The 288,358-nt window shown below is 41.1% G+C and overlaps 7 protein-coding genes and 2 long non-coding RNA genes across 24 annotated transcripts in view; 4 read left to right on the plus strand and 5 right to left on the minus strand.

The window, feature by feature from the left end:
* Positions 1–24,854: 24,854 nt before the first annotated feature.
* Positions 24,855–26,301, plus strand: LOC113029272 (C-C motif chemokine 3-like). The gene is made up of 4 exons (XM_026180049.1): positions 24,855–25,047; positions 25,734–25,851; positions 25,929–25,987; positions 26,109–26,301. Exons 1-4 carry the CDS (start codon positions 24,975–24,977, stop codon positions 26,132–26,134), a joined length of 276 nt encoding a protein of 91 aa, XP_026035834.1. The 5' UTR covers positions 24,855–24,974; the 3' UTR covers positions 26,135–26,301.
* A 2,982-nt stretch (positions 26,302–29,283) lies between these two features.
* On the plus strand, positions 29,284–31,172 carry LOC113029317 (eotaxin-like). Its single transcript, XM_026180137.1, has 4 exons — positions 29,284–29,411; positions 30,794–30,926; positions 30,997–31,055; positions 31,147–31,172. The coding sequence occupies exons 1-4, from the start codon at positions 29,342–29,344 to the stop codon at positions 31,170–31,172; spliced, it is 288 nt and encodes a 95-aa protein (XP_026035922.1). The 5' UTR covers positions 29,284–29,341.
* Positions 29,343–42,963, minus strand: LOC113029318 (uncharacterized). Of its 2 annotated transcripts, XR_003273384.1 has the most exons (5): positions 42,800–42,963; positions 42,490–42,551; positions 42,309–42,398; positions 41,330–41,385; positions 29,343–29,426 (listed from the first exon to the last, which is right to left on the minus strand). It is a non-coding gene; the product is annotated as an uncharacterized LOC113029318 (long non-coding RNA). The 2 variants fall into 2 exon arrangements; XR_003273385.1 differs by lacking the exons at positions 42,309–42,398; positions 42,490–42,551.
* Positions 42,964–43,407: 444 nt separating this feature from the next.
* LOC113029441 (vasoactive intestinal polypeptide receptor 2-like) lies at positions 43,408–90,014 on the minus strand. 2 transcript variants are annotated; one of them, XM_026180295.1, is made up of 14 exons: positions 89,456–90,014; positions 78,630–78,729; positions 76,718–76,825; positions 75,838–75,941; positions 56,903–57,000; positions 54,250–54,388; positions 52,998–53,148; positions 51,179–51,239; positions 50,877–50,946; positions 47,596–47,687; positions 47,022–47,160; positions 46,278–46,319; positions 46,087–46,177; positions 43,408–44,769 (listed from the first exon to the last, which is right to left on the minus strand). In XM_026180295.1, the coding sequence occupies exons 1-14, from the start codon at positions 89,510–89,512 to the stop codon at positions 44,717–44,719; spliced, it is 1,305 nt and encodes a 434-aa protein (XP_026036080.1). In that variant the 5' UTR covers positions 89,513–90,014; the 3' UTR covers positions 43,408–44,716. The 2 variants fall into 2 exon arrangements, with proteins under 2 accessions (XP_026036080.1, XP_026036079.1); XM_026180294.1 differs by having other exon boundaries at positions 44,710–46,177.
* A 3,672-nt stretch (positions 90,015–93,686) lies between these two features.
* Positions 93,687–168,406, minus strand: LOC113029442 (disco-interacting protein 2 homolog C-like). Of its 3 annotated transcripts, none has more exons than XM_026180298.1 (38): positions 167,903–168,406; positions 144,830–144,901; positions 144,100–144,204; positions 143,284–143,409; positions 140,099–140,368; positions 139,622–139,744; positions 138,559–138,705; positions 136,642–136,761; positions 134,729–134,926; positions 132,579–132,670; positions 130,687–130,797; positions 129,649–129,772; positions 128,190–128,299; positions 126,278–126,380; positions 126,097–126,161; positions 122,271–122,364; positions 122,014–122,133; positions 120,490–120,604; positions 119,895–120,034; positions 117,947–118,083; positions 117,658–117,866; positions 115,627–115,741; positions 115,172–115,373; positions 114,983–115,083; positions 112,911–112,991; positions 112,391–112,514; positions 112,174–112,295; positions 111,882–111,993; positions 110,316–110,425; positions 109,811–109,941; positions 107,828–107,996; positions 105,129–105,299; positions 103,854–103,915; positions 103,711–103,768; positions 99,472–99,546; positions 99,045–99,219; positions 98,839–98,962; positions 93,687–97,176 (listed from the first exon to the last, which is right to left on the minus strand). In XM_026180298.1, exons 1-38 carry the CDS (start codon positions 167,979–167,981, stop codon positions 96,924–96,926), a joined length of 4,845 nt encoding a protein of 1,614 aa, XP_026036083.1. In that variant the 5' UTR covers positions 167,982–168,406; the 3' UTR covers positions 93,687–96,923. The 3 variants fall into 3 exon arrangements, with proteins under 3 accessions (XP_026036083.1, XP_026036081.1, XP_026036084.1); XM_026180296.1 differs by having other exon boundaries at positions 140,099–140,389; XM_026180299.1 differs by lacking the exon at positions 144,830–144,901 and having other exon boundaries at positions 140,099–140,389; positions 167,903–168,405.
* A 1,226-nt stretch (positions 168,407–169,632) lies between these two features.
* Positions 169,633–179,459, minus strand: LOC113029836 (la-related protein 4B-like). Of its 10 annotated transcripts, none has more exons than XM_026180858.1 (15): positions 179,364–179,459; positions 176,620–176,757; positions 176,397–176,519; positions 175,326–175,374; positions 174,927–175,063; positions 174,536–174,639; positions 174,253–174,363; positions 173,770–174,039; positions 173,487–173,566; positions 173,210–173,410; positions 172,194–172,263; positions 171,994–172,122; positions 171,460–171,533; positions 171,180–171,249; positions 169,633–170,576 (listed from the first exon to the last, which is right to left on the minus strand). In XM_026180858.1, the coding sequence occupies exons 2-15, from the start codon at positions 176,714–176,716 to the stop codon at positions 170,556–170,558; spliced, it is 1,536 nt and encodes a 511-aa protein (XP_026036643.1). In that variant the 5' UTR covers positions 176,717–176,757; positions 179,364–179,459; the 3' UTR covers positions 169,633–170,555. The 10 variants fall into 10 exon arrangements, with proteins under 10 accessions (XP_026036643.1, XP_026036647.1, XP_026036639.1 ...); XM_026180862.1 differs by having other exon boundaries at positions 171,994–172,037; positions 179,357–179,458; XM_026180854.1 differs by having other exon boundaries at positions 179,357–179,458.
* A 2,695-nt stretch (positions 179,460–182,154) lies between these two features.
* LOC113029445 (gamma-aminobutyric acid receptor subunit rho-3-like) lies at positions 182,155–210,299 on the minus strand. Its single transcript, XM_026180301.1, has 10 exons — positions 209,878–210,299; positions 202,115–202,227; positions 190,309–190,376; positions 188,701–188,924; positions 187,018–187,100; positions 186,722–186,859; positions 186,178–186,330; positions 185,138–185,199; positions 184,356–184,487; positions 182,155–183,214 (listed from the first exon to the last, which is right to left on the minus strand). Exons 1-10 carry the CDS (start codon positions 210,012–210,014, stop codon positions 182,912–182,914), a joined length of 1,413 nt encoding a protein of 470 aa, XP_026036086.1. The 5' UTR covers positions 210,015–210,299; the 3' UTR covers positions 182,155–182,911.
* Positions 210,300–258,801: 48,502 nt separating this feature from the next.
* On the plus strand, positions 258,802–261,480 carry LOC113029443 (uncharacterized). The gene is made up of 3 exons (XR_003273420.1): positions 258,802–258,986; positions 260,525–260,788; positions 260,952–261,480. It is a non-coding gene; the product is annotated as an uncharacterized LOC113029443 (long non-coding RNA).
* A 24,518-nt stretch (positions 261,481–285,998) lies between these two features.
* LOC113029222 (V-set domain-containing T-cell activation inhibitor 1-like) overlaps positions 285,999–288,358 on the plus strand; it is a 6,219-nt gene continuing 3,859 nt past the window's right edge. The window contains exons 1-4 of one of the 3 annotated variants that reach the window (XM_026179978.1): positions 285,999–286,204; positions 286,309–286,398; positions 287,596–287,904; positions 288,059–288,346. In XM_026179978.1, the coding sequence (XP_026035763.1) occupies positions 286,329–286,398; positions 287,596–287,904; positions 288,059–288,346 (667 nt within the window). In that variant the 5' untranslated portion in view covers positions 285,999–286,204; positions 286,309–286,328. Of the gene's footprint in view, positions 286,399–287,595; positions 287,905–288,058; positions 288,347–288,358 lie in introns of all 3 variants that reach the window. The other 2 variants (XM_026179979.1, XM_026179980.1) reach the window with 2 other exon arrangements.

Below are 288,358 nucleotides of genomic sequence, written 5' to 3' on the forward strand. Positions count from 1 at the left end.
CTGCCATATCGCGCCATCGGCCCCTCTGGCCAACACCAGTAGGCGGTAGGGTAGATCTATCATATGACACTATATTGTCCAATATCATATGGCATTATATTATATTATAATATGTTATATTATATCCCCTTTCACATTAGAGCCACAACAGGACCCACAAGACCATGGGAACAAGTAAAAGTGGAATACAGGAGTATTCTACAGAATGGTAATATTTATCTCTTAGATTGCTTTGCGTCTCTTGGCAAGGTAATACTGGCCTGTAATACTCTGTTAGTTTGTTCATAACAGCAACCAAGAAAAGGGCAGAGGAAAAAAAGACAGGTGGTGGTCCTGCACCCCCTCGTCAACAAGTTGGTTAAGTAAATAATACCCTCACGGGAAAATCGATATCTCTCTATGAGCACACTGTCGCGCTGAGCTAAAGGATCCTGTCTGTCCCGCAATATACGCTGAATTCTGAAAACTCTCCTTATCAATCTTGCACCTTCCGCAATGGGCTGCTCGCGTATACGGACAGGACATGGCTGCGACAGACTTCCCAAATCCACCTTCGCTTTTATAGCCGTGGTCTCTCATCTTGATTACACGAAGTAATTTACAATTACTACTCTGAAATATGAATTACATCTGTAATAATCACATACATGTAATAGAATGTTAATAGTACATTTCCCTTTTATAGGAAATGACCTGTATGTATCTGTGTGAAATCAATAAATGGATCAGGTGCTGCATTGTCTTTAGTTACATTGATAATATTTATTTATGGTGAAACAGTGGTGGAATATCGCTGTTGCTTTCGTATAAATGAAGCGGACATACCTGCGTGGCCGCGATCTAATCCTGTTTACATAAAGTGAACCTGCTCCCGAGCAGGTTTACGCTTACGGCTCTGTTGCTATGACAGCAAGTCCCGGATGAGCTTCGGGGAACCGACTGATCCAGGATCACGCGAAATCGTCAACAATCTAATCCGGCTAACCTACTTAGCGAGGTACGAAGAACGGGCCCCTGGTGTTGCTCGTCTTCCATCAAATACAATCACATAAAATATTATACAATAAAGTGGATTCAAGATATCCACATAATTTGGCTCTTACATCCACAGTGAGGTTTCACAATTAAAATATAAGCAATCAATAATAAAAAATAATAATAATAATAACAATATCAATAACATTGAGGCACATTACACAAATTTCAAAAACAAATCATCTCTTACAATATTTACAACAACTAAAAGTTCTGTAAATCAGCTTTTAAATGTTCATTGAAGTTTTGAATAGTTGCTAATTCTCTAATTTTATAAGGCAATTTATTCCACCTGAAAGTTGCTCTAAATATAACAGTTTTACAAAAAGTTACTTTTAACTCGAGGATTTACTAAATTGCAGTTTGTTGAAAATCGTGTAATATCATTATGTATTTCATCTGGATACTGCAGCTGAGCAGAGATAAAAGTGGCGTGTTTAACAGAATTGCGTTCTTTATAACTACAAGTAAGCCATAGAATATTTTAGCCTGTACAGGAAGCCAAGAAAGCTGATAATGCATTTTATCGATATTAGTATTAGAGATGGCACGATGCCACTTTTTAATGTCCAATACCGATTCCGATATGATATGGATATCTGCCAATACCGATATGAATCCGATATAGCGTTTTTTGTAATCAATAAAACTGTTTTTTAAATAAATATCTTGCTGCATTTTGTATAAGTTCATACTCAAGTTTTAAAAACAAGACACTAAAGCTATTCCGTTATACCAAATGAGCCCTTTCCTCTACTCCCTCTTCACCCACGACTGCAGACCTGCCGATGGTTCTAACACAATCATTAAGTTTGCGGATGACACCACGGTGATTGGCCTCATCAGTGACAACGATGAGGCCGCCTACAGGGAGGAGGTGGATCGTCTGGCTGAGTGGTGCGACACAAACAACCTGCTGCTTAACAGTGAGAAGACCAAGGAGCTCATCGTGGACTACAGGAGCAATGCTGACCCACATCCACCCATCTACATTAAGGGGACGGCTGTGGAGCGTGTGAGCAGCTTCAAGTTTCTTGGAGTCCACATCTCCGAGGATCTCATCTGGACAACCTGAACTGCTCTGAACTGCTCCGCCTCGGACCGGAAGGCGTTGCAGAGTGTTGTGAAAACTGCGCAGCGCATCGCCCGAGCACCACTTCCTGCCATAAAGGACATTTATAGGAAGCAGTGTCTGAAAAGGGCTGGGAAAATCATCAAAGGCCCCAGTCACCCATCACGTGGATTCTTCACCCTCCTTCCCTCTGGGAGGCGCTACAGGAGCCTCCGGACTAAGACCACCAGGAACCGGAACAGCTTCTTCCCCACAGCTGTCAGACTCCTGAACTCTGCCTCCTGACATCTGACCCATGTTAAACTCATGGACTGAACATACACACACACACAACCACCTACACACACACACATACAATGGACAACTGTACCCTCAAACACACAATAATAACATGGACTGAACCACCACTCACAACCACTAGCACTTTATACAGCCTCTGTAGAAATTATCCACATATCTCAGTATCACTTATCTTAACTGCACCACTGTATAAATAATCATTCTGTAAAATACGATAATTTTTAATTCTACAATTGTTTATAACTTGCATATTTCTCATTTCTGTATAGCTGTATATCTCATATTTCTGTATAGTTTTTAATTTCATATTCTGTATAGTTTTTCATATTTATATCCTGTTCATAGCTTGTACTCACCACAGCCTATACATACTTATAGTCATAGCATATTCATAACATACTTCATACCATGTACATTATAACATACCATAATAGACCCATTTCTGTAATATACTTACATATCTATATTATTGCTAATATATATTGTAATATATCTATATCATGGCTAAAGCACTTCTGGATGGAAGCAAACTGCATTTCGTTGCCCTGTACCTGTGACATGTGCAATGACAATAAAGTTTAATTCTATTCTATTCAAATATTTTATAGTTCAGCAACACACATCAATCTAATAAACTTAAACCTGCACCATCCTTCCTATTCTGGTATTATAAAGAGTACTTAGGTTGTTTAATATTTCTGCTAACTAATAGAGTTGCCAACTCCCAGCAAAAATCTCCCAGAACCACCCCCGCCCTCCACCTCATGATGCTTAATTGACATAATCAACTTTAATTTAATGCACGTGTACATCAAATGCACAGAAATAATCAATTATGTTTCTACAATAATTAAATAGATTCACCATCTTTCTTCAACAGAATTGCAGACTGCACAGATGGTACCTTCCCAAAGGAAAAAGGACTTTAGCTTACCAGGGTGTAAATTAGACTTAATAGTTACCATATACAGTAATGGATTTCTATACATTTAATCAGATGACCACTTTGGTTGTAAGATTCAGATAATTATTTATTAAAAGTTAGTCCTTTAAATGAAATAACAAAGAAAAGTATTTTTTGTGCCTCCCTTTAGTTGTTAATGCCATACCTGCCCCCTGGCAAAGCTTTGCTAGAGCCGCCCCTGCACAGTTACCAGCTGTCAGCTACTTAGAAAACATGAGAGAAGAAGAGGCAGCTGCAGCTTAAGGACACAGACTAACTCCAGAGTCTTTTTTCCCCCATTCTACCTGAAGTACGGGACAAATCGCTTCCTTTTCACCTCAGTATGGAAGAGATTAAGATTAAAAATGCAGCGGTTTGGAAGCATGTAGTGAGGCTCCAAATGCTCCACCAGTTCCCTGACAGGTCTCGCAGACAACAGCCGCTCTATCGAGTGACACATACTTAAGCAAAGCTGGGTTACGCCAAGTAGGGCACTTTGTGAGGCGAGGATCGGTCCATTTTTAATTAGAATAGTATGAACATCTAATCTGGATGCCTTATTCTGGACTAACTGAAGTCTGTTAAGATCTGTCTTATTAGCTGCTGACAAATGATTGAACAATACTCCACATGAGACATTACTAGTGCATTAATGACATCTTTCAAAATTGAAGATTTGATACAGAAAGAGCATTTCATAGCCATAGCTATGCCTTGTCCCATTTTCTTAAAAACAGAGTCGATGTGCTGAGACCATGAAAGGTGGTGATTTATGGTAACACCGAGTTGCAGATCATTTGTGAAAACTAGAGATGTGAGGCAACTTTTCATCGAGCACAGAGCAGCTGGTGAAAATCAATAACATTTTAGTTTATCAATCAAAAGATCGAAAATTTATCGAAACCTGTTGGGTCTGAGTTTAGACCCAACAGGTTCAGTGAAGAAAAATGTCTGATTGTAACCTGAGGGTTTTTTACATTAAGAAAAAGGCACCAAACATCAAACCAATTTAAGCCTAAACAGTAACACATGAACGTAGAGCAGGGCGATATGACAAAAAATATAACAGTGCAAATGCAAATTCCTCGGAGCAAATGTCGGCCAATTTCCACTGGAAATGCCTTTTGGTTAAACTGTCAGCAAGGAATTTGCATTTGCACTGTTAAATTTTTATATAACTTCAATACACAGAAAAAAACAGCTGTTTGTTTAAGTGAAAATACATTGATGGGACTTTTTTGCACTAATAAAGTTGTGGAGTTGTAAAGTATTTTGTCTCGCGTCAATTATATCGTTATCGCAAATTTTCAAATGTATATCGTGATAAATATTTTTGGTCATATCGCCCTGCTCTGTCTGTCACCTTCTGTGTTGAGCTCATTGTTTTCTCTGTAGTGGCTGAGCTGAGTCCAAGTAGCTGAAAATGTTCCTCTGCTGCTCCGTCAGACTCTTCTCCTCCTGCTGATCAGCTGGGACACAAAACAGATCTTTGTTAGGCTCCACACTGCACTGAAGAGTCAAAGTGTCTCATATGTTCACCTGACAAGTAAAAGAACACATTTTTGCTTCCCGAGGTGGGCAACTTATTGGAAACAAACACAAAAGGTTTGAGCACCGATACAAAATTTAGCAGTATATATATTTATTTATTAGGGGTGGAACAATACACAAAATTCACGGTTCGGTTCGATACTTTGGTGTCACGGTTCAATATTTTTTCGATACAAAATAAAATGTTCATGCCTTTTTAATTTGTCATTTATTAAAATTATAAATATATATTTTAACTCAAAAGTACAGTTTTTAAGTTTAACCCTAACCCTTGTGCGTGTTTTTTATTTTGACAGCGAATGCGCACCTGCGGACCACTTATGTGCACCCCTGGTTATTTAGCTCGTCATATTGCAGCCACAGAAATTAAAAAAGCAGCAGGATATATGTAAAGTGCATAAAGTGCAGCTTTATGGTCCATGAAACCATAAAGCTGCACTTTCTTTTTGCCTTATAGTCTGATTTGTCATAACTTTTCCGTTTTGTGGTAAGCTTTTCTTTGGCTGTCACTTCTTCACCCTGACCTGCCTTATTTGGCTCAGCAGAACTAAAATATATATCCTGCTGCTTTTACACACGCACTCACATAAGCTCAGCGATTCTCTGCGCGATCAACCTCTCACATGTTTAAGCTTGCTGCGGGAGATTTCACTTGTCATGTTTGCATAGTGAGCTAACGATTAATAAGATTATGTCAGAGGAATTGGTGCACAAATTTTCATCACTCACAGATCAGTGCTGTCGCTCTCTATACACAGTTCACGCGATTGCAAAGTGACAGCAAAAAAACAAGCGCAAATTCAAACGCGATTTCAATATGTCACATATTGACAGTGGCTCACCGATGCCAATGACATAATTACCCAGCTACATTTCCGAAAGAATGGAAAAGCATTGACATATATTTTTCCTTCCTACAATAGCAGGACGAGCAGGGCAGAGAGAGATTTTGGTAGCCCGACTGGAAAAATCGCTAGCCCCAGGACGTCGGGCTAGCGATTTTGCGAGCCCTGTATCTGATTGAAGAATCACTCATCTTTGGAAAAGAGAGTTTATTACAGAGAAATGGCTCTTTCCAAAATAAAAGCTATACTATCCGCTTCTTCTGGGCTATATTCTCAGCAGCATATTAAACATATCAGGTCCCCATAAGGCGAATCCTGTGCTAACAGCTGTCTAAATGACTCGGGTAAAGTTAGTAGCATGCTTGCTTTTGTCTGCTTCCACTTGTCTTTGCACTAGGATGATGTCGGCGTAAATGTGCAGTCATATTCGTTGTGTTCCCGCTAGTGCTTTCAGGTTAACCTCGTTAAAATGACCTTAACGCCACAACACGGCAAATCTCCGTTAACGAGCTACCGCCGATCGCCCCGTGCGTTGGGCTAGACGGCCAACACGTTAACGAGCTAACTGCGCTAACACACTAGCTCCCATCCATGTAATTGAGCATTGTGTTAGTGGTGGGAACAGTCATACGGTTATTGTTCATGTGTCCAACAGCAGAGGGGAAGAAACTGTTCTTATGGCGAGAGGTTCTGGTGCGAATGGACCGGAGCCTCCTGCCTGAGGGGAGCAGGTCAAACAGACTGTGTCCAGGGTGAGAAGGGTCAGCTGAGATCCGAGCTGCACGCCGCAGTGTCCTGGAGGTGTACAGGTCCTGCAGAGATGGGAGTCTGCAGCCAATCACCTTCTCAGCAGAGCGCACAACACGCTGCAGTCTCTGTTTGTCCCTGATAGTGGCTCCAGCGTACCACACGGTGATGGAGGAGGTGAGGATGGACTCGATGATTGCAGTGTAGAATTGCATCATCGTCCGTGTTGGCAGGTTGAATTTCTTCAGCTGCCTCAGGAAGTACATCCTCTGCTGGGCTTTCTTAATGACGGAGGTGATGGTGGGCTCCCACTTCAGGTCCTGGGTGATGGTGGTACCCACGAAGCGGAATGAGTCCACAGAGGTGATGGGGGTGTCAGTCAGGATGATGGGGGGGAGTGGGGCTGTGTGCTTCCTGAAGTCCACAATAATCTCCACTGTCTTCTGGGCATTCAGCACCAGGTTGTTGTGGCTGCACCAGGACACCAAACGTTCAACCTCCCTCCTGTAGGCAGACTCATCTCCGTCCGAGATGAGTCCAATAACGGTGGTGTCATCTGCAAACTTGATTAGCTTGACAGACTGGTGGGTGGAGGTGCAGCACTTAGTATACAGGGAGAAGAGCAGAGGAGAAAGAACACAGCCCTGAGGGGAGCCGGTGCTGATGGTCCGGGAGTCCGAGACATTCTTTCCCAGCCTCACATGCTGCTTCCTGTCCGTCAGGAAGTCAGTGATCCACCGGCAGATGGGATCAGGCACATTCATCTGGGAAAGCTTGCCTCGGAGATGGTCTGGAAGGATGGTATTGAAGGCAGAGCTGAAGTCCACAAACAGGATCCTGACGTAGGTTCCTGGGGAGTCCAGATGCTGCAGGATGAAGTGTAGGGCCATGTTGATGGCGTCATCTACAGACCTGTTGGCTCTGTATGCAAACTGCAGGGGGTCCAGGAGGGGGGCCGTGAGGGTCTTGAGATAGGAGAGAACCAGGCGCTCAAAAGACTTCATGACCACAGATGTCAGAGCCACGGGTCTGTAGTCATTTAGTCCAGTGATCCTAGGTTTCTTGGTGACAGGGATTATGGTAGAGGACTTGAAGCAGGCAGGCACATGACATGCCTGCAGTGAGGAGTTGAAAATGCCAGAAAACACTGGGGCCAGCTCGTTTGCACAGTGTCTGAGGGTGGCAGGAGACACACCGTCTGGGCCGGGAGCTTTCCGAGCATTCAGACTCTTAAACTGCTTCCTCACACCTTCTTCATGAATATGAAGAGTTGTGGTGGGAGGAGGTGGTGTGAAATCCTCTTTTGTGTGGGGTGAGGAGGGGGGTGTTGTAGGTGAAGTGTTTGAAGGTGGTGATGGCTCTGTGGAGGGGGTAGAGGTGGGGGAATGAGTGTCCAAAGTGTCTCTATTGTTGGGGCCGTTGGAGGTGTGAAGGCTGCCTGATGGCTCGTCAAAACGGCAGTAGAAGTCGTTGAGGGTGTTGGCCAAGAGCAAGTCATCAGTGGAGTGGGGGGTTTTAGGCTTGTAGTTGGTGATATTCCTAAAACCTTTCCACACAGAGGCCGAGTCATTCTCTGAGATCTGCTGCTGCATCTTCTCAGAGTGCTGATGTTTAGCAACGTCCACTTCTTTAGTGAACCTGTACTTGGCCTCTCTGTAGCAGTCCCTGTCTCCGCTTCTGAACGCCTTTCTCTTTTCCAGCCACAGCTTTTTGAGTTTAGGAGTAAACCAGGGTTTGTCATTGTTATAACTCACCCTGGTGTGTGATGGCACAATGCTGTCCTCACAGAAGTGGATATAGGAGGTGACAGTGTCCGTAAACTCGTCCAAGCTGTTAGAAGCAGCCTTCATTGTGTCCCAGTCTGTAGACTCCAAACACGTGCTAAGCTCCTCCACAGCTTCGTTGCTCCACAGTTTTTTTTTGTCCTCACGACAGGTTTGGAGAGCTTCAGCCTCTGTCTGTACACGGGGATTAGGTGGATCATGACGTGGTCAGAAAGTCCGAGTGAAGCGCGCGGCACCGCGCGATAGGCCCCGCTGATCGTGCTGTAACAGTGGTCTAATGTCCTCTCCTCTCTGGTCGGGCATTTAATATACTGCTTGTATTTGGGAAACTTATGGCTCAGATTGGCTTTGTTAAAGTCCCCAAGAGCAATGATGAGAGAGTCCGGGAATGTCCGCTCCATGTGCAGTATCTGCTCCGCGAGTGCGCACTGAGCTGCCTGCGCATCCGCGTCTGGCGGGATGTAAACAGCGGCCAGGATGAATGAAGCAAACTCCCGCGGAGAATAAAACGGTTTGCAGTGAATAAAAAGGTATTCCAGAGAGGAAGAGCAGTGCTGAGCAATCACTGTTACATCTGTGCACCAGCCACTATTAATGTAGAAGCAGACACCTCCACCTTTGGTCTTACCAGAGAGAGAGGCCTGCCGGTCCGCGCGCAGCAGATGAAAGCCCTCCAGCTTGAGCGCGCTGTCCGGGATGTCCTCAGAGAGCCACGACTCCGTAAAACGTAAGACACAGGAGGAGGCAAAGTCTCTGTTCATGCTTCTCATCAGGGCCAGCTCGTCTATTTTATTCCTGAGTGAGCGTACATTGGAAAGGAAGATCCCAGCAAGAGCAGTTCGCAGTCCACGGCTCGCTTACCTCTCTTTCGGCGTCTCACTTTCCTGATCAGAGTCTGCAGTAAATCTGCCGCAGATGCGACAAATATTGAAAGTAAATCCACAGGTGTTGTAGTCCTGTAGTTAAGAAGCTCTTCTCTGGTGTAAGAATATCCAGAGGAGTGCCCAGACACAGAAGTTATGCACAAAAACAAAACAGAAGTAACGCACTGAAGCACCAGGGCATCCATACGCGGCGCCATCTTGGATCTTGAATCATATATATATATATATATATATATATATATATATATATATGTCCCGCGGCTAGCGATTTTTCCAGTTGGGCTACCAAAATCTATCTCTGCCCTGCCCGTCGGCCTATCGTAGGAAGGAAAAATATCTGTCAATGCTTTTGCATTCTTTCAGAAATGTAGCTGGGTAATTATGTCATTGGCATCGGTGAGCCACTGTCAATATGTGACATATTGAAATCGCATTTGAATTTGCGCTTGTTTTTTGCTTTCACTTTGCAATCGCGCGAACTGTGTATAGAGAGCGACAGCACTGATTGGTGAGTGATGATAATTTGCGCACCAATTCCTCTGACATCGTCTTATTAATCGTTAGCTTACTACGCAAACATGACAAGTGAAATCTCCCGCAGCTTAAACATGTGAGAGGTTGATCGCGCAGAGAATCGCTGAGCTTATGTGAGTGTGTGTGTAAAAGCAGCAGGATTTATATTTTAGTTCTGCTGAACCAAATAAGACAGGTCAGGGTGAAGAAGTGACAGCCAAAGAAAAGCTTACCACAAAACGGAGAAGTTATGACAAATCAGACTATAAGGCAAAAAGAAAGTGCAGCTTTATGGTTTCATGGACAAAATAATTTCTGTGGCTGCAATATGACGAGCTAAATAACCGGGGCTGCACATAAGTGGTCCGCAGGTGCTGTCAAAATAAAAAACGCGCACAAGATAAGAAGTTGCAACGCGTGTTTGCGTACATAAGATTTTCAGGAGGAGGACAGACATATGTTTAGAACTCTTACAGATGTTGAAGAAGCTCCTTTAAGCAATTACTGTGATATTCCTCCAACTCTAGTAAAGTGGTCAGTGTAACCGTTCTCCCAGGCGGAATTATAAAGGGAAGTGTCCAGGCATCCATGAAAAAGAAGATTTACAATGTTGAGGTGAGCTAGGAGTACCGGTAAGCTAGCTAGCCGACGATTAAACATGAGATATTCTGTATTCTGGTGTATTTCATAAAGCACACACACGTACAGCAATGCTATAACAGTGGAGGTAAACAAAGATGGAAATCTACATAACATGGAGGTTTTGGAGAGTTAGTAATGTTAGCCTAGTACCAGTTATATTAGCCTAGTTAACCTAGTACCAGTACACAGAGCAGCGCTGCAAGTGTTTGTTAGAATGTTTAGGGTAAGCATTAACTTTCTTTCAATGTAGGTGCATGTTGAGGGTCAGTCAGTCAGGTTCAGCTCCTGTGAGTGCCCGATTGGCAATGATAAGTGCCATCATATGGCGGCATTGTTGATTTGGGTGAAGAAGAATGTTTCTTGCACTGACGTGGAATGTGTGTGGAAGAGGGTAAAATCATCCAAAGGAGAAGAAATTACTGCCAAGGGAGTGTCTGTGATGACACCATCAACAACACAAGGTCAGTTATTTATTTAAAATTTGCTCTTTGAATTAATTATAATTATAATAATTATTTTCTTAACTTTTTAAAAAGCATTGTGTTTTATATGCTAAAATTATTATTTATTTACCTGAATGCTCCCAGGTACTTTGATATTTACTTTAACATGTGGTATAAATTGTACATGTATGTAAACTCTTGTAAACTACATACATCAGACTGTTTGCCTCCACTGTCCCCACTTTATTATTTAAATGTATTTTATATACTCCGTACCTCACTTTGTCTATTCTGTGGTCAGAATTCCTTTATGACTAAGTTGTATTTTCATCCCCAAAGGCATGTGATTGGGGGATCCTTTGTGAGCCAAAGGCCAAGGAGCTGTACACTGACTGTACTGGTGCAGCTATCAAGGAGAGGGGACTGTTTTTATCTAACAGTAGCCTGCTTGGTGGTTCTCCTGATGGGACTGTCTCTAATGAGTGCATCATTGAGGTGAAATGCCCATGGTCAGCCAGAACCAAAACTGTATTGGAGGCTGCAGAAAGTAAGGACTTTTTCCTACAGCTGGATGAGGCAAGTGGTTCCCTGGTATTAAAAAAGAATCACAACTACTGGCATCAGATCCAGGGCAACTTCTATCTCACAGGGGCGAAAAGCTGTCACTTTATTGTTTGGACTCCATGTGACTTTTTCATCTTGCATGTGGATAGAGAACAAACTTGGGCTGTTAACACTGAATCTTTGGAAACGTTCTACCGGGAAGTTATTTTGCCCCATATTTTATCGCAGCTTTGAATTCATATCAGCATGAGTAATTTATCAGTCCAAATGTTTATAGTTAATTTTAAAACTATTTGTAAATATTTGTAAATTGTACATTTTTTGTCATTGTAACTTTGTAAATATATTCAGATAAATTTTTAAATTATATTAATTTTTGATTTGAAAAAATAATATGTTTTGGACAAACTGTTCCTGAAAATAAAGAGTAACACATGTATCTGGAATTCTTGATTTTAATTGAAAATGTTTAGCAAGAAAACTAGGCAGTAATCAGGAAGCTGGAATGGAATGAAAAATGTAACAAGCCATTGATAAAAACAGAGTAAAACATTTTACGAATCACAAATGAGACCATTCTCAATTTGAAACTATGCAACTAAGTTGTTTTTATGATATAACATCCTAAGTATACACATAAAACAATCCAGAACACTTAGGAGTTATAAATAATAAAAGTAAACTTATTCAACAGTTGTATTTTCTGGTCCACAACTAGTTAGAAAATGACACAATGTACTTTTACCTCTGAACTCTCACAGGTATAATTTATTCAATTTCACGGAGAATAGGTGTTTGTAAATTTGTAAGACACACACATGCTTTCAAGATCTTATTAATATTTTTTTTTAACTGATGTGGGATGTGATGCAAAATTGAGAAAAGTTTCAGTCTTTGAATGGAACGCTCTACATGTATTCTTGCACAGGAAATCTTCCTGTTGTTGTTCACTTCCTCCTGTGTGAATTGTCCGTTGGTGAGGAAGGACGGAATGTTCAGTGAGACCCCTTCTGGTAGGATGTCCCGAATTGTGAAGCCCTTATCTGTAGATGTTGCAGTACTCCACAGTCAGCTGTTATGGCCTTATCTGAGGCACTTCCACCGTACAAGTTGCTTACAAAGGTTATTACACCATTAGGAGCCACACCAATTAGAGCCTTTAGTGTGGTCCGTCCTTTGTACTGGCTGTACAAATGACTTTGTGTGTCAAGTCTCTCTGTGTTACAAACAGAAACTTCCGTGCAGTCAAGCACAATCCTGCAGTTAGGAAATGGTTGGAAGCAATCTGGCAGCGATGTTTGATTCTTGGCTCTCGAGGTAATGTTGTTTTCCAGCATGCCAACATACAAAATGTCATACAGTGCACTAACAATTGTTGTAAAAATATTAGTTACTGTGGCTCTGCTGCAGTTAAACCTTGTTGAAAGGTCTGCATGACCAAAATTAAGTTTGAGCTTCATCAGGGTTAGAAATAACTGGTCAATTAGGGGCATCATTTGAACAATCAGAATGATATTTAAGATCAAATCTGGAAAGAAGCGCTTCTAAAAACAGGACAGAAGCAGCATCAGGCAATCCAGTATAGTACTGGACCCTTTCAGGATTGTCAGATATTTTACTGAATGAGAAAGTCTGCTTCTGCTTCTCTACTTGTTTTTTTACGTTTTTCATTCTCTATTCTTAGTATGTCATTCTGAATCTCTAGCACCAGAAGACTTTTGGAAGAACTTGTGGAACTTGCAGTAGCTGTCTGTGTATCTGCATTGTTGGAATGATGTAGCTCATCTGATCTTTCACTCTGATTTTCACTAATAGCTGGGACCTGCTCTTTTTTCTTCTTTTTTCTAACAGGGTTGTGGTCATCTGGGAACTGAAAAGACTTCCTGTCGTTCCATGCAAATCTTGTTGGCCCCGCAGCTTTTCCTTGAGGGAAGCGCCAACTGCAGACTCTTGAGTTGCAGTTTGGGGTGAAGTTTTCACGTCTGTGGAAGTGTTTAAAAAGGCAGAGAGAAATTTCAGATCATACGGTAGCCCTCCATTAGTTATGATTAATAGAAAAAAATAGAGATAAATAATAGAGAGAAGCTTCTTTCATCCAGATGAGAGAAGCTTCAAGAAACTTAAAGAAGTCCAGATGCTTTTCTTTCCAAGCTCCTTGGACTACGATGACCTGGATGACTGGTCACAGACAGTGACCAGAATTATTCAAATCTTACACATCGTTGTACTAATTTGCTTTTAAGCTTACCAGAAAGATAAGTACTGGCAATCTTTGCTAGCTATTTGTTGGTTAGGTCTTTATTTTGGTAATTAACTGGCACATAGGCTGGGGATTGTAATGTATTTTCTTACATAGACATCACTTTTTGGACGTAACTTTTATTCCTCTGAGCGTCGAAAGCTAACTAAGGTTCATATATATAGCGAAGTGACCCTTAGCTCTCAATCTTTGCTTGGAGAAATAAAAAAGACTTCAAAAATGCAACAACGTCTTTGTAGTAAAAAAAAACACCATAAAAACCATTGTCTATATAAGTAAAATTACTCGTAAAAGCCAGTTTGTCTTTTAGTAGCGGGTTTTAATTGTTCATCACTAGCTATATTAGCTAACTAAAGTAAGAGCCCACTTGCTCTTATCTTACAAATTTATTCATTCACTTACGAGTGGTAACATACCTTATCAACTTCAGCCACTTCCTCTTCTCTCTCTTTTCACAAGGAAACCAGTAAAATGACAGATTAGACTGTTGTTTTGAGCCAGATTGGTTAAAACAACGAGGAACACAGCATTGTGACATATTGAACACGGGAGCGTTTAGGCCCGGAAGTAGGATTCATCGCGTCATCACTGAACGACCGGATACTGATGCTTGAGAGCGCGTGTGATGCAAGTATGTGTAGAGTGTTGAGCGCGTGATCAGTGGTGAGAAAAACAACTCACGAAACTTTACCTTTCTATACTCGTGGCTCACTTGCACTTCTAATATATTCGTTTGCACACTTACACACACCCAGCTGTGGTTTCCTGTTTTGCTACACTCTGGAGAGCCTCGCCTTTAACGGTCTCCTCTCACAGAGAGCAACAGAAAACTTCATTCAGAAAACTTCGAAAAACTCGAGATTGACTGAACTCAGTTCAAAGTTACCTTGACACTTACCTTTAGTTGTGAGAGGTAGCGATGGTCCGCTTGAAGCTGACGCTCCGGTGCGTGTGTCAAAAAGATTAACTGCTTCAGAAGCACTGTGTCGAGGCTTGATTCGTTTGGCCAGAGTCACGTGATTAGTGACGTCTGAAGTTTCATTTAGAACATACTTTTTTTTTTTTTTTTTAAAGTTTGACGAGCATCTTGACTTTTGGTCTTTGGATATTAACAGTCCTGGGTATGTGACTTCTTGTTTAACAGAAATGTTACAGATAGCATTTGCAGTGCAGTCTTTAATTGCTAGTAATTCACATTTTTTTTAGATTTAGACATAAACCAGATGCCTCAGAGAAATCACTAATAACACTAAGGGCTGGACGGATTTGATTTGCATTCTTCAAGAAGAGTGGTGTCATCAGCTAGCTGGCTGATGATGAGCTCCTTATCAGCTATGGTGATTCCTTGTAAAACAGGTCAAATCTTGGGGTGGAGTCTTAATCATTTTAATTGAGCTATTGCCATTCGTGTACAAGGTTTTGAAGCTTTACAGAAAAATTATCCAAAGCCAAATTTTTTTCAAAGAGTGGAAAATAAATTGATGTTCAATTGTATCAAAAGTTTGCAATGAGAACTGTTCGAGACCTAGTGTGGAAGATGTCCAAGGAGGCGAAGTTCTGCAAGGAGATGAAGATTCGGTTTAGAGAAGACTTTTGTAAGGAAGACAGAGAAGCCCGCAAACCTCTGTGGCCGAGAGTGGAGGAAGCGGATATGCTGTCATCGATGGTCGTCAAATCAAAGAATGAAAGAACTTCATAATGACCTAGATAAGAAGGTATAACTGTTCAACTAAATTTAAGCCGGTAACTTGCTCAATGGTCCTTAACTTTGACTGCATTTATTAGTTAATAGGAGGTAAAACGTTCCATTGCTCTCTCAAGCTATATTCAATGGTTCTTTCAATATTTTCTTTAAATGTTCGAGGTTTAAGAAATAACATAAAGCGTAAAGCGTTTTTTCTTTTTTGTAAGGAACAGCCTAACACTAATTGTTTTTTATTTCAAGAGACACACAGCAGTAAAGATGATCATATATTTTGGAGAAAGCAGTGGGGAAGCGATGATATTTATTTATCTCATGGTAACTCTCATTCAGCAGGAGTGGATATTTTTCTACATCGTTTTAATGGAAGAGTTATTGATCATAAGGTTGATAAGGAAGGTCATTTTAATGGTTAACATAGAGTCGGATGATACTAAGTACATTTTAGTAAATTTTTATGGGTTCAACAATAGAGCTGAAAACCGGAAATTAATTTCTGATTTGAAAAAAATGATAGAAGAATGGAAGATCATTTATTCAATAGAAAAAGTCGTTGTTGCAGGTGACTTTAATATGGCACCAGATGAAAAACTGGATAGATTTCCAACTAAATATAACTCTTCTCATTTTAACCAAATAATAATGGATTTCTCCTGCACCCTTAACCTAATCGAATAATAGGGTTATAGTCATCAATAAGAAGTCCTTATTTAAATCAGACTGGTATGATAGCGGTGTATGTTTTGTTGTTGATCTGCTTGATAAAAACGGAAACTTGCTATCTTATGAAGAATTTATTGATAAGTATAAAATTGACATTTCATTTAATAATTATAATAAGGTTTGTAAAGCACTACCCACACCGTTGTTAAATCTTATCGTAAATACTTATATATATAAGCTATATAAGTTTTTTATTCATGTATGTAAGTGGAAGAATGCCTCTCCTATGTTTACCGTCTTCTTGAATTACTTTTGTCAATATTTTAAGTCACTTAAGCTTATTTCAAATATGAATAAAAAACTGCTGTACTATACTGTAAAATCACAAAATACTTGCTATTCTAATTTTCCTGCCTGTGTCAAAAGGTCTATGTTCCTTATTACTTTACCCTAGAAACTTTTATTTTCTCCCTGTAAAGTTATAATGACTTGCTTCACCATCTCTATAATGTAAATTGTTACAATTCTAGTCTGTTTCCTTGACTTGTTTTGTATATGAAAATTTCTTTCAATAAAAAAAAAAAGTATTTCTGAGTTCGCGCCATTACCCCGATTCATAGCGGAAGCCGGTTTTTTACTTCTGCTTGCGCTGTTGTTGACAGTTGCAGGGTTACACCTTCACTGTTGATAAAGATTTCTCTGACTGCAGTTTCTTTTACCTGGAGTAAATGGCAACACATCGAAGGTGGATACACAGTAGAGATGTTTTAAAAAGCAGCGAGCACAGTTCAGTTGCAGTGCCTCACCCGTCACTTCTCACAGAGTGGATAGATGACATGAAACTATGGCCCGATGTTAGCTACATCGACATTATTAATTACCTTGTATTTTCCGAAGGCGTTGATGGCGAGGAATTACATATTTACAAGAGCACTGAGGTGTATAATTACCTGCACAGCAACAAAATTGATAAAGTACTGCTCAACAAACAAGGCGACTTTATTTTTCTTAAAGCAGATGTAGAGCCGAGCCAAAGCATTAATCAAGCGAAACACTTAGCATGGGTAATGCTAAGAGAAAGTGGAGTAGTGGAGACAGTCAGCTGTTCCTGTATCGCCGGATTAGGGAGATCATGTAGTCATGCGGCTGCTATTCTGTGGAAGGTATATCACTTATCTGGATATCACAATGTTTAAATCACTGAAACAGAAACACTGGACTGGTCAAAGGCTGTGATTAAGGAGTCACGCTACTGCCATCTAGCCAAGTATTACGTGGAGCACTGTTTACATGTGAAAGCCACTCGTTAACTTTGTGTGGGCTGTATGCTGTACAATCACATGAAGATAAAACATAAAAAAAATAAAAGATTGAACATTAAGGTCAAATTTACAAGACAAGAACAACTATAGTTATAAGAAGTGACACAGAGTAGTATAATACATGTTTGTTTATATATATGTATATTTGTACACACACACTACTTTGAAAAAAATTAGACTGTGGGTGTATATTTCTGCATCAAAAAGTAACTATTAATATGAAATGGATAATATGGGTGACTTTGCCAGTGTTTATATCTGTTTTGGATATGATTCAGGTGTATTGACCCAGGGTCATATCTATAACATGCAGGACACCGACCATGTACTGCTTTTGTTAGTGTAAACTTCCTCATTATGTTAAATCTTGAGTATTGACAGTGAGAAAAAACTATTAATGTTTGTTACAGGTGCAGAATGCTGCGATCAGTGGAAAGACAGGGCTTGCGTGTACAGACGAGCAGCGCAGGTGGAATGCAGGGACAGCAAAGAACCTTGAACCTAAACGTCTAAGCCAGATAAACTTCAGACATCACAGGGCAGAGCAGCAGTACGATGTGAACTCCCGGACTGCAGTGACACAATTTCTCCCTAACACACCATATCACCTTACACATCAAGACTTTATTGACAGTGTTAGCAAAGCACCAGTGAAGCCACTTTTCCTCCTCAGGAAAACACATTAATTGGAAAGTGTTACAATGCCTCGCCGTCTGCAGGTCCTTACCGCAACAGTAAGGCAAGGCAAGGCAAGTTTATTTGTATAGCACAATTCAACAACAAGGTGATTCAGAGTGCTTTACAGAGACATTAGAAACAAGAACAAATAAAAAGCATGATTTAAAATACGGTACAGTTGATGAGCAATTTTTTCAGCCACACCAAGCACACAGTTACAAACTAAGCTGTAATCCATGCAGGGCATTCTACCAGGCATACATTAGAGTTTCTGTCACGATCTGAGGGGACAGACCGTGCGGGGGTGTGTGTGGTGGACCCAGATGCAAACACAAGAGAGTGGACCGGAGTAAACTTCAACTGAAAGCGAGCCTTTATTGTGGCTGATGACAGGTCTCAACACAAAGCAGAAACACCGTGACTAAACTGAACCTAAACTAAACTGGGAAACAGGTACTGATAAACTAAGGAGACTCAGAAAACCATGACAATGTTGTACAGCCTGACCGGGAGGACATGGAGGGTAGGAACACAGACGACGCAGACTACATGAAACACAGAGACTAAATACACATGAGGGATGATCAGGGGAAGTGGCCACACATGGGATCACAGCTGACACACATGAACCTAACGACAGGACAGGAGGGTGCAACTGAATACACTGACATGAATACAGATTTACAAAGTAAAACAGGAAACATGGAAATTAGACATGACAAGAACTAAACATCACCACGCAGACATGACTCACGACCCAGGGAAACTTAGTACAGGGGAGATGACATAACACACCAGCCCACAGTTCATGAGTTCAGGCGGCCGACCCGGGGGTTGGCAACCCAACAGGCCACGCCATCCCCCATCAGGAGGCCGGCCATGCGGGAGGCAGCGGCGGTGCAGTTCAGGAGGCCACCCCCGAGCCTGTGGGCACAAGAGTTCAAGGGTCACACGGTCGGGGGGCCGACCAGGCGGGCGCCACAGGTGACAGAGCCGGTCAGGAGGCCAGCCGTGCGGAAGGCAACGGCGGCGACAAAGGGGACGACGGAGCAGTTCAGGGGGCCAGCCGCGCGGAAGGCAGCGGCGGCTCTCCAGTGTCAGGCGTACTGGCCGAGGCCCGGTGGGCACAGGACCAGTCGAGGCAGGACCAGGCGGTGGCGTGGCAGCCACAGGCGACGGAGCCGGACCAGGCGACGGCGAAGCAGGAGCTGAGGCTGGACCAGGCGACGGCGAAGCAGGGGCTGAAGCCGGACCAGGCGAAGCAGAAGCAGAAGCCGAAGTTTCTGTTTTTTCTGAAACCATCTGAAAGAAAAACTATTTTTCTTGCTTTATGTAGTGTGGAAGTTTTTAATGTTTCTTTCATCTGTGATGTTCTTGAATGTGTTCACATGAAGATGGTACAGGTGATTACCTGAAGAGCTACTTAACCCGGCGCTGACGGATGCTCCACGCCAGTCCGTTAATCACCTCTCTGTGGTAACTAGACTCCCGCGAAGGCATTGCATTAATATCTTGTTGGAGCTTCGTTAAATCTGCCTACTTGTGTCTAGGTTTCGATCCGGCGTTCAGCGTCTGCCACCTGCCTTTCCTCCTGCTCAATTGGATCACCCGGTGCATCATCTGGCCCATTCACTACCTCCACGGATTTCCTTCTCACGGAGTTCCCTCCCGAGCTCCCATGGTCCCGCTCTAATCGTAAGCCAACTAGTCTAACTCAGTTTTGATGTGTTTCTCCCGCTTCCCGGCTCCCTAGTAATCTTCTCCCCTTTCTGTTGCAGCCTCCCACGGTCCCGATTCAGGCTTCCTCACGTCATTGTTTCCCCGGGTTTTTTTAGTTCCTTGTTTTGCTCCTCTGGTTTTCCCGGGTCGCCTTTTGTTGTTATAATAAAGTGTCATTTTCTGCTAGCGCTTGAGTCTGCGTTTGGACCCTTTTGTGCACGTGCGCCGCGGCGCATGACACTGACAGTCTTGCAGTGAAACAGGGGCCCGCATGCAATTCTCCACTTTGGCCACTGTATTGTTGGGTGTTCAGAGACAAAGACTTTAAGCTGATTTGAGGTTGATTTTTTCTTTTCTCCACTTGATGGCAGCAAATATTTTCTCAACACTGACCCACCTCCATGACTGCTCTGTTGCTACCACAGACTGAAGATGTGTACTGTGAGGATGGTGTTGGTGCACTGCTAACTTTAAAAGATTTTCATCTTTCTGGAGTCAGTGCAGAGTTTCAAGTTTACTAACACTTCAGTAAATGCTTCAGTTTTTTCTTCTTGAAGAGATTTAAAAAAAATTAAAACAGAGAAAACTAACTTTATTTGGCATGATTACTGATAAAGATCAAGAAAAGTTAGAGAGGACAGGGAATGAACTCTAAATCTAGGGATTATTAGACACCACCAGAAGGCAGCAGGTTCTGTAGCAGGAGTAACTGTATTGTAAGTGTAAGTGTAAGTGTTTTAAAATGTGAAAGTATAGGCAAACTTTTAACATCTCTAAAACCTTCTCCTTCTCTTGGCATGAGCTTGCTTGGGGTCAAGGGTTTTTCCAGGTCCAGGATAAAAGAAGTTTCATGAAAAGGAGACAAGTTTTAGATCCAAATCCAAAGTGACTGCTGATAATGGTGAGAGAGAATTGACAGGTGAGTTTGAGCTTACTTTGAACATCCATAGGGGAAGTGTTGCAAAGGGGAGGAACAGGGCACAAGCTGACAGTCCAGGGCAGTGTCACTGTTGAAGGGTGAGAAGGCAGGTGGATCGGCTGAAGTAAGTGATCCATGTTCGGCTTGCTTATCTTTACAATGAGGATAGACGGCAAGATTCTCTTCAGCCATCAGGAGGAAACTGGGAACAAGATGCTGCATCCACAGAAGTAGTTATATGTTACAAATAAAGTTCAGATGTTACTCATTTTATTGACTGATTGATTGACTGATAATATTTTATTTATCTCGAGGGAATTTGTTTTAAAGATGATCTGGAGTCTTTAGAGGATGATTTAAAAATATAGTCAATATGTGTGAAATAGACAATAGACAGTTACAATTGGTCAGAATTAGATGATGAATCTTTACATTAATTAACTATAAAATAAAAAGCTATGCCAGTTTCTAGCTTTGCTTAACATTGTATAGAAAAGACCTGATGACACAAAATCTTTAAGTGTAAAAGTTAAACTCATCTAAAGTCTGAGGGCTCAAGGCTGGCAAGAAACACAGTCGACTGAATCCCAAAACAGCTGAAAGCCTGTGGTTATAACAATAAACATAGCAGGTTTTTTTGTTTGTTTTATTTAACAAGCTGAGCAGCTGATAAAACCCCACAAAGGTTAAAAAAAATCACAGCTTGTTCTCTACTACTACTTTTCTTTCCTTATTTGTTTGAGGACTTCTCCAAAATGTATGTTGATCACCAGAGATGGGCAGTAACGCGTTACTTGTAACGCGTTACGCGTTACTTGTAACGCGTTACTGTAATCCAATTACTTTTTTCAAGTAACTAGTAAAGTAAGGGATTACTATTGCAAAAACGGTAATTAGATTACTGTTACTTTCCCGTAGGAACGCTGCGTTACTGCATTACTAAAACCGTGATTTTTTTGCGAGAATGTCTCACGACAGTGACGTAAGCGAGTGCGACGTTCGTGACAACAGCTGTGTGCAGATCAACAATGGATCATATATCGAGTGCGGGAGAGAGTATGAGCGTGCAGCGTTTAAAGCGTGGAAGTACTGACCTTACTTTGAGTTTGATTCCATAAAAAGTGACAAAAACATTAGCGTCCATTAGCATTGTGCGTGGGAAGAAAACATCTTTTTACAGCGAAAAAAACCCCTAAACTTCCAAGCAAGCTCTGAGTGCGCAACGACGTAATGGGAAACTCACAGAGAAACTGCCGTATCCTTCCACTGACCGCTGCGGCACACCTGCACCAGGGTAAACCTCCGCCTACCCAACTCCTGCTGTACAGGTGAAAATAGAGCAACAGGACCGCTAGTCTTTGATTTTATTTATTTTCTGCTGTGTTTTACTTGCATCTATTTGAAAGAGTGAGTGTAAACACAAAAAAAAAAAAAAAAAATTTATGTGCTGGAATGTGCAGAAAATAGGTTTAAATATTAAACAAATTTCTTCCAGTCAGAGAATGTTGCATATAATTAAAATTTTGCTTGATGCATAAAGTTAAAAGATTAAAATTAATAAAACTATAAAAGTTTTAAAAAGAGACTTTTCCATTTGATTACATTTTGTATGATGGATTATGCAGAAAAAGTAGAATTGGGCTGAAAGATCTATCACTTTATCACCTACTCAGGTTGTAAATCGTGTTTTTAAAAAGTAACTAAGTAACTAAGTAATTAATTACTTTTGAAAATAAGTAATCAGTAAAGTAACGGGTGGCTGTAGCTCAGGTGGCAGAGCAGGTCAGCCACTAATCAGAAGGTCGGTGGTTCGATCCCAGGCTGCATCCTGGCTGCATGCCAAATATCCTTGGGCAAGATACTAACCCCATGTTTGCCTACTGGTGGTGGTCAGAGGGCCCGGTGGCGCCTCTGACCACCGGGCCCTCTGGGCCTTCATACGTAAGGAACAAGTATAGATCTCTGTCAGTGCGCCCCAGGGCAGCTGTGGCTACAATGTAGCTTGCCATCGCCAGTGTGTGAATGTGTGTGTGAATGGGTGGATGACTGAATGTAGTGTAAAGCGCTTTGGGGTCCTACGGACTAGAAAAGCGCTATACAAATGCAGGCCATTTACCATTTACTTTTTGGGGGAAGTAATCAGTAATTAGTTACTGATTACTTTTTTCAAGTAACTTGACCAACACTGTTGATCACAATTACTAATAGTCTGGTATGATGAGTGTCTTTGGAAGAGAATATCTGCAGGATAATCTACTTGGACGAGGCAGAGAAACTAAACAAACCTGCGCCCATCATGACAAATACATGCTAAATGTGCAAAACTATTAGGTCACATCTCTTAAACTTGGTGTTGGCGTTTTCGGTCGCATTGCCACAGATTCAGAGCACACACCATTCATGCATGATGCTGTAACAGGATGCACCACTGCAATAAATCAGTTCATGAAATTTATTCCAACTAAGATATTCAGAGATCAATCATTAAACCTATTATTGCAAAGTGAAGCATTTAGGAAGCACAGAAATTACATTGAGGTTACAGTGTGTAACAGTACTGACTTAGTGACATGTGACTTAGCACAGAATCTATGAACTGGGAGCTTTGTGGTGCTCCTGTAGGTGTTATTTTCTATCTGAGGTTATACTGAGTGTAGCATGATGTAGACTGTTCTGTTTTTTCCTCCTCTTCAGCCTCAGCATGCACTTATTTGCTTTGTTGGCACAGGAAATGACAGAGCTCATGGGTAGAAATGTTCTGTAAACATTTCATACGTAAGGAACAAGTATAGATCTTCTGATTTTGCTGACGATGCCGTGTGTTATATTTGACTCATGTCAGGAGTCACTCTGTAAGAACTACATTTTTAAGTCTAATTCAAACGGTCAGCAATAATGGGAAAATGTGTGGGTACTAATTTGGCCTGAATGCAGAGTTAACTCTGAGACTATTCTGAGTGCCCAAAAACCCTGTCAGTCCTGTCAAATGTGAAAGAATAACTTAAGAAGTTAATAAAAATCAATTATAGTTTGTTATTCCAACCAAATAAAGACGCTTTCTGAAGCCGTTCTTCAGCAAGACACCAAATGCTGATGTCAGCTGTAACATCTGGATGATGGGAATATGGGTGCATCACATATCTTTACTTCCTTCTTCTTGCAATTTTTTCTTAAAAACACCAGATGCTTATGGGAGAACAGAAAGTTTGCAAAATAATCCTTTTAAGAAAAAATTGTCCTTTCTGGCCTGTAATGTTTACACTGTAAACCAGGTAAAGTGCAAATGTTGTTAAATAGTAACTATCCTCTTAACATAAATCATGTCCGAAGTTTTCTACCCCTTTATATTCAATTTTTTGAAGTTAGTTTTCATATCTAAATAACCTGCACAGACAAAAAAGGCATAAAAGAGACTTTCTCCAGCTGGGCCCACGTCCTCATTTTAGGTTTGACAGTGTTTTAGTGGATAAAGGTGAATGTCACGGACATGAATTGAGCTGCGGTTTGGGGAAGGACTTGAAGGGGACTGGCGGCGGCTCCTGGGCCTGGCAGATCCCCAATGATGGATTTCTGTACTAAATAGAAGGGAAAAAGTTAAAGAATTGAACAGGTGAAGGAGGGGGTCACGTAAATTAGAATGAGCAGATTGTAGAACTGGGGGAACATATACAGATAAGAACCAGAAGAAGCATGTTTGGAGGCATTGTCCCGCTCCTAAAATTCAGATACTTTATCTCCATTAAAATGTAAGATCTTTGAGTTTGTATGCTTGCACGTGGTAAAAATGCAAAACACTAACACTCGAGCCTGAAAGCAAGGACTGACATCAGAATGTCTGCATTCATTTTCCTATTTACAAAACAAAATCTTAAAGCCAGGACTGCAGCATGTCCAGAATATTTGCCAAAGAAGGTTTTGTGAGATAAATGCTACAGAAAAATTAAGAACAGGTTCCCAGTTTGAAAAAGTATTTTATTCATAATTAATTTTAAATAAAAATATTGTACTTTAGGTCCTTTAGGTTACATTAAATTTAGATTACGTTAAATAACTGATTTACTAAACTTTTTCTTAACAATTCTACAACAAATGCATTGATGAAATATGTCATGTCATGACTTCCCGCTTCTGTGGAACGCCTCATACTTCCACAATCTAAGAACTGTGTGATGAAACGTCGTCTCATTTTGTAAAGTTCCTCTTAAATCACTGTTTAATTTATTTGTAAGAAGAGAGAGGAGGAGGAAACAGAAAAAGCTGAGCCGAATAACTGGAGGAATCACTTCTGCTTTTAAGACCTTAACTATTTCTTCACGCTTCACTCTGGAGAAGAAGGCAGATCAAAGGGGAACAAATCATTTACTCACTGTTCTTCAAGCTTTTTGAAAATGGTAAACTCTAGAAGCCTGTTACTGCTGGTCTGCACAGTCATGGTGGTTGGGGCCATCTCTGGATCAGACGGTAAGATTAAACTTCAGACTCCATGTAAGAGCTTTCAACTGGCTTTTCTCTGTTTAAAATTCACTTTGTAAAATGTCATTTGTGTTCCAAAAAAGATTTGGACATCTGCTGCATAACAGTCAGCAGTAAGAAGATTCAGGAAGTGCATTCGTTTTTTGTTCTTTCAGCTGTAGCCTCGGTGCTGTTTAACAGGCTAAGAGTGAAGATTGAATACAAAAAACAGAAATCAAACATGGGCTTAGATTATGTGCAAATTGTATAGAAAGCCAGCAAGTACAAATTAATACCCATCCAAGTCAAAGGGAAACACAAACATTAGATGCTGCTTAAAAACCCCCATGGAAATATAGCCCAGTAAGAAGTGACACAGGTACAGATACAGGCCTCTGCTCTTACTGTTTAGCATTCTTGAAGAATATAGTGTCTAGAATGAGGACATAGACTGGTGTAAGTAGCTACTTTGTTAATACTTTTATAATGTTTGCAGTAAATTTCTCATTAGTAGAAATACCTACAAGGTGAGGCACAAAATAAACTATTTCATGTCACTTAATGTCTGGTAACGGTTCAAAAGTCAGCTTTTGTTTACTCTTGTTAGCAGTTTTATAACATTTTAAACCCGAATTTCACTTTGAGTTTCCTTCCTGTGGGCGAAATATATTCAGTTTTAAACTTCTCCTAATCAGCTCGTCGCCAGAAGAGACCGTGCTGTGTTGAAGTCACCCGCCAAGATACGAGCGCTGATGTGGTGGGGGAAACATATCGTCAGCAGGCCGCAACACCACCCTGTGTGAAGGCTATAATGTAAGTCAGCACATGTGTCGTCCTACACACAAACATAAACACATTCAATCTGTATAATTTTCTCTCTTTATTTCCAGTTTCAACACAGAATATGGACAGCTTTGTGCTGATCCAAACGCTCAGTGGGTCAAAGATCGTAAGTTACGCTAAAAGAAACACACACACACACACACACACACACACACACACACACACACACAATAAAAGTATTTGTAGAAACAAACTGAAACTCCTGTTTGTCTCTCTTTCCTGTCCAGTCATTGTGAGGATGACGAGGGTATGAAGTACAAAGTGTGAGGTGAAGCATCGCTGCCTGTCGGGTCATCAGTATCTCCTTATCTCAAACTTTTCTTTGAAATGTTTTTGTTACGTTACTCTGTTAATTCTGTCCACATCGCACTGCAGCAATTTCCTAATGTTGTAAACCTGCTCAACATTTGGCAATAAAAACCCTTTCTGATTCTGATTCTGATTTTATTCTTGATGCTACATCTGAGTCTTGTGTGACTTTAAAGTGACGACTAAGGCTGGACATCAATCTGTGCTTAGACGGACCAACTGAGTTCTTTTTTTTTAAGTTTAGTTACATATTTAGTTTCAAATCTTCTTTTATTCTTTATTTTTTGCTTTTATGATTCCATTTATCTGTTTTGCAAAGCTCACTCTGAAAAGTATTTCCAAATAAACTCTGACCACCAGTCATTCAATAAATCTCATATCTTAATAATCTCCCAGAAACCTACAACGCATTTTATTTAAAAAAATTTTTTTTTTTTTTGTCCCGTTTGGATCTATAGCCATCAGAATTGTTGTCTTAAGGCCAAGAAAGATGCCAAGCGGATTTATTTTACCAAGTGGATCATCATGGCCTTGCCATATTGGTCCATTTGATTGACCTTTATTATAATTATGAATTTATTTTATTTTCAGTTGCTACAAACGGGACAGACATGACTGGGGGATAGGACAGGGGGAAAGAATGAAAGAAAGAGAGGGAGAGAAAGAAAACCAAAGGGGAGAAGAGAGGGTGAGAAGGGGGGGAAGAAAGAAAAAAAAACAAAAACAAAAAAACAAAACACCTGGATCACCTGTATGGAGAAAAAAAAACAGAAGAGAAAGCAAGCTAGTTTATTGTGATGGTGCTTTTTTTTTTCCTTTTTTTTTCTTATTATGTTGCTCTTTGTTGTTTGCTTTCTATTTTATTTAAAACTTTTAACTAAAACGTGTGCAATCCAAGAAATCAGTACATTTCTTATTTTTATCCATTAATGTCCCTGTGTCGCCTGCAACTTTTAACCCTCTACTACATGACTTTTTAATTTGGGGAAAAAAGTATTTCTCCCTATTTTGGGGGTTGCTTTAGGGTCCCTAATAATATATCATTCATAAAATTGGACAGCAGAGACCTGTTTTCTGTAGGCCTGGGCCACATAAACCAAGCCACAATCAAGCCAGATATGGCATGCCATCACATAGACAGTGCCATCTATGCCAGGCCTGGCCTATATGTGGATGCCAGCACTGCTGACTTGATACCAGATCCTGGCCAGACCTGCTTGCTATGTGGGCACTAACACACACACAGACACAGTTACTTTACCAACTGACCCCTGAGCTCCTAACCGTCACTCCCTAAAAGCTCACTGTCCTCACTTTCTGAGGACAGAAAGTGCACATTCCCTTGGTTTCCTTCCATAAAAGGTATTTACATCCATGTCCTGTAATTATGAGCAGATTGTAAAGGAAAAACATTGACTATGATCATATAAATGCACACATCTCTACACACATATGCAAATGCATTGTATTATACCGCCTACTGGTGTTGGCCAGAGGGGCCGATGGCGCGATATGGCAGCCTCGCTTCTGTCAGTCTGCCCCAGGGCAGCTGTGGCTACACCTGTAGCTGCCTCCACCAGTGTGTGAATGTGAGAGTGAATGAATAGTGGCATTGTAAAGCGCTTTGGGTGCCTTGAAAAGCGCTATATAAATCCAATCCATTATTATTATTATTATTATTGCCTGAAAAAAAAACTGGGTTTGAGACAACGAATGAAAATTAACAGTTTTACTGTATAAATAAATTTAAAAAAGTAGAACATACAATCAAATATGCTTCTTAACATATTCATGCACATACAAGTTTTTTTTAATATACATTTATTTCACTATAAACATGTAAAATAGTGATCCTTATCTTGCCTCCTAATGGAGATGTCTCTCATGTAGTGCAGCTTGCAGAATGCCCCCCCCCCCCAATAAAAGTCACACCACCTTCAACTCATCATTTTATTGGAAGGAGATGTGCCTGGTAGCATTATTTGAAAGAAAAAAAAATGTGGTTTTTTTTGAAGGGCCAGTGTAAGGCATGAAAATGTGGTTTGTTGCCTCGGGGCAACGTTGTTTCATTTGTCTTTATTTCCTTCATCTGCTACACATTTTCTTAGTTCTGTAGTTACACCAAATATAACTTTGAAGTTTAACCAGCACTATGCAGTTATTTTATGCAAAGGAAAAGGAGCTTTAAAATTATCATCAGCAAATCCACAACAGAACGTGGTGCGATGGCCCAGTTAAAGTGTAAACCTCAACCTGATGGAAACGCTGTGGCCGGACCTAAAGACAGCTCTGCATAAGTGAACGACTCAAAACCTCAATCAGCTAAACTTTTCCTCCACCATGATGTGAGACTTTCTGTAAAAATTATGATTAAAAAATACCAGAACAAAGTCGTTTATAAAATGTCATGAATGTGTGGGACTGATAAACTTTCTATATATATCATCTGTAATGAGGAAGTGGTTTAGTGTGTGTGTGTGTGTGTGTGTGTGTGTGTGTGTGTGTGTGTGTGTGTGTGTGTGTGTGTGTGTGTGTGTGTGTGTACAGTACAAATAGATGCAAGTTCAGTTTGCTTTTCCACACTGTAGATTTGATTATTGTTTTTATTAGATTTTAATATTTGAGCAACACCTCAACAGAGCCACAGTCATCCTGGACTGTCCTGCAAGTTCTCCTGGAAACTGGAAACCAGTATTAGAGGTTTTTTCTGCCTCCATGTTGCTTTTTTCAGCCATGTGGATGAGGGGGCCGCATGTTTAGTTTGTAACTACAAGAGAAAAAGAGTCACTGTCAGACAGTCAAAATGGAAAAAAAAAATAATAATCAGGAGGTTTAGGCTCATTACTCATGAAAATGCACAAAGTACTGGTATCAATCATCAGGCTCTTGACCATATTTGAGCATCTGTGAACTTTGTGTGAGGCTGTTTCTCAGAAAGCTCTCAGTGAGGTGTTGATAGGTTGAAATACTGAATTCTCAATGATAAGAGGCGGAGGTGTGATATGCCACAACCACGCACACACAAATGCAAAGACCTACAGAAATACGTCAGCAGTTCTGCCTGCAGATGTTCCTACACTTACCAATAAATAACCAAGCATTGGTCAGCGTATAGTTTCAACCTGATCAGTGAGCCAGACCGCCGGTGAAAATGACTGTGAAGATCCTCTCCATCACTCTCCTCCTGCTCTCGGTGTGTGTGTGCTGCCACTCCTCTGAAGGTAACTGTGCTCTTACTTTTATAAAGAAAAATGAGGAAAAAAGAGATCAAATAGATAAATTTATCACAGCAATGAATATTTCCAACAATGGCTGCTGCCTGTTTGTGAATAAGGTTCACTTGTGATATTTTGGTGGTTTATTGGGCAGGACCACTGTGTAAAGACCACAAACCTTTACATCAGTCATATTCTGGTATCTGCTCAGTCTATAAATGGGGCGATCGTGGCTCAAGAGTTGGGAGTTTGCCTTGTAATCAGAAGGTTGCCGGTTCGAGCCCTGGCTTGGACAGTCTTGGTCGTTGTGTCCTTGGGCAAGACACTTCACCCGTTGCCTACTGATGGTGGTCAGAGGGCCCGGTGGCGCCAGTGTCCAGCAGCCTCGCCTCTGTCAGTGCGCCCCAGGGTGGCTGTGGCTACAATGTAGCTGCCATCACCAGTGTGTGAATGTGTGGATGACTGGATATGTAAAGCGCTTTGGGGTCCTTAGGGACTAGTAAAGCGCTATATAAATACAGGCCATTTACCATTTATAATTGCACATGTGTTTTTCAGCATTTACACTCAACTTCTACCCACAAAGCTCCAGACACCCTGGAAGCTGTTTTCTGGGCTAAGTTTCATTAGTCAGTGATAGCATTTGAAAGGCGTCCTTTATGTCTACATTTAGAAGAAGTCTTGGAGATTTTTATTTTATAAGCACGACATTCACCTGATTTTTGTGTTCAATTGCTGGACTGATTGACAGCCACACCATATCCATTCATGCTATACTGCTTACCATTAACAATGTTTGTACTATTTATGTTTATCTACATGCAAACTTTTGTTTTCTGTCACTTGTGGGGTTATGTCTCACGCTGCGTTGCATGCCAGGCATATGTTGTAAGACACTTAAACTATCATAACTGCCAACTGATTAGTGTAGCACAGTTGGTGCAGTGGTTTCCTTCAAACAAATTCACTCTGTAACTAAATCTCACTGCTTCATTTTAGTTTTTAGCAAAGTCATCATTTCAGTGACTCATTGCATAAGGCATGAAAGCAGAAAATGAGAGAGACACAGAGAGAGTATAAGATAATATCTCGCAGCTACGAGACAATATTTTTCACCTTTCACTTAATTAACATAATGCCAGAATTGCCCAAAAAGTAATCGAGGGCCCCAAATTGTGTTGAGAACATTGATTTGTTAAACTTGTTGATTGATTTGCACAAAAAATGCCTGTGCACTGTAACATAATTTCAGGTCACATTTTGAAAGTCACCTTCTGTTTAGTGATGTAAGGAGCTTCATATTTTAAAACTAGATTTAACTTTTATTTTCCTTCTAATTAGACTTTTCTCAGGTAAGAAAATTCCATTTTTAACCTTTAATCTCTCAGGTACTCGTCGTCGTCATCCTGGAAGGATACCACCATGCTGCCCTGCAGTCACCAAAGGCAATAGGACTGCTGAGGTGGTGGGGGAAACATATCGTGAGCAGGCTGCAAGCGGACGCTGTGTGAAGGCTATAATGTAAGTCAGCACTTGTTGTCCTACATACAAACATATACAATCTCTATAATTTTCTGTCTTTTACTTCCAGTTTCAACACAGAATATGGACAACTTTGTGCTGATCCAGATGCTCAGTGGGTCAAAGATCGTAAGTCGTGCTAAAAGAAACACACAGAAATAAATGCAAAGTATTTACAGAGAAAAACTGAAGCTGCTGCTTGTCTGTTTTTCCTCTCTAGTCACTGCCAAAATGAAGAAGGCATGAAGTCTGTCTGCTACATCAGTATTTCCAGTATTACCATCACCATTAAAGGCTTATTCAAACCAGAGCGCTTTCTCAGCCTGACTTAAATTTGTTTTATTCTTTTTTTTTTCTTTTTCTTTTTTTTTGCCATTTGTAGATTAATTTTTCCTGTAACCTGTGGAGCAAATGTGTATTTTATTCATGCTGTTGACTTCATTGTTTTGTAATTGATCATTGGAGGTCAGCTTTTATTTGTCTTTTACTTTTCTTTTTGTTTATTTGTGAATCTCTTTCTGTGCATTTTGTGTTTATGTGAAGAACAATGTGGCTGTGAAAAACAATATAAAAATAAACTTTTGTTTATTGAGCAAATATTTTCCTGCTGTTGTTTCTGTCGCCCACCAGACTCTCACAAAATGCTACACACATCACATAATGTATTCCACAAGTGTTTTAACTGACGATGGTTGCTGAGTATACTGTCCAGTTTTTTAAAAAACTTTATCTTTTACCCAAGTTTATGTAGCCCATGATGAACATAAGTGGGCCCGAGCAGTGAAACCCAGCAAAACACACACACACACACACCCAAGTATACATATATATTAGGGGTGCAACGATACTCATATCGATATTGAACCGTTCGATACAGTGCTTTCGGTTCGGTACGCATATGTATCGAACAATACAACATTTTTAATTTATTTGATCAACTTTCCTTCTGACGATGCTGTCTATGTTGAGCGCTCAGTGGATCTGCGCTCGACAGTGCAGCCTAGGCGGAGTAGTCGAACGCAGATTCACTGAGCGCAGGGCAAGCTAGCTAGGCAGAAGTTAAGCTCTCCTTTCAACGCGGGAAATTGGACCTCCCCCACCCTCATTCAGATCTGGCGTTTGGAACTCTTTTGGTTTTCATGTGACGTATGACCCTGAAGGTAAGCGCATCATGGACAAAAGTAAAACAGTATGTTGGATGTGCCACGCAATGCTTAATTGGTGGGAACTACTGTGTTAGCGCAGTTAGCTCGTTAACGTGTTGACGCCGTCCAGCCCAACGCACGGGGCGATTCCCGGTAGCTCGTTAACGGAGATTTGCCGTGTTGTGGCGTTAACGTCATTTCAACGAGATTAACGCTGACAGCACTAGTGGGAACACAACGAATATGACTGCACATTTACGCCGACATCACCCTAGTGCAAAGACAAGTGGAAGCAGACAACAAGCACGCATGCTACAAACTTCACCCGAGTCATTTAGACAGCCGTTAGCACAGGATTCTCCTTATGGGGACCTGATATGTTTAATATGCTGCTGAGAATATAGCCCAGAAGAAGCGGATAGTATAGCTTTTATTTTGGAAAGAGCCATTTCTCTGTAATAAACTCTCTTTTCCAAAGATGAGTGATTTCTCGATCAGATAGTTTTTTTTTTTATTACTTTGTTGTTTCAGCAACATTAAATTTAAAAACTGTACTTTTGAGTTAAAATACATATTTATAATTTTAATAAATGACAAATTAAAAAGGCATGAACATTTTTTTTGTATCGAAAAAATATCGACCCGAACCGTGAATTTTGTGTATCGTTGCACCCCTAATATATATAATAAATAAAAACACATGTACGTACACTTTAGGGCTGCCACGATAAGTCGACTAGTCACGATTACGTCGACTATTAAATAAGTAGTAGGATTTAAGATTGTAATAATGGGCTGAAACAGAAGACGGCAGCACTGCATGTCCAGGGATGCCAGCCGCCGTTAAACCCCGAAAAAGAAGAACCAGTTTCCGGTTTCATAGCTGTGTCCAAATTTAGTGGCCGCATCCTTCGGAGGCCGCATTTGTAGCCCAATTATGTTACAGCGACATGGCGAAGCCTGTCCAAATTCGAAGACTCCCCCAAACGCGGTTGAAAAATGTGTTCTTCATTTCCCCAGATTTGAAGGGTGGGTCAGGCGTGTCCTTTGTGGCCCGACATATCTCAGAATTCATAGCACAGCTCAGCTAATTCCAGTTTTCAACAAACCACTTAGTTTTAAGATTACTCGTATTACTCTTTTTTGGTCACAAAATAAACTTTTAACATATTTTCAGGCGAGAATGTAGCTGTGTAAACTTCAAATATCTGTTCGGTTTATCAAGACACCACATATTTGCTCTGACGTTTTCAGAGACGTCTGTTACCCACCAGCTCGATAGCTAGAGGGTTCAAACTCACTAGAGCCGGCGAGAACAGTGAACTCCCAGCACATCATATCCAAACCCCCCACGGTTTTTCGCTACTCAGGTTAAACATGATATATAAGTCACCCAGATAGTTTGAAAATATTATTGCTTGGCTTTTTTCAGTGTTTTATTTGTTCCTCAGTAAATTGGTTTGGATGAGATTAAAGTTATAGTTTTTACATAGTTGAACAAATGTCAGACAGAGAACTGATTAAACATAAGTGTGAAATGGTAGAGAATTTACTCCAGGGTCCTGTTATATTTTACATAGAAAGAACAAACTGTCGAGTTTATTAAAACTCCACTGAGACAATCTACAAATTTTATTAAAAAATTAATAAACTATCATTTTGTCTTTATTTTTAGTTAGCACATACCTTAAACACTTCAAGCTGTAAGCTAATGATAGTTATATACAGTTGGATGCAAAAGTTTGGGGAACCATGTTAATAGTCATCGTTTTCCTGTATAAATCGTTGGTTGTTACAATAAAAAATGTCAGTTAAATATATCATATAGGAGACACACACAGTGATATTTGAGGAGTGAAATGAAGTTTATTGGATTTACAGAAAGTGTGCAACAATTGTTTAAACAAAATCAGGCAGGTGCATAAATCTGGGCACTGTTGTCATTTTATTGATTCCAAAACCTTTAGAACTAATTATTAAATATAAATTTGCTTGGTAGGCTCAGTGACCCCCGACCTACATACACAGGTGAATTCAATAACGAGAAAGAGTATTTAAGAGGGTCAATTGTAAGTTTCCCTCGTCTTTTAATTTTCTCTGAAGAGTAGCAACATGGGGGTCTCAAAACAACTCTCAAATGACCTGGAGACACCATCATGGTTTAGGGGAAGGATACAGAAAGCTGTCTCAGAGATTTAAGCTGTCTGTTTCCACAGTTAGGAACATATTGAGAAAACCACAGGCTCAGTTCAAGTTAAGGCTCAAAGTGGCAGACCAAGAAAAATCTCGGACAGACAGAAGCGACGAATGGTGAGAACAGTCAGAGTCAACCCACAGACCAGCACCAAAAACCTACAACATCATCTAGCACCAGATGGAGTCGCTGTGCATCGTTCAACCATTCTGCTGTATGCGAGAGTGATGCAGAGGAAGCCTTTCCTCCTCCCACAGCACAAACAGAGCCGCTTCAGGTTTGCTAAAGCACATTTGGACAAGCCAGCTTCATTCTGGAATAAGGTGCTGTGGACTGATGAAACTAAAATTGAGTTATTTGGGCATAACAAGGGGCGTTATGCATGGCTGGGGCAGCGGCCATGTGATGTGTGGAAAAGAGAACTCAAATGCAGCACTTACTAAGGTGTGAGCGTGGTTTATTATTAAAACAGAACACAAAGTGGGGATGGAAAAACAGAACCTAGGAGAAACTAAACCATAGAACAGCAAACCTGAACACAAAGGGAGGACAGCCTACAGTGGCACTCTCAACATGCGAAGCTGAATACATTGGACTTGCAACCACTACTCAGGAAAGCATGTACTTTACCCAACTGTTAAACGACATGGACAGAAAAAGGTACACATGTACAGTGGGATGCAAAAGTTTGGGCAGCCTTGTCAAATTACTTTTTCATCTTGTTTAAGATGATTAAGACTATATTTTAATTTTCCACATTATCCTAGTTATATTTTGACTTCCATTATCCCAACAGAATAAGGAACCTTTCTGAAGCCTTTCTTTAGTAAAACACTGAATGCTGATGTCAGCATTAACATCTGTGTGATGGGAATATGGCTGCAGCAAACTTCTTTACTTCCCTCTTCTTTCACTTTTTAAAAACACCAGATGCAGAAAGTTAAGAGAAAGTTAGTGATGGTGTTCTTGTAAGAAAAGTTTCTGTTCCTTAATCTTTACACTCTAACATGAACACTTCTCAAAACTCAGAAGCCAAAAATGCTAATATTGTTATGTAGCAGACAAAATGCATATAACAGACTCGACTTAAAATGTAATGCCTTCAAGATTCTGAATGTGGTTTGGTTACATGTCTTCCTGCTATATTTGCATAAAGACAGAAACTAGCAGCATTGAGTAGCGATAGGCCAAAAGTTCAATTTAATGACATGATGACCACTCGTCAGTGAGAATGAGTATCATCAGAAGCCTGTCTGTGCTGCTCTGCACAGTCTTGGTAGTTTTGGCCATGTCTGGATCAGAAGGTAAGATGGAATTTCATATAAACACCATGTAAGGTTTTTCTGTCGGCTCTTCTCTGTTTAAAAATCTTTTTTTGGTTTTTGTTCCAGCAAAGAATGATTTTGTCACGTGCTGCACAACTGTCAGCAATAAGGAGATCACTGAACCAATTTTGGGATACTTGATCCAGAGAGCAAACCGACCCTGTGTCAACGCAGTCGTGTAATTTTTTTATGGCACATTAAAAGCATCAACTGTAGCCCAGGAATGATTTATTACAAACTGTTAATTACTGAAAAATATGATTTTTTTTTCCACATTTAAAATTAATTGTTTAACTTCAACACAACTTATACTGGCTAAATAACTTTAGCCTAAAGATGTAGATGTGATGTTTTTGGTGCTCTTCAGTTAAAGTTCATTTACTTATTGTTAATATTATCTCAAATGAACTGATTAAAGTGTTGCTACCAAGTTCATCGTTCATTTCTCGTTCCTGCAGCTTTCAGACACAGTCCGGTGTTTTCTGCATCAATGGGAGAGCTCCCTGGGTTCGTGCCAAGATTGTTGCATTCGAGTGAGTTTTACATCACCTTCCACTGACTCACATGCTCAGTTCGACTTTTCAAATGTGATCAGTCCTCATATACTGTTATTTTTTGTTGATTTTCTCACAGGAAAGCAAAAGCTCAGCGTACGACTGCGTCTGAGGTCTCCTCATAGAAGATGACTGATGGTGAAACCTTTTCAGGAATGCAGGAAGAAGTAAATACACCAATACTCAAAACATGGTCGAAGAATGTTTCTGCCATGTCTTATTATTTTCAATAAATTATCAGCCTTTATAAATGAAGATACTGATATATCAGCAAAAGGTTAATATCAGCCAATAATACTGGCCTGCAGAGAAATCGCTTGTAATATATGAGATCTGTAGAACTGTAATAAGATTAACTCTTATGCCCTAATTGGGCATTATTGTACTTTTTTTCAACTTAAAAAAATAAAATTGGTGATCAATTTGGGCAATAAATTTTCTTTTAAGTAAGTTTTTGTCTTTTACTCTTACTTGTCATCCATACTCTCTCGATACTATATATTACATGGAAAATATCTGGGTTTTTGTGAGTTTTTAAAAACAAATAATTAATAATTCAACTGTTTAAAATCCTGAAAATAATTTAATGTTTGATCATTTTGAAAAGGGCTCGAGATGATTAAGTTATTTATGAAAAAAAGAAGCAAAAAACAATATTGTTGTAGGAGGAGGGCACAAGAACTCAGCACGTGATACTGACTGGAAGCAACACAGCTGCTGTTGACAAAGCAGCAGAGTCAGATATGAATGTGTATTAAATTCATCGTGTAAATATACCAGATTTATCCACATACGCTAGTTTTCATCATATCTTCATGATCTCCAGTAATGTTACACCACAGTGCTTTCATTTGAACCCCAAGTGTCACCGTCTTTGAAAAATTACAGAGTATAATGCAGCTATTTTGCAAAAATAAATAATTACACAAAGACTTTCAAACGGGTACCCTGTTTTTCCCTTCGTAACAACCGAACTATTGTACAAATAGAGATAATATAATTATCTGAGAAACAATTGTCAATAAGCAGAGAAGTTATTTAAATATTAATGCAAGACATGGAAGCAGGTGTTGTTGTTCCTAAATTAGGAACAATATTTTAAAATTACTTCACAATTCTTCTTGCACTTCATATTGTTACAAACTATCAGAATATAAAGAAAGTCAGAAAATGGACAACCTCAGCTTATAAAACTATTTTTTTTTTAACCACAAACCACTGGATCAATTTCAAGGGCTTTGCACTTGATTTTTATTTTATCATAAAACACTGCAGAGATGCAAAGAAATAATCATTATAACAGTGTGCAAATGCTCCACGTTATACTATGTGTCCAAGCTATAGACGTCTCTGAAGCGACACCCTGTCATCCATTCATCCAAGAGATGTAACCAAGATACTGCCTCTATTAGTTAATTATTAGATAATCATTTTTGAAAAATAATCTTTAACATCAGATTAATTTCAGATTTTTAATGTCAGATTTTACACGGTCAGGTGTAGCAGAGTTTAACTCGGAAACTTAAACTTTAATTCAAAATTTCTTTTAAATAAATTTCAAATGATCATGATAAAGGGAATGTGTGCAGTTTTGGTGCTCGGTGCTGAACAGCGTGGCTGACTCTTTGTATCTGCTATTGCTTCACAGTCCGAGTCCAAACAGGTAATGAGCCATTGCAAGCTGACCAATTATGGAGTCCACCGCCAGCTCACGCTTTTTTGAGATTATGTCAAAATGTTTCTTGTTTAGGCAGTCTGTGTCAATGGGCTCAGTCAGTAGTCACGTTGTCTTATTACAATGAACACATGCAGTGTAGTTTATTTTGAGTTAATCCAGCCTTCTGCCTGCAAGAAATCTTTAGTGCAGTATGTAATCTGCTTCTGAAAATGGCTCCCAGCAAGAAGAATTTCTTCTTTCAGCTCTAATCCATGAAAAAAAGACAAAAAATACTTGGTTGGTCTGTTCATTGTCACCGCTCTGGTGTCAGGTGTACATGATTGGAGATTTGGGGTTGGGTTCTCTGCTCATTCATCATTGCAGATTTTAGTTAGATTTGTTTGTCCCTGGGAACTGTGGGAACCTTAAATTACATTTTGGATGTAAACAAAAAGAAGAGCGTGAAGGGGTGTGAAGAAAAACAGATTTTAAACTTCTTCTTTTTTCTTTTTTTTAACTGGACTCTGGTGCCATCCTGTGGCTGCTATGAAACAAAAGTGAAGTAATGAAAATAAAAAGTGTTCTCAGATTAAGTCTGTTCTCTGTGGCATGTTTTTTTTAATGGTTTCTACAGTGTGAGTTAATGAAAGGAGGATGTTGAAGCAGCTTCGCCTTTACATAAGCTGCTAATTGGAGCCAAACATTATCCCTGTGACAGTCCAGGTTTGTGGTGGTAAAAACTCTGAAAACTAAAGAATTTTTAAGGCAGTCCTTCTACATAATCCTATAACTGTGTGCTAATCCAGTCTTTCCCAAACTTAGGAATGTATTTAATCACAACTGAGTATGAATTCTGCTTGTGTGAAGTCTTCTGGTAGCTTGCTTGTCACTGAGGTGCTTTAATCTTGCCTTTTTATACCTCAGTCAGTCATAGATCAGGTACAGGGAGTGGACTGAAAATGAGTGAAAAAGCAGCCAGTGTCCATCTCCAGCTGGTGCAGAGAGCAACATATCACACGTATTCCTGCTGCCCTTCACTGTTTTCAGTGAAATTCAGAGGCCACTTTAAAATCCTGTTATTATCATCAAAGCTCTGCATCAGGGGTGGGCAACTCCAGGCCTCAAGGGCCGGTGTCCTGCAGGTTTTAGATGTGTCCTTGATCCAACACAGCTGATTAAATGACTTCATTAACCTGTCTTGAAGTTTTCCAAGACAGGTTAATGAAGCCTGGTAATGAACTGCTCATTTGATTCAGGTGTGTTGACCCAGGGTGAGATCTAAAACCTGCAGGACACCGGCCCTTAAGGCCTGGAGTTCCCCGGGGTGAGGATGTAAGCAGGGGCTGCTTACATGGACAGGACCCTGCTTATATCAGACCTTCTGAGCAGGCCTTTCTCATCCTCCCCATATGGAAAAGATATATATAAATCTTATAAAGTTTTTATCTGTCTTGTATGAAACTTGTATGAAAAGCATACAAGAGTGAAAACACATATAAGATCCCTTGAAAAATTATATTATGAAACTTGTATGTTTTGTATACTTACTAAAAAAATATATGAAAGTAATGAGAAAGTGTCCACTTTCATGAGTAAATCATATATGTTTTTACTATTTCTTTTCCATATGGGCTATGGTCTCCCAACTGTTCCTCACTCTGACTTTAAAACCAGAGACAATCCTATTTTTGAGGTTGCTGAGAAAAATCACTTGAACAACCTCTAAAACCTGTACAACCCATAAAAACAACCTATAAAAACTCAGCCAGGCTGATGTTTGACAGGTTAGCTTTCCCTTAATCTTCTCCCCTTTATTTTGAGCCTTTGCATCTATTTGCATGTATCGAAGTGTCTTTGTGAAAATGATTATGTGTCTATAACTTATCTTTAATGTGTGGCTTTTATTCAAATTTAGATGCACTTTGTAACTCTGTCTTTTAAAAGGCGCCGCAAAGACCTCGTGAAAACCTGGAAAAATGTTGCTCAAGACCACTTTAGCAAAATTACAAGAAAGTTTGACTTTTTAGGAGTAAAATATAAAGAAAAGGGGAGTGACTCACCGTCTTTGATCTAAATGTACAATATAAAACCCAGCAATTCATTTTTGACCCCAGTCAGGACATAAGTCTGAGACCTCTGCGTTAACCACCATTAATGCAATCTACATGACTCGTTCTGCACTGTCGAGGGGACATCCTGCCTTTTCTATTGATGACAGGTTTGTGGGGGCTGAGCTAATACAGCTAACATTGATTTAGTAGGATTTCAGAAATGCACAGTTACTTTTATTCCTTTGTAGTGGGCAGCAGGACACATTTTCAGATTTTGAGCCGTACTTCGGGAAGCAGGAGGCAGGATGAGGCAGAACCGTGGAAGGGGAGTCAGTCTTACTGCTGTCGTGGGATGAGGTGGAGGAAGGACAGACATCAGAGCAGGAAGCTGAAAGCTCAGTGTGGTTCCTCAGCTTTTGAGGAACCACACACACACACACACACACACACACACACACACACACACACACAGCTGCCAATGAAAGATGATTCCAGGCTGGTGTCCTGTATTGCGGTCAAAACCAAATCCCAGAGCTTCGGAGCCCGAGCTTACGTAATGCTTCTTATCCAAGATGGACTTTGGGTATCGTCACTTTGCCCGTACTCAGGCTCTTCAAAGCCAGCATGTCCTCCACTGAACTTTCACCTTCTTGCTCTCATGTCTGGCCCCTCCTCCTCATCATCTCTCGACAGCTCAAGTTTTAACTTCACTTCCAAATTCTGCGTGAACTCCTTTCTGTCTCACTCAGCCATCTAATCATATTTATGACAGATGTGCCCACTTCATGGGACAGAAGATAATGAATAAATAACAAATTTGAAAAAGAAATGATCCAGCATGTTTCTTTGGGGGAAAAAATCTGAATGTAAAAACAATTTTTTTTCTGTGTCTCAGGACATAAAAGATCTGACCCTGACAAGGATCTTTTTCCTTTTTTGTGCTTTTTAACATTTAATAATGCAGTATTTTAATTCAATGTATTTTTCTTTTCTTTTCTTTAAATTTACAAATAACATCTTGCACCTGAAGTACCTTCAGTGACCACCAGGGGACGGCAGCTCACATAAACACGAGTTTAAACAATTGCTCAAATTATTCCTCAGCAACTATTCGGCTTGCAGATTTATTGTTTGCATAACTGTTTTTGGAAAGATTGTTTAGTATTAATTTTTAAATAATTTTTCTTCCCAAATTATGTTTAGATTCTTCTATCCCTTGTATATCTTTGGGTTTTATATTGTCAATTGAACTTCCAATAGTTACCAGCATCATTGTCTCTCTGTGCTCATGTTGGCAACTTGAGCTCCAAGGTGGATGCCTTTTGATTTAAACCCCTTAAACATTTCTTATTTCCTTTAAAATCTAATTAAAAAACATTTTAGAGCTGAGGAATTAGGAAATCCTAAGTTAAAGTTGAAGCTTAACTTTACTCATGTCCTAGTTTGTGTATGTGTCTGTATTTGTATCACCACATACCTGATTCGAGGTTCACGTCTTCAGCTTGACTGCAGGTAAGATGAGAGGAACAGTGACTGGAGGATGAAAAGAGGGCGGGTAGCACAGATGGAAAAGCAGATGGGAGTTTCTCAGTGGAACAAAAAGAAAAGATCATGTGAAGCGAAGGGGCTCCTTTCATCCTTGTATCTTAAATTAAGTTTTAGCCCAGTAGAGTGAGCACATTCCCCCTGTTTCACCCAGCAGTCCCCAAACAGCTGTTTAAAGGTTCAGGTTGAGACTTTGGTGAGGATAAAGTTAGGCAGGGCTGTGTAGTAACTGCAGAGCATATCAGTGAGGGTCCTCACATGTGAGGATGTGTGATATGTATCGGTACATGACACAGGTTCAAAGTTAGGCAGGGCTGAGCTGTTATAATTTTTCGTAATTAAGATTTATTTGATGACTTGGCACAAAATCAAGAATAAAAAAAAAGCATATTGTGCTTTTACACTATCTTCCATTCCTTCTGCACAAAGATGCAGAGACCAATGATGGTGCTGGACGATGCCCTTCAACAGCCATGCTAAAGCCCACATCCTGGTATGTCCTCCACACTCTTGAGACTGTGACATCCTGGACAAGCTGGACTGTCTGTGCAATGTCAATGAGCTGCAGCTAGCGTCTCCTGTTACTAATACTAACAACAGTAGCAAAAAAGGAAAACTAGAGACGTATCAGTCGGGAGGGATGAGGAGGGAGCAATAGTCTGTGGTCACTGCCTCCTAAATCATTTTCTTTTTGGGGGGTTTGGCTGTTGTCCTGTTGCATCTGTTGTTACTTTCACTTTCAGCAAAGCAGCTGAACTGGCTTTGCAGTGGTTTATGTTTCCTAAGTGAACAGACTGATCTCCCTGAGGTTTAACTGACTTTGGTTATGCCATAATAATTGAGTGTTCCTTTCTTTCTTTCTTTTTTTGGAGCTGTATTTTTTAAGGCTTTCATGAGACATCTGAACCTACCAGTCACATTTCCCAGTTATCAGTTTCGCTTTCTTTGACTCTGTCCGGCTCATAATTGTGTAACTCCATTCTGCTCAAATGCGTCACAATCTAAAGTAAACACAGGAAAAGTAAAGAGCGGCAACAATAACACAGGTTGGATTTTTTCTGTTAAATAGTGAAGCAATATACCCTCACTGACCTCTGACCTTTGACCTCACAGGTCTGATGCGAACTGATGCCTTTAACTGTGCCCGCTGGAAACTGTGACAAAGAATTCATTTGCCATTTGCGTATATTGTTATTCTGTGTTCTGTTATCCTATAGTCTATCATAATGCTTTAATGTAAACACAGCACATGTAACCTTGGCTCTACATACTATCCCGGGTCTGTTTGTGGTAGCATTGGTTATATTTATGTCATCTGTGCAAATGTACTTAAAGCTAAATGTCACTTCATCATTAATTGATTTGAATCTTTCATTTGTTTATGTAGTTTGGTTATACTTACCATTGTGTGTTCCTTTGAGCAGGTCCTATGTGTAAAACAGGTATGTGGGAAGGGCCGCCCCAGTACTTCCTGATTTTATAGGATATGATGTCACTGATCATGTCAATTGGGTGTAACCAAATGAAGGGGTGTTTATTTTGTGTAAAATTGTTTATTTCATTTAAAATAACTCATGAGTCAGATTAGGTGAAGAGTGACTTTTCAAACTGATTAGTTGGGTGAATGAGTTTGTTAAGTGGAAAAATGATTTTATTCCTGTTTCTTTGTCTAGACTGTGTTATTTAGTCTACCCTGTTTTCCCAATGGTAGAGGTTAATGAGATCCAGGTGTGCGTGGAATTTATATAAAGCAGGTGAGATTTTGACTCACAGCTTCTGATGTTTTTGTGAGATAATTGCTGAAAGGCGACGCCAGAAAATAAAGGACACTTAAAAGAAAGTTGAACTGTCTGCAGATGCTGTCTTACTATCACCTTTCATGCTGCTTATGTTATGCTACTTCACAGAAACAGAAACATAAGATGAGAAAATATCTGCAAATGTGGAAGAAAAAACATTTAAAAGGATTCAGTTTGTGTGATTGAACAAACAGAGCTTCATTTCCATGATAAAAAAGCTTTTATGGATTAAACATATGGAATCACAGGTTTACAGTTGTGATCAAAAGCTTACAAATTTAACAACTATGTCTTTCTCTACATTTTACAATCAGCCAGCGATATACTCTCCACTGTATAAAAAAGAAAGAAAAATAATACAAAACAGTCTATGTACAAGGCAAGCATGGTTTTTGGCTTTAATTCAAATCAAATCCATTTTATTTGTATAATGCCAAATCCAAACTGTCACCTCAAGGCGCTGATAAAACTCTGTTACAGTGAGTTCGTTTGGATGAGAACATTCTGTGTGTGGGAAACACTGATCACCCTTAAAGTGAAGTATCTGTATTCTAATTTTATCTCAAATTGAATGCTATCACGTTCATTCCCTGCTGACGTGATAAGGGAAAGTAAATGGAGTTACTGAAAAAACAATACATTTAACAGGTGTGGTAGGCCTTATTAAATTACATGTAAAACAGCAATGATCCATGATAGACTTTCAGGAAAAAACTGAACTTCAAGAGGATCATAGTGAAATTACTGACGATAACGTGCTGTTCAGACAGCCGTTTTTGTTGAGCCCTGAATTTGGTACCAACTTAAACACACATTGTTATCAAATGCATTCAAAACATGAAAAAATGAAGAGTGACAAGAGCTACAGTTACCCAGGAAACACCAATGATATCTTGCCAGTCAAAACAGAGGGGTGTACTGCAAAGTGAAATTACAGTAATAGATCAGAAGGCTGCAGTATGTTGAGCTTAAAGTCTGGAGGTGAAGGTGGATCTCTGTTTACGTGGCTACATCACTGTGGTAACTTACCCTGCTCCTAACACTAATAATAACCCCTTCTTAGTACCTGATTGAACCTCCTGTGCTTTCTTTTAAGGTTTAGGATCATATTAACATGATAGCATCACATAGTCACTCCAGTTTTGTGGGCTTCACATCCACTACCAATTTCCTGTTCCACTACATCCCAAAGGTTCTCTACTGGATTGATATCTGGTGACTGTGGAGCCGATTTAAGTGCAGTGACCTCATTGTCATGTTCAAGAATCCAGGTTGAGATTATCCTGCTGGAAGCAGCGATCAGAAAATGGGTACACCGTGGTCACGAAGGGATGTGCTCACCAGCCTGAACCGATCTAAGAAAGGATGGATCCATCCTTTCATATTTATACCAAATTTTGTCCCTACCATCCAAACGTGGCAGCAGAAATCGAGATTCATCAGATCAGGCAACATTTTTCCAATCTTCTGTTGTCCACGTTTGGTGAACCCGTGTGAAATATAGCCTCAGTGTCCTGCTCTTAGCTGACAGGAGAGCCATCGGGTATGGTCTTCTTCTGCTGCAGTAGCCCATCTGCACCAAAAACAGACAGATGTTGACATTGTTTCCACATACAGTAGTGGTCTCTGCTTCCCATGTCAATAATCAGCTCAGTGTCTGAATCAGTTAGCTCAGTGGGGCTTCAAAGTGAGAGGTCGGGGATTTGAGCTGCCGTTATTTGGTTTTATTTTTTATTTTTTCAGCTTTGTTTTCGTTAAAAAAAAAACATAAATAGATTTTTAAACAAAAACTTTCCCTTGCATATTTCCTGAATCTTTTCTTGGACAGTGAGTCTTGACTTACAATATTAATGAGCTGAACAGCCTGTGAGATGACCGAACTGAAAAGCAGGAATAAATATGCTTACCTATAAGCATATTTGCAACATAATTTGCAACATCTACTACGTCACAGTAGCAACCAACAGAGCTGAAAAACTGCACCAAAAACTGCAGTTCCTCTACTGGCCACGTGAGGCTGGCTCCACATCCCCATAGCCTGCCATGCTAAAATGCCCAACTTCACGGCACATATAAGCATGTTTACAGCCTGATATGAACAACACGTTTGGTCTCTATAATTAATTTCTTCCTTCATATCAACTGTACAACTGTAGATAACTCAGCCATATAAATATAGGTACGGCTTTTTTATTATGAGGTGGATTCTTTTTTTACTTAGCACTAATCAGCAGGTATGGATGAACCTTATTAACCAAACATACTCTGCATATCAGTTAAAAAAAGAAAAGCTTATATGAAAGGAAGAACTAGATCAGCCCTACAAAACTAAACATAAAATATGAATATTTCTGTATACATCTACCTTCAGGTATATAAACTGTATGGTTACTTTCTCCAATATGGATTTAGCATTTTTATGTAAGTCTTAATTTGTGCATTAACTATTTGAAAACTATTTTTTCAAGTCAGTTAGTCATTCTTTGGATGTGGAGAATAATTATAAAAATGAATTTGTTGTTCTGGAAACATTATAGGAGGCACTGTTTCATCCGTTATGTGTTTAAAAATGTTAAAGATCATTGTGAAATCTCACGCCGATGTGGAAAAAAAAAAAATATATATCTCCGGGAGGTTTGACGGTCCAAAACGAAGTCTTTCACCTCAAAAACGTTTGCAAGCCACAAGTTCAGTCCCTGCAGCATCAGGCGATATGTCTATAAAAGCGAGGTTAAGTATAATTCCTCCACACTGACCGAACATGAGCGCCCGTTCTCAAAGTCTTTAACAAAACAGGCTGTTTGTGTCGCAGATCACAGCCCGGTGATCTCAGTCTGCAGGATGGATTGGGCTCGGGAGTTTCTAGAACACTGGGTCGAGCTTTCTGTACCATTTTGGTTCACGCTGTGGAGCCTGAAGTCCTGTCCCACGCAGCGCTTTACAGAAAAACACTTCCATGTCCTCCTCAGCTCACTCTGAACCTTTATGTGCAAAAAAAAGAAGAAGTAGAATTATATTAAATATATTATATATTAAAAAATCTTGTAAATTATGTTACGAAGAACACATGCATAGGCTCACCTCACTGTTGAGGAAACAGTAGAGAACCGCTACAATTAGACCCTAAAAGGAAACAAATACCACCATAACAGATCAGTGCCAACGTGTCAGAAACAAGGCTATATTAATACTAAAGGATGCTGCCTTTAAGGGTCACCACCTATCCCGAGCATCCTCATCTGTCACACCAACCCACTGCATGTCCTCATTCACTACACTCATCAATCTCCTGCATTGTCTTCCTCTTTTCTTTCTGCCTTTATTAGAGGCAGTGAGAGAGAAAGGAAGGCAGAAGTGTGGAGGCAACTTTAAATGACTGGTTTGTTGGGACAGCACAAGAAATGAGCACATCAGAGTGACAGCTCAGGCTGAGTCTTTGGGGACAAAGTTAGAGAGGCAAGGCTGAGGTGAGATGGTGGATATGTTGGACAGAAGCTGCCCGGCAGGAGGAAAAGAGGAAGACCGCAGAGAAGAGTCAAGGATGTGGGGAAAGAATGGAGACTGTGTGCAGACACAGAGCCGGACATTAAACTAGGACACAGTCAATGAGCTAAAAAAAGAACATGCAATGTTTATTTTTCTTACTACAACTCCCAATCATACATGACTATCTTGTAAGGGTCAAAATTCTTGATGTGGTTCTCTCCTTTGCTGGGTCTTAACTTGATGACATTTTTATCTTCCACTACAGTCATTTTCCTACCAGAGCAAAAAAGGCAAATCATTTTATTTAGGAATTTTATGTTTTTAAATGTCTTATAGTACCTGGAATGATCCGAGGCCGAGATCGAAGAAGATCTTCACTTGCTTCACGTTTTCATTTTCCGGTTCCATCAGGTAGAAAAACACCACGTAATACACCCCAAACAGAGGGATCAGCAGGAGTGTGGACTTAGCCAGGCGCCTGATAAACACACATAATACTCACTCAATGCACACAATACATTTAGACTAAAACTTATCTGCGAGACCATCAGTGGGAAATCTCTTTCTTTCACTTTTTCTCAACAGTGCAGAAAAATTGTTTATTCTGGATATTAAAAAGGAGAGTTACAATGAGGAAGGAATGGCTATTATTTGTTTGGTAAAGAAAGAATAATCAAAATCACTTGTTTCCAGATTGAGAAGCAGAAACAGGCAGGAAGATTGATTCTAAGATGTCCAAGTTTAAACACAGTTAGCTGATAATGTGATAATGGTTCCTGTCTAATGTGTCGAGGAGATTTGATATGACTGCTGCTTTCGTCACCACATTATCAGGAAGCCCTCTTAAATGCATATGAATCTAATCAGCGAGAGCTCGGAGGTAAAAATATGACTCCTCAGTTCCTTGACGTACTTGTATTGGCATTGATCGTTTCCGCCCACATCACAGCTGCGCAGTTTCTGCACCAGGATGCGGATGATGCTGATGAACAGGATGAAATTGATCTTGTAGAGAAACACGGCAGAAAGAAAGAGGAGTCATATTAGCGAAAAGTGTAGAAAGGTTAGAAACAAATTTCTATGAAATTTGTCTGTCCAGGAGCAAAGAGTCCAAAAACTGACTGTACAGTTGTGTTTCCGAACTCCATCCATCCATCTTCTCACATTTACCCAGGCTGTCTGGATAAGTTTGCCTAGGCAGAGAAACGCAGACCTTCCTCCACCCAGCTACCTCCTCCAGCTCATCTTGAGGAACACCAAAGCATTTCAAGGCCAACTGGGAGCCATAATCTCCCCTGCATGTCCTGGGTCTACTTCAGGGCCTCCTCACTCAGGTCATAATCTTAGATATCCCCACGCCACCTCCATTGAATGTGGAGGAGTAGCAGCTCTAATCTGTCCCTCTAAATAACTGAATTCCTCACCCTGTCACTTTAGGTCACCACAGCTGAAGGCAGGGATGTAGAACGACCAGTAAATTGACAGCTTCGCTTTTACGCTCAGCTCTCTCTTTACCACAACGGACCAGTATAGTGTTCACATCACTGCAGACATGGCCCGAGTCCATCTGTCAGTCTTCTGCTCCCCTCACAGAGCCAAGTGATGAGATACTCGTCCACTGTAAAGCTCAACAACCCTTCATACAGTCCACTCCACACTTGGTGGTTTTTTGCTGGGGACCTGAGTAAGTGAAATGTGATGTACTTGCATTTACAGAGTGCTTTACTAACCACTCAAAGCTCTTTAGAGTGCAAACTTTAAGGACTTTATGTATCTCACGTCCATGGCCATTTTAGCATCAGCACTTTAACCTTTGATGTCTTTGAACTACGAGAGGAAGCCCCAGCACCAAACACGGGCACAGGAAGAACATCTAAACACTACACACAAAGGCCTTAGCTGGGTTTCAATTCATTTTGAAGAGCAGTTCCCATATGTTGATAAAAATCAGCTGCAGTGTAAGTGGAGGGGCTCACACCCACATACATGTGTTTATGTGACATATATGATGATGATACTTAAAAAATACTTTTTCAAGAATAAGAAACCAGCCAACCAGGTTACAAAAACTGAGAGGTGCCGAAATGAAAACAAGTGCAGCTAATAGCTGTGCTTAGCTGGATCATTAGCCACAGTGGGACCAAAGGCCAGCAAGGGAGGCGTGTTCAAATAATGCTGCATTATAAAAACTCTAACTTCGACCATATAACCAAATCTGAATCCTCAAACAAGCTTTTGACATGTTGCAAATATTTTTACAAAACATCACTCAGAGGTGTATTTTTTGTATATGCATTCCCCTAATTTTAAGTGTATTTTCTCTGGTTTTCTGTGTTAAGTGACTTCCATCACTCAGTCATACTGTTTGAACAAGCAGTTCACGAGAAAGCTACGCTCCAAAACCTGCCCAGTCATGTACCAACATACACAAGCACACATTCAGAGACCATGTCCTTACAGATGAATGCGTTTTCAGAACAATAACTTTACAACTGCTTGCATTTCATATATTTAGAAGACATCTATAAATCGTAGTTATAGCCAAATATAAATGGAAACTTGATGGCACAAAGCATATATTAGAGCACACATTATTGCAAAATGCTCAACAATCGAATCGTACAACGTCAGTTACATAGAGCTTCGCAAAAACAAGCAGTAAGCAGTTCGCTCACAACGGATCAAGCAGAGCTTCACTGTTGCAACAAGTAAAAATAGTAAAAATAGAAAAGTTCAGCATGACAGCTCTGATGGATTATCTGCTGGTTCGCATGTTTTGAAATCGACTGCTGACTGATTGAATTTTATCTAAAACTTATCTGTTTGCAGATGTTTTCTCAATGACTGAGCAGCCTTTTTTTTATGAATGTCTGTATCAGAGGATATAATTGTGTCTGGGATTTCCAGTGTAAATAAAGAGATCCACCATCTGAGGCCAAGTCTCACAGAAAATCCAAAAATAGCGATAAAATATGTCACACTGTAATTTTTTAGTATGCTGCGTATGGAAATGAATGTTGCTGGAGTAACTTTGCAACTCTGAAACTAACGGATTTCAATGGGAAGGATGATTTATGCCTGCACTGCTTGTTTGTTTTAGATCACTCTGGCTGTGACACTTTTGACATAATCAGAATATTTTATCCCAATCTGTGATCTTTTGCTAAACCTCATCAACTAGTTTTGATCCTTAAACATTTCTCCTGGAAACCCAACAATAAACAGTATGTTAAAAAGAAACATTATCTGTGAGTACTTTAGCAAACTCTATTACCAAAATAAAAACTACAGTACAAAGTGCTCTGGTTCAGTCCAAGAGTTAAAGTATAACCATCTATGTGTGTTAAAGCTTCAAAATTAAAAGGACTCATTGTGCAGATTGACTCTGGTATGGTTTATAAAGATGTGAATGCTATAGTCATTCGTTATTTGTATATAACATCTTCCCTAGAAAAGTACTGAGTATTGCTGCTGACCAAAAACAGATCAGCAGCAATACTTTTGTAGTTTTTAAATGATGCTGAGTTTGTACCAAGTGAGTGAAGCTAACATTCTTGCCATCATTAGACCACCAGCAACAGCCTGAACCTTTGATAAAAAGCAGGATCCATGTTTTCATGTCATTAATGCCAAATCCTGCCATCTGAATGTTGCATGGCATGTTTCCATTTAGCATCAGTTGAACAGGAGCACTTAAACGATGTGTCCAGTAAGTGTGTGACTCTAAAAACCAATGTGTGGCTGTGCAGGCTCTGTAATAGTGCATCATTTTTAATATGGTGAATATTTATTTGTAAAATAAAAATAATGATCCAATGTTTTATATTTTAGTAGAAGAAAGCAAAATAAAATGAGAAAATGAAAACAAGGACAAAGCAGGTGAAAATGAAAATGAATTTCAGTTCAAATTGCAGATTAATGACAAAAAAAACAACAACAACAACAAAAAACAGACGAAACAGACTTGACCTATTAATTTAGACTGTGTTATACCCACTGGTGGGGCATAATGGGCTGTGTGTACAATCATCCTGACCACAGATCCACTCACTTTTACTCAGGTCAATTCTTTATACTGTTTATAACTAATAAGGATTGTGTCCAGGATGCCGAAAAAACATTTAAGAAGTGCTTTTTTAATTCATGAAAAAACTCTGTCTGATGTATGCAAGGTTATCCTGGGACAAAACTCACAATGATAGATGCCATGATGGGCCAGTTGATCACTCTGTTTGGTATGGGGGTGTTGTTCATCTCCCAACACCTGGAAGTGAGTAAATAAGTCAGTGAGATTTGTAATATTTCCTGACCTAGAGATGGTTAAATGAAATCAAAGATGCATTATTTTTGATATAAGCTTCAACCAATGCAACTGCATGCATGTGGTGGAAATTAAGGATAAGCATAATGTGCCGCCTGCAAGTTTGTAACGTTTGATTTTTGCACTGACCTTGACACAGTTTGTGAAAACAATGTTTAAACACTTGCAGACTCACCCCATGTCCTCCATGTATATCCTACAAATGATCCATGCCACGATGAACACAAGAGGGATTCCTGAGAACCAGAGAGTAGAGAGGAAGGTAGATATGGAGGAGAAGAGGATCTGTTTAGGTTCTCTATCTGGCAGGCACAGAACATCCTCGCAAAGTGCCACAAAGGAAATATGACGTCTACACACACACATTAAACATCTGGGGCTGAACGGTGATGCATTGGGGAGGAACTGTTGGTAAAGTGGAGATGGATAGTGGAAGGAAGGTGTCAGAAGGCAGCAGCTGAGACAGAATGGAAGAGAGCGAACGCAGAGGCCAGGAGAGTGTTTACTGCCCGGACTTTCCCTGAATACACCAGCTCACTTCAGCAGCGTGACGCACTGTCTGCTGGTTGTCTGAGTGCTGGCACTGTGTTTTGCAGAGGCTCACACTAAAGGGGTGCTACAACAGGGCTGTCTATGAAATTTCTAAATTTATCAATATAATTGATTTTTTTAAACTGCAGGGTTAATAGCACGCTAACTGCAACCAGGGAACATTGAATGAATTGTTATTTTCATAAACTTTTCTGGTCTTCCTGACCTCTCGCAGCCTCATTCGTACGGAGCTTAATTCTCTGCAGGGATTTTCTTAAGGGCTCGATCTGCTTTGCATCAACACCTCCTGTGATAAATTTAACCTAGCATGAATCCCAAAGAGCGCAGTGATGTATTGCTGACCTATATGTGCTTTGTGGGTAGTGGCAGACATTATGTAGCAGAGAAGTGTGTTTGCTCATTGTGAAGAGGTCATTTGTACATTGTTTAGCACTGACTTGCCAACAGCTAAGCTTGGGCAGGTCAGCTAGTCTCATTTTATGTGCACATAAAGGTTAAAAGGAACAATTAGCCCAGTTACTGTACATTAAGTAGATTGCTTAACAAAAGCCATCCGTGTCAAAAACATATTAAAGCATAAGGTTAATCTTCAACGGTTTCAGGGGTCAGTTTAGCACAGGATTAATTCAACCGAGTGGTAATGATGGAACAAATTTCACAACTCAATTCGTCTCTAGAGAGAGAGACTGCGCTTTGTTTGGAAATAGTTCAGATTTTGGCCAGCAGATGGTAAATGTGAAAAAAAATGTTGGGACAAAAGATTATGAGCAAGTCCAACCTCACCCTGACTGAAACACTGCGGGAGGACGTTAAGAGAGCTGTGTATAAACAAATGCCTGCAAATCTCAATGAACCGAGGTAATATTTTAAAGAAGAGTGCCAGAATTTCTCCACAGCAATGTAAGAGACTGATAAAGCCATTCAAAAAGGTATTACTTCAAGCTATTGCTGATAAAGAAGGTTTTAAAAGTCACTAAATCATGGATGTAATTAGTTTTTCACTGGATTGCATAGTATGTGAAACTTTGTAAGAAAGAGAAAGTTCCAAGTAGCTCAGCTCCCTGATGGTTCGACCACTTTGTTAGCTGAGTGATGTTAATGGACTGTTTCTACTTCACTGCACTCATGTCAGATAACTCTAAACTTTCTCTGTGCAGAAACCAAACTAAGTCCACAATACAAGTGCTCTAAACTTTCACCAGGAGTCTGAGGTTTCCATTATTATTCGTTTTTTTTAATCATCTTTAGACTGTCTTACATTGTCTTTGGTTTCTATTCAGTTTTAATAAAGTGTTTTTAATGCATGATCGTCAGATGTTTCAGTGGGTTTTAAGACATTAACTTGGTGATAGGAACATTATCAGTGGTTACACATAAGACCAGGCCAATAAGACTGTAAAGACAACATAAAGTTACGGTGCTCTCATTGTGGTTCAACCTACCCCAGCCGATGAGCATGTAGATGGAGAGGCGGAAGGAGTAGGTGGGGAGGACGAGCAGCAGCGTGTGAAGGTAAAGACCTTCAACCAGCAGCCAGAAGAAGTTAGCTAAGATGAAGTACTGGAAGAAGATCAGGCTGGCCTTACAGCCCACCTACACACACACACACACACACACACACACACACACACACACACACACACACACACACACACACACACACACACACACACACACACACACACAGCAACATGCTTTGTTACATCCATTCTATAGTTTGCATAGTAACGTTCTGTATGTAATATTATAATTTGACCACAAAGAAATACATTTTCACAAAGAATTAGAAGAATCACCAACTTCATTGTGAACCTTGATGACTGGCATTAGGGTGACTGTTTTTACACTGTGAAAAGATTTCTCAAATGTTTTGTGTAAATGTGCAGTTGAGCCAGTGTATTAAAAAAATCTGCGCTTGTTTCCAATGAATTTACTAATTTACTTTTCTCAGAACTGAAAGACATTTGTTTTTAACCGCTCCATGAACGGTGATCCACATGGTAGAACATTCAAAGCTGGAGAACTATTGCTCAAGACCACTTTATAAATTACAAGTCTGGCTTTTTGGAAGAAGAAATGAGTGATGTCTTTTGCACAGGACTGTATATCCAACCCATGACTCCTGGATTAACGGTGCTAGAAATGCAAATTTGAAAACTCTCTTCAGCATGTGTGGACATGTTGGAAAAAATGCAGATATAGAGGTAAACTTTGCAAGCCACCCACAGTTTTCTAAACTAAAGCTGCTTCTTTATGTGAATGGTTTCCAATGCTTCACTCTGAGGTCATTTATAGCCATCTGCCTAAGGACCCTCAGTGCCGTGCAAAACATTTAGATAGATTAGATTCTTATCCATCACACACACACAAAAACAACATCAGGAAGGCGTCTAACTGGTTCCAAATTCATGCTTCTGCATGACAAAGAGTCCAAACATTTAGCCAGAGTCATAAAAAACCAAACATTCAGTTCAGCTACAAGAGTCCTGCAACAGATGGCCTCATAAAGTGCTCATCTCCAAGATGCTTGGAAGAGCCCAGAAAGTTTTTTAAAGGTGAACGTTGGTATCACCAATACAGACTCCTCCTGTTTCTACTTTAATTAAGGTTCATCTAAAGGTTTTTGTACATATAGTAAATGTGTTTAACGGTGAAGTAAAAAATGTGTGTGTGTTTTCATGCGTGAAAGGCTACCAGCGAGGGCTGTTGGCTGCAGTCTGTGGTTTCACCATACGAGAAGAGCAGGGTGTCTTTGACGAGCACTGCGACGGCGCGCAGGATGAACGACACGAACAAGTTCAGATGGATGTAGTTCCTCATGCAGTGGAGTCTCCTGTAAACACGCACACACACGCAAACATAGAGAAGTGTGTTTACAGAGTGTCTGGGTGTGAATTGACTGAAGGATGCGGTATCTAAACATGTTGATAGCGGCCGAGTGAGCAGCTGGAGTCCATCCAGACTGAGCTTCGCACATCTCTACAAACTGTTATCATGCTCCGTATGTTCGGAAGTGTTAAGAGTATATAAATAAAAATGTGTTATATAACCCGATTCTGAATACATCATTTGTTCAAATTATCTTGACTTTTCAGGATATTTGCACAACAAGACTGATAACTTTGCCTTCAGCGCTGGACCCTGCCTGACTTTACACCTCACGTTTTTTTCAGGATTTCCGCACTTTAGAAGAACAAAAATGATTCATTCAACATATGTGAGAAGACTGAAGAGGTCAGAGCCATGACCCCAAACTCTGATTGCAGTCTGCTGGTGTAGTAAATGTGAGTTTTCTAAAGAAACGTGCTCTCCAAACCCTGTATTTGTTTTCTTTACAAAGATGACCTGAGGGGCTGCACGAGGGCCCAGCATGAGACTACGAATCGTGCAAAGTCACTCTGGCAGCGTCTAAGAATAGAAATCTGGAGCTATGATGTAAAACTGAAGACAAAATCATCTGTTTCTGATTTCTTCACATACCAACTTTCACTGTTTCAGGGAATTTAAATTGAGATGTTAGATTAGTCATTATCATTAACTTTACAAACCTATTTCAAAAAGGGAAGTTTCATGGTTTTTTTTTACATTCGTCACCATATTTTTATGTTTAAAAAGAGAAAGACAGTTTCTGCAGACTTTTCAGGGTTATTGTATTAATAGAAAAAGTGTGAGGCACCTTTGTTTGTCCTTCATAAGAAGCCTCATTTACATATAAGAGATGTTTATTTTAGGTTGTTCCACCATCACCCCTGTGGATGCTTCCAGCAGTGTCCTTGTTAAGCTCAAAAGCATCGCCCTTGTCTTTGTTACTTTTACTTTGTCTTTTAGGTAAGTAAGAAAATTTGAATCCGTCCATGTGCACACAACATTATAAGTCATGACATCCAAAGGCAACAATTTGTAGAAGTTTTAGCTTCTAGTTATAGTTAGTTATAGTTAAAGCTGGGTCGGGTGACCATGAATTATCTCTTAGTTATGCTGCCACAGGCTCAGGCAGCTGTGGGACTTTCCACGAAGCAGCGACAACTTCTCCTGTCTCCACTCTTCCACAGCATGTCCTTAGATGCCACCACTGCGTTTGTGTTCTCTGTCCTCTCTGTGCCTCTCCAACCTGTTCGCTTGTTTCAGCAAGTCTGCCTAACACACGCTTTCTTCCTGAGGCGAAGAATAAAAGCCCCTCTAATGCACCCTTTGACCGCCAAGAGAAGCATCCAATACTATCAGTTGCTTCTTAGTTTTAGCTTTTTTTTCCTACTTCCATTTTGCTTCATTCAGCTTTAGTTGTGTTTTGTGTGCTTTTGCAGCATTTTTTAATTTGCTGGTGTCCATTTGACCTCTCAGGGCGACTTTACGAAGAGGTAAAAATACTATTGTGCAGGGTTACTGTGATGGAACATGTTATGCCCTGAGTAAATGCCTTGATGAAGTTAATGGCACCATCAGGACAAGCAAGGCAATCAATGCTTGTCCAGTGAAATCTAAAAATAGACATTGATTAAAATCAAATTGGACTAAAGTATCTTAAAGTAGGATTGATCTGCTTTAGTCTGCTTGACTGAGAGTCAAATTAATGGGTGTGTTTGTGTCCTGTCATCAGCGCCTGCAGCTGGGCAAACTGAGAGCACAGCTGCTTTTTCTGGTTGTTTGAACATGCATATTGGGGATTATGTCTCGTCTTTGATGGGTGATCAGGACACTAGACAAGTCGTCTGCGGCTCTGCTTTCAGTGTTCTAGGATCAGATAAGATCTGTACTTTAGATGGAAAAAGAACAAATATTAGCAAGTAATTATCAGAATAATCACGTGCAAAGTAAAAGAGTTGCAGTTTTTGTAGTTACAGGAGATGTTTTTTAACAGTAGCTTTTTAATAGCTGTTTTATTAAATATTTAATATTATTACATATTTATATGAGAACACTTAAACTGAGTTCATCTTAAACATCTGCAGCAGAAGCATTTTACTTTTGAATTTTGGACAATAATAAAGTTTTGTGTGTAATGAGGTGCTTTCATAGTTTTTATTTCTACTTTTACTGCATCAGACGAAACTCTACACAGCTCAATATTTGCACTTCCTGGTTGTCTGTGACTCCACAGCTTCCTTTATGCTTCTCTTTCCTCCACTTTCCCATTCATCAAACAAGTGGTGACAGCGCTGTGGTCTCTGAACATGTGCTTTTGTCCCTGTTATGGGGATTTTTTTTCTCTGACTATGTGGTCACTAATGTTCTGTCAGTGTTGTTTGTCTTTATAGTATACAGTGCCTTGAGATGACTTGTAATTCTGGTCACCATGAATTAAACTGAAACAGTGCTTCTGTGAGCTGTGGTCAGTGAGTGTTTTTACCTGAACAAACAGATGATGATGGTGCTGGTTAGCAGAGTGATGATTGACAGGCTGTGGCCCAGATTGGACAGAATCTGCACCGCCTTGTAGAAGACCAGCTGCAGACATACACAAAACAGAATTATTATTATTTTCCTGCTTATCGAATCATAAATAATGGAGCTGCTGTCACATCGATTGTGAAGCACAGCTGGGTCCCCATCCTGAGTGTAACAGTGGATCCTGTGAGCACCTCAAATGTTCATGTAGATTTTAACGACATTCTTTGCCTTAATGACTGCTGAGTAAAATTAATTAAAATAAATGTGTGTCCTATTCTTCTGCCATGAATCTATTGCTTTCTTTTCTAGGCACCTCTAAATTTAGAAGAAGTTGTACAAATATGCACCTTTTACTCCTTTGGTCCACATAAAGGTACGCATAGAGGTCCAGTACACGTATGTAGGCTGTAACTGCAGGGACAGATATTGACTTTTATTGTACTTGTGATTCTGATGTTTTGAGTTTTATAGTGAATAAGTAAAGAAGAACTCTCTAGTCCCCTGTAAAATCCCAAAATAGTTCGACCGAAAAAGGATAAACGGCCACTGAGGATTTCATAACTTGCACAAGGGTATTTCCTTTTATAAATACAGTCTGATCACAGAGGAGGAAAATCGTGGTGTGAGAAATAACTGTCCAGGAAATTTTTCCCACACCACGAAGCGGTGATGATACACTGATGAAACACGGCACTCATTCTGCCCACTGCTTCTTTGTCCAGAGTGGAGATGCTCTTTCACAATAAGGGGAGGGTCCAGATAAGAATGAGGATCTGTTCCTTCTCAAAACAGTTCAAACCTCTCCTCTGACTCTGGCCAACACACACCCGCAGAGCATTAATGCTGCTCGCAATGTGTGGGTTTGTCAGTGCCTGGCGTTCGTTGCTATCTCATCATGTATAAACAACATTCTCCACCTCTGACACACCATCTGGCAATTAACCAGATATACACATTGCACATCTACATCTAGCCTATATAAAATATACTCACTGACCTCTTTAGGTTAACATCGCTTCACAATGCTGAGGGTGGACACCCTTCTCCATCCATCCATCCATTCATCCATCCATCCATCTTCTACCACTGACAGTAGAGAAACCCAGAACTCCCTCACTCAGGCATTCCCAAGTCAGCTGAGATATATTTATATATCCAGCAGCTCCTTTCTCTCTTCCTGGAAGTGGCACCCAGGACGCATCCAAATCAGATGCCTGGACTGCCTTACAATTGTACAATTTCTCTGAACCTGTGTAAATTCTAACCTCAGCTTCCCGTTCTTAGCTGAGAGGAGTGGTACCCGATGTGCTCCTCTGCTGCTGCTTCAAGGTTCAATCTGTTGGATTAATCTGTCTTCAGAGATGCTTTTCTGCATATCTTGACTGTAACTGTTGCCGTCCGATCAGCACAAAGAAGTCGGGCCTTTCTTCTCTGACCTCTGACATGAATGCATCATCTTTGCCCAGAAAACTTTCACTCATTGGATATTTTCTCCTTTATGAGAAAAAGGTCCACAGAGATGGTTGTGTGGGAAAATCCCATTAGATCAGCAGCTTCTGAAATAGACGACCAGCCCATCTGGCACCAACATCCATGTTACAGCCAAAGTCACTTAATTCACCTTCCTTCTCCATTGTCATGCTCGGTTTGAACTTCAGCAGGTTGTCTTGATCAGGTCTACAAGCCAGTCAGTTGTAGTTTTTACCTGATGCCATTAAACAACTCCATGTCCTGTTTTGGTGTGTTGGTGTGTTTATTGAAGTACTGTGACATACACTGGGTCTACAAACCCAGTATGTAGGTAAGACAAACATAAATCACTGACAAAACATGCTAGTTATGCAGGAAATGTGGCTAACAGCACCCGGAGGACGGGGTTTCAGGCAAAACAGAGAAAATGTCTCCTCTTTAAGGTCTAAAGTCCTCACATAGATGGATTTCCTGAAGTACGGGACGTAAGTGGAAGTTGTCATTTTGAAACATTTGTATTTTTCACGATTTCCATTTTTGGAGACTTTCATGTTCTCTCTGTTCTTCTTTTTAAAATTTTTTTTTATCAATTTGTCTCTTTTATCTTTGGCAGTCACTCACTCTTTCCATTTCCTCTTATTTCTTATCTTTCATTTTTCTTACATACTCGCTTGTTGTTTTTCACACAACATTCACCGCCTAATGATCTATCACGTCCTCCCCCCAAATTTTTTCAATCTGTAGTCCAGAGATTTTCCATCATTCTGATAAAGTTTGTTCACTAACTTATTTGGATCATCTTGATAATCGATGGTCATTCATATTTGAACTATTGTGATAATGTACTTCAGTCTAATGACTCCTAAAATAGAGCTTAAATGTCTTTGTAATGTTCAATATTTACATTTTAGTGAAACTGTTCTGCAGGCTTTGAGGTGACGCAGATAAAATATATGAACGCGTGAGACTTTTTCCATTGTGGCGTTTCTACTTTTAGAGTTTCGGTCCCTGTCTGTCCACTGTAAATATTCGCACACAGAGACAAATATCTGAGCATACACAGACGGTCGCAGCCTGGCATCGGTGTCTCATTCCTCAGCACGATTCTCAGGCCTTCTGGCTGGGAGCTGATGACCTGCTGGCTCTGGTCTGCTGCAGCCGCACTGCCTTCTATGTCCAAATGCATCGTCTCCATCCATAAACTCTGGCTCATTCACTCTCCATTTCTGCGTCCTGTCTGACACTGGAGGATTAAAACAATGCTGAACTTAAGGCTGGGTATCTTCATGGCCATGGTTACAGATTAAATCTACAGGACTTCTGCTCCTGTAGAGTTTTAATCTCCTAAGACCCCAACTCTTTCATGGCATGCATTTTTAATTTCTCTTTGATATTTGGGCAAATTGGGACCTGATGAATGTAAAAACAAAGAATTGCCACATTTGTTTTCCCTGATTTTTGTTTCTGACAAAAATGAGATGCACATATAAGGATATTCCTTTAAAATTCAATAGAACAGTGGCTGTATAATGTCCTTGTAAGTGGACATCAGGCCTTTGTAGAGCAAAATTTAGTATTTTGGTCTAGACAACCCAAAATGTGATGTCCACAAATGTGGACAACAGGTTCTAGGAAGTTAAATCAAAACTGCAGGACAGAGACCCCTGCCCTGTTCATTTTAGGCTAAAAATATTCCTGTTAAATCTCAGTTAGCTCAATTAGTTGTTTGCTTTTAAAAATAATTTCTAAATGATGTATTTAAATAAAAAAGCATTGATCAAAGACAAGGCTCTCAACTGCACTCACAAAACACTACCAAGTAATAAAGGTTTCATAAAGGTATGAAAACTATTTCAACAGCTAATGACATACAGCTTACTCACATCTTAAAATCAGGACTGAGTCTTTATGATGGACCTAAGTACAGTTATATCACCAGACAGTAATGAATTCTCAGTAAGCTGCATATGATACAAATCATAATTATGTTGCCATTCCCTCGTTTTTAATCTGGCAGATAAATAAAGTTGGAGAAGTTGTTCTGTGTGAATAATGTCTTTGGTCGCAAAGATGAGCGTTCTTCACTTTCATGACAGAAACAGGATGCATGCTCTTTGACAAAGTGAAACCATGATGCAGACTTTGAGTAGTGAAATGTTTCTCATCTCAAAGTCTGTTTTGAACCCTGGCAGCTTTGTGTTGATTGCTGAACATAACTCAATTTTAAGGCTTTTATTTTTTTACTATATTTGTGTTATTTTTCCATCTAATTGCTGCATTTTAAGAGGAAATCAGTGCACAGACTCCTCTGGTCAGAAGTTATTTTTTAATTCCAAAAAGAAAAATGCACGATGAGCTTATAAATTACACCTCGTTGCTCAGATTAAAACTCTGTTTCCACACATATTTGGCTTCTGATTTCTTACAGACAATAGTCTGGGTCATTTATTAGCTCCACCAGTGAGATGTTTCATATGTAAGATTCTCTCTTTGTCTGAGGCACAAAGCATTATGCAATATTTAAGGCACATAAATTACAAACAGAAGAAAAAGTCATAAAACAAATCTATATCACAGAACTGTTGTTTTTCTTCTTCCCCTGTCACTGGGCTCTCAGAGCCACCACATTAAATATGAAATGATATCACCGTGTTGGTGTTGTTCCAACAACATCATGAAAATGTCAGTGCTCCAAGGTCGTCCCTGCAACTGATCATTCATGTTGTTTTAACTCAAGAAGAAGGAATGGTCAAAGAAGAGGTTTCATTGTCTCCAATTCCTTCTATCGGAAAGCCACTGTGGTGCACAAGCTTTCTAAAGCCCGTTGGGAAAACCAGTTCAAGAAGTTTTGTTTCCCAAATCTAACCAAGCCTAAATCTAACTGCAACTGAAAACTGGAAACAACCAAGTCTGAAGGAAATAATTGATCCTTTTCTGTGATTGCACTCAAGACAAGAACCCTAATTTTCTAAAAAGAAATCATTAGCATGGATAAGTGAAACCAGTGTGGATGTGAGTTAAACTAACATTTTTTCCACACGCCTGAAGAGAGCGACTCCTCAGGTTAAGTTGTATAAAAGTCTGTGTGCCGTGGACTGCTGTCACACACAGGATTGTGGATTGCTTGGAGCCCAAATGCAGGATGCAGGAGACAGAAGTGAACATAGGCTCAACTGTTGATGGTGTTGAATCCAAAAGTCCAAAAAAAGAGATTGAAGGCAGGAGACTTTCAAGAAATACTAGAAACCACAGAACTAGGAAACACAAAGCTACTTTGAAACACATGAAGACAAAGATGAGATTGTTAGAAGGAACTGAATGGAAACACTGGTAATGTCACTAAATATAAACCTAAAGTCATCAGAAACTAAAGCTAAGAACTGAAGTCACAAATAACAAGGCTCATACACACAAGGTTAACAAATAGTATTATTAACAGAAAACTAAATACTGACTAAGCAATGTATACAGAAGCCAATGAAAACCCAGAAGAAGGATGGACTAATACAAACTTAAAACCGCGAGTTTAACGCTGAGACGTCCAGACAAGGATGAAGGCCGTCGTTTTGTCACCTGTATGCTATGAATGTCGCTGCAGTCGGTGTGAGCTCAGTGCCAGTGGTGTCGTCTGGCTTCAACAGAATGTTTTCCAGATGGAAAACCTTCATCTCTCCCACAGGACACGAAGAAAAGCTTTACTAAAAAGCAAAAAGCTACACCTGAAGCTCTGGACAGGATCACAATTAAGCCAACTGTCCATGTCTGTGTGTGAATGTGCGCTTGTGGTTTATCTCTGGAGGTTAAAGTGAGACAGAAAGATCTGGAACAGCGCCCAGATAACTTCAACATAACTATCAAGTTCAAATTCATTTTAGGTTTATTTATGTAGCACGAGGTGTCAACAACCATCAGCTCAAGGGACTATTGTATAGTAAATTAAAGACGGTACAATATTACAGAGTATCAGAACAGCCCTTAGTGACAGTAGTGAGGAAGAACACGCTTTCAACAGGAAGCAACATGGTGGCTCTTACTCATCAAATCAGAGACTAATGCCAAGATGGCGGCACGCACGGGTGCAGCGGCTCTTAGCTCTCCAGTTTGGTGCTCGTTTTTACTTTTAATGTGGATATTTTTGAATGTTTGCAACGCCGCCATCTCTACAGTCGCCAGAACCTAATTGACCTAGGTTTTAAATATAGTTTGTCTGTTTCTGGCGACTATCAGCGAACACACAACATCCTGGTGGAGATAGCGAGACCGCCAGGGTCACCGTGGATAGTCTGCCCACCCAGCAAGCGTAGAAGGCGACGGAGGGAAAGAAAGCAGAAGAGGAGATGCCGGTCGGGCTCAGACGCTAGGCTACGCAAACATCCACACCGGCCAGCACTTCCGAGCCTTTTCCTATCGAACGCCAGATCCATCACCCACAAACTTGACGAATTGGAGCTACAGATAGCCAACACAAGCTTTGCACGTAACTGCAGCATTATTCTTATTACGGAGACGTGGCTTCACCCGCTGATTCCCGACGCTGCAGTCGAGTTAGCAGGCCGCACGCTACACCGGCATGACAGAAACAGCAACTCAGGTAAAAGCAGAGGAGGGGGGCTATGTGTTTACGTGCATAACGAGTGGTGTTGTAACAGCAGGATCATTCACACACACTGTTCTCCTGATTTGGAGGTTCTGGCAGTCTCGTGCAGACCTTTTTACATCCCGAGGGAGTTTACAGTAGTTATTGTGATAGCTGTTTATATACCGCCGGATGCTAACGTTAGCACGGCTCTCAGCCTCTTGCTCAACACCATAAACAAACAACAGCTTGCCCACCCCGATGGGGTTTTTATTGTCGCCGGCGACTTTAACAAAGCGTGCCTAAAGACTGTGCTTCCTAAATTTGTCCAGTTTGTGGACTTTGCTACGAGAGGAGAACACACTTTGGACCATGTCTATTCAAACATCAGGCATGCTTTCAGAGCGACACCCCTCCCCCACCTGGCTGGATCTGACCACCTCTGCATGTCCCTCACCCCCACCTACACCCCCCTGCTGAGAAAAACAAAGCCCCAGACAAAGACAATAAAAACCTGGCCTGAAGGAGCCCTTTCTCAACTGCAGGACTGCTTCTCAACAACTGTATGGGATTTATTCTCCAGCCACAACCTCCAGGAGTACACGGACACTGTACTCTCGTACATCAGGAACTGTGTTGACAATGTCACCGTCAACAAAAGGGTCAGGGTGTTTCCAAATCAAAAACCCTGGATGAATAGCGAAGTGCAATCCCTCCTAAAAAGCCGCAACACTGCCTTCAAGTCAGGGGACAGGGCTGCGTATAGGGCGGCCAGGGCAGACCTGAGTAGAGGCATCAGGAAAGCTAAGGCTGCCTATAGGAGGAGGATTGAAGATCACTTTGCTGACAACGACCCCAGAAAAATGTGGCAGGGGATCAATCACATTACCAACTACAGAGGCAATAACCAGGCAACATCTAGGACTGATGCCTCGCTGGCTGAGGATCTAAACCGTTTCTTCGCCCGCTTTGAGACGACCAAGCCCTCAGCTGCCACACCACTTCCACCCGCCCCCAGCACTGGCACACTAACACTTAGGGAGCACCAAGTGAGGTGTGTTCTAAGGTCAGTGAATCCCAGGAAGGCGGCAGGTCCTGATGGAATACATGGAAAGGTTCTCAGAGCATGTGCTGACGAACTGACCGGAGTCTTCACTAAAATCTTCAACCTTTCCTTGTCATCAAACACCGTCCCGCCCTGCCTCAAAACCTCCACCATCATCCCCATCGCCAAGAAGACAGCTGTGGCCAGCCCAAATGACTACAGGCCTGTTGCACTTACGCCTGTAGTGATGAAGTGCTTTGAGAGACTGGTCTGTCAGCACATCAGGGCCAGTCTGCCTCCCACTCTGGACCCCCACCAATTTGCCTACAGGACAAATCGTTCCACCGAGGACGCTATCACCATAGCGCTCCACACTGCGCTGAGTCACCTGGAGCACCGAGGAAGCTATGTGAGAATGCTCTTTCTGGACTTCAGCTCAGCATTCAATCATATCATCCCGGAGATCCTGGTCCAGAAACTGTCTCACCTGGGACTCTCCACCCCCATCTGCCTCTGGATCAAGGACTTCCTGACAAATAGACCACAGTCTGTCAGACTCGGCCCCCACCGGTCCAGCACCATCACACTCAGAACCGGGTCTCCACAAGGATGTGTTTTGAGTCCCCTCCTGTTTACGCTCTACACATCCGACTGCTCCCCTACCCATCTCTCAAACACCATCATAAAGTTCGCGGATGACACCACAGTGGTTGGACTCATCTCAAGGGGGGATGAGTCGGACTACAGAGATGAGGTCAACAGACTGACTGAGTGGTGTTCAGTTAACAACCTCCAACTGAACACCACGAAAACTAAAGAACTTATCTTGGACTTCAGGAAGGGCAGAGCAGACCCGGCCCCACTTTACATTCACGGGAGCTGTGTGGAGAGGGTACACTCCATGAGGTTTCTGGGCGTGCAGATATCTGATGACCTCTCCTGGACTGCAAATACTACAGCGGTGGTTAAAAAGGCCCAGCAGCGTCTCCACTTTCTGAGAGTGCTCAGGAGGAACAACCTGGAGGAGAGGCTGCTGGTGACATTTTACAGAGCCACCATAGAGAGCATCCTAACGTAACAACATGGTATGCAGGGTGCTCAGCTGCAGACAGGAAAGTACTGCAGCCACTGTGACAAAGACAAATATTTATATACAGAGGGACAGGCCAACAGAAGAAATGAAGACAATCAGGACAATTAGGGGAGACAGGCAGGAAGCAAAACTAACACGCAAAACAAAAGAAAACACGTTTTCTGAGTCTTTGAAACAAGTCAGAGGGAGGCACGTGGAAATTGGGAAACATGGGAAGTGTGGAGGAAAATATGACTTAGAATAACAGACAAGGGTTAATCCACAACCTTCAACTTATTACTAGAAACTGAAATGTGAAAACAGCAAGAGACTTGATAAAATATCATAAGAATGATAAGTAATCAAAAAGAGGACATCCCAAAATGAATCAAAAACATAGAGCACTGGAATGGCCTCAAAACCAGCAAGAAAACACTTTAAAAACTCACATCCAGAAACGGTAAAGCAATTCAAACCTCGGGGTACAAAAGAGGGGTTGTGCCCTGAGACGAAATCGATATTAATCAAGCTTCAGTAAATAGCTACTTAAATCATCTATCTATCCATCGATGGATGGATGGATGGATGGATGGATGGATGGATGGATAGATAGTCAGTCTTACTCTTAAACCAAAGCGATTAGTGCCTAAACCTGAACAACCAGCAGGTGAAAACAAATCTAAACTGTGACTTCATAGTCTTGTGATTTACAGTGGGGCAAAAAAGTATTTAGTCAGCCACCGATTGTGCAAATTCCCCCACTTAAAATGATGACAGAGGTCAGTAATTTGCACCAGAGGTACACTTCAACTGTGAGAGACAGAATGTGAAAAAAAAATCCATGAATTCACATGGTAGGATTTGTAAACAATTTATTCGTAAATTAGGGTGGAAAATAAGTATTTGGTCACCTCAAACAAGGAAAATCTCTGGCTCTCACAGACCTGTAACGTCTTCTGTAAGAAGCTTTTCTGTCCCCCACTCGTTACCTGTATGAATGGCACCTGTTTGAACTCATCATCTGTATAAAAGACACCTGTCCACAGCCTCAAACAGTCAGACTCCAAACTCCGCCATGGCCAAGAACAAAGAGCTTTCGAAGGACACCAGGAAAAGTTTTGTAGACCTGCACCAGACTGGGAAGAGTGAATCTACAATAGGCAAGCAGCTTGGTGTGAACAAATCAACTGTGGGAGCAATCATCAGAAAATGGAAGACATACAAGACCACTGATAATCTCCCTCGATCTGGGGCTCCACGCAAGATCTCATCCCGTGGGGTCAAAATGATCATGAGAACGGTGAGCAAAGATCCCAGAACCACACGGGGGGACCTGGTGAATGACCTGCAGAGAGCTGGGACCAAAGTAACAAAGGTCACCATCAGTAACACACTACAACGGCAGGGAATCAAATCCCGCAGTGCCAGACGTGTTCCGCTGCTGAAGCCAGTGCATGTCCAGGCCCGTCTGAAGTTTGCCAGAGAGCACATGGATGATACAGCAGAGGATTGGGAGAATGTCATGTGGTCAGATGAAACCAAAGTAGAACTTTTTGGTATAAACTCAACTCGTCGTGTTTGGAGGAAGAAGAATACTGAGTTGCATCCCAAGAACACCATACCTACTGTGAAGCATGGGGGTGGAAACATCATGCTATGGGGCTGTTTTTCTGACAAGGGGACAGGACGACTGATCCGTGTTAAGGACAGAATGAATGGGGCCATGTATCGTGAGATTTTGAGCCAAAACCTCCTTCCATCAGTGAGAACTTTGAAGATGAAACGAGGCTGGGTCTTCCAACATGACAATGATCCAAAACACACCGCCCGGGCAACAAAGGAGTGGCTCCGTAAGAAGCATTTGAAAGTCCTGGAGTGGCCTAGCCAATCTCCAGACCTCAACCCCATAGAAAATCTGTGGCGGGAGTTGAAAGTCCGTGCTGCTCGGCGACAGCCCCAAAACATCACTGCTCTCGAGAAGATCTGCATGGAGGAATGGGCCAAAATACCAGCTACTGTGTGTGCAAACCTGGTAAAGACCTATAGTAAACGTTGGACCTCTGTTATTGCCAACAAAGGTTATGTTACAAAGTATTGAGTTGTATTTTTGTTATTGACCAAATACTTATTTTCCACCCTGATTTACGAATAAATTCTTTACAAATCCTACCATGTGGATTCATGGATTTTTTTTTCACATTCTGTCTCTCACAGTTGAAGTGTACCTCTGGTGCAAATTACTGACCTGTGTCATCATTTTAGGTGGGGGAACTTGCACAATCGGTGGCTGACTAAATACTTTTTTGCCCCACTGTACATCACCACACTTAAACTCTCTTTAAAACAAGTTTAAAACAAGTTGTATAAACATCGGTTATAGCTTCATAGCAGTCATCCAAACAATGTTTACAGCTGTACCAGATGTTTTCTGGTGGCCTGAGGAGCATTTCTGCTCTGTTGACCTTTGGGATTACTCAACAGCACGTGACAGAAAACTACACAACCCACAAGGACACCTCTTTTTTCTCTGCAAGGCAGAGGACGCAGTGTAATGTGCAATGATTTAAAGAGATAGAGCTCTTTCATGTTTTTCTATGACACTTGACATAAATGTATTTATTTCAAACTCTGTGATATCGTTGTATTTCTTTGTTTAAGAGTAAAATCTGAGGGACACAGGCCTGGACAGGTAGGGAAAAATATGTATTCTCTGACCAGTTGGTGAGTGGTTGGAGCTGGACAGGAGGGGCTTGTGGCAATGCGGGAACTGCACAAAAATCCACCTTATTGTTCTGGAAAGGCCGGAGTGCCATGTCTCCCATAAATTGCTGGATTGTCTGCAAACAATTGTTGCACTTTTTCTACTAGTGGTTGAAGTAATCACAAGGGGCTGCAACAGTTAGCAACTGCCAGCAACCTCCTGCAACTACTTGCCAAGTGGTTGTGGAATACACAATTTTCTCCTACAAGCAGGAGTCCTGGTTGCCAAAGGATCACCAACTGGTCTCTAGGCCTCAGGGACTGGGGCTTTGGTATTGATTGCACAGTGACTGACAGCAAACCTCAACAACCACTCACCACTGACTGGGGAATATGCATTTTTCCCTTGCAACTAGTGGTTTCCAGATGGTTGCTAATCAGTGTCCTGGCCTGTGTGACTGGGGCCTACGCTGTTTTGTTTGTGCCTGGCCTTGTACATTTGTATGTGCTTTGAATGGTGAGGTTTTGAGGGTAAATCCATGGCTATAGCACACTTTGGAAGCTTTATGTTTAGGTAACCTGATATGGAAGTGGCACAATTTTCATCCCAGTATGCAGTGAAGAGTCTTACTGTATACAGATAACAAAATTTTAATGTTAAGTCAATGTGGTTATGTATAGTGACTCTGGCTCCCTTAGATATCCATCCACCCATCCATCATAGGGACTTATCCCAGCTGTAATAGTGCAGTGGTAATGTATTTGTTAATAAATGACTAATGTCACTCTTGTTCTTGTCTTCTAAATTTCTATATGGACTGTGGCCACAATAGTCATAATAGGAAACTCTGATACAGCCTGGCTGTTGGTTTGGATTAACAGAACGGCCTGGGATGGAGCCACATTCCCATTTTGAATTATTGTTTCAGGCCATCCCTGTGTGCAATACACAGTATTTACTAGCTGTTTATAATAGAGTTATATAAATGTAACAGTATTTATGTTGTGTGTGATTCCACTTGTCACGATAAACACAATTTGTTATCCGTGTATGTGTGACACTGTATTGTCTCAGTGGCGCCCTCTCTCAGAGATGGTGGACAAAAGTCAGTTCATGAGAGATGTGTGTTATGGGCACAACTAGTAATGCATGTGTCTGCTATATGACACTGTAAATGATTTAACTGTTAGTACGAAGAGTTTAAGTGGACAGCTGAGCTTTTAAAGTGCTAAAAAATCTATATAACAGAATAATAGACTCGCTAAGCTAAGTGCAAAGATTCTGAGCTTCTGTGACGTGCTGTTCTTAGAGCTGCCCATAATGAGCCAAATATCGGACCAGGACATATTCTGACTTTATCCAGGTACGCATTTACACATTATTTTATTTGTTATATTATTCCAGATGCACATCTTCACATTAATGTGTTTTATTATTGGGCATAATGATAATATTATATGTTATATTTTATAGCCAATGTCGAAACTTTGCCAGTTCATGAGATGTGCCTGAGGCAGCGCCAACCTGCCTGAACGAGATTCTGATCTTATCCAGGTACACGCTTTCATAGTTCTGTATTTGTTATATTACTTGCCACAACATTATTTGTTATAGTATTAGACAGTGTTGAAACGTTGGCAATTCAATAGAGACGTGCCTGAGAATGAAAGGTTTGCACGACCAGAACATATTCTGCTCTTATTTTAGATTTTCTATTCATTAGCAAAAGTTATTATGACATGTTGTTTTTTCAGATGACGTTGGACAACAGGACATCATCCCGTGGAGCTCTGCTTCAAAGCCTCCAGCTCAGCGTTTTTGTTGTCACCGTCTTGGTGTTTTCAGCTATGGCAGGCAGCTGCCAGACAGGACTGTGAAACCACACACAAGTCGGTCAACAGACATTAGCCAGACAGCATGTCTTCTTTTTGGATTTTTAAAATGTCAATAATTTACAAAACTCGCTTAATGTTTTATTCATTGTGATAATTATGTTGACCAGAAGTGGGCAATATTACCCAAGAGAACATGATATTACACGTTATGGCAATATCATAAAATAGTCAGTAGTACTGAGGCCCTGTGAGGGGCATTTGAGGGTCTTTCAAACTTTTATTTGGACACTGGCTGCTTTTTCACTCATTTTGAGTCCAGTCCTTGCACGTGACCATTTTCACAGGAATGTTTTGGGGGCTTTTTTGTTTTTTTGTCTGTTGGGCCACTTAATACTGACCTATGAATAACTGAAGCATAAAAGGGCACCTCACTTAGGGGATGAGCCACTGTTGTGTCTACGCATAACAACAACTCAGCACAGACCCAAACAGTTTCTTTACACTCTGTTTGCTTCATTTACAGCCTGTCACAAAAACATGTCATTTGTTCCATTTCTTTAGCTGAATCTATGAAAAATGTCAATAGCACAGTTTGACAGGCATAAAACAGATTTCTACACAAACAAAATGAGCTATTATTAGAAGACTTGGCATATCTCAACATGGTTTGCAGTGTGTCGGAAACCGGACAAGTGGAGGGCAAACAAAAGAAGTGGTACGCCTAAAAAAGCATCTACAGCAGATGAAGAGTATGTGAAAGTCAAGTCCTTAACAAATGGGAAAATATCCAGCAAAGACCTGACACAGGAACTGAGAGATGCATGCCTTCAGTTGATCCATTTACTGTTGGAGCTTCATCAGAAATGGAGCATCAGTGTCAGCAGATCTTATGGAGTGAGGAATCCAAATTGAACCCAATTAAAGTTTTGGAGGTCAAAGAGGTCAGGAGAAGTAAAACAAGGTCTGCAGACATCTGCAAAACACAGCAGAGGATCTGTCATGGTTTGTAACTACGTTCCATTCAGCGTGTTGGAGATCTTCTCAGAAATGATGCAATTTTGAACACAGAAAAGTACCATCAGATACTGATCTTAATTTTTCAGCATGACAAAGATCCCAAACATACTGTCAATGAAGCAAAAGCATAACTTTAAAAAAGAAAACCGCTCAGTGTGAACACTGTTAGTCATGCATTGTCCTCCCCAGAGTCTCTCAACATCATTAAAGCCGAGTGGGATCATTTTGACAGAACGGAGGAAAAGGCATCGATTGTCTCTAAAGAAGAGACTGGAGTATCTCTGGAGGCTATTCCAGAAAACGACTTAAAGAAATGACAAGAAAGCGGAGAAAGGTGACAGAGAGAGTTCAGGCTGTGATGAAGAATAAAGAGGGTTGTACCAAATGTTGACATTCATCTTAGAATTGTACAAACTCTGTTTTTGCACCTATATTCCATCTCCTTGCAAAATCGAAGGAGTGACCCAAAACTTTGGCGAGTAGAGCAGCTCATTGATTTTAGTATGGTCAGCATACATCTCTCAAAAAGGAGACATCCTCTTCAATTTGTTCCACATTTACTCTGCAATTCATCAAGATGCAATAAAATACTGCTCTTATCACATATTTTTACTTCATCCTAATTCATACAATAAATCTACTTGCTTTTAAAAGCAAGTAGTGAAAAAACAAGAGAAGTGTGTGGCATTATTTCAGGGACAGTGTGGACCCAATAATGGTTCCCGGATATTCTCTTAAACCTGGTTGTTACTCGCTTGTTTAAAGCTCATTATAAAAGAAAGGGTCCAGGAATGCAGCCGTGATTACAAGCAATAACTATGAGGTCAGAAAATAAGCTCCATGGCGTCACGCTGGACTCCTCTGAGCAACAAGAAAACACCCACGCATCCCCATACACACTCAAACGCCCATTAAAATAACAGCAGAGCAGGCATACCGCTCTGAGAACAGGAAAAGCCTTTTTTTCTCGAGCACCTGCAGCATTCAGCTCAAATACTCACCTGTGTCACTCAGGTTCCTAATCCTCCTCTGAGTCAGCTGAAGGGGTGGGAGAATTTCGAGAAGCCTTACCTTCATCTTGTGATGAAGCAGATATGGGAACAGATGAGGCCGGATTAGAGAGCACAGTGTGCCAAGACCGGGAAGTGAACCCCGCAACTCTGTTGGAGGAGCTGGGAATTTAAGCCGGTGTCTAGCCACAACAGATACAGAACAGACCCATGCAGAAGACTGAATCCAGTGGATTTCTCATGTTCTCTGGTCACTTGCATTATTTCTCATATACCTATGAAAAGAGGAAAAAAGTCTTTTTTGATGTTAAAGAGGAGCTTAAGTGGAAATGATGAGGAAGTTTAAGACCTCAGGCAGAAGGCTTCATCCTGCATCTCTGTAACTTTTATAAAGGGCCAGCCAGCTTTGCATAGATCTCTGCATCAGCATGAAGTCATAGAGAGGGAGTATACTTTGTATGGTCATCTCAGGCACACAACTCTGGCTGTGAACTCTGGTGCTCCACCTTCCTGTTGTACAAACCTTTTCTTTATTATCCCTCCACTCAAGTCAGATTGTGGTATGACAGCAAAAACAGACGCAGACAGGCGGCGGTTTCTATTGCTTCCACAGAGAGTGAAGGTCCAGACAGAGTTTCTCTTACCAAGTGGCAAACATGGAAGAGATGTGCAGATCAGTTTGTAACAAAGGAATTAAATGCATCTGACTTTTTGTTCAACTTTCTGCTTATTTGGTTGCAACGTAGTCCTCCACATACATAGACTAGCACAATGTAAGCAGCATGTTAAGTCATTTATGTGCATGTAAACTGCTTTGTTGCATGGTAAGCAAAGCATGTAAGACACGAGCATCAAAGCAGGAGGTTGAGAGTCTGAGTCACCCTTGATTTTTCTTTCTTCTTTGTTCTTTTTTGGTTCAACACAGAAACGTTTGCTGGTAATCATCACGGTCTGCTGTTTTCTACATGCCTCAACATTTTATCCTAAAAGAATCTGATGGGAAGTATCTGTAGAAGATTTTGGGGAGTTAATCAAAATTAAAGATCACAGAGTGCCTTCAAAACATTTTTGATCTGCTTCACCACCAAAGGGGAAGATTAGAGGATTACTAAAGATACTGTGTAGGGAAATGAACATCTCAAACAAATTTCACAGCACTCAGTCCAACTGATGCTTCAGTCTGTAACAAAATTATGACCCAACATTTGAGCATTTTTGCAGTTATAGTAGAAAGAATGTAACACTCATTATATTACATATTGCAGAAGAAGAGCTACAGAATCAAGGCTTAAATCGAATCGAGGCTAACAACCCTCTCTGTGTTTGGATATGTTATTATTATGTAATTATGTTGACCTCCAAACATGATGCGTTTGTGGTGTTCATCATCAGCTGAAAGATTTATGGAGTCATCTGCAAAGCAGCCAAAAAAACTGTTACCTTTGTGACCTTTGCATCTTTTGTTTAAATTTCTTAGCACCACAAATTAAATTCCTCTGAACCCCAGAGCACTGAACTGGACAACAATGAGATGCACAAATAAAGCTCAAAGTATCTGCATAGATAAGCGAGTACAGCTGTGTCATTTCTGTTTGTCAGTTGGATAAACTGAGCAAAACGCTACAACAGATTCTCACTCATCTGCTCCGCCTAATCACAGAAAAGCACACCAGCACAGTCAGGCCGCGACTTCACGGTGGTCTGAGTTATCTGAGGGGAGACACGAAGAGCAGCAGAGACCAGTGATCAGATGTGTCACCCAGTGAACTTTCCATCCTCTCTGTGCGTTTATCTGTGGGCAGATAAACAAACACACATACAGAGATGCTGATATGAAATCAGCCCTTCTCTTCACTGCTGTGCTGGAGCATCTGAGAAAACTCTGAGCTGAGATCAGACCACAGAGTGGAGACGTTTGATCTGTTTTTTTTTTTAATTTCAGTTCACATTAAATAAAGCTGCTGATTCCTGCACAGCTTCTGTTTTGCTTAAATAAAGTCTGTTCTGATTCAATGATTTTCAGTGTCTCACTGGAAGCTCCAGAACCTCTTTTTGCACACATCTTTGCATGCAAGTCTGGCTACTTTTTGTTGTATTTCCTCTGAAACAGCCCACATAAAACCACAGATTTAATTATCCTCATACTGCAAAATATGCTGATTGTGTTGTGGTAATTTGTCTTATTTTCCACTGTTCTTGTTGACAACTGGTTACAGAGAAAGAGCTAGAGGCCAGTGTCAGGCAAGTGGAAGCTGGCTGCTTAGAATCAACAGTTAAACTGTGTTGTATAATACTAAAAAGAAATATGAACGATTAGTTTTGCAGACAAATAGCTTTGATTTGAGCTACAGAGGGTATGTAGGTCTTTACTTATTCATGCTACACACAAAACTCCAGCTGAAAGCCTGCAGCATCAGAAATGGTGTTACAACAACTTCTACTTAAGACGATGTCTCCCCAAACTCGTCCACAGTGCTGTCAGGCTACAAAATAGTGATTTATCATTCTGAAGGTGAGTTATAAATAATTTACGCTACACATTTTAGCTCACAGGGGGCTCCTTTATCATTGCTTTTTAGTCTATTCTTCATAATGTTGGAAATGGGGACATCATTTAGACGAAAAGTGATTTGTACGTGCTGATTTCTAACATAAACCATGGGTTAGTTACCATGGAGATTTACCCAGGTAACAGCTGCATCACCTTTGTGGGTGGCTCGCTAAACCTCAAAGCCTGCTTAGCAGCACAGGCCTCTGGACAAAGAGTTTCCCCGTCTCCAACAAACCAACTAACAGCACACTGAAACTAGAGTTCAGCTTTTTCCCAATCAAATCCGGTAAAAATGATTTATCTGCAACTGTTCTGTGGTTGGTTTGCTTCCTCTTGCAATGCAAGCATTTTAAAGTGGGTCAAATCAGCCCACGAACTCTCCCAACATCATCCACAGGCCGAGCATGTGCTGCGTGGGACGTGGCACATACATTTTTTGTGATCAGAACCCAAACGGAAAACAGTGCTAAAACCTGTACACAACAGTTTCACTTGCACTGTGAAAATTCACTTCAAAGGATTCCAACTAAACTTTAAACTCTTTTGATTAAAGCTACATTCAGCTGCTCCCTTATTTGAAAGAGGTCAGCCTGGCAGGGAGCTTTGCATGTTTGATTTGGCAGATTTTTACAGTGACCTTCCTGATGCAACCCCAGAAGCATTTGGGTCTCCTCCCAGAACCAAACCAAAGACCTTTTGCTTGTCAGATGAACACGTGAACTGCTACAGTAAAGAGCCAGAAGCTACATTTATTAGGAACAGGTAAACATTTTTTTTCTGTCAAAAGATGCTTCAACAACTGATTTTTATTTGCTTTTTATCCTTATGCTTCCTTTGTTTCCTAATTATGTCCTATAAAAACACTGATGAACACACACATTAACCTTTTTGGTTATAATTTGATATCATTTTGAGGGGAAAATTTAAAAAAGGATGAAAAAGAATAAAAAAATAGTTTTATTCCCTCAAATGATTAAGTGTATGCACGTGTAGTTGATACATAAAAGCTATACATGGAGGTAAATACATCGTAAATCAACAGCTGTGGTGTATCAATGATATTTGATCCATGAGTGATTTAATATTTTCATGTTTTCTTTATAGTTAGCATGTTTTTAACCATCCAAGCAGTTTCAAATTAACCACCTTGCAACCGCTCTGACTAATCTTCTACCTCATCTGAGAATCCAAGAACCCTGATAAACCAATACTGACAATGTTGCATTAACAGCGACGGGTCCAAGGCCTTCAGCTTCATTAGACAACAGACCTGAGAGTTTCAGCCGCTACAAAGTAGATATGAAAACCAAACACACAACTTTGATCAGACTCCAAACACACACCAGTTTCTACACTGTAAAGACAAAAAATTCAGTCCTTCTTCGATATTATGTTATGTTATCATGTAAAGGCTCTAATTGCTAGACATTACCTGAGATTGGACTGACAGAGGATGAGAAAACTGAATGAATTCGCCAGCTAAAAAGGTTCAGGCCGGAAAAGGATTAAAAGAGTTGTTCACAAGCAGCACAACTCCAATCACAGTGGTGCTTCATATAACTCATAACTGCGCTCACAGGCGCACAAACGTAAACACACCACAGACGTCAAACTTGCCCTTTTGGTTGTCTCTGGGGTCTCTAAGGTGCTCGTGCAGGTGATGATGTAGTCGGGATAGACGGTGGACCAGCCACTCTCTGTACAGTTCCTGCTGAGGTTGCCTGAAAGAAAACCGACTGGTTTTAGAGCCTTTTAGAACTGAACTAGTAGATTTCATGAAACCTAACATCAGTGCTGCATATAAAGATATATTGCCCTGATTTTTTTTTTAAAGCTTCAGTGATATTTGTCCACAGATTTTAGATTTGGATAACTGGAATAACAATTATATAACACCAGTGCAGTCAGATTCACAGCAGCAGTTGCCTGGACAGACAAACACAAAGTGGAGATGTTTGTTCCTAATCAGAGCGCCACATTTGGAGAAAACCAAACACAATTGTCAGCATGGTGGTGGAGGGCTCATGATTTGGGCTTGTTTTGAAGCAACAGGAACCTGGACACTCAAAGAATCAGCATAATGATGACACATGTCCATTTTTACCCTCTCAAACAGCTGTCATCAGAGGCAGGCACATGCGTAGGCCTCAGTGAGGACTTTTGATACTGAGCAGCTACTGTTCTCGTCTGTGGTGCTGATTGTGATGCTCATCTATTAATGCTGTGTGTTTCTGCACAGTGCTGAGTCCTCAGACTTTGTGTGGCGGGGTCATACTAAGTGTCAGCTGTCTTAAAATGTTTTACATGTCGGGGGAAGTTGAAGCTTCCTTTAACTGAAAGTCTGTATAATTTCCAGAACACACTTTTTGTTTTTTTTAGCAAGTCAAGTGTGTGTGTGTGTGTGTGCGTGTGCGTGTGTGTGTGTGTGTGTGTGTGTGTGTTAACAAAGATGATTGAAGGGCAGCAGGAGGAAGTGTGTCTCTGAGAAGAAGCTCACCGTTCTTGTGAAAAAGCAGCAGGAAGGGGGTGGGACAGTGTAAGGTCAGCACATCGCCGACCGCGGCGCTCGGCCAACATGAAACGTTGTCCCACTCGCCGTGACATCCTGGACAGACATATACAGAGATACACACACACACACAGACATTAGAAGTGTGAACTTGCCTGCACAGAACTTCCTGTTTGGCTGAGCGACTTGTGCGGAGCTTCTGTGCGAGCTGCTGATTGAACGTGGACAATAAATCCAGCCCACATGAAAGCAGCCTGTGAGGTTTGGACATTTAGCTTTACTGCTCAGCCAGGAGGGACAAAGACATTCACGTAACACTCTGAAGGCCTCTTAATAGTTAAGTTAAAAATAAATGTAGCCTGATGAGGCCTGAGAGTAACTAATGCTGGTACTGTCCTTTTACATCAAACACACATGTGTATCTATAGAGCAGCGTGAGAAAAAGCTCACAGTCTGAAAGCTGAGACCACACAGATTAAACACATTTTATTATCTCTGTGCTCAAACATTCGCACACATGACCGTTCACAAACAGCCTCTGTATGTCTGTGCGTCAGTCTTTGGTTACTCGTGTTGTGGTTTCACACAGAAATCATCCTAATATACGTCGTGAACATCTGGAGACTCTACTGATGCCGACTGTGTGCAGCAGTCCTTCAAGCCTTTTATTCTCTGAGCCTTTTATTCTTGCTGAAAAACAAGAGGTTAAAAATCAAAGCTGCTTCAGGAAGAAGGAGGTCTGGGCTTCTCTGCTTAGGCTGCTGCCCCTGATAAGTGCAAGAAGATGGATGGATGGATGGATGGATGGATGGATGGATGGATGGATGGATGGATGGATGGATGGATGGATGGCAGGAAGAGTAGAAAGGGAAAGTTTACAAGATGGGGAAACCTGCTATGCTGTATCTTTTAGAGACTGTGGCACTGCTAAAATTCTCACTGGGAATGACCAATTGGACAAGATTGGAAATGAGTGCATCAACGGGATGGCTCAGGTGGAGCTGTTGGGAGACAAACATAGAGAGACAGGACTGAGATGGTTTGGGCATGTGCAGAGGGAACGTGGGTATATTGGACAAAGATGGCTGATTGTGAAGCTGCCAGGCAAGAGGAAAAGAGGAATACCTCAGAGGAGGTTCATGGATGTAGTGAAGGAGGACATGCAAAGGGTTGGTTTGACAGAGGAGGATGTTGCTGTGGCGACTTCCACTCTAATGAGGGCATATCAAAGATGTGGAAAAATGAAGTCTTCAAGTCTGACTGCTCAATGCTTTTGTTATTTGCAGCATGCAGGTCACACAGTTTTCACTTTGCCTTCACGTTTTTATCCTTTCTTGATCAAAATGAATCATTTTTAAATCATCTGATTGTAGCACAAGTGCAGAAAAGAGGTATGTTTGATTTCTCTTCGATCCACCCTCCAAGCAGGTAACTGAAGAAGCCTTTTTAACATTTATAGCTAGCATTTGTGTATGTGTACATGTGTACATTTGTGTGAGTGCGTGTATGTGTGAGTTTGTGCTTTTTGTGGAGTGTTTGATCTCACAAGGTAAACAGCTCAGTGTTGCAACACCGTCTGAAATAGCGTCCAGAGACACACACCACTTCACATCAACTGATTTCATTCAGTGCACTCACACACACACACACACACACACACACACACACACACACACACACACACACACACACACACACACACACACACACACACACACACACACACACACTTTTCCTTACTTGATATGGATCTGAATACTTTTCCGAGGCCTAATATTCAGTGATGCTCTTACAGCAGATTATTTTGCGTCTGCTCCTGCACACGCAGCAGACGTATCGTAAAATACTTTGGATGGGGATTTCCAAACACTTGCTCGTGTGTGTTTCAGTGCATGCGTACCTGCATGAGTGGAATTGTTCGGCTGCAGCTCTGTCTGACAGTCACTCTTTGCTTTCTGCATCTCCCAGTAGAACTGGCAGGGAGAAAACATTCCATTAACCTGTCGGGATGAAGGGAAATACATCTTATGAATATTATCTCCAAAATGAACAAACCTCCTGCGTCAGGCTCTTTGTCTCAGGTTGTGCTGTGCACGCTGGTGTTTGACATACGTGCTCCAGTTTTCTGGAGTAAAGTTCATGTTTCTGCGATCTGCTCTCCTTTCACTCCTATCTGCAGCTTTCAGGGGGAGGATTTAGGCAGTGGTGATGATTTGGGAAGACAAAAAAACACTTCTGCTAAAAGCAAAAACCAAAGCAGGTTAGGTTCCTCGTTAGAGATCAGCGTGTATGACACAATCAAATCTCCATAAAACAGTGTCACCACTCATGAAGGATCCCTCAGAGGCCTCTGCAGACAGCAGGAAGTTTCTATAATCTTTGTCTTTCCCTGAAGAGCATCGGTAATAAGTCCAGAGTCTCAGCGGCAAGTTTGGTCCTTTATTTTATTCTATGTTGGCTGCAAACAGTTTCACAACAGTTTTATTGTTTTAAAAGCATTAATATATATATATATATATATATATATATATATATATATATATATATATATATATATATATATATATATATATATATATATATATATATATTCTAATTTGTGCATCAAATCTGCAGATACTCCAAATCTTTATGTGAATTCTGTTTTTGTATTTAATTTTTACTCTCAGAGCGTTAAACCCCACCAAGGCTACAGCTGAAGGAATAACAACAACTATTTAATGAAGTACTTGAGTATAATCCATCAGATTATCCTGTCTTTTAATGACACAGTTGTGATACTGAAACATCTGTTAGCTTATTTTGCTAGCTTTCTTTCCTGACCTGACCAAACTTTATTAAATTTCGCACACAATCTCACACCACCCTGGTACTAAACTGCTTTACAGCACCTTTCCTCTCACACCCACTCACTCTGTTGATTGTCTGCAGCAGCTGTGTTACTTCCAGCCTGTATCGTGTGTGTGTGTGTGTGTGTGTGTGTGTGTGTGTGTGTGTGTGTGTGTGTGTGTGTGTGTGTGTGTGTGTGTGTGTGTGCGTGCGTGTGTAATCTTAGTACATTCTTCCATGTTTGTGATTGGTTAGATGCTGTCACCACAACCCTTTTCAAGTGAGCACACTTGTAGTTAAATTGGGAAATCCTTCGGTCAATTTAGGAAAGCTTTGTGTGACCACTTATCTTGATTGTCGGTGTTAGGATTAGTGTGAGTGAGTCCAGATGAAAGAAGGATACCCAGAGTTTGATGAACAGCCTGTTAAAAAACCAACGAGTTGCAAAGTGACCCAGAGACCTCAAGCTGATTGAAATGTTGTGGTGAGAGCTGTTCATGAACAAATGAACACAAACTTCAATTAAATGAAGTGACGCTGTGAAGAAGTATAGGCCCAAATTCTCCCACAACCATGTGAGAAACCGATAAAGTCCCACAGAAAGCAGTTAATTAAAGTTATTGCTCCTAAACGAGGTTCTATAACCGAGACACCTATTCAATCATGTGGTGTAATTAGCCTATCACAGGGCTGCACAGAGGCCTGTGAGAACTTTTTATTTTCCAACGATTGTAAGACTGACTCCTCGGGTTGGGGGCGTGTGGTGGTTGGATCGATACAGCACAGTATTGGGATATTTTGCATGATGATATTGTAATAAAAAAGGGACACCAAATATTGATACTTTATTACATAAAAATACTACAAACAATAGGCTCGTGTCATGCACCAAAATGAGATCATGTCCATCAAGCAAACTAATATTAAACGACCAAAAATCATCCAACAATTTACCCACTTAGCGTGACAAAGCTACCTCCTAATTCAGAGTAAACTAATGCAGTAAAAATAAAACAGCGACCTCCTTGCATCTACAGAAAACAAAACAAAAAAAGCAGGGGCTGCCTGGTGATTATATTGACTTTGTGATGACTAAATTGTTTCCCAGAGCTGCACAATTTTGATCGGAACGCAATTGCAGTCGTCTGATAGGAGGCAACCTTTCTGCAGACAGTCACAGTGTGACGTGGGCTGAGAGTAATGACTCTCGGAGTGATCGCTGGCAGAGGAAAGATTTATTTGAAGAGTTCCAGTCAGGTTTAAAAATTCATCACAGCACAGAAACGGCTTTAGTGAAGGTTACAAATGATCTGCTTATGGCCTCTGACAGTGGACTCATCTGTGTGCTTGTCCTGCTAGACCTCAGCACTGCATTTGACACTGTTATTTATAAAATTTTATCACAGCAATTAGGGCATGCCGTAGGTATTAAAGGTCCTGGTACATATCTATCAAATAGACTCCAATTTGTGCATGTAAATGGAGAGTCCTTTCCACACACGGAAGTTAATTATGGAGTCCACAGGGTTCCATGCTAGGACCAATTCTATATATATTATAGACCAGTGGTCTCCAACCTTTTTTGCACTTTTAAGGTGTCAAAGATAAATACAACTAAATAAAATGATACGACCAAGACAAAAACAGTAGTATTTTGTAAATATAATAATAAACGTGAATTCGCTGTGTAATTGTGTAACTTTATTAGCAGCATCCTCCTGAAATGCCCCAACAACATCGAGAGTAACATCCTCCTCTCTGCCCCTTAATGCTCTCTGGTCGTTATGGTAACGTGTAAACATTTCTTTCAAAATAAGACGCACAACTGCAACACGGGAAAAGACCCAGGGAAACCAAATTAACGCTAAAAACCCTGAAATCCATAAATTTCACACCCGGTACCAAACCTGTCCGTGGCCCGGGGGTTGGGGACCGCTGTTATAGACGTTTCCCTTCGGCAGTGTCATTAGAAGGCATGGGATACATTTTCATTGCTATGATACCCCGCTCAATCTATCCATGAAGCCAGATAACACACATCAGTTAGTTAAACTGCATAGACGTCTTGAAGACATAAAAACCTGAATGACCTCTAATTTTCTGCTTCTAAATTCAGATAAAAATGAGGTTATTGTGGTTTGGCCTAAAAATCCTCGAAATACAGATTCTAACCAGATTCTTACTCTGGGTGTCATTATGTGTTTGATCAGGATGTGTTAAACAAACATGTAGGACTGCTGCTCGCATTTGTGCAATGACATCCTGTCTCAAAGTGGTGCTGAAAAACTAGTGCATGCATTTAGTACTTCTAGGCTAAACTATTGGAATTTATTATTATCAGGCTGTCTTATAAAGCCCTATATAACCATTAGTTGTTATTAATCTCTGGCTCTCTTCCACAGCATGTCTTTTTTCCTGTTTTCCCCCATCGACCCCAATCAGTTAATGCAGATAGCTGCCCATTCTGGAGCCCGGCTCTGTCGGAGGTATGTAGGGTCTTTACCTTGTAGTTTAAAGCAACATGAGGTGATGCTGAGTGAAGGTATTGCTACTGCAACTCAGTCATCCAGGTAACACTAAAATCAAAAGACTCAATAAGGGTTTTTATAGTAAGGGGAAAGTTCAATTTTAGTTAAACCTTCGAGAAAAAAATAACAAATTTAAGCAGTTATGATATTAACTACAAATTAGAAATACATTTATATATTTGAAAAGTATTTGGTTGCAGTTTGGTTCAGTTGCACAGAAGCTGCCTTTGAAAACAGATTTCAATCTGAACCTCATTAATTAGCCTCACCTCGTTCGTACTGACTGTGCCGACTCGAGTGCTACTGAATGAGAACCATAACCCACATTTTCCTGCTGCCACCGTCAAACCCTCATATGTGTGAGTGTGTGTGCTGGTACAGCTGATGGTAGCCATGGACACACACTCAAACAGACTGTACACAAAGGGCAACATGAACAAAGAAAAACACTCAAACAGAACAAGTTCATGTGTCAACTTGATTCACTGATATACCGCGAATGTGCGTGTGTGTTGGGAGGTCTGTTTACACTTAGATTTATGGTCACTCTGCACAGTGTTTCAGATCTGTCAGTCTGTTTATACACACACACACACACACACACACACACACACACACACTAAAATGTCTTTAGCCAAAAACCTGACCATGATATCACCTATCATGCTCACCAATCAAACATCACTTTCCTTCTGTCTTTAAGTGACCCATCAAAGGAGAGACTCAGACTTCAAACAACACTTCCACACATGTAGGCACAGAGGCCTCAACAGCTGCATCAAATAAGATGAACGATCACTTGAGCCGATTCCAGTACGGAAAGGAAATCAGCTACAGAATGATTAGGTGCTAAACAAGGACGTGAGAGGAGCGGCGGTCCTTGTTAAGTGAAGTAAGGGGCTTCACCCTTACTGCACGCAACTTGTCTTCATTAAATGTGGATTGTGCTGAGTATCGTTGTGCAAAGAAATGCTGAACAGGTGAATTTTCAGAATAATGTGTCTGAAATTAAATTTAAATGCCTAAATTTAGCCTTTTTCCACCAAACTACGTAACCTAGCCTAACTTATATAGTAACCAGAAACTCCTTTTACCCCTACACCACACCTGTCCACGGCATTCAAGTCATTGTGATATTGACCCAACATGCAGTTACATTTCTCAGGTTACGCAGAAGGTTGGGACATCGGGTTAAAATGGGAGCCACTATAGTTCGTTGGGTTGAGTAGATGCCACAAGGCTAATGGAGAGGCCCATATTCAAGTCTACCTCAAGGCCTTTTACTGTACGTTTTGCCCCTGGGCATCTCCCAGTTTCCTGTCTTCTTTCCACCATCTAATCAAAATAAAAGCAAACAAGCTCAAAAACTGTGTTTACATAAAGCTGATGTAAAGTGCATTAAACCTACATTCTCCCTCATACCAGGAGTCAGACAGTAAATATCCGACTCCTAGAATGGCAAACCTCATCCAGGAAATGCTCATCATCAACTATCAATTACACGTCCATGAGTTGGAAACGCTCAGGTCCAAGTTTAATACTTTAGACTTAACTAACAAATGACATGATGGAGACTACGTCCCTCTTTTAAACTCTCTGTGGAAGTTACTGCCAGAGTCACATTAAACAACTGAGCAACAAAGCAAAAGAAAAAACAGCAGCCATTAGATCCTGTCTAAACTAAAGCTATTCTTAATATCGAGGTTCTCTAGAGCCAGGCTGTCAAACATAAGGCCCAGGATCCAGAATCAGCTCGGCAAAGACTATAAGTGTCATGGGGCGGCTGCGTGAAAGCGAGAGAGGACCCAAATGCACGGCTCGAGACACACAGGGATGAACTCAAAGGCAGGTCTTTATTAACAGGAAGATAAGAAGTCATACAAAACTACACTGGGAGCAACTAAAGCTGAGGCGCTGGGAAGACACGGGAAATGCACACAACCTAGAGGGACGACGCAACAGCATGGACACAGGGGGGATCCAAATACCAAACCAAACAATCCAATGAACATAAGGAACAAAATACAAAACCACAGGAAAACTAAGAACACTGGGTCAAAATGACCCAGGACCATGACAATAAGACTATAATCTGGGTGTAATCTGGCACTGACAAATGAGAAGGAGGGTTTTCCTACAGCTAGAAAACCTCTCCCATGGCTATTTATCATACACCAAAGTAACTGTGCAATAAATAAACAATAATATGACAAATAGAGCTTCCTGTTTTTACACTATCAAGTAAAGACATTTAGTTTTTTTACCGTGGGTCCAGAGAGCCAACAGATTTCAGTTACCACAGCAGCATTTCTCTGTCATGTAGAAAAACTGATACATACTGTGGAAAGTGGACTTTTCAAAGTAGCTGTGCATGCATGTGGCCCACGATTGAAATTGACTTTGACATCCTTGCGTTAGATGAAACAATCTGTTCTTAAATGGTATTTCTGACGGTGTCTGATGGTGCCTGGATCATCCTCAACCTGCTGTGGAAGCTGCAAATGTGTGCAGCAGCTCGGCTCGTCGCTATGTGGGAAAGCATTTGGGTTAATAAGGCTACGTGACTTCACAGGAACACATTAGAAGGCGTAAATAATTAATGAAGTTACCGCCTGCTTAAAATGTACACAGGCCCTTTCTTAATGTGGATCCTGCTGCTGTGACACTGCAGCTGTTCAGTAAAATCAAGCTAACAGGGCAAATCCACACAGAGCCTTAAAGAGGAGGAGGAGGTGGGCTCCGAGCAAATTCAAGCCCTGCTTATCTTATCGTTTGTCAGTGGATCTAAATCTTGTTGCCTCATAAAAACACTAAAAGACGAGTCTTTTCAGTACCTCAGTGGCTTCATGTACTATCTGAATGCATCTGCACAGTCATGGTGATCAAGCACGTTAGGCCTGCAGGTGAAGTTTGCATTTAGGTAAGAAGTGAACCACCTTGATCACAATCAAAAAAACAGCTTTAAACCTGAATTTATAACTTAGGCCCTCAAACGCTGCATCACAGTGCAGGCCTCCAGTTTCAGATTGACATCATTACTATTGTTTTAAAGTCCCGATGTTCCAGATGGAGGTGCTGCTTTCTTCAACTCGAAATTTGGCTACAGATTTGGATTATGCCCTTCCTGTTCTCACTTCCTGCTTTTCAAAACAAACAAATTATAAATAGACACAAGCAAAAGGAAAAGATAAACAATCTTATTTAATCCATTGCCATCTAAACAAACAGCATAATCTCTTTCATCTAATAAGCACTAATACACACAAATACACACAGAGACACACAGATCCATTACGAGGTAAGGGATAAAATGTTCTGGATTAAACTAAACAAAAGAACGCTTTTTTTTCTCCACCAGTCTGTAATCCCAAACCTCCTCCTCCTCCTCCTCTGACCTGACTCCACCACGTCAGACTCATTCAGCTCGCTGAGAACGGTAAAAGCAGCCGAGTCGGCTCTGAAACAGAAGCCTGAGCTCAAGTGTCTGAACATTTAAACACATCAAGGTCAGGGGTATGTTTTAAAAAGGTCTGTCTATTTAGTCCACTGACTACGCAGCTCTGGACTCATTTGCAGTATTTTATATTTGAAGCTACAGCTTTATTCTTACCCTTTCAGACACTTTCATGTGTTTACAGGGAGGAGTCTGAAAGTCCCTTATGGAACAAGACATGGACAAGGACCGGGGTAGGTTGCAAAGTGGCTTGCAGGGGAAGCAGTGAGGATAAGAAGGCTAAAGAAACTTGAATATGACATTTTATATTGATATATTTATGTCATTTACCAGTCTTTGCACTTCAGTGACTATATTTCCATGTGAATATGCTGTTGGAACAATAGAAACATAAGCATAAAGGAACTTTAGAGCCCTTAAGTACATATTTACATTGCATGAGCGAGAGCTGTGATTTCTCAAATGCTGTGCCATGGAATTTGTGACGGCCAAATATTATTACAATATAAAACTAGACAGAAAACTGCTGTACTTTTTCTAATGCTGCTTTAATCATCTGGTTTACCCATCATCAGTTAAACCAGCCAAAGGAAGCCAGTTTACGATGAAACAGCTCAGGCTTGCAGTAAGTGAAGTAGTGTTGAGCAGGGGTGAAACTAAACTGCTGATGATTTATAAAGTAAGACAAAAATTAGGACTTTAAAGCAAAACTGGATGGAAAAAAGCAACAACTTTATCCAAAATTATAATTATGATGAAATTCTGGTTAAAAACCTCTTAAACTTTACGCTGCAGCAGTCCGTGTCTTACACAGTGAGCTGTGCAACACTATGTCAGCTGCTGGGCTATAAACTGCTTTAATAATGCAGGATGAACATGACCCTCATTGTGTAAGCCATAAAGTGCAACCACAAAGTGCACAAAGTGCAGATCTCACCACCAGATAAATGCTAAGAAACCAACTTCAAAGCTGGGACTGAGGGTCAGGTGGAAAAGCAGCATTTTTATTTTATTTTGTTTTATTTATTTATACACACACATTAACATTTCTGCATTTTAAAAAAATACATCTGATGCAGTTTTTGAAGAACTCACGGCTTCAGCCAATCGACTAACCCTGCTAACCTTGTCCGTAGTCTGCAAAGGTCAGAAGAAGCCACTGACCTTTTCACTCCTTCTGCAACAGTTTGAGCTGAGAGGGCCCCACCACACACACACACACACACACACACACACACACACACACACACACACACACACACACACACACACACACACACACACACACACACACACACACACACACACACCTCTCTTTCTTCACAGAGAAGCGTGGTTCGTAAACACGAGTGCCATTTCCTGACGTCACTCTGCAGGATTTCAGTTCAACTGTCTCTGCAGAGTCGCCCGAGGCAGCGCTGACAGTTAAACGTACAAATACAGGAGGCGATTACAAGGGTTTATCACAGCTTAGCTTTATGCATCACAGTGAGAGATGCCATGTGATACATGTCTGATTTTGTGTTTGCAAATGCATGTTTTTAATTGCAGCTTTCACACGTTAGCAGCAAATTACGTTGTGTGCAGTAACTCCTGCATCCAAAGTCTTGTCATTTTTTTTTGCACACAGAGCAGCCAGACTGATCAATACAGGAAGCAGAAGTCATTCAACACACACAGCAGACCTGTGTCATCGTTGTTTCCGAAACTCCTTCCTCGTGTCTAACAGACAGAAACCACAACAGTTTAAAAGTTGAACTTTGAAGTTTGCTGCCTGTATTTACATTCAGTTATAAAGGAGTTGCAAGATGACACAGATGCTGACCAACATCAGCGTTACAAAACAATACTGTTACGGTCAGGTTTCTCTTTTGCCAAATGCTCTGAAACCACAATCTGTGAACCAGCTCATTCCCAAAAAGCAAAACGCACAACTTGAAGTTTTGGAAACGCTGAAGGAAACAGCGTTAGATAGAAGGGATGATGAAAACATCACTGCCTTTTCTCTTGGCTCTGACTGAAGAGACTGAGTCATGACTATGCATGACTCGTCCAAAGTCTGGGAATAAATGCAAGCAGAAAACAAAACTTAGACACACATTTGAAAGGTTGGAAATAAATGTTTGCATCAGTGAGCTTTGCCGAAACAGCTGCAATGCTGATCAGATAAAATGTCATTCATCTAGTTCTGGAGAAATACATATAAAATGAAAAGACTGTCTCTCTTCACTTGAGTATTTTTTTTACACAAAGTTTTTTTTCCCCTCACTTTAAAATAAAAATCATCCCGTTTCTCACTTGAGTGCATTTGGACCATTGATGTCACCTCAATGACGTACACTTTTAAGGACATCATCCACTTGAGGTGTCTGATGGTTTATCCAAACCCACAAAGACCCATTTTAATAAATGAGGCCTGGGCTTCAGTGTCTATATGTACAGGCCTGAGGGTGACTCAGGCATGAGTATGAAAAATTAACTCAGGAGAAGCAGCAGCAGCCATAAAGTGAATCTATAATTTATGTCAAACAAAATGCCAAATGAGAAACCTGCAAATGAAAACGTTACAATGCTGCTTTATCGTGTGATGTTTAATCAGCTGCAGTTAAAGCGCAATGAGTGCCAAATACATGACTGAGGATCAAGAAGTGAGAAGATTCTGTTCTTTTCCACGAGAGATGAAAATTATTTTTTACTGATTTCAAAAAAGTGAAAGTCATGGCTGCAAATATTGTATACTGTATTGTACGCCCAAGTTCAGATTTTCCTGCACCATGACAGGTTTTCACCCTCAGTTAAACATGAGTTTAAATCTCATTTTTAAGAGTGACCTGTTCAAATATCCAGATTGAGAGGTGACAGCGCTAACTTCTGCACAAAAAAGAAAATTGTCAGAGTATTTTCTTAACTACTCAGCCCATGAGTGGCATAAACCCTGAACAGGTTTTGGAGATTCTAATATCCACACATAAAACATTTTAGAGTCACCAGTTAACCTACTGTAACAAGCATGTGTTTGGTCTGTGGGAGAGAATCAAAGCACCCAGAGGAAACCAAATCTGGCACAGAGAGATCGTGCCAAACGCTGACCCAGCAACCACTCGGATACAAAAAGAATTAATCTATGAACTGCTTATTAACTCGAATAGTAAAACTTGTCTTGTTGTAGTTTGTTGAATACAAACAGTCACCTTAAAATCTAAAGAAAAAATATGTGCAAATCTGCACCTAATATTGCTCTGAAATATATATTTGCCCTTTATAGACAAAAGGTCATTCATGGTCCCTGTAAGGACAGAAATGGACTTTAGTCTATATGCCAGTGTGCTGCAGCTCTGCGGGTGGTTTGTTAGAGTCAGTCTGCTGTACCCATTGATTCCCTGCTCTATTTAATCAATGCCAAACAAACTCCTGTTGCTTACCTTCCACTCGTTTCCTGCTCATGGCTTTGTGAAGTAAAATGAAAGTTAATCACGCACACTTTTACCCGAGGACTGAAAGCTGGTCTCACATGAGTTCAGTCTTAATACATTTAAATCACTGTTTGTCTGAGCGCTGAGGAAGCTTTTAATTACACATTACTGTGAAATTAATCAATAAACCAATGCCCAGACCTGGATCAATGCCCAGAGCTCGACTGGTATCTCCCAACGTGTCACAGCCTTGTTCCAAACAACAGTGAAGTCATTTTATTGTGGGTGATAAATACATTGTTAGACTTTATGAACTCACTGTGCGTCTAGTTAATGGATATTCCAACACAATGACGGGATAAAACACGTCAAACCGCCAACTGGGTAACTCGGTAATATTTTAAGACCATAAAATCAGTCATAAAAACATAAAAAGCATTTTGATTCAATTGATATTTGAAGAAAAATAAGCATTAATAATGATAATAGGCGAAGCACTGACCGTGAGGATGAAGGTGAAGATGAGAAGGCGCAGAGCGAGTCGGTGCGTAAAGGACATGGTGGCATCTCATCCAGCAGCGGAGGGTTAAACCCACCTGAACAGCAGCTCTGCGCTCATCTGACTGTCATCCTCTGCAGGAAGCACGTATGTTATGAGAAGTGACCAAACCTCAGTCTTTAGATCGAGAGCGAGGCGCTTTGCTGCACGCGCTTTTACGCACAGGTTCATTCAGCGCACACAAGCGGGGCTCACTTTGGTGCAGAAAACAATTACTTTTAAGTCTTCCAAAGAAGAGCAAGTTTGAGGTAAATGTTTATCCCGATGTGCAGAAAAATAAAGGCACTAAAGTCGCAGCTGGAAGGGTCCAAACTGGCAGGAATCCGCTGCAGGTTGGGACCGAAACCCGGTGTGTTTAGTCCTGTGATCCGAGTTCCAGTGAGGCGGTGGTCCGAGTTCACTCCCAGTTCATGTTCAAAGCAAAGCGCGTCCCCGTCACACGTCCCTCGCTTGTCTCTGAACCAACGCGAGCACAAGCAGCCACAATCTGAAGGCGCTTTCTAGTGAGTGTTGATATTGAAAGCGAACAGCGACCTCCTGTGGATGTGGAAACCACTGCCGACAGGTGTTGTGCCAAACTAGGTATCCCCAACAGAATTTGTTTCCCCTGCGTCGGGAGCACACGCTGGACTGTCCAAGTCACGGACAAACAGTATCCCACATTGTTGATTTTTAGTTTACAAACACTTCTTATAATGACTAACTACTCCTGACATTTTTGAGATGTTAGCTCTTTATACAACGAAGTTATAGTGGGATACAAATAATACCAGGCTGATCCTGCCACAATTTGTTCCCCCTGTGTAAATCACGGACAAACAGTATCCCACATTGCTGATTTTTCGTTCACAAACACTTCTTATTATGACGCATTACTCCTGAAACTTTGAAGGATTTAGCTCTTTATATAGTAAAGTTACAGGAGAATAAAATAGTTATCAGCCAAAATGTTAATGGTTTGTTAAAATAATCCCATCTGATACCCCGTGAGCAATAAATATATAATTTTCTGTTGTAACCCTCAAACTGAATGGTAATGTAACATACTAATTTTACAGATGTCTAAAAAAAGCAGCTCCTTTAAATGGATCCACTAAGGATAAAATTTCGTTTTCGTTTAATGACTCAATCGAGCAAAAATGAGTTTAAACGAATCTTCTCGCGAGGAAAGACGAGACTAAAGACAAAGGCTTTTAACAGAATTTTAAAATTGAAATCTGACGTCTTTGCATCATGATTTTCAGAATAAGTTTGAAACATTTTAAAGGCGCTAAAAACCGATCATCTTACACAATAATAGAATGTGATGCTAGTTTGCCAGCTGGATGCTCGTAGACCCGAGGGCTCCGTCAGTCGCTTCATTTACAAACTTTTGCAATGTCTAAAAGGAAAAAATACATACAGGCACTCTCTCTAAACGAGCAAAGACCACCGTTAACTTTTGCTCCATTGTGTCGCTCTGGAAAAAGTTTCTGAAGATCAGTTGCTCATAGGACAAATGCATGAGGCCTGTCGTCTTTCACATCAGGGATTACATGCTTTCAGTTTGCCTTTGAATTTTAGAAGATAAACATCTGTCTCACAACTGCTTTTACTTTTTTAATCCCATTAATCCTTCTTCATCCACACTGTCCCGTGAAAAGCATTCTTAATGCAACGCAGCACTTTATAATAACAATTGATCTGATTAGGATGCTGACACCTCCCTTACATCCCATAAGAAGCAGAGCCTAAAGCAGACCAAGGACAAGCTGGAGAGATTATGTCTCTCAGGTGGGCTCATGGGTGTCCCATCAAGAGCTGGAGGAAGTGGCTGGAGAAAGTCTGAAACCTGTGTAAGCAGCAGAAAATGGGTGGATGGTCCAGGGGAAAAAAACATGTGAATCTGATTTTGGTGGTGAGCTGTCCCTTTGAATTCTCAGGCCTTTGGAGGTTAAACCTGCATCCACTAAATGTGTTTTCCTTTGGGAGTAATGAGCTTTTTCCCACTGACTGTTTGTGCAACTATTTACAGGGCAAAATAAACCAACTCAGCCTCGCATGGACTTTAATGTGCTGGAGGAACAGGGGAGGAAACCCCATCCATCAGCACCGTCGTCGACCCCACACATCATTTTGTCATTTCTGACTCTAAATCCTCAGAGAAGATTTCACTGATTACAATGTTGGATCAGATCGAGAGGACAGAAATTAGAAACAGGTTTATATTGAAGTTCTACTCTGTTTGTCCATAAGTTTTTCTTCTTTAAATACTGTTTACAGCTAAAAATCTGAGTGAGTAAGAGGAAGCTGGCGACTGAGCCAAGAAACCCAAATCTGCTAAACCTCTGGGAAAGATGGAGACGAGAGAAAGAAGGACAACATTTTTTTCCCTCAAGACAGTGAAGATCACAGGGTCTTCAAACAAACAAAACAGTTGCAGAATACATGGCTTGGTATCAAAAATGTTTATTTTTCAGTAGTTTTTTCTGCATTACTTTCATATTTCCTTCGGTCTCTTTTCTTGGATAAAACCTTTATTTTGATGCTCATACTTGTTTTAAAGAGAATAAGTACACGCACACTGAAATCTGAGCCCTGTTCCAGAAACCAGGTGAGTTTCAGACGTAACTGCCCAAAGCTTCAGAGATTTGCAAGAAAATAGCAGCTGGCAACAATAACACAAAGTCCTCAATCTGTCCACATCTACCCTGTTATGCCCGGCTCATTTCAGACATAACAGAGCATGTATAACCACACAGTGATAATTTTCACTAACTCAAAACTTCTTAATGGCATTCAAAGAAAAACTGAAGGAATGGTAACTAGGAGCTAACCTAAAAGCTTCTCGATAACTACAAAACAATCAAAGCAAAGCAAATGAAAACCAAGCTGGGTGGTTGAGAGGCACCAACCTTCCAGGAGGAGAGAGACAGAGCCAGGCTGGAAGAAAACCAGCGTAAACAAACTGCCAAGCAGGTGAAGTCATTTCCTTTAATAGATGGAAGCTTCTGATACTTATGACCTTAAAGAGGAGGAAGCAAAAATCAGCCCCACCAGCCAAACAAGGTTATTTCAGTTAACTAAAACTAGAAGTGAAAAAAAAACATTTTAGTTAACTACAATAAAATTGAACAAAGAAATAAATAATTTTGTGAACTTCTTAAACTAGCTGAAATAAAATGTGGCTAGAGTTTAGGTTAAGTCTTTATGAGTTTGACCCCCATAACAGTAATCATAAAGACTAAAACTAACACTGACACTAAAGACTAAAGTGCAACAGACTCTGGAAACTAACTGAACTTGAAATTGATAGAAAACAAAAACTAAAAATGAAATAAAATTAAAATACGGAACTGTAACGACACAGATCACAACCCATCATCCATCCAAATAAGACGAACACACATTTCAGAAGCCGAGTTTAAGCTGAAAAGATTAGCAGGCAGCTGTGGTGGGGCAGATACCGGGCTGATGGCCTTCTACAGCCCGTCTGCTGCGGCCTCCTCCACGCGCTCGAGGCTGGAGGCCATCCCGGAGGAGCTGGATCATCTGAGCTACTTGAACAGGCTGCAGGTAGTGCCTCGTGTTACCAGCGGTAACAAAGACATTATGAAAAAGTCAAACCTGAAAAAAATCAGCTGGGAGGGATGAAGAGAGAAGTCTGCTCCCACCACCTGCTAATGGTTTATGTTTCCTGGAGAGGCTGAAGCTTAACTGACTTTTAGTTATAGTGTGATGATGTGAGGAAAGTAAGACATCTGGCTTTTTCTTTAACTAACGAGTGAAGAGTTTGTACAGACAAATAATAACAACCCGAGTCTGAGTTTTAGCCAATCAAAGCACTTTATTGCACTGTATAGTGTGACGGTGAGCCAGTAGCAGGCTCTTATAAAAGTGTCATTTAATCTTTTTATCATGTGTACAAAACAAGTCACACACACACTTGTACCGTACAAAATCAACACTATTTACATACAATATACACACACACACCTAACACGCACACACCCAGACACACACACACACACACACACACACACACACACCATGCAGTCTCCCTCCCATCAATCCCCGAGATGAGTCCTCCGAGTTTCTGATGGGGTTTCCGTCTTGATCTACATTATCCACCTCTCACACACACACACACACACACACACACACACACACACACACACACACACACACACACACACACACACACACACACACACACACACACACACACACACACACACACATCCAGGGACTGAAACATGACCGCTACGCTGCTACTAACAAACCCAAACTGCTAAGTTATCCAAACAAGCGCTAAGCAACTTCTGATATGCATAAAAATAAGTTTTCTGCTCATAAACACGTGGAGGAAAACTGATGAGAAAACTCAAAGTGAAACAAAGAAGAAGAGCGAAGAGATGATGTCACACGTGATTCAGCCACGGGGATGTAAACAAACGACGCTTCACTGTTTCCTCTAAACAACGGCAACGCTCTGAATAAAACCTTTTATACAACCTGCGGAGTGTCTCGCAGGTTTCAACGCTTCCATAGGTCACAGTTAGCCAAGAGTCTCGGCGTGAACTGATATAGATTATTTTAAAAGCTTTTCATAGAGTTATTAAACTATCTGTCTTTAAATCTTATATACCCTCAGTACATATGAGGAAGTGTCTAAGTCAGTGCACATCAGGTGGTAGCTGTTGTACCAAAGCTCCGAGGACGTTCTCTGCCAGGGATTCTTCACTCTGCTGTGGGACTCCTTACTTTCCTTTTTTGAGCTGTTAACTTGTGGAAATGTTTGTTGTCTGATATATTATTAATTCTGCACTTGCTGCCAAACACTGGTGGACGCTCATATTAAACATATATCGTCTGCATGACATTTACAGCAGGATCTACTGTGGTGTTGTACAGAGGCAGAGTTATTTTGTAATCGTACTTTGAGCGACGACTTTAACACAGACAACAACACAGTAACATTTCAGTTTGGCCATAAACACATTAGATCCATGTTTCCTCTCAGTTCATTCAGTTTACACTCAATAAAAAACACTAAAAGTCTGTTTAGACTTCGTTCTTGTTTTCTGTGATGTAGCCGGCCTGAAAAAGCTTTGGGAATTCCACGACATACAGAGGTTACACAGCTGTGTGTCTGATGTTTAAAGTTGGGAGATTATAATACTGGAACAATCATTAAACATAATTATCCCATATGTGTAGAGTGCACACAGGCAGCAGCTGAATCCCTGCGGTAAAGAACGTCCCTGGGGGATTATTGCTACAATAGGAGCTTTTCTATGTAAACTTTATCTGGAGTTCCCTTCGTCCCAACAGACTCCAGATGTTACTGCAGCTACATCCGCATTTACTTCCCCAGACAGCAAGCAGCTCCTTGATTTATTACCCGCACTAATGATTGGGTGCACCCGTCTTTTTTGGCAATAAGACGGAGAAGTGTTTACTTTGTGATTGAGAGTGATTATTGTCTCCCAAGTTTGCACATTCGTTCATTAAAAAAAGGCCCGAGGACGTGTGTGGATTTCATTATAAATGTCAGGAGAAGGATATTTTATGCAGCATATTTTTTTTCAATCCATTTAACCGTTCATATGTATGGAGAGCCACAATTATTTTTTACAATTATCCATTTTCTTTACATGGAGGACCAAAGATACCTTCAAAAACAAACACCTGTCTCCATCCAAAGCTGCCAAAATCATATATATTTTGTTATGTTCATCCAATTTCTGTCATTAGCCATCGTGTGCCAGTTCATATGGGACATATGAAGGACAAAAGCTGCCAAAGTCAAAAATAAAACAGTATCTCAAAAATGAATTAATATGAGATTAAACCTAATAAAAAGGTTGAATTTTATCGTCTTTATTACATCGTCATAAACTTGTTTCTATGTTTATTCACCTGCATATTCAATTTCTGTTTGAATTCTTCAATTAATTTACGTTTCTGTTAGAATTTTCCACTTTATTTATCATTTCTATGCTTTGTCTTGCTTTTCTGCATATTACTAATTTATTTTTGAGTTTTTTGAAAATTAAAAATTTCATAAAATTTCTTTTCGCTGTATTAAATCTCACATTTTATTTATTCGTTTATTTGTTTTGGCATATTTTTTGTGTCCCATACAAATTTGGTCAGTTTGAAAATAATAATAATAATAATAATATTACAGATAATGAATGTTTCCTTTGAGTCTTGCTGGCCGCTGGTCAGAAGGTAGTAAATGTAAAATTGCTGCAGCAACACCTTGATGCTGTTGTCTTTGACATGATGCACAGTTTTCCCTTAAACTCCCTTTAAATAACGATAATAACAACATTTCTTTGATATTCACACAGTGCACTTTGCTTGACATGCTTTGGGTGCTATAGGGACTGCAAGTAATTCAGGAAGGTAACTGAAGGACTGGTTGACAGCTAAGATGATCATAGACGTTTAATGTGCATGTTACAAAATTTGCCGCACGTTTGCTTTAAATGAGACACTTTATAGAAAGCTGCTAAAATTGCATTTGTGGTATTTTCTTTTTAGCCAGAAAGGTCACAAGATAAAAAGACGCAAATCTTTCTTAACTAGATCCAAAAAAGATAAATCGGTGTATTTTTTTCTCAGACTTTGGACACCGAAACGCGCACAGCCACTGAATTTCTCTCCGTTTTTTGGATGTCTCCAGTGTGTTTCCAGTCTCCACATAAATGTCTCTTCTTTGATCGTCTCAGGATAAAAATCTGTTTAAAATCAGTGTTTGATTCACATTGAAACGACATAAAATGTCCCTGTTGCACACATGAACACAGAGACACACACACACACACAGTCTTCACACACACACGCGCAGAGGGTGTGGGCGGAGAGAGCTGCATAAAGGGGCTACTACACCTCATTGTGTTTTAAGTACCTCTCCATATAGATTATTATGTCTATGTACAATATTTATATTTTTACAATAATCTGGCTGCCCCTGCTCTAATTTGAAATAATACCACAAATCCAGGATTTTTTTAATTCAACCGGTAAAACATGATGACAGGTACAGGCTCTAGTACTTCTCTCGCTCTACGTTTACCTCCTAAAATGACACGCGGTGTGACGGCGGGAGCCGGCGCCCCCTACACAGTGTTCCCCTAAGGCTTTCTACAGTGACGAGCTCCTGGTAACGGTCACGAGGTCAAGCGGGGGTGTAAAAATGGTCGCAACACCACTGAGCAACCAACCGATCAATCAATCAACCAGCACAACACGACTAGAAAGAAAACAGACGACTTAAGACCACACCATATGCAGGTTCAAAAATACAGTACATCTTGATTCTGGGAAATAAATGAACAACAACGGCGAAATGCACAGCATACAAACGCATGCTCGCTCTCTCTTAAACACACACAGACACACACGCGCGCACACACTCAGGCTACATGTTGTAGGCCACGTAGATGGGGTCTAGCTGGTCTTGTAAGAAGCCGTCGCGGAGGTGCATGCGCTGTTTCTCGCCGCGGGAGTTGATGGGGATGACGCCGATGTCCGTCACCACGACCACGCCCACGATCAGGTAGTGCTCTTCCAGCACCGCCTTTGTCACCATGGGAACAAGGTCCAGGGCTTCCTGCTCAGAGCCCTCCAGCTCCACCACCACCACCAACAGGTTGGTCCAGGGGAAGACCGCACTGATGGAGACAGAGACGTGCAGGAAGTGTAACATCTGGAGTGGTTTCTCAATTCAAAGCTGTATTAAAGTAGAAATGCTGTGTGTAAATAAGGCCACGTGCCACGCCTCATTTTTCTGGAGCTCTACAGAGAATCACATGACTGAAAAACAAACAGGCTGAACGAAACAGAATTTTCCTTTCATTCCCTTTTCAGCCACTTGAGGGAAGAAAAACTCCACAACAACAAGCTGGTGGAGCTTCAGCAGCTAATAAGTATCAGCGTAAAGACAAAGAGAGCTTGGCCTGTGCTAATCAGCTAGCACAGTTTTCTCATGTTATCCTGTTGTGGTAAACCCGAGACTCAAACTCAGTTCCAATCCAGCCTCTAAACCCTCATCCTGTAACTTTCACTCCTTTTGCTTGCTCGCCTGGAACGCCCAAACCAAAAACTTTCAGTAGAAGTGAGCCACAAAGCCTGCACTGACTCTGCACCGATGCACAGCACTGTGTGTCCAACACACAACTACACATAACTACAGTAATAAACAAAATCCAGTGCCTTTCATGGCACATTAATGCTCATGTTTTCAAAAACAGATTCAGAACTGATTTTAGTTTCTATTTTGCTGCTTTAAATGTCAATAACAAAGGCCAAGAAGTAATAAAAGCAATAAGCCAAGAGCGAGGCGCAGGGCAACGACTAAAGCTCAAGCTTTAAAAAGTAAACCTGGAATAACTAGTAATCACTCGTTCGTGATGTCTGGAGATGTTTGTGTCCATAACAGACTCTAATCCACGCCTTCATTAGGAAACCCTTCAGCAGCCGCAAGACTGAGGAGGAGGAGCCACTGGGTGGGAAGGGTGTAGGGACCAGACTGGAGTTAAACCTTTTTATCCTGAAGCTGGACTGACTCCAGCTCCTCCATCATGGACAGCAGCTGCTGACGACAGTCTCTGCTCTGCTCTGAAAGCCTGCTCTTAGGTCGCTCTAACCACGACCTGCAGCATGACTGGAAAACCGGTGTATGCGTCTCTACGACGAGCTCACTAAGGCTGCAGAGCAGAACGAGGAGCGCTGCCATCTATGGGACGAGGAGCTCAGTGGACGGACAGATAACATCTGATCTGTCATATATCTCTCAGCTCACATTTGGCGGCATTCGCGTGCCCGATTGTGTTGGTTCAGGAACAAAAAAAGATAAAAGTTTTGTTTGCAAATGAAAAATGAACATTTCATCAACAGCATGCATTTTAAATGACACTTAGTTCAGAGGCAGAACTGTCATGGTTTGACTCACCTTAAAGTTTACTGCAGGTCTCTTTTAGTTGTATCTAAACTGCAGGATATTGGATCTGATTAAAGTAGCTTGATTACTGCTAATGAGATTTTCCTCTTGCAGCTTCTTCTCTTACACACTGGTAGAAACACATCTCACAACCAAGCAGCTATTGTTCAGTGATGCTCTGGTGATTGTTGAGGACTAAACTCTTGAATATGGATTTGTTGATGATGGTTTCCCATCTTTACTCTACCTGTAACATTACAATGCGATCGACTGAGCACTGTGTGAATCATTGACATTATTCACTGCTTGTCTCAGTGAACTATCGTCCTCTGTTACATGCTATTTGTGGTCGTTTAATATCCTTCAAAGACTTTGCTGCTGTTGTTACACGTACCACTCCACGATGCTCTTGTGTGCGCGGATGACGGAGGTCTCGATGTCGATGGGGTGGTACCTCATCCCTCTCAGCTCCATGGCCTCCTCCAGAGCTCCCACCACGAACAGAGCATCGTGTCGCTCTGTTCAAGCAGACGCAAAGACACACAGTTAGTCACGGTGCGACGAGGGCGATGACACGTTGCACACAGCGAGACAAACAACCTCCGTTGGCGTCCGTGAGCTCGGTGCGGCGGAGGAAGCCCAGGTAGCCCGTCCTGGCCCAGACGGTCTGAGTGTCTCCGAAGCTGAGTCTGGAGTTGAAGTGGTCGGACTGAAGAACCTCCTCACCGTAACCGCTGTAGTAACCGCTGCCGTTATGAGCGCTGTGAACCCAGATCTGCATACCAGTAAAATTTACGATTAGCTGTGTTGAGTTTACTCTTTGGTCGGTAAAAATATATATTTTTAATAAACCAATCACACTTTGAACGCCTAGCGATGGAATAAATCACAGGACTCTTGCTCATAAATTCTTAGGTTGAGTTAGGAGCTCAACAATTTTGCCCCAAAAATGCCAAAAACAAAGAAAGAACAGGAAGAAGAAAAAGAAGACAATCAGAAAAGAAAGAAACGGGTCGTGTCTGTCGACCTCTCCGAGATGTGAGTCTCCAAGCGGTCCTTTGGTCTCCGGATTGGCGATGATGATACGAACTCCGGGCAGGATCTGAAAAATAAGATGTAAAAATAAAGAATCAAAACAATCTCCCTGCTTCCTGCTTCACTCTGACTCATGCAGGAATACAGCCCCACAAATAGAAGCAGCTGTTTATGTTAAAAACACTTTACATTTCACTGTCGGTTCACACCATCGCCTGTTAAAGCTGCTCGGACATAAAATACATAAAACAACCTTATAAACGGATGTGAATGCACTTCAAATAACAGCCATTTATTATGTTCACCGAGCACAAGTCCTCTGATGTTTTTGCACGTACACAACGAACATCGTGTCAGTGAAGCGATAAAAGAAGCGATGGACTGAGTGGAAAGCAATCATTAGTTTTCTCTCCTCCTCCCACATGCAGTGAGTCAAAAACAACAGCGTGCCGATCGATGACCAGCCCTGAATCATGACGTCCTCTCTTTGTGTGTCAACGTGGGGGAAGAAGACATGAACGACTCGGCGAGCTCCAAGAAAAGATCCATCAGTTTGCTTTCAGGACAGATCGGGACAGTGGAGAGTTTAGGAAACTTCATGTGCTAAAAGCACGAGCTTCAGCGAGCTTTAAAACATCAAACCAAGCACAGTTTGTTAAATCTAAGAGCTGAAAGGCATTTGAGGACTATGTTAGCTTCAAAGCGTTCTGTCAATGTCACATTGTGTCTTAAGTAAGTGGCCACAAAGCTGCTACTCTTCATTTGTAAAATTTTAGGTCTAGGAGGCATCCAAGGTTAGAAACTCATGAAAAATGTTCAAATTCACAACTTTTGATCAAAATGAAGACAGACTCAGAAACCCCTGTCTTGGTATTTAACCAAGAAAAGTCTTTCTCTGTGGACTGCTGGTTTCCGAGGTTCTGGTCTTGAGATATCCTGAATGAATAAAGAAACTAAAGGTTTTAACAGACTGATCATGGTGTTAGCTGATCTCAGTGGTAGCCCACAGCAGTTGTTTTGTCAGCTGACACTCTTCTTCCAATTGTAAAGTACAATTCTCGGTGCCTTTTTTAAACTGCTTCAGCCTACGAACAGTTTCTGTGCATCTGCGAGCTGCTGTGGAACCACCTCCATCCCACATCTCTCTCTGTTCTCCACTGAGCCCTCGCTGCAGCTCCCACAGGAGACAAACCACCAAATATAAATGAGCTGAAGATGGAAATAACAGAAATCTAGAATCTTCTGTCTCAACCGAAGACAGTTTTTTTTGGCAGCTTTAATTTAACATCAACATCTTAACACTGGACTCTGTATGCTTAGTCTTAGTTTCAGAGCTTCAACATGTCAATCAATCAAATCCCTCAGACATGCTGCCTCTTAATATTTAGACATTTTGCACTGCTGTCAGTCCTCCTGCTGGTCTCACTGCTCAGAGCTCAGTAATGAAACTGAAGTAAGTGCTGCTCAGCCATCAGTATCTCTGCAGATCCGAGTTGCTGTAGTACAGCTCTGTATTCAGGAACGTATCACTAGACCTTCAACGCCAACACCAGTTTTAAAAGCTTTTTAGGGAGGTTTGATGTCTTTATCAGGCTGACAGAGCTGAGTAAACACGCCAGAGAGTGAGAAGGGGGCGGCATGGACCAAAAACCCGTCCTTAGTGCCACAGCGCCACTTTCATTTCATTCCTTTAAAAGCATCAAGCTCATTCCAATCACTTTAAAGCCACTTTCACACAGATGCTGCAGCCTTGAACTCTTCTAGAACATATTGAAAGGTTCTTTATCTAAAATCACAAATATCTGACAGATCTGAAATGAAAGCTTTCATTTCAACAGTTTAAACGTTTGTGTTAAGTCTGACTGAGCCCATATGAGAAAAAACACAAATGATAGTCCTCTGAATTCACAGTGAGCAGGTGCCATGTGTCCTGCCCTCTGCAGGTTCATTCCAGGCATCTCTCTCTGCTAAACCAGAGTATTTCCAGTAGTCACGACACATCTGAGGCTGGAGATTTCCTGCTCTGTCCTACATATGAGAAAGGCTAACCTTTTTCCAGAGGTCATGGGCAACAACTTTGTTACCTTTTCCAATGGCCACCAGTGGCAACTCCTCTGATTTTAAAGAAATTCCAGTTTGGAGTCGTCTCTCTTCCACAACATGTGTTTTGCACAACGTGTCTTCCATCCCCAACCAGTCCCAGTTTCTTCCTGTTAAAAGAGAGTTCTTCCTTCCCACTGTTGCCAAAGTGTTTGCTCATCTGACTGTTGGGTTTTCTTGGTTTTCTGTGTATCGCTGTAGGTCAGGCATGTCACACCTGCTCTTAAAACACCAAGAAATCTGCGACATACATACGATCTATGTTACTGTCACCAATTTATGTTTTTCAGGGGCAGAAGCAGGAGTGAGTTATAGAGGAGCATGATGTTACAAGCTGTATGAAGTCTGGAGTCAGTAATCGATGTTACTCCCTTTGTGCCAAACCATAAACAGATGTAAAGAGAAATAATGCAGCACCGTAAAACACAAATAATAAGCAACAATGAATAAGTGAAAATGAGCACGGTTCCATAGGTTTCTGTTTAAAGTCAGGTGCCCTCTGCCTTCTTTATTAGAAATGTTATGGCACTGTCCCAAACACTCGACCCTCACCGACTCTGCAAAGCTCACGGTGATTTGAAACATGACGTGGCATGTTGAGCTTTTTTCACCACATAAACTGACTTAAACCAAACTAATTTTATTAGTCTGCTAAACATTTATACCACTGATGTTTCTTCTAATTACAGCATTAGAAATCACTGTTTAAACCTCACTAAATATCCTAGTGTGAGTTTCATATTTCTGCCGCAGCAAAAGCCAAAAAGGCTGCTCAGCAGCTGTCCTTTCACTGATACATGGAAAGACAAATGCAAAGAAATAAGCTTCAAATAACATGCTGTTCAGCATTTGCTGTTTTTAAATGTACTCTAAAAATAACCTGGTTTCACTGGTCTGCAGCTACTAAATGTGGGCGAGCCGTTTACCAAAGGTTATGATTTTTTCTTCCTTTGCCATCTGCCAGGTGCACATGAGTAGCTGCAATGTCTTTATTTTTTTGCATTTTGTCAGTTATTTGTACATCAAGAAGTAAATAGTTTCCTATATAATAAATGGTATACATTGTCATGGTAACACATGTGAGAGTCAAAACTTTTTTATTTAAATAATATAGCCATCATTACAAGACACCCTTTTTATTTCCTGCTACACGTAAAAAGTGACTAAACAGCAGCTTTGCTGAGCTAAGTAAGAGTTTCTAGAGACTGAAAAATGAACATGGAAGTTAAAAAAAATTACAGTTCCTCTAACGTTAGAGGACTGGCTCAAAAAGTTACTCAATCTCTAACCTCATGCGCACAGCCTGCTATAAAAAAAGGGGGTTTGGTCTCTGTGGCTACTTCAACTCTATGATGGGTGACACGTTTTTATAATTGTCTGTTTTAGACTTTGTTGGGGCTCAAAGTCACTCTGAAGGCTGTAGAAGTGGCAAAGTTCCAACTCTGAGCTCGAACCGCGCATGAACTGAGAGGCACTGAGCGTAAGCATCGCATCCTTTAGATTTTGGCATAAAATTCACCCAGAGGCCTCCACAAAGAAATCTTTCAATTGTCTTTTGAGGCAGAGATTTGGAAAAGGCTCAGACATCGCAAATAAAAATGGTCTGATACGTTACAGGGTTTTCTAGGGTACGTTTAAGGCTTCCTCCTCACATCCACATGAATCCTAATCTAAAACTTGTAAAACTTTTCGGGTCGGGCAGCTCTGCAGTTGCACTAATGGACAAGCACGCATGTTTGACAGCTATCTAATAGTCGTCTCTCTCCTCCCACATGCCCACCGACAGAAAGGGAGGATGAACATTTGAAGGCTCGTCATCGACTCAAACCTGCTGTCTGTTTTGACTCACTGAATGTGGGAGGACACGCAGTGAAAAGCAGAGAATAGTCCTGGAACGTGCTGCCATTAAAATTACATCTTCATCCCGGCGTGTCTTTGGTAATTTGCTGTCAGCTGCTCAGTGTCGGTTCATGTTTCACCTAAAATTTCATGAATCGCCTCTCATGTGGAACTTGAACTTCTGTGGGGTTTAATGAAACCTCTTGTACTTCTTAGCACTATGCTGATTGGATGCTTTGATTTGATTTGAAACTACATGCAAATTTTAATGTATAAATATTAATGCACTCACCTTGCCAGACTCCATCAAGGGGAGACTGTGAGGAGAACCTCTCTCCACTAATCGAACCCTGGAACAAATGTGTTATCGTCAAAACTTTTTGCAGTAAAGCGAGAGGAAGACGGCTGACGGGACTTACTGACAGGTTACCGTACCTGTCGTGACGCAGCGCTCTCATGTCTACGTACACAGTAGTGGGGTCCGGCCCTGAAGTGCCCTGCAGCCAATCACAGTGATCAGAAAGATTTAGTTTCCCAAACTCTCCGACAGCGTTTCACTGGAGCGATGAGCTGACTGTACAGTGGGTGAACAACTTAAACGGGAGAGAAGCAGCTAAAAAAATACTATTTTTGGTTTAAGAAGCTAAGAAGAAGTGAAGCTAAGTGGGATATTGCAGTGATATTTGCTCTCTACGTTTAACTGATCCTCATATGAGGATTATTAATAGTCGCAGGATTCAGGAAACCTGTTGAAGTCCAACAGAAGAGCCCAGCCCTGACCTGGGCTTAAAACCAGGAGCCTCCTGGGTCAGACAACAGCACTACACATGAGCCACTGTGGTGCCAAAACAAAGGGTTCGGTGCCGACACAAGAGGAGGGAGGGGGAGGCACAGGAAAGGAGGTACAAACAGATTCCTTTATGCGAATATACAGAGGAAGCAAATCCAGGAAATTTCAAAAGGAAACTCTAAAGATGAGGAAGATTAGGTCACTAACTGGGTTAAATCTACTGATTTATTATTACAAGTTTTCAATTTAATTTTGCTTTCACATGCAAGGATATCATGAGGAAAGCTCCCAAACAATGACGATGGGAGCGCTAGTTTGGACGACTTCCTGGCGACTTTCACAAAGTAAGTTTGTCATGATTGGGCTTTTGTTTTATGATTTCTTACTATAAGGTAGTCTGTCTGAAGATCTCTTGATAAGCAATTACCAGTGCACGTAGGAGGAAGTCTTACAATTGATATCCATTAACCACTGTCTGTATAAACCTCGGCTCCACCTTAAGACAGACCGACTTTGGGGATAATAAATCTGCACGATTTCCATGCAAATCAGAAATACGGCCACTTGTGTGCATTGCTCATCCTCGGTGCATTTGGTAATCTAACCTGACACTGCGTATGTGCAATGTAACAGCTTTCAGTGGCTTAGAAAATATAATTTTTATTGTCAAACCATCTGAATAACAGTTTCAAGTATTTCTTTAGACAAAGTTTAACCTTGTCCAAGTTTTCCTACTTAGGGACTAGAAATCAGTGAGCAGGAACATCCCTAACCCACTGATAAAAATTCAAAGAATTTAAGCTGCAGAATACTTAGAAGGATAAAACCGTTGAGTGCAAAGCTCCATCTGAACTCTACCAAGTTTTTGTGATAACTGCACGTACAGAATAGTCTGCAGGAGCAGCTGGTTTGCTTTTTACCTGCAGGCAAATGGCCAGGTTGACTCTGCAGCCGAAGGCTGTGCTGACAGAGCGCGGGTGAAGGCCGAGGTCTTTGAAGAGCTTAGAGAAAGAGAGTGTGAGCGCCATCCTGGGCCTCTCCTCTGCCACCACTACACAGGCTCGAACCCGGGACAGATCCAGACCCCGAGCCTGCGAAAGAGACGAAAGGAAAATTATATCTAATCCCAGAGAGTCCAGCTGTGGACTGCTGGAATGAGAGAAAAACCCTTTCAAATATAAAGTTTTTCTTCTGACTTTCTGCCTCTTTAACCTACTTAGTTCACCAGAATAATACGACGCTCAAATCCCTTCTTGTGTAGGTGTTACATAAAAAAGAAAAACTGTGACTAAAAATAAAAAAGTACAAAAGTATAAAGTTTGCTTCATCTGTAGCTGTAAAGGAGACAAGAAAAAAGTGCTTTGTTTCTGCTTTTCTCTCAGCGTTTAACGCTCAGTCTCCATGGAAACTTAAAGACAGATAGTCACTAAAATTAACTCTGTGGCTTCTATCCGTGACCAATCAGAGGCGTCGGTGTCTGTAACTCCAGCTTTCAGATGTGTCCTCGGGCTGAGCAGATGGAGACAGAGTTTATTACCGCTGAGCAGAGGAGAGCGTGAGGGAAGTGAGCTAAGCAGTGTCAGACTTGGTGGAGCTGCTCACTCACATGGAGGCTGTGGGTTTATCAGCTGTGTCACTTTACTGTTCCGTCGTCTTATTTTGAAGGTTTAGCCACTGTGACCACATTCAGACAACTCAAACATCTTTGAGAGCACAAGACAACAGTTCTGCTCTGGAGATTTGGTAAAACGTCAAGATCCACATTAACCAGTACTCGCAGCAGGTGGGGAGCTTGTTTACATGCTGACACAACAAACTCACAGAGGCTGATAAACAGAGCAACAACTAGAGGAACTTGGTTGGTGTGCCTTCTTTTGCAAGATAACATATTTGTACATGTTCTCACTGACTGAGTCTAACTTTGGGAAAAACACGGTCCTGACATCTGTATGGACCAAAGAAAAACATATATATCTATTAGAAGGCCATGTTTTACAGAGCAGGCTTTGAACTGTAGGGGATCGACCACTCAAAGCAATTTACACTCCAACCCACACTCACCTTTTCACACAGCACTTTATTATCTTCTCTAAGGTGCTTTAACTACTCTGCGTTCGCACCTCTGGCCAGTATGGACTCAACTAACCTAACATGTATGTCTTTGAACTGTGGGAGGAAGCCAGAGTAGCCAGAGGGAACCCACGCAGCACATTCAACTCCACACAGGCCAGCTTAGAGGTTTGAACCTGTCTTGCTATAAGCCACAAGTATTAAAAACAAATACGATTTTTTAGGGAAGCTCAGTAAATACCGACGGTCATATTTCTATTTTCATGGTTCCTGTTAAAACCAAGCAAGCTGTGTTTTCTTAGTCTTCATTTTTTACTTTTGACTCCTCCAAGCAGATCCACCTGCAGGCTCGGAGTAGTTACTCTACTCAACAAGAACTTCACAGTGCCTGCAGCACTGTGGACGAGGCAGGCAAGCTGCATGAAACATTTACAGTGAGTCTGGCTTTTTCTTTCACTGTGTGATGTATACGAGTGCTGTCCATTGTTCTTATGTCAGGATGTGTGGATTGTAAGGGTGAGGATCCAAATACTGCTAACATCTCTTAACAGAGAATCCAAAACAATAGAGGTCAGAAAGTAAAGAAACAAATAAATAAATGTTTGGAGCATAGCAGATGCTGTTACAGAGACTACACTACAATGCACCACCTGCATGTGTCCAGCAGGTGAATATTAAAGAAGTACAACAGGAATGACTGCGCGACTGTCGTGTCTCCAGCTGTCTGTGTCTGCAGCAGAGTATAATCGAGGCTCAAGGGGGAGACAGGACTATTCATAGACAGGGAGGGCTGATTAGGGAAGGACCAACACGAGGGTAACAGGACAATCAGGACATTCAGAGGGAGACAGGAAGCAAAACTAACACAGGACGTGAAAGAAAACAAAAGTAAAAAGTAAAGGAAGTAACCAAAGGAAAGTGATACAGACATGAACACTCCCACCTATCACGAGTAGAGGAAACAATCCAAAGGAAAACACAGTAAACATGGAAACAAGAAGACACACAGCAGACATGGGGACAGAGGCATAAAGATGAGAGAGAGGGAAAAACAAGCAGGAACTTGAACTACCACAAGAACCAAAACACAGGCTGGAAACTGAAGCTCGTCACACAGAAATGAACTCTTCAAACACTTGAAGCCTGAACTCTAATCCAACAAAACAAAAACCAGGGCATGACAGAGCTTCTCTTTTGCACACAAAGTAATAAAAACATTGAAGATATCACATCTAGATGAAGAAAAACATGTCGATAGAATGTTTTTTTTCAGTCGATGGCCTCGACCAGGCTGCACAGCCATCAGACTCTGTCCTACAGTTAATCACAGGAGCAAACTGGAGGCTGGACACATGATGTTTATCAGAAGCTGCAAATGTCATCAGAACAAAAAGTTCATTTTTGTATTGATATTTTATATCAGGGATTTCTGTCTCTACTGTTGAAGGACTGTTTGCAGCCCGCTCTTCTGCATCTGCAGCCTTCTGCAAAACCTCCCATATTTGAAAATGGACTTAAATATGTAAACAGACAGAACTGTTGTGCTGACCTTGAGCGCCTCGGTCTGCAGGCCGAGTCCTTTGGTGCAGAGCTCCATGACGCTGTAGGAGCAGAAGGTGTCTCGCACCCTCAGCTGGCTGACGGCCAGCAGCCACAGCGCTGGGTTGGACTCCAGCTCCACCGGCGGGATCAGGATGGACTGGTGGCCAGAATACACGCTGCAGACAACACAAAGGCTTTTCAGTGTGTGTGTCGGGGATCTGCATGTGCCGACTCAGAACAATAACACAAATTTAAAAATGGACGACATGCTTACAAGCACTAACAACATCAGGAGACTGACGAGTGTTGATGATCTGGTTATGTACTGCACTGGTTTGGACAGTAAAACTAACATTCACTCACTCTATAACCAGTCACACTTGCTAAGACTATGATTTATTGTCCTGAGAAACCGGCCAACCAGCACCACAGGGTTGTGTAACAATCTGATGTAAATGTGAGCTACTGTCAGCGAGGACGACGTGAAATCCTCAAGCCGAGGATGATTTGTTTTATTCCGAAGACATTTAGCAGCAGATATCGGCTCCAGACGAGTTGAGTATTTATGAGAAGAAGATTTGAAAGTAAGCAGACCTGCAGGCTGGAGCCAAGATTTAACGATTTAAAGACTGTCGAGTTTCAGACGGAGACCTTTAAACATTAATATTACTTATTATTATTATCAATAAGTATAAATCACTGTTCTTGTATTTTAAGAGGGTGAGGTAGGGATGAGTATAACCAAACCTTCCATGTTAAAAAGCTAATTTTCCCCCCTTTTACTGAAAATACATCAATAAACACTTAAATTGTCTTACACTCAAAGAGTAAGACAATTTATTATTTACAACTCGACCCAACTCTTCCAGGACGTGGATTCAGGTTATCTGGGCAGGAAATGCTCAAATACTTTAGTATATTTTAAATGTTCAACATAAAAAAGTTATATTTATTTATGAATTTCTTAAATTGCCACTAAGTGTTGTCAGCAAACACAATGAGTCACTGCATCCACAGGTTCATGCAATATAATGCAAGAGTAAAAGAAAGGGGGGGGGCTCCAATCTGTAGTTCCCAGCCTGTGTCATGTTACATCCATATAGTGAAGCAGTTTTTAAGCATTGTTCAACTTAAGGTTTTCCTTCCCCCCCATTTAACAGGAGGGTGTTCAAAATAACAACATGCAAGCTTGTTTTTAGCAGCGTGCTGCAGTACTCGTGGTGCATGCAGCTCAGGTTTGAAACCCACTGCACACATTATTAAATGAAAAAAACAAAGAAAGATGAAGTCATGAAACAGAAGTAAAGCATTTTAAAATGAACTTAAATACATAAATATATATTAACCCTCTCGAGGCAGGTGTTGCTGATTTGCAACAGTTAAAAACTAACAACCTGATTACCCCACGTACATATTTTATGAGTTGTTTTTACTCAGAAGTACCACTGCAGGACTCGGTTGTGCATTAGCAACAAAAACTCAATTTGAGCCTGAGAGGGTAAATAAGAGTATTAATCCTTAAAACAGATGTAGGGCTTTAATGATTCACAAAACATCTGCTTTTATTTACTTTTCTGGAAACCTGGGAGTTACTTTGGGAGTACAGTGGGTGTGCCTTTGATTTTGCACCTCGGACATAGTTTTGTTCCATCCTTCAAACCACGGCGGGAGTGTTTCAGAGTGCTTAGCTTGAATAGGGACTAAAAATTTTCTGTGCCATTCCTGCCAGTTCCTGTCCTCCTTATCTGCTCTGAGCTGCTTGATGAGCTATGTTGAATCTGATTGAATAATACACATTGTCTTAAGTGGGATACTAAGTTACTGCAGCTACATACAGTACAAGCTCATATCTGTGCTGCTTTGATTTGGACCATCCATTCTTTAACGTAAAGAAGTGCAAAATGAAATGACTGGAGGATCCTCAAAGAGTGTAAAATGCATATTTAATGGTTTGTAAGTGGGTGGAGATGCATTTAGGAGCTGCACCAACCTGCAGAGACACCAGAGGACGAAGCCGAGTCCGCAGTAAGGATCCAGACAGATGGCAACTTCTCTGGACGGGTACAGCTCACACTGCAGCTTCACTGACCGACAGAAGGCTGCAACTGCATTATGGGACATCTGGAGCAGAGAGGAGACGAGAGGGGAGGGAGAGAGACACACGAAACACACAAAAAGACAAACAAGGAGCAAGATAGGAAGGTTCACAATGAATTTAAATTTAAAGTAAAACATTTCACATTTTTCCCCCCGGTAAATGAATCTTTGAAAAGCGAGCGACATCTTAGTTGGAAGAAGCGGTTTGTGTGTTTGGACTAAGCCCTTCAACTGTGGGCCAAATGTGCTTTCATTCTGCTTTCTGTTTACTCATTTTGCTGCTGCTCTGATGGCTGAATTTCCCTCTGGAATAAGAAAAGTAATGACTGGAGGAGGAGGAAGAGGAGGGGAGTGGGACCAGGCGGCAGTGGTTTGGTGAGGATTAGGGCTGAGCTGACCTGAACTCCGGCCAGCATGCCGGTCGTCGACACGCTGAAGTCCAGATAGGCCAGGCCGTCTGGGTTGGTGGGCTTATAGAGAGCTGGAGGCTTCTTCTTTGGCAGGTCATCTGCAGCATGCACACACACACACACAAACACACACACATATATATTTATTTCATTGCACTCAAGAGCACAGTCTCATTTCAAACACTGACCTCCAGCTGAACCCAGAGAGAAAAGGGCCTCAAATACTCTGCTGCAGCAGAATCACAGCAACATGACTGATGTCTCACATATAAGAAGAGACCGCTTTAAAGCACAAGCATGGTGATACTCTGTGTTTCTCTCACTGTTAACAAATCCCAAGGGAAGACAGAACCAACAACGAACAGTGCTAACAAGCTCTGTGTGTGCAACTGCAGCCTGATAGATCCCTGTCCTACATCACTGAGTATCGGCGTTACGCTGGGTGAGATATTCCTTTATAATCAGTGGCACTCACCCACCGGGTGTATGTGTGTGAGAAGAGCATGTATCTGAATATTCATCTGAATATGTATCTCTGTTTTGCAGTCACAGGGAATATGTTGGTCCCTCTGATATTTTTCACAAACCTACAAACTTCATATTTAAATGATCATCCATGCACAGTTCACATGTTCTCATCTGACCAGTTTCTGACTAGCTGGAGATTTGTTGCTGGTAAGAAAATCTCTACAGCGTGCACTAAACTCAAGGCTCTCACATTTAATCTGGTCCGCACCTGTCTTGAAATTTTGACCTGCCTAGATGAAGCCTGTCCGGTCTGTGCACTCATTAATAGGCAGTTGCACCTCCAGACTGCAGGCTGTGAAAGGTTTGGTTCTCTGGGGTGAGTTTAAGCAGCCGGAGATTTGGATGGCAACCACAGGACGAAGGACAGGGAGCTGAAACAGGCGGCCAACTGTCACATGAAAGTGAACCCTAAGTGATCCCAAAACCACAGCAGGTGCAGATAACCAATTTCTTTAGTGGGTTCACTGAAGAAAACATTAAGTGTTCCAGTTGTTCTATTTAAAGGGTGATCTAGATCTTATTCTTTGCTTTTAGTCATCTTGGCTCAGCTGAACTCAGTAGAGCGATTTGGAGATTTTTCTTGAAGGGCAAAAACAAAGGGAAAGAGTGTCTGTGATTTATAACACGCACATAAAGAAACAGAATTATTTTTGTTTTAATAATAATTGGAAGCCAAAATTGTAATTCAGTTAATTCGATTCAGACCCGTGCTGACAGCAGACCAAACACTAGCGGCGATATGGACTGAGGGGTGTGGAAAAGACACTTCCACACGCATCAATTCAATAAACTGATAACAGACTTGCAGCTACAGCGAGTTTTTATTTTCTGATAAATCACAGAGTGATGGAGCTGTAAAGGCAGGTTTCATCACAGCAGAGGATTTCATTTAATGTGCATTCTTTAGGTTTATATCTGCAACCAGAACTACTCAGACTGCATTGTGAGGCGGCTGTGCACGACCTGCATTTATGTTAAATTAAAGTAGCGTGATTTCCCAGTGCGGATATGAATGAAACGCTGTACCGGTGTCCAGCACTGGGGGCCAGTTCCTGATGTCCACCGTGGCCATGGCCTCTTTGGAGCGCAGCAGCTTACAGATGACGGCGGTGGTCATCACACACACCGAGTGACTCACCTGCACAATTAGAAAGAGAAAGACAGAAGAAGAAATTAAGCTCCCTTTTTTCCCCAGAGGAGATCAGAAGTCAGCCAGAGCCATACGAGTCTGGAATTAGCTGGGAGCGAGAGCTTGAACCTTGGAGGTCTGACTGAAAGAGAAACCGCATCGGTTTAACAGACAAATTAAGAGTCTGACCTCGACAATCATCTTAACAGTGGGCAGGGTGGTGGAGATGTTCTGAGGGTGAGGCGGTCGCACTGTGATGGGAACACAGCCGGCGTACAGGCAGCCGTAAAAGGCTGCGATCAGGTCTATACCTGCAGAAGAAGCAGACACACAGGTGTGAACGATGCTTGCAGTGTCCAGGTGCTGTCACCTGAAAAGTACATTGAACATCTGCATCGTCTCTCACCTGGCGGGTACACCAGAGCGACATGATCTCCTTCCTGCAGACCGCCTCTCTCCATCAGCAGAGCTGCCACTCGCTCCGCCCTCTTATGCAGCTGCAGACAGGTGAGAGAGCTGGACACTGCCCCCTGCGGGAGGTGAGAGGGGGGAACGGTGTGAGCCATCAAGAAGCAACCTGCCACACTCAAAGGACAAAAACTGCAGTTCATCTTGTTATTGTTCAGTTTTCTACTTGCTTGAATTAGCTCATAATCATCGTTAACCTGTTTTTATTTATTTACTTAAATTAACCATGATAATGAAGCCTGAAATTCCTGATTTTAAGCCACTGATTCCATGGATAAAGATCCGTTTTGGTATCGATTATAATCCACTTTTATTCTCCTTGAATTCAGCATCTTAACATCACAGAGACGTGATGACTGATCTACAGATCTTTCACCTACAGTTCACCAGCAGCAGGTTATACGGTTCAAAATGTACAATTTTTTACGGTGGTCAGTTGTGCGCGAGTGTGCTGGTACCCGAGAGCTGAGCAGGGTGTAGAGGATGTGGTCCGGTGTGGTCTGAGCTCGCCACTGCAAAACCTCGGACAGGAACAGAAACTGCAAAACAGAAATAAACACTTGTTTTACACACACTTTGACAGCTTAATCTGTGTGTGTGTGTGTGATCTGATTTCTGTAAATAGTTCAAGTTGCTGATGTAATTCAAAAAACAGCAGAGGTGCATCAAACACGTTTACAAGGAGAATAAAATGATACATTTCTCCCATCATTTCAATTATTGCAACATCAGCATTTTGAGATAAAACTGCAAAGCAGACAAGAGACATTGAAGTGAAACAGAGCTGATAGCACAGAGGGAGTGCAGCGCATGTACAAAAAGTTTTTAGCATCGAGGAACTCCATGTCAACGTGTGCTTACTCACCACTTACTGCTTTTTACTGCTGAGTCTCTGCCTTCTGTCCGGCACATTAAAGCAGTTTAATCAATATCACAGGCGGTGAAATTTCAAAGCAGGTGAAAAAAACAAAAAACTGCCTCTAAAGATTATATTTACAGGCAGTTAAATGATGCAGACTGACTGACTTGAATGATGCTGAAAATCTGGCTCCATCAGGCAGTTGAAAAAGTAGGCGGCCTGTTCAGAAAGTTAATTGTCAGTTTATGTTCATAAATCAATTTGTCCTTTTCATAAAAACAGTTTTTTCTAGATGTGTTGTTTTCATAAAATGTCAAATTTGCAACTTCTCCCAGTTCTGTAGCTGCTCATTAACATTTCAGCAGATTTCCTAAAAACAAGACATCAAAATATTTCTATTAAAGTAAAGAGGAGCAACTTCTTGTTTCAGCAAGATTAAAACTTTAAGCAACATTTTAATTACCTAAAAGTACTGTATAATAGATTTTTTAAAATGTGTTTTTATCAGCTTCCAAAACCTCGTACCACCGTATTCACCCATGAGAGGGAGGATACAGAGTATAGAGGAGTCACAAAAACGACGACCTGCTGAAGTTCAAACTGAGCATCACGGAGGAAGAAAGGTTTTTAAGTGTCTTATCTGAGTATTTCAGAAGCAGCTGATCTGCTGGGATTTTTCCACATCCCTCTCTTGGGTTTAGAGAGAATGAGCCGAAAGAGAGAGAATATCCAGTGAGTGGCAGGTTTCTTTGTGAAAATGCCATGTTGCCTTGCAGCTGACAGGAAGGCAACACTAACTCAGATAACCCATCGTCACAGCCAATGTCTGCAGAAGAGCATCTCTGAAAATGAGCTGCAGCAACAAAGGACCACACTGGGTGCCCCTGCAGCTCATACTCAGTCACCAAAAGTGGCAACAGAAGACTGGACAAATGTTTCCGGTCTGAGTCTGATGAATGTGGTACAAAAACACAAAGGCATCCATCCTGGCTTGTTTGGTTTGGTGTAATGTTGTGGGGGATATTTTCTTTGCACACTTTGGGACTCTTAGTATCAACTGAGTATCAGTTAAACATCACAGCCTACCAGAGTATTGTTGCTGACCACGCTCATGCTATTATGACATGGGCAGTGTACCCATCTTCTGATCTTTGCTGATCCAGCAGGATTGCAGCACCTTGTTTAATGTAAGCATGAAGCATCTGTGAAGACAAAAGAGGCTCCAGCCCAGAAGCTGTGTGTACCTGACAAAGCGTGCACGAGTCCAAGTGTCTGTGTGTTTGTGGTTATTCGACTATGCAGACGATTAGTTTGGCAAATATTTATGGAGGACTGAACAACTTCCATCAGAGTTTACTGAGTCATAAGTGAAGGTGAAGTCTTGACACGACTTTTCATACAAAATATTCTGTTTGATGTCAAACATAGAAGAGATGAAAAATGTTCTAGACGATGGAGTCAAAGAGATTTGATGATTTTGCTTGACTGAATTATTAATAGTTTATCAGAAGTGTAGCAGATTACTCTTCCTGTCAGTCAACTTGTCGCTTACTCAATGATCTTCTCGGCTTTTCAACATAAAGTTACCTTTTTTTGGGCAGAGCTTGGTTTAAACGGAGTTGTGATGTTATTTCTTGAGCTGAGACTTTGTTACGCAGCTGTTTGCCTCACCTGGTCGTTATCATCAGTCTGTCCCAGGTCTCTGCCACTGGCCTGAGCGATTCTCTTCCCTGACACCAGATTTCCCACCATCACAGAGGCGGGACCGATCTCTGCCACACACAGACACAATCAGCACATCAACAACTACAACTACCCACAAGGTTACCACCTAAAGACCCTGAGCAGACCCTCACCCACCTGGCTGTTTCTGCCGCGGTTTGGGCAGGTTGGTGACACAGGTGTGGGGGCACATCAGGACATTGCAGGGGTGAAGCCCCCCCTCCAGGTACAGCTGCTTGATCTCCGACAGGTGGATGCCGCCCAGAGGAGTCTTGGGAAGGGTGTTGGCCGGCACCAGAGCCAGACAGAAGACGCCCACCCCGTGGATGCTGTCTATGGCCTGAGAGTCATGAGGGAGTTTGGTCAGACTGCAGATGGGATTTAACGTCCCCATGGGGTAACTCGCTTTGCTGAGAGTAGTCTAACACAATACACACATATCTAAGTGGAGTAAGACACACCAAACACAGTACACGATCCAAGTGTCCTACACAGTGTCCAACATAACCGCAAGAAAACGACATTTCAAATAAGACTTGATCTAAATGCAATAAGGCTGCATTGCATCACATTTGAACGTGCAGGGAAAGCACCTGCAGTACGCGGCTCATCCACTGGAAGCTGTCCTCCTCCGTGGAGTCCGGTCTCTGCTCGGCCACCACCACGATCCTCTCATCTCTCAGCACCGTCACAGAGAACACAGCTATCCTGCACAGACAGCAACACCAACCTGTTTGTTTTCTGTTACATGAATAATGTTTTATTCCACTGTGTTAATTCTATTCAGCTTGATTTACCCATCAAGCTGCTTTCTTTGTCTTTTATTTTGTTCTATTTATTGAGCTCTTTCTAGTAGAGCAGTTTTATTTTATTAAGCTATTCTGACGAGTTTTATCATCTATTTTTTCCATTCTGTTATTTATTGGCTGACTGGTCGGTTCCTGTTGTTTGTGACACAGTTATTTCACAAAGGATAAATAAAGTACAGCTTATGATGGATTATCTAGATCCAGACATGAAAAATGTGTTTCCTTTAGTTTTTTCACACTGCGAGTGTGTGATGTCACACTGCGAGGAGCGCAGCAGTGGTCACTGAGAAACTCTGAGAGGTCGCTGCAGATGGACAGTTTGATGAAGGTGGGTTCCCAAGTCTTCGTTCTTTCCTTATCGCCTTTGTTTGTCAATTTCATTTTTTTCCATGGATCCTTCTTCATTTGCTTTCCTTGTTTCATAACCTCTTCCTCCTCGTCGCTCTTCTTTATTTCCCTTCCTTCCTTCGTCTGTTTCATTTCTCCTTGGCTTTTCATGTGTCCTTCTTTCTGCCCTTATAACTAGCTTCCTTATCACCCTTATTTGCTCATTCTGTTCCTTGTGCTTGTTTCCATTCCCTTGGTTTGTTTTTTCATTTCATCCCTTTGCTTTTTCCTTATTTTTCCTTTTCCTCATTTCCTTCATTTCATCCTTATTTATATACTTTTAAACATCTTTGTTTCCTTATTTCCTTTATTTCTAAATGTCTAAATATTGTTTCCATGACTCCTTCTTACTTCCCTGTTTCACTACATGTCCTTTTCTTGATTTCCTCCTTCTTTTTTGCATATCACCTTTTCTACCCTTGTCACCTTATTTCCTGCATCCTTATTCAATCCTTTGCTTCCTTTCCTTGTTTCACTGCATATTTCCTCTCTTTACATATTTTCTTCTTCTCTGTCGTCTTCGTTTTTCCTGTAATGAAGCCCAAAAGCAGAAACTAAAGGCAAACATGGATGCTGGTATAATGAAACCTGATGGACTTTCAGCCTTTCTTCTTCATGTTTCCTGAGACTGTTTCTGCAGCTGCTTCCTCCCTGAGTAGAAACTTTAAATAGCTCCGGGAAGCGTCATCAGAGGCTGTCAGGTAAAAGATGAATTTCCTGCTCGGTGGCCGTGGACACAATTAAACTTCACTCTATTACTGTTTCTGGATTCATCCACTATTGCTCTACTTTATTAGATTTATTATGAGCGATGGCATTGCTCATTTATCAGCGTATCAGCATTTATCAGCCAACGTACCGATGTCGGACATCTCGCTGGTTTTCAGCTTCTGTCGATAGGAACGATGATAAAAAAGATAATAAAATAAAAACCGATTCGCTGGCGGTCGAGTCATGTGACATTTGAGAAATGTGTGACTGCAATATTACATTTTCAAGTCCAGCAAACTTTAGTCTTTGTGTTTTAACATTTTAAAACCTGGAGCTAAATTGAGCTAAACTGTTTTCAGGTTTGTTTCTTTTCCAAAACCAAATTTGCTGTTATTAATCAGAACTGTCCGTCATTAACATTTTATATACACATAAAACATCTTTTGGTGGCAGAACTGAAAGGTCACAAACTGCTGGAAACCTCTGATCGCTGTCAGGAGCCGTTCCAGTTAATGGAGAGTTATGATGACTCATGGCGACGACCACAGACTGGAGGTAAAAGATGGCCACTAAGACACCTTCTGTTTGAATTGTGAAGCTGAGCGTGTGCACTGTGGCCATCTTGTTGTTTTGAAACAACAAGCGAGGGATGGACCTACGTTCATCTTTTATATACAGTCTATTGTGACCCTCAAACCCCACCCACTTCACACTCACCTGCCCCTGTAGACGAATTTCATTGGCTCCACTGCGAGTGCAGTGGCAACGATGTCATCGGCATTGTGCCTCCGCCCGCTCACCATGATGAGCCCGTCCATCTTGCCTGTGATGAAGACGAGGCCGCCGGGGCCAATGAAGCCCAGCAGGCCAGTCCGCACGAAGGCGTACTCACTGATCAACCCCCCGCTGGAGCTCACCGGGTAAACCTGCAGAGGACATTACAGCATTACAGTGTTTTTTTATTTTGGCTTTTAGTGTTTGGGTTCATGTCTTCACTTCGCCTCACCTCAAAGGTGTTCTTGGTCATGCCCGTAAGGCCGTAGTACGATGTCCCGGTGGCGATGGAGCAAACGCAGAGCTCGCCGATCTCATCGGTCTGACAAAGCTGGGGCACGCCTTCCGGCTTTACTACACACACCAGGCCTGGGAGGACGAGACACACACACGGTTAACACTCCTGAAATGTCTCTGCTTGTTTTAAAAAGAAGTTATTTATGGCATGAGGAGGAACATTATTCACTCCAAACGCACCTGTTTATGAGACTCTCATTTCTCAAAGCTAAACTCTGAGCTTAAAGTAGGTTGTTCCAACCCGAGATGACGTCCCCTCCCGTCTGTGTCACAGCAAAACCAGGTTACCCGTGTAAAACTGAACTGGTGACAATGTAGTCCCTTTTTAAAGAAATATTTTGGGCTTCTTAGATTTAATTGTAATATGTTAGTGGAGAGAGAGCAGGAAAGCTGGAGAAACACCAGCAGCAATGCACAGAGTAAATGGCCTTGGGCTGGGTTCAAAGCCAAGCCTCTACATTAGCCCTACAGCAGACTGGTCGCCTGCTCAGTCCAGGGAGCTACAGCAGTACCTGTGACACACTCTCATGAGCTTTCTGATTCTAGGATTGGCTGTGCGGACAGCGATAAGTATCACGTTACACAGCACAACTATAAAATGCTGCATCTAGATCAGTTTGAAGTGACTCAGCAAACACTTTTTACCCCGTGCTTCAGCATCTTCTTATTTCAGTCATTACAAAGAGAAATGCATGCAAGATTCCACAGAAGCTGAAGGAAACAGATTTTGCTCCTTAGTTTAGTTTCCTTTGTGGTGCTGCACGTATAATCTCTGTGGTGAACGCTGGGCAGAGCGACTTCACAGAGGCTGTTGCTGCCTGTGTGCTCACTCAGACCGACTGGAAAGGACCAACTTTTATTTTGGAGCATCAGTTTTATCTTGGGAAGGTTCCTAACTGAGTGAAGCAGCACAGTAAGAGGTGATCAAATTCCCATAATACTAAAGAAAAGCTCCAAAATTACTTTTAACCCATGAGATGAAACAGTTTTATTATTGAGTGCAACTGCTTATTATCAACATTAAAATCTTTTAGTTTGCAGCTCAATGAGCACATTTAACTGTGGATTGCATTTTTATTCACGACTCTAATTGCAGACTAATCTGCACTAAAACTAATCAGTGAGAAGATTTTTACTCTAATCCATCTGCTGTAAAACGGGACAAACAAATAATGCCACTGGTGTCTGTGGATTCTTCATTAAGACCTGAACGGATGATGTTTGGCCCTAAATGCTTTTCAATGTTCTGTGTTACCTTGTTAAACTATGTGTGGGCTTCACCCTGGAGGGGAAAACTCGGCTCATTAGAACAGATTACAGGCTCTGCAGCCGTACTGAAAACTCTCCTGAGTTTCCATAATGTACAGCAGAACAACGCTTAACTCGCTCGTTCATGAGCAGGGAGAGAGAAAGGGGTTAAAGACCGGACACTGATGAAAAAGAGAAGCTGGGTCTTAAACTAATTTTACGATTTAATGAACTTCAATTACAATAGATGGAAAACTAGAAAGGAGAAAAAAGTTTGAAAAGTTTGCTGGCTCCTTACGTCAACATTCAGTCACATTTTTGCTTGAATTGCACATTTCGATTACAATCCCCGCTTTTATTTTGTAGAAACACAAATTCCCTAAACCCAAGTCAGGCATATGTGAAGCTCGCAATCATTTTAGGAAACTGTTTAAAACCCTTGTCTTCTCCAAGATACATTATACTGCTGTTTAAACGTATCCCACCTCCGACTTCTTGCTTCCACGATTAAAATTCAACATTTGTGACACTAAAGGTCTGTATTTGTAATTTTCCTGATATAAATCTCAGTTACACCAGCTCAACCACACTTCCTCTTACAACACACACACACACACACACACATAACGATGTACCTCCGGGTGTGACGGTCCCCACATCCTGAACAGTGAGCACCGACAGCCGCTCCTCCGTGTCGACCCTGACGACGCCGTAACTCAGGCCCTGCATGGACAGGACGCCCCGACCTGGAGGCTGGCTGCTGTCCTCCACCGGCCTGAACACACAACCCGACACACACACACACAGGTGATCCTCTGACACAGCTCGCATCTGTCCAAACTGACAGACCGCCACACTGCAGTACAGCACACTACTGTGCAAACCGCTCGTGTATTTCAATTTAGCTTCCACGTGTTTCTTTAGACAGCAGCTGCTGTTTCACTCATTCTCGTCGCAGTCCTCCTGCCCCATCATTCTCTTTCCACTAAACACCGACCTTTGGATTGTTCTAGCATAAAACAGACGCCTCAAATGATGAACCAGTGTTGTATCTACACATCAAAGACAAATAGCAATTTTAAATTGAATCTTTAGGCACTTTGCTACTAGCTGCCTAAACACATCATTTATTCCCATTTCTTCAGGTGAATCTATGAAACTTGGCTGCATGCATGTGAGACTGCTGCACATCTCTGCATAATCTGTGACGTGGAGGTTGTGTTTACGTACCTCCTGATGGCCACCGTCAGGGCCTCGGGGGAGCTGGCGCAGGGACAGATGACTTCAGTTCTCAGCCCTTTGGTCTGAAAGACGTTGAGGAAGGCGTCGCAGGACGAGATGGACCCTGACAGACAGAAACAATAACTGAGTCAGGACAGCTTCAGTTCAGGTGTCGAGCCACTTTTCCCACAAACTCCTGACACGTGCAGAATTGAAAGAGCTGTCATGTGAAAGGCTTTTAATCACATGTACCAGATCCCTGAATGTGATTAAAAAACACTCAAAAGACCTTTTGTACTGAAGTTTTAAAATGTTCCAGGCCAGTCACCTTTTTATGACCACGTCTCTGGGCAGGTGCTGGACATTTCTTTCTATTTTATTAGTACAGGTAACAGCGCACGGCTGGTTTCATATTTTGTTTTTGGGTTTCTTATTTTCTCATTGGAGGGCAGCTGTATGCAGGGATCAGCTGAAATAATTATTTAGGGCAGGAATATGAGTTCATCCCAGCGCACTCAGGCTAACATGTGTCACCATGTCAGAGCATTTAAAAGTCAGTAATGTTGCCAGAAAGCTGTGTGTTTTGCATCTATTTGGTAAATGAATGGTAAAAATGAAGTGTGTATTCATAACTGTGAAGAGAGATAAACTGAAAAAACAAATCAACACCTTTTTGTGTCGTTAACATAACATTTCCCTTCAACTATCACTACTGCTTTCAACAGTCCACAGTGGTTATCGTGCATCCATCTGTGTGCTTGACTACAAATGAAAATGTTTGTCACTGACAGACAAACCTGTGTGATTTCTGAGTGTTTATGATATGCTAAGATTAAAGGTGTACCGACACACTTGTGTCTCTCGCTGCTTCACCTCTCCTTTGATTTGTTTTGTCTCCAAATTTCTACATTATTTGTGGGGAATTTCAGGAAGGTTTCATCAGAGATAGAAAAGTTTGAATTTCATGTCTCATAAATGCTTATCACACTGAAATGAGAAACTTTGGGAGAAACTCTTTTGATTTTTTCAAATAAATATCACCAACCAGATCCAGATATCCTGGGGCTGATCCTCTAATGTCAGAGCACACCTGAAGGCACCATGAGACAGCACCTGCTCAGAATAAATGTTATGACCTGAAAATCCTGCCTCGTGCCAAACATGATGCAACATGATGCAAGTTTCAAGTCACTGCAGCTTAATGCAGAAAAACCAGTTTTCTGTGGTCACTGCTAAACCAGTTAAACAGTTACTGAACTTAAAGATACAAACCATCAGTCTGGATGGTGAAAACATCACTTCCTGGTTCCAAGCTGTTGTATTTTTGTCTCATGTTAGGCTGAAAACCTTTTCATGTACCAAGTATGCGCAGTCGGACACATCCTGCTCTATTCCTGTAAAGTGACCCAGTTTCCTGAAATCCCGAGAGTTTTCTTTTTTCTCATTTCCCTGACATTCTCTATCTGGAATACACCTCGCTAAACTCCCCCGTTAGTGAAAGAGCTCGGCTGTGAAGGCTGAGCGCGACCTTACAGGGGTTTGATCCGTCGGCCACCAGCAGCATGCGCAGCGAGCTCAGGTTGATGTCCTTCTGGTCTTTGTGGGCCACCAGAGCCCAGTGCATGTCTCTGGACTTCACACAGGCCACCTTGGCTGCAGGAGGAGATGCGCATACAGAGAAAAAGAGTGAAATTAGCATTTAATCTATTTGACAGGCAGGTGAATGGAGGGACTTGACTAAGATGAGTGACAGGTGTGTGTGTGTGTGTGTGTCAGTATGTGTGCCTGACCTTTGTACTGGCAGACTTTCTGGATCCACGACAGAGGGTTGACCTTCATCAGCGAGTAGGGCACGCTGATCACGTGCATCATGTTCATCACACTCTGCACACACACACAGAAAAAGACATTGAGGTGAGGCTTCATGTTAATATCTTTGGAATAAAACTCTTCTGGTTTTTTATGTATTATTTGATCATAAATGATAAATGGGCAGGAGGCTGGGGAGCGTGGGCTGAAAGCCTGAGGTGAAGTCAACCAGGTAAGCTACGAAGATATCTGTGCATTAGGTAAGACAGGTATAATCCCTTATGAGACGCTTCAGTGTTTCCCACACAAAGACCTCACTCGGGCAGCTCGCCAGCTACATCAGTCCCAGCCGAGTGATTCATTTTAGTATTTTTACATTTTTCAAATCTGTCTGCAAGAAAAACCCTCTGCACCCAATTTAGGCTGGTTCTCTTGCTCTTATTTTGAAAGTCCATTCACTGCTAATCATCTTGCTCTGGCCCCTTCACTCTTTGGTTTTCTTTACTAACCAGCTCACTGGCCAGGTTGTTAATGTGCAGGTCATTAATATAATTCAGGCGCTTCCCCGCAGATAAAGGATCCTGTCCCACTGTTGGACTAAACCCAAGTCCACCTGCTTGGACGGAAACACTAGTTTGGACTTTAGCAGAACAGAACAAGGACAGTGGAGTTCATCGGCAGCTGGAGGAGATCCTTTTGCTTTTGGGAAGCAACTGGGAACAGAAGAGGCAGAGTGTGAGAGACGGGTGACTGCCAGAGTAAAGCTTGAGGCAGAATTGAGACCAAGCTGCAGCACTCCGATGCTACACAGAGCTCAGCAGACCAGCCTCTACACGTTTAACCTGCGTACTGACACCAGGGGGCGGTGTCGTAAAACCAAGTGTTAAAAGTCGTCTTTGATGATCTTTTGCACAAATGCAGAGGGTCACTGATGTCCGGCTACACGTCATTGGCCTTTTTCTTCCATAACCCGTCGTTCAGCACAGCTAAAGAGCTCCGCAAGTTCAATACATCAATGTAATGGACTTGTCTTTCTGTGAATCCTATTACTTACTTTTAATTTTCCATCCTTCTTTGTTCCCAGTTTATTCTTCTGAATTGTTTTTACGTGGATCATAATTTTGCTTTTATTTATCTTGTAATTATTTATTTTATTGATTGTTTTTCTTGTTTTCTGTGTAGCACTTTATATATTAATTGTGAGTTTTAAAAATACTGACTTGACTTAATAAAGTGTAAAAATTAAAATTAAAAACACAATTATCATTTATGTATTTAATCAACCCTGAAATATAGTTCTTCTTCCAGATGTCAGAGCAATGAAAACGCTTGTTATTTTCATACTGAGAGATTTATTCATCTTGCAAAGGCACTGTTTTTGCTTTGGACAGGGTGGATGCCAAAGCGCTGATCAATGCTTCATCAAATATGTGTTTATTCTACACAAGAAGGAAAGGACGTTTAATGATGCTATAAGCTGGTTAACTTATACTTAAAGGCTCGTTAATATACTTAAAATGGTAAATGGTCTGTATTTATATAGCGCTTTACTAGTCCCAAAGGACCCCAAAGCGCTTTACGCACTCAGTCATCCACCCATTCACACAAATATCTCATAATAACAACCATGTTTATAATCATGTTAAATATGGTAATGGTAAATGACCTGTATTTGTAAAGTGCTTTACTGAGTCCCTATGGACCCCAAAGCGCTTTACACTACATTCAGTCATTCACACACTGGTGATGGCAAGCTACATTGTAGCCACAGCCACCCTAGGCGCACTGACAGAGGCGAGGATGCCGAACACTGGCGCCCCCGAGCCCTCTGACCACCACCAGTAGGCAACGGGTGGAGCGTCTTGCCCAAGGACACAACTTTACTCAAAAAGGTGTCTTAGCTAATTATAGGCCAATCTCCAACCTTCCTTTCATATCAAAAATCCTTGAAAGAGTAGTTGTCAAACAGCTAACTGATCATCTGCAGAGGTTTATTTGAAGAGTTTCAGTCAGGTTTCAGAGCTCATCACAGCACAGAAACAGCTTTAGTGAAGGTTACAAATGATCTTCTTATGGCCTCTGACAGTGGACTCATCTCTGTGCTTGTCCTGCTAGACCTTAGTGCTGCGTTCGATACTGTTGACCATAATATCCTATTAGAGCGATTAGAACATGCTGTAGGTATTACAGGTACTGCACTGCAGTGGATTGTATCATATCTATCTAATAGACTCCAGTTTGTGCATGTAAATGGAGAGTCCTCTTCACACACTGAGGTTAATTATGGTGTTCCACAGGGTTCAGTGCTAGGACCAATTCTGTTTACATTATACATGCTTCCCTTAGGCAGCATCATTAGAAGACATAGCATACATTTTCACTGCTATGCAGATGACACCCAGCTCTATCTGTCCATGAAGCCAGATAACACACACCAATTAGTTAAACTGCAGGAATGTCTTAAAGACATAAAGACCTGGATGGCCGCTAACTTTCTGCTTCTTAATTCAGATAAAACTGAGGTTATTGTACTCGGCCCTGAAAAGCTTAGAAATATGTTATCTAACCAGATTCTTACTCTGGATGGCATTACCTTGGCCTCCAAATTAGAAATATCCTGTCTCAGAGAGACGCTGAAAAACTAGTTCATGCATTTATTACTTCCAGGCTGGACTACTGCAATTCATTATTATCAGGATGTCCAAAAAACTCACTGAAAAGCCTTCAGCTAATCCAAAATGCTGCAGCAAGAGTACTGACAGGGACTAGAAAGAGAGAGCATATTTCTCCTGTTTTGGCTTCCCTTCATTGGCTTCCTGTTAAATCCAGAATTGAATTCAAAATCCTGCTCCTCACATACAAGGTCTTAAATAATCAGGCCCCATCTTATCTTAATGACCTTGTAGTACCATATCACCCTATTAGAGCACTTCACTCTCGCTCTGCAGGCCTACTTGTTGTTCCTAGAGTATTTAAAAGTAGAATGGGAGGCAGAGCCTTCAGTTTTCAGGCCCCTCTTCTGTGGAACCAGCTTCCAGTTTGGATTCAGGAGACAGACACTATCTCTACTTTTAAGATTAGGCTTAAAACTTTCCTTTTTGCTAAAGCATATAGTTAGGGCTGGACCAGGTGACCCTGAATCCTCCCTTAGTTATGCTGCAATAGGTGTAGAGTGCTGGGGGATTCCCATGATGCATTGAGTTTTTCCTTTCCAGTAACCTTTCTCACTCACTATGTATTAACAGACCTCTCTGCATTGAATCATATCTGTTATTAACCTCTGTCTCTCTTCCACAGCATGTCTTTTATCCTGTCTTCCTTCTCTCACCCCAACCGGTCGCAGCAGATGGCCGCCCCTCCCTGAGCCTGGTTCTGCTGGAGGTTTCTTCCTGTTAAAAGGGAGTTTTTCCTTCCCACTGTCGCCAAAGTGCTTGCTCATAGGGGGTCATATGATTGTTGGGTTTTTCTCTGTACCTATGAAGCGCCTTGAGGCGACTTTTGTTGTGATTTGGTGCTATATAAATAAAATTGAATTGAATTGAACAACCGAGACTGTTGGGCTCGAACCGGCAACCTTCTGATTACAAGACGAACTGCCAGCTCTTGATATAAAGTCTTACTGATCATTTTTCAGATTTTTTCAGACTCCATTAGGACGCCCATTGTGAAAAATATTTGCTTGACAATTACAAATAGTGGAAATTAAAGAGGAATAGTCTGAAGACTAAAGGTCAAAGTGACGGACCTTCTCCCAGCTAAAACCAACATTAGTGTCATGACCTATGACCTCTTACAGGCAGATCTTACCGTCAGGATGCCGTGCCACAGACCCACGTCTTTTTTAAAGTCCAGCACGTTCACTATGGTTTCAGCTGCAGGCAGAGATGGGACAGAAGAGGGTTAAATTACTTATAGATAACCCTGAGACTGCACAGTGTGTCTGCATGTGTGTGTGTGTGTGTGTGTGTGTGTGTGTGTGTGTCCTTACCCTCAGTGTAGCTGCAGGACTGAGTGAGAGCCTGGCAGTGTGTGAGCAGAGCGATCCTCGTCACAGTGACTCCCAGCACACTGCCGTCCTTACAGGTTTTATACTGGGAGGAAAACAACAGATGGATCATTGAAAGCAAAGCAGAGGGAAGCTGTAGGTGACAGACTCAACCCTGCTGTACCTGTCGTTCAGTACAAAAACTCATTTCAACTTTGAAGAAATCACATTCGTGGGTCTCTGCAAATAGATTATTACTAAAGATAAATGTTGCTGATTATTTATTCCTTTGTTTATAGTTCGTAAAAATCCAGATAATTGCAAAAACATTCATTTTAAAAACAATATAAAATACCACATGCTGATATTTGGAAGTGTGCTTTATCGCTTTCTGGCCTACATACGCAGACTGATGCCACTTTTATGTCTGCAGCTACATGCAGCAACTGGAGTAGGTCACATTAATGTTTCATATATAACCTGTTTTCTCACGTTTATTATTTATTTAATGTAAAACATGTTGAGAAAAACACTATAGAAATAGCACACCCATTTCAATCCAAGCCTAGAAATCAGATTCTTTCTAAAAGAAGTCTTGAGAGAAAGGTGGGCATTTAAAATATGAAACCTGGCTTCCTTCCTGTGACCAGCAGGAGGCGAGCCTTTGACTCATGGTCACATGTAAACAAATGATAAAGCAGAGTATGCTTTGAAAAAAGAAAATTCGTAGATGACTTGCCCCCCCCCCCCCCCCAATTAGCATAGCTACTCCCACCTATACACTAAACTGACTGTTCACTCAGTACACCTGTTCAGCTGCTTGTTAACATTAATATGTAACCAGTTCAAGCTGAGCTGACTCTGAAGCTGGCAGGCTTGTTGGTGTCAGGCTGGTGTATTTCAGAAACTGCTGATCACAGAAACATCTCTGAGATTCACAGAGAATAGTGAGAAAAAGAGAAAACATCCAGTGAGCAGGTCTCTGGGAGGCAATGTCTTGTTGATGCCAGAGGTCAGAAGAGTGCGGCCAGACTGCTTCGAGCATCTCTGAATGAACAACACATTGAACCTCGAAGCAGATGGACGACAGCAGCGGCAGAAGGCCACACTGCGGCCATGCCTGTCAGCTAAGAGCAGGAAACTCAGGTTACAATTTGCACACGCTCACAAAAATTTGGCCACAAAAATGCAGCTGGTAGTGTAATGGTGTGGGGGACATGGTCTTTGGCCCTCAGTACCAGCTAAGCATCATTTAACCACCACAGCCTACCTCAGCATCATTGCTCATCTTGTCTATTGTTTTACCAGCTGACAAATCTGTAGCAAATGTGTGACACTGTCATGTCAATGTGGACTAAAAGCTGTGAGGAATGTTTGTAGAACTTTGTTGAATCTATGGAAGAATTAAGGTCGTGTGGAAAAAGTCTCAGCTGAGTGTATGTCCAGTCTGGCTTTGACCAAAGGTGAGAGAAAATCCAAACTTGGCTACCAGCTCCTTTCAAGCTCACACAAGTTTGATTTCCTTACTGAGTACAAAACCTGACATGAGATTGTCAGCAGGAAGCAGATGCTTCTCGACAGAAATAGTCTGGCACAGGTTGCCGATGTAAACACATACCTTTACACCTACAGATTTTATTCTCTCCACCAGAGAAAGGAAACAAACATGTTTACCACAAATATTTGTCAATGCAGACATATGCAGTAAGCCTGTAACACTAATCCTATCAGCACAAAGTGCAAACAAACAGCACAAGCAGCAACCCAGCGGTTGGTGAGATGGACCACAGGCAACAGTTTCATTGTGCCTTTGTGTTTGCATGTGTGTGTGTGTGTGTGTGTGTGTGTGTGCGTGTGTGTGTGTGTGTGTGTGTGTGTGTGTGTGTGTGCGTGTGTGTGTGTGTATTAGCCTCACCTCTATGTAAGCAGTGTCATTATTTGCATCTTTGATGTGGGGGAACCAGTCTCTGGGCGGTTTGGACAGGTGCTTCGACTCTGTTACAAACCACAGCAGTTTCGGCCAACCTGCAGGGGCGAGAGAGAAGCAAAAGGTACGATAAGTAATGAAGAGAGACAGAGGAGTTCTGATATGACTGTCACGATGCTGATATTTGCTGTTTTATTTTGAAAGTCATCTTGGTTTCTTTGGTGGTTTTGAGTCCTCCCCACAGCTGAAAGCCACACTGGGAGCATTTAGCCTGCACAGGATCTTGTATTTGGAGAAGATTGGGTGCTGTGTGGCACTCCTGTGTCTGACCTGCTGCCCTCCTCACCTGCTCCATGGAGCTTAATGTAACTTCCACAGAAAACAACAAGGATGCCCGGGGTTCAAGGCTTCACTTCAGCTGCTACACCCTTGTCTTTATACTGGTGTGGGCGGTGGTAGCATTACTGGACTGGGTAATTGTATGATTGACCCTGATTGTGTTTATCGGTTCTCTGTGAATATTTATACTCAGGTCCAAATGCTTTCTGTGAGTCTTTGTCAAATTATGTTTTATCCAAGTTCCTTTTATCACCTCCTCCGTCTGCACTGGCTGGTCCATTGTTTAGTTTTACCTTTCATGTATGCCGGGCAATTCAATTGGCCAGCTGCTCTGACAGTGACAGCGCTTCCACCAATCACAGAAGCAAAACAGCTTAACAGAGTCCTCACTAACGAGCATTTTTTTCCCTCCCAGTTAGTATTTTCACACCCATGGAAGCGTTTAATGCCGCTGAAAGAAAGAGAAGATTCTTACTGGCACTAACACAGTGTAGGAAGGCGATGATAGTAGTGCAGGGAGTTTCACTCACATTTGTGACTGAAAATAGATGCATGCAGATTGTAAAATGTGGTTTGGAGCATAAAAATATGATGAGATTCAGCACGAAGGAGTTTTCATTTCTTTCAACAAAAACTGCAGTTAAGATGGTCGAGCTGCAGTGAAGAGATGGTTATAGCTACAGCTGCAGAACTCAGCATTTTGTTATTGTAATTACCACAAAAACTTGCGACGGTAGAATCGAACCACCTGTGCAGAAAAGTTCAAAATAAAGAAAACAATCTTTTCAGCTGCTTTCATATACGCTCGCTTTGTTTTACACAGTGACAGCCTAACACAAGCTTACTAATTACTCTGTAAATCTAGATTATTAATAAAAATCTACTGATGAACTATTAGTCAAAGCCACTCAGCAGTCTGATTCAAATGAACTTTTTTTTTCCAAGCCAGTAAAACTCTGGAGAGTGACAAGATGTTTCTGTGACAGTGTGCTCACTTTGAATGAACACCCTTTCTCTTCTCTCGTTGTGCACATTTAGCAAAGCCACCCATCCCCCCACCCCGCATCACGCCTTTACAACTCAGCTATGATTGATGACTTTCCCTCACCTTTGAACTGTGGGATCTCTCCTGTTGCGCTCTTGGGAAGACCCTTATGGCAGGCATCACTGGTCAGCGCCACAGTAACGCCACAGCTGCCCAACAGGAATCCAATCTGTTGGCTGCCGGCATCCTATTGGATGATACAGAACACGATGAAAAAAATAAAGCTGATGCTTTTGCTGTTCAGATATCTCATAACTACAGTAAATGCAGAGCTATATGTTTGTAAAAGACTTCTACTGAAGCACAGAATAGAACAGAACAGCCCTTTAATGTTATTGCACGTATACAGTGAACTTGCAGTTACACTTGTGAACATGCAGCGCTGGTTTAGAAGTGACTCTTGCTGCACTGCTGCTGCAGCCCAAACGTAAATTTTATGGAAAATCCTGCAGCACAAATGCAGGAGGGGGAAGGGGTTCAAGAGAGGCTACCGACATGCAGCAAAAGGCATTTCTGCTAAGCAAGCCATCACTGTGTAACCATGCCAACCCCTATGCTGGCCACTGCGCTGCAAAGACAAGCAGCTTTGTCTCAGAGTGAGACTAAAGCAGAAACAACTACGATACAGGATGGCATCCAAAAAAGAAGCTGCTGAAATCTGAGGTCACTGAAGGTGAGAGATCAGCAGTTGTAGCTGAGCTGATGTGTTTCCTGTGTGACGGTGGCGCAGCAGGAGGGCCCGTTTCTTGTGTGTCAACTGTATTTTTTTGCTTTCTGCTTAGACGTGATTATTTCCTCAGAAATACTTGTTGCTGGTAAAAGGCTGCAGCTGAAGATCCAAAACATTTTATCAACTGTCTGAGGTATGGATAAGGCCTCTGTGCAAACACGACTGAAATGAAACGCAGCGGGAGTCTGGAGGTCTGGGGGGGCGAGGTGAAATACAGATGTGGCCACAGCAGGTTTATGAAAAATCTAATTACCTAACCTCCAGTAGAGACTAATCCTGCACAAAACAGCTTCAGCAACAGATTTAAAGGAAAGGAACCAGAGAGCTGCAGCCACGGCTAAAGACAGCTGATTTGCAGTGCTCTGAAGTACCTTGCGACTTAGGGGCACCTCTATGGGAACAGGGACCACCTCTGCCAGCAGACAGCCGTAAAAGGCCACCATGAAGGCCACTGGGTCGTTGTTCGGAAACACCAACGCCACCTAGAAGGGAAGGACAGAAGACAGCACTGGGGTTCAGAGAACTGAAATCATTTTCTAAGGCTCAGAAAGCAACACAAGGAGTGAAAATTGCAGTCAGTTTCTAAGCAACACGCAAGTTCATGTAAAGTCACCAGCACATTTATCTGTATGCTCAGCACAAGTTAATTCGCTAGAATGACTAATATACAGCTCTCAGTGTTTATTTGCTTTTCACTGAGAGCTGAGTGAGGAGACTGATAACAGTCTTGTGTTTGTGCACTCAACATGAATCCAGAGCAGATCATTATGTCCACCACTGAAACGTGACGGTGAGGATAACATCACCAACACTGGGCATGTGCGTGAGTTTAATAATCATTACAAGAAAAAGTGATCGTGGCTACATCTGGCAAAAACACTGTGTGCAGCTCTTTTTGAATGAACAGAGATGAGGCCCAGTATAAACTGTGACGGGCAGGCAGAGCTGGCATCAAGTGTGCTCAACTATCTGAGAGCAGTTAAGGGCGGAGGGTGATCCAAGACCGCAGCACAGAGCAGTCGGCCATCAGTGAGAGTAGTTATGACACTGATTAAGTCAGAAACTGTGCGAACAGGAGGAGCTTTCAAATGCACAGCAGCTGTAGGTCGTCTACAGCTGCTTGAAAAAACCACGAACAATATGAGATGTAGAAGAATTTCAGCTGACGTGGCCTGGCACTGAAATCAGTTGATCTTCCCGCTGTGGAAGGCTGAACTGAGGCTATGATAGACTTTAGTGCTGGGGATCAATACTCCTTTTATTTAAGAACACTTTAAGAAATCATCCCTTCTGTTCTCTATCAAACGTAACAACAGCCCTTCTTTTTGCCACAGCTGAACAGCACACACACTTCTGTATTATGCATCCTGCTGCTGTTTCTCACATTTATGCTGCACATATTTTTTTTATCACTGTTCGATATATCAAAATTCTTTGCACCACTACCCTCTCAGACCCATTATGCTTTTCCTAATAAAAATCTCCCCAGGAATGACTCAATGAAAGAAGAGCAGCGAGCTAGCCACACAGTGACATGTGCTCCATTAACCCCGACACCAGCCTCACATCTCCCGACTTTTTCTAGAGGATTTTCTGTTCCACTCCACAGAGAGCTGTTGGTACTGCTTTTTTTAATGAAAAGTTGATAACAGCCTCACGTTGCTTTGGTGTCATTTCCACTGCTTGAGCACCTCCCATTTATTGAAACTGGCACTGGTGGTCTGTCCGCTTTGCATATGCAGCTGATGCATATGCAAAGCGGACAAACTGGAATTGTAAGCATGTGATGATGTACTTCTTGCAATCTTTTACTGCTATTCCAGCAAATGTATTTTTCTGAACAGAACAGAAACCTACAGGAGGTCAAAAGCACCTTAAGTGCAGGTTTAAAAGCTTTTTCTTTGTGCTGAACAGAGTCAGGTTAGATTAGCTTCTGCTCGCTGTGCTAAGCTGCAGACTGCAGCTCAATATTCTGCTTACAGACATTACAGTGGTATCAGTATCTCAGTGAAGTATCCCCTTCATTCTCAAGGGAATACAACAGGAGCTTTATTATAGAGACATTGTTTGGTCAAATAAATAATAAAAACTGCATATCATCATAAATATACCAGCAAATATATAATTATCTGTTTTAATAGATTTAAAATTAAAAAAAGCTAACTTGGCTGAACAAAGTATCAAAGGGTTGGAGTGAAGTGAGCACAAACAAAAAGAAAAAAGTGAAAAGTGAGAGCTGCAGTGGTGGGCGAGTGTGACTCACCCGATCGCCCGGTCGCACCATGGGCTCCTGCTTGCTGCCCAGTTTGTGGAGGATGTTGTAGGCAAGCTTGATGCTGCGAGACCACAGCTTCCCTGCAGGGAGTGGGACACAGGATATGAGGGTGCGATTGAGGGAGGGGGAGGGAGAGAGACTGAGATTGTGTTTGTGTGTTCTTGCACTTCTATTTTGAGGCAATTCAGTCGATAAGAGAGGAAAAAAACTGTCTGAAGTGATGACATTTAAGAGCTTTCAGCAGTCAGGAGAGGTCACTACTGACGTCTGGAGAATGGAAGCAAGTGTCTAACGCACAGTTGGTGGACAGGTGCACAGGAAAGAGGAAATCATGTAAAAATGGTGGGGGGAGGGTACATTCCTGCACACTTTCAGCTCTGAGTTTATTAAAGATAGAATATTCAAAAAATGCCGCTACTTCTTTTGCATAATTTGATTTCCCTGTGCAGCCTTGTCATATACTGTTACAGAAGCTGCAAACACAATGAAAAATTGGTCGGGACCGACTTGAGAAACAGCAAAAAAAAGCTTTAAGTTGTCGAGATCCCGGGTCCTAAGAAAATCCCCAGATCCCAATCCGATCAAGCATCGAGGAGAAGCCCAGTTCACAGCAGGACCCACAGGATCATTAGGCTGCTGGTTTTAATGGCCCGGTCTGGTCATTATGTGTGTTAGTCTCAGGGAGTGTCTCATTATAGTCTACATCAGAGGTTCTCAATGTTGTGATGACCGAGTGTCAATTAGGAAAAAAGGACTCATGATGTTGTTTAATTAATACAAAAAATGAATGAAAAAATGAAAAGAAAGGTCAGGCAATAAAAGAGCTTTATAACAGAGTCATGGACATAACTATTCATGTGTAATTAGTACTTAAGATGTGTCTGTTCTGATGGATTTTCATTTTTATATATATATATATATTTTTTTTTAGGGGGATTTATTTTGCTATGAGAGCTGTAACAGAAGAGTTCAAACTTTTTTGTCCCCTTTTTTGCTAAAACCAAAAGAAATCAAACGAAATCAAATCAAAAACCCAACATGACTCTTAAAAGAGGAATCATGAAGAGGCAGACCAACAGAGGGCAAACAAATGATCTCATAAAGAAAAGAGGAAAGAGGGGACTGCATATGCACACAACAGGCGGTGATTGAAAAGGAGACCAGGTGAAACTAATGAGGGTGGGCGGGATACTGAGCAGGAAGTGAAGAAACCTTCAAAGTAACCAAAAAGATAAATAACCATCACAGACACCAGAGACAGGGGGACACAGAGGGGCCAACAAAACCACCAGATGCTTCTGTGGATGGTTTATCTTGTGTTGTTCCACCACTTTCCTGCATGACACACTCCTCTTCTCTTTAGTAAAAAAGTGAAGCAGTGGTTTAATAACAACTTCACTTTCATGCAGTTTGTTTCAGAGATTAAAATAATAAAATTAAAATATTATATTAAGTTTATTTAGGCACATTTAGGTCCCTTTTCACCGATTTCTGGTTGCACTAGCTTCTCTCTGTCAGCAGACTTCAGTCTATCACCCTCTGTATGTGCGAATGGGGTTAAGGTGTCACCGGAGTTGTTGACAAGTTGACAAATAGCAAATTAACCGTAACCAAACAAGAACAGACGCCAAATAGCCCCAAATGTATTTACTGGTCTGACAGCAGGGCCACTCCAGACAGCGTCAGAGCCGGGGTGTCAAATTCATTTTACATTGCGGGCCACATACAGCCCACTTTGATCTTAAGCAGGCCGGACCAGTTAAACTCCCTTTCAGTCATTGTGAAGAAGTCACATATTTAACTGTGACAAAGCTGCTGTGACAAAGAAAGATGAATAGCCATGAGAGAGGTTTTTATCAGCAGGAAGAGCTGGAAAAGTTATGAAAATACAGTTAAGAGTCCAAATGTAATGCTTGTTCTTGTTTGTAGTGAGCAGCAGATGAAACAAGTTAAGAATTATAAATATAAAGATCAGGAGTGTGCAACATACGGCCGGCCGTACATCACCCCTGGTGTGAATCATATTCAGCCTAACCAGCATGCATGTCTGTGCATTTTTAAATTCTTGAACTAGCAAAACATTTATCCAACTGTAGCTCTGGTGGACATGAATGAGTGAGCACTAAGTGTGTGGTTACCATATGTGAGCACATAGAGGGGCTTCCCTGCTGTGTCCAGGCTGGTGAGGCAGGGGGCTTTCGGGGAGATGGTTCCCCAGCGTTGGAGAGCCGCCTCCAGAGAAGGAGGCCAGTTAGTGACCACCCCCAGCGGCTCTCCTCGCACTGGCATCATCTCCGCCCCCTCCGGCCGAGGCTGGTTAGGGTCGGGTTGCTGGACTGTAACAGGATGAGGCCGAGAGTTTCATGAGTGCACAGCTCACAAACTTTTACTGTTTATTTGATTTCAAGTGTGGCCGTGAAAAAAAAACACATAAACAACTTTTATGAACACAGATGTACTGAGGGGGACGTGAACAATCTTTTATCTCTTTTAATATTGAGTTCAGACTGCAGAGAGGCTGAGAGCGAGGCAGCAGTGGGGAGGGATTTGACTGGATTCAATCTTCAGCCAGTGCCATAAAAAATAGAATTAGAGTCAATTGGAAGTTTTAACCGCTACATCAATCCCAAGCTCAAAATTTTGTTGTATGATTATAACACACATGTTTACAACACACTGTCAAATGACTCCAGGATATGATTTAAAAGACCACAAAACTGGACAAAAGTATGAGTTTCCCAGAGAGTCGAAGAAACAGAGAGAAAACACTCCCAGATGGAGAGAGGCGAGCAAAGAGCAGGAAATATTTCAGTACGTTTACAATTTTAACTCTTTAACAACACATCTGTGCTCTATATGAACCTTTCCCATGACTTGGAGTGTCCACATGAAGACAGTTCTTTACATGGACGTGAGTGTTGTTCTCAGCATTAATGAAGATTTTGGTCACATTGGTTACCACTGCCCAGCATCTTCCTGTATTATTTTATTCATTATTATTAACTAAAACTAAAAATCTGACTGCATTTCCCATTTTTTTTAAATTCTGAAAGTTCTTTAACTGTCATGAACTAATTCAAAGAAAGAGCTTTTTAAAGGGTAGCAGATGATTATTGATCTGCACAAAGTTTATGGTCCACTCTGTTTGGAAGCGTCAAAATTCAGTCTAATGTCTGTTCACAGCTTGATGTTTCTGGAGTCAGAGTGGACCACAAAAGGCTGGAGTGCTAAGGCTAGCACACTTGTTTACCTAGGGTCTTTATATTGTAGAGGTAAGGTAGAGACCCTAAAATAATAGAGAGAAGAGCACATCCCTGTTTGAGCATGCGACACTGGGAAGGATAAACTCCCGTTTAACAGGAAGAAACCTCTGGCAGAACCAGGCTCAGGGACGGGACGCCATTTGCCGCCAACAGTTGGGGTTGATGGAATAAGATACTAAGAGAAGAACTTTGCTTACCACGTGTTATGAATTTGAGACATATTACATGTTATGTTAGTGCTATGAACCACACAGGACCAGCACAAACCTGCCTGAGGGCGCACTGTTCTGCAAAAATCAGTGTGGCCTATAATACTGCATAACTTTTAAGTGCTAATAAAATTTAAAATGGTTTGTTTAAAAACATTTTCAGCCCCATGCAATTTTTATGAAGGAGAAAATTAGCTACACTGACTAATGTTGTTTCTTATTGTCAGCTGCCAACAGGTTTATTTCTGCTGTAATGTTTTTAACATGGGAGTCTATGGGAATTTACTCCCACATGGATCCTGCCTTGAGTGGTCATTGAAGGAACTGCAATTTCTGGGACTTAACCAGCTTACACGACGTTCAGCTTTTTCCAAAATTTCTTGAGACCTGCAAAATTAACATTCACAGTTCATTTATTTGCATGCATGAATGCCACCTCAGCACTGAGCTGTGTTTCTTTGAAAAAGCTGATTTTGCACACTGACCTGTAGCAAAGCTCATTATGTGTTTATTAAAGTGATTTATTAAATGAATCACTTGGGGATAGTTTTTTAAAATGAACAGAAAGACTGTTTTTACCTTCTAAAAGCTCATCAAAGTCATCAACAAAGAACTCTCGGAGTGGAGGTCTGCGAGGCTGCTTCAGCGTGTTCACCAGCTGCTGGATCTTAGCCGACACGCGACTGCTGACCGGAACACCTGCAAAAAGGAAAGTGGTGATGTGAACAGCTTACAAGACGATCATGAAAACTAAAATAAACCTCCAGTGTTACATGATGTGTTGCAAAGACTGAGACTAAAATGCTGCCTGTGATGTAAACCCTGGACAAATACTGAATGTTCTTTTATATATGAGAGAGAAATAAAGAATTTGTCAGTCCTGTAAGCAAACAGTTCAAGCTTCAGAATGTTTTAAACCACAGACTGTATATAAATGATGTAAAGTAAAGTAAGTAAAGTAAAATTTTATTTATATAGCACCTTTCAAGATAAAATCACAAAGTGCTTTACAGAGGCAGAAAACAGACATTAAAATCTCAAACAAAACAAAATCAACCAAAAGCGAGTTTAAACAGATGCGTTTTTAACTGCTTTTTAAAAGACATGACTGAGTCCACAGATCTCCAACTCAAAGGGAGCGAGCTCCAGAGTCTGAGAGCACTGATACAAACGCTCTGTCACCTTTTGCTTTTAACCCTGTATGCTGGACAACCAGCAACTCCTGGTCACAAGACCTCAGGGACCTGCTGGGGTGATAAGGAAGAAGAAGATCACTTATGTAAGTTGGAGCTACACCGTGCAGGGCCCTATAAGTCATGATTATGATCTTAAATTGGACCCTGAACTTGACAGGGAGCCAATGCAGTTGAATCAGCAGGGGAGTATTTGTGATGCTTTATCAGAAGCCTAGCAGCAGCATTTTGAACACCCTGCATTCATTCAAGGGAGGCATTACTTAAACCTTAAACAAGGAATTACAATAGTCTAAGCGAGATGAAACAAAAACATGAATAATCATTTCCAATTCAGAACGTGACACAATGGGACTCAGCAATTTCTTAAATGGTAAAAACAAGAGCGAACCAAAGATTTAACGTGTGTGTCCAGCGTCAGAGCTGGATCAACTGTAACACCAAGGTTCCTAATGGAGGATTTAATATAAGAAGCAAGAGGGCCTCGATTTTTAACCACGAGGGGAACACATTTCTAGCCAACGTAAACCATTAACCATTCAAGGTTAGTGAAATATGGTACTTTTGGACCTGGAGGCGTCCCCCCTCTGGGTCTATTAAACAGAATGCAGGCTTGAAGCACTGCAACATTTGTACAATCTACAGTCTAAACATTGCATTTCAACAGTTTTTTAGACTCCTGGCTCTGTATGATGTCATGTGAGAATATCCCTTATAAGGTCATCTCGAGCACACGGGTCTGAGGAAAGCTGGCTTAAAGAGGGAGGAGCTAAAGCAGGTTGTTTCTGACAGAAGATGAACTTGGGTGCTGCACCAAGAGCCTGGTACATGATAAATATGGATTAATTTGGACTGTAAATAATAAAATACTAATCAAGTACAAGCCAATAATAAATGTATGAAGATGGAAATTTGCAGATTGGCTTCCCTTTAAGGCACTGAATTAGAAACTCTGTATTTTTGGCACAAGGCTCTGCTAAGTGGACCACAGCCTGTGATTATTCTGAGGAGCTCTCAGCTCTCTAACTGACTGTGTGATTGTGAAACATGCTGAAGAAAGAACAACAAAGGTGCTCTGTCAGCTCTGCTTAGAAAAATAAATGGTAAAAAAGTCCAATCTGTCTTCCAGGGGACTGACATCAACACAAACCGTGTAATTGGCCAGTTCTCTGAGGCACTGGTCCAATTTGAGCTCACTTCCTGATTAAAGAGTTGCTATTTTTATCAGACGGTCTCCAGTATTTTTATTCAGAGGCTCCAGCTGGGAGCTGGCTAAAGGTGTGACGTTGGCGGTGACTCCTACCATCGCCTGTCTCCATGCGCTCCGCGTTGCCGTATTTCTGCGTGTTCCTGGCAATGGTTCCCATATTGGCCATGTGGTGACGCTCAGTGTGGGAGTGGGACGAGTCCGACGAGTATCCCGTCACGTCCGGCGGGGCCGAGTGGTTCTCTGTGAGGCAGATGGAGAGAGAGCTGAAACAGACAGCGGTGACTCACTGTTCACCTTTATCACTGCTCTGTTTGTCAAGTGCCGTGTGTTATAGAGTCCACGGGCAATTAGACACGTTCTGATGGTCATCTTGTTTCACTGCTGATTTGGGTCACAGCCCTGACAAACACAGGAGTCAGCAGGGTCTGGAATAGCTGCGCTTCAAAACATCACAAGTGTAAAGCTTTCAACGGAAAACTTCTTCTCCAAACATCAATAACAACAGACATTTTTGGTCATATTAAAGGTGCACTTTGTAGCTATCCTGTACAGAATTAAACTAAACCTTTTACCACCAGGGGGCAGCATTTTACCAGCACATGTGTGCAGTCTTTTTCAAGATATGCAGCTGTTTAGCTTTATATATTTCTTTTCAGCCAAACCTATTTTCTAAAGAGAAGTTGCATTGACTCACTGGTATTACACAAAATTGCAGCTAAGCATCAAGTCGACTTGAGTCAATACCTCACAGTCTTCTTCCACATTTTATGGAGTGATTTAGTGCATTTTCAAAGGTTTTAAAAACGGAAATTGATAAGAAAACGATTTAATGTCCACATACTGTTTTGGGAATAGCTGACATTTCTTCTCTTAACCTGCTGAGGTCTATTCGGCCATCCGTGGTGACTCCAACTCTAAATGTAACCCTAACCTTTACTTAAACAGTTCCCCCGAGTCATTCTGTGTAATTTTAAACTGTTCACATCACACATTCACACACATTCTGCCTTTCTCCAAACTCAAGGTTGGGGTTACCACCTATCATGTCTTATCATGAATGGTGATTAAAGGCTGCATTATTTTGATTGTTTATACTCACTAAGGCATTCTGCAGGCATTCTGCATCTTCAGAGACTCTGAAAAAGGTGAAACCTACCCTCTGACTCCAGCGGCGGAGGCCACAGCATGTCGGAGCCAAACTCACAGGACCGTCGCAGAGAGCCGCCGTTCTCTGCTATACTAAGCGCTCCCTTCCTCTTCAGAGACAGGTGGCCGATACCTGAAGGAGCAATAAACAGCTGTATCACAGTCAAATACTGTGTATTACTGCAAAGACTCTTGGGCTGCACTCCTATTGGGCCATAACGGTACTGCAAGACCCACGAAATTCTAGTCCTCCTTGTTACAACCTCAGTTGTGTCAGAAAATGAAAACTGACTTCTTTGATCTCTTTTACCTTGTTTTCACTCTTTGTAGACCAAATGCTTTATCAGTAATAATCATTGGGTTAAACTATAATAAAAAGTATATGAATTTCCTCATTTTAGGAATCACCTTTATTAAAAGACACAGGTGAAAATTCAAAATGCTGGAGCTGTATTAGGAAAAATGCACGAGAGGACTGAAGTCTTACCGTGGTGCGACTGTGACAGGTGGCTCTGCTGGTGGTGCGACTGGCCCAGGTGCGCCAGGTGCGCGTGCGCCAGGTGCGAGATGTGCATGTGCGCCAGCGAGTCGGCTAGCCGTCCGGCATTACCGCTGCCTCCGCTCTGCGTGGACGAGGACGAGGAGGAGGTGGAGCCTAGGTGGGCGGGGCCTAGTTGGGAAGGGCGGCTCATCCAGTGCTCCATGCCCGACATGTCGTCACCTGGCCCCGCCTCCTCCTCTGAGCCCGACGAGGAGTCTGAGCACAGGGGGGACAGACCTAGTGAGGGTCAGTAGCCGCCATTATATGTTAATAACAGAACTTTCACAGCATAAAACTAACAATAATAAATAAGCAGGAACTGAAATGAGTGCTAACACAATTTAAGACCTTTAAACAATATTAGTAAACAATTCAGCAGTTTGGGAGACTAGCTTCTTCCAACTAAATTAAATGATAAACACTGCTATGACGCCAGAGCCATTTGTTTGCTAGGTTAGCTCGGCATCCAATTTAGCTCAAGAGAAAAGTTTGTGTTAATGTCCCAGCTCTAATCCTTTTTGGTTCTTTGTTTTTCTAGAGAAATAATCAGATAAAACATCTTATTTAGTGAATTAGAGGCTCACTTTCTTATTGTTACGCTAAGCTAACCGTGCCCTAACTAAGTGCTTGAATGAGAATGGTATTAAAATTTATCTTAGCAAGAAACTGGTTAAGTCATTTGTTTATGGGATTTGAAATAGCTCTGACCAAAGTGGACAGGTTGTGTTGCATCAAGTTTGTGCTGCTAAATGTAAAGAAATAACGCGATAAAGTTGTTTTTGCTCAATGTGTTTTATGCAAAGTTGAAATTGCTAACTTTTTAGTTTTGCATGTCTGTTTGTGGTTTTTCTTGATATTACGTTCTTCATGACACTAGCTGATGACACTACGACATGTGTGAGTTACGGAGAAGTTAGCAGGGCTTCAGAACGAAGAGGGGGAAATACAAACTGTAGGTTCCAGCGATAATCATGGAGAATGTATTTGGACAACGATGAGCTCAGAGCTAATCGAGACCCAGAGGGAACACAGTGAGCGCGGGATGTTAACCTAAGTACAGCAATTGCACTGTTTTTGTTATTCGAAGTGATGTAATCGTGGACATTTCCCTGTGAAGTCATGTTTTTCTGGCCTGATTATTGAACTGCAGCTGTGGAATGTGTCTATATTACTCGCCAAGGGAATTGTTTTTTCATCATTCAGTTTGAATTCAGCTAACACAGAGATAATCCACATAACTGTGCTTGTGAAGAAAGACTATGGTTAATAAATGGATACCCCAAACCACCTCATACAACATTTACTGAACCAGTAGGCACTTTGTCTTCTTCCTGTATTTATATTTAGGTCTTGATACAATGAGCCCTGCACTTTTTTCCATTTCACAAAGCTCCTTTTTGGGTCACATTAAGGTCATTTTGAGCTGGGTTGTTTTTCATGCTTTGGCTGTTTTTACATAGTAATTTTCCGACTTTTTGGATAAATAGAATATATCTATACATATCTATTTATGCAAAAGAAAAACTAGAAGCATACAAATCTCTTGATGCATATTATTTTTCACCTAACCCGTGTGGCTGCACATGCGCCTGAAAATCGTGTTTTACACCAATTTTCTACGCTGGATTTATTTCTGATCAAACATTCTGATTTCCTGTGGGCTTGCTCGCCTCCCTTGTTTGAGGTCCCACTCCTGTGCCACCCCACATCCCTTCATTTATACCCAGCGTGGCATTTAATCCATGACTACTGATCCACATCTGAGCCTGGTAATAAGAAACAGATCTGAATTGAGTGTTTTTAAGACAATTGTCTCCAGTCAGTATTACAATGGTTCAGAAAAATCCTGGAGACCATGATTAATTCTGTTCACCACTGAAGTTTGATGAGCTTTGGGCGACACAGCAGGCTCTAGAGCTGAAAATGTCAATAATTAGTCAGCTAAGGTAGTAACAACCACGAGAACCAATTTAGGTAAAACTGGCTTTGGGCTGCACTTTAGGAAAAAGGCTGAATTTACTTCTTTAAACGAGTTCATTGTGTGAACACGGAGGAGCAGTAAACATAACATGGGGATTCAGTTTCCGCTCTGACTTTCCTATAACAGCAAGTAAGTGTCCCGTGTCGACCACTGAGGCTCATGAGTAAGATGAGCCTTTGGGGTGATGTCGGGATCGCTTAAGAATTTTCTCAAAGGTTAAAAAGCAAATTGGCAGTGAACAAAGTTATTACATTTTCTCCATTAAAATCCAATCAGCAGCAAAATTATACCGTCAACTCCAATTATGTTCAATCTAATGAGCTCATATTTGAGGTAAAGGTCAGCTCCGACTTTCCCCCTTCGTCCATGTTTTTTGCAGTTGCAAATACGCAGAATAGTCAGCTACTAATCGGTGTTTTTCCTTTTTCTGATGGCAGATCGCATTTACAGTAGCTGACTGCGTGCAATGTTACATCTGTCTGTGGTTTGTTTTCACTGTAAAACCATCAGCGCCTCAGGAAATGTGCATGTTTGCAGTTTTTTGGAGAGATGAGTGTGTTTCTGTCAGAATGGAAAACGTCTGAGAAAGCAGAGACACGGCATTACAACATAATCCCGTCTGGACTCAGGCCTGCCTCTCCGGGGTCAAATTTTCGGCTTAGTGCAACCCATTTCAGCGGAGATAACCACAGCATGTGTGTGTATGAGTGTGTGTATGAGTGTGTGCACCTTCTGGGTACTTTTTTCTTTAAACTAAACACTATTTTAAAGACATGAAAAAACAATCCAACGCTTAGCTGCTTCTAATCTCCTGCTCAAAAGTGCACATCAGAAGATCACATGACCTGTTAAACTGAACCACTGAGCTATTCTTAGTTCAATATTGTTAAGTCGTGTAACTTTACGCAGCCACTTTCACACATTCTGTTTATAAGTTAAATTACTGAGCTCCCTTATTATATTTTACTTTGGGGTTTTTTCTCGTTTGTCATATTTTATCTCTACTTTATTGACGTATTTTGTTATAGCTTGCAGTTTTAATGTTTTAATCCACCGTCACAAGTATATGTTGTCTCATTTTTTCACATCTCAATCAGAAAAATACATGGAGGACAAATACAGGTGTGTGTCTCAGTCTGTGTGTCGTCACCTGGAGGCGTGTATGCATCCATGGAGGTCTGCACCACCAGCGAGCGTCTCTTGGAGGGCATGGGCACCGCCACCTTCCTCTCAACGTGTCGCGCCAACACAGCCTGCACCGCCTCAGTGTGGACGTCTGAGTGAGAGAGAGAGAGACAGGTAAACAGGCTCATTCATGCAAAGGAGGAGGGAGAAAGTTATCCTAAAAAATGAAAGTGGAAAAAGTGCACCGTCCCCTCCATCTATGTCTTTTCCAACAAACAAACCCGCTGAAGTCTCATCCATTTTGATTACACTGCAAGTCCCTGTAATGTATTAACTGAAAATTACAGTTTACACATGAATAAAGCCAGACTGTAATCATCCTTCAATTCACAGTAAAGAGCAACAAGTTCATTTTAACTACCACAGTGCCAGCAGCGCGATCTGATATACTTCTGTTTTTCTAATCATAAGTACTGAATGCCAAGTGTGTGCAGTAACATGGTTACACTGCTTTATGAATTCATTTTTTCTTAATGCATTTAAAGTGGAATGTATTCTGTTCATTACCAGCTCTGTATTTTTATTCTTGGCCTCTGCTATAGTAGCTTTGCATACTACACAATCCTTCTTCATCTTATACTAAGAATACTGAACTAGGCTCACAGGGATTACTTGTACATACGCTGATTTCATTATATCTGAAGCTTTCACCTTGTTTAATACGAGTATCCACTGCTGGAAGAGGAAATATGAGAGAAAATGAAGAGGAGGTGAATATGGACACTATATAAGAAGCCTCAGTGATCCGATGGTGGTGTTTATGCAGCTGTAGTTTCCGTACCTGATCTGTAGCGCTCGTCTCTGGTGCCGGAGGTTCTCCGTCGGTGGAAACGGGCCGCAGAGGGAGGGCCGAGGGGGGCCCGGTGAGACATTGGCCCCTCCATACCTACAGAGGCAAGCAGACAAGCAGCGACAGATGCATACATATATAGAGAGACACAGACATACACACACGTGCACAAATACGTTTGACAAAAGCAAAAGATAGGAGGGCCAACAAAGAAAAATAAACATGGAGATGATCTGACTCAGCAGAAAAATTAGATTTTTCTGGCATCTTAAAATGAAAGAATTGATAAAGAAAAAGAAGGTAAAAAAAATAATAATTCGAAAAATGTGGCAGTTGCTTCTCTGCTCTCTGATAGAACATCCCTCAGTATCCAGTGAGCCGTTATTGCTAAATCATCCGATATACGATAAGGATAAACCAGATTGGGTGACACATATGTGTGTGTGTGTTTTAGCTGCAGGAGAGCCTGTAGGGCGTGTGTGTGTGTTTGAAGACAGCGACTGCAGCACGTTCAGATAAAGAGGAGCAGGCCCAAGCTGAGCTCTAGGGAGTCCTAACCTACATTCACTAATGGCGGCGGCTGAAGACTGAATCGATAGAGTCGAGTACAGTATCATTGCCACTGTATTTGTCATGATACCAGATCGATTCTCTACTAGCAGTATGGGAATATTTTCGCGGCGTGGGGAGTGTGTGGGGGAGTCAGAGGTTGCTAAATTACCTCCAGCATGTGGAACATATGCCCTGACCAGCTTGGACCTCTTCTTCTCATAACCCTTCTGAGTGATGTCCCCTGCGAACAGATAGAGATAGATAAAGAATGAGAGAGCCAGCGGAGGGTGCGTGGGTGTTTCCCTTCATCTTTTTTTCCCCCAGAAATTGTGTCCATCAAACACGTTTTGGTTGCTTATACGGTTTTTGTTTTCCTTTAAAGAGGACCTATTATGCTGATTTCCCACTCTTTGTTTTAAACCCTGATTCACAGTACTGGGCCTTATTGCAGCCGTCAGTGTATGAAATAAGCTGTTCCCCTCCTGTTGATACAGTTTTCTTCTCATTGGCTGCCCCTCGTAAAGAGACATTTTCAAAAGCAGGTGGGTGGGGCTTCTGTACTCGAGCTGTGTGCCTAACATGACCATATAAGGAAATCTGCTTTTGCTGACATCATAATGGTGGTAACACTTTATTGTAACAGTTGTGAATAACTAGAAATTTGATAGTTTATTAATCCTCACATGGACTTTCCATTATTGTAAAGTTGTATCTGATATTTTCACTGCTTTATATTGATGTATGCTAGCTGTCAGGCTGTTAGACAACACTGTGGATTGGATCTTATGACAGTAAAGAGCAATATGTGTGTCGTTACACATGCGTTGCAGTGTGTCTGCTTTGATCTGAGCTGTTCATGTTGGGCTTGGAGCGTATAAATAAACATTGGCATTGTGGCCATGCTGGATACAATTACAAGCTATTACAGTCAGAGAACACACTGGGTGTGGCTGCATGAGAGTTGATCACATCCTCTCAAGGAGAGGATCCCAGAAATGGCTCTCTGTTCAAATGGCATCAGATCTGTTTTTCACAGGAGTGGGCAGGAAGTCGGACAAAGGTGGAATCTGAAGCTGTGAGAGGGATGATCTGTCTCACTGTTGTGGCCACATGAGCAAAGGGGCCAACATTTACACAAGCCTTGTCCTTGTGTCTGAGGTGCCAGCAACTTTTTATGACACAATAATAACACCGGTTATTATAAAATAATAGGAGTTACAGGATAATCTAATTGTTTGTTAACACCCCAATAGCTATATACTAAATTTCACATAGCTATTTAACAATTTACTGTTTATTAATGATCGTTATGATAAAGTGTTACCAAAACTCCTGAGATGGTGCTTTATTGGGATTACCTGTGCATGCACTGACCTCAGTATTTAGCAGGCAGTAGTATTTCAGCCATGTTAAAAACATACCTACAGCACAGAGAGTAAGGAAAAGCATAACAGGTCCACTTTATATAAGCTGGTGCAGCCTCATTGGTCTCATGTCACCCAGCCTCCTCTGTCTCTCACAGCCTTTTAATGCTTCTGTCCGACTGTTAATTAAGAACATAAACATAAATAAAACAACATGAAATGAATAATGAATAATGGAGATGATGAATATGAGAACGGGAATAATGTTATGCACTGCACAGACTCTGCAGTTCAACAGTCAAATGCTACATGATGTTTTTTCCCCAATGCATACAGAAGCTTTCAAGGTCGTATGATAATCTGATCATCATTATAATGTTATTCTTTGTTTTGTTCTGCAGCACACCAAGGTCTTGTTCGCTTTCTGGCATCAGAACATCAATGCTTGACATTCATGTCGGGTTTAAGCACCACAGCAGGAGGAGCCTCTGTCTTGGGTGTCACGTTTATATTTCTGGAGATAAAGGGTCCCAAATGAAAACCTGAAAGACCAGAAACAAAGCTGGAGAGACCCGTGATGGATGACTGGGGAAGGAAATTTCATCTTGGCTTTTGGACTCCTGTCCAGCAGGGAACACGAGTAAATACACTTAGTGCTATCATTTGTACACTACATGTCCAAAACATCACCCAAGGCCATAGAAAGCAACTAGAAGAAGCTGCTCATTGAATCACATCTGATTCAGGAAGCACCTCACCCAGCAGTCTTTGTATATACTGTGACCGTCAACAGGCAGGGTTTGATCTTTTCCTTTCTGCACTCCCACCATGGGAGTCATCTGAGGTATTAGTAATTCAGTTCGAATAAAAGTAGCTTTTTCTTTATAAAAGACTCAGAAATAGTAGAAAATTCATTGATTTCTGTCAAAAATTTGACTGTACACAGATCAGTCACGCGTACATGAATAGCTGACCACCGAGGAAAAACATATAGTATAGCTGTAGGTAACATATCTCTTCATATAAACTACATGACAAGTGAAATGACACCATCAGTACTCCTGTTATGTGACTACATGATGATTTTAAGACCGAGTATGAGTATTAGTGTGGATTAGTGACAGCAGCAGAGACTAATGGACGGACAGGCAGAGGTCAGCGTGGAGAGGCAGCGATGCAGAAATTCATTACAGTCCCTAAGGGAGGTCGTGGCTGCCTAGGCGACCCCCCACCCCCAGCAAAACCAACACGGCCGCTGATCAATCACAGCACCCCACGGTCCTCGCTGCAGGGATAATATGTGCTAATACTTCCTTGTTTGTCCCAATTAAATGCTGTTAAACTGGCTCACACCAGTTCGCTAATTATTGATTGTTGTTTGATTGCCACGGAGACGGGAGACAAATCAAATCCAAAGACAAAAGGACGCCGGGAGGCTACAATATCAGTCGCTCTGAGACAAGTGAAAGTATTACACCGCAGCAGATGCCTTTAAAGTCATCAAATGTCATGAAAAACATCAAAATCAACCAATGATGCAGCTTTTCTGTCTCTATATAAAAGATTTTTATACAACATTCAGCTTATTTTTTGTTTAGTTTCATTTTTTAAGCATCAATTCTGCTCATCTCCATCTCCCCTCTCTATGACATCAAGAGAGCCAAGAGAATAAAAAAATGAGTGACTGAGAATAGAAAAGAGACGAACTCAGCTAAGAGTAAAGTTAAATCAAATATTTAAAAGATTGGCAAATAATGATTACTTTAATAAGTTTATTTTGCTATCAAGTTCACATCAAACATACTTGTCTTTGGAGCCATGGCTCTTAGCTTTTCCTAGAAGTTCAAACTCACTTAAACTTCCGTTTAGCTCAAGAGACGATGACTAAGCGAGAGCCTAAATTCAACATTTCAACCACTTTTTAGTCCACGGGCAACTCTTAGTCCAATCTGATCAGCAGCGGGCCGGCGCAGGAAAATCAATCAAAAATTCCTTTCTTAAAGTTTATAGAAGTAAAAGCTATTTGTGAAAACATTCCAACAATGTGTCTCATGTTGTTCCACTTTCTATCAAACGACTGTCGTTACCAAGTCGTAACTCAAAAACGTCCTTTTTGGCTCTTTATCTTAAACGTCTTGATTTCTTCTTAGTAGAAATATAGAGAAGTAGCATTAATAGTAGTAAAGTGTCATCCTTCTCTGAAATGTTCACACTTTGCAAGCAGTCCAGTGGCTCTACTCTCAGACTTCCCTCAGTGGAAGCAGCACAGCAGGAAGTCCAAACTGGGAATGAAAATATCCAAATGAAAAAGACTCCAGAGCTTGAAGTGCATGAAGAACAAACAGAACCAGAGCAAGCACAAAACACCAGTCAGCATGGACAAAAGGGGACACAAAGACAAAAACATTGAAACAAGAAGACTTCATAATAACATGAAGGGATCAAGCAGACGCACCACCAGAGAGAGAGGACAGAGGGAGGAACCCAAAGGAAAATACTGAGGCAAATAAAAGCACCCTGACAAATACAAAACTACCGAAACCCAGTAAACACAGCAACACCAGAAGAATAAAGCCATTAATAAAAGGACCAGAAATACAATAATACAATAACATTTAGAGATCAAACACACCAAGACATCCATAAAACATCCCGGCTTTGTTTTTTAAGCAAAGCTTTCATAAACATTTCGAGGACAGAGTGCATGTGGAGCACCAGGAAGGTCCAAACAGTGAAAGTGAACTACACTGTGTTTATGGGAGTGAAAGGAAATGTCCCCCTGCGCACTGCTGTGGCTCGCTGATGTGTTTTCAGACCAACAATGGAGCGCTCGGGTTTTGGATACACAGACGATAAATCACTGCTGATTTCTGGTCTTTTTGTTGGGCTTTCTGACAGCTAGAAAAATGTAGTATATCACCAGGCTTCCTGTTTATCTGAGCACAAACACATCTACACTGTCAGATCTATGTGATACCAAAGAGTCCAACATATTTCTGTTGTAAAAAGTGAGAATCGTAGACCTGCCAGGAGAGAAGACGCTCGGCTCTTTCAGAAATCTTGCTTCACTAGTTTTATCTGCAGTCTTCTGCTTTATTTCAAGCTGCTGTTTCTGTAAAAAGTGAATTTATCACACCTGAGTGGAGAGTGCTACTCAATTTACCAAAAGATGAGCTCAGCTGTTTGCACACAGATTTTTTTTTTCCAGTGCGTGACTTCAGGGCACAGATGTGATTGTGCGTCTATGAATACAAACAACTTATGGCTACAAACAAACAGTGGAAGTGTAGTGAATCCAGTTTCCATAAAAATCACTTCCTAGAGAGAGAACCTTATTATGATGTAAACAATATATTTCCAAGAAAGTCTCTGAAGGACCACAAATCAGGTCCAGTGAGCTCACGCTGGCTGCTAATCCATTCCCAACAGCTTTATCCATTTCTTACAAAACAACCCTGCAAACATCATGACAGCAGCCAAGATGGTTTTAAGGCAGGCTGCCAAACGGGACGCTGTTTCCATGTCCAGTGTTGGTGCAGTCAGACCCTCTCATACAAGCCAGGAAATATTGTTAACTGCTAGGGCTGTGCGATATGACCAAAATCTCATATCCCGATATAAGACATCTATCGTCCGATAACGATATAAATCCCAAAAATGTAACATTTTCTGTAAATTCTGTGAATCTCGAGCAGCTCGTCTTGCGTGAAGTGTTTCCAGCTGCGCGTCATGTAGCTGGAGTCGAGTGTTTTAACCGATGCATGAAACGACACATTTTTAGACAGAAGTTGTAACGGCGCCGTTTTCTTTGTGAGTATTTATTACACGGCGTGCTGCGGGGGAAAGCCTGTTCTAACGTTTGAGTCTAAGGTTTATTTTTTAGCACCTGGCGGCTCTGTTTTACTTCTCATCCGTAAATAATCTGCTCTTTCACATGATTCAGTTTATTTTGAAAAGTCTCAACAGGATCTTGAGCTTTATTGTGAAAGGTTTATGTGGCACATCCGACATACTGTTTTATTTTAGTCCATGACGCGCTTACCTTCAGGGTCATACATCACATGAAAACCAAAATAGTTCCAAACACCACATCTGAATGAGGGTGGGGGAGGTTCAATTTGCCATGTTGCAAGGAGAGCTTAGCTTCTGTCTCGCTAGCTTGCCCTGCGCTCAGTGAATCTGCGTTTGACTACTCCGTCTAGGCTGCACTGTCGAGCGCAGATCCACTGAGCGCTCAACACAGACAGCATCGTCAGAAGGAAAGTTGATAAAATAAATTAAAAATGTTGTATTGTTCGATACATATGCGTACCGAACCGAAAGCACTGTATCGAACGGTTCAACATCGATACGAGTATCGTTGCACCCCTAAAATTAAAGTGACTAACAGTTTCATATAGCTCTTAAATACACACACAACATTTGTATGGTCAGTGTTTAACTGCATTAATTCTATTCAATATTTTTAAGATTATTTCTAACTTGTAGAGTATTCAACTAGTCTCATTTTTTCAGTCGTTTAAACAAAACAGTAAATTAGTTGACAAGGGGACCTCTAACGCAAATATGGTCAAATCTGGCTCTAAGAATCAAACGAGACAACCCGGCTGATAACGTTGAGGCTTTGAAAACCCAATGAGTTGTCTATTCTGCGTTTTATACTGTCCATGGATGCTTCCAAAATGAGCTGCATCACATTTAGCTTGAACGACAATGAGCTAGGGTTATTACAGCTATGCAGTGAATCGAAACAGAATAAAAACTGGACACTGGAAGCTACTGGGACCCATAAAACTGACTGAAATGATACTGTGCAGATGATTACATCCTTCCATACCATGGCAATCACCTTCATCTAGGAAATATCTGAAGGCTCTCTTTCCATTAGCTTGGCTTGAATTTGGGCTTTTATGAGAAGTGCAAAAATCAAAAGTGGGAAAAGCCATAAATGAAATTCTTCTTCACTCGTCCTCTGTCACACCGACCCTCTGCATATCCTCCTGCACTACATCCATGAACCTGCACATGTCCATGCTCATCCAGCCTCTATAACTTCGTCTCCAAACCGCTAAACCTGCACTGTTCCTTCTCATTTCTAACCCTGTCCATTCTGCTCACTCCCAGCGAAAATCTCAGCATCGCCAACTCTGTCACCTCCAGCTCAGCCTCCTGTCTTTTTATTGGCACTCACCTGTTCTAATGGCATTACTTCATAGCAGGTCTCTACCATTTTGCAAACCTTCCCTTTTACTCTTGTTGAATCAAATCACCACTGGCGCTCATCCCCACCCTGCCTACACTCTTTTCTTCACCTCTCCTGTGCACTGCAAGAAATCATAATTAAAATTAAACCCAATTAACTCTCTAATAAACACACAAACTAATTTTAAAAAAATCATGAAAAAAACAGAACTATTGTAGAGCTGTGGCACTGTGAGGTGGGCGTGTTTGACATATGTGGCTGGAAAACATATAGATAGATAGATAGATAGATAGATAGATAGATAGATAGATAGATAGATAGATAGATAGATAGATAGATAGATAGATAGATAGATAGATAGATAGATAGGTGTGTGTGTGTGTGTGTGTGTGTGTGTGTGTGTGTGTGTGTGTGTGTGTGTGTGTGTGTGTGTTACATCTGACTGAGGTGTTTTCTCTGTTAATTCCTGGTTTCTTCTCTCTCTAATTCACACACACGAGCGGTCCATAGGGAGACGCCATCTTCCACTTGCAGCGCAGCAGAGCAGGGAGGGAGTTGCCTAGCAACGGTTCTCCTGGAGAAGGCCTGAAACGGCCATCTTGGATTTGGAGCATCAGATGTGAGAAGTGGGCTAATGATACCTGCCAGGGGGAGTGCATATGTTCGAGTCTGTGAGGTGTGTGTTTGTGCGAGGTGTGTGTGTGTGAGTCGCAGCAGCCTGTATTGGCAGCCTAATTACTTTCCTTCGTCTCGCCGCTCCCTCTCTTCCCCGCTCCTCGACGCTCACCTGTTTTAATGGCACACAGCTGAGAGAGGATCGATAGCGGCTGACTGCAAATTGGAGTTTTTACGCCAACGCGCAGTTGAAAGGTTTGGCAAAAAAAAAAAACAGTGCCAGAGAGCAAGTGAGAGAGAACCATGAAAACTTATTTTACCAAATTCACCATAAACCTGTGATGTAGTCTGCAGAGAACACATTCCAGATTTCTGGATGTTTTACCACCAACTTTTTCTGCAACAATATAATCATGTCAGTCACAAAAAACAAAAAAAGTCTCAACAGTCTCAATTAATCACTTGATTTAATAAAACCATAAAACGAGTAGTAGTTACAATTTCCTAAAGAATATCTTGTGTGCTTGTGTTGCTTGTTTGGCTCGATCAGTGCTGCAAAACCAAGAATTATCTTTTGTTTTTTTAATCACAGCAGAAAACCAGACGTTTACAGTCCAAAATCCAAAATTACTCATCATAGGAGTAAATAAAACCCTAAAATACACATCTAATGCTAGCATGAGGACCCCTACCAGACGCAGGGGCTGGTCAGGATTCAAACCCCGATCTATCGTTCCAAACATGGAAGTGTTGCTACTACACTAACCAGCTACACGACTCACACCCCCCAAACGATCTCCAAGCTACCGAGTAAATCCTGGGCGTGGTCAGAGAAAGAAAGGAAGTTGGAGAAGCAGAGGTAAGCAATATCGCCCTAAAGTGGTCCTAGTGGATCACATGGACGAAGCAACACTAACCGGTATAGAAATGAGCAAACAAACACGTGTGTCTGCTACGCACTAACACCACCCACACAGCACATAAGCTACATCGGTAATGCCTTGTGGCGCTGTGCTGGATGGAGCGTGATTTACTGACTACGCTCCTCTGTCATGCCAATGTCACAGCAATGGCGGTGAGGGTGCTGTCAGGGCTAGCACTGATTAGCAGACCATGCACCCAATCAGTGCAGTTTTCTTAATGTTACCTGATAACGTATCATTCAATAAAGTCAATAAAGCTGATTCTGATCATTCTTTGGTCTAAATCTGGTCAAATAAACCAAAACCAAAAAACAGTGATGGCCAAAAAGCTAACACTGAGTTCAACACTACGCATAAGCAGTAAAAAAGAACGGATGTGGCGACCTAGATGTCACCTGTTAGATAGGTAACATCATGAAAGCCTCGAGCCAAATTTTTTTGTCATCCCAATTTCGGTGTTGAATACTTGTGATTGTGAATGATTAGCCAATGAGGCTATCCTGGATAAGCCTCCTTTCTTACACTTGAAAAACCACATTTTACAAGACGAACCTAATATTTTCTTCAGTATGACCAGAAATGAGTGACTCAGGTGGTTCCTTTTAGGTCATTCAGCTCGATGATCTGCACCTTTAACAATATATCAGGAACTATGAGCTGATGGAAAAGGGGTGCCTGGATGGGAAATCATAATTACATCTCTTAAATTAAGAAAAAATCTTAAAAAATAATTAAGAGGATGTAGAACCTTTTCTCCTGTCAACTGGCTGCAGCAAAATCTAGATGCACAGCATCACTGTTGGCTCTGCATTACACACAACCGTTCTATTGGCTGGACTCTGCTCTGCCGTCCTTTTCCTTAACATCCAGCTTTCACTTGATCTCTCTCTTTCTTATCACATAATCATAAACAGCCAGTCCACCCACAAAGCCACCATGGTAACCAAATCTACCTCCAGCAGGCACACTCAAACACACACACACACACACACACACACACACACACACACACACACACGCGCACACACATAAAGGAGGACTAAAGCATGCGTCATGCTTTGGGGACCTTGGGCTGTCACACTCACATGCAGGGACCCGTGTGGATGGCGGGGCGTCCTCTGGCTTTACAACTTGTGTGTCCACAGCAAAGCCAGGGACAACACGGGTACACACAGAAACACACACATTTATACAGTATATGTCTAAATATACACACAGTTGTAGCAGCAGCCAAGCGTCACGTCCACAATGGCAGGAAAGCAGAAAACCAGGGCGCCCTGTCAGAGCAGTGGGTTAAGATGCCACCAGTGGACATACAGTATCATGTCCGAGGGGAAACAGTGATACGCGTCCATCACAGTTTCCCACAGTCCAAAGAAACTCAGCTCGGGATATGAAACACAGACAAAGGCTACAAATGGTTACAAAGAGGAGGCAGAGAACTACACATATATATCATAATTGCAGATACATTTTCTGATAAAAGGCTCATCTATTATCAGAGGAGATGCATCTATTATTAATGCATTACTTCTATTAAGAGATGCATTTACTTGTCACTCCCTAATTTCTGTCAGTAACATATCTGAGGGGTAATGAGCTCGCAGCCTCATCAGCCAGACGGTATTCTGCTGCTGCAATAAGTCACTTACTTCAAACCAGAGTCGTCTGACTGAATTTTGCAGGACTGATCGTTCGCTCGCTCAAACACGGTTTATGAAACAGTCACTCATGTATTGATTTGCACTTCCTGGACATGATTTTTCCAACCTTATTTCTGTGCCTGAGCTCAGATCTGTCTGGTCTCATTTGTACTTATTTGTGTCCATGTAGAAGAAATGAATATTTTCCTTTTGTGTATGACTCCACTTGTGCCTATTTTATTTTTAAAAAGATGTCGATTTAAAGCACATCACAAATGATTGATTTAATGTAATTTGTTTTCATATTGTACTTATGTAACACAATGACAAGGAAAATTGACTTGTAATTACATTTTTGAGTGCCTGGTTTTATTGATCCATTGATCCATATCCAAATAATATTTATTTCTGGGAATAAATGATATTAAAAAATTAAAAAGAGCAAGAAAGCTCGTTCAGTGAGAGACTGAGATTACCGAAAAGCACCACTGAACGACACAGGAAATCATTCCTGCCTGTGGCCATCTCCCTGTACAACGCATCCACTTAACACACTGTTTGCTGCTACAACTACACATGTTTCTTTTCCAAATATTTATTTATAAGTGACTTATGTATGTATGTATGTATATATATGTATATATTGTACTATTCTTAGTTAGCGTATTGTCTGTCTTGTCTTAATGTTGGTTTAAAATGGAGCACTGTAACAAAAAATAATTTCCCCCAGGGATCAATAAAGTATTCTGATTCTGATTCTGATTCTGAAAATCGGTCTGCAATTTCACAATCAGTGTATCTACAGTCTGGATAATAAACCGTTTGATGGCATTACTGTGCTCTGCAAACTTTTCATTATACTTGGCACCTTGTAAACAAGCAGTCACACTGAAAAAAACTCTACAAGCTCGTCTTTGCTTCAAGTGGCTTAATCGAGTAAATGTTCGGTCTCCTCACTCAATAAATGACACTAACTGTTCAAAATTAGACTCAATTTGCAGTTCAACACTGAATCCATTCAGCGTTTGAGCTGTAGTGACACCTCTCTCTCTGTTTCTGCTGCTCCTCACTCTGACCTAATTAAAAGGTTAAACTGTCAAATTAAGGCAGAAACAGACACGCAAAGCAACATTTTTCCTGCCTATGAAGGGACCTCTGGGGTGAGACAACATTTAACGGGATCAGTCCATGTAAAAGCCGATGAGTCTTGGAGGAACCAAAATATGCAATATGCCCGAGGAGTTAATAAATCTGTTTGAGAAAAATAAAAACCTCTTTGGGTAAAATACACAAAAAAAAATCCTCTATGTAGGACAAAAATCCTGCAGAGAAAAATTCTGGATTCTCACACTGACATCATCAGTGCATGTAATTGTTCCTATAGCTCAACAGTTCTGCTCAGTTATTGGTCACAAATGTCTAACCAATGCTTGTTTCCACTTTTCAAGAACTGGGATTTGACTGGTTTTAGTGATTAGCATCAATGGAGTATAATAAACAAGCAATGTGAAGACGTCACTGTGGTTTGCGTAAATAATGATAAGCATCCTTCTCCGTATTTACCATTTTAAACTCGATTAGGGTAGCTTTGCATGACTCACAATTTGAAATAATCCTTATGCATGTTATACTGGGCCTTGGTGCCTTGCAAAGACTATGGGTATGAACAACAGCTGAGTGGGGCTTCTGTGCCTGAGATTAGGGCTGGGCGATATATCGAGTTTTTTAAAAATATCGATATATTTTTATACGAGATATAAGATGTGACAACATCCTTTATATGGATATAGTCTATGTTACGTTATAATTATACTTGTGGAGCCACAAGTTTGCCTCTCTTTGTCCACTTTTGTCTCTACGCAACGTTACTCGACCTCGCCTCTCCTTCACTGAACACAACTCCCCCTCCTCCCCCATCGCTTCACCTGCAGGCAGCGACAGGATGGACACGGCAAATCTCCGTTAACGAGTTACTGCGCATCACCCCGTGCGTGGGGCTGGACGGCGTCAACGTGTTAACGAGCTAACCGCGCTAACGTCATGCAGCCTAAAATCCTTTCATTCTCTCAAAAATCGACAGCGCGCCTTATGTATGAATTCTGGTTGTGCTTGATGACCGCGAACCGATTTTATGTGGAACACGGCGCTCAGCAATCTGTCAAAAAATGTTTTAGTACGACTTTGGTCAGGTACGAAGCTGCACCGCTTGATGGATTGTCGGAGCATTACGGCTACCGAGGAGCCTCGCGGAGTGATACGTACTGTGCTTCAACGTAATATTACCCTATTGTGTGTGTATAAGGACCATACATGGCACCTGTTAAGAGACATGGTTACGAAGCGGATTTCTATGGGCTCAAAATGTGGTCATAAATATTTTGTACTTGTAAATCAGGATTTGTATGTGTAAAAAGAATTTGTGCGTGCGTAAAAAAGATTTGTATGCGTAAAAAAGATTTGTGTGTGTGTAAAAGATTTGTGTGTGGACTTAGCCAAAAAAAACCCTGCAAGTTACAAGTACGAATTTTGACCCTATTTTTCTTCCTTTAAGCTGATTGGTCAATGTCATGTCAATCACAAATGTAACAATCCAATCAGAGAACAGATGGGTTTGGCTGTCGAGGGGCGCTTTTTTTGAACTGCAGGTCTTTGAAGGGAATAAATGCCCTTTTACATGCCAACCCAGCGTTTTCCTTCATCACCACGAAGGAAAACAGTCTGTGGTCGTCTGAGTTTGGTGATTTTTGTGTCACAGGTCTACGTGTTTAATACAGGGACTTCCACAGCCTTTTCAACAGCGCTGCGGACGCAGGGGGGGGGCAGTGTTTTGGAAATGTGAGTCTTCATTACAAAGCTTTCTTCGTTATGAATTAGCATACATGTTTTTATTGAACATTTGAAGAACTAGCAAGAAAACCCCAGAAACTCTTGTAGGGGACAAAAAGTCAGAGATAGAAACAACAAGGAGCAGGTGCAACTAGTACAGGTAGAGCTGCTGCAAAAACCCACAGAGCCCAGCAGCCAGCAACAAATTCTGGATCCTTTGCTTTTAGTTAGCAATTAGCATTAGCAGCACATCCTGCGTCCGATGTGAAAGGACTTTTATGCTGCGCACTGTGATTCACAGCAATGGTCCCGGGTCAGCCCTGACTTTGTGTTAAACTAATCCTAAAGTAATAATGGTATTTCTAACCACTGACATACCACAACTTTATCCTTTCAACAGCTGCTGGAAGTAAGGGGACCTAACTGCTATCGGATATTTATATAGAGATTACCCTTCAAGGACCTGCAGTTCAAAAAAGTGCCCCTCCGACAGCCAAACCCATGTGTTCTCTGATTGAATTGTTTAATTTGTGATTGACATGACATTGACCAATCAGCTTAAAGGAAGAAAAATAGGGTCAAAATTCGTACTTGTAACTTGGAGGGTTTTATTGGCTAAGTCCACACACAAATCTTTTTTATGCACACACAATTTTTTTTTACACATACAAATCTTTTTTACGCACGCACAAATCTTTTTTAAGCACGCACAAATCTTTTTTACACACGCACAAATTTTTTTTACACATACAAATCCTGATTTACAAGTACAAAATATTTATGACCACATTTTGAGCCCATAGATTTCAAACTCCAGGCTGTCAGTCACGCAGTAGAGGTTGGGAACAGAGCAGCTGTGAAATCTGTCTATGTTATTATGCTCAGTGTCTTTTAGTTTACATTTTGCCTGCACAATTGTGAGCTCTTTGTTATGCACAAAAACAACATAGTTTTCTTTTATTTATGGAGCATGATTATTTAATAAATGCTCATAATTTATTTTTGAGTAGTTTTTTTCATGTACATCTATGCCGTATGTTAATTAAAGTGCCTGTGTGACATCTGGGACACAGCTTTGACTAAGAACTCTCTTTTTGTTCTTACTTTATGGCTTTAAAAAAATATCGAGATATGAATTTTGGGTCATATCGCCCAGCCCTACCTGAGATGACCGTTTTAGAGACATCCTCCCACTAAGACACAGGTGTCAAACTCCAGGCCTCAAAGGCCGGTGTCCTGCAGGTTTTAGATGTGTCCTTGAACCATCACAGCTGATTTAAATTACCTCCTCAACATGTCTTGAAGTTCTCCAGAGGCCTGATAATGAACTAATCATTTGATTCAAGTGTGTTGACCCAGGGTGAGATCTAAAACCTGCAGGACACCGGCCCTCAAGGCCTGGAGTTCTCCACACCTGCTTCAAGACATCATACAAATAACTGTATATATGAAATAAAAGAAATAATACTTTTTAATATACTGATTGAAGAGGGCTGGAAATGATTAGACAAATTAAACTCTGATTAACTAATTATTTACCTTTTTATTCAAACCTCCTAAATGTAAGAGCTTGCAGCTTCTGTGGGCATAAATGCCAAATCATGATCTTTGCACAGCAAGTTTTTAATACAACTCAATAAAACCTTGTGTTTCTAGTTTTTTCAAAGTTGGGGATAATAGTGGAATATCACTCAGTGCATTCACACACAGTAGTTTGTCCAGTAGACGGTGCAGGGAAGGCTGAACTCACAATCAGTGATACCATGACACCATTATTCACATTTAAAATCCAGTACTGGGTCTGGATGTAATTTTAAAGTATTAAAATCCAGCCATGGACTTCACAGTCTTCACTATGCACTCACTCTCCAGACTAAATAAAAAAACTCTTGGGCAAATTAAGTGATACTAAAAGTAGTACCACTGAGAATTAGTTGAGTCCAGCAGCTTAAAGTCATGCCAAGTTGAGAGTTTAGATGAGTGATTTAGGCGATGATGTAACTTTCTTCTTAACACAAACAAAACAGACAAGCAGCAATGAAACTCAGCATGAATTACTTGGTAACTTAAGTACAAAACTGTCCTAAAAGAAAGCTATACTATACAATAGCTTTTGCTGCTGACACGTTTCAGTCAGTACTGGATGACAGAACAAGTCCGGAGAACAATAGCCACGTGGTTTCCGGTTAAAAATGGGAAGCAGACCAGTGACAGCTCGATGAGTGGTGCGTTGGAGTGTTATCAGAATAGAGGGGCTGTCAGTCATTTGTCATGCAGCGTGTTTGAAATGACGTCTGTCTCCATCACATGCCCGCTGAGTCTCACAGCAAGCAAAACTAGACTGTGGGCCTCAGTTCTGTGGGCGTGTTGCGCAATTTGACTGCTCAATGAAGACGACTCAGATCAGAAGCGTTCAGATTGACTGAAAATCAATGTCAGGATTGTGCTGATGATCAGACATCAGGACTCCTTAAACAACACTGTGAAACCATCACATAGTCACAACACATTAAAGCTGCTTGCTGCTAATTTGTTTTGACGTCTAGAGTAAAGGTGAGGTACAGGATTCACATGGACGTGATTCAAGATTAATTCCCATTTCACTTTGAATAGGCTGATAGAGTAGATGGTATAAAATGGAGAAAGTCCAATTGCAAAGCGTCAAGTTGAAGCTTAATTTAAATGTCTGTGCTGAAGCTACGTAAAGCCTGTGAAGTAGTCTATGCAAGTGGCCAGCGCTCCTGTGCAATTTAATTACCAAAACTGTAGTCGGCAATAGTTTATATTTAGTTTATCTCCTTGACTTGATTTATTCTCTTTCCAGTCGATTTGAAAAATGATGCCAGAAACAGAAAATGCCTTGGAGAAAAAGACGGTATTGAACAGGCCAATCACGGCCAGTAACGTTTGGGGATGTGCACATCAAGTCATGACAGTTACAGCGTACGTAAGAACTTTTGCCATCTCCATCAGACTGTGAAACTGCATGCTTATTGGTCAAGAATCTGTGATTGTCAAGTTAACCAATGGGTATACCCACAATCATCCTCCTTTCTGAATCAAAGGAGGATGATAGTGGAGGATAATTCTCATATGAAGAGATCAGGGAAGTGTTATTGATGTCACAGAGAAAGTTTTCCCAGAGACGACTGCATTCTGAAAATATCCTGAGAGAGCAGGTCGTTGCTTGTGCGGCTAAAAATGAAGGATAAGTTAATTAGCCTCCTGTATATGAACAATATCAGTAACAAGTACCTAACTTGCCTGAAACTATGTGCCAATCAAACCTTTGTCACCCTGCCTTGTGAGTAGGGATGGGTATCGTTCAGGTTTTATCCGATACCGGTGCCAAACCGGTACTTTTGAAACGGTGCCTGTGCTTAAACGGTGCTCGAACCGGTGCTTAAAGAATGGAGAACACAAACTTTGTCCAAAAACTTCTATCATAACAGTTTTGTATAACATGTTGCCTTTACTTAGACCAGACAAAGATAAAGGACTGTAGCATGCCTCATGTTCTCCTCCACCTATAAGATCCCCAATAATCAATACGCACAGTGAAGTCAGACTGTTGTAGGGCAGAGAGGGTCAGATAGCCAATTAGAGAAGAGATCAATCAGAAACAATTTGAAAAGCTAGAAATCATCAAGCAAAGCTTCGAGACAAACGTCAACCCAGCTGAGGCGGGTTTCATGCTGTCATACATGAGACTTATAATAATCCCGTCCATGTCAGAGAGTCAAGCTGCCCTTTTCTACCAGGCTTCATACTACATCAGATGATATCAAGATGTTTTACCCTGCAGACTGCAGTCACAAGAAGACTGTCATTTTCACCTGCCCTTATTTATATCTGGCTGCAACAAGGCAGCAACTACAAGACTCATCATTACAGAACTGAGCAATGACACAGCTAGAAAGGAGGGCCTGGGGCGGGGGTGGGTTGCAAAGCAGCTTATAGTGGCAGAGGCAAATATAGGGTGGCTGAAACACCACTAATAAGAGATTTACCAACTGGATGTGTAGAAGGGTAAAACCTGAACTGCAACTCAACTTGAATACATTAAATGCCTGAAGACATTTTCTCATCATTTACTATTTAGGCTCTAACGTGTAAAACAAACCCAACAACTTTTAAATATTACCAAAGATATGTCAGCAGGACTTTGCATATACACAGATATAACAAAATTTATCTTTAGGAAAGAACAGCTTATGTCTACTAAGATTTACAACTTTTAAAAGAATTTTTAATGAAATTTCAAGTCCAACTTTACAGTCACATCATACCAAAGCAAAGAGGAGTTTCACAACTGCGGTTTTTTGGGGGGTCAAAATTTAAATACTTATCTGACGCAAATGTGGACTCACCAGTATAGATGAAATTTGCTTTGTCATTACTTAAAGCTCAAGACACCAGTGGGTGTGTGTGTGTGTGTGTGTGTGTGTGTGTGTGTGTGTGTGTGTGTGTGTGTGTGTGTGTGTGTGTGTGCGTGCGTGCGTGCGTGTGTGTGTGTGTGTGTGGTTTAATTATTAAAACAAATGAATCTTGTTCAGCATCTGCAACAAGCTGATATATAATTACAGGTTATGAATACAGATTAATACTTCTGCATTTTCTGAGCTTAGGAGCACAACAAGCCCATTTTCACTAAATTCACACATCTCCATGTCAGTGCACTTTTCACTATCGAGCAGTGCATCTGCTTTGAGCATTCTGGCAACAAAACTCTGCCAGGTTCTGCCACCCTAATTTACATGAAATATAATAATAATACAAGAGGATTTTATTAAACGATCAAGAAAAAAAACTAGACTTTAATAATTATTTGGAGATATCCAATTGTAAATGTCAGAAAAAGATGAATAGGATGTAGTGAAATGAGCCTAGTGTAAATAACTTACACAAATAACAGCAGAGCAGTTTTCCCTTATGAATTGCAATAATACCAAAAATCAGTACATTTATATTCTTAAAGGGATTTTTGTCAAAGTTAGGAAAGCAACATTTAAGTCAAGTGTGTTGCTTTTAAACAATAAAGAATCATTTCCAATCGTGTCCTCACAGTGAGGAATACAGATCAGTAATTTATCACTGCTGCTGGATCCATAATCAGGATTGGCAGATATCCAAGTTGGACTTGTGCTCCTCTAACTGTGACACCCAAAGCAACCTACTACACATGTTTCTTGGGCTTTTTTGAACAACATTACTTCTTGCCTCAAAAGCTACATAATCTAGTGCTTTGAAATTTCAAACAACTATATGCTGAGTGACATGTTGGTGTGGTCACTGGCACTGTTGCTTCACAGCAAGAGTGTCTCAGGTTCAAACCCACCAGCTGGCTGGGGCCTTCCTGTGTGGAGCTTGCATCTTGTCCCTGTTCCTGCGTGGGTTCTCTCTGGCTTCCTCCCACAATCCAAACACATACACTACCTATACACTAGGTTAGCTGTTGATTTTAAATTGTATGTAGGTGCGAATGTGGTTGTCTGTCTATATATGTCAGTTCTGTGACAGACCCTGGACTCTGGATGGAACTATAAACACCTAAATCTATGGAGTACAATAAGAAGAACTTTGCATCCCATCCTGATTGGAAACTCTCCTCCACAGCAGTGCTTCATTCATCAAGCCTGATCAACTTAATCACACATAATAGTGTAAATACTCATTAATTATTCATCAACATCCCTGGGAAAGAGGCCGCGTGAGGCACTGCAGATACAAAAAAACAACAAGGCTACACTGACCTGAAATGTACGGCTTCAGGCCACAGATGCACGCTGTTGTTGTTGTTGTTGTTGTGTTCATGCACACACAGAATCTAGGCCTGCATTGTTAATGAGAAAAAAAACTGCAATATGGCATTTTACAAAACCCCCAAATCTGCAAGAATTTAGAAGTGAAACGCAACAATCACCCTCACCAGCTCCTGATAAATATTCAATACAAAAAAGAAAAGAAAAAAATGAACAAAAGCTTTGATACCATGTGAAATATTTAGCAAGAGGAAGAAAATGTGCTGCTGCTGGGTTCACACCTGAGCAGCTCTCTGGTGATTAAACATGAACGAGTGTGTGGACATCCCCTCATTTTGTTTCTCCAGGTCAAAGCGTTTTACTTTTAACACCTGAGACTGGACCCACAGCTCACAGCGTGATCTCAAGACATCCTTAAACACACCAGAAACATTCACAGCTTCATTCTACAGCACTTTAACAGTTAGTTCAGGGACTGCAGGAGAGCTGGACTTTGAGAGCTCTGCGGTTAACGCGGCCGTCCTTTGACGCTCCTATCATCCACCGACAGCTCGCTGCATCCCATCTGCAAGTCACTCTGCATAAGAGCGAACGCAAAACGCTTGAGAATGGCTCCTTAATGCCTAGAGGTCACAGCAATACAGCAGAGATGATGCGATTTAGGCGACAGTAAGTGAGGGAGTGAGGGAGAGGCTTATCTACCAGAGCTCAGCTGATTGCTGCGTTTATCTAATAAACAGGTGGAGCGCCGCACCGTCTCCTCAAAGACGAAGACTGAAGTTTCATCCTGCAGCTATACTCACTAAATGCAGCAGGAAATTGTAGCCTGACTTTCATTGCTGCACAATAACTGTAAAGGCACGGCGTCCTCAAACACCTTTATTAGGAGGCAGAATACCTGCTTTACCTCTCTGCCACAAATCAGACAAATATCATCTGCGGCATGTTTTAGCTTCTTAAAGGAGAACAATTCTGCTCATTTCCAGCATCACATTTTATTCTTAGAGTAGTTTGCGTTATTCACAAGTCTAAATAATCCTTAAGTATCTTATACCAGGCTGTGACGCAGCCCCTCAGCTCATCCACTGTCCTCCTCTCAAAGCAACTTTCACCTGATTGGCTGCCAAGTGTAAATGGAGGCTGGGTGGCACTTATGTGCCTGAGATGACCATTCTAGGTACAACGCACTCTATGACATCATACAGAGCCAAGACAAAAAATTTTTAAAAAACTCAGTACTTACCTAAGAAACTAAGAATAGACTAGTAATGCTCTTTACTGTCCCTCGTTGGGGTAATTCAATATGAAGCATAATAGGACCCCTTTAAGTTTTTTATGTAGTGACTGTACAAGAGATGAAATGGAGTTCTTTAAATCAGCCTTTCAAACATCAGTTAACAACAACTGAGGCTGGCGATCAATAAAGGCGATCGATACTTTCAGGGTTTTTTTTTGCAAACTAATTAATCCCTTATTCACAAACAACACATAATCCACTCATCTATTTTTCTGAACCTCCTTATCTGAGTCACAGGTGCGCCAGTCAAAACATACGTGTTTAGACCTCCCTCTCCGCACTCACTCCTCCACTTGATGGACCGTTTTTGTTCGCTATGTTGATTGATCTTTGTGCGCAAACAGTGACGCTGCCACAGCTCTGAAACATACTAGTGCTGAAGGCGCGAACGCTCCCTGCAGCATTCTCCTGAAACACAGGAGTCGCCCCTCATATAAAACCTCCACATCTCGTATGTGGGGGAGAAGTCAGAACCGGAAGCAAAGAAAGTTTCATCTTTTCAAACTGTAGCAACAACGCGAGGATACAAAAACTGCTGAAACAACACCGAAGAGTAGCTTGCGCCAGCGGATGTGATGTCACTTTCCGTGGATTAGTTATGTGCATTAATAGATCCTGAAGAAGCGATTAATCCCCAAAACGGTGCGGGCATCCACCCTTCTCTGGCTGGAGAACTGTGGCCTCAGATTTGGAGGTGCTAATTCTCATCCACACCACTTCACACACAGATGCCACCTAGCAGGACTACATCATCCCCAAATTCACTTGGTACATGCGACACTATTATCTGTTTCTGGGCCCAAATGCTCGATCAGTTCCCAAAAGCAAACAGTCACTGGCTCACCACCCAGAGGTAAAACAATCCAAATTCCTTTTACTCAAATGGAAAACAGCCCGGCTGCTTCACAAGGTTCAAACAATCAAAAACGTACAGCACCGCTGTAGGTAAAAGGTCGTAAACAGACACGAAAATCTACACACTGAGGATGTCTGGAGGATTAGTGAAGCACATGTAACAATGTGCGACCTGGTGAGTAGCTACAGAACTATGATTAGGATAATAAAAACACATTAGCCCGGGAAACTGTAGGACGAGGGTTTAACTGCACTCAGTAAAAGTTCACCTTGATGGTCCCTGAGACAAAATCAGCAAACTTCAAATAAGCCAAACTTTTTAATCTGCTGCTGTGTGGTCTGAGGTACTCACTATGACAAAGTCTTGGCCCTAAATTTAATGTCCACACCCGACACCAGTGGCCTTCAAAAGGCGTTTCATCCAAAGAGTGGGACTGTAGTATTAACCAGCTGGCTAACAACTTGTTTCAATCACTTCCTGTTTGAGAACATTCATTTCAGAACTCCAAGGTTACTGCCACGTTCCAGTTACTTTGGATGTCGGATTTAGTGATTTCCAGTAGGAAAGTCGGAAAAGCGTAGAAGACCAGGGCTTGTTTCACTTCTTAGCAAAGCAGAGCAACTCACGTACCACAAACAAAACAACATAATGCTTGTTGTTTGTTGTAGGCAGGCTATTATTTTAGACATAAGGTTTCAAGTTTCTCTACTTGGACTTTATCTGGACTGTTTCTTACTTTGAAACTAATTGGTTAGTGTGTTGCTTTTCTCACCCGTGCAGTTTATTAATGGGCCGTGGTTACGCTGACAGCTTAACGCTCCACCCTAGCTTCCAAATGTGGACATTTTTGGATCTAAAAAAACAACAAGGTAGTAATCAAGGCCTTCCAAAACCAGTGGGTGACGTCGCTGTGGCTATGTCCATTTTTTACACTTTTTATGCAAGTAACAAGAACACAAAGCATTGTTTCCTATTAGCTGATGTTAACAAATTGGAGTTTTTAAAATCTCTTTGAAGAGACGCCATCCATCTGAGCGGCCTCATCTGCTGCTCGCCGCGCTCCTGTTTTGTAATGACCACAGGAACACGATCCCTTAATGATCCAACGCACACACACACATATATACACACACTGTTCTCACCCCGTGTTTGGATCAGTACACGTGACAGGCCCACACTGACATGTCCGTCGCACAATCAGGAGGCCTGTCATCCTTCAACCTGCTGTGATCCACCACTAACTCCACCAATCCCTCCATCACACACACACACACACACACACACACACCTGAATGTTTTCAGGCTGGCTGACGTTGGGCGTGACGTTTCCTCGTCGTCCTGCCGTTTCCATCATTAATAACATCTGCCAGCAGCAGGTTCTGCTCTGATAAACACTCTCGGCTGGATTAGGAGCTCCAGTCGGCCTGCAGCTGCCACACTTTCACCTCAGCATGTGTGTGTGTGCGTGCATGTGTGTCACTGCAGAGAGAAAATAAAGCCTTTTATGAATGATGAGGCTGATCAGAAAGAAACGGGACAGTCTGATGCATCGAGGTTTGACTGCTTTCAGGGGATTTCAAAGGCACGCGCCGATGTTTTTAGATTAAAGCCGCAGATTCTTGCTTGTCTGGACTAATTACTCGGCACTCGCCCCACAATTTACACTCAGTCTTCATCATCCTCGGAGAACACGTGAAAGCATTTTCAAACACATATACACCACAATCTCCATCACCTTCAACACATCAGATTTTGGCAGCATAACACACACGCACACCTGCACACAAGCAGTAAATTGTTGGCAAAAAAGGGTGGCTCACATCCAGCATGTATCCAGGATCTCTCCCTGTGCAATGTAGACCCTCTCAGGCCTGTATAAATAAAATATGCCCTCCACATTATATAAGGCAGAGATGCTCACTGGCACTGGGATAACAACTGGGTGGGATGTTGTGATTGGGATTCAGTGGCCCATACAGAGGAGAGTGTGCATGTGTGTGTGTGTGTGTGTGTGTGTGTGTGTGTGTGTGTGTGTGTGTGTGTGTGTGTGTGTGTGTGTGTGTGTGTGTGTGTGAAAAGAAGATGGTGGTGGTGGGAAAAATATTCCTCCTCATCTTCAGGCCCAAAAAAACAGAGAGAGCGAGGCAGGGATGCAAGCAGGAGTCTGCGATCACGGGCATCAAAAGCCAAGCTGCCCCCCTCTGTGCTGCGCTGTCACGCAGCGTTGCATCGCAATGCTATTATTAAACACACACACACACACGTACACACACACACACACACACACACATACACAGGTAGGCTCGGCTGACTGTGTCAACATCTCAAGGTCAAACAATGGCTCGATTTTCGGACCCAAAACGGGCGAACAGGCCGTGTCGGGTGTGTGTGTATGTGTGTGTGTGTTTCCTCCGCAGCTGAGACAAAGAGCAGCGGGAGAATCCCGCAGCCTGCTCCCGCTCAGCCCTCATCCTCCCCCGGCCACACAGAGCTGCTCAGGCCGGTCCCCTGACTGACAAACATCTGGATGGGAGGAGCGGGAGGGGACGAGGAGGAGGTGGAGGACGGGGCCGCAGGAATGAACGGTTAGATTCCGTTAGTAGGTACGGGCTCCCGGTGTGGATGGTGATGGTGATGAGATAACGTGATAACGAGAGAAAAGAGGAAGAGGAGGAGGAAGAGAAGTAGGAGGGGGAGGAGAGGGGAGGCTTTTCTCCCTCGCACCCCTCGTGTTTTTTTGATCCATTTCTTACCCTCTGACAGCTCCAGCTCCAGCTCCGCCAGCCGAGCTCGGATCTCCAGCGGTATCGGCGACGCCTCGCGGTCCGCCATTCGGCTCGTACCGTATTAAGCACGTCCCCGGTTCGACTGTTACCTCCGCTGCCGCCGCTGCTGTATCTCCTCCTGCCTCCTCCTCCTTCTCCTCCGCTCGGAAAAGGAGAGCTTCTCCTGGCGGCCCCTCCTCGGCGGAGGCGCGTGAAGACTGCGAGAACAAAGAGGATAAATGTGGCTCTTGGTTTAACGGGGGCCCGCCATGACGCCCGCTCCTTGAATCGGTAAAGACCCCGGTTTCGGTCGGCTCTCTATGCTGTCGTTGCGGCGGTTGTGGCGGTGATGATGATGATGATGATGAGGCTCGCGCAGCCCCGGTCTCAGAGCCGTTTGCAGCTTCTTGCCGCTGGTGTCACGTGACTCTACGGAGGAAGGAGGGAAAAGGGAGGGAACTCCGCTCATCACCGGCAGGGGGCGCATCAACCAACCACACCTACAACGCCCAAATGAACCTGTATGGGAGCCCAAAAGTGGCACAATAAATACATAAATAAATAAACTCCTGGTTTAATTACACATAAATAAAAATTGTATGATTATTTAATCTATTACTATTTATAAGTTCAAATGTTTTTTTTCTTTCACATTAGGAACATTAGGTAATTATTTCACTTGTATTCATTTTGAACCCTTTAAAATAAAAACTGCAATTTTTTTATTTGTAGATTTCTTGCAAAAAAACATAACATTCAAGCGTAACCTATATTTTCTTTCATTTAAATGGTTTAAAATTAGGATACACAAAAAAGCACTCAAGAAAAGTTTACTCTACCACCTAGAAATGCTTTGTGCCTGTTCTGCTTGTCTTTTGCGATGCAAATTTTGTTTACCTTAATATTATGAAAGTTGTTTGGTTCCTAGAAACAATTCAAAGACCCCAACAACACTCAAAGTTTTGAGGGAAAAAAATTGTAGAGCTGAAACTCTACAATAAAAAATTTGTGGCATATCAAGTTTCAGTGCCAACTTTATTTTTATTACTCACTTTTTAAATTAATGAATTTAAAATTATTAGAAACTACATCGTAGATTTCTAAAACAGTTTTCTGTTGGGAAACAAAAGTTGAATAACTTTGAATAACTAAGGAAGCGCTGCCTGATCAAACTGCATAGCTTACATTCTAAAAGTGCAGATTTATTAGTCATGTTTGTTAAGTTTTAAGTCAAACCGCTGTCTGCATTTTGGGTAGTGATTTTTTTTCCAGTTTAGCACAGCTTTTCTTCTCCTTCTCTCATTAGCCATTACTTTTAATGTGGCTGTTCTATATTCCATGTTTGTGTGTGAAAACTGAGCCTCAGCAGAATAATATCATTAATATTAAAGGTCAAGCGCCCTTCAATTAAGCACAGTATGATTGAATGAGCATAATGTGCCTGTGACACATAACTAAGCATCAATTTGTCTGCAGAATGCTGTGTGTTTCATTAGTATTCTTCATCTCATTCATTAGGCCTATAGCCTTCTGAGAATCAAATCATCCTCATTGTAAACAAGTGGTGGTGCCAGATAATGGAGTAATGAGTGTTGTGATGTTACTCTTCTGCCATCTGCTGGTCCAAAGAAGGAACTAACGTAAAGGGTGCCGACTATATTTAAATGTTAATCATGGAGAGGGTGATCGGATAGAGCAGAATAAATACATACACAAACTTAACTTCAAAGGCACTTCTTTAATAGTTGTTCAATGTGTACAGTCTGTACAAAATAACTTTCCACAACTGTGCCCACTCTGTCTCCATGACATCTGTTTAACATTTAAAACTTTATATTTCAAAGAAAAGAAAAATGGCTTCATTACAATCAAATTCAAGTTCTCACATACAGTTCAAGTGCTGAAACAATGTTGTTTCTAGACACACAGTAAGTACCCACCCAGCCAAAAGGGAAGAAATGCACTCCTGTTTAAAATAAATAAAACTTTTCTGAAGTAAGGGAAACATGCTTTTGATCAATTTAATCCCAGAACTAGAAAGATCAAATCAGATCCCATTAAACACACTGGCCCTTGCAGCTCTCTGGTATCTAAAAATGGAAATAATACAGCTGATCAGCAATGATATTAATGGAAAAGGCTTCATGTGTGTCCACAGCAGTCATAGATAACACAGATGTATGGGTGGAGAAATATAACAACAGCACTAAAATAAGTTCACAATCATGGCGGAACGTCCTGTACAACTAAGAAAACATGTAACACACACAAACAGGATGAAAATAATTGGCGATGCATCAGGAAAGCAAGAAGAAATCCACAAAATGGAAGCTCACTCTCAACAAACAGACCTAAACTACAAAGCAAGAAATAAAACAGAAATGAAAGTAGCAGATCAAACTTTACAGATCTTCCCGTCTAAAAAACTGAAAAGTTGGTTTTGCCAAACAGTCGGAGCCCTCTGCCCACGCCAAACATCCAGACCTGGATTAAGGCGATTTAAAGGTTAAATGTGTTACTCAGTGTAGTATATATAATCTCATTTCATCAGCGTTTCCACTGTGCTGGCTCTGGTGCATCACCCCAGTTCTGTGAAGGCAGGACCCGACTTACTGCATAAGCCTCTCTTGCAGACCTCAGCTTAGGTCAGTTTCCTGGACTCCTGGCCAAACAGAGTAAAGATGGGGTCAAACTCACTATTACACCTTTACAACATGTGTTTGAGTCATTTTTGTAACTGTGAGACACTTGCTGCTGCCTATCTTGGGCAGGTCTCCCTTGAAAAAGACGTTTTTAATCTCAATGGGATCTTCCTAGTTAAGTAAAGGTTAAATTAAAAAAATAAAATGAAATATGACTCTAACACTCTGCACCTGTGCTACTTTTGATTTTTTTTTAACTTCCTTTACAAAAGTTCATTTGTTGTATTTTTATCTTTTGTTGCCATCAACCCCTTTTTTGTGATTTATAGCTTTTAACGTACAGTTTAGAATTACCAAACACCAGCTATCAAAAAAAATAAAAATTGGCTTCCTGTTTCCTTCCAAGTGTTTGGTAGGTGAACCTAACAGATGTGGGTGCAGAACAGCATTTAAAGCAGACATGCTGGAATGATGCAGAAGCAAGTCTGCGTCAATTCCTTCATTCTTTAATTGAAATAAAAAGATTCCAATACTGTAGTATAGATAAAAGTTATGTAGTGAAATAGTAATTCAGTTAAGAAAATGAATTTTAACACCACAAAGACGTTGAAAAGCAGTCTCACAGTTACTGGTTCCTGTGTGTGCTGAACTGGTTTCTCTTCAGTGGTCATCTCTGAGGCTTCATTCGCAGCCCTGCAAACACAAACACAACTATCTCAGCACAGACGGCTGGAAAACCGCTGCTTCTCTACTTTTCAGATATCTCATGAGCCGAAGTGAAATAACTGTAGAAGCCTGAGCCATAGACTGTTAATCATATCAACTGTAACAGTGAGCGGTATAGACACCTTACATGTGAAAACAGAACACAGAGCGTGCAGCTGCTGTGTCAGAGATACTCACTGCTCTGAGACCAGCTGAGGCTGCTGTGAAGGCGCTGCCTCTGAGGCGCAGGAGCTGCTGCTTTGTAATTCACTCTGTGAAAAAAAGAAAAACAAAACACTGTTTATTCATCACTTCATGTTCATTCATGTGCTTTAAGTACATAATGTGACAATCGAGATAATCTGCTTCATTCTTATAAAGAATGAATGCACTGACCGACACAACATGAACGAGCCTGATAGACCACAGAAGACGACTAAAGCGATCCATGGTTGAGACAAACAACAACATCTAAACATCAAGAACATCTTTGAGGAGGCAGGTGTGTAACTGTCGAACTACAGCCAAGGTGCAAACCAAAGGCTACATTAAAGAACAAGAAGGTCAGATTACACGTTAACAGACAACATCACAGTTACAGACACTGTGTCTTTGTCCACATATGGTCAGTATGGCTGGAGTTTGACAGTGAACAGAGCCTCAGTTGCTCTGACGGCCATGAGCCCAGGTGAGCAGTGTGTGTGTGTGTGTAATACAGAGGGACCTGGTTGCCTTGGTGTTACTGTTAGCTGGAGGAAGACTTGCCATGGTAGAGGCTGGAGGAGGAAGAAGAGGGAAGTTCAACATTGTGAGCTCAAAATGGGGAGACGGCTGACGAGGAGGGGACTGACTCTGTGAATTCTACACAAACAGAAATGGTCAGTACGCTTTCTGAACAAAGTGCACATACACAACGCTCAGTGGTGACTTACCTGACTGCTTCGAGTGGGTCGCTCCCAGGACCTTGCGGTCGCTCTCCTCCTCTGGTTGAAGTTTCCTCTCCTTCAGGGAAACACAGAGCTCTGATGAACATCTGTTTTATAACTTTATTAAAGAACAAGCGTCCTACAAGTGTAAAAAATGTGACAGACAGGGGTCTGCCTATAGTCTGAGAACCTGATGATGACGACGTTTAAATAGAGTCTTTTTAGCCTACTGTGGCTGTAACTCGTCTTTGCTGCTCTATTTTTTTATTGCTTACAGTTTGTTATCTTTGAAGCTACTGTTGTCAAACCTCCACCCTTCCAGGTCAGGTTCATGCCATACGCATAATTCTTGGCTTAATCTGGATTTTAATTCCCCTGAACATGTCTGATACAGGCAGTCAGTGAGTTACTGTTTTGAAAAGAGGAGACGATAACACACTTGCTGAATGTGTGCGCGATTGTGTCTGCTCAAAACGAGCTGATTATGGCAGAGACGTTATAAAAGAGACAGGGCACTCAAAGAGAGAACTTCTTAGGTTTCTGTTGTGTTTTCTGAGCCCTTCAAAGTACATTTTCCAAAGGTTAAGACCTGGTTTATTAATATCATACAGAGAATACACATCTATTTGTTTGCTGTTTTTTCTATCTGTTAAACACAACTTTTCGTGGACAGTGTCTCAACCCTATTGTGAAAAGAAAGTAAGGACATTAGGGGGAGTAAAGTGGAGCATGACTGAGTTTATTTTTAGCTGCGGGGTTCCATGATAACAGTGCCAAAACTGTCCGATGAGTTACCGCTCCATCTGACTTCATATTAGTGTGAAATGAACCAGAAGGAAGAGGTTACCATTTTAACCCCGTCTCTGAACTCAATGAACAGTAAGAGTATAAAGAAAACATGCCCTTATGTCATATCCTATCTTCACTACATGAACTATACTAATGAACTGGGCATAGCAGGACTTGAGAATAATAGAGAATAAAAAAAGAGAGGTCTGAAACCTGGACTGATCTTTTGTTACCTTCCCTGCTCAGTGGGAGACGTGACCTGCTTGTTGGGCTCCTTTCCTCCGCCTCTACTCGGAAGGCGCACCTTTCCGCGTGACCGTCCTTGACCGGGCCATGTGGGAGAAGAGAAACGATCAGATGGCTGCTCAGATGAGTGCGAGGAGGCAGGCTGCTGGGACTGCCAACGGTCACAGTTTGACCATCTCGAGCCTCTCCTGAAGAAACAAACAATAGTCTTCACACTGATGACATCATAAAGTGTCATGACATAAGAGGATAAAAAGGAGCTACCTGTGGCTGTGTGGGTGGTACGGTTTGAAAGCAGAAGCTGCTGTGGAGTCATCCACGAAGTGGTTCATCAGTAGAGGAGGCTAATGATGAAAACAACAACCGCTTAATCAGAGGAGGAGCCAGAGAGCTCCTCACACACATTAAACAACACGTTAACACTAACGACATCCACAAATCACAGGAAATGAACAAAAACAAAAATGCTAATCTGTTTAACACTGATAATAAAATTAAGTGTCATAAATACATTTTCCAGGCACAAATTCATCTTTAACAAACTCACTTCGGCCCAGTATTGGTATCCAGATGCAGCAGCCCACACCTCACCGAGGACTTCGTTTAGCTGTTGTGTGGACACGTGGGTCTGGCAGGACTGCTGGTAGGTGGTAGCGGGGGAGTAGAAGCCATAATAGCTGTTGCACTGGTCCGGCTGGGGGTGTCGGAAGCTTTGAGTGGGAGCCAAAGCAATGGCTGCTGTTGTTTCGGCCTTTATCCTCACCATGATGGGTTTTCCCTTAAACACTCGAACCTGTTCTCTGAGGTACTTGTAGGTCTGAAAACATGGACTCCGATTATTTCAGTTATTGTATTATCAGATCTCCTAACAAAGAAGGCTAACAGGAGCACTTTTTAACAGGACTGCTCTCAGGTAGTCATATTTGTAGATATTGACTGTATAACAAACCTAAATGGCATTAGCCAAAAAAATGTGCCCAAAAAAAAGCAGCAGCTAATTTACTTCTCTCCTCGACCGGCCCTTTTCTACCTGTTCTGCATCGGCTTCTGATTTGAAGGTGATGAACCAGTTATCGTTGCTCACAAACTCACAGGTCTTGAACTTAGGCAGGTTCTCCCCTTCAAAGAGAGCTTCCACCTCCTGCACAGCAACAGCAATATCAAAAACGCTGCCAACATACACAATTTACCTTTAAAACTCCTTTAAATAACAACACACGTCTCTATCCCCGCACGTGCAGGTACATGTAAGAACAACACCTGAACTAAAACTGAGGATTTTGGTTGCGTTGGGGTATTTTGTGCAGTCTCACCGCTTGAGGTGTGGTGTTAGGAATCTCCCTCAGGATTAAAACGCACCGGCTAGGTCTGGGCCGGACTTTCTGTCCGCACGGGGAAAACTGGACCAGCGGCATGGCTGTGGGAGAACAGCAGCAGAGTGTGTTTCAGGACAACAATAAACCACGTTCATCACTCTCATCTCTACACTAGAACAGTTCCTTCTAATGTGCATCGTCAGAATACCCGATTTAGTTTTTGAACGCAAAAACAAAAAAACGTTCCTCTTCACTAATCCCTATCACGATCCCGTGGTTTTGTAGCAAAGGAAATAAAGTCTGATCCATGTACATTAAATATTATAACTCAAAACTGACACAAACTGTTACTCTGCCTCCACCTATACCCACAGAAACAAACACTGACATCTGAGAATATCGGAGATGAGGTCCAGGTCTGTGGTGAGATTCCTGATCTGGTCGAGGCAGGCCAGAGCAGAGATGGAAACATACTGGTTGCTGTCCATCTGAGTCTTGAGAAACAGGTCATTGCTGAGGTGCTCTCTGAGGAGGGACGGAAGAACTGCTGAGAACACTGATACATGCTGGCGATGGAGGGGTTACCAAAGATCACAGTGCATATATTGTCAGATTAAAGAAATTTAAATGTCCCACTCGGGTATTTAGGTTTACATATAAGTGCACTTATAAACGGGTCAAACTAAACTACAACCACAGCAAAAATACTAAACCATATGTCTTTTAGTTTGTACCAACTACAAGTAGTGGATCTGTAAAATAGGGGGTATGTGTGCAAAGCTAATACCTGTTCAGGTAGGACTCCAAAACGGTCCTCAGCTCTTGTCTGATCTCATCTGAAATCACAGAAGTCATTGGTCCCATTTGTCACTTTGAATTTGAGAGATTTTGTTAAGATGAATTTCAGTGTTTCCCACAGACTTCGATTCGACTGACTGAACTGATGCTGGTAAAAGCAACAGGCAGCAGGAATTGTTTGGTTCAGTTCTTTAACCTTTAAATAGGTCACTGTATATTTAATGCTGTTTATTCTTAACTTTTAACCCCTCAGTTAGATCACCCTTGATCTGTGTGCCTGTGTGTCGCAAAAGGACGCTTTTTAAAGGAACAATGCTTTTAGATGATTAACTCCTGTTTTTGTATTTAAATGTACATACTGTGTGACAACTAAACTCCTATTCCAGTGAGTCTCTCATGCTGTGACTGTGCCTCCATTAGCTCAGCATAGCAGCACACGATCTAGTTCTCCACCTGCAGGTGGTGATAATCTCAAGAGCAGAACGAGGACTACTGTTTCCAGTTGTTGGGGGTCTGCCTGACCAGAGGAGATCCCCTCTGGAGGAGTAGCTAAATGATTCCACCACAACAGTAACACGCCATTCGCTTATCCTTTTCAGGGTCGCAGGGGCGCTGGAGCCTATCCCAGCTGTCATAGGGCGAGAGGCGGGGTACACCCTGGACAGGTCACAGTCTGTCGCAGGGCTAACACAGAGACAAGCTGCATGTCTTTGGACTGTGGGAGGAAGCCAGAGTACCCAGAGGGAACCCACGCAAACACGGGAAGAACATGCAAACTCCACACAGAAAGACCTGATGGGGGAATTGAACTCAGGACCTTCTTGATGTGCGGCAACAGTGCTAACCACCGTGCCACAGCAACACGCCCAATGAGCCAATTGGTCAGGAAATTGAGAAATTTCAAAATAAAGGGAGCTTTGAATCAAATTGTCTCTTTTTAAACACATTTTGCCTCAACGTAGCTCGCAGCCCAAGTAAAGCCAACGTGTGTGTGAGAAATACCGGATTTTAAAAACACAGCTGGATGGACTTCAAAGAGAAACTTAATTCAGCTTTGTACCTGTCACAGGTGGGTCACAGGACTCTCCGTTAAATATGTGAGTGTCGGCTCTCAGTGTCTGATATTCCAGTGCGTTAGGATCACCCAGGACCATGTTCTCCTGCTGAAACACTGGTATATATCCTTAAAAAGAACACAAATAACCAAATAATAAATAGTAACCCAACAATATCCAGCAGCCAATAAAATGCTTGTGTATGGAAAACAAGCAGATCTAGCCTACCTTCCTGAAGGGTCAGATTGTCATGGACCAGCCATGGCTGCTGAACCTGCTGGTAGGCGGAGTCAGGGTAGCTCAGGTAAAAATTGTTGTGGTCCATATTTCAGGATTATTGTTGAGGCCTGGAGCGGTGGCAGGTTGCTATAATAAAAATGCATAAATGTGCACCATATTTATGAGCCTATTAAAACCTACAAATACAACACCTTGGTTATTTGAACCACAGAGAAGATGGCAGAGAATAATTGTTGTGTTGGTTCAGAGGTGTAACAAAGATCAACAAAATCCATGAAGCCAAAAAGAAATGTAGCTCAAATGTTAACCTTGTATCCACTTAGTAGAAACTCAAATGTTTCTACTAATTGTGATCCTGTGATATCAAAGCATTAACAGAAGTTTATGTACCTCACCGTTCAGTCAGACTGTGCTTATGCATCAAGGACACTTGTATGAACAGTAACATGTTATGTAACTTTTTAATGCACAATGGCTGCTTCCAGTTGTAGGTAGCTCAATTTTTGCCTGTATCTGAATGAAACCACGACACATGAACCAAATCCTGTTCTTACAGGCTTTTTCTTCGAACATTTAGCATGTGAATGTTATCGCTCAGCCCAGTCAGTCGGCATACTGAGTGAACACGTACAGACTGAATGCAATCTGTGTGCCAGTCCCACATGCAGGTCCCCTGAGGCATCACTGTGCTGTAGGGATAAGCTCCCAGCAGAGCCATAGAGGATTGGAGCTCTGAGACAGATTCTGGGATTTGCTGTGTCGATACACTTCCTGCTCTCACCCTGCCCAGGCTCGGCCTCAGACGCCCTCTGAGCTCAGCCTTCCAGTTCACCTCCAGACCCAGTTCGATCCAGGAGTGGGGGCAGAGAAGACAGATGAAGGAGTCTGCATCGTCTCCCAGCAGTTTAGAGACCATCACTTATACCTCTTTCCTTCTCTACCTCCTCAGGAGCAGCAGCAGGTTCATGACCGAGGAAGTGGATCTCGTAAGATGAAGTTGAAGCATAAACATCGATCTGATTGGGGTCTAAGGTAGCCAAGGTGTAGTCCTCTTTGCTGCTGTGTGTGGTTGTCCACAGCCAACTGAAACCACTGATCTCAGGATGACTTAATAATGAAAACCTTTAAAAATGGGTGAGTCTGTCTTCTTCTTCTACTGTAATTATTTCTAATAGTGTAGAGAAAAAATAATCTACGCGCCCTGAAAATGAAATCTCAGTGGTTCTGAGTTTTCGTCATTTTTCTTCGTCCTCTTTCCCCCATAGTGTGCGTTGTCCTGCCTCCCTATGCGCCCCCTTTTTTCCCCTTCCCCACAACCTCCACTTTGTCATGGGAGACCACTGCCACTCCCCGAGTTCTTCCTTCCCGCCAAAGTGAAAAGTGATCGCTCATAAGTGGGTTGCTTAATTGGGTATAAAGATAAAGACCCAAATGAATATTGTTGTTGCACCTCAGGGCGACTGCTCAGCTGGTGCTGTATAAATACACCTGAACTGATGAGGGTCATTACATCTCAAATCATCACATTTTCACAACCTTTTCTGCTCAGCCACCTCTGATGTCCCTGAAAAGTTTATGGTTTAAAACCTGGTCATGTATAAAATGATTGCTGTGAAATTTTGGCTTCATATATCAAATAATTTTCTAGAGATTTTAAGGCAAATTCGACTTATTTTTCCTCCACACGCTAAATTCTGAGGCAATTTTTGAACTTTTAAATTAAAAAAAGACTGAAATTTCCAGACATTTCTTTTGTAAATAGAAATAAATCAGGATCTGCAATTTGGGGAAGATACATAAACAATCACTAGTTAAAACATTGAAATAATTAAAACCGTCCTGTCCCATGTAAACCCCATCTTTGAGCTCATGCTAACAAAAACAGAGCAAAATACCACTTAGACACAACATGCATATCACAGTTTGATTAGAAAACAACATCTCTGCTTACACGGTGTCAAATGAAGAAGGCAATACAAAGTAGATCATATCCCCAGATCTGGATAGATACACAAAAACACGTATCTATACGTGTTTTTGTGCACGGTGCCTCATCATTTCACCAACATCCCCACACATTTTTAATACTCACTGCCTCAATAAAAGAAAAATCCCAAAACTCATAAAAGGTCCAGGAAAAAGGGCTCTGGCTGAATTAAAACGTGTTTTTAGCACTTTCGAAAAACACGTTAATAAAAAGCAGCACTTTGAACATGAACCTTAGCGATAAACCTTGATCTAAAAAAATAACTCAAAGTCTCTGAGTTGGGCGTGTTGATGTTACGTCTCTGCGCTCCGGCCTCAAATCAGCCTAGATGGGCGGAGTGAAACTGACCACACCGGCCTTTAAAGACACACACCTCTGCAGGGATCAGAGCCTCATCCGTTTAACACGAACCGTGGACGTTAAGAACTGTTAACGTCCGTGAAGCGAACTTTAACGTTTACGGTGCTAACGGCCAATATGACATAAATTAAATGTGTTTTTAATACTCTCATCAAATGTTTATGCATTTGTGAAATGTAGCCACTCTTAAATATCCATCTGAATATAAATATATAACATATAATAATGCAGATTCATAATACTATGTAGTCATATTTCGATATAAAAACGATGAAATATACATTTAACCTCGTTAATGTCACACTGCTGGAGCTTAGCGTGTACACAAATAAGCTCACCGTCTCTGAGGTGTTTTCATCATGTGAGACAGAAACTCACCCGTTACCTCTGCTCTGCTCCCGGTGGAGTTTCTTCCGCAGGTTTAAGTTATTTTGCTCCGTGAACTTTGCGGCTGCCATGGAAACCGTGCTTACAAAATGAAAAAAAAAAAACTTTTATTCCCTCCAATAAACTCACTTTAACTCCTGTATAAAAAATAAATGTTTGTAATACTCTCACCAAATGTTTATGCAATTGTGAAAAGTAACCACTGTTAAATATCCGTCTGAATATGAATATATAAATTATGATAATGCCTATTCATAATAGTATGTTGTCATATTTCGATATTGTAAAAAATGATAAAATATATATTTAAACTATTGAGAAAAACTAAATAAATGAAAAAATGGAAAAAAGTTTTAAAAAAAATTGCAAAGCAAAGCTAAGTTGATATTTAGAGATATTATCTTAATAAAATTTGGGTTAGGCCAGTGGTTCCCAAACTTTCTTTGCTGTGCCCCCTTTGTTTTACAAGAAAAATGTCCCCCCCGCGCGCGCGCGCACGCACACGCACGCACCCTCCAACCACACACGCCCATATTTTGCTCCATTGCGGTTTATTTCACACCTCAAACATTTAGTAAACAATTAAGCAAATACAAGTAATCTGCAATAAATTACAGGCAGTAAGAAAATAATCTACTAACTCTTTTACGCTACGTCTGCACCTACACGGGTATTTCTGAAAACGCAGCTGTTTCGTCCACACGTAAACGGCGTTTTGAAACACCGAAATGTCTGGCAGGATCAGCCTGATATTATATGTATCCCGCTGTAACTTTACTGTATAAAGAGCTACCATCTCCAAAATGTCAGGAGTAGTTAGTCATTACAACAAGTGTTTGTGAACTAAAAATCAAGAATGTGGGATTCTGTTTGTCCGTGATTTGAAGAGCCCAGCGCTGCTCCTGATGCAGGGAAAACCAATTCTGCAGGGGAGACCTACCTCAGCACTTGTGCAGGTGAAGCCAAAGGGAAGATTTGCTTCACCATATTTTCTAGTCTTTGTCTTAGAATGAAGTTGGTTTGGAAACATATTCAGCGATGCTTCGTCTCCTGCTTTGCGTTTGTGTGGGCGCCCCGTGCTACCAGTGTCCAAGCGTTGGTTTCCCTTTTCACACTGCGCCCCCCCTGCCATGGCTCTGCGCCCCCCTCCCCTCCCCCAGGGGGCGACCCCCACCCACTCCCCTCCCCTCCCCTAGGGGGCGGGCCCCACACTTTGGGAAGGTCTGGGTTAGGCTATCATTTCACGTTTTAGTTGGTTCTGATAAGGGCGAGGATAGGGGGAAATGTAAACTAACAAATACACAAACAAAAAACCCTTTAAAAAACGTTTCTATTGTGTAATTTAAATGTAAATTTGCCTTTTATATTTAACCTTAAAAGTCAAAAATAGCTTTTCATTTTTAATCCTCTTTATTTTTCGATTTTATCTCTGCATCAGTGTTCCTATAATGCAGGGGTGTCAAACTCCAGGCCTCGAGGGCCGGTGTCCTGCAGGTTTTAGATCTCACCCTGGGTCAACACACCTGAATCAAATGATCAGTTCATTACCAGGCTTCTGGAGAACTTCAAGACATGTTGAGGAGGTAATTTAGTCATTTAAATCAGCTGTGTTGGATCAAGGACACATCTAAAACCTGCAGGACATCGGCCCTCGAGGCCTGGAGTTCGACACCTGTGCTATAATATATGCTGTTTCTTTTTTAAAATCTCTTTTATTTGTTTATTTTTATTTTGTTTTGATCTTATATACACAAACCTGTAATTTTTACAGAGCAGTTGGCTGTCAGCTCCCAAGTAAGGCTCTTAATGCCAACCTCAACAAGCAAACTGTCAGAAAATCAAAACAATTCAGACAAAGAAAAAAAAGGAGATAATCACATATGTTATGGTGTTGAACATGAGGTCAGACACGGTGCTGGAAGAGGGCGGTCATGATTTGTAGAACCATGGAGGACAGGCATCTAAGACCATAAACCGTCAGATAGTAAACTTGTTGTCAATAATAAGGTCAAATATCTCAGACATGACTGAGTTTCTGTCATTTTTTACATTTATTTACTACAGGTTAAGCCTAAAGACTCGTTCTGACATATTTCTTTTATTTACTAGCAGCATCTCTTTATCATGTAGAAAAACAGTTTTTTGTCATGTTACGACAGCAAGGACACGATTTTTAAAACATATTCTTACTGTAAAATTAACAGTTTTGTATGGTTCATTATTTTATAGAAGTAAATGGATTATTTAGAAAATATTGATGTAAATTAAACATTTTCTTTGTTTTTCTATTTACACTTTTTTGATGTCAAGATTTTACACAATTTTACTGTTAATTTCACAAACGTTTTGTACAATGCATATGTTATGGTGTGGAACACGAGGTCAGATCACGCCAAAGTAGAGTTTGAGGGGTTAGGTGGGCTGTAGACATTTTTCAGATTTCAAAATGGGCTGCCAGTTTATGGATGCCCCAGATTAATATAGCTATAGAGTATAATATATCAACAGATGCCTTTCCATTATCATCAGCTTGGAATCTCCACTATGCATATACTGGCTTGTGGCCTTGTGTAAATTGGATGTGGAGGATGGAGCGGCGAGGCAGGAGGACAAGAGGAAGACTGCAGAGAAGAGTCATGTATGTGGTGAAGGACATGGTTGCTGCAACAGTGGAGGATGATATGAGACAGATGACTTGCTGAGGTGGCCCTTAAGGAAGAAGACGTACTGCACGCTCAAACACTAAAACTCAAAATTTTAGTATAGGTCATGTATTTTTTTTCCAGGTACAACCATAATACCAAGTTTTTGCAGAACCCGTAAATCGATCTTTTGACAACTTTACATAAAACTTCTGTTTTATTGTTTAGGACAAGTTAACAAAATACAACTTTTAACCCTTTACACTATACTGCTTGTTTTACCCAACCACCACCTGTTGTACCTAACAATATTTTCTTGTTAATGCAAATATGTAATAAGCCATATTTTTTTCTCAAATAAAAATGCATCCAGCTAAATATTTCTGCCCGTACACTCCAACACGGCAAACAAGAGAGAAATTAATCAAGAAACACATCAAATTACACTTACAGTGTTTGCTTTGCTCCAATCACAGTTTTCAAACATGTGCAGATGTTCTGATATTTTAAGAAGCACACAGTCACGCTGTTTATGTCTAATTTAATATCTTGTAGCTAAAGAAATCGATAAAGATATCATATATCAATAGCAGATATTGATATGACCTTTACGATGACGCACAAAAAAGAAAAGACACATGTACAAATCGTCCAAACAGAAAAAGTCTGACTCTCAGGATTTGAAGCCCTTCTGATGAGATAAATGCACAATTACAGAGTTCGTACTCAGGCTGAGGGTCCTCGAGGGTTTGTATCTCAGCTCTTCAGCAAAGAACATCAGCTGGATGTAGCTGAGGCCCCTCTAACCGAGCGCCATTCCAGTGAAGTCTCTTTGGACCTCTGTCGAGATGAGGAATCTCCTCTGCCGCACTCAGACTCAATTTGTAGAGTATTTGGTTCTGGATCAGGAGTACATGCTCCAGTAGATGGTGTTGAAGAGCAGGTAGGACAGAGGGAAGGCCAGTCTAGAGTACGAGTCGATCATGTAGCTGTTGTTGACCAGCAGGTCCACGTTTTCACGTACAGACCGCTGCCGGCGAAGCCGAGTCCCCTCCGTGGGGCGCATGTCTGAGCTTTGGGTTGGCGATGTCAGAGGGTCAGAGGTCAAGGTGGGTGCCAGACGGGGGAATGTAGTCAGCTCAATATCGTTGTCATGGAAACACCCGTCAAAGGCCATTGCTTGACTGGCGTTGAAGGTGGATGGGATCTTTAAAGGCAAAAAAAGGAAACGAGCAGGTGGAGATTTCACCGACAGAGACCCGGCACTCAAAAATCTTGAATTACAATCCGAGGATTAATCTTTAAAAGCAAAGAGGTAATATATAAATAAAAGGGGGACATCTCTTAAAAATTCCATTTTGTGGCAAAGACAAACGTTTTAATCATTTCTTTAAATCAGATTTGAGTGGTGATCAAACATGGGCCGTTTTAATGCATCAGTGGACACTTAGTTTGTTTCAGATTTACACAGAAATCCAAATTCCAACATGAATTGATTATGTCGGATACTTACTAAAAAAAGGTAATAACACCACAAAGCAGTTTAAAACTTGTGGATGTTTTGAAATGACAGGAAATGTTCACCTGACTGCAGTTTCTTTTTAACTACTTTTGACATTTTAAAGATATTTTTGCAAAACGTAATGCTTGCTTTTGTCACAAGGTGTCAGTGTTTCACCAGGACGATTCTTTTTCTCTTGAGTCCTTCAACAGTCCAAAACCTCCTGAAGAAAGTAACGGCTGGAGATTTTCATATTTTAAAAGCTAGGTTGAATTTTTGATATTTATGATTAAAACAACTCAAATAATAAAGTAGTGATTTCAGCTGTTTAAAAATATGCTCCACCTTAAACTCTGCTCCACATTCTGAAGTACTTTGTTAATGCTTTGAGAGGCCACTTTGCTTGAAACCTATTGACTCAATGACTGACTTTTCACACACATGAAAGGGAAGGTTGCAGCCAATGGTTACTTCCAATTAAAAGGGAGTTTTTCCCTTCCCACTGTTGCTAAACTGCTTGCCCAAAGAGGGTCTTATGATTGCTGGGTCTTTCTCTATGTATCATTGTAGGGTCTACCTTACAATATAAAGCATCTTGAGGCAACTGTTGTGATTTGGCGCTGTATAAATAAAACTGAATTGAATCGATACTCTGGCTCCAAAAAGGCTCTCACGCTTTGCACGAAAATGTCAAAGTTTGAGTAAATCTTAGTAAAGATCCAAGAGGCAGCTGGAGGGTTCTGTGCAGCACATGTAATGGCCCTGATTGGCCACTAGAGTGAGACATTAAGCAAAATGTTGCCTCGCTCTTTGCACAGTAATAATCCCCCTTCCCCCCTGTGCTGACCTTCCCCCTCTTCATCTTCCTCATCTCCTCCAGAGTGGTGCAGTAGTTCACGGCTGCATATTCAATCACAGACAGGAAGACAAACAGGAAGCTGGTCCACAGGTAGATGTCCACCGCTTTCACGTACGACACCTGGAAAGCATCGCACGTTTTCACATATACAGGGCCACATTTAATATGGTTCACCCCTTTGTCATTTATCTATTTATATTTTAACCTTATTTTTTTCCTTTGTTGCCATTTTTAAAATGGGGTTTCAACAGACTTTATAAAAAAGCCTAAAAACAAAAACAAAGCAATGTACAGTCAATGGTATATCCTCCTACTTTAGTTACAAAATAGAAAAAAGTGACAAAATTGCCATCCCAGCTCCTCATTTTGCATAATTCTAGTTTTATCAATATTAAAGATAAGCTGCAAAATGTATATATTGTAAATTAATTCATAACACATTTTTGTTGGTTTTATCACATATTTAGGAAATGGCATTATGGCAAATAGCAAACGGCCTCATGTTTATACAAATTATGAAACTTTCAGTTCCCAAATATGATCCTGATCTTTGCACTTTTCCTCCACGATTAAGTTTGTTCAGTTTAAGTCAAAGAAGGATCTTTTGGGCTATTTCGCTTCACATAAGGTAAATAAAAATACTGCAAATGCAAAACATTTAAAAGAAATTTGACATTGGCATTGATATGCTGTTAAATTCCTTTCTGATCATCTGTTTTGGTCACCCAGAGCCAACATAGGCCTGCTGAACTCTCACAAACAGCTGTTACCTGAGGCATCGAGGCGGACACTCCTGTGATGATGGTGGACATGGTGAGCACTGTGGTTATACCTGCAGGGGACGAGAAAACACAGACAGACTTCACATATGACATCCAAATTCTTTCAAATAACGTGTGATGTTTGGTGAAGACTGGCTGTTCTTGTTTTGTTTTTGGACATGAGTGTAGACACCAAGAAGCCAAAAACTGCAGTTCTTTAAATTTGCATTGAGGCTGGCTTCAAAATGAATCCTCCTGCACAGACTGCCACGTTAAAGCCTTTAGATACACGTGATTACAGCAACTCTTCAGAGGGTGACATTTCTTTGGAACCCATCCATTTACTGTTATAACTTTGATGAGCAGGTGTGCTGACACACAGAGGTGTAAGGTGGTAACCGTCTGCTGAGCCTTGGCTCCACCAGCTGGAGTCATTGAAGTGAACCTGTGGACTGTGATTGTGTTCGTCATGTTGCTGTGAAGTACAGAGCATCCATGATGTTTGTTCTTCAGTCTGAGGATGTGAAATCCTAGTTTTTAATTGGTCTGTTAGCTCAAATTAACAGGTATCTCACTCACATAGTTTATAGATGGAGCTTGCTAGCATCAACTTAGCACTCCACCTGTTAATATTGCAACTTTGACTCAGAACAAACTAAATACACTTGCTTCAACTTGACCCGGTTTTTCTGTCTTCTGTGGTTTATATAACTCTGTATAAGATGTGATGAAAAATACAAATAAATATCAAAAATATCCATCAACTGTGTCAAATTGATATTGATGCAGTAGGTTTTAGATTCATATAAATGTTATCCTGGCAGTATCATTTGTCTTGCAGTGTAGGATAAAATAGATCAATGATGGTGTAAAATAAAATGTTAGAGCATCACTGAAGTCATTAGGCTTCACCCCAATAAAGGAACAGAACGAAACAGCACTATTTACAGGTTTAATGTGCCTCTTTAAATGTGGTTAAAGAGCCAGGAGAGAGCAGAAAGACTGGGATTTGAGGTGGTTGTACTTAGGATTTGCTTAATGAATGATACCCAGAGACACTCTTGCAGGAACAGCCCGTCTATCGATCCAGAAGGAGACCCAGGAGAGGACGACCATCAGCATGGTGGGGAAGTACGTCTGCAGCATGAAGAAGAAGATGTGCCTCCGCAGGATGAAGGTTATGAAGAGACGGTTGTACCAGCCTGACAAAGAGAGACAGAAAAACTTCAGTCTTTTCAGCAAACTGTGACACTTGATGATAAGGTTGGAGTTCCTGTTCATCCCAAAGTCTCTAAAAGCACTCTAATCTAAAAGAATATATCTACAAGTAAAGAGACAGACGTGTCCATATGTTTGTGACTACTGAATATGATCTGCTCCCACTTCCATTATTTTATGACACAATCTTACTGATGACCTACTAATTGTATTCAGCTGTGTTGCAGTAGGGACACATGGAAAAGTTTCAGGACACTGGTCTCTGAGGACTGGAGTTTGAGACCCTGCTTTAGAGCATAATGATCTGACTTGTGTTTTGTCTCTAAACGTGAGTACCCGCAGATGCTACAGGTACACAACCTGTGCTATACACACCGGTGCTGCTGTAGAAAGCCAGGCCACTGGAGGCTTGGAAATGCTCAATGAAGAACTGTGACAATACGATCTCATCCGTCCTCAGAGAGTCGTTGCCATTCTTCCAGTAAAGCATCAGGTCATTCTCGTTATACGCGTCTACAGTGAGAAACAATTAGAAACAAAGGGAGATGGAAAACAGAAGAAAGACAAGAACTGAGGTCAGCTGACATTATCCACCTTTCATTTATGTGTTACTTTATGATTAAAGAATGTGAAGTTTTTATTATTGTGTGTATATACTGAATGCGTCTTACAGCTCTCCAACTCCAGCGAGCAGTTCTGTGTGTCCAAAGGGAAGCTGCTGAAGTCCATCGAGCAGAGAGCCGTCACAGTGACCCTGAAACACCCACACACACAGATATAAAACAGCTTCCCCTGCAGCTGTCCTTGACTGTTCGTTCTTACAGTTTACTCCCTAGAAACTCAAGCAAACCAAAGTAGAGTCAGAAAAGTGAAAATAGGGCAGGGAAACAAAGATTAAAGCAGGAATCTAGAAGCTTTTTTTTCCTAGCTGCAACAATTTCTGTTTTGTCAGTTTGTCACATCTGATACACACTCACCAGATAGTTCAGATAGTTACACTTTGCTTAATACCAGACCTCCTTTTTTCAGAAAATAATGTAATTCGTGGCAGAAATTTGTTCCTCAGAGATTTTGGTCCAATTGTGTGAAGCTGTTGACACGGTAGCTTCCCGCCGTTCCTGCAAATTAGCTGGCTGCAGATCCGTGATCAGATCTCCTGCTCTAACACATCCCATGCATAGAGATGTGGTCATTGTGGAGATGGAATGATCTGTACATTTATGCCGTTTTCGAATGTTGCATCAGAAATTGAGACTTCTCAGACCAGCCACATTTTTCCTATTGTCTGTGAATTGTAGCCTGAGTTTCCCGTTGGGCAGAGCTGAGCAGAGTGGCAGCTGATCGGGTTCTCTTCTCTCTTCTGCTGTAGCCCATCGGCTTCAAGCATGTGTTGTCTTCTGCAGACAATCACCTTCACATTCATGTCACATTTAAAGCCACTTAAATACCGTTCTTCCTCATTTTGATGCTCAGTTTGAACTTCAGCAGGTTGCCATGTCACTGTTACTGTCACGTCATTGGCTGATCAGATGTCTAGGTCAATGAGCAGAAGAACAGGTGCACCTAATGAAATTCCTGGTCATCTTATAAACCATCAGTGAGGCTTCGGAATAGTTTAAGGGACGGTTGGTTCATAAGGGATGCTACAGACATGCACAGTGTAAGATGGGATGCTTTACTGTCATGGTCCTGCGACCATGACTCAGTGACTTTATGTTTATGTTCTTTATTGTTATTACTTTCATTATTATTCTTGGGCTGTTTTGGGATGGTTTGTGTTTGGGATTTTAGACACTGGGTTCTGGGTTTGTGCTCCCTTTGTTGGTCCCTGGTGTTAGTGTTCCCCTGTCTCGTCAGGTTAATCAGGTCCAGCTGTTTCCCCCACCTGTGTGTGATTTCCCAGTGTCTCTTTGTGTACTTATAGTGTGTGATTTCCTCTGCTCCTCGTCGCGTCGTCTGTGTTCAAACCCGGTGAATCCCCTGCGTGCTCTCCCTGCTGTTCTCCCTTCATGTTCAGGTTTGCCACTCCCTTTGTGTAGTTTCTCCCAGTTTAGTTCGTCCTTAGTTCTGTTTTGCCATCTCCACTTTATGTTCAGTATTGTCAATAAATCACCTTCACATCTGAGTAAGTGCTGCATCTGAGTCCTCCTTTCCACTCTTCACACGGCCGCTGCCCCGGACCGTGACATTTACTTACTTATTTTATTATATGAAAAAAACCCTAATAAATCAATGTTTTCCTGACACCACATATATTTAATAAAGTAAACATTGGCTGCACTAAGCTTCAGAGGATTTCATCGTCTTCTCTGCAGCTTAACACTTTTGCATCCACCTGAACACCTGCCCTCTACCTGACGCTGTAGAGGATTTTTCCATCAGGGTAAACCCGCAGCATGATGTTCTCCATGGTGGTGTCGTGGATGAAGGAACGTTTGGAGTGGACGAAGAAGACGTCGGGAACCCAGATCTTCTTCACCAGCCGGGAGTCAAAAGTCCTGCTCTGGTTGTTTCTAGACGGGAACGCCAGCCTCTCGTCCTTCCAGTAGTGACGCAGGTACAGAGTCATGGTGAAGTCCTACAGACGGCAGACACACACCAGAGAAACATATACTTCTTATGTTTCTTTAATTTTTATTCATGTTTTTCAAGCAAGTTTGAATTCATGGGAGATCTGGGGGCTCAGAAAATGTGGTTCCAGGCAGAGCCTGAACCTGGTGTCAACACTTCCATTGTTTTAGATCAGGTTGTCATTGCAGCACCGTCCTGTTCTCATTCATCTCTCTTGGCTGGAAGAACTTTTAAGTTAGACATGGCGCTGACTTCAAAGCTGGCCACTTGAGGGATCAAGAGCCAGAGAGTCAACTGACAAACAGTGACGTCAGTAAAACTATAAAGTCATAAAACTATAAAGTCATAAAACTACAGTTTAAGGAATCTCTTTAGTTCAGTTTGTCTACATGATTTTATTTTTACTGAAAGGTTATGAAAGAAGGGAAAAATATGACAGCTTTTGGTGTAATTTGTCTTAGGAACATTGTTTTTGGCTCATCAGAATGACTTATATGATCTTATTTAGCTGTGGTCTGGCAGCGCTTTTAATACCAAACTCTAAAACGCAATAAATTCTTAATGATTTGCAGCACAATGCACAAAGAGGTTGACACACTGGTTAGATCTATGTGATTAATTTGGCAGATATATATGTATATATATATATTTATCCTGGATGGCCCTCCTGATGCAACCCCAGAGGGATCCTGGGAGGAGAGACAAAAGCAGGAAGTGTTTGCCTGTTTAGTAAATGTGTAAATTATTGAGCCACTGTTGGCAGCATAAAGCCTGTTGATCTAAAATACAGTGAAAAGTTCATCATTTAAGCCCTCTTTGTGTGCAGAGCAGTCCAGCAGGTCTGACTGGATTCTTTTTAGGCCATATCTGGGCCACAGGCTCCATTCAGCATTTGACACAAATGGTTTGAGGCCTTTTTAAGAACAGCGCCAGCTGTTTGGCCCTGATTCTGCAAACCTCTGTTAAACACCCCAATAGTTTATTTAATCTACTAATCTGTTTATTTATTTTACAGTGTAAAAACTATTGTATTAAGACATTTAACCAACATTTTCAGGAATATATTTAGGCAGCCTCTTTTATGATTATTTACTTGTGACCTTCCTTCATTCCTGTTAGTCACACTCCCTTTCTGATTACTGGTCCAATTAGTATCTCCTGTGTTCAGTTATCCTCTCACTTCCCGGGCTTCCTTTTTTCTCTATTGGATTTATTTGCCACTTTCCTAAATCAGGTTATCTAGCTGTTTTTATTCGCCTTCCTTCAAAACCCTACCTTTCATGTATGGATCTTGCTATTTCTTGTCTTTCCTATTTTTGATTTTTGGACTTTTATTGTGACATCTTGCATTTGGGTCCTTTCCTCTGTGACATGCCATTAAAAATCCTCACCATGTTGACCTCTGAGATGCTGTCGATGCTCTCCACCTGCACATCAATGCCTACGGGGATGGGCGCACCTAAAGCAAAGGCATGGAAAGTATTTCATTTTAATGCCATTAACTCATAAATTATTTATCAGTGCTAGTAAAGAAACTCAGTCAGAACTGTGCAGCTCAACCTCTGCACATATTTTATGGGTGTCACAATTCTGTGTGTGAGTGGGGTGTGTGAATGGTGTAAACCGTAAAAAGTTATAAACTTAGACTCGACACATGGGTCATATTTCATGGGTTTCGCAAGTGGGTGTGACAGAATGATTCTAAAGCACCACCCATTTAATTTAAGGTTTTCTGGAGCCTATCCCAGCTGTCACTGGATAAGACACACCCTGGACCCTCATCATCGTCTACTCCAGGGTTAACAACCATCAACAGCCAAACATGTCAGTGAAGGTTCTCAGTCATCCAGTTTTGTTGTAGTCTAAGGAGCTTGGAAAGAAAAGCATCTGGACTTCTTTAATTTTCTTAAAGATGTTTCACCTCTCATCTGAGAAGCTTCTGAGAAGGACACTCCCAAAGGGCTTAAAATCTGGGACTCTCCACCATTTGCTCTTAGAACTGAAGAAGCTTCTCGGATGAGAGGTGAAGAGTCTTCAAGAAAATTAGAGAAGTCCAGACGCTTTCCTTTCCAAGCTACTTACACCATCAACAGTCAAGTTACAACCAGCCTGTTGGCTGCAACAAAGAAGAGAGTCACAAAACCAACATTTAACTAGCCTCGCAAAACACTGGCACTTCCTGCAGTCTCCTGCATCAAAACACAAACACGCACGCACACACACACACACACACACACACACACACACACACCCCCCACGAAAGGCCTCGGGCTGTAACAGAATTTAGGATCCACATCTAAGAGGCATGTCTTTGATCCGTGTGAGGAAGCAAAGGAAGAACATGCAAACTCCCCACAGAAAGGCTGTGAAAGTCCTGGGTTTGAATCAACACCCAGGACAGTTTTGCTGTTTTCAGGCACAAACCCACAAACCCAGGACACAAACTCCACCCACAGATTTAATCAGATGAATATGAGCTGTGGTTTTGTTGAAGCATGTTCTTGCCAGCAAGTTGTATTTCTATCATTTGACAAATCATCTCATAACTCAAAGGTAGATTGTCAAGTTTAGGACAGACTGAACATTTTTGATAGAAACCTCAGATTGGAGACATCTAGGTGCCACAGTTGTATCACCACTGGGAGGCAAAAGAAAAACAACATTTGGCAATAAACACAATTATTTATTGTGCGTTCCATCAATGACACATGATTAGTGGTTCCTGAATGCCAGATAATGCACACAGGAATTGATAAGGAACTAGTTTGTGCTGCTGTCAGTCAGAATCCAGGGTGTAAAACATCCACACGAATGCAGGAAATGCCTCGACTGCAACACACCCATGTTTGCATGCACCAAGGTGCAAGGGCCCTTTAATCGCTGCTTGCAGCTTTAATTGACATTATCAAATTGCAATAAAGACAAATGTAATATAACTGTCAACAAAAAATTCTAAGCAATAAAGTTGGACGAATCCATGCAGTTATTGCAGGGCTGGACCATACTGTCATACGACAGCAACAGACGATCCTGGAATCTCGGATCTAATTTGTCAACTGAAATTTTTTTTAAGTTTCTCACTTAGTGAAACACATAATACACACAGTGGAGTGCAAACAGAAACACAGCTCATAGAAATCCACATGCCTTCACAGTTAAAGGAAAAAAAGAATAGAAAACTATCCTGTGATAACAATAAAAATACTATTTTTAATGTGGGCTCAGTACTGGTATGTTTAAGGCAGAGGCTTTTTTAACAGCACCGGAAGCCTGCCTGAAAAGATATTAGTGTCTGTTTGATGTCCTACAGTGAGATGGGATAGAATAAAAACCGATAATAATTTAACAGCATATCAGGATCAGTCACTTCTCGTTTATTGCTTTAATCCAATCACCCGTCCTGACCTGGAAACCTCATTTTGTGTTGTGACATCCTTTGTCTTTGGCACCAACTCACCTGTGCAGCCATTGACATCTGTCTTCATCTCTCCCGCCCCACCCCATCTTCCTCATCAGCAGATTGTTTAACGGCTCCTAAAAAGGCTGAACGCACATAAACAAGCAGAACACACATAGCTGGAGGGCTCTGCGACCTACCAATGATCATAAAAAGCAGCACTTAAATTATGGTTACTCGCTCACTGTTTGCTCCACAAAGCAATCATGACAAAGTTTAGGAAAGAAGTTTGTCCATCCCATAACAGTGCCTAGTGGCCGTGCTCTCCTTTGGAATTCTATACTGTTAATTTTAGGATATATCCACAGCTGCGACCTGCAGACAAAACAGCTCATTCCTGCGCCGACCACAAGCAACAACAATGATTTCACTGCTGTTCTGCTGGAGAAAAATGTTTCCATTCATTTGGAGGTAATGTTAAAAGGTTAACAACGAGGAGAATGCACAGAAGGAAAACCAGCTCCGACCACTCTTTCAGCCTGTTAGCGTGTGTTGCCATTCTTAGATGTCTTTATTTAATCCGGGCCAATTTAGATTAAATGGGAATGTCTTAGGACATCTAGGTTACGGTATAGAAAACAGCTGTTTTCAAGCAAAACTGCTCAAAATATGTGAACTTTCCATTTCTGCTGTTGCACTGTGACTGGAGTGGGTGGAATGTTAGTGTGGGTAGTGTTTTCTTGACATGAATAAGGCTCCATAATTCATGATTTAAAAGCTTCAGTATGAGTCAAGCTACATATACAGTAGTAGAGTTTTAAATGAAGAAGACTATCATCCACTTTATTGTTTTCAAAGTCCTGCCATACTTACATTCGTATAACTATAGGCTGGAAGCAGAGAGTGGTTAAAAAGGTGGTCTTAAAAATTCCCATCATATTGCAGTTTTGCCTGACATGTTTTCATAGCAATGAAACACATTTAATAGCAGCAAACTTATAACTGCATTGGCTACCTGTGAATCCTCATGTTCACATATCAAGTCAATGAGCATATCCTGGGCAATCTTTCTTTCTGACACTTAGAATACAGTTAATGAACTTCAGTGTTTTATTCAGTTTGACCGGAAATGAATGACGGGGTATTGAGGGGTGTTTATCGAGGTTGGGGCCATTTTCACACAGATATGTGAGATCAGAAGTCTTCAGGTTTTGCTCCCTAGTTGCCAAAAAACCAAAAACAAATGCAGTGTTACAATAATGATGTCACTATTCAGACCTTGAAACTAAGGCCATATTTTTTGGAGATAATCTATCTGAATTTCAGGAGTGAGACCACACCTCCATACAAATGCAATCCAGCTCTCTGTCTGTCTATGACCCCCCCAATGACATTTAAATTAGTTGTGATGGATCAAGGACACCTCTAAAACCTGCAGGACACCGGCCCTCGAGGCCTGGGTTTGGACACCACTGACTCAAAGGATACTGTGCTGGTGACAAGCCTTGTACCCTAAAACACAGTAAGTTACTTTCTCTGAGTGCAGACTGACAGACCTCGCAGAACAGTTATTGTAATGACCACAAAAAATATAAAAATACAAAAGGTCCAGTTCAAATATTTGCTTTTGATGCTTTTTTTGTTACTGCGAATCAGGCAGAATCTGTGTCACTGCTTCCAAAAATTCCTATTTGAACCAAGAATTTTGAAACTAAAACTGCACCAGGTATCTGTGAGAAACAGCTGTTCCATCCTCCCCAAAAAGAGCCAGGCCATGAGGGGGTGGAACAGCAAAAAGCTAAAGTGCTGGCAGGAGGTGACTGTTACTAACAGCTCACAAGGTTGGCACACATGTTTCTCTAGGGCGAGCCACCTTTAAACTGCCAGAGCTCTCTCCTCTCCTCCAGCTTTTATACTGAGGGCTGAAGAATCGCTGAGTGCAGCCAGCTGTGCACCACCTTCATAGGAGAATGAGGTCTGAGTCATTAGTTTTTTAAAACTTTACACAACACCATGTTCTTTTTGGACAGTAACCCAGGCTATGTTTTTCCTTTGAGATGGGAAATTTGCTAAATTGAAGCTAACTTTGTAAACCAACGGATAACATCACAGTGGGAGACATGAGTCATCAGTGTTCAGGAAGAGTTCGTCCGGCGATGCTCTTTCGTTGCATTAATCCAGTTTAGATGCAAAATAAACTGCCTTGCTGGAAATCTTTGAAAAGTTGAGTATGCACAAACACAGACACACAAACTCTCTCTTGCACAGTCCCACACACACACTGTGACTGTGTGACTTAATAAAACCAGTGGAGACCAAAGATTTAATGTAGCCCCGACAACGACTGCTGTCAGGAAGAAAAACCTGCAACAGAAGGTCACTCGCTCTCCCTCTCCTGGCTCTTTACTGCTTTCCTTTTCCCACATCACACCCAGTCCGAGTACATATGAGGCAGACGTGCAAAGCGAGGCCACAGCTGATTCTCCACTTTTGTGCTATGCAAAGCAGCTTCAACCCTAATTTATAACCTAAACCCTGTCTTATTGTTTGATATCAGCTCTGAAGAACTATTGTAACGATACTGTATAAAAAAATAAAATAAAAATCTGAACAACATTTTTCTTTAAATAAAGCAACAAATGACACAACAAATGACAGCTAATATATTTGAATATTAGCTATCAGCTAATACCAGCACAAGCTATCGCTACAGTTTTTTGTTAAACACCGTGTTAAAGAGCTTGGACTCTTGGAATTGCACCTGTATTGTCCTCATCTGATCATTTGTAATTAAAAACATGGTTATGGTTCACCGTGACGTAGAACAGACTCACACCTTTGAACAATTTCCTCAATGCTGTTTGAGAGGAAATGTATCCTCTAAACCTCTGAGTGCCAGAATGTTAAAACTGCACACCAAGGTCAAGTTCGGGCTTATTTGAGCTGCCGACAAACATTTTAATGCGATCATTAAGCAGTAAAGTCCAACCCTTGATGCGAAAGGTACTTGACTATGTTGTATGCTGAGCACATTAGGCTTTTTCAGCTGGGTAAAGTATGTATATTTGGATAGGTTCTGGTCAGCTGTGTGCAAATAGGCTTGACTGTTTGTTTTGACTGCTGTCCCTTAATGAGACTTTGTTGCTGCAAGACTGCCATACTGCTCATTTGTTCACCTGTTTGTGACATGAGTCTAAACTGCAGCTTTTAGCACTTTGGCACTGACCTTTCTGGAAGCTGCTGCTGGTCATTACCTTGTGATTGCATGTAAATGATCAGCTAAGGTTGCCAAGCTTGGTTAGCAATACACGTTTACAGACTGTGTGAGTTCAGACACAAATATCTGCTAATTAGTGCTAACCATGATACTGACTTCTTGAACTGTATCAAACAAGATGCATACATGCTGGAGATTCTTCCTGGACCACCAGTTATGCTGCAGACCTGAAACCAGCCGGCCAACCGTCTGAAACCTTCAGACGCTGCAAAGTGTCAGAAAAATTACGTAAACCAAAGGGCATAACTCTATACGGGTGAAGACCTGAAAAGGTGATGAATTAAAAAATCCACATGCAGTTTTGGTGAGTGGCACTCACCACCACGCTTTCAGGAGATCAGATCTGCTCACATTTTAATAATGGATTGGATTTATATAGCGCTTTTCAAGGCACCCAAAGCACTTTACAATACCACTATTCATTCACACTGGTGGAGGCAAGCTACGGTTGTAGCTACAGCTGCCCTGGGGCAGACTGACAGAAGCGAGGCTGCCATATCGCGCCATCGGCCCCTCTGGCCAACACCAGTAGGCGGTAGGGTAAAGTGTCTTGCCCAAGGACACAACGACCAGGACAGAGAGCCCGGGGATCGAACCGGCGACCTTCCAGTTACAGATACGCTTCTCAACCCCCTGAGCCACGGGGTGACCATGGCTCAGGGGTGACCGTGCAGCCAGCTGTGGCTATGGCCAGCTGTGGCTGTGCACAGTTTTTGCTCAGTCTTACCTTCCAGGTACAAATAACCACACAACAAGCTGTTTCACTTATCTGATATATTCTAAAATGTTCCAAAAGGCATCAACTTCAAGAAGTCAGTGACTTATTTAGCAGAAGATAGTTTTAGCATGCGGCTAGCAGTACAGACACCTGTATCATCACCAGTACAGGTGTAATGGAGGGAATTACACTTTTGTTTTAGTAAACAAGATAACATACACGAAGGAGGATGTAAAGTTTACCGTGTTTAAGATCTGTTTTGTGTTCAGATTTGGTTTCAACAAATAGTACCAGTAAATGTTTTAGGCGAGATGGCTGAAAATGAAAGGCTGCTGATTGGGATTGAACTGTTTTTCAGCCTCAGGCGGTTTTCTGCCTGTCACGGCCAGCGGGACAAGCCGTGTGATGATGGGATGTGCAGAACCTAAGACAACCTATACTGGGCAAGCTACCAAAACATAGACCTGATACCTTTACACAGAGACGCAGGGAAAAATGGGAAGACAACACAGGATGCGAGGAAATGACGCAGGGAACTAACACAGACGAACCAGCGACGAGCACAAGATGACACACAGTATAAATACACAGGCAGACACAAGAGGGAACGAGGAACAGGCGGCAACGCAGCTGATTAGGGAAGACGAGACAAGGAAGCAAACAGAATACACTCACATGAGACACGGGCCTTCACAATAAAACAGGAAATGCACAGAGACATGGTACAGACACTAAACAGAGGGAACACAGAACCAAACTCAAAGAACTAAAAAGTCTAAACCACAGTACACAACAGGAGCAAACTAGAACACAAGATTATAATAATAAAAAACACAAAGCACTGGATCAAAAGACCCAGGACCATGACCCTGCCACTTCCTTGTTGGCTTCATGCAGGACGCTTGTTGTCACAAAGCCTCTCTGACCTGCACAACATATTTTTTGTTTCTTTTTCTTATCAGCTCATGTGATTAGCTCTGCTACAAGGAAAGAGGGAGAAAACATCTTCTTAAGTCCCTGTTGAGCCTGGTTTAGCAACACTGAGACTGTGATGCTATCAGTGCTTTGGTGGTTTTAGGTGATATCAGCCGGAACAATCAGCAAACGTCTCTTGTGAGCTCTTCTGCTTCTTTACCTCGCCTTTAAAACCAGAATATTTCCACATGCGACCTTTAATGGCAGCAAACTTCCACCTCACTTCTGCTCTCTCCTTTCATTGTCCTGCTGGCCGCTAAATCTCACTCTGGACTTTTATTCGAGTAGTGTTATGATTTTCTCGGTTAGTGATTTGCTCCAGATTTAGCTTAACATGAAACCTTGCCTGGTGCAGCTTTAACGGCCAGCTTTTTGCCCCATAATGTTTGTGTGTTCAGCGTTTCAGAACGAGTCGCCCTAATCCCCAAACACAACGCTGCAGATGGATCAATCCATGCAGTCATAAGCGGCATAATGCAGTTTTAAGGTGGCAGGATGTTTCTCTGGAGCCTCATCGCCGCATGTGTGTTCTCATTTGACTTTCCATCGGCGCCAATCATACGAGGGGGAAGGTGAGAGGTGGACAGGGATTAAGAGGTGAATCTCTAGGCAGCTTTCAGACAACATGAGCGTCAGACTACAGAATCCATACTGCCGAAGCCTAACCATGTGTAATGCTGCATCTTTGTCTGAAACACTTTAAGACATTTGCAGAATTTACAGCAAAAGGCTTTGAAAACAGGTTTTCTGTCTCTATGCACATTCTCGGTGTATGTGCCCTAAATCACAGCTGACCTTTAGGGAAACCTCGCTGTACAGTTAGGGTGCATTTTCCCTCTGAATTCCTTGTCTCCGCTCAAATTTGCTGTCAGGTGATGGCCACAATTCGACTTTTTGTTGTTGTTGTGCAAATACCGAGATAATCAGAGCTTTGTAAGGAGGATTAAGGATAGATATTCTCCTGAGGCAGAAGCAAAAGAGGCAGCAGAAAATGTGAAACAGTAGCCTAAGAGTTAAAGGTTTCATTACATTTACAGCAGAAAAATAAAGCCGGTCTGAATAATTTATCAGATTCTGGTTCGCGACAGAGGCAGACTTGAATTAAATTTAAATGAAAACTAAAGAAAATATGAACTATAAACTTACAAAAGTCCTGCTGTGGTCCTGTACAGTGTGACCGTATATGTTTTTGAGATTACCGATTACTGTATTAATGAACAACAGCACAACAAAACAATGTGGCTGTGATATAAGGACATTTAATATGACTATCCTGCTGTATCCCATTTCAGCTCATATCATCATTAAGTATTGGAGTCTAAGGAGCTTGGAAAGAGTGAACTGAAGAAGCTGAACTGAAGAAGCTTCTCGGATGAGAGGTGAAACATCTTCAAGCAACTTAAAGAAATGCAGATGTTTTTCTTTCCAAGCTCCTTAGACTACGATGACCTGGATGACTGAGAACCTTCACAGACATTAAGTATTGGAACATTTACTTCCACACTGTAGAAGAACAAAACAAGTAGAAAACCATTTAAATGAGCTTTCATAATCTATCATTTCAGCAGCAGCCACACTTTGTTTCAGAAGTCATCAAATATTTTGGATACACCTGCAATCAAAACCTTTTCTTTTGTTTTATGCTCCGAGGTGTGGTTATGATGGCAGCAATGAATCTGCCAATAAAATGTCAGGTTTGTACCTGACACTGCAGCCAAGTGAGCGCACAGAGCGGGAAGATGCAGCCAAAGTATAGCACCACTTGACTGGATACCAGCATAATCCAAGCCCTCATAGTAAATCGCAAGCATCTGGCAACATGACGTGTCATTTGGAACACATGTGTGAAGCTTATGGGGACAAGTTTAAGTTTATAGACATCCTTTAAAGGTTGACCTTGATTTAGAAACAGTAAAAGTTCTAAACATGAGAAAGAGGTATCGAGAAATGCCATAAGGAGTATTTCTGGAGTTTGGTCTGCCCTTCAAGGACTCTGAGGAGGGGATGGTTTTGGCTCTTCAGCTTCTCAAGACACACACACACACACACACACACACACACACACACACACACACACACACACACACACAGAAGCTATAGGCTTATCTGAGGGAGAAAAATGCTGATATTTCCCTCTGTATAAAATTATAGTCCGTGGAAATGCCGCAGGGCCATGGGGCAGACAGTGGTGCGTTTGGTGTTCCCACCCTGAATGGCAGGCAGGACCACAAAGACGCCGGCAGACCAGGCATATAGAGGAACATACAAAAGCAGCAAGCAGGCTGTGTGTCTGTGAAGGTGTGTCCTAGAAACACGGTTCATTTTGTAGATTCATGGTTACATTTACTTTTTGTTGTTTTAAAAGTCCTGAATTGAGAAAATAACTTCACAAAAACTGTGATTATCTATGAAATAAACCCACAGGAAATATTCAAAGTAAAAGCTTCAGAGTGAAGATGAGTAAAGTTTAGAGCAAGAATAAAAAGAACAAAATGATCAGTGGAAGAATTAAAGGAAGAGACTGTCACCAGCAGAAAAATGCCTGCATTGTCCTTAAAACGTCAAAAAGACCTGTGTTTAGATTTTCACTCTGCGCAGCCTTTTGTGGTCGTGCAAATAATGACGTTAAAAACCTCTAACAAACCTTTCAGGATCGGGTGGAGACCGCAGTTTGAACCTTGGCTTCAAACAGCTGTCAACAGTGGCTTCTTTTAATTCTGCCTTTAGTCTGAAGACAAGTTCAGACAACGACTGGCACGGTGTGAAAGCCAGCGCTAATAAATCAACTAAAGCTTTTGTTCCACACAGAGAGTTTATCTAAATGATGAGAAATCACCATCCTGACAAAACACATGCAAACATCTGCCATCCATAGCAGAGGGCTTTGTCTGATCTTAGTATTTATGTGTTAAACATGTCAACCAGCCAGAAGTCAAGTCATGGAAAAACGCATTTCCCACTGCTGATGACAAAAGATAGAAAAGTCATCACTGACACTATGATGCTCGAGACTTTTTTAAGAAAATACTTTTTCTTGTCTAAAAATAAAATGTTTCCACGTTGGATGTGTTACATCAGAAGGCGGCAGTAACGATATTATTGTTGATTTTATTTTCGTGGCCTCAAAGATGATTTTTTTGTTCATATACACAAAATTAATACTGTCCTCTTTTCTTCTTCTTTTGGCTGCTCATGTAGGGGTCGCTACAGGGCCCCGTGTCTCGATCTCACCCTGTCGCCGGCATCTTCCTCTGCCACAGCAGTCCTCTGCATGTCCTCCCTCACTGCATCCATGAACCTTCTCTGTGTCAGTAAACCCACTGTCTTTCCCCAGTTGTTGTTAAACAAGGCCTTGATCAATCCAATATGGAAATCTCATTCTTGATGATCAGCATATTCAGTTTCACAAAGATGTTCCAGCAAAATCGCTTCCTGATGCGTTTCTGCCTCCACATTAATCTTGCTCACGACCAGCTCTAAGCTCACATGCTTGGCTTCATCATCAACGGAGTTTGTTTATATGGTTTGGATTAAATCAAACCAGTGGAAACAGTCCTTGCTGTATATTGCAAGGATACAGTGCAGACACGGCTCATTAATGCTGAGTAACTAACTAATAAAATCCAAATCTGAGGCACAGACATCCTGGAGGGTCTCTATTAGTAAAATAACCTTATAACAAACTATAATATTAAAAAAAAGACTAAAAAGAGCAGAAAGGGAAATTATTACATAAAATTTATTCAAAGCCCAATCCACACTTTAAACCTAAATGTAATTTAAGCACACGAGTCATTAAAATACTCACCTGCTGCACAAATGCCACAAAGGGAGAAGCTGTCACCAAAGATCAAAACCTTTCTTGTAGCAGGCTGTAAACATGTTTATTTCTCCTCTAATGTTGGACATTTTAATATGGGAGTCGATGGGCACTGACTCGCTTTTGGCAGCAGCCTTAAGTGGACATTCAAGGAAGTGCAGTTTTTTAAGTGTCTATTTTAAAAAGTTTTTTAAAAGATGATGACGAAATAAAAAAGTGCACCTTCAGTAGATTCTCTCAAATCTAAATCTGACAAAATCCTAAAAAGTCAACAATGAAAATCACAGAACTCGAGCTGAACACCAAATCTGGTTTTGCATAATAACCATCAGTACATTGATCCCTTAATGCAAACACACAGAGGCACTAATATACATACAATACAGATCACACGGAGCGTTCCAAGTTCATACATTAATATTTGAATCCATATGATGGAATCACATGAACCATCTGTGTGGATAAATGCATTGTCGTGTGTTTGATAGCGATGATTTTCTTTGCAGACGTCACTTTGTTGCCCACCCCTCCATCTGCTCCAGACCTGGAATATAATCCAGATTAATGCATTCGAACCCCCGCGACTCACACATCTACACACACTCATTATGTTCTGGAAACACACACAGACACATGCACAGTTGCATCTGAGAGAGCACATTGAGTCCTACTGTATTTCCAAAGCTCTCACACACACAGACACACACAGATGCTGGTGTTGCTGCACGATGGTGATATCTGGGTCAGTGCTGGGGTAATATTTTGTTTTTATCACATCCGTTGTTTGTGTGACCCAATGGCCATCATCACATCAAACCACAGCGAGCGAGGAGTGATTTCTCTCTGTTAGGCGATGTGTGAGGGAACGGATTAAATCATCAGGGATCAGAGATGAAATGAGGAGTGCCTTTGTCTCTTTGGCTATGTGTGTGTGTGTGTGTGTGTGTGTGTGTGTGTGTGTGTGTGTGTGTGTGTGTGTGTGTGTGTGTGTGTGTGTGTGTGCGCCTGACCTCCGAAGCCTGGTCTCATGGCGAAGTCGTGCTCTTCAATCCTCAGCAGTTGTTCACTTTTTATTAGTAAAGTTTTGGTGCTGTCCTGCCTCTTCAGCTTGTAGTCAATACGTCTGCAGAGAGAACACACACAGAGACGTAAACACACACACACATAGACACACATCATGTTGAGTGATTAGTTATGTCCTTGAATTAATTGCACATTTTGATTAGAAAAAAAAAATGCAATTTGTAGTTTTCTTCCTACTCTTTGTTCTTCCCATCATGCAGTTCTCTCTAGCCCTGCTAAAACCAAAACCTTAATCAAAGGCATGTCCGGGCTTCATGAAAAAATAACACACGTGCACACACACACACATGTTCGCAAATATTCCCCATCTAACTAAAACACAAAGCATTTTATTATGTTCCAAAACAACCTCGATGCTACTGCAGGCCTGATAAACACAGCTGCTGAGAGTCAACAGTCAAACACAGATAATGAGAATTTTCAGCTGCATGGACCATTAGAGGTGGCTTCTTGGCCTTCACGGAGAAGTCAGGACTAATCCTCCATACAATTATAACACACATTATAATAAAAAAGGCTTAAAATGTTTACAGTACATGGCAAAAACAACAGGGCTCAGTTTAGTATCCAAAGTGAGGTTTATCATTTCAATTTTGTTTTTAATGTTCTAAAGTCTTTTTATTATTAGTTTCAGTATTATTTGAATTCATTTGTTATTATTATAATATTAGAATCAGATTCAGAAAGATTTTATTTATCCCCAAGGGGCAATTAACATAAAACAGAGCAGCATAACGTTGACGATAAGGACAATAAGAACAGGCAATGAGAGTGAGATAATAAATACACAGAATATACAGTTTTAAAATTAAAGTGACTGAAAGGTGAATAAAGTGTCGGTAGTATAAAAAGAGTGTAGAGTAGTTTAGAATTTAAACTACAACATATATAATACTAAACTACATATATCATAATATGAATAGCATTATGGTAAAAAAAATCTAATAACACATAAAATAATATATAAAAATTGAAAACACTCACAGTTTGTTTTGTCTGGACACACCTTAGGCTACTTTCGAATCACCATTTAAGCCATCAAGCATGGATCCGGACTGTGATAATCAAATTAAAATTTACAATAAAAACCTATTGTTTATCATGCTAAGACAGCAAGGACAAACAAAACTTCTACAGCTGCTACATCAACACTAATACTCATATAATTGAGCCCGGTCCAGTAAGCGATCGTTACTTCCACCTGCAGAAATGTGTATTTATCAGTGTGGTTCAGTTGTTCGAGGACAGCAGGATGAGGGGAGACCAGAGCAGAACAGCTGTGACACCGGAACTGTTTCAACCAAGCTGTACACAGTTTCATTTCTACTGTAAGAACGGACCTTTTATTTACATGGCTGCCTGAGGGGATTGACTCACTTTGAGGAACTGACTCTCAGGCTGCTGCTTGGTCTTTGTCAAAGTTTTATATTAAATCTCATGCGATGCAACAAAGAGGATGTTGGGAAAATTCAATCTACAGTGTTAAATGGATACATTTTGTATGTGTGCTCTGTGTGTGCTTTCCTACCCTTTCATCTCCCCCAGACGTGGATTAGTTCAGAGCAGCTGGGTTGCAAAGTGGTTTGCAGATTGAAAGACACGGGGCAGATACGGGCAGGCTTAAGCAGCTTAAACAACACAATCTACGTGAGAATTTGATGCATAGCCTTGCATAGCTTTGAGATCAGAGTGACATTGGCCTGGACTGCAGGTGGGTTTGACTTTGTGGCCTGCCTGAACTAATGCTCAATTTGGTAAGGCTTAATAACCCCAGGCACAGAGCACAGAGGCACATGTGACACCATGCAATACTGCAACGCAATGGAAAATTTCTACAAAAGAGAAACAAGATGACGTCATTTGAACACACAAACTAATCAAATGAACGAAAAAAGAAACAACCACAATGCTAAACAAATCAGCTAAACCAGACCACAACATAGGAACCCACAAACAACCCAAAGGACCACAGAGAGACACACAAGACAAAGGACACGAATCTACCACAAGGAGAAAATAATGTTTACATGTAAGCATACAAACAATCCAAAACAGATGTGCTTAAAAGAGACACGCAAAGTACCACACAATTAGATAAACGCCTTCAAATATTTACGAAACAAACAAACAAACAAAACATAAGCACACGCGTAGAAAGCTTATGAAGCCTAAAGTCTAAATCTAATCAAACTGTAGATAATATATAATAAGATTTTCTTGTTTTATGCAACTTATGACCTTCATCATGAGGTTGTTGTGAGGCTTTGTTGATATCAGGGGACTTCCAAAGCTTCTGGATTTATCGTGTGGATTTTGGATGGAGGGGACTCTGATGCTGAGACAGATGCTGTCTGTGATATGTGGCTGAAATGTTTACAGAGCTTTTAACCAGATTTTTGAGAAAGCAGTGAACAATGAGTCTTCACACACAACCTTGTAGGAACTCTGCAAGGTTCTTATGTAGCAGCTTGTCAATGGTGTCGAGTGTTTTTGGTTGAAACTGTCTGCAAATGACAAAGAACAAAGTCATAGTGCAGGCGATAGTGTTATGCAGGACCCACATTCAAACAGGGAGCCCCAGAGAGACGACATTTAGGATGCATAAAGTGTAATTATAGCTCAAGCATAACTGACTTTCAGTTGTAATACATGCAGAATTGCATGCGTGTGTGTGTGGACGTGGTAATCACATGCACAGATGTGCGGTGCAAAGGTGAACATGCAGCGGTAAAAGCGATGGAAGCTGTTTGAGATCTTCTCCGCTCGTGGATGAAAAGCCTCTTTAAAAATCACACACCTCGACACACATCAAGGAGAACACACATGGACACGCAGACACACAAACACACATTCATTCCTCTGTTATTGTGAGGTTAAAAAAAATAATTTCAGCCAAATCCTATTTCTATAATCCTTTAAATTAACCTTGACTAACACTCCAAAATCCAGCCAGAACAAACCTAATGTAGCGCTAATCTCAAGCCTGAAGCTAATTTAATCAACTAACAATCAACCCTGGATGTTTTTAAAAAAAATGTTGCTCAAATGAAATAAAGAGTTCTCGTTTTAGACATAAAACTCTAAAGTCCTGACATCTTAGAGGCTGGAGGAGGAAATGCATTCAGATACTGAAAATTCTGACTCACACAAATTTTTCTCCCCTAAAAGTTCCTTTTGTTTTTTTGTAAAACTACACAATTCAGTATTCGTTAATGGCCTTTGAAAGTACAGGTCTTGTGCTCAAATCACTTAATTTTTTTTTTTTTTTTGAAATTTGGTTGGATAAAACCTCCATTGTGAAGTTGCCACAGTGGGTGTCCCTGTGGTTTAGCAGGCGGAGCAGGTTAGAGGATTTTAGCAGGACTGTGATTTGATTCCTCCCTCTCCTGGTTCGCATGTCCTTGGGGATGATACTAAATCCAAAGGTCACCGATATGTGTGACTGAAAAAGTGACAAAAGCAGTCCATTTTACTTTTGTGATTAAAAAAAATGAACTATTTGCTGATATTTTGTTTTTAAAAACCAACATTCACAGTCTGATTCAGCTGATTTGGAGCATTATCCCCTTGACAGGTCACAGCGCAACCACAGAAAGACATTCATCTTCTTTGTTCTTTTACCGCTCTCTTTGACAGATGGTATCTCACCCTACCAGTATCAGCTCCCTCCTCTGCACATGTCGCAACCATGTCAGCCTCACTTCTCTAACTTTGTCTCCAAACCTGAGCTCAGCCTCTGATCTGCTTCTGGAGAAAAACTCTACCTTAATCAGCTAAAGTTGAAAATGCTGGTACAAACGCATTCATGAGTATTAATAATGAGCATGAATGAAAGTGATAAATAATAATTTCCTTTTTAATAATTGAAAAAAAAAAACCTTCTCGTTATGCTTACGCCTTAATAAAAATAACCTTTCCAGTACAGGGATTGTACTTTTCATAGATGCGCACAGTGGTTTTACTACATTTAGTTAAATATATACAGTTACAGTTGTGCCTGTTCTTATCATACAAGGAGGTTAGCATATTGATAAATGATGCATAAGAGCGCAAAGCCTGAGGCCCTCACCCATTTAGACACACCCAAAACACCTCAGCTAGGAGGCTTCCAGGAAGCATCTTAATCAGATGTGGAGCCACCTCAGCTGAAGCCTTTCCAGTTTAAAGAAGCTCTGTGGATTGGGCAGCAGTTGAAGGCGGGGGCTTTAGTGGTGCAATTCCTAGCTACTTAAACTGGCTTTAGGGACACTGTATGTAATCTTAAAAATGCACCAACTGTGTTTCAGGTTTTTCAGGAGCTTTCAACAACACACAATGCTCCTACTTGTCTTAAAGTCTTTCTTCTTCTGCTCCTTTTAGACGTCGCCACAGCGGCGTCTCATCTCCTCCTTCACTACAACTTTAAATCTTCTCTCTGGTCTTCTTCTTCCTAGCTGAACTATTTTGAACATTTCCAGTATATCCATCCTTCTGCACATCTAAACCCATCTCAGTCTTGCTGTTATGCTCAAAAGAATATTGTTGAGACTAACACCAGAGTTTGTAGAAAAATGTGTTTTATTTTATAAGTTTTTAATAAATAAAGTATTTAATAACCTCAGCTCAAAATGACAGCCCAGAGATCATGAAGGCATTGCTCAAACTCAGGCATGCTGTTTTCCACACCTTGTCAGGTTTAAGTGTCGCCAGTTAAGGCAACACCTAGACTCTTGGAATGCTGCTGGGGTTTGCAGAGGGCTGTAACACTCAACCTGAGCCATCCCTTTGATTTACTCCTCTTAATTTTGTCCCTTCTGGTCACTCCCAGTGAAAGCTTAACACCCCCGGGTCGTCCCCTGTAACTCATACAAAGCTGTTCAAGTTGAGTCCAAGAATGAAATATTTTGCCTGAAATGAGCAAAATAGTTTAAGCTGTGAGCTACTGCTGGAAACATTTGGTCCTCACAAAGATAGATGAACACACAAAAGCACAGGTCAGTGCGACAGATGAGGGCAGGCTGCCTGCTGTCAGCAGCAGGATTCACCCACAACTGCCGCTGTAATACTCCACTGAACACACACACACACACACACACACACACACACACACACACACACACACACACACACACACACACACACACACACACACACACACACACACACAATCAAATCTAATTTAGGGATTTTATCTTCTCCGTTTAAAGGAAACGCTGTTGGAAACTGGCTTATTTGCTGCATTACTGGAAAGTGTTCAATGCAGTTCTGTGCTACATTTACAAACCTTCATTTATGCCTTCTTTACATTTATTGTAATATATATTCAACACATATGTACGTAAAAGAAAATTTTTAGTGTGACCTCAAACATCAATCACAGGCCGATTTAGTTTTATCGCAGTAATTTCAGCTCTGCTGTGTACTCACTCGGCTGTTTTTGCACTTTAATTTCACAGAGATTACCTGCTGTACAAACAGTGAGGGCTGCGTTATGGTATTATATACATGGATCAAGGTCATATTGTTATCTCACTGTTGCAACACATACATCAGCTCTCAGGTGGTGTAAACGACAAAGGGTCAAACTCAGTCACTGCTTTATTGCATGACTCTTTTTATTGCATTTGCATTTATTTGCTTTATGTGTTTATTTTAAGTGTGTTAAATGGAATAAATGCAGAGTCATTAATATTATTATAACTGTCTGTGCTTGGACATGCTTTGGAAACATTTTTATGCACAAATTGTACTTCAGATTGCAAACTACTGTACATATTGAGTAGATATTTATATTGAATTTGGCTGAGATAAAGAAATCAGAGTGTTAAATGTATGTTAGGTTAGACAGAGTGAAGTCCATTCAGGCAGTTTATATATTTGGTTCTCCTACAGGAATCTGAAGAAGCTTATTAAACAGCGTGAGCTGCTCAGAACAGAAGCTGCATTCACTGATTCTGGAAAACTGGCTGCTACTGGTTTTTTTCCATTCAAAACCTGTTTGAGATGCAAGCTTTCAAAATCTGCAATATGCTAAACCTGCAGTGGTCACTCCTCCGTGGGCTGGTGCTCCTGCAGACAGCAGACTAAGCAAAAAGAGCAGCTTTTCCACTTAACTGTGAAGTGCTGCAGACTTACTTTTTAACTAAAAATAATCCTGCCACGCTGTGAAGGGCAGGGAACCTTGGCGTTACTTTTACACATTATTATTTATTTTAAGCAAATGAAAGGAAATCTACAGAAGTGAAATTTCCTTTGCAGCCGACTCTGTGGTTTTTCTGTAAAACTGGGATGTGAGAGTCAGCAGCCCATATGGGAACCTCTTTGTGACGTGTGCTTCAGAAGTGAATCACAGCTTCCTGACAACCACAGACTTTCCTGTAAGTCTCTGCTCTCCCTAAACTGATGCTGCAGAAACTTCAGCTTCCTGCTCCTCAGTCAGCTCTAGTAACTTTAAATAATTGTGTTGCTGTAACAGTGAAAAGAATTCATAAAGCATCAATAGATCACTCAGCAATGTCAGTGGGGGAGAGTCTATTTACTTAAAAGCTTCACAGCCTAAATGTAAAGTCTCTGAGGTTTAATCTGCATTTTAAACTCATACAAAGCCACATAAGCTACTTTCAGCTGCTCCCTCATCACAAAAGGCCACCGCAGCAGGCAGTAATATAATAGTTCTGTTCACGCAGACTAAAAGTAATTCATTTTTAGATGTTTATGGTTAGTGTTGTCTCTTAGGAAGACGGCTCCTTGTTCAAATCTGAAAGCCTGCTGAAGCCTTTCTGTGAGGAGGTTGCATGTTCTCCCACAGTGCAGAGATATGCATGCAGTTCTATCATTGACCATAGGGTTGAATGTTTGCCAATCACTGTGTGTTGCCCATGTGACTGACTGGCAATCATCCTGCCTCTCATATTTCATAAGTGATTAATAAAAAGGATCTTAAACCATAAAGCTGGATCTTTATGGTTTAAGTCCAGCAGCAACTGGTTTCCTTTAGGTACCAATAAAACCGTATGGCAGCTCTCCTCAGTCTGACCTTTTCTACCCTGTGCAGGGCCCATATCACATTTTAGCTGTTAGTTCTGCTGTGTATACAACACAACAATAGAAACAGAAACCTCTTCAGCCAGCCAGTTTACATCACCACAGTTTCTGTGATCTGTGATGTTAAAAAAGGCAAAATTTTCAGGCTCAAAAATACAAATTGGAGACATTCACAAAAAAAGAAAAAGCATCTGCACTGATTGGTTGGGCTTATGGTCATGTGGCTTCAGGCCCTCCCTCCATCACTGAGAAAACAGATAGCATCAAATCTTGAACTTAAACTGAACGGCTACGTTTAACGGGCTGTGTTTAGGAGTTTAACCCCTCTATGCACCCTGGAACTAGTGGAAGCTGTGAGAGACACTTTTTACTATTTTATTTGCCTCTTTATTTGTTCTACTGTTCTAGTTTTTCTTCATAATCAGAAGAAACATCTCATGGATTACTTTGCAACACGAATCAAGTAGACAAAGACATTTTTAAGCATAAATAGATCTGAAGCATTGAATTGAACACCAACAGCAGGATGGCACATTCAACACATCTACATTAAAGTCCCAAAAAGCAAAATAAGACACAAACAATAAGTCAGCTCTCATCTCATCTGCACTACTGGCTCAAACTGCCTCAGTAGGAACACACAGATCTAACAGCGAGTCTGTCTCACCCTCCAAACTTGAACTTGCTGTTCTCCCCGAGGAAGACATCCTTGTGTTTCCTGCGGCTTGAACTGCGGCCACCAGTCACCATGGCGACAAAGCTGACTGCTGCCAGAGCCAGGTAGGTGAGTACGTCCACCTTCATTCTTCACAGGTTTCCCTGCCAAAGCAGACACAGCTCTAACATCCCGACCATCTCTCCTCCAGTCCTGCTGACTAACGCTGGTCAAACATCCCACAGCAGCTGGACGTTTCCTCAACCAGAGACCTCCAGGACGTCAGTGAGATTTCCAACCAGGACAAAAACATGAGGAAGTTCCTGAAGTATTCATGTGTCTCTGCAGCGTAGATCTCTGCAGCTCCCAAGTTTCCAGCTGAACATCCCAGCTCGATGATCTCCAGGAATCTTCTGCCTTCCCTCCAAATCATCTACTGCTCTCCTCTCTCTCACTTTCACTCCCTCTCCCTCTCTCTCCCCCAGTCTGTTTGTTTCTGCAGTTTTGTGGATCTCTCTATCCCTGATTAAAATCGATATGAATCTATTCCTCGCGGCGATAGAGGAATGACACTAATTCCACCCTAATCCTCTTATCTACAGCCACAGCAATCTTTCACTAACCTACAAACAGCCACACACATGCATACACGCACACTCATCAGTAATCAGGATTTTCTCAGTGGGACAATGACAAAAGAAGCACGAGGTTAGCGCACACCTCCACTTTGTATAGGTGGAGTATTTGTGAGGGAAAATGAAGCACGGGTTTGAAAGCGGCACAAACAACAATAGCTCATCAAGCTCAGCCGCGGTTTAATCTGAGCTAGAGTGGAGGGAAATGTGTCTAATCCCGCTTTACCTACCGTCTTCCTCAGCTTACACCTCTGGAAGACATAATCCTGAACACACAAACGGTGCAGCAACACAGAAATGCACACAAACTGCATTTTTCAATGACGTGTTTTGGGTAATTTAAGCAACTTTTGGGAATTTCCTGCTTTGCATGGGAGTTGTCAAAGTTCAGTGATCTCAACATGACACATATCCTCTTACAGTTTCAGCAGGTCTGAAATACTCAAAAAGTGTGAACTCTAATATCACTAATAATAATGTTAATGTTCACTGCCACAGCAACATGTTTTTAAAGCAGGAAGAGCACAAAATTAATGCTTCACTTCTCACAACATTTGTTCTCCTTTGATTTAATTAGACCGATTATTTTTAATTAACTCGAGCCATTTTGAGGAACTAAACTGTTTCAGTATCAGGCTGTAACCTTCTGTACTACAAAGTGAGATAAATGGGTTAGAGTAAAATTAGAGTTTCTGTCTCATGAAGGCTGCTCTATTTACCTGCCTGGCTAAATCACCATGGTTACACATCCTGGACACATAACCTGGCCAGAGCAGGCTATGTTCAGAGTTTTAAAAATGAGCTCAAATCTCAGTGTTTTCACAGATTATTTTATTCACAGTATGTTTTAAGTATGAGGCAATATGTTTTATATGTACAAGTTAAGCGGTCCAAACTGTGCATGGCAAGAAAACCTGATCACTGAATAAAATAATTTCACTTTGATCTACAGTCAAACAAAGTGAGGCTATGGGATGGTAACATTTAATATTTAAATGTACCCATGTAACAAACCGACAGCAGACCCAGGTGCACGTTCATGTTTTGCAGCATCTCTTTATTAATGGTTTGTTGTTCACACACTGTTAGCTGCAGCTCTCTCTCTCTTGTCTTATTTGCAACATGGTTTCATTTAACAGTTACATATTTATTGTTATCATTATTTATAGTTTTTCTTTTTCTTTTTAAATCTTTTTATTTGCACCATTTTAAACTTTATATAGACTTCAAGTTAGGGGCGTGGCCACTTGTTTGACAATTATCATGTCACAGGCAGCTCTAGCCGGCAATTGTATTCTAGCATTTGTCCCTAAACTGTGTTTGTGTTGTTAGTGCTTTATGGTGCCTCCAAAAAATCTGTGCTCCAGTGTTTGGTGAATGAAATTGTTGTATGTTAACAATCTATTACTGTGTGTTGCACCTGTACAGTGTATGGGTGCTAACCATGCTTGCACCACTATCTTGACCAAATTTGATCATTTCTGGTTCCAAAAAACCCGACCCATTGTGGTGGTGCCCAAAATACTAAAACCAGTGTGTGTGATGTCAGAGTGTCTGTGTTCGTTTTTACATACTGTGCATGTATGCGGCCGCTCCCACATTCTCCGAGGCATTACCACTGCAGATGGATCCACATGTTTCATTTCATACAGATTCCTCCCCTGAGGATGGGTTTTGTGTCTCCACGTTGTGTCTCCACGTCTCCACACATGGAAAATGTGTTAAAACTACATCATGGAGCTACGATCTATAATTAATGCTTGTGATAAAGGATAACAGATATTATTAAATATGTTCAAGAAAGACTGGAGGACAAGGAGTAAGAATGAAGATCAACTAACAGGGTTTTGTGTTTATTGGTTAATTTATATTCTTAGATTATTGTCATTCATGGTTTTCTGCTTTGTTTATTTTTAGTTTCCAGGATTTCGGTTTCTGTTACTTTGCCTTCCCTGTGTTCCTTGTCTAGTCACCTTTGTCTCCATGTCTCCCCAGTCAGTCGTGTCTCCATGTCTCAGTGTCTGGTCTGTTTTCCTCTGACGGTCCCATGTCATATGTCAGCGTATCTAGTTTCGCTTCTCCTTGTTTCTTTATGTGTAATTAGTCCCAGCTGTGTTTTCCTCCTGTTTCCCATTCCCTCATTACTTCCTTCCACATTTCTAGTTTCCCAGTGTTTTGTTTCTAGTTGTCATGCTCAGGGTTTTAGTTTGTTTTTTTATGAGTTTTGGTTTATGGAAGATTTCCTCAGCAATAAAGCTGCTGCCTTAAGTTCACCTTTTTGTTTCCTCGTCTTTTTCTTGTCGCCCATCTAATATATGATTGGTTCCCTGAAAAAAGGCAAAAGTAGAACTTGAAAGTGGAAACACAATCAGGAAGAAACTGAGACTTGGGAACAGCTTTGGATTCCTTGTCTTAATAAAGGACTCGTGGACAGGTGGAGGAGCTGAGGGACAAACCGCTGGCACTGTAATTACACTCTGATCTACCAGCTGAGCCGCAAATGCCTGAAAAGATTCAGTCAGCCATAGCTAATGAGTTCCTGATAGAGGCGCATGAGAAAATTCCATAATGTCAAGGATGTCATTCATGTGGCACTTTTCCCACCCTGAGTTATCTCTGCTATGACAGTGAAAACAGGAAACACCCAGCCAACGGTGTTGTTGCACTGACGCATGGTAATGGAGTAAATACCTGCATGGGGGCGTTACCTGGAGTGGGGAGATGTGCTGCAAAGGACTTTGGAGTCATTACTTGTTTTATTTATACAATAACCATTATCTCATGATCATGTAGTACTGTCCTCTTCCAAGAACCACACGAGTCTATTAATCATTCCCCCCCTCCAACATTTAAAGCTGGTTGTTCTTAAGTGACTATTAATAGAATAATGAGCAATTTCAATGTTTACAACATTTTTAGTCTTAAAATTATGCTTCTAACATCAATATCAGAAAGCTAATTGGAATAATGTACCACTGAATGAACAGCATACGATAAAACATAAAGATGGTGCTGAATTTGAAGAAGGGCCAAAAAGGCCCACTTTGAGACTCTCTGTGGATTTCCAGACACATTTAATTGCATTAACTAACAACAAACATGAGTGTAAGGACAGCTCCGCCTTCTTTTGCAGAATCTGATCTGAATCCTTTTTTAATCTAATCCATCACATTAAATCACATTCATCAACATTTCCATGCACACTCTGCATGTTTTAATGACATCCAATACTCACAATAAGATAAGATAAGATAAGATAAGATAAGATAAGATAAGATAAGATAAGATAAGATAAGATAAGATAAGATAAGACTTTATTGATCCCACAACAGGGAAATTTTTGCGTCACCTCAGCTCAGGTACAGATATCAGAAGGAAATACAAAAATACAAATAAGTACAATCAATGAAAAAAAGTAAGATAATACACTATATACAATGGTAGCATACACAGTATGTGATTATGGATATAGTTGGAAATATGGAAGACATAAACTATATAGCTTGATATAGCTATTGTACCACTACTATTCCTATTTATAGACATGTACACACACACATGTACACACTAAATATACATATGTATACATATACAGACATGGATGATCTGATATCCTCGTGTTGGTGTTGTTCCCAGATCATCATACTAAATGTTGTTCCAGGATCAACATTGCAAGTGACCAATCACATTGTTGTGACGTTATTCTTTTGCGCGCCAAGCCATTCGTGCATTTATGAAATTCCAATGTTGCAAGGACAATATCAATTCTGCTTACTGTTTATTAAAGGGTTACGGTTAGGGTCAGGGTCCGTTGATCGGCGGACAGAGGCGGTTTCTCGCAGCTTTAGTACAGTTTTTTTTTTTCACGCCGGTTTTTCCCGAAGTTGCAAAAGTATGACGTCACAACATTCTGATTGGTCACTTGCAATGTTGATCCTGGAACAACATTTAGTATGATGATCTGGGAACAACACCAACACGAGGATATCAGATCAACCGGATTATGCTATAGGGTAATTGCTGCCTGACTGCACTTGTTCAGACATTTCGTCTGTGTAACTGTCCACAATGCAGATTAAGGTTTCTATTCGTAAATAGCACAAGAGATAAAGGAAAAGAACTTTATCACCACTTATTACCACTTACCTGCCTTTATCCCATGAAACAGGAGCCCTACTCTACTGCAGAGGAGCTCGCTGTGCTGGTGTCCAGTTTCCAGGTGTGACTGTGAGTAAGTGTGTTTCTGGAAAAAGACAAGAGCACAAGTGTATCTGCAAACAATATGACTTAAAAGTACATTTAAAAGGGATTTCTTTCCACCTACATTTTTTAGCACTATGCTTCAAAATAATCTCTGTTTATCTTCTACTGGGCCTTGCTGAACCCTGTCAGTTTGACACATCTCCCTTAAAGCCAGCCTTGTTCTGATTGGCTGCCTCTCACAAACAGAACGTCATACAACATCATAAAGAGTCAAGAGTATAAAAGAAGTGTCTGAAATCCAGGTCTGAGTGAAGCCCCTCAGTTTGTCCTGTATCAGAAACAAGCTGCTTACCTCACGTCTTTTTAAGTCCATCCTCGTCCTCTGATTGGCCGTGGCTTACAAACAGAAGGTTTGAGCAGCAGGTGTGTGGGGTTCCTCTGCTCACGGCCACATCGCTCTTATTCCTCAAGCTTCATGCTTGCTTCTCTCCATCTCATCTAAACAGAACAGAAAGTGTGTGTGTGTGTGTGTGTGTGTGTGTGTGTGTGTGTGTGTGTGTGTGTGTGTGTGTGTGTGTGTGTGTGTGTGTGTGTGTGTGTGTGTGTGCCTGCCTGAAGTGGCCATATTAGGAAAATGGAGCATTTACAGCAGCCCTAACACTCATACTTTGGATCACAGGGATCGCCTGTTCATACACTGAGATCATTATATGACTCTTTCATTTAACAAGAGCAATAAATGTAAATCCTGTGTCGCCCCGATGCTCTGTTTCGAGACTGGAGCCCAGAGTTAGAAGCAAACATTCAGGGGCTGCACTGTAGCTTCTCTGTGTGTGTGTTTGCCTCAGCAGGTGTCAAACGGTTGGACGTTTTGGCATACATCACATAGCACATGGTACAGCACACCCACTAAAACAGCTCTGGACTTTGAAAACAAACCCCTCTGACATTTTGTGCCAGCAGAAGCAGAGAAATTGCTGCGAGGGTCTTGTGTGCCTGTGTGTGTGAGCCTGTGTGCATGTGTGATGTGTGTGTTTGTGTGTGTTTGCCAAATTACAACCAAACTCCACCCATTCAGAGGGTGTGTGTCTGACGGTGCTGTGTGAAGGGTGAAAAGTGTGCCTCCGTGTGTGAGTGTGTCTGTGTACAGCCTATTCTCTAGATAACCTGTTGAGCCAGTCAAGCTAACGCTCAGTCTCTGGAGGCTCAGATCAGCTCGGTTCTTGCTTTGCCCTCTATCTCTTCCTCTTTCTGCTGGATTTCATCTGAACTGGAGCTGAGTCACTGTAAGTCACCGGGGTTGGTGTTTCCCTGCTTTCCCACTGATTCATCACCACTTCTCTGACAGGCTTCACCTCTTTACAAAGTTGACTTTTTGGACTAATGCTAAAATAAGGTTTACTGTTTACTGAAATTCCTGTAAGTACTTGTTGCTTTATTTTTCTATAATTTATTGCACATATATAGACACTAGAACCACATCTGCCAAGTTTTTTTCACACATTAAGGACTGTGTGACAACTCTGAAGCCTAAGAGAAGCTAAACTCTGGAGCTTTCTGTGTCTGTGTGGGGAAAAAAACGATTTATGTAATTTAAGAGCAGCTTTGAAACAAGACTATAATAATATGTCCATTATCTTCATTCATAAAACTAATCAGCCAGCGCAAACTTACACCATAGCATCTTAGATGTGAGATAAGATATGAGACACTTTGTAGCTGGGTAATGATGACAGGTGAACTATTGTTAAATTGGTATTTGTCTCTTCTGTGCACACTTAATTTGAAATGATGCACTTTTGTCTATGTCCATGTTTTCTGTGTTTATATTGGTAAAAGGTTAAAAACATTTATTTTAGATGGTACTTCACGTCTTGATTGATTTAGTTCGTCGGTTTGTTTGTATGATTACTAAAAACAGTTGTGGCCAGATTTCCACACAAATGCCGACCAAATGTCTCAGCTCTGCTCAGCTTGTGAAACCATTTGCAGTTTTCTTTACCATTAAAAGATAAGGAAAAATTGAACTTAGCTTCTTATGTCAAATAAATATCAAATACATATCAAACTGCAAAAAGAAAAACTGGGAGAGATGGCCTGTTGATCTAAAGAAGCAAGCCTGGATCCAGATGCCTCGCTGGATACATGTGCTCACAATGTGCATGGCGTCGTTTTGGAGGGAGTTGCAATCTGCACTCTTTGATGAGCTCCAACTGTTTAGAAATTAACTCTCTCATTACTGAGCCACTTCACTGCTTCTGCAGTGACTCTGTGTCTACAAATGCAATGAACCACCTCATCTGGTTCACAGTGAAGTAAATGGGTAGTGGGTTTTATGGTAGGTTATGGACTCCTCTCTTTATTTGTCTGGTAGGCTTCTTTTTTGTAATATGAGAATGCCCAAACAAAACAAATTTAGAGTTCAAAGAGTAATAGAAACCACACTGGCACTGGTACAAACCTGCCAATGCCCCATTAGATCCCCACCAAAACACAACTGGTTATTGCTTTGCCCATCTTACTCGTCTAAACCAGCTTTCACAAGGCTGAGTTTAACTTAAGGTATAGTCACAGCCCGTTTAGTTTAAAGGGGGATTATTAATGTGGAAAAAGCTCTGAACTTTTTTGAAACAGCACATTTCACTGCTTGTTTATGTCCCATTTCTTGTAGATGAGCTACTGTGTGGAATTAATTTGTGAAGAAATGTGCTGAATAAATAAATTGTCCTTATCTTTTCTTATGAAAACATCAAACCTGATGAATTTCTTCCCTAAAAACATGTTCTGTCACGTTTTCCACTCTGTATCTTTTTGTTTCCATGTTATCATGAATGCTTCTCTAATTATGCCTTTTCTCCTGCTTTTCCCCAGTATTTGTGTTACACCAAACCACCCAGAGAGATTCAAGGAAAAAACTGCTGAAAGGAAAAAAAGAAGAGTGGCAAAATTTGGCTGGAATCACTCAGTGGAAGGATTTTGGACTGAAGGCCTGAATACTTTTCTCTGTGCCATCACACTGTATGTGTGTGTGTCTGCTTGCGTTTTAAATGCGCATAGCTGAAAGGAAATCATGTCAGCGATATACACCTGGGCTTGTTTCCTCCTCTGGATCAGCTTCACCACACAGGACAAAACCCCAGGTAAGACACAAACGCCTCTTTGTCTGTTTCATTTAATCTGATCCACTCACACGGATTAAAGGACTGAAGGGTTTCTTTGCAGCACCTGATACACAGATCCAGTTTGTTAAGAAGAAACAGAATGAATGAATGAATGAATGAATGAATGAATGAATGAATGAATGAATGAATGAATGCATCTTAAAACTGCATGTTGCAAAATTTTTCTTCTTGGAAAAGGAAACTCTTGGATTAGTCAGGCAGCAGATTCAAGTTTTTTCCTCTCAGTTAAATTGTGACATCAGAGAACGGAAAAAATCCGGCCACAGCAAGTGAAAGAGCAGCTGAACCTACAGGGGAAACAGTTTGAACAGCTCACAGCAACGTTGCTAACTTCTGAGATCACTTTTGATCTGTGACTTCGCTGCTGACATCTGCAAGGTTTTAATCTGGTCTGAAGAAACTAACTTGGAAAGGAAACAGAAAATGACGCAGCTGAGATTTTAACAGCTAGCTGCGTTTCTAAGAGAAGTATTTTCTCTTCCCCAAACTGAACTTTACAAAAAGGTCAAGTTGATTTGTCTTCCTCTTTGGAGGAAGGCAGGAAGTCTAACTGACAGTGAGCAAAATTTGGTTTGTTAGCTGGCTGGTATCAGTGGTCTGCTGGGATTGGCTGTTACTAGCTGAAGGACCTCGTAAACATCGTCCGAGCTGTCTATATCAAAGTGCTGAGGATGTGGATGCTTTTCCCGTGATTTAAAAATATTGTGTATTGCCTCAGAGCTCAAAGTGCGATGGCCATGAAACTGGTTCTCATATAGAGCTTTTCTATTCTGTTTTTACACCCAGCTGAAAATCAGACTATCTGATCAGAAATTAATTGTAGAAAGTTGATGGAGAAAACATTGAGTCGACAGCCCTCCTGTGACTTCATACAGGGGACATAAGAGGAAGGTTCCACTATGTAAGGCTTCACAAATTTGAATAACTGCTTTGAAAAGTGCTTAAAGTAATATTTGCAGTCCTTATCTTTTTAAGCATCCAAAAGAAAAAAAAATACTTCTGCAGAATCATATCACCACAAACATTTCAGAGGGAGAGGTTGGGACCTGTGGCACACCCCTCACCAAACGTCACAACTTTGTCTGTACTTGTAGTTTACTTGACTTATACGTTTCATTGATCTGACAGTTTTAGTTTCTAGTTTTCAGTTCTGGATTGTGTAATTCCACGTGGAAACGTGGAACAGGCAGTTTCCTGCCTCCCTCGCTGAACTGCCACGCTGACTGGGTAAGCAGGCAGCGAGGCTTTAGAGAGCCACATGTAACTGAAGCCAAAAGCTATTGGCCTTAACTGAGATATGATGATTTGTTATTTAAAAGAAAAATACAGACAACACATTAGATGAGCTCTTCTATCTAAAAACTAAGAATATGAATAGTGTGAAATGGACTTTTAAGGCTTGACTCATCAGATTTTAGAAGCAAGTTCAAGGTGGAGGGGAAGTCGGGCTAACTGTACTGCTAATATTTGTAATCCCATTTAATGTTTTAATCTGCTCACCTATCAGTTAACGTGCGTAATTATATTAGGCTGAGTGTTTATTTCATTCAGTAAATGCATGTATGAAGTCCATTTTCACCCTTTGAAGATAACATAGAGAGAACATATTTGCTTCACTGCAAACATTTCAGCAAGGGCACAAAATGTCATTTCACTGTGTGACAGGAGCCGGCTTTGATATCACTGAGCATTCACGCAGGTCAGCTGCCTGCTACATTGCACAGGTGCGAGTCAGCAGTCTGAATCAGTACGCTGCTGCTGCTGCTGCTCCCGAAGTGGAAATTTACAAGAAAAGGAAGAAGGAGCCAAAAGAGCGGCAGCATGAGCCAGCAGATTCCATCATAATACTGCCCGAGGTGGAGAGGGTGATGAAAGAAACACTCAAGTGATAAAGCAACGATTAATCCCTCCAGTTATTTGAATGTTGCAGTGGCAGTAACTGTCGCACAATTTTGCAAACACACGGATTTGAATTTGAGAAAAATCCCCCAAATAAACAAACAATCTCCTGGCACAGTCCAGTGATCTGATTCCAGGTTTGGCTCAGACCTGTCCCAACAGTCGCCCTGACTGAACCTGGAGGGTAAAAGCCATCTCTGAGCAGGATAATTAGGCAATCTGTACTACGCTTGAGCACCCACCCTCTTTCAACTTCCCCAACTTTAATCCTGTCATCCACGTGGGATTTTTTTACAAAGTGTGTACTGAATCCTACTGATGCAGTTCTTCCAGACAAGTTTTCCAATGAAGCTTTTAGTTGCACTCCACAGACTGCATATAAAAAATGGACAGAGGCATCCATTGGTTTGTGGTCTACACATTTGAAATAGTGCAATCTGCAGATTTAGACCACAGAGCTGAGTGAAAGGGTGTTGGCTAATGGTAGCAAACTTGTTTAGCGAGCTGCTAACTATACAGGTCCAGCTCACTGACTCCAGAAAGTTGAAATGAAGCCTAGCAGGCAGTCAAAGTGGCCACACCCCTTACCTTAAGTCTTATTAAAATTCATACAAATGAGCTGTGTTAGCATTGATCCCCCAGACAACAAAATAAATAAAAAGTTGACTAAAATACCAATTTGAATTCAGAGACTATTGTTATACTGGACAGTTTCTGTCAAAATGAAATGCACATGTACATGTGGACACAGCCTCAGTTTTCCTCTAACTATTTGAAACACTTTTACTGGCAAGATCAAGTTGTTAGCATGTTACACCCCGGCCTAGGCACCGGGGTGCAACGTAGAAAAACAGAAATAAGGAAAATAAAACCACGAAGGCTCTCCACCAAAATCCCAAAACGAAAATATCCCATAACGAAAGCATTGACAAACCCATTCACAACTATTTACAACAAACTATTTATTTACAACACGGGGGGGGGGAGGGGAAGATCGCGACCATGACATACAGAAACACAGGGCTTAAATACATAGAAGGAGCAATCAGGGAATGGACCACAGGAGGGAAACACAGCTGGGGCAAATTAGACCTGACGAGACAAGGAAAAGTAAACTGAACACACTAAGATAACACAGACTTTCAAAGTAAAACAGGAAATACATGACAGTCACGCAAAAAACAAAACACTGACAACACTGAAACGTAACATTTCCCCCCACCCAAAAATCAAACATGTAACCCCAAGTGAAAAGTTTGATCCAGACAGACGAAGCCGATGAAGGCTGGAGCGGTCCCTCGGACCCTCCAGCGAAGGCGGATGAAGGCTGGAGACCTCGATCCATGTTTGCCATAATTTCAAAATGTTATGGACAAAACTTTCTTTTTGTCTAAAATTAACATTGTTGTTATCAAAAAGTTGCAAAAAACGCCCAGTGTAAGAAATGTGATACAAAAATATATAAAAAATCTATAAGAAAAAAAACGTGATATAGCAACAAAATATTTGGTGGATTTTGTTATAAGGGTTAATAAACATCTCAGTTAAAAAAAAAATCAGAATTTTCTGGGTATTTTTCAATAGTTTGGGTCTTTGAGGGTTAAGAAAGGCTGCGGGTCCTGATGCCATTTGTGGGCACACTCTGAACTCTGCTGGTCATCTTAGTTTTTCAGTGGTATCTTGATAGTGGACAATTCCCCACAATCTGGAAGACATCCACTAACATACCTACTCCAAAAACAAAACAACTCAAATAAAGGCTGATCTCAGACCAGACCAGTTCATTGCAATTTGTTTATCAGCCAAGTACAAGTACAACCTCTTTATATTAAACAGAGTCTATGAGCAGCTCAGAAAACACAGTCCTGACTCAGGACTTCTGTTTGTTGATTTCTCTTCTGCTTTCAGTAGGATTCAGCCTCATCATCTGATGGAGAGCATTCCCTTTTAAACTTTCAGATCAGCACCTGATGCTGATTTTAAACTTTCTCACTGCAACAGCCCAACAGGTCCCAGCAAATGTCCAGTAGGATTGCGTCAAGCTCCAGTTTGCCTCACAGCTATGTTCTGTCACGCCTTCTACTTATTATGCACACCAACAGCTGACGTCTTACGGGAAAAGTTTCCTGATGACGCTGTCCTTCTGTCCTCTCGCATTTGCTTCAAGGTTCTGGTCCTGTTTTACCTGAATTTGTGAAGCGGTGCAATGACAGCTATGTGAACTTAAATCTGAAGGAAATGATTATTGACTTCTGACTCTGTAACATTGAGTATAACGCCGATGCAGTTCATGACATGGACGCCCAGATAGCACAGTCTTATAAATATCTCAGGCTCAGTCTTTGACCATCAACTAAAGTTCGATGTGAACACAAAGTCCATCGTGAAACAGGGTCAACAGAGAACATATTTGTAAAGGAGGCTGGACTCTGTTAATGTTATAAGAACATTTTATGTAACTTCTATTGTTCATTAATTAAAAGGCTGTAAGAATTTTCTTTTATCTGCTGTTTCAGTGTTTTTATTTTTTAAGGACAGAAACCCCCTCTGCAGCATTATTAATACCTCCTCCAAAATCACATCGTCAGGCAACATGTTTTGTCATCTGAGTTCAGGAAGTTGCTCTCAGGTTGCTGTTACCTTTGTTTGTTCTACATTCCAGTGCAGAACAAACAGATACTTAAAATCCTCCATTCTCTCAGCTGTTAGCTCACTTAACGCTGACAGGATACATTTAGATCAATCTTTCTGTGGATGTTTAATTTTATGGTTTACTCTTTCTTTTAATGTATTTATTTATTGGTTTATTTATTGACCTTATAGTTGTTTGTCTTGACATGGAACAGTGTTTGTGATTGGTGGTTGTGTGAGAGTAGGTCATGTGGGTAAGCTGCAAACAAATTGCCCTTATTTGGGCATTAATAAAGTTTATCTGAATCTGAGATAAACACCGCCCACTGTTATTTCCCAGCAGGCTAATGACAAATAAAATGGCAGATATTAGCTGATAACAATGTTTACATGATAATACTCTGTGGAAAAAAAGGATTCATAAATATCACTGCATCAGTGGTAACTAAAAGTTATGCTCTTTTCAAATAGTCTTCTGATGGTGATGAAATCCTCAGTGGTTTCTCTGTGAATAAACGCAGCATGTTTGAGCAGTATTAAATACAAATGCATTAATCCGCTGTAGAAAACAGTCTGGGACAAATGCACTAAATCCTCCAGTTTCTGGACATATTATTAAAAACAGCAGCCTTTGGTCTGTTTTAGGAGATCACTGAGCAGGTTTTTAAAACTTAAGTGTATTGCAACTGTACGTGTCCAATAAAGGAAGTCCAAACGAGAACAGACAACAAGCTCGTTTTCTCGAGCTTTTTGTGGAGTTCACTGATGACCCTGTGAATCCACTCAGTGCCAGTTGAGCTGTTTGTTCTTCCAATCACAGCTCAGCAGTCATAAAGAATGACCAAACCCGAGACATTTAAGTTGTGACGAGTTACTAGCACTGGCTGCACTAACATTGTTCTTTTTTTTTTTTTTGCCTGTCCCATTTGGTTCTTTAGCCATCAGAATTGTTGTCTGAAGACCAACAAGGATACCCAATGGATTCATTTTGCCAAATGGATCATCGTGGCATTGCCGTATTGGTCCATTTGATCGACCTTTGTTTTTATTATTTATTTTATTTTATTTTCAGATGTTACAGACGGGACAGACATGAGTGAGGGATAGGAAAGGGAGAAAGAAAGAGGAAGGAAAAGAAAAACAGAAGGGGAGAGGGACAGTGAGAAAGGGGGGGAGGAAAAAAAATCTCCTGGATCACCTGTTGAGAGAAGAAGAATAGAAAACAAGCAAAAAAAACCCCAAAGCAACATACTAAACACAACACCATCGCATTAATCTAGCTAAGTGTAAACAGCAGTAAATACTAAATATTCAATGTTGTTGTGCAGCACGCAGGACAGACAGCGTACAATGTGCTTTGAAGTAGCAGCCAAGAAAGGTGTAATTTAAGTCTACGAGCAGTGAACACTCGTGTGTACACCTGTGTGGATCAGCGCGCTTGTATTCAAATGGTTTCCACATGTAATGGTCTGCAAGAGGATGTAGAGAGCCATAGCCCATTGTTCTTATTATTAATGCTGTTTGTGTATCAAAAAAAAAAATCTTATCTCAGGAATGTCTTCAAACTTCCTGACTGTATATGACAGGAGGGCATGTAGGAACAAGAAACAGGCTATTTTTTAAAACTTGTATTTCTCACGAATGCAGTTTGATTTCCTGTTTGAGTCACCTCATGTGGTAAACATTACTGCAGTCTATTCATTGCTGTCCAGAGGAATAACCCACCTGCCTGCACTGGCTTCATGCCATTAGAGTGAAAATGAAGACATTCCTGTTACTCCCACTTTGTGTTTTGAACAAGAGTAAAAATGAGATTTAGGTTTCATTTGAGATCATGTAAACAGTTCAAAGATTGGTGTTAAGATCATGTCTCACTGGTGAACAGCAGCTTTCTTGCTCTGCTGCTGTCACGAATATTTGATAATAAAATGTTTCTTATCCGGTGATGATCCAGTAGTGCTCGATGCTCCTCTTTGGTGTTTTATTTCCAAAGCTTGGCTGTTTTTCTCTCTCACTGACTACTTTGTTTAAACGTGCACATCAACACCTGTGTACAATGGTATCAGAGGCAAATTCATCATCACACAATGAGTGTACACTTTTCACATTTTGGGGTTAAACATAAACTGCAGGGCATTAATGCAAAACAGAGTAAACTCTCAATGTGCCAGACTCTGACAACGAGATGAGCGAGTGAATAAAAGATGATGGAACTCATCCAGAGTGTGTTTTTGTGAGTGTGCCTATTGTTCAGGGTGGGCCATTTATATGGATACACCGTAATAAAATGGGAATGGTTGGTGATATTTAAGTCCTGTTTGTGGCACATTAGTATATGTGAGGGGGCAAACTCCTCAAGATGGGTGGTGACCATGGTGGCCATTTAGAAGTCGGCCATCTTGGATACAACTTTTGTTTTTTCAATAGGAAGAGGGTCATGTGACACATCAAGCTTATTGGTAATGTCACAAGAAAAACAATGGTGTGCTTGGTTTCAACGTAACTTTATTAGTTCATGAGTTATTTACAAGTTTCTGACCACTTATAAAATGTGTTCAATGTGCTGCCCATTGTGTTGGATTGTCAATGCAACCCTCTTCTCCCACTCTTCACACACTGATAACAACACCGCAGAAGAAATGCCAGCACAGGCATCCAGTATCCGTAGTTTCAGGTGCTGCACATCTCGTATCTTCACACCATAGACAATTGCCTTCAGATTACCCCAAAGATAAAAGTCTAAGGGGGTCAGATCGGGAGACCTTGGGGACCATTCAACTGGCCCGCGACGACCAATCCACTTTCCAGGAAACTGTTCATCTAGGAATGCTCGGACCTGGCACCCATAATGTGGTGGTGCACCATCTTGCTGGAAAAACTCAGGAAACGTGCCAGCTTCAGTGCATAAAGAGGGAAACACATCATCATGTAGCAATTTCAAATATCCAGTGGCCTTGAGGTTTCCGTTGATGAAGAATAGACCCACTATCATTGTACCCCATATACCACACCAAACCATCACTTTTGTTGTTCCATCAGTCTTGGAGGGATCCATCCAATGTGGGTTCGTGTCAGACCAATAGCGGTGGTTTTGTTTGTTAACTTCACCATTCACATAAAAGTTTGCCTCATCACTGAACAAAATCTTCTGCCTGAACTGAGGGTCCTGTTCCAGTTTTTGTTTTGCCCATTCTGCAAATTCTGTGCGCCGATCTGGGTCATCCTCGTTGAGATGCTGCAGTAGCTGGAGTTTGTAAGGGTGCCATTTGTGAGTAGCTAATATCCGCCAAAGGGATGTTCGACTAATGCCACTCTCCAGTGACATGCGGCGAGTGCTACGCTGTGGGCTCTTGCTGAATGAAGCTAGGACAGCCACTGATGTTTCTTCATTATTGACAGTTTTCTTGCGTCCACATTTTGGAAAATCTGACACTGAACCAGCTTCATGAAACTTAGCAAGCAGTTTGCTGACTGTAGCATGGGAGATGGGTGGTCTCGTAAGGTGTCTTGCATTGAAATCTGCTGCAATGACCCGGTTACTGCGTTCACCAGATATCAACACAATTTTGATCCGCTCCTCACGTGTTAACCTCTTCGACATGTCAATGGTTGTGAACAAAGAGAAACTTGTAAATAACTCATGAACGAATAAAGTTACGTTGAAACCAAGCACACCATTGTTTTTCTTGTGACATTACCAATAAGTTTGATGTGTCACATGGCCCTCTTCCTATTGAAAAAACAAAAGTTGTATCCAAGATGGCCGACTTCTAAATGTCCACCATGGTCACCACCCATCTTGAGGAGTTTGCCCCCTCACATATACTAATGTTCCACAAACAGGACTTTAATATCACCAACCATTCCCATGTTATCACGGTGTATCCATCTAAATGGCCCACCCTGTAGTTTGGCTTGTTTGATCAGGTGAGGATACAGAGAGCCAGGCTGTCGTTTACCTTGAATCTGAACCAACTAAACATCAACAGAATGATACCGATATCTGTTAAGCTGCACCTTATTCTTGGAACTTGTGAACTAGTGCAGAGCTGCGAGTGTAACCCAGTTTTATTTTTGTATCAGTATCACTATTTTAAAAAGATACGAGAATATGATCACTTAGTGTGTGTTTGTGTGTCACTGCGTAGAAAACAAGTAGGATTACATTGCAAATTTCTTGCAAACTGCTTACCCAAATGCCCTGAACTCAACAGTTATTCAACCGTAACGTTTAACCGTCACAATTAAGCACCACTCCCTGAAACCTGAAGTACTTCTAGTCTAAGTTGAGAAGCCTAAAGCAGGCCTTTGGAGCGGTGTGAAATAATAAAGATAAAGATGAATATCAAGAATAAAATAAAAGATGAACATAAAGATAAGGACTCCTTTATTGTTGTTGCACTTGGGCATTGTTCAGTGAAAGTGGAGCAAAACTTACGTTTCAGCAGAACATGCAATCATGTACATGCTTGCACTAATCACTCATTCCCCAGAATAAAATAGCAAATATAAAATTAAGAATACACATATAATACAGTTCTGTTAAAAAGGATATTGCAGCAGCCATGCAGTGGGAATAATATTGACTATTGTACCATGTTTTGCTAGTGTTTAACTAGTTAAGCATCCACGCCCCCAGAACAGGGGGCAAAAGGGAGGCGATCGCGTCTAATCGGTTATAACACGGGGTCAAAAATATAAGTCCCAACATGTGTAGTAGCCACAGAAACCTCTGAATCTCTGTTAAAATCTCACATAAACCATTTCTACACCCACCAAACAAAGCAAAGACACCAAAAAGACACCAAAGAACAGTTACATGATTTCCTGGAGTTAAATATGAACCAAAGCACATTTTCAAAGGTGTTATTTGCCATAAAATATTTTTAAGGGAATCAGGCAAGGGAAATAAAAAATCTAGTTTTTCTGTGTTTGAGTCACAGTGACTTTGACATAATAACATTGGCAGTACTATTTACACCTCTGATGAAAGCTCACAAGTGTTAGCTTTATTTTGGTACCGAGACTGTTTACACAGAGTTTGTAATTGCAGAGAAATACTCCTTTTATTTTGGGCATTTTATTTTTGAGGGGGAAGCTCAGAAAACCCCTGGAGCCTAGCAGGTTAAATAATGATGGTCAACCAGAGGAGTACGGTCTATGAACCTTTTATATATAAATATATATATACTTTAAAAAATATATATATATATATGTATACTTTTATATATAAATTTTCTTTATATTTTGTCTGAACAGAAACTAAAAAAAAACCGAGTGGGATATTCTGTCTGAAAACAGATTTGATTTGACATGGTTGTTGTTGTTTTGGCACATACTTGAAGAAATAATGTGTCATGTCCTGAGCAGCTTAATAATGAAAGGACAACCACATCATTAGTATTACAGATTTCTTCCATATGTTTCTCTTCAGAGGTCTTTAAGGACCAAGAGTTGGTTGGTTTAGATCCAGAAATGAAAAAGTGCTGAACTTAATGCAAGATTTCCAGCCTGTTTCGTGTAAAATAACACATTTTTCTCACGGCTACTAGCACAGTTCTTTTGTGCTAGTAGCCTTGTGCTATTCTTTTGTGCTTATTTATTTTTATGTCATGGCTTTATTGAGGCAGGTGTGTCTCCCAACTTGTCCTTTCTTTAAGAAAGAAGATTACTATAGTGACAGTTTATGTTTTTCTCAAGGCCCAACCAAGTTGTTTCTTATGCCTAAACCTAAACAGCAATTGAAAACTAAATTAAAAGTGAGTGAAGATTAAACCCTGGGATAAAAGAGACACCGAGCGCAAAATACACCCACACCTCACTCTCCTTGCAAACGTACAACTTATGTCACCACCAATTATCAATGGGGAGCAGCTGAAAGAAGAACTCTTGGTGGTCAATATTGTATAAAAGCACAGATGCCAAAAGAAAGTGTTTCTGTAGTGCAATCAGACAAAACAGAGTTATGTGACACCGCAGAATGAGAACATACTGAAATATTCCATGTTTCTGGGGTTGTTGTAATCTGCTGAGCGCATGTTGAGTTTTTGTGTGAAGGGGTGAACATGTTGTCTTGATAAGTCATTAAAGACTGTAGTAATGCTGTCTGAAGGTGGTCTGTAGTGTACATTGTTATATAGCATGTAAGTTCAGGCCGTGTTCCATAAGCAGGACCCAGCTTTAGCTATTCAGTTCCATAAACTAAGATAGACAAGGAAAAATTCAAGCTGTATCTCAACTTGAGTTACTTCAGTTGCAGAGGATTCCTAGTCTGGTGACATATAATTAACATGTTGACTCATTCCCAAACATTTCAATGAAAATCACCATGTTCTCATCTTCACTCTTCTTCTCCAGATGTGAATGTGATGTGCGTTTTTTCGGAGGATTGTCTGCTCCCCTGCAGCTTCCAGCCCGGCAGCAACGAGACCATTGAATGGTTCAGGCAAGACGTGGTGGTCTACAAGTATTTCAATCATCAGGAGTATTTCAATCATGATCATCTCAGCGGACGGGCCCACATTTTTCAACCTCTGCTGTCTCGCGGCAATGCCACCCTGATGCTCAGGCGCAGCGTTCTCAAGGACAGGGGCATGTACAGGTGTCACGTAAACAGCTCAGCGGGTGAACACAACGCAAAAGTCATCTTGAAGATAGAAGGTGAGTTTCGATTCGATGTCACAACTAGATATTTAATGATTCCAGATGCAGCCTTGTGCAAAAGAATCACTGCTTATGTTTTTCGAGTTTGCTTTAAAGCAGTGAGACTTTTAGTGGTCTTGAGCAATAGTTCCCCAGGCTGCACATCAGCTGCTTTGTCATTTGTTTTCAGTACGTTGTACCTGACTGTTTTCGGAGCAATGTTTTGGTTTTTCTTTCTGTTTTAAAGCAGTTTGACAGGAATGAAAGCACCTTGAGGCAACTGTTGTTATGATTTGTTTGTTTAAGGAGCCTGGAGAACTATCCCTGAAGACTACTTAAAGAAATTATAAGAAACCTTGCCCAAGACAGTTCCGGTGGTGTTTGCTAATACCAAATATTGACTTTCAGACTTCTAAGAATTGTAAAATAAATGTTTTTATTATAGACTGTCTTTCAAAGTCAAGGTCAAAGTCAGCTTTATTGTCAAAAACCATTTGTACAGATCATAAACAGGAATTTGAAATTACTGTGCTCTCACAGCTCTCAGTGCTACACTTTCCATTTATCTTTGCAGCTATTACAATGAATCAATGCATTAATAATGCTAATAAAATAACAAGCAAAATAACCACAGATTCAGCAGGTCCATGTCATAGAACATATTACTCAAATTCTTCAACAGCTTCACTGAAATATCACATGAATTTTAATATTCTGCTTCTCACTTTCAAGTCTGTCCACAATCCCACACCTCCCTACCTCTCTGTTCTTCAGCACAGTGCTTCCTGAACTCTGAGCTCTTTTATCTCATTATGACATCTGCTCATCTGAGCCACCCCACATTCGCAACCTATCACATTCTCCCTACATTTAAAACCAGTCTTTTTAAGTTTGCCTATTCTCTTTTATTATATTTTATCATGGACTGATATTCTCCCTGTGTTTGTGTATTGTGGTCACAAAGGTGCAACGTTGGCTATATAGGAATGATATCAGCTAAAGCAGTTTCTTAGGGAGCATTTACCATGTTGTGTTTTTATGTCCTCCCGTGTGTGTGTGTGTGTGTGTGTGTGTGTGTGTGTGTGTGTGTGTGTAGCCCCAATCCGAGGCCTGTTCCTGGAGCAGTCTAGGATGAGTGGCTATGAGGAGATGAAGTGCACCGTTAACAATGTCTTCCCAGCTCCTCGAGTAACCTGGGAGACTGAACCCCCAACATTTGAATCCCTCAGACCAGTCACGCGCATAATACCTAACAAGATGGGTCTGTACAGTGTGGACAGCCGTCTCAAGAAGCTGAAAGGACTGCCGGACATCATCTACATTTGCAAAGTCACCAGACTCTACAGTGGACAGACCTGGACTGCTTCGATAAGACAGCGAGGTGATTCATTCTTCATAGTTGTAAGAGTTGAATGATGCCACCGTGTGTTAAAATATATTCCACTACTCCACCTCTCTGTCATGATGGGTGCAGTTTCCATTGTGGACGGAGGAAAACATGCCGCAGTCAGACCTTTCACTTATTTCTTCAGTTCATGTAATTTTGTAATTCCAGATTTCCTACGGTGATTTATGACATGCACTCAGGCTTTTTGAAGACTTTGCATGGGGAGTGTTATGACAGCATCTAGTGGAAGGATTTCATATTGCACTCGGTTGCTAAACTGTAAACCTGCAGACTTTACGAGAGGGACAATTTGATAAAGCTGAAATCATTTTATAGAGGAACATATTTTCTTTCTTTCAACATTTCCATTTATGATAGTAATAGACTCATTAGAAGCAAAAATTGTAGGGTGTATGCTCAGGACAAATCACCAAATATGTTTAAAGGTCCAAACAACAAATTGAATTCTTTGGATTAAAACATTTCACACAATACCAACTTGTAGTCCATTGCCCACTGACAACTGCATAATAGAAGTAAAACATCTTCATTCATAAAACATTAAATACACAATAAAATACAGTACAAATACATAAATGGCAAGAAAAACCAACAGACTTCATTCCATTAGGTCTGCAAGGTGATTCAGCCTTCTACTACACCAGTCAGTCTGTAGAAATTGCACAAGGACTTTACTCCTTGCCAATGCACACCTCATCTACTTGAAATATTTACAAATACATGTTAACCTTCGAGCTACATAAAAGCACATTTTATAATATTTTACCTAAAAGGATTGTCCAAAAGTTCAAAAGTGGCCCTCTTCCAAGGCCTCACTGAGAACAACAAAAGAACTGTAGTCTTTGACCCCTTCACTTAATATATACTACATACTGGGCCTACCCACCTGCTTCAAACCTTCTGTTTTTAAGTGGCAGCCAATCATAAAAAGGCTGGGTTAAAGGGGAGGAGCTAAAACAACATGGATGAACTGAGGGGTTTACACCAAGACTCAGTATGAGATATTTTTTTTTAAACAAAGGAGAACATTTTAAAGTAGAATTACGTACCCCAGTACTCCAATAGACTCCAACAGAGTAAAAAAGTGTACAAAGCAACAGCAAAATACTTTATTTTTTTTAGATGCAACGTGTACCTTATTTTGGCAGTAATCCTATTTGTGTCTCTCCTGTAGAAATAAGAGAATCTCCAGGGACAGACCTGACAGTTCCCTGCGCCGTCCCCAGTTACATGAACAAACCCTCCCTCAAGTGGACTTTCTCTAATGGCGAGGACCTTTCAACCATCTTAACCTATGACAGCCGGTCAGAAAACATCATCTCCTCACCGCCCTGGAAGAGCCACGCGGAGCTGGACCCCTTCAAGGTCTCATTTGGAGATAGCTCAATAAGACTGATGGACCCCAAGGAGTCGGAGCACACGGGCAGATACACGTGTGTGTTATCCATGCCGTACGGCACGCACACTGAACGTAGTGACATCATCATCGGCAGTCCTGTTGGTAAGGTTACAGACACAGGAAATGATTTCAAAAATGATTTCAACAATCTAACATCAATCAAACAATCAACAATCTAACATCCAGCACTGGGATATGTCGAAGGTTAAGCAATGTGCTTTTTAAATTAATAATAATTTTTAATTGTCTTTTATAAGTGATCTTATCTGTGCATCCACACGCTACATTATTTGGCTTTAAAAACAGATAAATGTAATATGTAATGTTGTTTTCTTTCTCTAAAAACAGCTGATTACTGTATTTTTAAAAAGAAGCCCCATTATGACCATTTCCAGCTCCATAGTTTAAAATCTTAGACTCTACCACAGAGGCTTTGCTGATTTTATGATTTTAAGGCCCTCTGTTCAAATTAAGTCAAGCGACAAGCCTTTAACGCGTCCCCTTTCAGACCAATTTACTTTTGATTGGCTGCCCCTCACAAAAAATGAATATTATAACAGGTGGGCGGGGTTTTCTGTGATCACAGCCAGAGCTGTGTGACTGAGACAACCACATGAGCAGCAACCAGTAGTGTAGGTTACAGAGCCACAACTGCCTGGATATTAAGCATTAAGAGCAAACTTCAGCCTGAGCTTTTGATTCACAGAGATGACTTGAACATATTCTCACCTCATTATTTTAAACCCTTGGCCGTGTTTAATTAGGTAAAAAACAAACTGAGTATAACAAATACCCCTTAAGGCTGAGTGTTTTGTATAATGATCTGTATTGTTGAAATTAACCTGTTTCTGTTACTTTTTTTATTTTTGTTGCATTGTGCAGATAAGAACACTACAAAAGGCAGTCCATCATATTTGTGGATTCTGGGCCTGGTGGTTGGACTACTGCTTTTGTCTCTGGGAGGGATTCTGGTCTACCGGAAGCTAAAAGGTAAAGATGGACTCCAGTTGAAAGAAAAGCTGTGAAACAACAACTTTACTGCACTCAGAACTTGAAACATTTTAGCGCTAACTGATTCTCATACTGATGTTTTAAGTAGAAGTTAGTTTGAAGAAATGGTGGCCTTTACATAAGACTTAAAAGAAACACAAATAAATATACATAAATAGATTAAAACAAGCTGGACTGTTTTTTTAACCTCCAATTAAAATGAATCTCTGAGTTTTTATTGCAAATATTTAACTTTTTAATCTTAAAGAATTCAAGTTTGTCTCAGAAATTTACCGCGTCAGCTAATCAAACCACAACACACTTATTATATTGACCAATTTAAGACATCTGGGTAAGAAATCTGGGCCCAGCCGTTGGAGCCAAATGAGTTTTTGCTTTTTTGGAGTAAAAGGGTTGGTTAACATGCACACACTGTATCGGTGCACAGTTGTGGGGCATAGGTGTGTGTTAGATGATAAATGTGGTTGTACTCACCTGATGTTGATGTTGAGTGACCGCAGCTTGACCGCATTTTGACTGCAACTTGATGTATAGTTTAAAGCACTAATCAATATCATACTCAGATGTTATAGTTTGTTATTGTAATTGGTGCAATTTTTTGTGCGTTGCACGTCATCTGTATCCTCGTGTTTAGTTGGAGGAGCTGCAACAGCCAATTTCTATTTGGGTAACTGTCAATTTTGCTTTTAGGAAAGCTCCTAACCGAGTGGATTATCTAAATTACAGCAATAATAGGAGATAGTTGAATCATTTAAATACAAAGAAAAGTGAGGTTCATTGAACTGTTGCTTAATTCTTTGTGACGTAGAGTTAGCAAAGTGCTGGAGGTCATTATTGCCATGATAGCTTTGGACAGTGGCAGCAGGTTTGTCAGCTGCGAGCTCTTTCATGGTGTTAATGCCAAATCCTGACCCTCCCATCTAAATGTTGCAGCTTAAATGGAGACTCCTCAAACCGGGCAATGTTTTTCCTTTGTTCTGTCATTCAGTGTTGGAGATCCTGTGTGAACAGATGCTCTTCTGCATAGCTTGGTTGTAATGAGTGCTTATTTGCTCTGACCTCTGGCATCAGCAAAGCATTTTCACTAGAGAAATGTGCCTCACTGGATATTTTCTCTTGATGGAGCTGGATGTGTAGATCAAATGTTTCTGAAATATTCAGACCAACCCATCTGTCACCAAAAACTGGGTCACGTTCAAAGTCACTTAAATCACTTTCTTTTCTCATTTTGATGCTCAGCTGGAAGGGGCAGCTGTTCAGGTGTAACTAAAAACTGACCAGTGAGTGAATTTTCAGCCTTTGGAATTAGCAGCAACTATTACGTATTTATGTCTACTGCAGTAGTAAAATGAAATTTGAATATTTTATTCCATCTTTTGAACTTTTTGAATTCACCACTGCAGATATCTGGTGTCATTTTAAGTAGTTTTGTGTGAGTGCTTTGTGTTCTTTGTGCATCACAGTTCTTTTAACCCAGTTCTTTTGTTTGTTTCTCTGTTTTAACACTAGTTCAGATCTTTTCTTGATCTTCATTGTGGTCAAGCTTAAGTAAAGCAGGCAAAGAGAAAGGAAGTGCTGTTTTGGAATATTTGACTATTACCTGTCTGTGACAAGGTCAGAAGCAGACATTGTCAGTAGTAATATACCTATAGCTTTTTTGCCCCCTCAAGAATCTAAATATTTGTGTCACAATGATTTCTATAAAAGCATTGTGACACAAATATTTAGATTCTTGATTCACAATGTGTCTGAACTCAAAATCTTTAGAGTTTCATATTTATAAAGTATCGCAAAGAATACATTTATACCATTGTATGAGCTACACTTCTTGTAAAAAATAAACTGATTGGAAATGCGTTTGAGAAAGGCTCCTGCTGTGACCTTCCTTCTGTGAGGGCACACACACACACACACACACACACACACACACACACACACACACACACACACACACACACAGAGAGAGAGAGAGAGAGAGAGAGAGAGAGAGAGAGAGAGAGAGAGAGGGGGGGGGATCATTAATAAAGGATTGGAGTCGGTTTTGGATTTTCACTTGTTGTTGGCTTTAATATGAACAGTCACATAAAATTCATTCCAATTTTTAGCCTTCGCTTCAATTAAGATGTTTCTTTAAATCTACAACAGCTTTCCTTTCAAAGAGTTTACTGACATAGTAAAGAAGTAGCTAGGGACAGCTTAGGGACAGTTTCCACAATAAAGAGGATTTCATCATCTGCAGTTCGTCAAAAAGTGCCATATTGAAAAACAATTCAGCAGACCCTCAGAGTGCGGATACAAACTACTGAACAATGGGTCCGACTGCTGCAGCACCTGTTTGTGAATGGTTAACACTTAAGGAATTTCCATTGTTTGAGGGGCTGTGTGGTGATGCAGCAGCATCTACAGTAGCAGCATCTACAGTAGCAGCAGCAGCATCTACAGTAGCAGCAGCAGCATCTACAGTAGCAGCATCTACATTAGCAGCAGCAGCATCTACAGTAGCAGCAGCAGCAACAGATGCAGTAGCGTCAGCACCACCCCGATAAGCATGTGTGCTAGGTGCACACACCCTTTCAGGCGTGACAGAAGCCCCAGTAATAAGACAATCGACGGTAGCTTGAGTAACAACAACTACAGGCAAATCTGGATGTGTTTCGGTTGGTTGATCAACAGCATCATCAGCAACGGGTTCAGAATGAGTTGGACAAGCGCGCTCATTAGACACAGCACTACGTGCTGCAGCGAGACTGCTAAGTGTTGCATGCAAAACTTGATAGTTGCTTACTAATTGTGCAACCTCCTGGTTAAAAGCGTCAAAGTCAAACCATTTAGCTCGAGTGGAGGTACCATCATTGTGTTTGAATAATTTACGGGGTGGATCCATGGTGTGGATTTTAAAAGTCACCTATTTAGAACAGTGGTATTTATGAGATGTAATAAACCCGAGGTATTGTTTATTGTCTGCTGGATACTAGTTAGATCCCCTGCTATTTCTTGCAAGTTCCCCGGTGTTGCTTCTTGATGTTGGTTGACTTTAGCTGCTATTTCTTGCTTGATCGCTGTGGAGATATATATATATATATATATATATATATATATATATATATATATATATATATATATATATATATACACGTATGTATAGATGGTGTATCATTTCAAAAACAGGATGTGTTTGGCTCTTTTGATTTATTTATGCCTATACTCACACTTTGTTCTGCGTTATTCCGGATGGCCCCGATTCTTGACACGCTGTGTACTCTGTCTCAGGCCTGGCGTATTAGAACATTTGTAAATATTTAAAACCTTTTTTTTCCTTTAAATTGAGTGTCATGTATAGAGACTTGTATACATACCTAGCGTATGGCTTGGTCTTATTGCACCGGCTTCTGTAGGTTTTTCTGGACAACTTATTGAACCTGTGACTGGGGGATAAGCCCAGTTAATACAAGGTTTAAACAAACACGCATATATTTAAAACATGTGTAACACTGTATTTACCTTGTGTTTTTTAGAGGTGTAGTTTGCCCAATATAGCTTTGTGATCCTGTAGAAAGAAAGAGAAATATACATTTTAAATGTTACTATGTGAGAAGCAGGTAATATTGCTTCTAAAACAATGAGACTGTTTTGTGTGAGCTGATGACTGTTTTTAAAAAAAGAAGAAGAAACACAAACCTTGTGTAAGTGTAAGTATGGTGTCCCGTTGTGCCGATCTCCTAAAAATCAGGCTTTTGTTTAGAAAAAGAAAACAGTTTGAATATTTTATGATATACTGGGGTATACATTTAAGAATCCATTAATAGTCTTGTTTTACTTGTCCATGTTAAAAAGAACGCTGTTAGGTTTGCTGATGAACGAAGTGTTATGCTCTCAAGGGTCAATGTGAAGTAGTGAGGAAAAATACAGGGTGTCTGCTTAGGGTGTTTTATATGGGTGGGGCTAGTTTCAGTTGACCTCTGAGATGTAGAGATAAAAGAGTAGGCTGTAAAGAAGAAAGGTGGAAAGCCTTTGGAGACTCTGTTGGACATGGTTTCAGTTGACCTCTGAGATGGTAAGATAATGGAGCTACAGTTGGGATGTGTGCTGGGATGCTCTTGATAAAGGGAGCCTCTTTTATTGTTTTATGACTTGTTTTGCTGACTGTTGGGGACCTAACTGTAATCAGAATCAGAATACTTTATTGATCCCTGGGGGAAATTATTTTTTGTTACAGTGCTCCATTATAAACCAACATTAAATTAAATCATCTATGTCTAAATAACAGCGCTCACTGACTGATGGGGGTCTAACTGCAACCCCCTCTGTCCAACTGTTACAGAGTGTGGCTAGGTGTGAATATGCGCTTTTAGAAGTATCACAGTTTATTTCTAAAAGAATACATGTTGTTTGTGGTATTCTGTTTAAAAACTATTAGCCTCTGTGTCTTTTCGGAGCGCTAAAGAAAAAAGTAGTTAAATCATCCATGTGTAATCAACAAGTCTTACTGTTGCAGGGTGTTTGTGACTAGTAGATAATTAGAGGTTTAGTTGCATTAAAGGCACGTTGGGGGTTGATACAGCGCTAGTGTGGCTAGGTGTGAATATGTGTTTTTTAGAAGTATCACAGTTTATTTCTAAAGGGATACATGTTGTTTGTGGTGCTCTGTTTGAGAACTATTTGCTCCTAAATAGCACTAAAGAAAAAGCAAAATGCTCCTAACTAGTTAAAATACCCTAAACTAGTTAAATGGGCTGTTGGGGGGTGGGGGGCAAAAAAGCCATAGGTGTATTGTCCTTGTGTACAGAAATGTTGTAAGCCGAAGCCATTGCTGATTTATTTATTCAGTGTTGCTGATATTCTTTCTTCTGTCTGCAGGAAGAAACACCGAGGCCAGCAAAGATCCAGAAGAGGCCACTGAGCTGCGTTCAGCCAAAGGTTGGTACAAAGGTGACTTTTGTTGCCTAAACAAATGTCAGAACAGAACTGGAGTGTGTTTTTTTTTCTTCTTTTTTTAAAGGCCAAATTTGATCTATCCTCATGTCTAGAAAAAACAGGCTCTTCTATCTTAAACTAACAGCCTTATAAATATGCAGTATCTTGATAATTAGAGATGAACTTATTTGGGTAAACTGCTGTAGCCAGGTACACTGATTCAATTGTAGACCAAGTATCCATCCTCTTACCCTTCTCCTGTGTTTCTCCTGTTTCAGATGGAGACACAAAGTGAGAATCAGCGCTCCGGAGTGCCACAAAACAGCCCTGAGACCAGAAATACTAACACAAGCAGCACTCACACTGTTACACACTGAAGAGGAACTAGGAGTTTCTTAGAGAGATTCACTTTATTTTTCTATTTTCTAAGACTACTGGATACTTTTGTTTGGCAAGTCTGTGTGCTTGCATGAACGGATACTTTCTTCTTCAGAAGCCAAAGTTGCATCCAGACAGCGAGGAACTCGATGTGTTCTTACAGAAATGTTTTTTTGTGGAGATGCCTAAAAATGTCTTCTTCTCAACTAAAAAATTCACAGAAAACTCTCTGAGTGATCGAGATGCCCACTTTCGCCTTAAAAACAGGCTCTGAACTATATTGAAGATCACGATCCTTCACCAAATGAGGCCCTGCTCTGGAGGATACTCAGGAATTATTGTTAATTATTATTTAACAACAGAAACAAACCAAGTGCCTGCTGTGTATAGCTTTGAGACCTGGTGTCATCTCACACACCAGTTATCTGGATGGTGTTTGCACATATATAGCTCCACATGCTTTAGCAGTGTAGTAATAGCAGCTAGCAAGCCAAAGCTATTTGTAACTGACTGTCAGTAGTCCGTTCAAAATAGCTCCTGAACGTTCTGGCCACTTTCTGCTGGTATAAAAGTTTATTATGGAGAAAAAAAGATTAACGAGACATTTGTACCATTGTGTGATTTTTAGTGGAAGATTTTACACCCCAGCAGAGGTGAAAAGAAACCTGTCCCACACTATCCTGCTGTCTTAACATCACTGAACTTTAAAGGACTCTTTACAAGATGAGTTATAAAAATGAATGTAAACATAATTCAATGATGTGACTGAAACGACACGCTCGTGTTTTAACGTGGAGAGATTAATGTTAATCTGTCTGTGATCGTCAGAGTCATGTTTCATGAATTATACTAGACCTCTTTCTAAATGTGTCATAATAAATTAATGTATTAAAAAAAGACTAATTACTGAACTCATTAAGTCTGCTATTGTTTTACTTTAGGTTGGAGGAGGAAAAATGTCAAGGAAAGCACTTTCCTGTTGAGGTTCTCCCTCCACTTTGAGTTTGAAGTTTTGTTTAATAGAGTGTGTTTATTATGGGCTCATTTAAATAAGATAATGCAGTGTATTCTTTAGGGTGAGTCTATCTTGTGCATTTAATGTATGACTGTGTAGTGTCCCTCCTCACTTTATGGCATCTTGCTCCAATAAGCCAAGCTGGAGTTCAGGCTTTAAAACAACACTTTACAAACTGACATCAACAACAACATGTATCCCTTTAGAAATAAACTGTGATACTTCTAAAAGTACATATTCACACTAGCGCTGTATCAACCCCAATGTGGCTTTAATGCAACTAGTCTTATAATTATCTACTAGTCTGCAACAGTTAGACTCGATGATTACACATAGATGATTTAACTACTTTAGGGGCATTTCACTTTTCTAAAAGTTTCACAGGCCAATAGTTTTAAATAGAGCACCGCAAACAACATGTATCCCTTTAGAAATAAACTGCGATACTTCTAAAAAACACATATTCACACCTAGTCACACTCTGTAACAGTTAGACAGAGGGGGTGCAGTTAGGCTCCCAACAGTCTGTAAAAAGGTATGAAGCAACAAAAGAGGCTCCCTTATCAAGAGCATCCCAGCCCAAAGGTGTTTCTTCACAAACAGTTAATTCCCACACTCTGTAACAGTTAGACAGAGGGGGTTGCAGTTAGGCTCCCAACAGTCTGCAAAAGAAGTCATGAAGCAACAAAAGAGGCTCCCTTTCAAGAGTATCCCAGCACCCATCCCAACTGTAGTTCCATACATTCCACATTTTTTAATTACAAACAAACAAACAGTTAATTCCATTAGACTGACATCTTATCTGCATAAAGTTTGATGATTTTGACATGAGGATGTTTTCACAGTTACAGTCATATTATTTGGAAAGTTGCTTTCAATATTTTATATCTCGTTACATACGAGGGAAATAATTATCTGATCCCCTGCTGAATTTGTCAGTTTGCTCACAAGTACATGAACAGTGTCTCGTTTTTATAATAGCTTCATTTAATAAAAATAGAATTAATATAAACCAAATGAAGAGAAACACATTATATAAATTAAATTGCATATCGTTAAATAAGTATTTGACCCCACAAGCAAAACATGACTTACTATTTTAGAGAAACCCCCGTTGGCAAGCACAGCAGTAAGTCACTTCTTGAAGGTTTGCACAAATGTTAGGATGAATTTTATCTCACTCATCTTTCCAGAAACTCTGTAAATCCTTTAGTTTTCATGGCTTGGCAACTCAAAGCTTAAGTTTCATTACGATTTCTCCTCCAAGCAGGACAAGCTGCTGCCAAATTTTTGATTTTGGTTCCATCTGACCTCAGGACCTTCTCCCGAATCTTCTATGAATCATTTAGATATTGAATGGTAAACTTGAGCAGAGGAAATATTTCAGTCCAGTATGTGTTAAGGTCTTTTTGGATTTCTGAGCATTGACAAGCTCCTTCATTGTAGGGCTGATCCACCACCTTTATCATGATTGTCCTCAGCCCATGAGGCAAACTCTCGCATGGAGCTGGGGAGACTGATGAAGATTTCATATTTCTTCCCTTTTTGAATAATCGCATCAACAGTTGTGACGTTGTCGACAAGCGACTTGCTGACAGTCTTGGATCCCATTCCAGCCTCATGAAGGTTTGGAATCAGATACAAGATTTCAGTGTTGTGAAATAATTTCGAAATTGTCACTAACGATCTTTTGCAAGTTTTTTAATAAGCATGTGCTTAAATATGTCACTTTACAAGAATTTGATATATATTTAAATAATTTTTTTTCAATTATTTGGAGTACCGTCGGGAAACTCCCAGCATTTTGTTCAATTTGGACAATGTTTTTGTTTTTGTGGTACAAACTGAGACATCTGAATTAACACTGGTTTTATTTTAACTGGTTGATTTTCCCAACACAGTAAAAATCATGTTTGAACTCCCTTTCTCTTCACTGTCTAAATATGTATAAATTATGTGTGTGTTTATATGTTATGGTGAAAAGAAATAAATTTTTATCGGGTATGATTTGAACTGTGAGGATTCAGATCTGAAAACACTTCAAACAAAGACACATTAAATGACTTTGAAAAGAAAAGAAAATCATCAAAAGGACTTAAATCTTGCTATGTCAATCCCCGGACCTTGAAGAAAGTACACAGGTAAGGTTAAGGTCATGACCTTAACCTTACCTGTGTACTGTGTTATGTAAAAATTCATTTTTACAGCAAGGATTTTATTGGAGTAAATGTTTAACCTACTTTGGGGAGAAAAAGGAGGAAAGCCCCAAAAATGAAAAGGAAGCTCACCTCTTCTGCTTTGTGCTGGATACAGTAAATAATATTTTTGCAACAGGAATATTAATCATTATTAATGCTGCTTATTTCAAACAGTAACAGACCATGTCGGCAAAAAGTCCCACAGGACAACAAACAGAGGAGTTCACTAGAATCTATGTGAGCCTGAGTGAAGCTGTGTGTGTGTGTGTGTGTGTGTGTGTGTGTGTGTGTGTGTGTGTGTCAGTTTGCATTGTCTGCATTGTAGGACAGATTTCCCACCTTGTGTCCCCCACACACCTGCCATTAATCACACATCGGGTGTTGATGACATGTTGACACAGTTCATGGTACCTGGCTCTTGACCTTGTTGTATTTACTTGTGTGCAAAAGTGATTGTTTCCTGCCTGTCTTTCTGACCAGCTTTGCTCAGATTTCCCAACACGGAGTGCTGACTCTTGTGTAGAATCGGGAGTGGATTGGATTCTTGTGATGGACCGAGTTGAAAAACAGGAGGAGCCCAGGAATTATTAGAAAAATATAGTTTCCATTTATTTAACCCCCAAAAATTATATATACAAGACTAATAAATGTTGAGCTCATAAAAGAGGTCAAAGAAACAAAACTGAACTCATGCAACGACTGCAACCTTAACAAACCAAATGACTGCCCAAACATACATAATTGACCTAAACATGAAATGACATACAAGGGTATATATAATGGCTGATCAGACCATTGTGACACATGAGGGGTAACAAACAAAACACAATCATAAATCACAAACGATGCAGTACAATCTAGTTTGTTAATAAACTAAACACTAAAGAAGAAAATCAAAAACCCCATTAAACCCTAAACTCAACTATTTAATTAAATACAAATACTTTGTTTTTAAAGTAAAGAAAACACACATTCCCCCCTTCAGCAGGAAGTGGTGGTGTGGTCCAATTATCTTCCTTTGTATTTAATGGTTTCAAACCCTGGCTACCATCTTTTGTCCGGCAACTCCCAGGGATGATGGCAGGTAAGAAATAAAAAGACAAAGGTTAGTCAGAAAGCAAAGAAATGAAGTAGTATGAATACATAAGTAAACTAAATGTGCGCGCTAATGTGGCAGGATGAATGTTATCCCTCGGTCCAACCCACTTTCAGCCTGGCCCATTAGGGGGCGCTGGTATAAATAGTGGCCATTTGAGTGTCTCTGCATCGCTTGCCTGTGATCTCCTTTTTGGTCACCTGACTTCCTCGGTGTGGTAGAGATCGTTTGTGGGTTACTCCTCTAAAGTCTCCATCGCGGCTGGTCGTAGCTATAGAAGCCTCCTCTGAGCTATTCTGCTTACATTCTATGACCCGGCTTACTTGGTACGTAATCAACTTTTGTTACGCTCTCTGCCTTCTATTGTTCTTTTATAGTAATTATTTATTATGTTTCGCAGGAAGAGTGGGCCTTAGTTTTGCGCCAAGCTACGTGAACTGAAGTGCTGCTGTTTTGCCTTGCTGTGCTTTTACCGTCTGTTCCCGTTGTGAGAATTCTTTCCCTGCTGCTGTCAGCTTTTACAGTGGACGTCGGCGTGGACAACGGCCATATGCATGCCGGTTATCGGAGTCAGCTGGCATGCATATTGATTGACTGTTAACTTATCGTCGTGTGACGGCAAGTTGGAGCAGTACGGCGATTCCGTTTGCTCCAGATTTTAGAGTTTTATTCAGATTGTATGTTGTTTTATTGCTTTTTGATTTGTAGTTTGGATTCTCTGTTACACCACTGGTGGGAGGCCCTTTTTCTAGCTGTAGATCACCAGTGTGGTCCTGCAGTTGGGTTATCCCCCGGTGCTACACATTAGTTTGTTGTAATATATTAAACATTTTCTTTGTTTCTTTTATTCAGATGCGGAGTGCCGACGTGGAGGAGACTAGGGTGCCTTGGTGGTGGGATCCCTTGAGTGTACACACCTGCCTTGTTTAGTTTATTAGTGTGAGTGTGTGATAGTGTGTTGCACTTGTGTTTTGGTGTGTTTTCTTTCTTTAGTTGTGTGTGGCATCCCTGCCCCTCCACTGGTAAGCCTCAGCTCTGAATACCTTTTTAAGCATATTTGTACTTGAATATTTATGATCATGTTTTTATTCGGTGTTTTAAATAATTACCAATAAATTGTGAATTTGTTGATCATTGAACCTCGTCTCTGGATTGAGTATAGCGAACCTAAGTGCCTTTCTGGTGATTTAGTGTTACTTTCAGTATTCTCTGGGTGAAATTCCCAGGGTGGCGTTGTCTTTTTAAAACTGCAAAGAGTATTTACTTTATACCCCATCCTCGTCTCGCCACAAACTTGGCGTTGTCGACAGGATATACTCTTTAAAACAGAGACGTGTGTTCTTCTTTTTTGTTTGGTGTAACGTAAATTGTTTTTTTATATTATTTTTGTACAGAATAAAGGCAAAGCAGCAGCTACTTTGGTGTGGGATTTCACAGCTGTGTTACAGAGATGGAGGAAGAGTTACAGGAACTCAGGGACTTGATCGCGCAGCTGAAAGCAGACAATGAAAGGCTGCGTCAGGAGAGGGCTGTTGGGTCAGGTACTAGTGCTACACCTTCTACTTCAACTGCATCATCTGTTAACCCCCCAACGGCTGGTGTCTCTGTAGCAGAGAGACTAGTTTTTGTGCCCCGTGACAGAAAGTGCCCTATGTTTAGAGGAAAATCAGGTATAGGGTTGAATGAATGGTTGGAGGAAATAGAAGGTTGTGCTAGAGCACGTCATTTGTCTTTGGCTGATAAAGCATTTTTCCTGTTTGACCACCTAGAAGGAGAAGCACGTGAGGAGATTAAATATCGCTCTAGTGCAGAGAGGACTGATCCTGCTAAGATAATTACTATATTGCAAGAACTTTATGGCTGTTCAGAATCCTATGTAGCATTGCAGGAAGCTTTCTTCTCTAGAAAACAGCAGGAAAGTGAGACACTGCAAGAGTTTTCCCTCGCTCTCTTGGGTCTTATGGAAAAAGTTAAATCGAGTGCCCCCAATGGCATGCCCAATGCTGACGTTTTATTAAGAGATCAATTTGTTGAACAGGTCTTAGATAGTACCTTGCGGCGGGAGTTAAAGCAGCTAGTAAGGAGGCAGCCAACACTGACATTGCTGGAGATTAGAGGGGAAGCTATTAGGTGGGAACGTGAAGGGTTGCCTAGTGGCGTTAGGCATAGAAGCAGTTCTGTCCCTTCTGTTTATGGCATTCAGTATGGGGTCCATAGCGGTCCCTCAGGAATAGCTCAGTCTACCCATTTGTCTGAGATGAGCGAGATGAAGGAATTGTTAACGCGCCAGCAGGAGCAACTTGATCAGCTCACTCAGAGCATTGCTCGATTGCAGGGCCCCCATCGAATGCCTCGCTCAGGACGGGGCGACTCCATTATATGCCGTCGTTGTCAGCAACCTGGACATTTTGCTCGGGAGTGTGATGGGGAACGCGTTCCTCGTTCCTGGCCTCCTTCGCAGGCCCCTCTGCATAATCGCAGGCACTCTCCTTTAAATACGGCTTCGGAAAACTAGCACCCTCCGTATTGCCGAGCCACAGTTCGGGTGGGGTGTCTATTGGCTCAAGGGTTGTTTCTAATGGTCCAGAGGCAGTCTCGAAATTAATTTCATCCTGTCCTCATATAGATGTGGACATGGGCGGTATAAAAGTACCTTGTTTGGTTGATACAGGGTCCATGGTCTCTACCATTACTGAAAGTTTTTTCCGCCAGCATTTTGAGTCCTGGGGTCAAGAGCGTCTCCAAGCTTGTCATTGGTTGCAGCTTAAAGCGGCTAATGGGTTGTCCATTCCTTACCTTGGCTATATCGAGTTAAGTGTAGAGCTCTGTGACAAGTTTCTTCCACAGTGTGGCGTGTTGGTCGTTAAAGATCCTCCAGGTGCAGGACCTTCCACGGTTCCGGGTGTATTGGGGATGAATGTCATTCGGAAGTGTTACCACGAGCTTTTTGGGCAACACGGTGAAGCATTGTTTAGTTTGGGCTTTGTCACCGAGGCCCCTAAACCCCTTGTGCAGGCGCTGCAAAAGTGCCATGACGTTAGTATAAGAGCCCCACTGGATTTGTCTGGCCATGTGAGAGTGAGGGGTAAGCGAGCATGTTGCATTCCGGGTGGTGTAATGAAAGTAGTGGCCGCCACCTGTTCGGAGCAATATTCAGGTGCCACTGTGTTATTTGAACCTACTGATGTTAACTTGCCGGCTGGACTTTTAGCGTCCCCTGCATTGGTTCGAGTGGTTCGAGGTACTGCATACATACCAGTTGTTAATGTAGGGACTACGGCGGTCTTGCTTTACCCTAGGACCGTTATAGGGACCCTGGAAGATGTTCATGTGGTCAGTTTGCCCGCTGGTGTGACAGAAGTACTCCCTAACGTAGCCACAATGGCATCTCACACCGCCACTCCTACTGTGCAGGATCAGATGGAAGGGATTGATTTGTCTAAACTGTCAGCAGAGGAACAGGGACAGGTGAGGTCTCTCCTTAAGAAATACAGCTCGGTCTTTTCTGCTCATGACACTGATTTGGGTTGCACTAACTTGATCTCCCATGACATTCCAGTCTTAGACGATATCCCCGTGCGGCAGCGTTATAGGCGCATCCCCCCTTCAGAGTACGAGGTTGTGAAAGAGCATATTAACCAGTTGTTAGGGGCCGAGGTGATTAGAGAGAGTAGCAGCCCCTATGCTTCTCCCATTGTGCTCGTTAAGAAGAAGGATGGCAGCCCGCGCATGTGTGTTGATTATCGGCAACTGAACAACAAGACAAGGAAAGATGCATTCCCCCTGCCGCGCATTGAAGAATCCTTAGATGCGCTGACTGGTGCCCGTTGGTTTTCCACCATGGATTTAGCAAGTGGCTATAATCAGGTCCCAGTTACGGAAGAGGATAGGCCCAAGACTGCCTTCTGTACTCCTTTCGGCCTATTTGAGTGGAACCGAATGCCATTTGGGCTCTGTAATGCCCCTAGCACCTTCCAGAGACTAATGCAACGCCTTTTCGGTGATCAACAGTGCCAGTCTCTGCTTCTCTATCTTGATGACATTGTAATCTTTTCATCAACAGTACAGCAACATCTTGAGCGGCTGGATGTGGTGCTAGGTCGGCTTCAGCAGGAAGGTTTAAAAGCCAAGCTTGCCAAATGTGCCTTTTTCCAGCGGGAGGTTCGCTACCTAGGCCATGTCATCTCCGATCAAGGTGTCTCTACGGACCCTAGCAAGGTGGAAGTGGTGGCTAACTGGCAGCCTCCTAAGACTGTTTTGGAACTACGCTCCTTCCTTGGGTTTGCCAGCTATTATCGCCGTTTTGTGGAGGGTTTTGCCAAGTTGGCGGCACCTCTGCATAGACTGGTGGCAGAGTGGGGAGGCAGAAAATCAAAGAAGAGGTCAGAGCATGGTGTCGTGGAGAACTGGACTGCAGAGTGTGCTCAAAGTTTTGAGGCATTAAAGACTAAACTGACAACAGCACCAGTGCTCGCTTATGCAGATTTCTCTTTGCCTTTTATTTTAGAAGTGGATGCCAGCCATGCCGGCCTAGGGGCAGTGCTTTCCCAGGAGCAGGGAGGTAAAGTGAGGCCAATAGCCTATGCCAGTCGGGGTTTGAGGCCCCCTGAGCGCAATATGCTAAATTATAGCTCAATGAAGCTGGAGTTTTTGGCACTTAAGTGGGCCATGACTGAGAAATTTAGAGAGTACTTGTTGGGCCACAAGTGTATTGTTTACACCGACAACAATCCTCTTAGTCACTTGTCTTCTGCTAAACTTGGGGCTACTGAACAGCGCTGGGCAGCTCAGCTCGCTTCGTTTGACTTTGACTTAAAGTACAGGTCAGGAAGGAGTAATAAGAATGCAGACGCTTTATCTCGCCAGCATCCACCTGATCCTCAGGAGATTAAAGCCATGGTTCCTGGTACAGCCTTGCCTGGACCTCTTCAACAAGCCTTGCGGCTGGGACCAGCTGAGGTATCACAAGCTGCCATTACAGTTTTGCCCCATCTCACTACTCCTGATCTTCATACCCTCCAACAGGTCGACTCAGTGATAAAGGAGATCTTGGTGTTCTGGAGACGGAAGCAGCGACCCAGCTTTGAGGAGCGGCAGCAGCTTGCTCCACTTGCTCTGGTGCTGCTACGACAATGGGATCGTCTGATCGAAAGGGAAGGAGTTCTGTATCGTCAGGTTCATCGCCCTGACGGTGCCGAGGTGGTACTTCAGCTTTTGCTGCCTAGTGCACTAATTGAGCAGGTGTTGACTCATGTTCATCAGGAGCACGGCCATCAAGGTGTGGAAAGGACCCTAGCGCTTCTCCGCTCACGGTGCTATTGGCCAGGTATGTCTGCTGAGGTAGCTCGTTGGTGTCAGAGATGCGAACGTTGCCAAGTTGCAAAAGACACCCAACCAGCAGCTCAAAGTTTCATGGGACATTTGTTGGCTTCTCGACCAAATGAAATCTTGGCCATTGATTACACCTTGCTCGAACCTTCCCGGAATGGGCTGGAGAACGTTTTGGTGATGACTGATGTTTTCAGCAAGTATACATTGGCTGTCCCCACTCGTGACCAATGTGCTGCTACAGTGGCCCAGGTTCTCGTGACTGAGTGGTTTTCGAAGTTTGGTGTACCAGCGCGTATCCATTCCGATCAGGGTCGTAACTTTGAAAGCTCCCTGATCCAGCAGCTCTGCAGGTTTTATGGTATCGAGAAGTCCCACACTACTCCTTATCATCCGGCTGGAAATGGTCAGTGTGAACGTTTTAATAGGACTTTGCACAATTTGTTGCGGACCCTGCCAGTATCCAGAAAAAGAGACTGGAATGTATGTTTGCCCCAGTTACTCTACTGTTATAATACCACTCCCCATCAGGCTACTGGGGAAACCCCATTCTTATTGATGTTTGGGCAAGAACCCAGGTTGCCAGTGGACTTTCTGTTGGGCAGAGTACCGGACCCCATCAGTGGAGATGTGCACGAGTGGATTCAGGAGCATCAAGCCCGGCTACAGGTTGTACATGAAGGAGCCAAGGAACGATTGCAATTGGCTGCCGACCGCAGAAAGAGGCACCATGATAAAAAGGTGAAAGAGGCACCATTGAACAATGGCCAGTTGGTGTTCCTGCGCGATCTGAGTGGAAGAGGGAGATGTAAAATCCAAGATCGATGGAAACCCGTGGTATATAGAATCCTGAAGGCACCTAAAGGAGGTGGGGCAGTATATACCATTGCACCTGCAGATGATCCCAGCAGTGTGAAGCATGTTCATCGTACCTTGTTGAAGGCTGTGGTAACGGCAGCTACACCATCAGAAGGGCCTGCTCCAAGCAGTAGCTCACATGGCCCAGAAATATCCTCCCCAGAACCAGGACATGACTCATCACGTGACAGTGACCTGTTATTCCTGAGCATAGGAGCTCCTCAAGTAAATGTTTCACCATCTTACAGCCCAGTGGCAGTCATTCCAAGTAGCCCTGAGTTGTTGCTTCCACCAGAAGACCGAACTTCCGATGTTCCAGCCACTTGTACAGTTACTCCGAGTGTAGCACCAGTTCCATCTAGCTCTCTTCCTGCTCCCTCTACGAGTTCTGATACAAGAAATGTGGTGGTGCGAAAAACAACCCGGTCCACAGCTGGCCAGCATTCAAACATCCATCATCTCCCAAGACCAACAGGGGAGGTGGCACAAGGGGCTGCTAACTCTATTTCTGAGCCTAGGGTACATGCTGTCTCTGCATTTTTTAGGCCTTGGGACTAATCTGGGTGTTTTTGTAATTCATCGTCGGGGCGACGATGCAAGAAGGAGGGGTAGAATGTGGCAGGATGAATGTTATCCCTCGGTCCAACCCACTTTCAGCCTGGCCCATTAGGGGGCGCTGGTATAAATAGTGGCCATTTGAGTGTCTCTGCATCGCTTGCCTGTGATCTCCTTTTTGGTCACCTGACTTCCTCGGTGTGGTAGAGATCGTTTGTGGGTTACTCCTCTAAAGTCTCCATCGCGGCTGGTCGTAGCTATAGAAGCCTCCTCTGAGCTATTCTGCTTACATTCTATGACCCGGCTTACTTGGTACGTAATCAACTTTTGTTACGCTCTCTGCCTTCTATTGTTCTTTTATAGTAATTATTTATTATGTTTCGCAGGAAGAGTGGGCCTTAGTTTTGCGCCAAGCTACGTGAACTGAAGTGCTGCTGTTTTGCCTTGCTGTGCTTTTACCGTCTGTTCCCGTTGTGAGAATTCTTTCCCTGCTGCTGTCAGCTTTTACAGTGGACGTCGGCGTGGACAACGGCCATATGCATGCCGGTTATCGGAGTCAGCTGGCATGCATATTGATTGACTGTTAACTTATCGTCGTGTGACGGCAAGTTGGAGCAGTACGGCGATTCCGTTTGCTCCAGATTTTAGAGTTTTATTCAGATTGTATGTTGTTTTATTGCTTTTTGATTTGTAGTTTGGATTCTCTGTTACACCACTGGTGGGAGGCCCTTTTTCTAGCTGTAGATCACCAGTGTGGTCCTGCAGTTGGGTTATCCCCCGGTGCTACACATTAGTTTGTTGTAATATATTAAACATTTTCTTTGTTTCTTTTATTCAGATGCGGAGTGCCGACGTGGAGGAGACTAGGGTGCCTTGGTGGTGGGATCCCTTGAGTGTACACACCTGCCTTGTTTAGTTTATTAGTGTGAGTGTGTGATAGTGTGTTGCACTTGTGTTTTGGTGTGTCTTCTTTCTTTAGTTGTGTGTGGCATCCCTGCCCCTCCACTGGTAAGCCTCAGCTCTGAATACCTTTTTAAGCATATTTGTACTTGAATATTTATGATCATGTTTTTATTCGGTGTTTTAAATAATTACCAATAAATTGTGAATTTGTTGATCATTGAACCTCGTCTCTGGATTGAGTATAGCGAACCTAAGTGCCTTTCTGGTGATTTAGTGTTACTTTCAGTATTCTCTGGGTGAAATTCCCAGGGTGGCGTTGTCTTTTTAAAACTGCAAAGAGTATTTACTTTATACCCCATCCTCGTCTCGCCACACTTACAAATAGAACAAATGTATCCAAACCAATCAATGAAGTTATTGGCAACTAAAATGTATTACTATGTTCAAAATGAAGAATGAAAATACAAAAGTTACCGACTTTAGAGTGTGGGCATGGGTTTGGCCATCACAATTCTGTTTGCATAATAAAACAATTGCATAGCAATATAACCTAGTGATGGGCAGATGAAGCCTCATGAAGCACTGAAGCTTTTCATCCAATTGGTTCACCCCAACGCGAAGCTTCTTGAAGCTTCATTTGCTCTAGCAGGACACCTACTGGACGTAAAAATATTAGTTGGCATGAATTTGAAGAGTGTGGCATTTTGCACACAGCCTGTAAATGTCAACAACAAAAGGAGTGTGTAAAACACCTATAGTGTAGTGATGGCAGTGTACTGTGTATATTTATGCTGGCAGTATGGAAAATGATTATTTGCGGCAAAGTTCGAACCGCTTCCTGAACCAGTCACGTGGTACAGCCGGGCAGCGAGGCTTCGGACGTCATCATTTTCAGCTCCTCCCATAAATGAAGCAAGCCTCGATACGCGCTTCGCGGAAACGCCCCCTCCATTACTCGACACACGCTTCGAAGCCTCGATACAGAACGTCACATCACTAATATAACCTGAAAGTCTGGAAAATAAAATGCTTTTAAGAGATTACTTTGGAAGAGTATCTCCTTATCCATCAATTTTCAGTTGTTTGTTCTTTTTACTGTTTCGAGGCTGATTTCTGTTTCACTTCTAATTGCAGGCAGTTTGCCTTTACAAAAAGAAAGCAAAAAAACTACATCATTACAAGCAGAGACTGTGACAGGCTATCATTACCATGTTGATTTGAAACCAGGTGTTATGGGTAGGCTGAAGCTCATTGATAATGCAATGAACCTACACTCTCTCCTGCTAATGAAGTGTTAGTCACCAGCTGGCAAGAAGATCTCTGGATCAGTTTACCCTGCCCTACATGGCTCCTGTTGGTCCACCACCCAGAGCAGGGTTCACTATCTTGTGTACTGACTGGAGCCCCTGACAGTTTGGTGCCCAGCTTGCAAAACAGGCTTATGGTAAACTGAGTGCCACTTCTGTGGTGGGGAAGGAACCTGAACTGGTATGCAAGGTTGAGCGATACTAATCAGATCATTAGATTAGGTCTTGGCTCAACACACATTGGACTGGAAGGGAACAGAGTCCAGCTCCAGGAGAGAGGCACCTGATACTGGGGCTAAAAACAACCAGGTCATTGATCAGTTTTATCAACAATTGCCTGTGCCTGTATGGTCTGAGCATGTGAGTAAAGAGAGAGGCTGAACTTTAAATCGACCACCAACTGGTAGTTAGCTGGATCGGGTGTCACAGGAAGACGCTGAACGGGCCTGGTGTGCCATATTTCATAGTGAGGATGCATGCATGGAGCTGTGGATGTCATGGTGGTATTCCCAGAACCAGATGATATACACAGGTTAAGGAAGCTCAATAGGGCTCCACCAACTCCACCAGCAGGCCAAGTGGAGTTGAGGATGAATTGCTACCACAAGTGGAGGAGTTTAAATATCTCAAGGTATTGTTCCCAAGTGGTAGGAGAGTAGAGTGCAGACAGATTGGTACTGCATCAGATTACCAGCAACATGGACAATGTGCTGATCTGTTATGGAGAACAGAGCTGAGCACAGAACTGAAGCTGTTGAATTGCCAGTCAAACTACATAAGTTACATTATCCTACAGTCTTAAGATCTGGTATCTCAAAAGACTGAGATAATATATATATTAGCAATGAAATGAGCATCTTCCAAAGGTGGCTCCCTTAGAGATAAGGTGAGGAGATTAGTGATTAAGGAGGGAAATGCAGTAGAGTTGCTACTCCTTCAGCGAGACTCAGTCGAGGTGATTCAGGGATCTATAGAATGCCTCCTGGACACCTCTTGGCTGATGTGTTTCCCACATGTTGTGATGGGAGGAGCCAGACTGAAGACACACTGAAAGGATTATCTCTCTCTGTCAGCTTGATTAGAATTGATGTCTCCCTAAATGAGCCAGAAGAGAAGACATCCTGGACTACTCTGCTCCCCATACCAGACCTGGACAAGGAAAAGAAATTCAAATACCATCAAACCACAATAAATTTATAGATCAAGTCAAGTCTATTGCTGTACTAAGTGGTTTTGAGTTATGGCTGTTTTTTTTTCCACAAGGTTCACTCACAATGCAGGACGTCAAAAAAAAAAAAAAAAAAAAAAAGACAGACAACTTCAGCTTCTGAAGTCATTGCTGATTTATTTATTGTTTCAGACACACACCTCTCTCTCCCTCTCTCTCTATGCAGTACGAAACAGTTCCTGAGCTGCATGCAGTCAAAGAAAATCTCATATATACTTACAAAACCAGACACTAGGTGGAGCCAGAGAATAGCTTCAAACACTAAGCTCTTTATTGTTGCCCAAAAACTGCATAACTGGTTACAACTCAAAAGTGACAGTGAAATGTTATTTATACTAACAGGGAGTGTGATATATTTCAAACAACTGCAATATTAGGCAAAGTTGAATAATCAACCACCAAACAAGGTTACAGCAAGTTCAACAGCAGTATAATCTAATTGTCACATCACACATTGTTGTTTAATTGGCATTTTCAGTTTTAAGTCTTAAGAAATCCAATAGCTGCTTGAAATGGCTTAATTACTTACAGATTTAAACACTGCCCACCTTCTCATCCAGTTCTCCTTATGAAAGAAAATATGCCGATTTAGGTAACTCATGTGTGACCAAGTGAACCAATTAAATTGCAGACCAAGCTGCCTACTCTATAATATCTAATCCTCTTACCCAGAATGCATTTCTCTTGTTCCACATGGAGCTGCAGGTGACAGTAACCTGAATGAGAACAGCCGTCTGACTGGCAGCACCAACACACAATCAGACCCTCAGACCAGCTACAAGCTAACTGGAGACCAGTCACTAATGAAATACTAACACAACAAACACACACACTGCTACACACTGAAGAGAACCTCTAAGAAAGAGTGGATAATAGTGGCAGTACAGCAGTCTGCATGCATCATCTCTCATAAACAGATATGTTGTAGCATCTTCCTGGGGAGCTGGTATATTTAGATCTCGCAGTTATATCTGCAGTTACTCAAAGTGTTCTTACAGAAACATTTGTTTGTAAAGATGCCCAAAAATGCCTTCTTCTCAATCCTAGAAACAAATAAACAACCAAATCCACAGGAAATTGTTTTTTAAGGAATTCAGAAACCTATTTTTTCTCTAGAAAAAGTCAGGCTCTGAAATATATTGAAACATCTGTGCGATTATTATATTATCTTATGCCACATTATACCTCTAATGAAAGATTGTGAAATCTTTATGTAGTTTTAGTTTGCATTATTCTCCTGACTTAGAAGAAGATGATAACTATTACATTTATTTGTATTGCATTATACTGCTGATTCATAAGAAATACTGTTCTCAGAGAATCATGGCCTTGTTTGTCTGATTAGGAAGGAACAGAACATACTGCACAGGAAGCCAAGGTCATAACTTAGGCTCACTGAGATAGAAAGAATCTGGATGTTTAGGTTTTGTGACTGTGGAAGGGGGGCTAAAGCTATAAGAATGTGAGAAACGGTCAGACACTTCGAGATTTGGTGGACACCCTCCTGTCCACATCTCCCCTCCAGATGGTTAATGCTCAAAAGTGTTTTATGGAATAATGAGAATTGTATGGAATAAAGGGATTGATAATTGAGCATTTATACACAGAGTGTTGTTCTTCCTTCAGCCCAAAGATCAAAGAATTGGAAGATTTTAACACATCTTAGTCCTGTACCCAAATGAGGCCTAGCCCTGGGGGACAGTCAGGAATTATTGAGTCAAAGTTTGCAGGGCTGAACACTGCTCACAAAAACAAACAAGTGACTGCTGTATGCACCTCTAAAGCCTGGTCTCATCTTACGCATGTATTAATAGTAGCTTGCGACCTAGCCACGTTCCCCCTGGCAGACAACCTATCAGCAAGTAAAAAATAGCTCCTGGCCTGTCTCTTCACAGCTCTGGACACTTTCTCCTGGATATAAAAGTTAATGAGAAAGAAAATTAATTAAAGAGATACTGTATTAACTATTGTGTTTTGTAGTAGTAGTGTATACTCTAACAGAGGGAAGAAATGTAACTGGGGCAATAGAGCAAATACGTTAAAACATGTTCCTTCATTCTCACAAGAGCTCTGTCAACTGAAATCAAACTAAGCAGTTTCATCTCAACTTAAGCCTGAAACAGTCCAACAAATTACTTAACCTTCATAATCAAGCCAACTAAAAATTAACTGAATTTGCAAATGCTGAAGTGACCAGGCCATTATTCTCAGACCAAGCCAGTGGTGAATACAGGGCTGGACCTAGGATTTTGGTGGCCCTAAATGAGATTTTACATATAGCCCCCCCAAAAACATCCAGCACAAACATTAAATCACTCACACTTCTCATAAATAAATGAAGATGAACACATGTAGAAGCCTGTGGTGCCTCAGTAAAGTTCTCAGTTATGTTTGAGGAGGGAGTACATGAGTCTGAAGTTTCAGACGATGTTTCCTCAGCAGTAGTCATGCCAGAAAAAGTAGATGTGCCTTTTACATCAGAAGAAGTTCCAAAAACTTGCCTCTGAAAAGTTTATACATTAGATTATTATTTTTAAATATAGGCAGGAAGTAATTACATAGGTACATTAATTTTTTCTGGTCTATACATTAACACACAACAATTGCAGTTTTTTTTAAATATAGATGCAAATGAACATTGCTAGGATGTTATATCTAGTTAAGTTCAAGTTCACATTTATTTATACAGCACTTTTTAAACAACATCTGTTCACCAAAGTACAGTACAGTCAAACATAACTCCTTGTTTTTTAATGTCTCTGTAAAGCACTTTGAATCACCTTGTTGTTGAATTGTGCTATATAAATAAACTTGCCTTGCCTTACTGACTACTTCGTTAAGTAATGAAAAGGACACTCGCTCGAAATGGTCAAAACCTAGAAGTTAAGTTCTTCTGCTAACCTAGAAGAATTTAAGGGTATTTAAGTGGCATGGTTCTTTTTTCCATTTTTATTTTGAAGGTCAGTGTCTCAGGTTATTGTATTCTGTTTCACTTCCCTCAGTCTCATCAGCTCTGATTTCCCCCAGCTGTGTCTCCCTCCTGTCTCCCATTTCCTGATTGCCCTGTGTGTATTTAAGCCCTGTGTTTTCTGGTGTGAGTGGCTGGTTTGTCTGTGTGGTTCCCCAGCAGCGGTCTACTTCGCCCTGTGGCTTTATTTGTGTCTCAGGGTTTCAGGTTTGTTTATTCTTAGTTTTCCCAGTTTAGGTTTTGTCAGTTCTGTTCTCGCCACACTCGCCTTTTGTTCTATGTCATTCTCCTCAATAAAGCTCACTAACATCAGCATTGCCTGCATCTTGGGTCCTTGCCTTGCAAACCGTGACAAGTTAAATTCTTCTTCTAACCTAGAAGAATTTAACTGTGGATCTCAGCTGTTAAATATGTTCAAACACAACCTTTGAACTGTCAACTTCACTCAGAGTCAATAAATAATATGTATCTTTTTCCTGTCTTATTTTTTTCTAGCTCTAATTTTCTTGTTTGTTTTTTTTTCTGCCCTTGAGCGCCACTCCTAAATATTCTTTTAGGACCCATTTGTGCAATGTTAGGGCAATCAGATTCCATATTGAGATGTAACATTGTGATAGCAGCTCTTCCAATTTTGCCCAACAAATGCTGGGGCAAACCAAAAGTTAGCATCCCAAACCGCAGAAATACTGCAAAGTTGGGAGAATCTCAGGATTTAAAATCTCCTTATTCAAATTACACAGAAATATATACTGTGCTTATTCAGTGTTATGTCCACTCATCAGACAAGGGTTTTAATATAATGGATCTTCATTTATATATAAAAGTACTAAAACTACAGTGTGTGGAGCAAGCAACGCAGACAGTCATGTGGTCAGCCTTTAGTAGTTGAGCCCTAAAACCCCACCCAAAAAACACATAGACTGTTCATGCCATTGGCTGGCCCTGACTAAATACTATGACAAAATGATGTGTTAGACTGTCACAGTTCTTCATAGGTGGTGAAACTGGGAAAGGGTATTTAAGAAAGGGTCTTTTGCAAGTTGGGTAGGGCGTGGAAACAAACCTGATGATCTTATGATGTTTTAAAATAGTTAAGGATGTTCCCTTTTTTCGAGGTTGGATTCTATATGTATGTATATGTTCCCCTTGTTTGTCACTTATTCAAAATTTATATTTTAACCCTGCACAGTTGGAGATGTGTGGAGAGAACATTTTGGAGAGATCATTGTTTAACCCTAACCTGATGCCAGTCATGTACTAATTGGCATACTTAAATACATGCTCAGAATCATCCTAATGAATAAAACTACACCTCTTTTCAAATAGGTCACAATCAATTAATGGTAATAAAAAGACTGACCACTGAACTTACTGAGTGCAGACATTTGGTGTTCTCTTTTTTACGCTGGAGCTAGAGGGTAGGTTTAAGTTTCTCAAAAATTAGTTTTACCATCACAACTGTTTTTTGACCATGCAAACAATGTGCTGTAGTGGGCAGAAAGACAGCGCAACAAATGCATGTCTGTACATCATCCTACTTCTCACTTAACTGATTAATTTATTGTCTCCACTTGGAGTTTTTTTTGTTTAACAACAGAATGTTTCTCCACTAAATTGTGATCCATAATGTCAGTATAATATCCATCCCTGTTATTATTTGAGCATGCTAGTGTTCACCTTTGGAACTAAGACATTCAAAAGGTACCATATCAACCTATTAGAGCACTTCGCTCTCACTCTGCAGGCCTACTTGTTGTTCCTAGAGTATTTAAAAGTAGAATGGGAGGCAGAGCCTTCAGTTTTCAGGCTCCTCTTCTGTGGAACCAGCTTCCCATTTGGATTCGAAAAATAGACTCTATCTCTACTTTTAAGATTAGGCTTCAAACTTTCCTTTTTGCTAAAGCATATAGTTAGGGCTGGACCAGGTGACCCTGAATCCTCCGTTAGTTATGCTGCAATAGGTGCAGGCTGCTGGGTTATTCCCATGATGCATTGATTATTTCTTCTTTAGTCACCTTTCTCACTCACTGTGTTAGTAGACCTCTCTGCACTGAATCATACTTGTTAGTAATCTCTGTCTCTCCTCCAAAGCATGTCTTTTGTCCTGTCTTCGCCACCCCAACTGGTCGCAGCAGATGGCCCAGCCCCTCCCTGACCCTGGTTCTGCCGGGAGTTTTTCCTTCCCACTGTCGCCAAAGTGCTTGCTCATAGGGGGTCATATAATTGTTGGGTTTTTCTCTGTATCTATTATTGTACGATCTACTGTACCTCACCCTATCATGTGACAAAGTTCAGTTGCCTTTTTTCAAGCTCTCAGATGAAAATCATGTTTCTCATAAGTTTGGGCTGGACATTTTTTTTTCAAGTCCTGACATTGGTATCATTCTTTTTTCTAGAATGCAGCTGAAAGGCAAATTGTATCTTTTTCACTTGAACTGAACCTTAAGCCAGTTAATGTTTTACAACAAAGCTTTGTGACTTTTAATCCTTTAGCCTATATTATGCAACTTGACCTTTATACTCCCGTACAACGTAATACAACGTACGTAATACATCCCCACAAACACTCACATCAGAGCTGAGATCCTAAACCTCTAAAACCCTTTCTGAACCTCTAATAATTTCTAATAATATCAGAACTTATCTGAGATCATAAAGGATAATAAATCCACGATGTATTTGTGAGAGGACCAAAATACAGAGGATGAAAAAAATCCCTCAAATTACAAATTAATTAAAAAAAAATTGCAAGTTCAGATTCACAATTGTGTTTATAACCAGGTTTTTCAACAAACTGGTATACAGTGGCTTGCAAAAGTATTTGGCCTCCTTGAACTTTCCCACATTTTGTCACATTTCAGCCACAAACATGAATCAATTTTATTGGAATTCCACGTGAAAGACCAACACAAAGTGGTGAACACGTGAGAAGTGGAATGAAAATCATACATGATTCCAAACATTTGTTACAAATAAATAACTGCAAAGTGGGGTGTGCGCAATTATTCAGCCCCCTGAATCAATACTTTGTAGAACCACCTTTTGCTGCAATTACAGCTGCCAGTCTTTTAGGGTCTGTCTCTACCAGCTTTGCACATCTAGAGACTGAAATCTTTGCTCATTCTTCTTTGCAAAACAGCTCCAGCTCAGTCAGATTAAATGGACAGTGTTTGTGAACAGCAGTCTTCAGATCTTCAGACAGGACCAGCGCTACCAGGACGTCAATCTTTAAGGACCAGATCGCCAGTGGAAATGCCTCACTACTGCTGAAAAATGTGAGTTTTCAGGATGAGGGCAGATACAGGTGATACACCAGCACCACCAGAGGAAACCAAGAGTTGTTCATCCGCCTGACTGTGGACGGTATGAAAAATACACAGAAACTAAACGAAATAAAGCTAACATGACTATACTACTAATAATCATGTTGGTATTTAGAGAAATTAAAGCGCTTATGAAGTCAGCAATGTTTTGATGCATGCTTAACCAGGTAAGTAAATCTCCGAAAGATCCATCTGGACGTAGCGTTTTCAGTGGGATACACTGGTGAGTATCCTCCCTGGTGAATTTGATGTGTCGGTCCACCGAGTTAATGTGGTCCATGAAATGCAGCAGGTGTACCACCCAGGTGTTACACCTGGGTGAAAATAAAACAACCTCTGGCGAAGCAGATGGCACAACACAGAAGAGCTACCTTGTCAGGCCAGGACTCTGTTGTCTATTCACACCTACAGGCCAGTGGACACTCTTTCAAGGATGAGGATGTGTACATCCTGGACAGGGAGGGGGCCTAAGGGTACATCTTTCGCCATCTTACAATGCTGTGATTGCAGCCATTCGCCAGCTCTCTGTGAATGGTACTCATGGACATTGATCAGTGGTTGTTGATCAGTGGTCATGAGAATTTGCACAATTAGGAATAAGGAACTGACCTCCCAGCCCATTGTTCCTTCAGTGGGATGGTTTCAGTCATTATGCAAATGTATGTTTATAAGATTTGTTAAGCTGGTTGTTTTGTTAGGCAGACATTTTAGGTATTTCACAGAAGCCACACGGCTAACGCCACCTGCTCCTCAAACTGGAAGTGCTTCATTCTTCACATGCTTTTAAACTGCTTTCCCGTCCAAGCTGTTAATCTTTTACTAGAAAAGAAAATCTGTGAACCTCAGTGAACATGATTTTTACAAAAACTAATAGACCTAAAAAAAAACACAAAACAAAAACTGCAGCTAACTTGAAAAATACTTTCAGGGCATGTTGCTTGTTTTCTTTACTGGATTTAGTTTTTGGAATATTGTGTTGCTCTGTCTGCTAGTGGACAGAAACATTTAGCTGATAAGATTACATTTCCAGACCATAGTTGATACAGCATTCCTACACTGCTGCAAATATAGATACAGACACCTCAGACAGTTTTAGTGTATGAGAAACTGAAGCAAAAGACACAGCAAAGGGACACCTGCAAATATCTGAGATCTTAAGTTTTAACCCACTCTCATGTTATAATCATGTTTGCTCCCCATCTTCAACGTTGACTAAAACAAAACAGAACAAAGAGAAAAACATGTTGCATTTATGTTGGCCAAATTAAATATTCACCAATGTGACAGTCAAGCATAATAGATCCACTTTGAACTCAGTTGCTCAACAGAGTGTGTCCTCATGCTCGTTGTATTCACTGAGGTTCTCTTTTTTAAATATTATTATGTTTTTTTTTACACTTTGCTGTTGTTAGATAGTGACAGTGAGGATGAGGATGGACAGGAAAGCAGGAAGAGAGAAGGGAAAACATGCAGCAAAGGGCCACAGGTCAGCCCAACCCGGGCCACTGCTCTCTGGCCGTACAGCATGTGGTCACCTGCAAACCCACTGAGCTAAAACTTTTCTCTGTTTTTTTTCAGTTCCAGTCCAAAAAGTTTACATTGAGCAGTCAGGAGAAAGCATCATCTGCAGGTCAGAGGGGATCTCCCCTGAACCTACGCTCACCTGGTTTACAGATCCTGAATCTTCTTCCTCCACTGAGCCAAAACCCCGTGTCCAGCAGAACGGACAACTTTACAGCATCAGTAGTTCTCTGACACGCTCAGAAATTGATGCTGGTTTAAATTATATCTGCACTGTCAGCACAAGAAAAAGCAGAAGAACAGCAACTTTATTTAAACTCAGTGAGTAACTAAGGAAGAGTCGCAGTAATTGTACAAACTTGTTTGTGTATTTGTCTTATTTTTTGGACTCATTTATTAGAATCACAGTTAATGATCAGATATTTTTAGAAACTGGAATCATTTTTTTTTATGTCACATGTACTTTTCTTTGATATCATTTCAGCTAATGTCACTGGTTCTGAGTCTGAAACAGCAATCCAGTGCTCTGCCTCAAAAAGTCCTGGAACTCATTTCATCTGGAGATTCGACAACAGTCAGATCATCGTGACTGAGAGTGAAGTCGGGGGATCTTACACGGTTTCAGAGGAGTGGAGGCCGTATGTGAAGAGTGTTTCAGAGACAGGAAGCCTCACACTGCAGAACTTATCTACAGATAAGAAAGGAATATACACGTGTGAACTCATTAATGTTGATGAGACACTAATAACAAGTGTCTCAAGCTGGTAGTGAGTTCAGGAGTCTGATGACTTGGGGGAAAAAGTCATCCCGCAGTCTGGAGGATCGGGCCCCAATGCTGCGATAGCGTCTGCCGGATGGAAGGAGGGAAAAAGGTCTGTGTGAGGGGTGTGATGGGTCACACATGGGTCACAGCGATTTTCCTTTTATTAGCATTCCAGAGACATTGAAGGAGTAGGTCATATATGGGTAGTTTTAAATGACTTTTATTTTGGAAGGTAAAACCTGACTGACTTGATATTATCATAGGGTGACCATATTTTGATTCCCAAAAAAGAGGACACTTGGCTCAGTCATGAAGAACTTGCTTAAATAAACATTTTTAACATATATAAACAATGCCTTCTCTGTGCAGTTAATAAATTCTGAAATAAAAACATGTCAAATAGGCTTTTACAAGTCTACAAGTGCAAAAAAATAATAACTTAAAAGCCTATGGAATTAAATAACAGTACAGAAATAATGCCTCATCTGCATAAGAAAAATTACCAGTACTGGGTCGGTACGAGGGAAATTTATTTTGCAGTTCGTCTGAAAAGATGCACTTACACTTTGGGCTCTTTTAAACATCATTAGGCTTTCTGTCGGACTATATGAAAACCAGGACATTTTTTTAACAATCTCGAAAATCCCCCCGGACGCCCCGGACGGAACGTGAAAAGCGGACAAGTGGGAAAAGAGGACGGCCGGTCACCCTATATTTGCATGATAACACTGTGATGGCCTATACTGTTGATCGAGAGTGAAATGATTATATAGAGTGAATTTTCCGTTTAATAACTCATAGAAAGAGTAGAGGAATTTGAACGAGCTTTTATTTTGAAATCAAGTTTAAGACCTTTATTTTGAAATCAAGTTTCGACCTTGCCATAATAGGTATTGTAGGCTGGCTTGACACCAGTGACTGCTCCAGAATTTCTCTCCAGTTCCCAGTAGCGTGCTGAAATCAAGCTTCAAAGAATGACTGTCTTCAGATTTCTTGTAGTTTTGGTGGTCTTTCATCTGAACTTTGTATGGAACATTGCCAGAGGGGGTAAGTGAGGATTCTAGAGTTTTCTAACCTTTTCCAGTCTAAACATTGACTTCAGATCTGTTAATATTAGTCTGTTATGTTGGCATGTTAAAAAAATAGCCACAAAAAGCAGGAATATCAGAAAACTAATTCACTAATTTATCCTTGTTTTCACACTTACTCCAAGGACATGTAGTGTTTGTTATGTACCAAGGTTTCTGGTTTTTAGTTTATTTCTTTAGTTTATGTGGTTGAACCTTTTTCTATATATAAATAAATATATGAAGTGCTGTTAGGTTTTCAGGGTGTTAGGAAATCAAGCAACCATTCATCTGGAAGAAAGAAGCCTGAAAGAGCAGGAAGAAAATATGTTTAAATATTCCCTTCCTTTCTTTCTATGTGATTACACAGATTGACAGAAGAATAACACGTTCTAAAATAGGCCAGCTGAGTACTGAGAAGCTAATTGTTTATTTGAAAAAACAATGTATACTAACTTTTACTATAATGGCAAAAACAGATTGCTTATTACCAGCGCATACCTTCATTCTTACAAGTGGACTTTAGTTCAGTGCGAAGTGCACATGACTAACTCTGGAATCTTACCAAGCTGGCTCATTTAGCACAATGAATTCTTTCAGTTTCAAATAACAAAACTAAACACAACACATAAATAACGTTTTTACATTTCTGTTTTACCGCCTGGACCTAAGTTTCTTATATAGGTAATATAGGTAAATTACTTACCTATATTTATCAATTTTAACACTCTACTCACTTCTAGTGGTTATTTACTGTTTATTTTGACGATGGATCAAAGAAAGATATAATTTAAACACAATCTTCTTTCAAGTTTAGTGTTAAAGCTAAACTACGTTTCTGTCTCCTCACTTACTGTCAGCTTTTACCAACTCTAAAAATAGAACATTGCTCAGCTACATGGAAACAGATCACCCCTAATAGCTGATTTAGACTTGTGGGGAATCTTTCTAAGCCTTAGCATTCATGCTTTTGCCTGGTGTTTTATATTATCAACAGTACTTAAAAGATCAGCCACAATACGGCAATTATTGCGACTGATCTTTTAAGTAGTTAATAATAATAATAATAATTGATTGCATTTATATAGCACTTTTCTAGGCACCCAAAATGCTTTACAATTCCACTATTCACTCTCACATTCACACACTGGTGGAGGCAGCTACAGTTGTAGCCACAGCTGCCCTGGGGCAGACTGACAGAAGCGAGGCTGCCATATTGCGCCATCGGCCCCTCTGGCCAACACCAGTAGGCGGTAGGTGAAGTGTCTTGCCCAAGGACACAATGACCAGGACAGAGAGTGCAGGTTACAGATGAGCTTCCCAACCCCCTGAACCACGGTCGCCCCCATGACCATTACACAAACTTCCATAGAAGCATGGCACAGGCTTCAGTGTATGTTATGTTTTATGGTTTTAGACAGGTTGATGTACCTACTGTGCTGTGTAGATTCAATACAGAAGCATGAATTCTCTCTAAGCTGTTATTTGATCAGTAATTACCTCTCTCTTGACAGCTGCGTGGCATGTGTCTTGATGCATGCTCAATCATACAGGTAAGTAAATCCCCAAAAGTTGATTCCGTTCATCTGAATGTAGCGTTTTCAGTGGGAGAAATGTTTCATCACTCATCTAATTGACTTCTTCAGTCTCAGCTGACTGCAGGTTTTCCCAACTTTATAAATATTACATTTGCACAATGACTGAAACTAGCACCACTGAATGAACAATGGGCTGGGAGGTCAGTTCCTTAATCATTAGTGCAAATTCTCATGACAATTGATCAACAACCACTGCGCTACGTCCAGATGAACAGAATCAACTTTTGGGGATGTGTGACATGTTCAATTTAATTTTCAATTCAATTCATTTTTATTTATATAGTGCCAAATCACAACAACAGTCGCCTCAAGGCGATTGTGTCATACATATTGCTACTGTAGAAATTGTGCAAGTGTACTTCTCTGTATGCTTTTTTTCTTTACTTTCTGTATTTCTATGATAATATAATGTGTTCAGTGCTCTGGTCGGTTGAAGAAGAAACTACAATGTCTGTACACTGGAGCTACAATTTTTACAATGCATAAGAATAACTTGTGTGTGTGTGTTTTTTTTTCTTTAAATAATCCTTATTTTACTAGATTTGACTGATTCTATTTAAGTAGTGTTATAACCTAAATCCAAGATTTAAAGAGCTAAAAAAGTTGCTAGGATTTTGACTTAGTGAAACTTAGTGAGCTTTGGAACATGTGTTTAAAACTCTCTTTTACTTAAACATAACCAAAAAGAATAAAATTTAAAGCAAACTGCTTAATAGCAAAATATAACAGTGGTCTTGAATAAGAATCAAATTTCATCCTCCAAGAAAGATAGTGTTTGAGCCCCACGTCTTGTTTCTGCCTTTTCTTCTTCTCCTTCTTTCTGACCCCTTGAAGCATATCAAGCACTCTAGAGCAAGGCTTGACTTTTTTTTTTTTTGCTCAGAGTGCCATACTAACGTTGACAAAGTAAACGACAGGCCAGACATTGATCAACTGTATTGAAGCATAAAATGCAGTGCTGCTGAACTGTGTTAAAATTACATTCATTTGTTAAACACAAGTAGACACAAGAGTGTAATCCTGAAAAAAAGAAAACTGTATACAGATACATGTTTACAAAGTTGAATTTGAGTTTTTTGTTCAACAATTACTTGTTGAACTTTAATACCACCGCAGTGCAGGCTTGCAACCCAAAATAAATAAAAACCTAAGCTAATATGATACTATCATCTCTCTACACAGGAAAGGGTAGTGTTTGAGCATACTGTAAAAGAGAAACCTCTGTTAAATAGCATTCCTGATTTGCTGCAGACATTTGCCTAAAAAAAAAATTGACAACTCATTTTCTTTCCATCAAAATAACAAGATAATGTTTTATATTAGAGAATGAGCCCCTCAACACTGATGCAACAAAGCACATGTAACCAAATAAAATGCAACAATACAGCTATACATGTCACAAATGTTGTTTGTCAGGGAGCACATCTAAAAAAAAGACTTAAGTCAATTCTTTTTTCTTTTTTTTTAATTAAATTGAATTACATGATTTCTTTTGACCTGTTGTGTTACAGATAATTCAGTCTCCTGCGAGTTTAGGAAAAACTGCATCTTACCGTGCACATTTAAACCTGGTCCTGAACTAGTCATCCACTGGATTCAGATTCAGACAATAGGAAACATTCAGGTCCATTCTTTCTACCACAACCAAGACCAGCTTGGATACCAGGACCAGCGTTTCAAAGGCAGGACATCAATCTTTAAAGACCAAGTCTCCAGTGGAAATGCTTCACTTCAACTGACAGGAGTGGAATTTCAAGATGAGGGGAGATACAAGTGTTACACCAGTGTCACCAGTGGAAACCAGGAGTCAATTATCAATGTGATTGTAGATGGTATGACAAATACAGAAAACACACACCTTGAAACTTTCCCATAGACACCTGCTGGCTACAAAAAAGGCCACAAACTTAGCACCTCCATCCTGAAAGCTTAGTCTGTATTATACAGACCAAGTGTTCTTCAGTCAGACATTTTAGAGTATTTCTAACATCTCTAACATCATACAGAGCCAAGAGTAGAGCCAAGAGTGTAGAAACAGCTGTTCAAACTGAGCATTTAGCTAACAGGGATTATCTGTACATGCAGTGACTTTAATATATAGAAATTGACTATGAATATCTGGCGTTGTAATAGACAATTATTATTATTATTATTATTATTATTATTATTATTATTATTATTGAATAACCACAATCACAAGTCATTCACTCAGTATCATGTGTCCTGCATTCATTCAGGTTGAATTTGATATTTTTGCCTTGGAAATATATTCTTTTTCTTCTTTTAATTTAATTTGTCTTTTTTTTTTCTTCCCAGGTCCAGTCCAGAAAGTAAACATCAACCAGGAAGGAAATATGATCTTCTGCATGTCAGAGGGAATCTACCCAGAACCTAAACTCACTTGGTCCACAGAACCTTCATCACCTTTGGCTCATGTGCCAAATCCACACGTCCAGCGTGATGGGCAACTTTACAGCATCAGTAGTTCTCTGACACACTTAGACAGTGATACTAATATAACCTACAGCTGCACCATCAGCACTCGGAAAAACACAAAGACATCAACTCTGTTTAAACCAAGTAAGTACTAAACAAGATCTGTAGTTAGTTTAAAACTTCATCACATCTTTGGTCTTACTGCTGTGAAATATCTGAATGTGCAGATTTTTCTATGTATTATGGCAAGAGATAACATTCACAGTTTTTCTTTTTGTGTCAGAATCTGACATCAAAATAATTTATTTTCATATTCATCCCTGCTTTGATGATTTCAGCTTCTATCACTTGTCCTGACTCTGAAATTACAATCCCATGCACCGACTCAAATACTCTTGCAACCAATCTCATCTGGAGATTCAACAACAGTCAGCTCATTGTGACACAGATGAAATCCGGAGGAACTTACACAGTTTCAGATAAATGGAAGCAGTACGTGAAGGATGTTTCAAAGACTGGCACGCTCACACTACAGAACTTATCTTCAGATCAGAATGGAATATACACGTGTGAACTGACTAATGCTGACAAGACACTCGTAAAAAACACAGTTCTTCAGATTACAGAAGGTAAGTTCGAGTAAGGACTTGAAGAAAATCACTGCAAGTTATTTTTCATATTTGTTTATGATCTGAATGTGTAAAGCGCTTTGGGGTCCTTAGGGACTAGTAAAGCACTATACAAATACAGGCCATTTACCATTTACCATGATCTGGAAATTCTTCTGTTACTTCCATTAATGAGACTCATCTTGTTTTAGTTGTTATTTAAATGTTTCCACTTTTTTATTACAAGGTTGGAGGCCTAGAATTTCTCACCAGACTGTATAAAACATTCCAGCTCCTGCTGGAAGTGGGAAATTAATTTATAGGTGTTCCTTAAGAACTGTATGCACATAGCTCCACTCTCTTTTACCTGAAGTACTGCACAATAAGCAATTTGTAGTTGGGTTGTTAGGTATACATTAATCGAGTGATATCGATTGTTGGCTGCCTTGGTGCTATTACGTCAGTCACTGATGTGCAGTAAAAAAAGTTTATATATATATTTATATTTATTAAGACACTAATGCTTATTAATTGGACATCAAGAAATCATTTTTGTGGTACTCAGCAGAGTAATGTATTTCTAGATTGCATTAGTCTTGAAAAAACACCTGGGTGATTTCAGTTCTCTCTGGTCCCTACTGATCAATTACATTGCTTAGTGAGAGCGATTGGCTGTGGCCATGTTTCACTGAAAAAAAAATCCATTAAAAAAGAAAAACTATGTAGAGCAGCCTATAGAAGGTTTATAGAGCTTCTGTTGGCAAAGCAAATGTGTTTTTAAAACGTCTTGATGCATTCTCAGTCATCCAGGAAAATAAATCTCCAAAAGTTGATTCTGTTCATCTGGACGTAGCGTTTTCTGGGAGAAACGTTTTGTCACTCACCCAAGTGACTGAAGAGACTGAAGACTGAAGAAGTCACTTGGATGAGTGACGAAACGTTTCTCCCAGAAAACGCTACGTCCAGATGAACAGAATCAACTTTTGGAGACAAATGTGTTTTGCACAAAAACACATTCAGGTCATGAACAGGACAGGTTAAAAAAAATGCCTCAAAATTCCAACAAAAAAGGTTATCATTTTGAATTTGTGTTTTCTGTTGCAGGACAGTCAACTAATGTCATAGGCATTGCTATTGGAGTGCTTGTTGCAGTTTTGGCTTTAGCACTACTAATATTCCTGGTAGTACGTCGTAACAGACACAATAAGGTAAGAAGTACACACCACCACTTATTTTATTCTGTGCTATTCTACTTGTCAACCACCAGCGAGAGTGATAGATGAGGTGAGGAGATAGAAGGAGGAAGAGAGGCAAAGAGTGATTCACAGGCAGAGCGTAGTTTATTTCTCACAGTTTTGTTGCCTTGTGGTTCCAAGCGCTGTCACCAATCTTTGCATTTTATTATTATCTCACAACACTTGTTTAATCAGCTACCATGTCTCCTTTGGACTCAGCAGGAGGAGCAGCAGCAGCACGAGCAGCAGCAACCCTTCAACAGTAATGGTGCCTCCAATCTCTGGTCTCTTCCACAGCATGTCTTTATCCTGTTTCCTTCTGTCACCTTAAAGAATGTGTGTTGTTGTTCTTCAGCCTGGTTCTATGTGCCCCTTTTTAACTTTGAGCACCCGCCCCTTTAAACATCTCTGATGGCCCTGCTCAGTTATATTTAAGATCTGACTTGAAATGCTGACATCAAAATGTCTGCAGTTTTAGAGCCAAAACAATTAAACAATTTAAAAACAATTTACAACATTAAGTGGAAACTGTAAAACTTAAATAACTGTTAATTTATCTAGGATCTAAAGACATCTAAAGATATTTAAATTACTCACTGAAGCACTCTGAGGAGGTTAAAGTCATTTATGGTGACAACAGTTTTTTTTCCCACAGAGTGAAAATGAAACTGGAACATAACATGGAAAATAAACTCTCTGAGGTAATATATTAAACCCTTAAACCCTCAATCAGTAGTGACTTTAAAGTTTTTAAAGTAAGATGCTTTCAAGAAATAACTTTTGGAGGGTATGCCTGTGTTTTTTATAAAATATTTTTCAAGTATTTTAAGTGTTTATAAACTGAATTCTGTTTAATTTCTAATTGCAGGCACTTTTGAGGAGCCAACTACAGTGTTACAGTTACAGACTCCATGTAAATGGTTGCTGCCAGCACCTTGGAACTTTGAAATGATTAACCTATACCAATAACACATAACATTATGACCACCTGCCTAATATTGTGTTGCGCCACCTGCTCCTGCCAAACCAACCCTGACCTGTCGTGGCATGGATTCCTCTAGACCCCGTAGGGTGTGCTGTGGTATCTGGCACCAGGATTTTAGCAAGAGATCATTTAAGTCCTGTAAGCTGTGGGAAGCAGTCTCCATGGAGCTGACTTGTTTGTCCAGCACACCCTGCAGATGATTGATTGGACTGAGATCTGAGGAATTTGGGTTCCGAGTCAATGCTCCTTCCTTGCTCTGTGGAGGGAGCAGGGTGTATGTGTATGTAAAGGGTGTATGTGATCTCCAGCAGCAGGTACCAGCAGGTAGCTGGTATGTGCCAAAATAACACTCACAAGGAAGGCAGGGCCCAAGATTTCCCAGCAAAACATTGTTCAAAGCATCACACTGCCTCCACCAGCTTGCCTTCTTAAAAGTGCATCCTGGTGCTAAGTGTTCCAAATGTAGATAGAAAATGTGATTCATGAACTCATGCCTCCTTCTTCCATTGCTCTGTGATCTAATTCTGATGCTCATGTGGCCATTGTTGTACTTTTGGCAGTGGAAAGGAGGGGTCAACCCGACTGGTCTGCAGCTATGCAGCTCCATATGCACTGAACTGTGATGCACTGTGCACTCTCTCATCCTACTGCCAGTACCATTATCAGACCACATGGGCCAAAAAAACCATAGGCTAATCTTTAGTCCCCACATGCATAAATGAGCTTTGATTGCTCATAACTCTGTCGCTGGTTCATCACTGTTCCTTCTTTGGAGCACTTTTGATAGTTCTTGCTCTACCTCATCTCCTTGAACAAAATGGTATGGAAATATTTTTAACATGAAGAAACACAATGATACACACAGAAACTGAGTGTAACTCATGATGTGTAAGAAACTGCATTTTTGAAGCTGTGTACAATGTGAGCATACATTTTAAACTTTTGGCTTTTGTTTTTATGTTTTAGCTTTTCTGTGAAGCACGTTGTGATTTTTATCTTGAAAGGTGCTATACAGATAAAACCTTACTTATGTACTTACTTATGTAAATAGAAACGGAAGAAATTACATTTTCTTTAATTCTTCTGGAGATTTTAAGAAAATGTAACTTTTTAAAGAAGTTGCAATGAATGAAGTGTCCTTCATGCAACTTTATTGCTGGATACATGTGATTGAATTCAAGTAAGGTACTACAGCTGAATGTATTTTTGATGAAAATGAAGGTGTTTTTTTCTTTGCTGTCTTGAATCAGGGTTTGTAATGTTGCTGCAATATTTTGATAAGGCCGAATGGTTAGAATTTTTACTGTATTCATATCCATGTCCTCATTTTATTAACTGTACAGACAACATTCAGAACCATTGCTGTCATTTGATTTGTTAAGCTTACATATTTGCTATGTATGTAAACTGAGCAGTGAGCAGGTGAGGTGCTACAGTGTATTGCAGCAACAGTATTTGTGCAAGTTTAGGTTTCTTTGTCCTGTCCAAATATGCAAATATGCTGGGTTCCTCCGACATCCAAAGACATGTATGTTAGGTTAACTGGTTACTCTAAATGGATCATAGGTATGAAAGCAAGAGGAATGATTGCCTGGCTAATAATTTTTTATGTAAATATACATCAAGTTGAGAGCATCAATTGCAGATCAAAGCAAAACAGTTCCACTTTTCTGTACTGTTTGTGTATTTTTACTTCTTTTGAATCAATAAGCTGGAAAAAAAATGAAGGTCTTTATTATTGCACTAAAATCCTATTTATTGAAAATGCCTTCATGTGTCTCTGAATATAAAATATTGCCAGCTGTGGTTGTCAGATCTTTACCATAACAATATTCAACACATAAGAAATTAAAGTTGACTGATATATATTTTAGAATCAAAAATTACTTTTGCTTAATTACAAAGGAATAACAGATAAGGTCAACTGTAAAGCAAGACACATTGTTAAATATTGAGAAACCTTTACACATTCAATGTGAAAAACAGATTTAACTGATCAAAGTACTTGGACATTACACAGATAAAGCAGTGTTAAGATCTTGTTTAAAACACAGTGTCTCCACATAAATATGAAGAAAAACCCGTGGTGAAATTAACAAATATGACAAATGTTAACACTTGCCTGGCTGATCGAGAGCAGTAAGTCACAGAGTCCGGAGCCCACTCAGAATATAGGCTAGTCTCACATGCACGTAATGTTCACAAAACTGGAACTTAAACTGTGCGTCATTGAAGTTCTGCTTGAGGACTCCCATGTGTCATCCATGTTTAATATGGGCTGGCATTATGTGGTGTGTAAAAATATGATGCTTACAAAGTTACAAAGTTATGTTAAAACAACCCCACACAAACACAAAAAACATAACTTTTCAGTTTTAAAGTTTTACATATCAGGACATAACAGCAACAACAACAAAAGCAGATTCTAAATATTTATATTTATTCAATAAAAGCTTAGCTAAAATTCAGAGTGTTAAACTGTGTACATCCCTAATGTTTGCATAGAAATTAAGAGCGAAAGTAGCAGCCAGAAATCAAATGTATGCCCATCTGTCTGGGAAGGCCACTTCCAAACATCATTCTGTAGTGAGAAAGATTATTCACAACTGGAAAACATTTAAGATGGTTCCCAGTCTTCTCAAGAGTGTCAATCCACACAAACTGATCTGCATCTAAGCAGACCAAAAGACTTTTGAAACAATCTTCATGAAAACAAAAGTGTAAATGCTTGCCCATCATGAACAGTACCACATTTGAAATAAACAGCATATCAGCAGAAACACCAGCTGGTGGAGCGGTGATGATTTGGACTTTTTCCAGAGCTGGACACCTTTCAGTCATTGAGTTAACCAGGAACCTGTCTGTAAACCAAATATTATACCCTCAAATGTGAGGGCATCTGCCCAAACTGGGTCATGAAATACAACAAGCAAAGTAAATCAACAACTGAATGACTGATAATGAAAAGAATCAAGGTGTTGCAGTGGCTCAGTCAAAATCCAGACCTCTATCTGTTGTGGTGGACGTGCTTAAATGAATACAAATGTCACGACCTGCGGGGTCGGCAAGGCACTGATCAGCAATCTCTCTCCCACTCCCCTGTTTTGCCGGGGCGGAACTCATGGCGGGTTCACGCCCTCGGCCCACGCCCTCCCGGATCATGCACACCTGGGCCTCATCAGACCAGCTGGTATATCAGAAGGAGGAGATCAGCTGTTCAACGCTGGATTGTTGTGAAGACTCCTGTCAGTACACGTCGAGCCCTAGTTTCCCACACTTCCGCCTCAGAAAGTAACACTTGTCTCTCTGTTCTAGATTCCCCGGACCCGTCCCCGTGTTTCCCCGTGTGGAGCGTGTATGAGGTGGCTGGTCACTAGCGGAGAGAGGTTGGCGTGAGCGTGTGTGTGATCCCCTTGTTTTCCCTGGAGCCCTGGAACCCGTCCTCGCACATCTTGTATATAGCACTGTCCTCGCACTGCCTGTAAATACACTTGGTGAAGATATTTGTGAATAAACTGTCTCTGTTACAACACACTCCGGAGTCCTGCGAGTGGATCCTCAGAGCAACCCGTGACAACAAACCTCAATTGCCTGAAGCAATGAACTGTTGTAAGAAACATGTGCCACAATTCCCGAATGATAATGTGACAGATTGATAGCCCCATAGAAAACTATAAAATGTGGTTTTAAAAACATTTGTTGATGTTAAATAAAGAATGACATGTAATATGTAATGTGTTTTGTTCATCTTAGGTTGTAGTCGAACAGTTTTAGATGACTGTAAAAACTGATTTATTCATTTTTTTTATTTCCACAAATACCTTAGCACCTAAGATATCTACTTTATTCCAGAAGGCTGCATTGTGCTCATTTTTCAAAACATATATTATCCATTTTTTTGTGTTATTATGAAACAAGAATTCTAATAAATTTAATTAATTTATTGCCAGAAGAGTGTCTTGGAGCTGTTGTTTCGGAATTTTCTTGGATTTTCACCATCACATAAAGGCCTATATTTTGTTTGAGTTCAGAACTATACTTAACAGGGTAGCAGACAAAATTACTGGTCATCCTGATCATACTGAGCCTTACTCAGACTTTCTGTCTGATTTCTCAGATCTGATTTAGTGCTCAGTTCTCATACAATAATTAGTGTGGCTGTTTTTAATATCTCTGTAGATTCTGAAAATGGCTCACCACAGTATTTAATCTGTTATTTCACTATATTGGCTTCTTTAAAAATGTGAAAGAATCCACCTAAATACCCTCTGGATCCTTTTCTGGCATAAGGCATTAAACTGAACATTTAACAGTATTCCCTGAAAGCCTTCTTTTGTCTAGTAGTTTCTTAATAATGATCAGAAGTAATGAAGTATTTAATGTATGAAACTAAAATTCCACAGCACTCATCATGTGTGTGTGTGTGTGTGGGGGGGGGGGGGGGGGGGGGGGTTAAATTGAAATATTAAGGCAGCATGAATAAGTAACAAACAGGAAATATAAATACAAACTCAAGAAAGGCACACACTGGAGAGCAAAGTGCTTGGAAGTAGTGCAATGGACTTGATCCAAGTACAGAGTCCCAGTGTGAGTGGACTGAGTGATGAGGCTTACTCAGATCATGGCTCCGATTGGTGAGGTGGGTGGACAGGGGTGGGGTGTGGGGGGATAGTGTTTGTTAACAGTCTGTGTGGCCCTGGGAAAGAAGCTTTTTGTGAGTCTGGAGTTGTGGGACCTGATTCACCTGATCCATCTCAGATGTACTGAGACACTATGCACTCACTATCCGTCTGACTAGAGACGTGAGTGCTATAGGTGTGCAGTAATTAAGGCTGTCTATACCAGTCTTTTTGGGGATGGAAATAATGGTGGCCTGCATAAAGGTGGAAATGGTAGCATGAGTCAAGTAGAGGTTCAACAGCCTGGTGAGGATGCCTGTCAGTTGGTCCACCACAGCCCTTGGGAAGTCGCTGGGTGCCGGGAGCTCTTGCCCATAGATGTGAATGTGAGTGTAGAAGGTTGTCTGTCTCTCTGTGTTAGCTCTGTCCGGGTGTACCTTGCCTCTTGCCCTATGACAGGTGAGATAGGCTCCAGCCCCCTGCCCTCCTGTGACCCGGAATTGCATAAGCAGAAGAGAATGGATGGATGATTTTATGGTATGTTATTGTTGCCATTTGACAGTATTTCACAATAATTTTTACAGATTTTTTTTTTGCAGTGTAGATAAAATGTTTAAAATGTATAGAATAAAGTGGTGTATAAATTAATGATTAAATGTAACTTCAGTAAGATTAAAGTGTATTTCTGCATCTCCCTGTTATTCTATGAACAATGCCAGTGTTGTTGTCTTGATGCATGCTCAATCATCCAGGTAAGTAAATCGCAAAAGTTGATTCTGTTCATCTGGACGTAGCGTTTTGTGGGAGAAACGTTTTGTCACTCAGTCACATAACTTCTTCAGTCTCAGCTGACTGCGGGTTTCCCCAATCTTATAACAGTACATTTGCATAATGACTGAAACCAGCCCAGTGAAGGAACTTAGTCATAAGTTATGGGCTGGGAGGTCAGTTACCCTGTTTGTGTCAGGGGTGAACCAGTTTTTGGCACAGCATTTTTTTGGCATTTAAAAGCCACAGAGACACTGTGTTTGGAAATACATGTGTCTCAACTTTTCCGATACTCCTGACACATACGGGATCACCCTTATGACCTCACAGCACATTGTTCATTCAGTGGTGCTGGTTTCAGTCATTGTGCAATGTACTGTTTACAAATTGGGAAAACCTGCAGTCAACTGAGACTGAAGAAAAACACTTGGATGAATGAAAAAAGTTTCTTCCACTGAAAATGCTACATCCAGACAAACAGAATCACCAGTGTAGTTACAACTTTTTCCCATTTTCTATTCGTACAATCGTGGCTCAAGAGTTGGGAGTTCACCTTGTAATCGGAAGGTTGCCGGTTCGAGCCCCAGCTTGGACAGTCTCGGTCGTTGTGTCCTTGGGCAAGACACTTCACCCGTTGCCAACTGGTGGTGGTCAGAGGGCCCGGTGGCGCAAGTGTCCGGCCCCACCCTGGGGCTCTGTCAGTGCGCCCCAGGGTGGCTGTGGCTACAGTGTAGCTTGCCATCAGCAGTGTGTGAATGGGTGGATGACTGGTTGTGTAAAGTGCTCTGGGGTCCTTAGGGACTAGTAAAGTGCCATTTACAAATTAGTATGCCATTTATATCACACTCCACTAATCTCAGTTGTTCACTAAAAGACAGATTTAAAGAAAGGCCTCTTCCTCATTCATTTAGACAGAAACTTGAAAAAATTGAAATCACTGCTCATTTACCAAGATGGTTGCTTAATGGTGAAATGTGCATGGCTGGATCAACATTTATTATCTAGAAAATGTAGCTTTGGTGTTTTTAAGATTGTCAAAAGCCTATACTTTTGGGCCTTATCATAACCAAGACGTGAGTTCACACAAAACTAAATTCCTGACAGCAAGAGGTCTTTCCCTGGTAAGGGTGGGGTGTTTGTATTGTTCCTTATCTTTTTCTTTCTTCTTTTTAATCTCTTGAAGCATATGACAAACCCAGAGCAGGGCAGGCCAACTAGATAAAATAAGTGAAAGGCCACACATTAAGTAACTGGACTGACACTTGATGCTAATGGTCGTGAACTGGGTTAAAACTAGACAAGTTTCTAGTAACTATTAGGCCAACCTCTTTTTGTCACAAGTTAAATAGCAGCAATGCTTGTTGCAAACCTTTGCCTCAAGGTTAAATAACAGATTTCACAGTGCATAAAATGGACTGAAAGTGGATCAATGAAATATATATATATATATATATATATACATATACACCCAGGGGCGTGCTGGGTGTTTATATATATATATTTATATATGTATATATATATATATATATATATATATATATAAACACCCAGCACGCCCTTGCGGGCCCTTGCGGGCGGTTTATCCTTCAAGCTCGGGTCCTCTACCAGAGGCCTGGGAGCTTGAGGGTCCTGCGCAGTATCTTAGCTGTTCCCAGGACTGCGCTCTTCTGGACAGAGATCTCCGATGTTGTTCCCGGGATCTGCTGGAGCCACTCGCCTAGCTTGGGAGTCACCGCACCTAGTGCTCCGATTACCACGGGGACCACCGTTACCTTCACCCTCCACATCCTCTCGAGCTCTTCTCTGAGCCCTTGGTATTTCTCCAGCTTCTCGTGTTCCTTCTTCCTGATATTGCTGTCATTCGGAACCGCTACATCGATCACTACGGCCGTCTTCTTCTGTTTGTCTACCACCACTATGTCCGGTTGGTTAGCCACCACCATTTTGTCCGTCTGTATCTGGAAGTCCCACAGGATCTTAGCTCGGTCATTCTCCACCACCCTTGGGGGCATCTCCCATTTTGACCTCGGGACTTCCAGGTTATACTCGGCACAGATGTTCCTGTACACTATGCCAGCCACTTGGTTATGGCGTTCCATGTATGCCTTGCCTGCTAGCATCTTGCACCCTGCTGTTATGTGCTGGATTGTCTCTGGGGCATCTTTACACAGCCTGCACCTGGGGTCTTGCCTGGTGTGATAGACCCCAGCCTCTATGGATCTTGTGCTCAGAGCTTGTTCTTGTGCTGCCATGATTAGTGCCTCTGTGCTGTCTTTCAGTCCAGCTTTGTCCAGCCACTGGTAGGATTTCTGGATATCAGCCACCTCCTCTATCTGCCGGTGGTACATACCGTGCAGGGGCCTGTCCTTCCATGATGGTTCCTTGTCTCCCTCCTCTTTCTTGGGTTTCTGCTGCCTGAGGTATTCACTGAGCACTCGGTCAGTTGGGGCCATCTTCCCAATGTATTCTTGGATGTTCGTTGTCTCATCCTGGACTGTGGTGCTGACACTCACCAGTCCCCGGCCCCCTTCCTTCCGCTTAGCGTACAGCCTCAGGGTGCTGGACTTGGGGTGAAACCCTCCATGCATGGTAAGGAGCTTTCTTGTCTTTATGTCAGTGGCTTCTATCTCCTCCTTTGGCCAGCCTATTATCCCAGCAGGGTACCTGATCACGGGCAGGGCGTACGTGTTGATGGCCCGGATCTTGTTCTTACCATTCAGCTGACTCCTCAGGACTTGCCTGACCCTCTGCAGGTACTTGGTGGTTGCAGCTTTTCTAGCGGCCTCTTCATGGTTCCCATTCGCCTGCGGGATCCCCAGGTACTTGTAACTGTCCTCTATGTCTGCAATGTTGCCTTCTGGTAGTTCAATCCCCACAGTTCTGACTACCTTCTCTCTCTTTGTTACCATCCGACTACACTTCTCCAGTCCGAATGACATTCCAATGTCATTGCTGTATAGCCTGGTAGTGTGGATCAGTGAATCGATGTCTCGTTCACTCTTGGCATACAGCTTGATGTCATCCATGTACAGGAGGTGGCTGACAACTACTTCGTTCCGTAGTCGGTATCCGTAGCCAGTCTTGTTAATGATCTCACTGAGGGGGTTCAGGCCTATGCAGAACAGCAGTGGGGACAGAGCATCTACTTGGTAGATCCCGCACTTGATGGTGACTTGTGCTATGGGCTTGGAGTTGGCCTCTAGTGTTGTACGCCACATCCCCATTGAGTTCCTGATGAAGGCTCTTAGGGTCCCATTGATCTTGTACAATTCTAGGCATTCCAGTATCCAGCTGTGGGGCATTGAGTCATAGGCCTTCTTGTAATCAATCCAGGCAGTGCACAGATTGGTCAGTCTGGTCTTGCAGTCTCGGCTGACTGTTCTGTCTACCAGTAGCTGGTGTTTTGCGCCTCTGGTATTCTTGCCAATCCCTTTCTGTGTCCCGCTCATGTATTGACCCATGTGCCTGTTCATCTTAGCCGATATGATGCCTGACAGGAGCTTCCATGTAGTACTGAGGCAGGTTATTGGTCGGTAGTTGGAGGGGACCGGTCCCTTCTTGGGGTCCTTGGGGATCAGGACCGTCCGACCTTCGGTTAGCCATTCCGGGTGGCTCTCGTTAACTACACAGCAAATTTAAAAGTGTTAAATGTTTTGGTGTTAATAGTCTTCTTGCAAAAGTAGAGTTAATTTTACTCTAAGCAGAGTCACATTCTTTTAATGTAACTCTGAGGTGTAAAATGATAGTAGTTAAAATCGAGTGTTAAAAATGAGTGTTTCTCTGTCAAATCTGGAGGTGTTACAATGGAAACATTAACTCTTGACCTCTTAACTCTGAACTCCTAGAGGGGCTATGACACCAACAGAGTAAATTCACAGACTCCGCCCCCAGCACGGCTCCAATCAAAGCTGAAGTGAAGCCGTTTCAGAACATTTTGCTCTACATATTTGAGTTGTTTGCCATGCTTGGTAAGTCATTTTTTCAAAGATTGTTTCAATTATTATTATGAGCTTTTACTTCTGTGGCTCTTTGGAGTTGAGACAAAGCTGTGTGAAAGGCATTAGCCATGTTGCTCGCTGATAGCATAATATTCTGTTTTAGCTAGCCTTGAAAAAAAGCTTGCATGTGAATTTTCAGTCAAACTTTTGGTCAAATACACCTAAAACAATGTCTAGAATGTGAAATGTTGGTATAATGGTGCTACTTGAAGCCTGAAAACGATCTCCCATTAAAAAATAAAAATAAAAAAACAAGAGCAAACAGCAGTAGCTGATGTCCTGACTGGATTCTACGTTAGCATAGATCCCTCCAGAGTTTTGTGCACACGGTTTAGGTAAAAATGAAAAAGGTTGAGGTTTTACATTTAGTTCAGTATTACCTGTTGCCTGTGTCTTTGTCTTTTGGGAAAATACTTTACACAAGTAATGGCTCAAAGAGGATTCCTTTTTTTTACTGTGCTGCAATTGTTTACTGGATTATTTGTGCCATTAATTAGTGTCAACTAATTTTTATTCAATCTCCACACAGGTTATGCTTGTGCAGATGGAATATGGGGGAGAGCAGAAGTGCGTTGAAGTTCCACAAAGGGATGAATGAAGGACATGCATATTGTATTGAAGAAATAAGTGATGAGAATGCTGTTATTTGCATTTACCATGTCAGACCTTTTGATAAACAAAAGTGAGAACATGTACACTGTTACATCTTTCAGAAAATGTTTTGAAATTGTGGTGCACAGTTCAGAATAAATGTTTTTCAAAAACCATTGCATCTTTTTAGTAAATGTTTAATTCCAAAAGAAATTTCTAGAAGTTCAGAACAGTAAAATTCCCGCTTTTTAGAATGAATTAGAAGATAACTCTTACGTAGTTAAACTAAAATACTCTTTGAGAGTTAATATATAAACTCTTAACACCAAGTGTTAAATTATCAACTCCAGACAGATTTGGTGTTTAACACTAAATCAGAGTTAAACGTACCAACTCTCCAAAAAGAGTTAAATTAACACTCTCTGGTGTGGACCCATATAGACACTTTAATAGTGTTGAAATCAAATCCGACAGTGTTAATTTGGACATGCTGGATTTGCTGTGTAGCAGCTGGTTCATATGTGCTGCCAGACGCTCGTGGAGTGCAGTCAGCTTCTTTAGCCAGTAGGCGTGAACCATGTCGGGCCCTGGTGCTGTCCAACTCTTCATACTGGAGACCCTTTCTTGGATATCTGCCACTGTGATGGTTACTGGACCCTGTTCAGGGAGGTCGCTGTGGTCTGCCCTCAGATCCACTAGCCACTGAGCATTGCCGTTATGGGTTGCGTCCTTCTCCCATATGCTCTTCCAGTATTGCTCCGTCTCCAGCCTTGGTGGTGCTGTTCTCTTATTGTTCCCTTGCCACTGAGAGTACACCTTTGCTGGTTCTGTGGAGAACAGCTGGTTTATTCTCCTGCCTTCTATCTCTCTGGTGTACCTCCTCAAGCGGCTGGCCAAGGCTGTGAGTCTTTGCTTGGCAGTTTCCAAGGCCTCAGGTATGGACAGCTTGCTGTATTTCTTAGGCACCTTCTTTGTCGCACCTTTCTGCAACTCCGTTAGTTGGCTAACCTCCCTCCGTGCTACTTTGATCTTGCCCTCTAGCCTCCTTCTCCATGGAGGGTACTGCCCCTTGTGGCTGTTCAACTTGTAGCCAAGCATCTCACTGATCACTGCTGCCGTATTGTAGATCAGCTTGTTAGTGTCGGTAATCGTGGTTGTAGGTATTGTCCGTAGTGCTGCATTACCATCATCTAGCAGACCTTCTGAGGGTACTTCACGTAATCTTGGTAACCGACTACGGGGGATACAGGTTTCAAGCTTGGCCATGATCCTATTTTTCAGGTCAGTTCCTCTCGCACTCAACGATCCTTCTCCTATCGCACTTGCGATCCTCTGTTCCAAAGGCGTGTAGTCTAACCACTACGCTATCCAGCTGCTAGCTATATATATATATATATATACATATATATATATAAATAAATAAATAATAATAAATAAATAAAATAAAAATAAATAAAAAAATCCTGAAAAGTATTTGATATATGAAACTCCTCCCGGTACCGTTTAGAGTGTTTTCTGCAAGACGGTGGTGCTGGCGTCTGAGGGGAGGAAACGGATGCGTGGGTTGAAGGGTAGGTCACGAGCGAGGAACGGTAGCATGGAGGACCTCCAAGAGCTAGCTGGGTCCTGTCAAAAAAGTGAGCGTCGCTCCCTCACCGAATCCACTGAGTATATACTTTGGTCGGTTGTGTAGAAATAATAGATTGTTTATTAGGTATTGAGGTCATAGGGAATGTAGTTTATTAGTGGGTGTCATAGTAGGATTTTGTTGTAGATAGAATGTAGGAATACACAATAAAAAATAGTCCTGGAAGGGGGGAACAAAGAACTGGAGTGCAGGGCAGTGGGACATCTAACCCCCACCCCCAGGACAGTAGCAAGAGTTACTGAGGGTGAGGGGCAGACAATGGTGGATGGACATTTCCTTAAAAGGAGATGGGGGTCAGGGTGTCAGCATACCTGGCCACTGTACCAGTGTTTTTCCACTGTGGGGGGTTTACTGTAGGAGGAGGAGACCAGAGACTATAACTGTAGCTGCTGTGTAAAACTCTTCAGATCAACTTTAGAATAGGACAGCACAGGATGTAGTGTTGATCTCCAAATGTGCATTTGTATTGGGATTGGGAAATAAAGTGATACTTTGATACTTGGAAACATCTCAGCGTGATCTCTACCAGGACCAAAAGATTCGCAATGACCGGCGTTGTCTCAACAGTTGGTACTGTCACGGCTGGGGCAGCAGTCGTGTGGTGTTTGTAGGAAAGAGGACCCAATATGCAAGAAACAGCTAGATGCAGGCGAACGTTTATTTACAATGGGTGAAATATAAACAGAAACGAGGGTGGAGAGGATTGTACAAAGACACAAACCTAAACTGGGAAAAACTAATAAACCTAGAACACGCAACATAGAGAGCAACACGAGATGAGAACAGAGAAACACCAACTAACGCAGAAGAACCGGCAAGGAACACAGGCAGGCACACACTATGAATACACACAAGCTAACAAGGGAATGACACACCAGGGGGGAACACAGCTGAATCTGAAGTAAAACAGGAAACTCACAGATTGTTTTACAACACAAACTCAGGGACATGAACAGAGCACAAGAGGGAGAACACTAAACACAAGAACCAAACCCTAAGAAATAATTCAAAAAAAGAATTAACAAAAACTATAAGATGACACCAAAATGAAACACAAAACCCTGGGTCAACAACCCAGGACCATGACAGTTTGAACAGGCTTTAGTCGCACACAGGCAAACAATACAGTATGTGGAACTCAAAAAAGGATAGTGTCAGCCAAAATACAATGAATAACAATTAACTGTCATTGTAATGGAAATTAGGCTTTTTTAAATGCATCTGCTGACATACAGAAATGTAAATCTTTAACCCAGACATCTGCTGGCTAAATGGAAAGCCTGTGTTTTTTAGATTTACATTGCAAACATTTCACAGTAGTTACACATCTAAAAGCACACCTGCTGGTCAAACTTGAGGTGTGTCATTCTTGGCATATTTAGAATATTTCACTTTCACTTCTGAGCTCTTGTTACTCCTTTACTGGAAATCAACTCTGTGAAACTTCAGTAAAATGGCTTTAGAAAACTAATAGGCAGAAAAAAAAACAGCAGCATTTGAGATTGCTTAAAATATTTAGAACATGTTCTATGCTTTTGTTTTTGTTTTGTTTTTTACTGGCTTTTGTTTTTAAATGTTGTAGTGTGTTGTTCTGTCTACTTCTGGGCAGATTTAGCTGATAAGATTAAACTTCCAAACAACAGGTGATACAGCATTCCAGCACACCTGTGGAAGTGAGGTCATTGTAAAGACTGCAAAACACACAGTATGATCAAACCTTGCAAAGGGACACTTGCAAATGTCTGAGATGTTAACAGTTTTAGCCCACCATAATGTTATAATCACTTTTGTTCCCCCATGTTTCATTTCAGCTGAAACAAATCACAGCAAAGATAAATATCTCAGATTCCTACTGAAGTGAAAGAACAATGGCAGACAGCTGAGCTGAAACTTAGCTGCTCTATAATATGGAAACTTATCATGCATAATAAAATGTAATGAAAACATTTTATCATTTACCTTTAAGACCAAAGGGCTAAAGGGCAAATGCTTTATCACCACACCTTGTTTGAGATTTAAATGTACAGGTGTGTTTAACGAGAATCCATTTTGCTTCTCCTTGAAATTTATTACAGGCACTTCACATGACTCACAGTTCACAATAATCCTTACATATTTATAATGGGCAGATATTTCTGCCTAAGTACCAACCATAATAGTTGTCCAAGGAGCTTGAAAAGAAAAGCGTCTGGACTTCTTTGAGTTGCTTGAAGACGTTTTCACCTCTCAGTTCTCTTCAGTTCTGGGGTCAAATGATGGAGAGATCACTCCACCATTTGACCCTTTGATTGTGTCCTTGATTAGGGATGGGTATCGTTTAGGTTTTATCCGATACCGGTGCCAAACCGGTACTTTTGAAACCGTGCCGGTGCTTAAACTGTGCTCAAACCGGTGCTTAAAGAATGGAGAACACAAAATTGGTCCAAATACCTCTCATGTTCAGCTGTTTTTTTGTAACAAGATAACAATGTTAACCTTTTCTGCAGGAACCTGATTTGTGTTTGTTGTCTCCACCAGATTCCTGTCAACTCACAATTGACACAAACACAATAAACAAATACCTCAAACTGTCCGACAACAACAGGAAGGTGACACAGGTGAAGGAGGTTCAGTCATATCCTGATCATCCAGATTTGATTACTGGTATCAGCTGCTGTGTACAGATGGTCTGACTGGTCGCTGTTACTGGGAGGTCGAGTGGAGTGGAGGGATTGATATATCAGTGAGTTACAGAGGAATTGAAAGGACAGGCGACAGTAAAGACTGCGTGTTTGGAAGGAACGATCAGTCCTGGAGACTGGAATGCTACAGCGATGGTCACCCTCGTTCTGTGTGGCACAATAATGGAAGCATGTCTTCCTCCTACTCCTCCTCCACGTCTTCTGCCTCTAACAGAGTAGCCGTGTACGTGGACTGTCCTGCTGGCATTCTGTCCTTCTACAGAGTCTCCTCTGACACTCTGATTCACCTCCACACCTTTAACACCACATTCACTGAACCTATTTATCCTGGATTTGGTTTCAATCCTAATGCATCAGTGTCTCTGTGTCCTGTTTAGTATGAAGAAGCTCCTCCTGTTAGAGAAACACAACTGTTTTCTGTCTCTTTCACTCAGAAACGTGTTCTCAGATTCATCGACTGTTCTAAATAATTTATTTTAAACGTCTTCCTCTAAACGAAGACACTTTGTTGTTTTCTGTCATTTTCTAGTGAAAAGCTTCAGTAAATATCAGTATGTTGTGTTTTCATGATTTAGTTTATGTCATCTGTAGATAAGAGAAAATGTGATACTGGAAAGGAACCACTGAGCTGCAGGGATTTGTTTACAACTGTCCAGTGACCACAAGTGAGCCTGTAGTCAGGTTTGGCCTCATTTCATCCATATTTACTGACTGTTAAAATAATGAAATAACAACAAGATTACAACTTGTCTGTGGTTACATTTGAGGAATTAAATTATATAATTATATAAGCTACATTAAAGTAGCTGTCTAGATTGCACAGTCTTTGATTTAATTATTTAGTTTTTGTTTTGTTTTATTTAGTAGTACAAATTTTAGAAAAAAAATTATACAATTACGGGGGGAAATTTGGGGAGTTATGAAGTCTGACAAAATAAATTATTTTTAAAAAGTAAAAAAGAAAAAAGAAAAACATTAGTAGATTTAACTTGATCCTTTTTTAACACTGGTGCAGCAGCAGCATAATGACTGAGATCAAATGCATTTTTCTGACTTTTCTGTGGAGTCTTGTATTATGAACAAACAGTGCTCATGAAAAAATAGTATGAAGAAGATAGATTTAGAGATGTGTGTAATTTATTTTGTCATGAACTGATTGGTCTGTCAGTATCACTGGAAAAAACTGCAGAGACTTACTTCACCTCGGTAATTTAATTCACTGAAATTAACTGAATCTGCAGCATCATCTCACTGTTTAAAAATTATCATGTGACCGAGTCTTACTTACAGAAAAAAGTAGTCAGCACAACAAAAACAAGAGATGTAGATTATTTGTAATGTGTATTAAATAAAATAAAATAAAATAAAATAAAGTGTTTGTCACAGTTAAGTTTAACTAAAGCAGCAGACATTTTAAATTTTCTTTTTTTCACGTTTTAAAACAAAAATCCGACTCCCATCTAGCTGGGCTCCCCAACCTGCAGGGTTGATGGCAGATGATAGAACTACTCACTGTCCTTCTGCCTTCACATCAGTGAATTTTAAAGGTTCTTCTGCGAGGACCTGCAAAACTCCTTGATGGCGTTTGATCCTGAGCAGCTAAACTTTAAACTGTCTTTTAATAGATGTTGTATATTTTTAGTGACATCTTCTGGTTGAAAGTTTGCTACAACACCCAGCAGTTTAGCTCACATACAAACCTCAAGCACTCCTAAACTTGAGTAATAAAATGAAAGAATAAATATATGAATTTTGTATTTTAGCAATAAGTAAATGTTATTTTTTTTGCACACTCAGTCACCTAAATCACCTCTTTCCTCCCAATTCTGATTCTCAGTTTGAACTTTAGCAGGTTGTGATGGCCATGTCTATTTGCCTAAATGCATTGATTTGCTGCCATATGATTGGCTGATAAGATATTTGCATTCATGAGCAGTTGAATAGGTGTACTTAACAGAGTGGCTGGTGATTGAATATTATACGTGATTTTGGTGTGCAGTTGTGAATCGATTTACTAAAAAACTACAAAAAGCATGACATGATTCTCTTGCACTGTTGCTCATGCTGGTTTATGAAAATGATATTTATTGATTAACATAATGTGATCTGCACTTGTGATTTGAATGCACTGAAAAGGTTTACCTACAAAGTAACCTATGCTGGATCAGTAATCACAGGCACTTGGGAGTCCTACCTTTTTTTTTGTATAAATGAAATCAATGTTTTTAGTGTTTAGCGTGTGCGCATGTGTGAGGGGAGGACAGTTGCACTTGAATCCTGGATTGTGAGAGCAGCTAAAATAAAGAAAGACGCAGTAAAAGGTTTGGTAGCATTTCAGAGAATGACTCTTCCTGTGAAAAGTTGATGATTGACAAGTCATTCTTTTCTTCTTACCACACCTAGCTATTTCAAACACTTCCCTGAGTCATAGTTTGAAGACACTTGACAGCGTCACAAGCAAACAAACAAGCCCGATGAGTTTTGTTATGAGCTAGTAACATGTTGGTTCTTTTTTCAAACACTGATGAAGTAACAGGGAGGCAACTAGAACTGAACGAGCTAATGACTGGGATCAAGTCCATCGTGTTTTTGACCATCCTGAACTGTCGGTGGATAAAAGGAGTTGAGTGAGGTGTTATCTTATGCGTACATATGCATAATACCTTATTCTAACCATTATAACTAACCATTATCATGGTAGTTATTATGAATGGATCTAAACATACCAGGAAACAATATGGTAGGCTAAAGAGAAACAGTTCATTCTGTGGGCGTGGAGGCAGAAATCTAGAACGCCAAAACTACATGTTCTAAGAGAGACTTCTTTTTTCTTCTGTTATGAAGTTTGATTCAGCAGCAGGAATATGGAACTGAGCAGGATAATCGGGATCAAGTGTGTTGTTCTGGCTTTTCTGTGGACTCTTACAAATGGAGGTGAGTGAGGCTGCCATGACTGTCATTAACACAGGTGTGTTTCGGGTCATGGTGGTTTTTATTCAAAGAAAAAATGAACATGCCAGAAAATTAGACAAGGATTTTGAATTACAATAAGAAATGTATTAATATTTTGTTTGTACTCCTCAGAAAGTTTACATAGATGGTTGTCTGAAGGAGGTTTTTTTTACTTTGATGTTGCTTGACTAGTATTTTGGCTAGAAATCCAGTCTTCTGTTATGTTCCGTTATATAAACTTTAATGGCAGAAATTTCAGAGATATTTGTGCCCAAAGACTTTTTTTTCTCACATTTGTGTTATTTTGTATGTGCATCATTCATTAAGAGATGCCAGTGAGACTATGCTATGATGCATAGTTCAGATATGTGACACTGACAAAAGACAGAAGACCAAGCTGGAGCTGGAACAGTTGAAGATTTTTGTTGGCAGTGACCCGGATGGACAAGAAAAGAAAAGGGTACATCAGACGCTTAGGTTGACACAACGTTAGAGACTCAAGTCTGAGATGGTTTGGACACATGTAGAGGAGGGATAGTGGGTATATTGGACAAGCGATGTTGAATATGGAGCTGCCAGGCAGGAAGAAAAGAGGATGAACATAGAGAAGGTTCACAGATGTAGAGAGAGAACATTCAAAGGAAGATGTGGAGGATATGGTGAGACAGAAGCAAAGAGAGCAGCTGAAAGAATCATTATCTATTCATCAAATTTGGAAAATCCTTGCGATTGATCTCTTGTGCATCATTTTTGACGTGTAACTAAATTTTAAACACTTAAGATAACGTTTTTTTGAATAGTGATTTGCTACAAAGTCCGAGTTCCTATTCACCTACTGTGTTAGTGTAAACTTTAAAAATGGTATCACATGAGAAATGTAGTTTTTGAATTTGACCTTCATGCCGGCGTGCATTCCAGCTGTCACATACTTTTGTTTTCTGTGTGGGAAAATGTGGAGTATGTAATGTTGCTACCAGAGTGACACATCTTTCAGCTATATCAGACTCAAACAGCATTGTGTTTATATTCAAGCAACCAGCTTGGTTTTGTATTTTCATAGTGTTTAATGTGGACACCAGGTTTTACTGGTGGAAAAACGAACTATTTTTAATTTAATTGTTGGATTTCAGAGAAATGTCCTCTAAGTTGAACTGTGTTGGGTGTCTCTTTGTGTTGCAGATACTGAGGTGTCCTGTGTTTTCCAGGAAAGTTGCATCTTACCCTGCAGTTTCCTGGGTAGCACTGATGCAGTTATTAGCTGGAGTCTGCTAAAGGCAAGACATGTTTCCATCCTCTCCTACAACTCCAAACAAGACCAGCTTACACAACAGGATGAGCATTTTAGAGGCCGGGCATCATTATTCAAAGACCAGATATCCAACGGAAATGCCTCACTCCAGCTGACATCAGTGGAGTTTCAAGATGAAGGCAGATACAAATGTGCAACAGGGGGAAACAATGATTCATTTATCAGCCTAACAGTGGACGGTACGAGAAACATACAGAAAACACAAGACACTTTTTTTTTACTATATATTTGCATGAAGATATATAGCAATCTTTGTCTTATAAACAAAAAACATTTCAAGACAAAATAATATTTTTAGAGTGAATAATTCATAAAGTATATTTTTTATGACAGCTCCAGTCCGTGAGGTCAACATTGAGAAGGCAGAAAACAGGATCACCTGCAGCTCTGAGGGGATCTACCCCGAACCTCTGCTCACCTGGTCCACCAGCCGTCAAACCGTCTTCAGGAGCACAACCATAGTCCAGCAGAGTGGACCGAACGGAGAACTTTATAACATTAAGAGTTCTGTCATATTCCCTGACACCAAACATGACTTCACTGATATGACCTACAGCTGCACTGTCACCACTCGCAGCAACAACAAAACAGCCATTTTGTCAAACCGCAACCTGAAAGAAGGTAAGTGTGTTT

Source organism: Astatotilapia calliptera, chromosome 9 (genome assembly GCF_900246225.1).
Source record: "Astatotilapia calliptera chromosome 9, fAstCal1.2, whole genome shotgun sequence".
NCBI classification, from domain to species: domain Eukaryota; kingdom Metazoa; phylum Chordata; class Actinopteri; order Cichliformes; family Cichlidae; genus Astatotilapia; species Astatotilapia calliptera.

Coding starts and splice junctions, on each gene's coding strand:
- LOC113029272 (XM_026180049.1), top strand. CDS start 24,975: ATGGTAAACTCTAGAAGCCTGTTACTGCTGGTCTGCACAGTCATGGTG. Junction 25,048..25,733: donor GGCCATCTCTGGATCAGACG/GTAAGATTAAAC, acceptor TCTCCTAATCAG/CTCGTCGCCAGAAGAGACCG. Junction 25,852..25,928: donor CCCTGTGTGAAGGCTATAAT/GTAAGTCAGCAC, acceptor CTTTATTTCCAG/TTTCAACACAGAATATGGAC.
- LOC113029317 (XM_026180137.1), top strand. CDS start 29,342: ATGACTGTGAAGATCCTCTCCATCACTCTCCTCCTGCTCTCGGTGTGT. Junction 30,927..30,996: donor CGCTGTGTGAAGGCTATAAT/GTAAGTCAGCAC, acceptor TTTTACTTCCAG/TTTCAACACAGAATATGGAC. Junction 31,056..31,146: donor TGCTCAGTGGGTCAAAGATC/GTAAGTCGTGCT, acceptor TTTCCTCTCTAG/TCACTGCCAAAATGAAGAAG.
- LOC113029441 (XM_026180294.1), bottom strand. CDS start 89,512: ATGTCCTTTACGCACCGACTCGCTCTGCGCCTTCTCATCTTCACCTTC. Junction 50,947..51,178: donor ATATACATGGAGGACATGGG/GTGAGTCTGCAA, acceptor ACTCACTTCCAG/GTGTTGGGAGATGAACAACA. Junction 46,320..47,021: donor TCGGCCTCGGATCATTCCAG/GTACTATAAGAC, acceptor GTTTCCTTTTAG/GGTCTAATTGTAGCGGTTCT.
- LOC113029442 (XM_026180296.1), bottom strand. CDS start 167,981: ATGGCGGACCGCGAGGCGTCGCCGATACCGCTGGAGATCCGAGCTCGG. Junction 139,745..140,098: donor CCTGTCACAGTCGCACCACG/GTAAGACTTCAG, acceptor TTGCTCCTTCAG/GTATCGGCCACCTGTCTCTG. Junction 115,084..115,171: donor ACCGCGGCAGAAACAGCCAG/GTGGGTGAGGGT, acceptor TGTGTGTGGCAG/AGATCGGTCCCGCCTCTGTG.
- LOC113029836 (XM_026180858.1), bottom strand. CDS start 176,716: ATGGACCACAACAATTTTTACCTGAGCTACCCTGACTCCGCCTACCAG. Junction 173,567..173,769: donor GATACCAATACTGGGCCGAA/GTGAGTTTGTTA, acceptor TTTCATCATTAG/CCTCCTCTACTGATGAACCA. Junction 171,534..171,993: donor CAGCTAACAGTAACACCAAG/GCAACCAGGTCC, acceptor TTTTTTTCACAG/AGTGAATTACAAAGCAGCAG.
- LOC113029445 (XM_026180301.1), bottom strand. CDS start 210,014: ATGAAGGTGGACGTACTCACCTACCTGGCTCTGGCAGCAGTCAGCTTT. Junction 186,860..187,017: donor CTCGCTGGAGTTGGAGAGCT/GTAAGACGCATT, acceptor TTCTCACTGTAG/ACGCGTATAACGAGAATGAC. Junction 184,488..185,137: donor TGTCCGCCTCGATGCCTCAG/GTAACAGCTGTT, acceptor GATGCTTTCCAG/GTGTCGTACGTGAAAGCGGT.